Source organism: Falco peregrinus, chromosome 2 (assembly GCF_023634155.1).
Source record: "Falco peregrinus isolate bFalPer1 chromosome 2, bFalPer1.pri, whole genome shotgun sequence".
NCBI lineage: Eukaryota > Metazoa > Chordata > Aves > Falconiformes > Falconidae > Falco > Falco peregrinus.
Genome location: NC_073722.1, coordinates 44752815 through 45041172, shown reverse-complemented (window position 1 = coordinate 45041172; position 288358 = coordinate 44752815). Strand labels below are relative to the sequence as shown.

Genomic DNA, 288358 nt, shown 5'->3' with positions numbered 1-288358 from the left:
TGAAAAACAACACGGAAAAACCTGATGTCAGAAAATAACGGCTGTCTCTTTTTGTTTAGACTCATCTGAAAATACTTTTTTCCCTTGAGTTTTCCTGTCAGGGTGAGGAGGATCTGGCCTGTAATAAAAATGTCTCATGGAGAGAGAAGTGGAATTATTCACTGTGAAAATGTCTGAAATATATTCAAGAAGGACCCTAAACTGGAAATGGCTTGGAGGTAGAGGGGCATACTTCTGCTTCTATGGTGAGTGTCCCAAAGGAGACTGAAAAGTTTTCAAACTTGAAAAAGACTGGTACTATTTGAACACAGATTAGAGTGATTAACTTCTAAGTAGAGAACACTCGGTGTGGCTAGGGAAGCCGCAAGAGAAATAGCAAGGTTTCTGCGCCAACCCTGTGCCAAGCACCATTACATGTATGTTGAAGATGAACTTTAAGCCCAATCCATAAGCTCCACTGGGACAACCTCTAATGGCCAGGACAAATGAGCGAGCAGTATTTAGCACCGGCACCCTCCCTGACAGTGCTCAAGGCCAGCTCAGATGGAGCTTTGAGTTAATTCACCCAGTGGAAGGTGTCCCTAGCCATGGCATGGGGGTTGGAACTAGATGATATTTAGGGTCCCTTTCAACCCAAACCATTCTATGATTCCATGATTCTATGAACATGGCTGTGGAGGGCATGCATCCACATTGCTTTCTTTGCTAGCAAGCAGCCATGTGTTGGGCCAATTAATAAAGCAGCCAGCTGGCCATTGCCACAACACCGTGGGGCTGACACCATAACCCCCAGTGTGAAGGAATAACCACGTGTTTCTGTTGATCACCATGAATGAAACCGTGTTGGTGCAGGGGAGCTGTGAACATCCACCTACTGAAATTCATAGGAGCTGTCATGATCAGCCGGGTTTTTCTTTGGAACAAAGGAAAATCCCCTGTTCAGACCTCCAGAACTTACACTGGTGTCAAACATTGCCAACCTCACCCTTCCTGTCCCCTCCTCACCTCCCTTTGATGTTAAGCCAGGTATTGTTTGGATGACTTAAACACCCAATTCTGTTTCTTCACCACGAAATGCCGTTAGCTACAACAGATCAGCTCTTTCTTTACCTGAGCACATTGTGTGCATGAGGACTGATAGTTTTGGTCGTTTTCCATAAATCCTGTGGGATTTATGCTTACAGATACTGACAGCTGACAATGTTGTGGTAGCAAAGAGTCAGCATGGTCCCTCTGAACCAGCAGCAGGGACAATCAGTGCAAGAGGGAAAAGTGGCATCTTCTTGGATGTGCACCCTTGACAGAGACCTGAGCACCTCTGTGGTTTCCCCCTGAACCTAGGAATTGCTTGAGATCTGAGGTGCCTGGATTTACCCTTTCCAAGTGTTTACATTCCGTTTTGCTATACCTTTTCATCTTCATTTTTGTCCTAGGACTGAGCCAAACCTGGAGTTTCTATCCTGTGGGAAGTTCTGGCATTGCAGATTCTGTTTCCATTCTCAGTCAGAATTAAAATATTATGTTTAGAAATTCCAGCTTGGAAAAAACCCAACTATTGCCCATCACCTAAGCCATCCCCATTTGAATATAGCTGAAATTTTTTTGCCGAGCTGTTTTTATTTCCTCTTTTTATCACAATATAGAAAATATATTTTGAAAAGTTTCTTATAATCTTCTTAACCAAGTTAATTAAAATGTGTCAGAAGACTTTTTACTTTGACAAAACAGTATTATTCTGACCAGAAAAATATAAGCATTTAGCCAGAAGTTATAATCTAAGTCTACTATTTTCCCTCCTTAATTTCTGTTCATGAACACAGAGACAGGGAGGAGACCCACACTCTTCTAAAGGTCTTTTTTCCACAGAAGCCTCTGGCTGTGAATGAGACCATTCACTGATCTGAGATATTGGCGCTCTCTGACCTGCTCACAAAAAACTCCGCAGAGAGTCGTTCTCAATCCAAGGGGTTTATATAGTTTGGGAAACAGCTGGCTGTGGCCAAGATGCTCAGACTTTCTCACCTACAGAACTGCACCGTCACTTGAAACTCTATCACTTAATACTACACATAGTCAGCTATGCTACATTCATCTTATGGTCTGCAATACTGCAAAAACTCAAAAAAAAAAAAAAAAAAAAAGAAAAGGTGTACTGCTTCTTCTGTGAGAAATGCTATGTAATTAGAGCCCCAGAAAGGGTTGCTATCATTCTGTGAACAAGCACAATCAGGCTTTTTTTTTATCCCAGAGGTGCTCTTGCCCTTGACCTCCAAAGAACACATGGAGGAGAATAATGGTCAGGCAAAATAGAGGCTATGGCATGAAACAATTGAACAGCACTGCACTTAAAAAGTTCTTTGAATATGATAACGTTAAATGACATGAACAATATGCTAAAATTGCAAAACTGCAAACAATCATCACTCATATCTTTTATTGGTGTACTCCACCCCTGCACATACATCTGAAATACACCTAGCTCATGATGATACTTCCCACCACCACAATGATTTGACCTTACTGCTCTTAGAACTGAGAAAGAAGGCTTTGGCCTGACCGAAAGGGAAAAGATCCAGATCAAGCCTCTAGGCAGGCTGCATTTCTTCATTTTTTCTAAGGAAAGGATATTTAGGAAATCATCTGTGAGTCATAAACATGAGCTTTCTCCAGGACATCCAGGTTAGATATCAGACAATGCCATTACTATTGAATAGGGCAGGAAAAAGTGTATTTAACCTTGATACATCCATTTACATGCTCTTCCCACTGAAAAAGCTGGAGGTGGGAGAGGTGATGAAGTGATACATCTTTGCCATGGTATGTGTTCCTCTGGCACATGGACCTCTGCTGGTGAGTCTTACAGACCAACTCCCTATCACACTGGCTTAGCCCAAGTGCCAAGGACAAACATCAGTGTGACCAGACCATGGGGTCACTGAAAGAGAAATGCATGTTCAGAAGTTGCACAGTCCTTTAGTTAATTATCTGCTGACCTTGAAGCTCTCCAGTCGTCTGGAGCTGACATGCAACAGGAAGGTGGTGCCCTTCCCATCACATCTTTCAGCAGGGGATCCATGGACTTTCTCTTGAGGATTATCCACATGCCATTGTCTATCCATGCATCAATCACGTGCCATTATCCAGCTGCCATTGACCGGGGTCCTGTCTCCAGGGACTTTGGTGGAAAAGGCCCCAAATGACCTTAGTGGGTCAAGATCTGATCTTACTATGTGAGGAACGAGCATCTCTCCATGAGTCTTGTTTCAGGCATAGTCCCTCACTAGACACACATGGAAGATATACTGTAATAGTAATTCCTTCTAGACGGCAAAGATCCCTATATAACTTTCCTTAAAACTACTTCTTACCCAAAGCACACTCTCTCTTTAGTGCTCTTTTAATATATATATATATGTATTTTTGTGTACATATACACATATAGCTATAAGTAGCATAGGATCACACACTATCCAAACAAGAGAGCATTTTGTTTCGGTCAGAGCCCAACCATAATAAAGTAAAAGTTAATCTCACCATTCAAAAATCAGCTTGTCATCCAACTTTCTGTCCTGCACAAACACTACATCACCTCCTGAGCCGTGCAGGATGGATGATCAGCCGTGGCATTGGGACACCAGCCTGCGAGGTACGAAGCGGCTGTGTGCACGCGGTTGCCTGGGGCAGAGGCAGTTACTGCTCTGTGGCATCTGTCAGCATCTTGCCACAAGCTTTCATTCTATATTTATGAAAAGGTACTGAGGCACAGCAGGCATTATGCATGATCTTCAGTGTAAAAAAGGAGCATGCCCTTATCAGTTTTCTACAGTAATTTGCTAAATGTCATTGCTCTTACCCAGGTCTGATCCTGCAGAGCCCTGGCATGCTGTGGTCCCACTAACATGCAGCCTGTCTTTTGCCTGGTAGTCATGCGAGTGTTTGCTCTGTCATGAGATCTTCTGAATATTGGATGTTTGATAGGCCAGTTAGCTGCCTGAATAAATATTTTCACTTTCTTTTAGTCAATACCAGAGCCAAAATTTCAACTGAAAACAGTTTGGGGTAAGTATTTTTGGTTTTAAATGAATTTTATAATACAACCTGTGCACAGCATCATTGATCAGTGCTCCTATGATGGCTTTTAAAGTGTGGTTAACAATATTGCAGAGAAATAACATTATTTCTACTAGAAGTAATAGTTTTAGAATTTTAGTTGTGTCTATTTTTGGAAGGCTATTCTAAACTGTTTGTGGAAAACTAAAGTATTCTAGCTTAAAAACAGTGATACATGTCTATTGCTAACAGAGATCTGATTGTTTGACTTAAATGGGTGATTGCAGTTACTATCTATTTTTTCTGAAGCCTAAAGAGATTTTAAATGGAAAAAAAAAATAATAGACTCTACCAGCTGCAGATTTAAGGAGAACATTTTAAAACCTCAAAGAGTTTTAAAAATAAACAACAAAAAGGTAAAATCCTTGTTTGGCTGGTGAGCTATTTTTGAAATTATTTGATATAAGAACTCAACGTGGATCTTTTTGAAATATGGTCCTTATTACCATTTGGACAGAGAACATTTCCTCTTCTTGATTCAGTCATGAAAAAATTCCACTTACAGATAGTCCATACATTAATGCAGACTCTTTCACACATTACTACATCATAATAATGTTGGCTGCACTTGCCTCAAACAGGTCCCCTCTGCCCATATGGCCTGGCTTTATTATTTCTTGCTCCCATCTGTTTTAAGTTATCTTCTTTGGGCTACGTTTTTCTAAGAGATGTTCTTCAACTACATGCAGAAAGGCTGTTTTGAGGAAAAAATGTGAACAGGGGACTTCTACACTCACATCTGTGCAAGGTTCACTGAAGTCGGCAGAGCCTACTGCTGTAGATTTTGGCTCTGGAGAGTCTGCTAAACCCCATTTTGTCTGCACAGTCTGAGTCTGTATTACAACCTCCTAGAGGCGTGGTTTTGAAATCCTGGATACTTGGGAATATTCCTGCTGGAGTGCAGGGCCTTGCAAAAAGGTGTCTTTCATTTTCCCATCCACCTTTTTCCCTCCTCGCCTATCCACTGACATCCTCGCTGGAGAAGTACAGCAACAGCCCTCGCCCAGAAGCTTTTCCATCCTTAGCAGACAAGTTAAAAGGTCAAAACGTAGAGGAGATTTCTACTGACTTCCCCAACTTTTCAATGAGTCTCAGGATGGGCCGGGAAGCCCAGAGAAGCAAATCCGGCTCACAAGACCTTTCCCTACCACCCAGCCTCGCTCCACGCTCACTAGGTGGTCAGACCATCAAAGTCACTTCCTTGTTAGGAAGTCCATAATCTTCTCCTTTCTTGTTCTCTCCTGAAACTCGATGTTCCCAACATAGTGATGCCATTTGACATTACTGATCCCTCCTAAACACCTGCTATCAAATGCATCAAATCTTTTCTTGTCAGCTTGCGTAATGCCCCAGGTCTTTGCAGCATCGAGCAAAACTGATACCGCACAGCTGTTGTAGAGTCTTATTTTTTGTTTTGCGGACATGTCACTGCCCCATACTTTTGCCCTTGAATTTATTTACATTGATCTTCACCTTATACTGGTCAAGCTTAAAATGACATTGGGAAAAATCCAGGCAGAGTGGTCCAGAGCACTGGGAATGGAATAACACAAAACCATGAATGCTGCCATGATCGTAACTGACCTCAGAGAGGAAGGACAAAGCCAGTATTTCTTTTCCTGTATAGACCCAAAGCCATTATTTAATCAAAAGCTTTGATGTTTGTTTCTACTGAAAGTTTCCATTTTTAGGATAATTTTTTAAGGTGATCAGCGGCCTTTGGGCTCACCAAAGAGGAGCCAAAGGATTTTGAAATTCCTGTTAATAGCTGGACATACTGTATTTATGAATCCCCTTACAAAAGAGGGACAGAAGGCAGTGGATCTTAAATAATGTATTAAGCACAAAGGATGGGTTTTCTTTTTCAGAAGGGAAAACTTGTGATATCACTGAATTTATTGATGAAGTTCTGCACCAGAATTTAAAAAGAAAATAAGCTAAAGGAAAAAAAAAAAAAAAAGTAAAAGCTCTGTACATAATTGTTTTCATTTGTCCAGAGGTAGGTAACACCATTTACCACAATTTTTAAAATGCCTTCTGACATTTTTTAAGTTTCATAGAAAGTGTAAAAGAAAGCAGACATAGCTCGACCCTGTTAATTTTTAAATTAACTTTTCCTGATCTGTTTTGTCTTCAGCTAAAACTTTCTTTGTCTGTGTAAGTGTGGAAGAATAGAAAAGTGTGTGTGTGTGTGTGTATATTTCCACAATATGGAAATAATTTGAAATCAATTTTTAAAAAAATCTGAAAAAGGTTAGAGCTGTATAGAATGCATTTTTCTTATATATAAATTCCAGGAAATGTCCACACAGCATATGATCAGACTATGCCAGCCCATGCAGAGCACTGCATATATTCAGTAAAGGTAACATTATGTGACAAAATAAAGAAAACTTCCTTCCTATAATTATAGAATTTTATGGGAAAAAAAATAATGCTATATGACCTACTCATAAAAGTATAGTAAGCATAAGTCATTAAAGAAATTTAACCTATTTTCCAGGACTGAAGAGGACATTAATATTAACAATATATGTTGAAATGTATTTTGAACAATAATATCTAATGTAAGTACAATTATATAGCTACCTTATATTAAAAATATAATTATCATACCGTTATTGTAATCATAGTAGTATTTCAGTAAAATGTAATTGAAAATAACTATTGAAAGAAATGTATAAAAATAATTTTCACTCGATTGTTATAATTCTATATTACTGTTAATTATATTTCTACATAATGCAATTATATAAATGAATACATTATGTATTATATTATTATATATTACATGTAGGAATAAATGGTTTACAGTTTGTAATGCCACCTTTCTGGCAATTAACACAGACAGTATAAAACTCTGGTGCATTTTAATTTTTCTCCTGCTTATTAAAAGCCATGTGAACATAAAAGTATCCAGTATTAAACTGATTATTCCTGTAATTTTGTAATTTTCATCTAGCTTTTATTAACTTAGACCAGGCTCACCTTTTAAAAGAATCCTGTGATATATTTACCTTCCAGAGGAATCAAGTTAGCATGCAAGTAAGGCACAAATCAATTACTGCATTCAACAGTTCAACGTGTCAACCTTACTGTGACCATTTCTTACACTGCTTGTTCCAAATATTACCTGTATTATTTACATATCTAAATAAATATAAATATAAAATATATAATTAAAACATCCGTGTGTCACTAAAAAGCACATTTGAGAAGCCATTCCTTAATTGCAAGATAATTAAATAATGTAAGTTGAAAAGAATTCCGGTCCAATCTACAAAACTTCTGTAGAGCAAAGATTTCTATGCACAGGAACAGATAGTGTAACTTTTAGGGTTGCTTCTAGATTTTGGTCAGGAGAAACAGACTCCTCATGACTGTTGGAATAAAATCTGTCCATAGGCAGGTACCAGAATAGTTCTTGTATTTTTTTGTGCTGGAGAACAGTCTTTGCCATTCAAAAGTGTTATTCATTTGAAGTTAATAACAAAAATAATCTTGATCAGGATTTAAAAAAAATTATTCAGACATTTGAGTTGCAGTTTTAAATGGGAATGATTTAGGAGGCAAATACTAATTTAGGGCAACTAATAAAATGAGTAACTACTACTGCAACTCTGATTTGTAAATATGTACACATCCTTTCTCTATGAAAAATGTACTTTTTTTACAAAAGTTACATATTTTTTTAACTCTACCAGGTTATCTTTACAAAATGGTACTCTTGTCAATTAGATATTTAAATTCCACTTCAGCTGAATTGGCTTTGAACCCAACGGTAGCACCACAACAAGAAAGAACGTTTTAAAAGCTTTAAAACATGGGCTGGACACTGCACAAAACGTACCCTTTAATAGCAACAGTGACATAAGATAGAGGTGCCCTTAAACAGTCTTTTTTTTTCTTTTTTTTTTCTTTCTTTTTTTTTCTTTCTTTTTTTTTTCCTTTTTTTTTTTGTTGGCCAAGATCATGCCAAATGGACTAAGAAGTGGCCAATTGACAGGGACTCTGCGTGTGTCTGAGGTCATTATCTCTGGGCAATGAGGTAACTAATTCTGAGCAGCAGCAGTTACCTGGGTAAAGAGCAATAAAACAGAGGTGATTTTAACTAGAGCATTAATAACATGCAATGTGATCTTTCTTCACTGTAAATCATGAGAGTTTGGGGTTTTTTGCCTTGGTTTTTTTTTTTTTAAATTTCAGGGCTTTTTTTTTTTTTTTTTTTAATTTCAGGGCTGTTTGAATGTGGCCAAAAGGGGCAGCACATCCTTGTCCCAGATGCTGTGACCAGCTGCAAAACTCCCTTAGCCTTGAAAGAGGTCCTGGCATCCAAAAGGGCTGAGGACTAGCCCAGTCTTGGTAGAAAATGCTACAGAAAAAGGAGATGAATCACACCCCAAAACATGGGAGAAGCACAGAGGATCAGTGGAAAGACATTTCACTCTCCAGCTCTGGTGGATGACTGAGCTGAAGTAGCTGCTCCACCGGCACAATGAAGGTGTCGGACCTGAGAACATGAGGCTCCACAAGCCCGAGTACAGGCAGACCTGACCGCCAGACAGACTCTGACCTCTTGTAGAAATGAGTTTGGAGGCACACAGATGTATGGACACTGTGCCTAGACTGAAAAATCTGATCTAGAATAACACTAAAAGAATATCTCCCTGGGCAGGGAATGCAATATTGTCCAGCTGAATTGTTTCCCAGGGCACAGGCGGCATGGGCAGAGGTTCTCCCCTCTGTGGAGGCGGATGACCATAGAACTGGTTAGGTGAATCACTGCCCACCTCCTCATGTGATGCCCTGCAGCTTTGATCTCCAGAGCTGACAGCCCCCTGGCTAAGCAGCTGCTCACAGGGGAATTTTCCAAGAGGACTCGCCTCTGTGCTCGTTAGCCCTTCTGAGCTCATTAGCCTCTCTTGGCCCAAAGCAGCTAAGCCCCAGTGACACTTACTGCTTGATGAAAGACCCATCCATTAAGCGGTCTTTCTAGAAAAGGATGAGTTCAAGGAACTCATGGCATAATATAGCTGTGTGTTGGCTTTGGGTAGCCAGCTGGAGTCATTTGGGGACTAATGTCACATGAATTAATTATGACTCTTTACTTTGCACAAGAAGCCTAGTGAGCTAAAGGCAGATAAACAGAGTAGTCAGCTATCACACAAAAGGAAAAAACTCAGGTCCCAACATTGTTTTCTTCCACATAAATAACACCAGGGCATGTGTTCAGACAGGTGTCACCTACAAAAGCGAAATGCAAAGCTTCCATATCTTTCAAACTGCTAAAACTTTGTCTTATCTCTATTTCCAATAAGAATATAGTTCTTTTTATGTATTTACCTGTGGGAGCTAATATGAAACCTCCCCCCACAGGTAAGCACGGTGGATGGATTGCAAAGAAATGCAATAACAACTGATCCTAAGCTATGGCAGAAAGTCAATAAAAATTTAATAGGAGCAAATAGAATACAAATGGTCAATGCACAAAAACTGCCATCAAGATAAAGCAGCTTGGTACACCTTCACTCGCAGCTAGACCAGGGATTAAACTAACAGGTGTATAGAGTTCCAGCTCAGTATAGAAAGTTTCATTTCCCTATTCAGTATCCCATAACCCTGTACCCACCAGCGTCCTCTCCCTGTGCCAAAGATGTTGGCAAAAGCTGAACTTTGGCAGTACTCCAGAAACCACGTGGGACTGGGAGAAGAACAGAAATTGGCTACTGTCCTGGGCGGAGAAGAAAGCTCTGAGGTCTGAAGGAGCAGATTTGGTGCTGTTGCTCTTAAATGCAAGAGACATCAGGGTCAGCAGGGGAGACTTTGGAGGCAAGGTGGAGCAATTCAGTGCTGCAAGTTCTGCCCTGCAGAGCTTACTCAGGTGGACGGAGTCATTAACAACAATTAACATCCCATTTCCAGGCATGGCGTGTAAAAGTACAAGGGTAATCACTGACTCAAAGCTGAAGTAACATTTAAAAGTCAGTTTTACTGCTCGTCCAAGTCAAACAAACCAGATCTGAGTTTCTGCAGACGCTCAGTAGTCTCATGTGCTGTTTCTGGGCAACAGGGAGGCTGTTTGTGTAACAGCCTCCCCACGGCCCCAGCAGCCTGAAACCATGCTTTATTCCAACCGTTTCTGAACGGTGCCTAACTGCATTCTGCCTCCCTGCTTATTTATTACTTTGCATTAGGTGACCCTGTTACCAGTCCACCTTTGCATGGAAGATGTCAAAAGGAGGGTCAGAAGTTATCTGAGCTTTCTTATCTTGCAGCCAACATGATTTCCTAATCAGCGCACATCTGCCTTGCATTTTGTGAATTTTAGCACGTTGAAATCATTGTGGTTCAGAAAAACTTTTCTGGAGCCTGCTTGGTTGGTACACACTCAAAACACTGCTGCTTCATGTCCTGGTCTTCCAAACGCTCAAAACTTGAGTTACCCTGCACATCCGAGCAGTGCCATTGACCCAGGGGGAGTATCTGGGTGGATAAGTGTCTGCAAGATCCAGACCCTAAATCTGAAGCGAGGCTGAAAAGCACAGGCAAAAAGGGGCCAGAGAGAAGGAAGGACATGATAAAAATGCACTAAGTAGTAAAAAACCTCAGGCTGTGAAATCAGGTGCTACTATTTAACTTCTCATAGTAAAACAATCAGAAACTCCTTGTAGCACAGGTAAGATAACGAACAGAGAAATGACAGAAGAGAATACTGGCTTTTAATCAAGTCACTTAATTCTCTCTTGATCAGAGAAAAGTAATTCATGCTGGAAATTAATCAAAAATGCAACAAGGGAACTATTGTACTTCTTCCTAGCTATGGGGGAACAATACCATGCATTGGGTGATTGTGCAAGGAAAAAAAATAGTGACAATAATGGGACAACTCCTGAAAGATGTTGCTAAATTGATTGATGGTGATTTAGATGTTAGCTAACACATGTCATAGATTAAAAATGAAACATCACAAAGTTTGGTTGTTGGATGGGGGAGAGCTGTGGCAGCTGGGACAAAGAAGTTTGTACACATTAAGCTGAAAAGCAGTTTAGGGCAGGGATTTGTGTTGTGATATATTTCTACACCACCTCTGCCTGCATCCTATTACCAAGAAATATTATTAAGCCAGAAAAAGCTGGTTAAAAAAAAATAAATCTATTTTTTGTAAATAATACTGTTGAAGACCTGCATGCTTGGGAGTACCGTTGCTTATTCAGGGTTTAAACTGAGTTACCAGGATTAGAGACAAAGCAAAATAAGCCCCTCCATTACCGCAGATGGCCTGCTGTGAGATGTGAGGGTGACTTGCTCTTGACCTGCTGGACTAGGTTTTGGTGTCATGCCCTGATTTGAGTAAATATGGCTCACTAATATTCTACAAAAACTATGGTTTCCTGGTTGGGTGATTAGTTATTTGTCCTGTTGCAATCATTTCCCCTCACCCCCACCCCTTTACAGTGTGGCAGGAGGGGTGAACTGTAAATTTGCTGGAACACCACCACCAGCAAAGCCAGCACAAGAACCCCTGTGACTTGCACATCCTAAAGCCGCAGAGTGCTGAATGTAAATAGAAGAAAACCACTTTTTCCCCTCACCTCCCAAACCAATATGAATGACTGCCATAATAGACACACTGAGGAGTTAACGAGGAATGTGGCTTTGGATGGTGCCCGAGCTGCTGCAGAGCCCATCAAGAGAGCCGGCAGGCTGGAGCTCATGAGCACATCCAGAGCCACAGCTCCTGGCATTAACGAGTGCAATCAGAAGCACAGCTAGATGGGAATACAGAGAGCAGCACCCTTTCACTGGGAGAAATGCCTGTTTGTCCCAGCTGAAACACTTTACAGCAGCTTTCAGATTTTGACAACTGCCTGGGAAAGTGTGGTGGGAGTTTGGGGGGAACCCAACCGCGTCACCTCTCTTCTGTCCCCAAAGAGTTACTGACGTGTTTGTGCATAGTGGCCAGAATGAGCTGACCGCAATTTTGCAAGGGTTTTTTGTTGGTTTTTGTTTTTTGTTTTTGGGTTGTTTTTTTTTCCAAGAGGAGCAGTAATCTAGGTGCCTCCGTGCTCTGGGGATCACATTTGGATGTCCCAAGGAGCTGAGTGTCAAATCTTCAAGTAATCAGGGCACGGCAGAGCCAAGCAAATTCAAATCCTTTTGCTTATTTGTTTCTGAAATGCTTGGAGGACTCCCTGTTAGCATGGATTCATGACACTTCCAGGTTTATATGAGAAACTGCCAGGTTTTGTGTATTGACATAGATCTTCACAGACTTTACCGACACACCCAGGTATTAGCAAGTCTCTTGCTATCTCTTTTTTTCTTTCCGCTGTGTGATTTTTTTAAATGCCAGGATTTTGTTTCTTAAGATGATACTGTCATTTAACTATTTCAGACTGCTACGTACCCATGTATAGAAATTTCTGTCATACTTCCACATTGGCTGAGATGCTTCATAATCTTATACTTAAATTACCAATTACTTTGCCAACACACCATCTCAGACATGCCTGAGTAGCTGAAATACAGCATTTTAAAGTTAGGGCACCTGAGTGTTTTTTTTCCCCCTTTCCTGTGCTCTCCTACTGCTTTATGTAAGATGTTGGGCAACTCACTATAATTTTTTGCACCTCTGTTTTTTATCTGTTTTGCAGAGCTCCAATAATTTCTGTCTCAAAATGTTAGTGTGCAAATAAATTCGTTAGCTTCCTTTTGGGTGATGAAACACAAACTATTATCACTTATTGAGCCTGGTAATCAAAGATAATTTGAATATAATGTAGCCTCAAAATTAATAGCCCCGAAACAAATAAGAATAATAGACTCTAAGGAAAATTACCAGAATAGGAGCACAGCAGGCTCTCTTTAAGTGTGTCTTTGAAAATAAATTGCATACTAATAATCCTATTATTCAATGGAAAATGAAGAGTATCTTTCTATGTTTATTAGATACTCCAGAAGAGTCACAGTCTTTTATAATACTGTTTTTCACAAATCACTTCAGTTTAATGACAAAATACTGTATACACTTCATCTCGCATTTAAGTAAATATGTTTGTTTCATCCCGGAGAGAGATTTTATTTTAACATTACAATTTCTTATAAGCCTGTCACAGAACAACATGAGCAGAGCACTGCCAAATGGAAATACATACTACCCCATCCCCCCCAGTATATTTAAAAATTAAGATTTTTTTTTCCTCCGGCACAGAAAAATAGTTATTTATTCTGACAAAGAAGCAAAGGACAGCTATCAGGGACGCTAAAGTTAACTGATGCCTGAAGTCATAAACATCTGGTGGCTATTTTAATTGCATTGTGAACTAACCACAAAATCCTCCGCTAGAAGAAGAGAAATATTTCCCCTGTGCAATATTGTATTTTAGAATTCCTCTCTTCTGAATCAATGTCAGACGTGATTACAGCACAATGAAGTCTGTATTTTCGTGCCTGCATCTTCTTGAAAATGCCGCGTACCATTATTGCAATTACAGTGTTACTCAAAGGTTCACTTACAGACAAATTATTCAGGTAATTGCTGCAAACACTGACTTAAAGATAAAACATAATGCTTGCATAATTGTCTTTTTTTTTTTTGCCAGTTAGATAAATTAGTATGTACACAAATATCGGACACTAGAAAGCACATGGATAATCACACAAGCACACAACTTCACATATGTAAGAATGTGTATAGATATATATAGACAAATATACAGATATTCATACATATATATGCATATACATATATATATAGGATGCATTTAGCAAGTAGTAATACAACCTACCTAAATGTGAATAGAGATTGTTGTTAATAAAATACTTGCATGAGTTGTACAGGGACCTTCTAAATGTCTGTGCTTCCTGGGGAGACCAAGTGACCTCTTTTTTACAGATACCAAGATCAAAGCTCTTGGTTTAGATACTCCAGCTGTCTCTCTCGTTGGCATTTGACATGCAACCCAGTCCATTTAAAATCAGGGGGCATGTAAACATTTTAACCCTTGGCAGCAGTATCTGAGAAAGATGCTAGCAATAAATGGTCATAACTGCCTGGGCCAAATCACATTTGGTGTCCTTCCTTTGAAGTCCATGCAGGCACTGTACCCTATGGTTTTGACAAAGAGCCAAGTCCAAAAAAAGGATGTAGGCTCCCGAAGCTGGCCGGATGGGGACTTTGGGATCCGCAATGGCTCCATGCAGCTGAACGGTTGCCTCCAAACTCGCCGCAGGCCCCTCTGCCTGACCTTGGAGGGTCTTTGCCCACAGCTCTGCTTTGGTGCACTGCTTGCATCACCCTAGCACTCAAGTGGCAATTTTTTTGCTGAAGCAGAGGGGTGCCTTCTCCCTTGCAAAACCTCCTTTGGTGGGTGTACATGTGGGTAGCACCTGCCGACAGGATTAGACCCTGCACTTAATACAGTCACAGCTGTTTTCTTTTTTTAAAATCATTGCCACAGGAGGGTGCCGTTTTTCTGTTTAAGCCCCAGTTAGTCAGGTCCCTTGCTCAGAACCACGTCACGGGGTTCAAATACCTCTTGAGATCCATCATGTCCCAGGAGAGCAGGAGACGATGGATGTGAGCCCAGGAAAGGTGTCCTCGCATGCTCACACCCTTCCTACTAAAGTCAAGCCAGGTCCCAAGGGACAGACAAGCAAACCACATCAAAAATATCCTATGGGTAAAGTTGATCTCTGTCGTATTTGTGGAAGAGATAGCAATGGAAAACCAGCACCCTTCTCTTCTGCAGCCATGCTTTTAAAAGAGTGAGACTCTCTCTCTCTCTCTCTCTCTCCAGTCTTTCAAGAAACAGTGGTGAACCCACCCCATGCGACTCCTGAAGCTACCTGCCTCCTGCACCACGTACCCATGGTCTGGGGGAAGGATGAGCTACATACCCAGGTAAAATATGTCCCATTGGCTTGTGTGTGGCCTGAATGCCATTTTCCTCACACAGGGAGCCCAGTTGCTTAACCCAGCTCCATTCTGGGTTCAGGTACTTAAATACTTTTGCCCTTCAAATGCCAAAGTGCCCCACGGCACCTATTCCCAAGCCAGCTGCGGTGCAAAGGCAATCAAAGAAAATGAGCCAGGCTGATGTGACACTGGTAACAAGAGAGGCAGAGCAGACCTGTGGCACAGCTGCCTCAGAAGGCAATGCAGAATTTGTTCAACAGCACATGATGCTCATGGGGAAGGAAAGGAGGGCACTGCAGACCCGGGTACATCCTTCACACAGAGGCCCTCGTTGTAAGGCTGGTGCTGCAAAGCCAGTCCTGATGATTATTGCCTGGCAGGGGAGTGGGGAGCCATGTACATGGGTGAGGTGACAGGAACTGGTTCTCAGAGGGAGACCTGAGGACACATTTCCTTTTTGGAGAACAGCTGATGTAGTCAGCTGAAATGGCAGAAATAATCCTGGTGGCAGAACCCCAGGAATTTCCCTTCTCCAACCATGTAACAGTTTCTGCTGCACTCACCCATTTGCCTGGCTTCTGCAAAAGCTGAGTTTCAGGCATGTCCCCCTCCTTGCTCCTCCCAGTGCCATTTTCCTTCTGGACAGCCATTTCCAGGAGAGATTTGTGTCCTCCATGCCCAGGCAGCCCAGTTAGACATCTACCCTGGCACTGTGACCTCCTATCTTAGGTCTCCACAGGTAGAAGTGAGGCATCCTCATGAGCATCCCTGTGCCTGAGTCCCATTGTCTATGGGCGAAGGTGGCTTAACACAGACATTTTATGGAGCAGCCCCTGAGTCCCAGACCAAATGCTGCCAGCCAGTTTGTACCCATGCTACTCTCCTTCCTGAAGTTACCCTGAGGGATTCATCCAAGGTGGAAGTTGCTTCAGCCCTGTGCATGGCTCCCCATGGCATGCTCACAACCACTCAGGCTGTGATGGCTCTCCATTATTAAACTCACGAATACTCAAAACTACACTCAGAAATGAATTAATAATATTTAATTTAAATCAATTTCAATTGACTTTCAGCACATTGTAGTATTTAAAGGCAATGGCAGTCACTATCAACTGCAAATAAAGCTATTAACAGCATTGCAAGCACTGGAGGATGTAGTTGCATTCAACATCCATTGTTAGTAATCATGTGAGTATCTTATACCAATAAAGATCTCAGCAAACATGATCTAAGGAGGTCATTGAAAGGGGAAATTATAAAATAATGCTAACGTCTGAAGTTTTTTCCCCCATTATTCTTTCTTACAGAACTGCAGCTATTAAAGTGTCTTGTTAAATATGTGGCTTTTAAATAAGTGCCCACTAACACAAAATTTACTGTGCCATAATATTCTTTTAAAAGTTATGCTTGTCCAAAAAGATAAAACAATCTAGCTACACCATTTCAGAGTTTAAACAAATATACACTTTGAGCTGTAGTAGCAAGATTTGGTGTTAACTGACTGCAATTGTACCAGTGCATTTATTTCCACTTCCAGATGATCTTGCAGAAAACCACCAGGGAAGGATTTCCTAATAGCGCGAGTGTAGGTGGGCATTTTAAAAGAAACACTATGCTGAACTTCTGTAATTAATACAGAGTTGAGTACAGGTGTTTGTAGTCAAGAAAATGAAGAAATCAACATAACATCTTCAACATTGGTGCTGTCTGAGAATTGCTACCTAACCAGAAAGACTGAAACCTGGATTCCAAGAGTACCAATCCTGCACTTCGCTATCAATTGCTGATATGGATCACTGGTCACAGCTCTAATTGACTGATTACACAAAAGCACTTTGCAAAATCAAGACTAAGCCTCTACAAAGTATGAGCTGCAGTTCCTAGCAGCTGGCTCTGATGAAGATTCAAAGTTTGCATAGAGCCACCAAAATTGAATTTGCTGACTTAAAAGCAAAACTCAGGGAGTTTGTCCTGTGCATTCACAGAGTATGAAGGAATAATGAATAGAAGTGGAACAGCGAGATGAAACACTAATTTTCAGGGTATAAATTCAGCAGCAGTGTTTAAAAATATATTTTGTGTCTGGCTTCAAGTGAAAAAAGGATTTAGATCAGAATTGGCGTTAAGGTTGGAAGATCAGCTTTTGATTTGCCGATAGCAAAATTCAGATGAATTTTGGGGAAAAAACGATAGCACAAACTAGCACGCCTCTGGAATATGATTTCATTGATGGGGCTGTGAGCTTGTTTTCCTTTTACCTATTTCAAAACTAATTAAATTAAGTGGTACCACATCTACCTATTTACACTGTAATCTCAAATCTAATTCTGCAGATGGCCTTGAGACATCTTTTCGTCTGTTGCCTTGAAAACAGGAAGAAAAACAGAGGCAGAGAAAAAGAAGCATAATCAAAATTCCTGGTAGTAACTGAAGATCTGAATATCAAACTGCTTCGTTGTCACAATTATTTAGAGACAAACCATCTCACTTCCAGTGTACGCTATGATCTCACATGGCAAATGGTGGAATATCAGATCAGGAGCAGAGAATTTATGTAATAAATAAGTCACATCAAGCATAATAAGATTTTGTGTTCTAGTTCTGCAGCACCATGCAATCCTTTTCATGAAGGCTAGGGGGCGCTTTAAAAGACCCTTGGAGTTTTCATGCAGCCCAAGAACAGAAGTCATTACACCATTGCAACCTAATAAATTCTACCAAACCAGTGGGTTTTTCTTCATTTTCCGCTTTTGAAATTCAGAGAGGAGATAGATAAGTTAAAGTAACAGGGATGAAAATTACCTTCCTGTAAATCTTTGTCAACTTCTAGTTGATGGAAAAAGACAAATGTAATTTGGGACAGCAGATTTGTATTAAAATGTGACCCTTTACAACTGGAATGTCCATAATGGGTGGCAGTTGAAAGATCTGTTTTATAACCCCATCACTTCTTTAACAGCCTCGTATGCAATAATTTCTGCATTCAATTTCCTGTACATGTGTACGACAGCTTGCCCAAGGGAATTGGGTTCCCATACAATCCTCCTTCTTTTCCTGAGCATTTGCAATTTCTAGCCACTGGAGAAAAAAAAGGAAGAAAAAAAAAAGCTCATAAAAAAAAAAAAAAACCAAACAAAAAAACCCAGCCAAACCCAAAAACAACCCACAGTAACACTGTATTTACGAAGCAGTGAACAAGTTTGCATTCTTTGCTTCCAGTGAAATGGAAGAGGTCATGACCTGATCCCAACAGGCAGTGCCACAACTGTGCCAGCTGTAGGACAAGCCCTTCTCACCAGGGAAAGCAAAGCTGTCCCTCAAGGCAGCTGTCAGACCCAGATGCAGAATGCTGTGCTCCCCTTTCTGCTTCCACCTCTTCCCATTGAGAATGGAAAAGGAAGGGGAAGGAGAAGGACAAGAGTTAAACTCAGCCTTACAGCTAATGGGGATAGTCCTGAGCCAGCTGCGGCAGGAGACGGTAAAGATGTCATTCAGTTTTGATATTAATCTTCTTCACAGTAGTCCTGGACTGTCATGGCACACACTGTATAACTTACAATTTATTATTTGGCATGGGAAATCATAAGGAAATCCTTTACTTAACAATGGAAAGTGTTTTCAGCCTGTTTGATAACTGACACTTCCTTGTCTATTGTTGTTGAGTTTGATGTGGGAACTGCTGGAGGGAATCAGTAGCCCAGGCTATGCCCAGAGGATTGACTAGACAAATGATTAATCTCCTCTGGCTGGGTAGTTCATTCAGAGTAATAAAAATAAATCAGCTATTGAGCTACATAAGGAAATTTTATACACTCAGTTATCTCTGCTAACTAATGCTCCAGGCTTTTGGAGCTGCCTTTGGGCAGATAAGGAGCCTTAGTGCTTTCAGGAAAACCATTTATGCCCTGTGCTAGGCACGAGCATTAGCCTCAACAGCACTGGGGCTTTGAAGGGACGTGTCATGGGGCACTTGCAGTCTTGAGGTCATCTGCCTTGCAGTGGATGACAGCACTTCCACCCAACCACTGCCAGCAGATGAAATGGTAGTCATTCCTGTTTGTGAATATAGGTAGTCTATATTTAAATTCTGTGTGTGCATATAGCTCCATATCTTAGGTATGAAGTCCATAATATTTAACAGCTCCTCAGCTTTAAGTGTAATGCTTATGTTAAGGCTTTGAGCTAAGACTAGGTCTGGTTTTGTTTTTGTAATGGATGTCACCCCTGTTTTTGGCACAGTTATGTTGTTCTGCAGCAATTTAATGCCCCTTTGCCCTTTTCGGGGGTGAAGATGGTCTCCAGGATGCCTAAGCATTGCACTGCAAGGGACTTGCAGGTGTAATTGGAGCACAGATGGTGGTAATAGCTCCAGAAAATGAAACATTTTTTTCTTTTTTAGCTTTTCTTCCTTTTTTTTCAATAGACAATAACCATCTTAGAAATGATTGGGCCAGGCAATGCTGCTCACTGCACCCAAATACGACAAAGCAGTCAAGTTAGTAATCAATTTTTCCAATTCCTTTAAAAAACATTGAGTGATGTGGCAAAATGAACTCCCATCTGTATAATTTTCCTTGACACAGTAGCATACACTGCCTAGAGAAGCTGCCGCCTTTGATTTGTTTCACCCAGCAATGAGGTAAATGTGTTCTAGCTCTCCAGCTACATTATCAGGGAGAGCATTAGCATGGCTGCTGTGCCATTTATCTCCTGCGCTTCCTGACGTGTCCTTCATCCTGCTGTCACAACAGATATTTCTGCAGCTGGAGACACTCTGCAGTGAGCGTAGCAGCCCAAAGCAGATAGATGCACAAGAGGACACTGGGAGCACGTCCTGGGAAAAAAAAGGTGGTTGTTTCACCTTTCCCTCCTGGGAAGGCAAAAGTGTACTGACAGCACCGTTTATATCACAGAAACTCCTTCTGTGCCTAGGAATGGCTTTGCTCAAGCACTCTTCATCAGTGTGAGCCAGAAGGTGGGAAGCAGAAGGTGGGAAGCAGTATTGTGCATTAAATACTTCATATATATTCAGAAAAAGGAGCAGGCCCTGCTGTGCTTTACGTTTCCCAAAATACCCTCAAGGATAGAGACTCTACATGCTCACCAGGAGGACCAAGGCACCCACACAGCATGTTTGACAGCTGTAAAAATGCACAAGAGTCTTCTAGCTGGCCAGTCACAGAATCACAGACTGGTTGAGGTTGGAAAGGACCTCAGTAGATCACCTTGCCCAACTCCCCTGCTCAAGCAGGGCCACCTACAGCCAGTTGCCCAGGACGGTGTCCAGATGGCTTTTGAATATCTCCAAGGATGGAGAATCGACAGCCTCCCTGGGCAACCTGTGCTGGTGCTCGGTCACCCTCACAGTAAAAAAGTGGTTTTTGATGTTCAGAGGAACCATCCTGTGCTTTGGTTTCTGTCCATTGCCTCTGGTCCTGTCAACAAGCACCACTGAAAAAAGCCCAGCTCTGCTTTCTTTGCATCCTCCCCTCAGGTATTTATATACATTAATAAGATTCTACCGAGCCTTCTCTTCTCCAGGCTGAACAGTCCCAGCTCTCTCAGCCTTTCCTCATAGGAGAGATGTTCCAGTACCTGAAGCATTTTCACGGCCCTTTGATGGACTAACTCCAGTATGTCTGTGTCTCTCTTGTACTGGACAGCCCAGAACTGGACCCAGGACATCAGATGTGGTCTCGTCAGTGATGAGTAGAGTGAAGGACCACCTCCCTCAGCCTGGAAACACTCCTTCAGTTGCAGCTCAGGATATCATTAGCCACCTTTGCAGCAAGGGCATGCTGCTGGCTTGTGTTCAACTTGGTGTCCACAAGCTCCCCCAGGTCCTTTTCTGCCAAGCTGCTTTCCAGCTGGGGGGCCCCCAGCACATACTGGTGCCTGGGGTTGTTCTTCCCCAGGGCCAGGATTTTGCACTTCTCCTTGCTGAACTTCATGAGGTTCCTGTTGAGGTCCATCTGGATAGCAGCACAACCCTCTGACAAACTTTGTGAGGACATGCACTGCCCTGTCATCCAGATCATTACTGAAGATGTTAATTAGGACTGGACCCAGTATTAACCCTGGGCTACAACTGCTAGTTACTGGCCACCATCTAGACTTTGTGCCACTGATCACCGCTCTCAGAGTCCACTTGTTCCGCCAGTTTTCAATCCTTTTAGTCCATTCAATATCGTTTGGCTGCCCCAGTTAGTATTCAAAATCTTAGAACACAAATATTGCCTGCTGAGATCACCCTTAAAACTGCAAATCTTGCATTTGACAGCTGAAGAGTGCAGATGTTTTATGGCCTCTTCTGAAGTGTCTGAAAGGTCATTCTGCTTTGCCCTGCTGTGTGATACAGACAAGAGGCACTGGACACACCACACAATCAGATGGACTTGCTACACAGAGAGGGACCTCACCTCCCTCTTGGTGGCATGGCATCCAGGGCCCTGATACACATCACCATGGCAAGGGAGAGTGGAAAGAGCCACTCAGCTCTTTCAGGGAGGGGAAATGTGGCAAAAGGAACAGAATCAAAGTGATTTTAACCAGCTTGTTATCCTGGTAGCACAGCAGCCTTTAAGAACAAGGTGTTCCTTTTATTTCTGTATACAGGATACCACTTGGTGCACTGCAATAATGGAGAGGTTCTAAAATGTCAAAAACATCTCCCTTTTCCTCTGTCCATAACACCTGCAAGCTGTCAGTCCCCCTGCTATGAGCTTGCTTGTGTCAAGGATAGTGCTGACCACTTGTGCTGGCTAAAGACTTGCAGCACTTGATGCCAGAGGCAAACTTGCAACTGGACTAATTGTTCAGCTTTCATGCCAAAAATTTTCCTTTGCAGAGCTACTGGCATACAGCATGCACCCCTCTGTGCTGCCCTATCCATACCATTGCACAGGTCTGCATTTCTGTGGTGGTTTCAGTGCAATCAGTGTTAGTCTCCTCGGTTATTTGGCTTAGCATCATCCAAACCCCCAAAGCACTGACAGCAGCATAGAATCCAAACCTGAGCAAGATGGACTTTATTTGCCATTTTTTTCCTATCCAAAATGTGCTAATTGAAAACTGCATTCAAATTATAAACACGCAAATTTCACAGGATGGACATGTGTAGGTGGTACCTTAGCACAGCTGGTTCGTGTCTCACCACCACACCTGGAGCCACCAAACCTCAGCGTTGCCATCATAAGGCTGCCACAGGGATTCAGCTGCTGCCTCCATAGTTTGTACAATCATAGGGTTAAAGTGGTCAGGGTTTCTTATGCAACCACATGGATAAAAGATGTCAAGCTCATAACTGCCAACTTTGTCACCAATCAGGCAGTTTAGCACTGGTAGTGATTAGACATGTATTTATCAGGTAGGTTCCTGAACAAAGCAGGGCTAGTTTTCTAGTGTTAGAAAAAAACCCCAAACAAGCAAACAACAAAACCTAGCTTCATAAATGTTTTTCTTCCTGACTTTTAAAACCTGGAGCCTGAGAACTACAAATACATCAGGGAGCCTAGGTCCTGTTTAGGAAAGCAGCAGGGATTAAAATGCCTGAGTAAGTGACAGGCACTAAGCACCTTTTTGCTCCTAGGCCTAAAATGCTATTGATACAAGGGATTGCCAGCAGACTTATTCTGGGAAACGATTTATTCAGTTATTCTGATTTGTTACATTTTGTTCTAGTTGTGGATCCACTGGTAAAATCAGAAGGGACAACCTGCCTTTTCCATAACAAATTAAACACTAATGTTCTTTGGGAAGTAATAGGGAGGCATGGTGTGAGATTTAGCAGAGCTGAGTTTATTTCACATTCATTTCCAAATTCTTTATACATTTCTGGGCAAGCTGTCTTGTTAGTTCGAGTCTTTATTGCCTAAAGTATAAAAACATTTCCTTTCTCTGCAGTTTTTTGCCTCTCTTGTCTATTCATCTTGTAAGTTTTCTCTGTGTAAATAGAGTCTGTAGTAGCATGAACAGGACACCAATATTAGATGACAATTTTAACACTATTGCAATAATAACTGTAGCCAATGCACATTAAATCACCATATATTTGATGTAGCAGTGACAGTTTCAGTGGAATTAGGCTAGAGAGAAATTTATCCAAGAGTCTTTAGCAGTGATTTAGACATGAATGCCCTTTTTATGTAAAGCGATAGTTGGAAGGATTAAGATTGGGAGGTTAATCTTTCCTAACGGCTAACTCATTGTTTTCTCACGATTCCAAAATTCTTTGGTAAGAGACATGGTCTGGACAGCTCACCATTTGAAATTTTGGAACGGAAAGTTAACCGCAAAATAGTCAGAGCTGGATATCTTGCAAAACTCACTCAAATACTGATTTTCTTCTGAGTTTTTCTTCTAAAGATGCCAGACACATTCCTATCCATGTCCAACAACTCTGTTTTCTGAAACAGGAACACTTACACATACACACAGAGACACACAGAGGCACACACATGCTCAGAAGAGACAACTCAGAGCCTCTGCCAAAGAACACGTACGCTGGAAAATATATTGATTAAATAACTTGTTTTCTTATCACAGGCAAAGAAATCTTACCCTTTGTAAGAAAGGGTGCTGCTCGCAGAGGAGGTTAACACCAAAGTTACTATTAATTAATTAGAAATCTTTAATGTTCTTATTTTCATGGGTTTCTGAAATGGGAAGTCATTCCAACAAATATTTGGGACAGAAAGGAATTGTGCTGCTAGTCCTTCCCAGGAGGAGAAAGACTTTCTGTCAAAGAACTGGTGGAAAGCAAAGAGGGAAGGTGCCATGAATACTTTCTGACTTAAATCCCCAATGTCTGGAATTTAAAAAAATACCTTTTGGTGCTGTGCTAATACATACCCAGTATAAATCCACTTTCAACTTCCCTTTATAAATTTTGTCTTTAAATTCAGCTATGTAACAAACTTTTTGTTTCCAGCAGATTTCTTTTTGGTCTTTCTGAAACAAGTTTGCGGTTCAGCTTTGTGTCTGTCAGACACCCTGTCCTTCTGTGTTTCCTCTGGGGCACTTTTGTTCTGGTCTTGCAGTTTGGTGGTTGCATGGCTGTGGATTCAAGGCACCCTTGCCAGGGCAAACCTTCCTCCACAAGGATTCAAGAATATTTATAGGCAAATGTAGAGATATCTGGGGTGGTTTTTTTAGCATATCTTTCATATATCAAGGGTCTGATGGCTTCAGGGCAGTGTACAGAGATGATCCAGTATAGAGGATGCTGCTTACACTTTCGCATAATCGGGTCAAACCATATGCAGAATACACTTAAGGGCAGGATTTACAAAACAGCAAAATCTGCTCCCATGGCGCTATCGGAGTGGCACATGGACACAAATGGAGCAATGCTAGGCCAGCGAAGAGCGCTTTTGGAAAACCGCCAGAGGACACAGTTGTGGGATGACATTTCTCAGTCACGCCCCAAATTCTTATAGTCTTCCATCCTGTTAGAAGTGAAAGTCCTGTGACTTGGAAATTGTTAGTTATGCTTCCAATTCCTAAAACAATTATTAAAAAGGGCTATCTCAGGTTATTTATGGCACAGCTGCAATCAGAAAGAAATTGCTATAAAAGTGCCATCATGGGTATCTGGTGCAGGAGCAGCTTTCTTCATCTGTTTACAAATCTGGGGAGTTGTCAACCTCACAAACTCAGCCAGGGAACTGAGTTTTAAATGGGGTAATTTCTGGCTCAGTAATCATTAGCAGCACTGAACTTTCTGCAAGATAGAGTCCTTCATCTAGGCACAGATTTATATCGGTAAGATCAGAGCCTCCAGCACATAAATTCTTTCGAGGCCAGCACTGCCTATATTTATGTTTTTAAAGTATCTCACTGAAAGGGGCCTCAGAGCCATATTATACTGGAATTAAATGTTATTTTTAAATCAATGTGTTCCCAAATCCATTACGCAGTTTTGGCCAACCCCAAGCATTACTGTTGATAGAAAAACAATAATTTAATTTTACTGGCTAATTCATTCCGGACACCTTTAGATGAGGCAGTGACCTGATGTCTTCTGAGACTGGTGGAGAGACAGAGAAAATACAGGAGAGAAAAATCTTTGAAGCTTCAACTAGGAAGTCCAAATTTGGAGGAAAGGATTTTGTGCCATAGAAATTTGATTATTGTGAGTTTGGGACTGAACTGTATCGTTATTTTTTATAGTGCTATAAAACGAAAAATGCTTTAAAAAAATCCAGTTCTAGCTGTCTCTTTCGGATTGTCAAGTCCAAGTGTGCTGTCCACAGGATATAATTAGCTTGATGCACAAGCTAGGGAAATAAATGGACTTTTAATAATGCTAAGGGTGCTCAAAGAAAAGAGTAGCCAATGCAAAAAAATGCATTAGAACAGGAAGTCAAATAAAATTGCTTCTTGCAAATAACATTTTGGCCTGTTTTCTCATTTTGTCTCTGGATGTTTCTTCTTGCCCTTTTTTTTTTTTTTCTTTTCTTTGACTGAATTACTCTTCATAGCTTCCACAGAGGCAAACCTGCTGCAGGCACAAACTTCCCTGATTAGCTGATTTTCCCACCCTGTCCCAAACAGTTGCCATTTCCTACGTTCTCTCACAAGAAACAGCCTTGCCAGCTCCCTCCAGTCCCACTGCTGTGCACCCCGGGCTGTCTGGTGAGGATGCCCCTGTGCCAAGTGGGCTGTAGACCGAGCAGGCTGAGCCTTGGCAGGGGTGGGGGTCAGGAATTTTTTAATCCGCTCCCCTTTCACTGTGCAGGAACGTTATTTGATTTTCTGTTTTGGTTTTTTTTTTTTCTTCTTAGAAGTGGAAAAGCTCTTCCGCATCCCACTGACTCCTGCTTCTGGGTCTTCCCCTTCATGAAAGAGCAAGTTCAGTCCTGAACCTGAAGAGCCCTTTGCTTAGGAGCTGTTGTTTTGAGAGGAACTTGACTGGCTTTAAATTACTTCACTGCTTAAATGCATATAATCTGTAAAGAGCATAAGACTTATGCTAACTATACACATGCTGTGGATATTCGTATGGAAAGGCCATCCTTCTTCCACGATGTACTGAAAAAGGGAAATGAATCAAGGAAAAATACAAGCCTTCATGAGCTGGACAGAGTGCAAGTGTCTCCCTGTCTTGGTTCAAGGAGATTTTTGGCTCTAAGCCCTAGATCCTTTTGAACTGGTGGCAACCTTCCCACTGCCTCCAGTGGCACTGAATTTGGCCCTTGGACATTGATGTCATTAAACGGAACTAATAGTCCCTGGGTGAGCCAGCAGAAGGGTCCCCTCCAGCCCACAGGGTCATGAGGTTTGACTCTCACTTACTCAAACATGCAAAACAACACCATCAAAAGCTCATAAACAGCAGCAGAGGTTGGAGGTTAAAAGAAACGTCTGCATGCTTCACAGAAATCCAAAAGTGGTTGTGCAACTGCAAACGCATTAAAGCATGAGTCAGCCCGGCAGTTGGAGGGAAAACACATCCCATGGTGGACAGATACAGTGGGTAGATGGACCACATGGACCACTTCCAACCTCAAATGCTGCTATTTTAGGTCTCTTATATTATTTGCAAAACAACACTTTCAAATCAACTTCTGTGCCATGAAGTGGGGCGTAACTTCCCTGTAGGTTGGGTTTCTGACCCAGATATCATTATTTCTCCTGTTACACTCTCAGTTTTCCACTTTCCTTTTCTATGACTCTGCTCCCATTTTTCTTAACACTGTTCTTTCTTGAGCTGCCTCCTCCTCCCTGCTCACACCCTCCTAATCCCAATGTCTGCAGTTACTTTCTCGTTACTTTTGCATCAGTTGGTATCCTTATGTCCCGTTAAATGTTAACTTATGGAGCTCTGTTTAAGTGTGATCCCACACTCCATGTTTTCTTCGACTCTGTGCCAGTATTGGTATTTGGTTATTTGGTACGTGCACATACTATGCTAGGTTTTTTCCAGTTCAATCACCCAGTTTGATGAACACATCCCTTGTTTTTCTAAGGAGCACCTTTGTTAAATGCTCTTTTCCTCACACATTAATGGAAAATCCAGCCTGATGGAAACTCAGCTGTTGAAGATCTTACTTGGGAAGAGTTGGAAAAGTGAAGGCGAGTCAAGCAACTGATGCAATATGGCTTTATAGGCAGTATTTGGATGGCCACCTTCTATTAACAGGTGAAGTCAGCATCCCCTTGATCACCCCATCACACGGCTGTAAGCCTCACGCAGCTTATGACAACATCTACAGCAGTCAGTATGTGGGAGAAATACAATTTCAGCTCTAAAATTTTACACACTGTTGTTATGAACTGTGAAACTATGGCAGCTTTCCATCCGGAAACAGCTGGCCTTGCATGTGGATGAAGTAAGCCCTGTATTTTACATCTATACTTGTCTTATCTACCATAAGGTAAAGATTTCTGGAAAATGGATCGGTCACTGCATTAATACACAAAAGTGTGTTGCAGTAAGTGTCATAGAAAGTAATGAAATTATCACACATGCAACATGATCAATTCGCATGTAGATTTTCAAACACAGCTTGGCATGTTTTCTTGGAAAACGTGAATTTTTAGGTGAATGAGCCATTTAGCTGCTAAAACATTGCCTTTTTGCAGAACATGGCTGAATGTCTCTTGGATGGTAATCAGCTCACTCATTGAAGACAAAGAACAGATAAAACTCTTGGAGTGTTAAAAAGCTCCATTAGCTGCTATCCACCTTCCTGCTTTCCTTAAACAGCCGGTCTGGTGGGGAGCTGTTTTTTCTCTCCTTGCAAAAACACTTGGGCATGTGTAGTGCAAGGCTGAGCAAAGCAGCTTCCAGCACAAGCAAGTGGCTTCTTACCTAGGAGCACAACTAAACGCAGCGGAGACAGAAATGAAAAATGAAAGGTTAATATTTTGGCTCCAGGATCCTTCTGGCAGACTTGAGATTATCTTTGGATGTGTGAAGAAAAGCTTTCAGGACAGATCCCAGAGCCAAACATTTCTGAAGTGACTAGCAGTTTTGGAAAACTCAGTTGTGCCCAACATGAGAAAGCGGGATCTGAAAACACACCTTGTGAGAAAACAGGTCCCTTTGCAGGGATGGAAGGAGATAACTCAGTCCTGCACTTCCAGTAACTCCCTACACATAAAAGCATTGAGTGAATCCTTCTCGAAGCTGCCTCCATTTCTTCCCAGGAAGACACCTCTGCAAGCTGATTCCCATTTGAACACAAACGCCTGGACCACATTAGCATTTGACATGTTTTTGTATTTCTGTGCTTTCAGCACGATCACTCCTGGTGGGAAATCGGTAGAAGTTTTGTCACTTATTTCAATTGCACTGCGATTTCTCACAAGCAAGAGCTTAGTTGTCAGTTTTCCTCTTCAGAAAAGCCTCATCAATCACAGACAGGAGGACACAGCGTGCCTGAACCTGCGTCCATTGGTCGGTCCTCAAAATTGGCTCCATGCAGAAAAAACAATTCTCCCTTCTCCATAGGGCAAATGAGGAGTTCCCTGATGAAATCAGTGGGGTAAAAATAGTATAACTGAAGACAAAGTCTGTCTCAAAAAAAATCAGCCTTTTAAGGCTGTATTCTGATTTTATACTCACTGGTTTGGATCTGGAGTGTGTCTGAGACAAAGACTCTGCAGCTTCAAACTTGCAATTAAATGTGACGGCAGATGTCAGTAGTCTGGAGGATAACATTGACAAAGCAAATTAAAGATTGCCATGCTGTTAGGTATGTAACTCAGCTGCTGTATTCTCTGCTTACTGTAAGGTCTTCAAGCCTGGTCTGCCTTTCCTCAGCTCTCTTATATAGCCATGGGATGAAAATACACACCTGAAATGTAAGAGACTTCATCCAGGATTTGGAAATAACATTCCTCTTCCCGCTCATCTCTTCCTGTCTCCCCTGACCTGATGGATATTCAAGTGTGTACACAAAGTGAGAAATCTTCAGCAGGGGTGCATTGGCCAAATGGCTATCTGACCTTGCAAACAAACTGATAGCCTACCTTCAGGTTCTCCACATGGCCACACGAGTCACTCAGCTGGCCTCAGAGGGCTATGTCCCTGTATTATCTGAATATCCCAACACTGTGGTCCATAGACAGGAGAGGAATGGCTGGTATGGGAATCCCTTGAGCTCATGCACATCTCCAGGTATCTTAGCTCTGCCAGGGCTTGGTAGGTTTTCTTAGACTTTCTGGCAAAAAATTGGGCACCTGCTGCACCAGGTGGCAGCTGAGATGAAGTTTGGAGCATCTTAGAAGAGCCTGTGCACTGAATTGAGTCACCTCATCATCCAGCCCTGTTTCCAAGGCCTTTCTAGAATTTAATCCCTTCATTTCCCTGAAATGCTGATGAGTTCAGACTTGCAAAGAGTCAGTGCTCAGATTCAGATGGTAACATAAACCAGGGAACTCTGCTGCACCACCGCTTCTCAAAGAGCCGTGGTCCAGAGGTGTCTGGCATGCAGATGTGCAAGATGCACCTCTTCAAACCAGTTGTGGTCTGCCCAGCCCTGTACAACCCAATTATATTTCTTTCACCCAAGAACACTCCATGCAGCAGCTCCTCAGGGCAGGGATAAGCTGCATTTGTCAGTTAAGGAGAAAGCTTTGATTATTGATCCTTTGTGGATGGATTGAGGCAATAGTGACTCAGCTGCTGCAGTAACGCACAAGCTCCAGACCCCAAGTTGGCTGCCACCCATTTCTACTACACTCTCAACACTCAGGCTCTTTGGGCCTTTTTTCACCCCCAGACATTGGCAGCAGAGCAATGGAAAACAGAACTTGTTCAACATGTAGGAGTGTTTACTTTTGTCATGACACAGTTTGGGATTTTCCATTTAAGCTTGAAAAACAAACCCAAACAAAATTTATTAGGAAAATAGCAGCTATGAGGTAAACTTATGTCAATGAAAGCCAAGAGGTCAAACAGACAACACATGACATTTTGGTTGAATATTCTGTGTGTTCCTAGAAGCAGTGTGAAAGCTGGCTCACAAAGTATTTGCTGGAGCATTATAGTGACTGGGGAATAGGACAAGTCCAGAAAGTTCCTGAAAGCAAAGCCTTATTCTGCTTTGTTGTAACAGAGGTCTTTTCTTCATACACCAAACCTGACTGCTCCAGATGCCAAGGCTGAGGAATGGCAGGGGATGCCGACACCAGCACAGCCACATTGCCAGCAGGAGCCAGAGGATGTGGGACAGGCTGGTGCCACAGACCTCCCCGCTCCAGCCTGGGTGGAGAACAGCTCTGACTCTTGCTGTGCTGCTCCCAAGTTCAGTAGTCATAATTCCTCCTGAAAACAGTTCTAGCCACACCACCAAAGTGAGAGATCCACAGCCGTTTCTGGTGAAGGTGCTCTGCTCTCATTAACAGGCAGAAATCCACTCAGCCAGCAAGAGGGGAAGCAAGCAAGTCTAATGGTGAGAGCTGAGTATGAGGAAGAGGAGGGTGACCATGCCTGCTTCAAGTAAGGTTCATACGTTGCCCTCAACAATCATGAACCTATATGATGCGTCTCACTCTCTTTTACATCATACTCATTTTTAGTCTTGCCTGGTTTTTAACTCCATAAGTTGTGTTTTTGAGAAGAATTTCACATGACATGAGATTCATAACAAATATCACTAATTAGACCATTCCTTTGTTTAGGCAGCAGCCGAAGACTAGGCAAATCCTATGTTGTCAAAGCTCCTGCATTCCTGCCTTACTAGCTGTCTGCCAAAACCTTGCCTTTGTCCATCCTCAGGGTGCCTTGGCATCATCTGTATAGAAATATTGAATACATAAAATATCATTGGTAGCAACGTGTTTTACCGGTTACTCTGGTTTAACATATTCCAATAACTGTAAAATAAACATTTGTACATGTTATGTCCCTCTTCTTCCTATTCTGCTTATGGTTTCAGTTAGGTGTGCTAGTTTTCCTGGCTGTGATAACTGCACTGTGATGGGCAGATCGCAACAGATCCCTTGTAAGCTGCAAATACTGTATAACACTGCAGGGTTCACAGGGGCCCCTGGAAGATGCCATGACACAACCCAAGATTTTGCTGTGTATCTCTCATATGAGCTCCAAATTCACATGCTCTATGAGACTTAATTTACAATGTTGAAAAGCTGGAAAATAAGTAATACCACAGAGAAGGAGAAAGGTGGAAAAGAGAAAATGTTTCAGATGGTGGAAGAACTTTCCAGCTGCATTTGTGTGACCTTAGAGGGTAAAGTCACAATTATGCCAGCATGTTTCCAGGGGCAAACCCATAAATAGGAGACGACCTGGTGTAGAGACCATGGGCCACATCATGATGGCTGACTGTGGGAATGTTCTGGTGTGAACAGCTAACCCCAGCTGCTTTGATCAACCTCACACCCTATCATGGGCAAGAACAAGCATTTACCCACAGTCAGTGCAGTGAAATAAAGCCGTCCCCTGTCTCACTCTGAGAGGACTTGTTTGTGCAGCCATGCCCTTAAACCTCAAGTCACAAAGCTCAAGTAACTTTGAAAAAGAGGAGTTTTGATAATTTATGATCAATTTTTTTGCAACATTTGTGGCACCTAAAGATGTCCAGTAAGATTTCAAAGTTGAAATCCTGTTGGGATCACAGCATGCTCAAGCATCCAGACTCCAAAAGAGTCCAGGTGTCTCAGGTGTGAAATTTACGTCCACTGAATCCTTCAGCTATAAATCTAAAGCTTCCCCCTAAACATTTTGAGTTGTGCTGCCAACTACCTTTCCAACGCAGCCTTTCTGCCAGGCACCTAATTCAGATTGAAACCTGATAGGAGACAAGCACTGCTCTGAGCAGAGGTCATGTGGCAAGCTCCCACTCAGACCAGTTGTGATGTACAGGTACAACCAGCTTCCCCTGATATCCAGTGGCTGGAAAATAACCTTTCACAATAGGAGGAAAAATGATAAATCCAGAGCTCTGGTAATATTTTACACATATGTATTGCATACATATTGTAAGGATGTAAGGATCTCTTTACTTTGGATGAGCATTGAATTGAGATGCTTTAGTCAGCAGGCTATCACTGCCCCAAGCTTCAGGAGGTGCAAGATTGTAAATACATACCCATATTTAGATCTTCCTTGGGGTTAATTACGGTGGCTCCCCATATCGTGACTGGTCCACATCTTTTCTTAAGCAATCCATGAAGTAGATAAACCACAGTTCCTAACTCACAGGTCTGGATCCCTCTCTAACAGCTAAGTATCTAAGGCAAGTTCTTAAGTGACTGGCTTTTTGGTCTAAATCCTTTATTAGTTCTAGCTCTGAGCCTGCAAATATGCCTAAAAAATTAATGATGAGACTCAGGGAAAATCTTATTCCTTCCCTCTGATGAGCTGCAGCCATCTCTCTGCAACACCAGCAAATCTTTCTTGTAGAGGTTAAATGCTTGGGTGAGGCGGTGGTGGAATCTGAAACCCAGATGTTAGGCATTTGCAAGAAGGATTCAATTCTAAGTATGGAGCATTTAGAGCTTTAAAATGTCAATTTTGAACCACTAGATATAGCCACTGCTGACATGGGGTAGCATGGAGCTGTAGGACTGAGATGAATAGGACAGAAGAATCTGGTCTTCTCCAATGCACAGGAGCAGAGAGCTTGCAGCAGAGCCCAAATCCTGCCTTGACCACCCTGGCCAGAGCTGGTTGGTGTGTGGGGGCATTCCTAACACGATCCCACAGCGGGTCCCAACAAAGAGACAAATGGATGTCAATGCACTTCCCCACCCTGCCATTCTTTGATGCTAGCCCCCCTCCTCCATTCACCCACACAAACCCTTGATGTAAATGGGTCAAGACTCACGCTCCATATGGGGCAGTGCATGCTATTTTTAATTTTTGAAAGTTAAACCAGCTCTGAAGCTGGATTAGTGATGGCAGATCTCCCTAAACTATAGGCACGTAAACTGAGGGTGGACAGCTGCTCCGACGTTCCTGGCTGGGAATCCAACCCTTAAACACACTAGATGCACATACATGGCTTCTTGGCTGCCCCATTTATGCCCATCTGTTACGATGGCACACTGCCTGCTTAGAAGTTGGTCAGATCTTTGCCCTTGGGTAATATACCAAGCAATGATGGATATATAAGGACAGCCTGCACCGCAAAAGATCTCTTCCCCAGGAAGTGGCTTCTCCTGCTCTGCCTGAACCTTGCGGTTTGGTGTGGTGGTACATCCTTGAACTCCAGGCACACTTGTTTCATTACCGGCCTCCGAATAAGCAAGCAAGAGGAGGAGAAGAAAAGGAGCCTGTGGACTTCATGGAAAGTTCTGGCTGTCAACAATGAGCCAGGTTGTATTACAGAGCATTCCTGAAATACATGTGGTCACCAATGGGGACATCAACATGACAGTTCCACCCACTGCCACTCTGCATGACAGGCAACAGGACCAGGGAACAAATCAAATTTCAAAGGATTGCATACATCTGAGCCTAAGACACCACTTGTACATTTGCCTCAAGAAGAGAGCCAAGGGACATAACCCTTCCTGATCTTTAGTAGGGTACACAATGCCCTTTCACATGGGAGCACGATGACATGGATAGCTACGTCAGGTGAAAAGTGGAGATTTTCTTGAGTTCCTTTAAGTATCCTTTAAGATATGTCCATTTCCCTTTGCATAAATTGGGAGAAGACCCTCAAAGTAAAGACGGAGAATTTTATGGGCTTCTCTTGCCCTTTGCCCCAAAGGTTTTTTGCCAGAAGCAAAGATGCTGAGTCTTCTGTAGGACACTGCTTGATGCAGAAGGCATGTGCTGCTCTGCCTTTGTATTTGCAGTAACACTTAAAGACCTCAGCTGAGATTGAAGCCCCAATCACTCCTCATGACAACTTCTGTCCTGGGAAGCATGAAAAATAAGGACATAATATGGAAGAAGGCAAAAGAAGTATATTATCCTGCAGCTAACTGTCAAGAATTGGATACAATGACTTATCTGTGCTCACAAAGGAAAGTTTTATTTTAGCAAAGCCCGTATAAATCCCTCACACGCACTTTATCTGTGAGATAAGTCCTCCTATGTTAGAACTGTCTCAAACGCATTTGCAGTAGTGTAGGTTTGTAACAGTGGCTCTCTTGGTGCCTTTCTCTCTAAACCTTTTCTACCACTTCATGATTCTGCTTCAAGCTGATTTATTTAGTTCAGCAAAAGCTTAAGGAAAACAAAATTGTTTTGATGTCACCTTGGAAGCTGTTGTTATGGGAACAATCCCCCAAGATCCAGGATCCTGACTCAGGAGAGCAGAAGCATGCTTGATTCAATGCATGGTGCCAGTGAGGATGCTACAACACTCTCACCCTACTCTACTCTCCCAGTAATTCTGCACCTAGTTCTACACTGTCTGCAATGTACCTTCCAAACCCTGTGTGAACTCTGGTGCCCGAATGAGCGCAGCAGATCAGTGCATCAGCACAAGCACACTCCGGCTCCACCATCTCATGGACATGCAGTTGGCAGCCCTTCAGAGGCCATTCTTGAATGATGATACACAATCCCCAAGGGTAGATCTTGGAAGGGTAACTGAATATCTAGATCCCACTGAAATCCTATAGTCTCCTTGTTCCCGAAGCCTCCATATAAATTGGGGATAACAGGAAATCTCTAGCTTAGAAGAGTGCTAGGAGGCACTTAGATACTGATGCAATTACAGCTATTTATGTACTTCAGGTGGACGGATCTGATGTATTACCCGTGATGGCCCTCTTACTGTCCAAACCAGCCTCCAGCATGTGTACATTTCGCTGCAACACGCTGGCCCATATCCCATCACTAACAGCTATTTAGACTGTGCTTTCTACCTTTCTGGTGAAACCTCTGTCATTGAATCATCAGAATGAGATAACCTTTCAACAGAAGAGAAAGCCCACAGTTTTCTCACCACCACCAGTGAGACGCCCTTGGTGTGAACTCCTGTCCCTGGGGGTGCAGTGCAGGGTGCTGTCCCACCAGCCTCTAAGCCTGGCTCAGCCCCAGCAGCCAGGAGCGGACAATGTATGCAGTTTCTGACCATAGGCTATTTCTTTCTAATTAGGTCTGACAAGCCCAGTTTCTCCTTACACATTGAGCTCACATGTTCCTATATGAGGAAATTTTATTCCAGCTGCCATTGTATAATCAGAAGTATTATAGATTATGTTCTTTCTTGCCAGACGGTGTTTTTTTCCTCTAATTGGATCCATAAGAATGCCCTTACTCCTGAGATGAGACAGACTTTTGCCAAGACTAATGTCTGCAGAGAGGAGCTAACCTCATTTATACTTTAAAAAGTCATGCTTTTAATCCAGCAAAGGGATTTTATCATTGTGTTGTTTGGATGAGTGATATGGAGTCGAAGCCACCTAAGTGACCTAATAGCTCTTAAGTACTTAGTGGCATAAACTCTTCTTCCTAGAAAATCTTCCTTCAGTCTCATGTCTGCAGGCTGTGTTTTGTGAAATGTGCATCCTAACAATGTCCTGTAAACAGCAGTGGGTGCACGCCTTGCTGGTGAAACAGCTAGAGAAATGCCTCTTGCATGCAGCCTGGCAGCATTTAGCCAGAGGTGAGGTGTGCCAGTATCCAACATGTTCAAAGTTTAACTGGATGTGCACAGGGTGCACTTGGGGGAGGTGTGTGTGTGTGTATATGTACACACTTGGGTATCCAGCAAAACATCCCTAACTTCTGGCAAAACATGTGCCAGGTAGTTCAGAGTAGATCTGTCCCAGCTTTTCAGTCTTCCAGTGTCCATAGGTGCAAGAAATGTTCATGTAAAGGACCCATCCTTCCCCATGATGGTACCTCTCTGTATGTCTGAACCACTGTGAAACTTGTACTATGAAGTGAAAATCTAGGTTGCTCACACACCTGAGCACCTGAAGGGCCAGGTCCCTGTGCAAATCACGTCCCAAGACTTCAGCAGCACGCACAGACAGCAGCTGAGCCAGGGCTGGAGGATCTCAGTTTTGCACTTAGGACTGCAGGGAGTTTCCAATTCATTTTGTGGAGCTAGGTCAAGAGCACAGATACTTCTTTTTCAAAATGCCTCCTACTCATTAAATTATATTTCTGTTGGCAACCGAGGGCCTTTGACCTCTCTGAGCAGCAAGTTCTTTCCAGAAGACAGTTTATACGTAGACTGGCTAGTTCATTACCACACAAAGGATCACTTCTTTGTTAAGAATAGACAGAACTTGAGCACAGTTAAAAGGAAAACGTAAAGGAAACTGGTCCTTTTCTGGCGGGAAATCATGGACGTGGGTTTCAGCTCTGAGTGAAGTCACTGAACTGCTGCTTCTTACGGTGGCATGAGGCAGGAAAGGCACGATACAAAGCTGCAATGTGATGCTGCCAGGTAATTGCTAGGGTTGGAATCGCTCCTGAACCAAAGACCCGCAGAATCAAGGGCTAAGGGGTGCCAGTGTTGTCTGAACCACTTCTTAAAGATTTAAATGTCAAACAGATCTAGCAAAGCTTTTTGAGCTAATGTAGGTTTGAGAAACTCTATCCCACAGAATAACGCTGCTATGCTACAGCTTCAGGCTGACTGGTGGAATGGTGCAGAAGGGAAGGAGGAAAGCACAGGGATACGTCCAGGATGGCTGCCTTACACAATACCTTCCAGAAGAAAGGCCAGGATTTCTAACGTCTTGGACGTACTCACCCAAAAACTTGCCAAAGCTTTTCATTCTCTGTGCTATGAACAGGAATAAGGTAATGACAACGGGAGGCAAAATTCAATTAGGTGGAACAAAAGGGACCTTTTATGGATTTTCCATCATAAATCCTTTTCTCAGAGTTCTTTTTTTTTTGAGGGGGGAAAATATCATACTGTTTAAAGAAATGAGGCATAACATATAAACCAGTAATGGTTATTAAATAAACATAAATCAGTACTTACTGAAAAGTTGGTGCAGATGTAATAGCAGCACAATATGTCATTGTCCTTTTGCCAGGAAGACTGCTTAAAAGTAATGGGTGAAAAACTGCTCTTATTTAGGCATCATCTAGGCACCAGATAGATGCCAAATGGCATTTTAGGTTTTAAATCACAGTTTATATTTAATGCACTAAATTCAATGAATCTCAAGCAAGGGACCACTTCCATTCCATAGACCCTCCACATCTAATTCATGCTGACTTCCATCTTTTCTTGTCCCAATGAGATGAGGAATTATAAGGCATACATTTGGTCTTTGCCAACTAATATTGAGGGGATTGGCTTAGATCCTACGGATGTCAGGGCAGGTGCTACAAATTTAGACACTGACTAGCCTCTTTATTATATCATTTTGAATTTTTTGCTGGTGCATCTTAAAACCCTTTAATGGTATAAATATAATCACACTAATGTTTGTATGCCACTGTATAGATCAATGATGCATCTACATCACAAAAACTGTTTCCCCCTGCCCTCCAAAAAAAACCAACCACCAAGTAGAAAAATGAGGAAAGTGACCATGCAGGAGCTCTGTTTTGCCTCCTTTCCTCATCTTTGGGTCATAAGTCCAGGGAGAACAGGGTCATGATCCCACCAAAGACTCTGGCAGGTGGCCCAAGTTTACCTGGTAGTGTTGCCAAAGGCACATGTGGGATGTCTAGGGGCTTCGTGGCTGCTGGTAGTGCAGAGTTTTCTGCCCTCCCTTTGAATAGACCACTACTGGACCAACGAGAATGAGACTGTATTCTCCTCCATCCCACCAGCCAGTTTTACATTCCTTCAAGGGCAATGATTTGTCTCCAAAAAAACTTTGTCAGACTCATGGTCTCCATGCCACTCTCTGGAGTTTTCATGGCCTTTGGTTCATAGAATTTCCCTTCAGCCCAAGTCAAAAAAAAGGTTCACTGCTCAGCACCTTTTGCATAACAGGGTCTGCCAGATGCCCTGGCACTGCAGTCAGCCACGGAGGGTACTATGAATACTGGATCTGTTTCTTCAGATGATGGGTGAGCCAGAGCCATGTCCCTCCAGGAGTGTGTAGGAGTGAGGGTGGTGATCCAGGTGATGAAGGTGGTGAGCAATGGTGAAGGTGAAAGTGTCAGCTCCATCCCCATTATCTGCTCCTCTGCAAGTTTTACAGAGATAGGTAGAACTAGAGCTTACAGGTGTATCCCGGTGTCATTGGCACCTAATGAAACAATGAACAGTGCTGTCAGGAAGAGTTGTTTGCCTGGTTAGGTAACCACACTGATTAGACCCTGAAAACACTCTATGTCAAACTGTTAACCTACCTTCAGTGATCATCCAGTTTTCCTCTGAGAGAGTGGTTGTCAGCAGGAAAGCGGAAGACTTCTGGCACTTAATGAAGAAGAGCCCATGTCAGGGCTATGTGGATATAGGCACCAGATGGTGGGAGTGAAGCGCTCAGAGCCTTTAGCTCCATCTGTATCAGCAGACAAACTGGCCCAAGGAGCGCTCTTGGTCAATGCAATTCAGTTGTCTTTACTGTGCACTGCTGGAACAGCCACTCTCATGGCTTTGCCCAGGGCTGGCTAGCATCACCACAGACAATCTGTGGGTGTAGGTCAGGAGTCAGCAGTTCCCAGTAGGCAGTTTTCTCATGGGAAAAAGAAATCTCCCATTTTGCTTGGGAGACTTAGCGACAGTGACTGGGAACATTTGGTACAGCAAGTCTCAATGCCAGACACAGATCAAACTCATACTTAATTCACCAGTACATACACATAGCAGTTAAGGGCAGCAGGGACCATTTTGAGCAAGAACAGAATGGCTGGAGCCCTCAGCCCTCAAACTATTTTTGTTATGTCAACTTAAAAGAGGGTACCCCAAGGCCAGAAGAGCACGTGTGACTCTAGTTAACAGTGGTGTCACACTCGGTCCCATAAAAGCCTCCTCTGGAATGGCAATGCATAGGTGCATACCTATCCCAGATACAGAGGCATCAGACTCATTCCTGTTTAAAGATGCAGTTCCTTGAAGGTGGCCCACAGTTCTCATCTGCTAACTCCAAGGCCTGAGTCAAGAAGCTCCATATTTTCTGAGTGAGAAAAAACCTGCACAGAGGCAGTGTTACTGGGCCTTTGGAGAGGTTTTACATGAAGGCCAATGCCTAGAGGCTGTGGAGGAGGAAGAGCTCTCTATATGGCCTCTGCTTCTAGTCATGTTGTTTGGTTATAGGTAGTCCTACAAGGAGCAGGGAATTGGACTCCATGATCCGTATGTGTCCCTTCTAACTTGAGATATTATATGATTCTGTGCTTTCACCCTTATTGCCATGCTGGGTCATGATAATCCCTGTCTCCCTCAAGAGAAAAGAAAACAGGTCCTACACTGATCAGGTAGTTTAAATTTCTCTTCCCTGATGAAGCAAATATTGCAACAAGATATTTTGCAACAAATATTGCAACTGTCTTCTTGTAGGGTTCAAATCCCTTAAGTACAGCAGTTTTTGCACACAAAAATAACACATACACTTTGTTACAGAAAATCACACCCCACAGACATCAAAAGAAGGGAAACACATATTTTGCCTCTCCTCCAGGAGCCCACAGCAGCCCAGGCCTTGGATGAAGAGGATGTGGGCACACCAGTCACCCATCATCAGGCAGCATTTACTGGTCCTGCCCACAGACAGAGACATGTTGGTCACACGTACGCAAGAGCTCAGAGGATGGCCCATGGCAAAGTGTACAATTTAAAACCCATCCAGTTACATTCTTGGAAACATTCTCCCCTAAGTTAAACCGAGAAAAATATGTATTCCAAATACCAACAAGAAGAACCAGGAATTGCATCACTCTCCTATGGCTCCAGGGTTGCAGCGTGGCCAAACAAAGGAGTCAGCACAGGAAGGGCAGGATGCAAAACTATAGCCCTAACTGCTACCTTGCAAGAGGCCTGAGGGTCCTGGGTTCAAGCAGGAGAGGTGACCACCCCGCACCAGAACTCTCCTCAGCTACCAGCATATCACCCAAAAAAGGTGGCAAGCTGATTTCGTGCAAGACACAGTCTTGCTCTCAGTGACATCAGTGCCAAGATTTCTGACTCTTACTGAATTAAAGGCAGACCTGAGTACAGCTGTGCCTCAGCGTGGCCACCAGTGTTCAGCTGTCTGTCCCACAGCCCACTGGTAACACAGCAAGCCCACAGCAGACGTGCAGTTACGCACCTGCATATTCACGCATTCACAGATGTTGCATGTATAAATAATCTGGTTTTAAACATGATGATGGAAATGAGCTGTGTACCTTTAAGAATGTGGGGGCTTCTTTTGGAGAAACAATTATTTTTCTTCCGTCTTTTCAAAGAGTGAACAAAAGAGTGGTAGTTTTAATTAATGTTCTTTTTTGCAGGGGTCATTATTTGCAATTTCAAGAACAGAGATCTTACAAAAAAAAATAAAATTCAACCTGTTCTTTAATCTGTTCTTTCTTTGAATCTCTCCTTTCTTTGTAGACATGTCCACTAGTCCTTAACCTGATTTATGTGATTGGTCAATTGTCAGTTAATGAAGGGGATAAAATGTTTGCTGGAATGCTGGGATAATCGACAAATAGCAATGACCAGTAACTGGACCATGGCCAAGACAGGAACTTAATCCCCTGAAGTCCAAGGGTATTGTGAAGTTGCATTGAAGTGGGAACTAAAAGAAACCAGTTACATCATTCCATTTGTTTCCTTAGATTGGGACAAATGCACTCACTCCAGAAAGCATATTTGAAGAGTAATTATACAGGGAGAAAACAAGTCATGAAGGAATTTCTCTGCTTCTAGGCATATGTGATTTCAAGTGTTGTTTAAGGGTTTTAATCCTCTTCTTTTCTGGCAACTTTTTACTGTTTGATGCATTCAGTGCAGGTTGTTTCTTCTAGAGGTCACACACTCTCGCCCCCTGCCTCTGCTTTCCTTAATGATGCGGAGCAGCTCCCTCTCCCTCTGTCAAACATTTTGCCTGAACTCTCAGTGGCAACACAAGAGCTGAATGGTTCAGCTGCAAGGATTAAAGAGATGGGTTTAAAATGTATGTATATCCTCTGAGTGTAAAATTTAAATTAGAATACAGAGACACCCTTGCTTGCTTTGCCTTAGATTTTGTGTAGAGGTCAGAATTCATCACTGCTGGAGTTCCACTGAAGCTAACCAGGTTTTCCAAGGATGAATTTGGGGCTATTCAGTCCAGCTAAGGCTACTCAGCCTGGACCTTTCTGGTTTTGAACGCACACCTCAAGACATATGGTGATGGAGGATGGGGAGAGAGGATTTTCAGGTGCTTGGTACGTATTCATTGAATTTAAAAGTTGGAACTATGCACATGAAGCCCTGATCAATGTTCACAAGTTCAGTACATAGACAAGGACCAAAGCACAACACCTGTAAGACTGCCAAGAAGTGAGTTACTACGCCTTTGGCAGAGATAAAAGGGTGGGATATGGGCAACCCACTAGTGATAGCAAGAGGATAAGGGGCGCTCTAAAATATTCCCTCTGCCAGTGGTGGGTATCACCAGCCCCAACGAGCTTGCCAGGAGTAGAGGGAGGACAACCCAATTTGCCTTGGGCCTCCAGTTTTGAAAAGTTAGACCAGGTCCACAATGGGTTACATGATATATGTCAGTACAGAGAGGTTTGATGAGTTAGTCCATGTACTAAGACTATGCAACACATCTCCCAGAGGGGGATTTTGGGGATACTGCAGGACGACCCCTGGGCTCTGATCAACACCATCAGTAATGTTTTCTCAAATACATATCATCTTCGCACACCTTAGATCTTCCTGGAGTAAAAACACTCCTGCAAACAAACTGAAGGGACAGAAACTCTTCTTGGACTTCCAAACTAACACCCTCCCATGTTTCTCTGCTTCTTAGGCTCACTTTTCCTTCAATGAGTGGTTAATTTTTATACCATTTTAAGGATATTTTCCCGACAAGAGGCCCCAGAGAGCCAATGCTGCGCATGCAGGTGGATTGTAAATTTGCTGGGGGGAGGGCTGAGGTTTATTCGCCTCATTTGCACCTCAGACAGTGGGTCCCGATTTCGCTGCTACGCCTAATTCATGTAATTGATGGGCAAATAATTGCACAGCTTAAAATGCCTGGGAAGGCCCAGAAGGTTCAAATGGAGCCATTGCTTTTCTTACAAGAACAGTTGGGGTCTATAATGACGTGAACTTTGACGGGAGAAAGTGATGGTGTTGGTGGTAATGACATTTCCAGAACCAGAGGCCGTTGGGGAATCATAAAGAAGAGAGTGAAGTGAGACATGAGGAGTGAGGAGAGATTAATTAGCGGTAAGAAACATCCTCTTGGTACTCTTTAATAAGCCAAAATACTCCAATATGTAAGAACCATGTTAACAGCCCATGGTGAAGCACCGGATGGGCCAGCACCAGGGTTTACATCCAAATGTAGGAGCTCTGGGGCAGTCCTACTGGTCCTCTCCCTGTCTGGCTCTGATCCAAATTTACAGTCTCCAAGCCCCCCAGCCATACCTCTGATGGAGTCAGGCTCCTCTTCCACCTCCCCTGGCTCCTCCACATTGGTCTCTTTCTGCCCCTGCTCTGCGTATTGCTTCAACAATTTTGCCTCTTCATTAGCATTTCAGCAAGCTAATTGCTGTCTTCCCTGTGAGCCAGCTGGAAAACTGTATTGGCCAGGCAGCTGCATCTCTCTTGTGTTTAGGGATTTGTTGATTAAAATGATTAGCTCATCCAGTTTGACCCTATCAGCTCCAGCTTCCTTTGCTGCTGATGAGAAGCACATGTTGGTGGGCCTGGAGCATTTCACAGCAGAGCTCATCAGCAAGACAAGGGGCTGGACAACAAGCAGGTGGTCTCTGGTAGTGCAGATTCCTTCTTGCCACGGGTTTAGGACAGACCCATAGGGACCAATGGTAATTACCAGCATAGAAAACACTGTGGTAGACCAAGATCCCATTTAAGACAAAATCCAGCAATAGGTGGCTTCAGAAGACAAGTTCCTTCAAGAGAAAGATTAAAAAGATGCTGTTGGGTGGGTGGGTGAAGTCTGGGAAGTTAAGGGAGAAGAGATGGTATTTAGCTCTGATTTATTAAAAAGTACTTAGAAGAATTATTGTAGAAATGCCTTGTGAAGAAATAGATATTCTTCTCATCAGGTTTGTGTTGTGTACTTAAGACATCTACTAACATATTGCATAAATTCAGAACTTCATCTGCTCAGTGTTAAAGGTTTCAGATGAAGCTTTTGTTACTAATCAGTTTTCCAACTATCTGAACAAAGATAGATCTGATTAAGTTACAGCCCAAGGTGCTAAACCTCATCCCCACACCCCTTCAGTCAAAGAAAAGGCTTGGAGGAGTGGTCCAGAAAGGTTTCATTTATTCATTTGCCCTCAATCCTTAAACACCGTGTTAAGGTACAGATTTTTAAGGTCTAATCTGAATCAGGTTTAAATCAGGCAAACAATTGGTCTTAAAGACAATGAAATACAGCTGTCCAGCAACAAATATCTACTATAGTTCAGTCCAAGGCCTGATTCACCTATCTCTGGTCTCATAAAAACCTCCTGTTAGAAACCTTTTCATGCAGTCTATTCCAGCACTTGCCTATCCATCCAGTTACAGAGCTTTCTGGTGCTCTGCAAATCTGATTCTTTCATTCATCCGTGATTTTTCCATCTATCTTCTCTTCTGTGATTTGGATCTGATGTGTCTGGAGTACATATTACTTAAGTTGTAGTTAGTGCCTGAAGCTGAACAAAGCACTGCACGTGTCTCAGATACGCCTCTCAATTAAAACCATAAACTAGAGCTGCCAAGTGCTGACTTAATAACGTATCTATTAATAGTGACTGTTATTGGGGAAATGGGAAGAACAGCAGAGAGACAGGAGAAAAAACAGTATCAAATTAGACATTTCTCTGAAAATACACTCCAACTTAAGCACGAAACATAGTCAGATAACCTGCAGAGTTATGGTTGTGTGGGTGATAAGCCTCCTTTAATTTTTTTGCACAGGAAACTGTGTTTCAGATTAATTTTCTAGAATGGATAATAAAAGTGATTTACTCCTACATGCACAAAACCCCCCACTAGCACGTTCATGCATTGCCATGCGTAACGCACCTTTCAGACACCCAAGACTGTTCCCTTCCCTAAGCACTGTGCAAACTAAAGACTGTTTTTGTTGCTTACTGGCCTATAGAGGCATGATTATTAAGCTTGCAACAATGTATCAGGTAACATAAATATTTAGAAAAAACAATCCAAAGGGGTTACACAAACACAGAGCCTAACTCTTACAGGATTTACCCTGTGTTATTCAGTTCGCACATTTCAGAGACAGGGAAACCAAACTGTGTAGGGCTGCCTTGATTATTCCTGAAGACTAAATGCCCGTACATATGGGACTAGATTCACTGAAGGATTTAAGGATGAACATTAGACCCTGTTCCTAAATCCTAATTAGGCAATTCCTAAAGATGGTAGTTCACAAACCCCAGCACCCTGAGCATGGCTCTGGCTCTGCCAGACCCTCTGTTAAAAGAAGCCAACAAAATGCCAAAGGGGAGAAATTTCATGTGAGATTAACAGCTGGAGGGGTTTTCTTAAATCTAAGCACCGAATCAGGTCAGTTATTCAGTCATTCCTTTCCCTTCCCTCAACAAATACCAGAGCTGGGGTACCTCGTGCAGCTCTCTCCTGCTACACATCTCTGACATGAGAGACCCCCTTTGACGTCCAGACCCTGCACTGAAGAGCATCTTAGAAGTTGGGTCATTAGGTCTTCCTAATTATAAGGGTTTTTCATGCAGAGCGGACGGGGTGTTGGTGTGATGGGGAGTGCAGGGAGAGGGGAACAGGCAATAGCCCATGGGATATGCACTTCGTCTCTGGCGTGCTTTTCCCATCTGTGGCCCAAAGAAAATCTAAAGTGGAGGGAAGCAGCTTTACGTGGTAAGCCACTGGGCTCATACACAATGAACCCTATTCTGCATGGAAAAGCTTCAGTTCCAGCTCCAGAAACTTGCTAGCGTCAGGGGACTGACCAAGTTATAATTGAATCTCTTTGTGTTATTGGTCCCTTGGCCTTCCTAAGATGAAGCAAGTTACATTTGATTTCTTTGGCATCGTCTAGCATGTGTACTGCCAGCACGTTGCCCTTAGTGTTTGTGTAAGCCAAACTGGCCACTTCTGTGACCTCTTGTTCCTTCTATACATGGAACATATTTCAGTGATTTTATAACTCCTCAAATAAGGTCTCTCTTATTCTGATCTGAATGCCCTCTTAACTTGGTTTTGGATCCTCTCCCTGCCTCCAGAATGCCTGATGCCTTGTATTTTGGATATACCGGACTGCTTGTTGCTCCAGGTTGTGGCAAAGAATGTTTAGTTCATGTATGTCTCCCTTTAGATGTTACACTGCTTATTCCAGTTCCCCATCACTGGTTTTTTTTTTTTGTTGTTGTTGGTTGGTTGGTTGGTTTTTTTACAAAAAAAAAAAAAAAAAGGGGGGGGGGGGGGGCAGCAGGGGGGAGGAGAACATAAACAGCTTCCTTTGAAATTGTGACTGCCAAAGCTGCCCATCAGCTCTCATGTGCTGTCACATCAGCTAGCAAAAGCAAAAAGTCCTACTTGTTGCTCTTTTCAGACAGTCCAGCACATATAAGTGGACAGATTTTGAATCAAGAAAGCTCAGTGTGGGTTGTTTCAACACAGGTCTAAAGGCAATGTCTGAGGCACAGGTTTGCAGGGATGAGGATCTCCCAAGCAGTGCAGGAAACTGGCAGGAGAAAAGCCACATTTCCTGGAAACTGGTTTGGCAGAAGCCAACCTGCTTGCAGGATCATTTGGGGAGGGAAGAATCTCCAGACTAAACATTTTAAAAATATACTTTTCAATTTGCCATAATGCTCACTCTCTGTCTTTTTTTTTCCCCTTCCATGAAGATTCCTTTTGATTCTAAAGCACCTTTGAAATTGTAGTATGCTAAACTTTTCAAAAGTTTTTCATTATCTTTAGATATCAGAATTGAAATGAACTGTTCCCATATGCTTCAGATTAAACATTTCAGTGGAATCAATCTGAAACTGGAGGGGGAAAGTTTGGCGTGCAGAGTTTTACTCGTTCTTATGTATTACAGGAGAGGAAAAACAAAAGCTCTGAAAACTCTCACAGGATGGGGAACGAGTTGCCTATTCACTTGTGGGGGCCAAGTTCTCTGGGCAGAGCTGCTTTCACAGCAAACCGGCTCTGGTGAGGGTTTCTTTCCATCAACAAATGGAGAAGAACTAATCCCCCCTCTAATATAAACTGTTCATGGAGGGTATAATGAAAACTGGGGGGCTGATAAAGCCAGTGATTGACCCTTTCTCTCATTCTCAACTCAGCTTCCTCCTCTTCCTCCAAATTACCTTGTTTCTTTGTACATCTCCTGCTTAGTATTAAGCTTGCAAGCTGTAGCTCCTGTGGCAGTGGAAGATAACGGTGCGGTTATATATAAATGATAGCAATTGACTCCAAACTTCTGCTTTTTATGTTCTTATGGTTGCTTTTGACTTTTCCCTCTCTCCCTGGCCTTGGCCATTTATTCCTTGAACTTCACCCTCAAAAAGGCCTCTCAAATCCTGAAACAGCCTCTTCTGTCTCCCTCATCTGCAGATTTTCCAGTTGAAGCATCCCAGACCATGCCAAACTGGATATCTTTTAGAAAAGCCTCCCAGAGGGAAGATTCAAGTGTTTCCCCCTGCTCTCCCTCCCACTCCTCTTCACACCTTTTTTTTTTATAGTTCAAACTCTGGGCTGCATCGTCTCTGCAGACAGTAAATTATCCAGGAATCCAGCATAAATATGTTCAGCAGCATGTGGGTTCCCATCAGTTTCTTTGCTATGCTCTACTGCAGCACTTAGGAAAAAACAGTGGTTGCAGCAGAAAAAAGCAAGGTGAGCAGTCCCGAGTGCCTTGCTGGTCCTCCTCTCCTGTGGCATTGGGAGGTGCTTAGCAAAGGCTACTGGACATTCAAGCCTTCGGCCTCACTGTGGACATTACTGTTTCCAAAGGTTCATGAGGTCTTGAAAGTGTGGGCAAGACTGCCTGCCACTCTCACAAGCTTTTACAAAACCGATGTCAGCCTCCCTTCAGGTGTTACCATAAAATCACGTGGTTACATCTTCATTTCTTGTCCCTCATGAACTTTCTTTTGCACTCAGATTTACAGTTGTTTTCTTCTTATTGCCTGTCCCAAGCTTTCAGTCAGGAAGAATGCTACTAGTTGGGAGCCAAGGAGACCTTGCCAAGGGAGAGCACCATTCGCCAGCCCAGGAGCGGCAGCCAAGGCAAAATGGAGCCCAGGCTGACCACTCCCATATCTGCTGGGACAGTAAACAGGGGAAATTGCTCCAGGTAGCAGATATAAGTGGAAAACTCCAGGCTGTGCTCTAGAAGTCATGCCGTATTGGCAGAGGATGACTCAATGCCCTGTGAAGTGCCATCCTGTGCACTGGGACCAGATGCTGTTTGCAGGAGTCCCTGCCATGATTTACATCCACTATCCTGGGCAGTAGAGAAGATGCTGTTCCCACGAGAGTCCTGTGACCAGCCAAAATTACAGCAATGAACAATGTTCAATGACCAGGACAGGTCAAGTAAGGCCTCAGTGTGGTCCTACAAGCAGTAGAAAAATATTTCTACAGGCCTTTCTAAAATCCAACTTGCCTTTTCAGCTCTGCATCTTTTTCTCCGCAGAGAGGGAATTTTTGGGGTCATTATTGCAAGGTTGATCCCAAAGGGGCAGGGAAGTGTGGAGGGCTAAAAGGACATCAGGGACAGAGAAAGATAGCAACACAGGACTGGTCTGGATCAGAAATACAAGACAACGTGGAATGGCAAGGACTAGATACCTTACACCAATCTCCCAAGTAAGGATAATATCCAGATATTCCAAGCCATCTCCATTCAAAAATAAGAAAAATAGAGAATTGCAATCAATTTATCCCTGTCACTGACGTCCTCAAACTTGAAATAATAGCCTGTAATCCCAAGTGAGGAAGCAATTACTAATTATAAATGTAATATAGAAAACATGTTTTTTAAAAAATATCCCAGTTCCTCTTTCCTTTTCTCACTAATCATTCCCTGAATCTTGTACAAGTGTTCACTATTCATAAACCCTCATTAAAAATCTTGAGTAATAACTTTCAGGCAGTGGGATGCCTGTGAATTGCTCTTTTAGATTAGTCTATAGAATTTCCCAGTAAAAGATGGGCACACTGCCATTTGCAGTGTCAGAGCGGCCAGTATCTGTATACTGCTGTAAAACGAACTGTACTACAGCATGAGGTGTGCTAAAGGCTGAACGAAATTATTCTTTTTTGCAGAAATGAGTGGTTAAGGAGATGCAAACATTTTAAGAAATCCCCAGTGGCTGCCCCATGTGTTTGCAAATATGCTATTTAATTATTTGATGGGCTCTGGGTTGCTATGGGAACTTGAAATTGGACAGACACATCCAAATGAGGCCCTTCCACTTGGGACCACGATGTCTTTGGTCCCAAGCACTTCATGATGTACTGCAATTATTTAAATGCCAGCAGAGCAGTGATATCATGCAAAGACATGACAGATCACACTTTTCTCATATTAGGAGAGAGGGCTGGAGCATGTGAACATGTGTACAGGAGTCTGTTTGTAATGAAACTACCATTACAGGGCCCTTGTGTGCTTGCAGTCTCATTTCATCGGGTTAAGAGTACTCACTTTTCTTAATGCTTGTTTAATGTGTTTACATAAATATATTAAATAGCCTATGGAGTCCAATTCCATTTACTATTGGAGTTATTTTAGAGCATCATAGTGGCAAGGCTGCACAAGATACCCATGAAAGACGTCAGTAATGATAACATTATGAAAGCACTGAGTACGTGTTCAGGATGTAAGAGGGCAAACTTCACTTTTGTAATGAAATAAATAAATGTGGAAAACCATGGGGACATATTAAAATAGAGCAGCCAGCCAAGAAAGTAACAAGATGCGCTATATACCTGACAGCAAAGAGTGAAGAAGGCCAGTTTCTTTTTTCACATGTTGTTCATTGTGGAAACAATAGATGCCCAGTTTGGAAAAAATGTAATAATAGTACAAGATACTGCTCTCTGTGCTCCCTGTTCACCACCTGACCTCACCACTATTGCATTCCTCGCTGCAAAACAGCTCAGCTTCGAGGAAAAGACTGGACAGTTCTCAAGAAACCCTATGACCTGGTGGTTAGGACACTTTCTTAGTCTGAGGGAAAGGAAGGTTTAGCACCCCTTGGTCTCAACAATCACCTCTTTCTTCTTAGATGGCTGCAGTAGCATGAGAACAGAAGCCACTACCACGAGCAGAAGTGGTGGCTGTCTGGGACCTTCTCTGGGAGGACTTGGGTTGATGTGACTGACTGGCTGAGACTGCGATGGAGCTCTGGTTGGAAGATCACCACCTGGTTTTACCATAACAGGCTCTTCTGACCATGTCTGAGGACTAAATTTAAACATCTAGGGAAATTTCAGATGAAGTTGCTGCAGGTATTGTCATTTACAGGTCAGCATACAGGACTCCTTGCTAAGTGATCTGGGGGAAGGAGAGCCAGCGGAACAGGCTAAAAGCCTTGAAGCAGAGGCACCAAGTAATTGAGAATCCACCCTTAAATTGCAGGAATGGCCAGGGGATTTTGCACTTGCCCCTTCTGTGTTTCAGCACCAGGAGTCTTGTTATTCCTGCTAGAGACATCTATATGTTAGAAAAGCAGGTTCTGGTGGCAAGGGACACAATGATCTCTTCAGAAGAGTCACAGCTGCCTTTCCCTGTTCAGTGTCACTCATGCTGCCAGGCCCAGAGAGCCAGTGCTCATGCATGTAAAATCACTCTTTTTAATTTTCTGTTGCTGTAACATGACCTGTTACTATACTACATCTTCATGAGGCAGAGCTGTCTGGAGAACATCTGTTGCAGTCCCAGCTGTTCGGGTACTTCCTCCGTCTGATGTTTCAGCTCCGATATGTGCAAATCACTGACAGTAATACGTCCCCCAGTTCCTCCTACAAATCCTGTTTTCTCTGTTCTCACAGGGAGAGGGGGAAAAAAAGCAAAAGATACTTTGCATGGTTAAATATGGGCTAGATCCTTTATTCTCACCAAATCGCACCAGTAGGGTCATTGTGGACTGACTCATACCAGACAGACAGTAAAAACCATCCCAGTGTTTATTCCCTTTGGAGCCTATATAATTAAAGCTGCCCACCTGCTCCTGAGTTTTGCTGTCATTTTTTGATGCTATGGGCAATGCGATACTCAGTTATTATCATAAACTATGTTAAGCTCTACCCACTATGGGGTTTATGACAACAATCCTTGAGAAAACTGTAATCCTCTGTGCTCAAGTATATCTCCTTGTTATAATGCTTATGATTCTTGGCTTGAGATGATGGCCACGAAAGACTTCCAAATATGGGTCCTGGCAATTGGCTCTCTCCCTAGCTTGCCTGCACTAGGTACATTAGTTGAAGCCATTTTCAGCCCATCTCCTTCAGCACAGGCATCATTCCTGTTCCAGGACACACAACTGAGAGTGGTGATAGCCTGACCCAGGGTAATAGTGCCCCTCTGATCTCCAAAGCCATCCTGCGCATATCTGCTGAGGGTCCAGGGGGAATCAAGGTGGCTGCAAGGAGGTGGTGGGGCTGGAGTGTCATCTGGACAGCTCTCAAGCAGCTTCACCCCAGGCTCTGAAAGAAAGTCACTTGATTCGTCTCCCTGCCTGGTCCACAGCTCTTGTTTTTATGCCCATGCAAGAACAAGCATCAGGATGCGTAGCCAAGGGTGCTCAGTAAATCAAGATTTGGGGCAATTTGCAGAGCTTTGGCTGGAAAATTTGAAGGGACTGGAGTGTACAGAGCCCTTCTCCCACACCTTAACAGTTACAGCTATCAGATTGTCATATTAAAGGGAGGCAAACCATCTGGGTGTGTTTTAAAGGGAAACACTGCTTGGATTTTGAGAGAAGAGTTGTACAGAAGAGCATTCAAGGCTGTGGGTCTCATGCAGACTGATGGACTTCGGGTGCTTCCAGAGTCCTGTATTTTCCCTTGGAAAAATGGGAATTACTGGCTAGTCCACTTTACATGTTGCACAGGCATTGCCAGAAGCAAAGAACAAAACATGTCTCCAATGCTAAACATTTAATCCGCTACATTTTAAATAAAAAAAAAAAAAAAAAAAATCAAGCTTCTAAGCTCCAAATACTGTGGAATAACCTAGGGACATCAACTTACAGTATTACAAATACAGCCATGGGACAGCTCAAATATTTGACAGTCTTGAAAACAATAAAATGGGTTTCCCTGTCACTCAGTACTGGTGTCACATATGCTAAAGCAACCACCATAAAATGATTACCGTAACTTCATGATTGAAAACAGCAATAACTTGTTTTGTGTCTGTAAACTCTCTTCATTGGTTGCTGGAAAATTAAAAAGCATCAAGAATATATCTTTACATTAAAATTTTAAAATTGTACAGACAGTGGAGATTTTAGAAATACGAAATTTTTGTGACCATTTTTTTGGAATTCTGAATAACATTCAAAATTTAACACCACATGGTTACAAAAAACCACACATCTGATACAGTTTTCCCTGTACCGGTGCCTCCAGCTACAATCTCAACAATGAAAAACTATCAAGATTAACAATCCAAACACGTTTCCTAGACAGTCTGATCATCCACAATTGTTGGAAGCAGCCACTTCTCTTCACTGCCAAAATATTGTCTATCATTTGTTGCCTGATACTCCTGGAGGGACTTATCAGTGTTTATTAAATAATTTGAATCTGCTCGGTAAAGTTTCCATTTAATGCTAGTTGAAATGTGAATTATTTATCATGGATTTTTTCCCCAGCTTTCTTAAGGACAACACATGGTCTTTGATAAAAGCTTTTGAGTGCTGGATGTGCATGAGCTGGAACCACACACAACTAGCTTTCTGTAGTAGCTGTAGAACAAAGGTTTGATGTTGACATACCTTGCACAGTTCCTCCAGGATGGTGCAAAGCAACGTTTTGCCTTGTATTTGTCTTGCACATACTTGCCCAGAGAAAAAAGAAAAAAAACACCAAAACCAACAACATTGCTCAGTGCTGATGACAGCAGTTGTCAGAAAGCTGCTCATTTCTTAAGGGAAACGAGCTATTATTCTCCCAAGAAGACCAGCATAAGACTCCCAGTGACTTCCATGAAGCCAGGTTCAACCCAAACCATTCTGACAGCCTCACCCAGCAGATGGGGAAACAGCTCCACCTTTCAGACCATGTTTTGGGAGAAACAAGGATAAGTTAAGACCCTGAATGGAATAACAAATGAGCTGTGCCTTCCCGACTGAGAAACCGAGCTCAGCACTGGGACACAGCCACCCCAGTACGGCCTCCAGTATCTTCACCCTGTCACCAGCTCAGGTTTGGGAAATAATTTATCTTGGTCTTGGTTTGCTACCCCTGATGCTCTGAATGACAGTAAATGTCCTGTGATTTCCCTGTGCCAAAGAAGCACTACTGATATAACAAGGAAGGTGATGGCGTTGGACAGACATTAATTTGATGCATGGATCCAAGTCCAAATCTCTGCTTTTCCTGATTAAAAAACCCTCACTTTTCATTTCTCTGTATTTCAATGTCTCTTCTATACAGCGAGAGTAATTATTGCTATAATTCACAGGGATGTAGTGAGAATAAGTGGGCAAAGGTGTCTGGAGTGCAGGCACTCAGGCATTGACCTACACAATGTATATCACCTTTTCTCCTAAAATTATTTATCAAGTAGGTTATTTTTAAGTGTCATTTTGACCTTGTTTTGCCCATGTGATTTTCTGCCTTTTGGTCAGTAGGTGCCAGCTCCAGCAAAGATGGCGAATCAGCTTAAATGCTGCAGGGACCGGCACTTTAGATGCTGACCGCAGGGTCGTGTTTGCACAGAGGCCACAGCAGCACTGTCAAGGAACCAAAAAGCAAGTGCAAACAGAGTTGTGCTGCCTTTATGGCCCCATACAAATCTTTTCTCACATATGGGAGTAGACCTTAAGACACCAGGACGAGAGAAAAGCGTTTTATCTCTTCTCTGTGATATGGGGTTGAACCTGTCCTTACACGCAGCCGCTATTGTGCACACACGTTTGGAAGAGTTTCAGATAAACATCAAAATGCGCCTCTTCTGATGTCAAGCAGGAGAGCTCTTTGCTTTTACTGAACCATGACAGAGGGCAGCTCGTGTTCCCCTGGCAGTGCAGGGCCAGGGCCAGCAAACAGCGGCTGGAGCCGTGCAATGAAAGCTGGGGCTTGTACCAGCAGGCAATCCCACCCTGCACGCCTCCCCCCTCTCGGTCTCACTTTGATTCCTATTCCAATGAGCAGGGAATGTTCGGGAGAACACCAGCCTCCCAGGCTCAGCGGGATGCTGCAGGGCACAGCAGCATAGGGAAAGTCACTGAGGTGTCCACTACATTGGGGCAAAATTAACATAGGTGGATGCTTCATCAATTTGCTGCATATTTTTGTAATTTTCCATTGTTGTATTTCAGTGCCAAAGCCAGGTTCTTCTGTCTGTTTTATGGTACCTGGATGTCAAATTTAGCTTATCTTGTTGGCTTCAGCAGAACAGTAAACGCAATTGAAGGTCTTTCTCTCCACCCAGAAACAAAACTGCCTTTGGGAAGTGCCAGTTTCTCTTCCCTGTTTAAGGAAGCTCATGACTACTCTGTCCCTAACTTTGATACCTCACTTAAGAAGGATGAACTTAGGCCTTAAAACACATCCTTCTTTCTCTTTGAAATCCAGGCAAGAACATGCTTTGAACGAAAGATGATCTGCAGCAATGTGCTCAAGAGAAATTGCTTGCTCCAGGGAGCAGTGAGCGCTCTGGTTCATCCTGGCTGCCTCCTGGGCTCCGACCCATGCAGAACAGCCCAAGAAATGACTTGTCTTTACTCTGGCAACCTCCCGCAACATGTCACCTCTCCTCCTCTTTTTTAATTGTTCCTCCTCACCATTCGTGACTCCTCACATTCACTTCCTGTCTTCGCATTCGTGAAAATATTGATTTTTTTTTTCAATTTTCAACATTAATAACATTAATACTGAAGTAACTCAGCAAAATTTGCCTTACACCCTTACCCAGGACCTCAGCAATATTTCAGATTCCCTATCCCACTGGTTTCAGGGTTTGGGCCTTCATCCTTACCTCTCTGATTAAATAATTACCTTTAAAATCCTTCACCATTTTCACCCTGATAATAAAGCACAGGAAAACGTGGCGGTAAGCTTCATGAATATTTATTTTTTCAACACTGAAGGAGCAAGTTTACCTAACAGCTTTGCTACCCGATTGTCTGCAGAACAAGGAAGCTATGGCCATGTTAACGCAAGCAGTAGTAGTTTATTGTTTTAGTAGACACTTCTTTTTCCTTCCTTTTGAATAAACACACCGCAGGGTCTGGGGGGGACGTGTGCCAAGAGCATTACTGAGCGCAGCAACAGCCGAACAAAGCGCGGCAAAAACACAACCCTAATCATAACAGAGTGAGCAAGTATTGTTACAAATGTTCTCTTTAGTATGGAAATGAGCCAGGGGTAATAAAAACACCATAAAAATGTCAAAATGACCGATCACCATGAAGCACTGGCCTTTTTATAACCAAAACGTGCAATGAACTTAAAAAAAAATCCTGTGTTAAGAGAAATGCCATTTTTACTTAACTTTATTGTTCGACTTATCCTCACTTCGCTGCACAGTTAAATGATTGCAGAAGAGAGTAACTTCAGAAGGGCATCAGTAAAGAGCTGATTGATGTTCAACAGCATGCGAGCGCGATGGTGGACTCTGGATGGAAACAAACTGTTTAACCAGGGCATTAACATTAACACTGCTACCACCTCTTTATGAGAATATGGGGTATATTTATGTACTAATTGTTTGAACAGCAGCTATAAAACATAATGCTTAATAACATACAAATGAAGAGCTGTGTAACTCATGTAATTCCATCAGAAACTGCTCAGGAACAGCAGCTTGATTTTAATTACTCAGATCAAAGGAAAAAAGGCATTTTGAAGTCTGGTCTAAAGTGTTATTTATTACTCCTCTCACTAAAGCATAGACCAGCTCAGATAGAAATAGCTCGTTGGACTGGGTTTGGTTAGCAAAAACGGGAAAAAAAGATATTCATTGCTTTGCTGAAGTCCCCACATACTGGGGGACATATGCATATGTACATATATATGTTAAATCCTAATTGCAACAGTCTGCCAGAAAGGAAAAGATAAAAGAAATAAAAATTATAAAAGCTAAAATAAGGACAAATAAAGGTCACAGCTCAATGTATTGCTCTCAGAGACCCAAGGCTGGTAAACACACACAAAGGTGCCTTGGCTAAACACAAAATGTAAAATGGGCATCCTCTTCCCTGCAGACTCCACTCCATACATAGGCAATATATATCTGCCGCTTCACAGTCAGTGCAACACCAGGATTTCAAATATGGTTTTATCAGCCATTACTTCCTGGTTTCAACTACATAATCCACATTTTTGGTAGTTTTGTGGGTTTGGGTTTTGGTGGGGGTTTTTTTTTGACATATGTAGCAAACTTCTAAAAGCTGAGACTCTTGGCCCAAAAGATGCTTTGCTGGTAAGATAAGGTCAAGACCTAGTCTGAAATACCTACAGCTTCCCGATTACTAGCATTTTCTGGCAGGTCCACAATACAGAACCAGCCTGGTAGGTGGCCTAGGTGCAACCCAGTACATTTGGATGACAGATCCTAGCCCTGGCCAGTACCTTCATGCCTCATTTCTTCTTCTGTGAAATTGTTGCTGAGATCTACAGGTGAAACCCACTTTTTAAAGCCAGGCATTTTTGTGACTATGCCCCTTACACCCTCACTGCATCCATTGATCCACAGAGAAACACACATGAGCGGGCTCTCTGTGGGTCTGATACCCATGGCGGTCCCATGCACGTAGGAGACCTGCAGAGTCACATCGGCCAGGACTGTACACCCCAACACACAACTCCTCATGTCTGAACGAGTGTGCCCACCCGAGGGCAAGGGCAGGGCTGGCTCCATGCATGGCAAGAAGGGAACTGAAGATAATTACACCAGTAACCACTTTATGCAGCTGAGCAAGCCATTAACCGCACATATTTACATTCAAATTCACGTGTAAATCCTCCATGACACTATCTGCAGCAAATCCAGAAAGATTTTCTAAAATGCTGATAGCACAGAGGAGGGGTGTGTACATGCAGGGCTGCACTGCTGTTTTACACAAGGGGTTTCTAGCAGGCGCTGTAAACGTCGATGCACAACCCCAGTTTATATAAATAACACCATTACTGTAGTAATAAGCTGGAAAGTGCTGAGATCACATAGTCTGGAGGCAAGCGGGGCTGGGTGTGCAGCCTGAGCGAGGCTGCCATGTGCCAAACGTTCCCGTAAGGTCTGTGGTGCACGTGTGCAGCTGCAGCGCTCGCCAGGAGCAGCACAGCCGCCTGCAGGGGACCTGCACTTGTGTCTCCTTTTCTCTGCAGCTCAACTACATTTCTTCAGGGCCAGAAGGGACTGCTAGACAAACCCATCTGGACTATATATATCCCTTTATCCTAATAACATTCCTAAAATCTTGCATTCAACCGAAACACCCTGTCCACAAAGCACCCAGTCTTGTTCTGAAGATTTTTGAGAGATGCAGTGTCTACCTCTTCCGTTGATAGCTCCTTCCAAAATGTGTGCATTTCCCATTTAAATGTGTCTGGCTTCGTACTCTGGCCAGTAACTCCTGTCACATCTTTCTCTGCCAACGGGCCAGCCAGAGCAAAGATGTAAAAACCTTTCAATGACTCCATGCGTCCAATTGATTTCCCAATGGACGCTGCAGGGATTTTTTCCCATTGGCATATGCAAAAGCTGGAATGGGCTCTATATATGGAATAATCACTGACTACAGGTAATCTGGAGTCCTGGGTATACTCAGCATACCCTATGTAGGCAGAGGCGATGCTCAGTTAGGAAAGCCATAATAAATTTCCCATTAACCTTTGACCACCTCCCAGGTTTTGCTCCCTGCTACATCTCCCCTGGGGCTTTATTCCAGTATTTCAAACCTCTAAAGAGTTTCAGACAGCCACAGAAATGGAGCTGACAGAGAAATATTTCCTCTTTCCCACCCTAAGTGCGCAATTTCTGCACAGGGCTCTTTGGATCCGAGGTCCGGGTCAGGTCAAGATGAAATCTGGGTGACAGCCAGCTTTTCTGAACTTAAGATGTCACAGCTTGGATGTTTGCTGCCTCTGGAGTGAGTAGTGAGACACTCACATGTTTGCCTCAAAGGGGTGGAGGTGCTGGGCTTGACCTTGAAATCCCTGCTCCACTACAGGCACTGGAGTTCAGCCATAAGCTCCAGGGACCCCAAAATTTCAAGTTAATTGCACTTTGGCTCCTGGTGCAACTATGGCATTTGGCTCTAGAGATGAAGAGATCAAAAATAGTCCTTTTTCCATAAAAACCAGAAACTTTTTCCAAACCATTCAAAAAATAACGTCCCTGCTAGATTCACAGCACCTAAAGAAAATACCAGACCAAGCTGTGGTGCAAAGGTAATCGAGCAAGATTGTCTGCTTTGCCTTGCCAGCACGTATTCCTGATGTGTGCTAACACACATGCACACACATGCTCTCACACACACACAGAGCCATCCTTCCCTTCAAAACATAGAAAGCTTACAGAACTCTACCCTCTACTAACACAATTCCAGTCTTTTATTCCTTTTCTTCTGAAACTTTTATTACACAGCCACAGACAAAGACACACTGCCATCCTCTCTCATTTTGTGTGTTTAGTTACTGTATTTGTCACCAATTGAAAAGCATATAACACTTTTTATTTTCAATGTCTGAGAAAGGTTTTCAGTTTGAAAGGGGCCGACTGTACAAAGATTGTTCATACAAAGTCTAAAAATGCCACACACAGACTGGCAGGTAAGGCCATGTTTGATCTGTAATGCAAATAAAATAATGATGGTGAGTTTTAAGCCTAAAATTCCTTTGATCTTTGAAACCCCATGGCTTTAAAAGTACAACTGCCTTCTGTATCACAGTCTGGCACGTACATCTATATGCCTATATGTATATGTATGCATACACATTAAATAAAAAACCCGTGTTCAAAATAAGGTCAGTAGCTAATGGCAAGACTATGGTTTTCTTTAAACATCCTCCATTCATGGGGGAAGATGAGTCCATACTTTCCACTGAAGAAAAACAAATTCAAACACGAGCAGGACCTGGCTGAATTTATTTAGATGAAGGAAGACTTTGCAATACATGCAAGGCACAATCAAGCCCCAAAAATAAATGGCATGCAGTAGGGCATGGGACAGTGTAACTCTTAAGAGCACTTACAGATACCTTGTGGAGGCAAAATAATTCCTCAGAAATGCGAAACTCTCCTAGGCACAGCAATCCAGCGCAAGGCCCAGACAATATGAACAGCCCCTCTTAAACAAGGCATATGACAATACTTTGCTAGAGGGAAATCTCACACCATATTGGTGCCCAACAGAAGATGCTCAAGAGGAAGCTGATACCCAAGGCAGGGTGAAAACACCATGCTTTCTGCAAATCAAGACATTTATAGCATCTCCCATAGCACATCCCAAACCAGAGCCATCTTCTCAGTGCCATGATTGAGAGCTGCAGCTGTACTGAGCTGTTGCATTGGCCACACCGGGTGGTTTACTGCAATGTTTGCCTTTGGAGCTCACTCTGTCAGCATCGCTAGAGATTTGCCTCTAAAGGCGGGAGCTTTAAAGGGCAGGAAGAGGCTACTCTTTCTGCTTGAGCCATGTGGGCATATATAATTTTTTGGACTGTGTGACACAGCACTACAAAGGTGGATCACAAAGGGTAGAAGGCACCGGTGGAGAGCGTTACGCTCAGCGTGGGAGTTTGTGCTGTATAGGAAATACAGGATTGCTTCTTTTAACCCACTAACCCTCCCTCTGAGGGTCAGTGATATAGCTGCCATTTGAAAAAGTGCTGTAAGACAGTTTCTTAGGGCTTGGTCAGAGCTGAATCATACAAAACCACCTCCACTTTTGAAGCTGGTGTCAGTGCCACTAGCACAGCATGTGTTAGAAATGTCCCCTCGCTGCAGCACTGGCACAGAGAGCAGAGAAGGGCTGCAGGCTTAGCAGTGAACCCTGCCTTCTGCCATGCCCCTAATGCTGCTGAAATATGCATTAGCTCGGGCAGTACCATGGTGCAGTAAGCAGCTTCCCACAGGCAGGAGATATGAGATGTAGCCCCTAGTAGCTCTTACGGAAACACCCACTTACTGCTTTCTTAAAATAAAGGTGATGCACTTAGATGTTTTAGTGTTTTTTAAATTAAATGACTTAATAATCTACAGCTTTTAAGAACCCCTGCCTAAATCATGCCTTATATCTGAACAAAGCCCCCAGTGCTCACATCTATGTCTCCCTGAAGCTGAGAGGATGCATACAAAGATACCCATTATCTACAGACCTCATAAATTTATGTTAACAAAATGTAACTGAACCCTCCGGGGGGGGGGGGGGGGGGGGGGGGGGGGGAGGTAGTAATAGTTTGCTTTATTATAACCTCTCCAGGAAGACCATCTTGAAGGATGGTCTTCTGTAGAGGTTATAACATGGATTTCCTACTGAAACATACAGGAAAGCAGCTGTGTCCTGTGGAGAGCTGTATTGCAACTGTGCCAGTCAGTAAACTCCACTTGATTAGGAAGGTTCCCCTTTTCTAAACCCTTCTCCTCCTCCCCTTCCCCAGAATTATCCCAGCCAGCACCAACACAGTGGGTAGGGATGGAGCCACTGATCCAGGTGGCTAAGGCAAAAAAAGGGACTTTTTTTGAGCAGCATGTATTGGTGAAGGAAAGCAGGAGCTTACGTGCTTTGCTGAATCAGGGCCCCATCTTGAAGCACTACGGCTGAGCAAACAGGGAACTGTTTGGTTTGCTGCTGACTCAAACAAGCCAGCAAAAAAATCACTGCAGGTCGACCCAGAGCAAATACCTTCAGAAAGGTTCAGACAAAAGCAAAGCCTAAAGTACTGTTTTGTTTTGGGTTAAATGAAGTGCTTCACTTTTAAACGGAGTTTAAAAGTAGCTGGTTTGAAGATCTCTTTCCCAGAATGGGCCTGAGAAGGAAGTAATTTCAAACTTAAAAACTGGCATGTTTCAAATTTTCAGGGTTTTTTTACCAGCAAACTTTAAGTGAAACTCAAGCGAAGAGCAAACAGTTGCAGCATTGCTGAACCCGCCTTCTCTAAAGAAAATTTTAGCCACTGAAGGGTTGGGTGCCCCTCTACGGCAGCAGCAGAATGAAGTGTGAGCTCTCCTGCAGGGGAGTAGCTCCCTGAGCATTCTTCTTACTGCACCCAGCTCATCCTCCGCCCAGCTCATCCTTCGCTGGCTCCTTCAGCAACTGCATTTACAAATGAAGTGTCCCACCTACATTTCATGGTTTCCCCTCCTACGCACCCTGAGACCCAAGTTCATTTTACAGGCTCAAGAAATGATTATCTCTTGATTTGCAAAGTCTTCTTTTAAAAAGAAAACCCATTGCAGGTTTGTGCTTAAAAAAAAAATGTAACCTCCCTGCCCCTCATACCCACCCCCCCCAAAAAAAAAAATGCATAGTGAAACTGATTTCCCTGTGAGCAGAGAACTTTGCTACTGAAGATGACAAGGGGTCCATGAGAAGCAATCAGGCCACTGCAGACCCTCACAGCCAGAATATAAACAGCGGGAAAAGCCAGTTACTGATGGAAAGGATGGCACCAGCAGTACCTGAGATGATGTTATGAGATTACACGTGGCTAGTGTAAAAAGGCATAGAGATAGATGACCAAGGTTAGGAGAATAACAGTTGGTCACATGCTACATGGAGTGTATTCTCAGCATGGCATCTATAGAACCTGAAAAAAAAATCTTTATTTTCTTTGATCAAAAATACGTATAGAAATGCCTGTTTTGAGGAAAATATCATACATTTTTTTCTTGTTTAACAAAATAAATTAAATATACATGACTTCTGTTTAAACTCTATATAGAATTACAAAGGTTTTATATTTGCAATTGGATTCATTTCCAGTCCATATAGGTATTTAATATGGTCCTTATTTATTTTCTCTTCTTTCTGTTTTTACTGTTGTTTGAACTGCAACAAAGTTGTATCATTTCCAAAATGTTATCTGATGGGAGGGGACAACCACACACAACCTAGGTGAGTATTTCTCAAATGCATTTCTTCCTACAATATTATTATTTCATTCTACTTCTTTCTTACTCTTTTTTCTAATGTTTTCATGTATTTTGCATTGACGTAGAAAATCCAGTAGCTTGTCACTGTGAGCCATCAGAGAAGGACAGCGTGTTTTGCTTTCTTCACCATCAGCAGTTCAATTATTATTATTATTAATTATTATTATTTCTTAAATATAAATATAAAGGTGTCCTGTACAATGTTCCTATTTCCTTCTTTCCTTTTTCCTGGTAGTGGCACTGAGTCCTAGGACCAGGGGAGCGGAACACTTGCAGTTTGATCTGCAGAACACCCCATGGGAAACATGATGCCTTCAACTTGCAGAAATTGAAGCAACTACCTTGATTAGCGTTTCAGAGTAAATGACCATGATTGAGAAGCTTTCAGCATTTCACGTTGTGAACAGAAATCAGGTTTTCCAGACCCTCTTGTGTCAATTTTTTCCCCTGGAAAAAGTGAATTGCTGATGTTTCCTCATGCTTTGGCACTAAACCTCAGCTACTTTAGAGCTCGAGTCACTCAGAGCAGGATGGGTCTGGCGGCTTCCCACCAAAACAAGTGATGTGCAGCAGGCACAAGAACAGCAGTGCCCATCCAGAAAAGCACCACAGTCACCTCTTGCTCTTCTTGTTCCTTTTAGCAAACAAGGAAGGAGGTGGTGGTTCACATCCCTGTGTCCTGTCTCACTTGTTGCCACCTTGATTAAAAAATCTGGGAAGGCTCCACTGTTGGAGATGGCTGCCTCTCTGCTGAGATTTGGAGTTCCTTCATTATTCCTCAGCTACATCCTGATTGCAATAATTAAAAAAAAAAATCTCTTTTCTCTCTCTGTCTTTCTCTATTATATATATATTTATATAGATAGATATAGATATATACACATATATATACACACATACACACACGCATATACAATTATATATATATGTATATATATATTTAAAATTACATATATATTCTTTTCTGTCTGCTTTGCCTATTGCTGGCAGTGTGAGCTGACTTGGAGCAGTCTCTTCTGAGGTACCACGAGGAAAAGCCCAAACAAGCTACTGTACACGGCTGTCCTCTTAGCACTGGTACTGAATGTGCTGGTGCTGATGGACTTTGCCTTCCACATGCGAGTGGGTGTGGGTGTGGATGTCCGTGTAAATCTTTGGGTACATTTTGGATGCCATGGCCGGGGCGAGTGCAGGCCCTTGGGACAGTAAATGCTGCTGCTGCGCGACATATTCCTCATAGTTTATGGAGGAGATGCAGTCTTTGTCAGGGACCTGGGAGACACAGATCCTGTCCCGGGGCTGCGGTCGGTGCACGGGGGCAGCAGCTGGAGGGGAGCAGGGTTTCTTCTTGGTCTGGCAAAGCCACAAGAGGATTGTCCCAAAGATGAAGACAGCTCCGGCAGGGATGCCGATGATCACGGGCCAGGGCAGGCTGCTGGCCGAGGAAGGGGGTACAGGTGCACTCGGAGGCTTGGGATCTGGACATTACAGCAGGAGAGAGACAGAAAGAGTTAATTAAATGCAGGCAAAGTGGATTCAAAACAGATGTCACACTTGGGCTGGCTTTTGTACAGGCTGTCTGGCAACCCTGCCAGACCAAGTAACAAGGGAGAAATCAAGCCAGCACATGTTTGGTAACTGCTTTGCTTTTCAGTGCTCCTGGAAGGACAAGCAACTCATTTTCTCTGGTTGGGGGAGAAGTCTTTGGAGGATTCTTTAACTTTCTTATCCAAGCTTTAATGGACACACTAGAGCCAGCCTGAGAGTTTCCCAAAACCCTCACTCTGCAATGAAGTGGGCTTCACTGCCCAGATTGAAGGACACAACACGGGACGTGTCAGTAATACCTCCATGTCAGCAGCCCAGGAGGCACGACCAGGTTGTGCAGAGCCATGGCACATTGCCCACTCGCCTCTGGCAGGTCTGCGTGGGCTTTAGATACTCTTCAGTACCCCTATCTAGCGATACCGGAGCCACTCAGCAGTGCTCTGCCGAGGAAGGCAGCATGAATGTGATATTTTGGAGGTCCTGTGTGGCTGGAAGATGGAGGATGGGAAAAATGTAGGTGAGCTGATGTCCCCTCTTTGGTGCCCAGGCCATGGAGAACTGAAAGTTCACTTGGCATTAAAGTGTGTGTCCAACTCCCTACACCAAATGGGATCTACATTCACCAGTCTCTTTGAAGCTGCCATTGGCTTTCCAGGGGTAGCAAATTAAGCTACCAGAGGAGATAAGATGCTTCAGACAGCATCTTTCACACTTACCTCCCCCTTCCCCGCTCTGCTGTTGGCAGCCTGCATATCCCTGGGTAGCCACTCCATTTTCTCAGCCGGATCTCTTGATTTACCCCAGGAGGCGTCCTGGGGTAGGATCCTAGCTATTAAAATCCCCATCTAAATATCTGCCACCTGGGATTTCCAAAGCCCTAAAAAGTACCTAGGCACAGAATTCAGCTTGCAGGGAGACACTGAAGAAATTGAAAACCACAGGCTATCCAAATCACCCAATATGTTAAATTAAAAAATATATTGCTTAAGTTTCAAGCCAAAGTTCTTTAAGACACTACTGTCTTTTTCTCTCCTTGACAAATAATCCTATGGCTAGTTTGAAATATTAAATATATACCATGTGGTCTCTTTGAAGTTAGAAGGACCTATACTATTGACCTCCATAGACAAAGCTTTGATTCACCAGCACTGGAAATTACAGAATAATTTAGGCTGGAAGGGGAGTCTGGAGGTCATCTGGTCCAGCCCGCTGCTCAAAGCAAGACAGGATCAGAGAACTGACCCATGATGCTGACCACGAAAACAACAGTCTTCATGTTGGTTGGCAGAAATCCTTTGCTGGGCTGAAATGAAAGTGTTTTGATATTCATCTATGCTGCTCTTCAGAGCTGTCTATGTAAAATCTGGTAGATTCACAAGCAAGACGGTGGTTTTTAAGTCATGGCCTTGAAACCACATCTTTGCCTTTGAGGGCAAGCTGGGTTCTCCTTCTCCGACACTGCCAATAACAACAGGCCTGCAGGCTTTGCTTCTGGTACGAGGCCTCATTATAGTCCCATTAAAATCAATGGAAAGTCTCCCACTGATTTCAGCAGGAGCTGGATTGGAGTCTCATAGTTCAGAAACTCCCAGAGGATTTGAGTCATATCCCACCCACACAGCCTTCTCTTTAGGACTGACAGGCTTTCCAGTTGGGAGTTTTGTCCTCAGTCTAAGTGATGCAGAAGATGCCAGGAGCATTCTCTTACTTGGCAGCCCATTGTCAGTATCAAAATTCAAGCCAGTGACTCTCGGTGGCTGCTGAGACACAGAGCATTGGCAATCAGTGAACAGGACAAGATGTGCTGCCGTAGTTACAGGAGTCACAAGCATCTTCCCCACTACCCACACAGAAAACCAGTCCTAACAGCCTGGGAGAGTTAATGATCTCTGTTTCTTTCTGGTGTCTTGACTGGAGACACCCCATCAGGCCTAAGAGCTAAAATGTTCTGATACTGGCTCCAGCACCTGCACTCTCTTAGTTGTGCTGGTCTTGTGATGGTGAAGGGAAGAAAAAGCAGTGAGATTGATTTTTGTCATAAAACCGGTGGATCTGAAGCTAGATTCACACAGCAAGATGAGGCAGAAAGAAATGCCCTTTTCAACACAAAAAATATTTATCAGGGCAGAACTGCAAAGTCAGGAGGCAAAGGAGCAAGTAACAAAGTGCCTCAAGCACACTTGATACAGCCTCAGTCAGACGTGGCCACCAGCTCTGAGGTCTGGGGAGAGAAGGAAGCAGCTGTGAGTTTGGTACAAAAGTCCCCAGGGGATCATTGGGTAAGAATTTAACTAATCAACCCCTCTCTCTTCCACACTCATTCTTTTCTTTTCATTGTGACCGGGACAGTTTTTATTCTCTCATTTTATGGGCTCATATCATTGTTTCCTTTAACCAGTAAAAGCAATACAAACAAGAGCAAAAGAAAGAAGAAGTGTAAGGGAATGGGACTGGAAACTGCTGCTATTCAGTTCCCCTCTCATGTCCTGCACCTTATCACTGAAGTGATGTAGTGCCTGCAACTGCGGTATCCTTTCCCAGCTCCTCTTCTGTACAGGAACAGATAATTCATTTCATTTCACCTTGCTGGAACCATTATTCCCCAAGAAGGGAGAAAAGGAAACATCATCAAGAGGATTTCAGCAGGGGCTGATTTATATCAGGGTTGATTTAGTCCCTCATTCATTCTTATCAGAACTGGGCATCACCGAGGGCCATGGAGCCTAATGGGCATCAGTAGTTGTATTAATAAATAACATGATGCAGACTACGGGTTCAGATGGGGGGGAAAAAAAGGCATAACTCACCTGGCAGGACTGTGAGAAAAGCACTGCGAAAGCTGTAGCCCATGGTGTTTGCCCCTAGGCAAATGTACATCCCTGCATCCTCTTCCTTGGCTCGAGTAATCATTAGTTTGTTCAGGTAGGAGCCATCGGGACGGGACCAGACTTCTCCCGTGGGCAGCACAACAAACTTCTGTCCCCCAACATCGATGGTTGAGTTGTACTTGCTCTCTGTGCCATACTCCACCCTTTTCAGCCACTGGATGACAGGTTTGACATCACTGCGGACTTTGCACTGAAAGGACGTGGTCCCACCGTAGTCTACTGTTGTGTTGACAGGGTGCGTCCCTGTCAGGATGGGCTTGGATCTTGTCCTCTCTGCAAAAAAACACAGGGAGCTCCATGAAAAAAGGTGTTTGCCAAGCTCATTAACTTATGATTGCAGAAACATAGGGAAAAGGTGTAGGAGGGATGCAAAATATTTGTCTAGTCCAACTCCCTGCCCCAAGGCAGGCTGAGACTTCTGCAAAACTCCTGATACAAACTTGCTCAGCCTCTGCCAAACCCTCTAATCGTGGATGCTCTCTAGTCTCACAAGACAACTCCTCCATTGACTGAGGCTTAGCAAGTCTTTTCTCACGTTCATCCTGAATCTTCCTGTTTCTAATATGGAAGTGACTTACTCTGTCTGCATCAGACCTGGAAAAAAGTTTGCCCTCCCTTTTAGCTCTCACATTTTCAGCCCTCTCTTCTGTACACTGAACAACCCTCTTAACTGCTAAGCAAACGGTGTCCTAAGAACCTCCTATACAAGGGTTTTCTCTTTGCTGTGTTTCTTCTCTCTCATGTCACTCATGAAGCATTTATATTTGGGTACCCAGTTTGTGGTGGTATGACTTGACACCACAGAAGTCAGACCTGGTGTTTCTGCTCTTTGTCCAGACTGCTGAATTTCCCCATTCCCTTGCTGTACATCACAGCTATGAGATGACAAAAGTGTACTCCCACTTACCCTCATGTATCAGGGACCATATCGCAGAATAATGGGATCTTAATGATGTAGCTCGATCTACACAGTCAGAGGCTGTGGCAATCTCTCTTGAGTCTTGACCATGGAAGATAAATGGCCTGATACTAGCCAAAAAGGCCAAAACCCATATCAGGATTAAATCTGGGCAGTAGTACAGGTCTAAACATGAATGAAGTGGATTATTTCACTGTAAATGTTCCCTTGATATTGACCCTGACGATGTCTTATTGATGTTTATAAATACCTGAAGAGTGAGTGTAAAGAAGATGAAGCCAGGCTTTTTTCAGTGGTGCCCAGTGAAAGGACCAGAGGCAGTGGGCACAAACTGAAACACAGGAGGGTCCTTCTATACATCAGGAAACACTTCTTTACTCTGTGAGGGTGATTGAGCACTGGCACAGGTTGTCCAGAGAGACTGTGGCATCTCCATCATTGGTGATATTCAAAAGCCGACTGGACATGGTCCTGGGCAACCAGATCTAGGTGACCCTGCTTGAGCAGGGGAGGTTGGACCAGGTGACCTCCAGAGGTTCCTTCCAACCTCAGCCATCCTGTGGTTCTGTGATGCTGTGTCTTACTACCGTGCCTATTACAGTGCAATACGTATTCTCAGATACAACCTCATTTTTTAATCAGATTATTTAAAAGTACATATCTATTGAAAGTCCACACCAGAACCGCTGTGGCTACTACCACTCTGGGGACAGTGACATGTACCTTCTCCTTTTGGTCTTCCCAAATGTCCCCTAAGGACAGACAAAATCGCATGGGAAAAGGCCCCTTCTTTCATGGACTAATGGCAGGATATCAATATTGTCTCATTTTTTTTCTGGGAGTCCTTCAGCAGATATCTGTCACCTCTGTTCCTGGACCTGATAGCTGGGGACCAAACTCTGCTGGAAGCCATCCCATGCCATGTCATCCACTGCTGGGGAAGCTGAAACCACAGGTACTACCAGTGAGGAAGATCTTCTCTTCATCCTTACCTCCCTGCTTTTATTATTTATTTCTTCAGACTAATCGTCCCCACACTCACTATGGAGCAAATTTTTTGGAGGAAGATCTCAGAAGGCTTTTTCTTTTCTAGCCAATAACAAAACCCTTCCCTTCTCACATTTTTTTTGCCTCAAGTCTCATCTGATGAAGGAAACAAGATGGTAGGGAAGAAAATTAAACACAAGACGTTCACAAGACCATCCTTTCCAGCATGATCATAAGCCTCAGGTTGTGTCAACACCACATAAAGTCAAAGGAAAAATACATCCCTCATTCTAAGGAATGTTTGGATTTTTTTTTTTTTTTCATGCTAGCAACAGAGAAATCAGTCACAGTTTCCAGACAAGGTGGTACTGCAAATCTTTATCCTAGGCACAGAGAGAAATTATGGTATCACAGTGGGTGGTAACTGCTGGCAACCATCAACCTCTTGTGACGGTGAACACTGTTGGATTGAGCCCGTAACAAAGCAGCTCCCACCAGCACTGGCTTTGGGGTGAGAGGACTGAACAATGGACCCTCTTTCAAAAACTCAGGATACTTTCAATAATAAGGGCTCTAAAGATGTGCTTGGGAAAGAAGAATACCAGAGTGGTCTCTATAGGCTTTGCCTTGGGACTACGAGCAGGAATCGCAGCTGGGGAGACTGAGACTCAGATAAGCAGGACTTAGGAGTGGAGGCTCAGGGGGGGGGAAAAACGGAGGAAATTGAATAAAACCTGTAATGCTCCACAGAACGATGTTAAAAATAGAAAGATGTCTGAAAACTGCTTAATGCCCTTATCTCTTTGACTCTGGTTCCAGCTTTGGTTACTGTTTTCACTCCTAGCCAGCAAAAGCTAATGAAAACAAAGGTTACATACATCTTTAAGTTGATAAAAACTAAGATAAACAGGGACACAGAAAGGGGTTTGTTCATGGTGCTGTCTGGTTTTGATGAACTGAAAATGCCACAGCTGCCATTAGGATGGGGCTTGATTCATTTCCCTGTCTCTGCTCCTGGTTTTAGTGTAAACACATGTTTTTACTGTCTCCACACAGCTGCATCTTTATCAATCCCAGATGTCCAGCAGGTTTGTGCCTTTGGAGCCCAACAGAGCTCCCCACATGTGCTTTTAATTCCTGTGATTCTAGAGAAAGGACTTATCAGAGAGCAGATCTTTACCTTTAAGAACAATCTTTCGCACTGGGACAAACTTTCACATGCTAAAATGCACTCACAGACAGGCAAACAACATGCTTTCCATGTGGCTGCAAATAGCCCTCCACGCCTCTGCTCCTCATTAACAAAGGCTGTTCAATCTTCCCTCCACTCAGCTCGTCTTCTCTACTTTCGTGAGTTGGCTGCTCTGTAATTACTTCCGTGACAACTTATGATGATGTCACAGACAAAGGACAATGATCTAAGAATGAGAGCTCTTCTCTGATAGACTTAGGTAGGATTTGAGTATAATTACCTTCACTAATAATAGGGGAAACAGGAGATTAGACAGCAAGAATCAGAATAGCTAGAGAGTAACAAAAGCAATTTACCCCACCACAATGCAGGGTAATCCCCCCCAGCTCATCTTCTAAGGGCTGAATCTTTAAAGCTACACAGGCACCTAAAGATACAGACAGGACCCCAGCAGGTTTTGGGGGTTTTTTTTAGTATCTCGTTTGTACCCACCTGAACTTTCAGATACCCAAATGTTTTTTTAAAATCTTGCCCTAAAGCCTGGTCTGGCTAATCACTTTAGTGATAAGGTTTCTGCTAATTCCCTTGGGAGACTTCTCTAATGAAGTGGGCCTCCTATCACAGCTATCTACATTTTCAATTGATTGGTTTCACCCTGTTACCGCTCTGATAGAGTAATCTGGACCATCCTAAATATTTCCACCCCTCTTCTGTGGCACGTGAAAGGGCTTTCTCAGTTAGTTCTCAGGCTGTCCTTGAACTGAGTCCATTGGTAGTATAAAATTGAGCTGGGCAATAGTGAACTTTTACCATGCAGATGCCCTTAGAGATGACTGTTTCCCAGGTTTCCCTCCTCATTTCTGCTACTAAATTGCATGTTGCTACTCTGTCTTGCCCAGGTGTTAGGTTTATTCTAGACTTTTGGCAATACTTGCCCTGTCTCTGCTGATGTTTTTAATACTTTCCCATTTCTGTGTCCAGTTATCAGCACTGCACACTTGCCATCAGTCTCTTTACCCACCCAGCCCCCTTCTCAAAGCTCCCTCCCTGCCTTTCCACCCCAGACACTGCACTTACGGATTACTTCAACTTTGTATGTTGCATTAATTTCCCCAACTTTGTTAAACACTCGGCAGGTGTATTTCCCGCTGTCCTCTGGCTTCAGGTTCTTCAGGTTCAGTGTCCACTTCTTCTTCTTGTTCTCCCCAATCTCTTGAGGTGTGAGGGGCTTATTGTCCTTCAGCCACGTGATGTCGGGCCGTGGGTTCCCACTGGCCACGCACTTCAGGCGGATGGAGCTGCCGACAGGACGGGCGATCACTCTCCGTCTCATCTTGGCGGGCTGCGTGAACCTGGGCCGGGCTGCAAAAGGCATGAAAAATTGACTGTGGTGAGCAAAGGGGATGCAAAGAAGGATACCACTGTCAAATGTTTCAGCCAAATTTGCTTGAGATGCACCCAGCAGCCCCATCCATACCAGTGTATAACTCTGGAGATATCGATCCAACCTGACACATTTGAATGTCTACTGGACTGCTATGGCCACTGCATTAGCGTTCTGCATAGCACAACCCTGGAACTTCTCCATGTCCATAAGGCAACTGTGTCAGACCATCTCACAAAATAATACCAAAATCGTGCCACTGTCACTGAAGGCAAAATGCAGTCCCGTAATCACATTATAATTGTTACCATATTCCATGCCACAAATGCAAGCCCTTAGCCAAGACCAAAGGAAAAACCTCAGATTCCTGTCAGGCTGACCATTTTCTAAACCTTTTGCTGGTCACTTGAAGCTTCCTTTTCTGGAGATGTTTTGCCCCTTAGTTGTCACCGGTTTTAATGGGACTTAGGAAGAGTCAACATCTTTTCAATATGTAGGAAAGTCTTAGAAGTGTGCCAGACTTTTTGTATCTTGATCTGAACTTAAATGTATGCAATTCATTCAACACTAATTTATGAAGCATTTACACTGAAAGGCCCAAAGAAGCAAACAAACAAATGGAAAGACCTCCCAAAAAACGCCTTGAGTTTGTTATTAGAAAATACCTCATGCCAGCCCATCCCGAAAATGAAAAAGCTGAAGCAATAGCTGCTGGTGACAGAATCATGGGTTAAGACTGTCACCTTGTCTTAGCAAGGAAATCACCAGCATTTCTAACAGCAGTGACAAGAACACTAGAGAAATGCAAGGTTCCCACGAGGCAAAGTCTGAAACTTGACTGCACCTAACTTAATTCAGATTATGTCAGAATTACAGAGGGAAAGAGGTGGCACCTTTATACCCTAATAGCTTTACTGAAATTGCAGAGAGTTTTCCTGCAAAGTCATGAGTTGGTCTACCTAATCAATAGGAAGAAAAAGATGTTTGCAAACTTTTAAGACAGTTGAAGCAATAGAACATGATCTATTGCAAGGCAACAGCTTGTAGAATTGTATCCTGCAATGAAGAATTCAAAAGAAATTACAAATTCATCGCAGCTACCTTTTAATTATGCGATAGCAGTCCGGGGCACTTCTAACTGCCGTCTCCTGCTAAGATTAACACCACTGCTGACTCCCAGTTGGTATGTTCTCCCAACACCCAAAATACTCCTGCCAAATTCACCTGTCTTTTTATTTTGGCAAAGCCATTTTCTTCAAGTCCATTCAGCATTTCCACAACAGATTTCTCCCCCTGCTTTTGAACCCTGTCTCTTGCTTACCATGATCTTAGTCTTCAGCCCCAAAGGGCAGTGTCCCTGCAATTTTGCACTGCCCTGGTAAATCCTCCCTGATCCTTTTTGTAGTAAATAAGAGAAATAGGTAATGAGTGGCCTGTCCCATGGCACACTGGGTTGAATTATGCCCACCAGCCACTGGCCTTCACCAACGGCAGCTAGAAAGTCACAACCTCAGCAGCACATAACACACCAAAGCAAGCTGGGAACACTGTGATTCAGGTATCGGGGAAGTTAGCTACAGCACAGAGGGGTGGGATGCCCTACTAGAGAGCCAGCCCTGCTCTGGGATGTGCATTACAGCAGAGCTTTGCTGGATGGAGGAGGCTGGTCTGCAGCTTCCTCTTTCCAGGCACTGGGGAATGGCAGCCATTGCCCTTTAAGGTCTGTGAACATATCTCTTAGTCCTTACCCCTCTGCAGCCTTGCCCAACATCCCTCCCACTCGGAAGACACCCTTTGGCATACCCCTCTCTTCAGAGTCCTTCTTTGTAGGGGAAACCATCTGCATCTGTCTCTGCAGCCTTCCCTTGCCCCCCTTGGCTGTCATTTTGGGTCCCAGCCATTTCATGTTATTTCAAACTCTTGCTTAGAAATGCTTTACTCTCCATACAGAGGCTTTCATGTGTAATCTAATGAACCGGAGCAACTCCAGCACTGAAAGTCCTTGCTGTGACAGCTGAACAGCAAGTGTGACATACTAACCCACTCCACAGGTCACAGTGCAGAAATTGCTGGGTATATCCTTGGGAGTTTGCTGCAAGAGGAGGCCCCCTCCCAGCAAAAACAATCACCCTCCCAGAAAGACAATTAACCCTGTCAGAGCTGCATGTTGTGAGCAATGACAGACTGAAATTAAAGTTTGAACTGAAGGAGACATGCCGATAAAGGCTGTCGTGGAAATCGAGTAAATGTCTGCAAGGTGCATGAAGACGCTAAGAACCAGCTGTGAAATGGGCCTGAACAGATATCCTCGAATATAACAGCAATTTACTTTGAGACCAGGAACTGCAGGTCCAGGGATGTGTAGATGCTCATCGGATGGGATTCCTGGGCTGGGGCTAACACACCAAAGAGCAGGTTGGGGACAGGACAGTCACACTGCCCATGCAGAGTGAAGGGTCTAGCGAGTGAATCTAAGCTCTCACCTCCCCTCACCTCTTCCCTGCTTGCACAACAATATTTCATAAGGACTTGGTGGTGTCCCAGCTCAGTAAGAGCATTGTGAGACAGAAACCCTTTCCTCTCCAAAAAAGCAGGCCAATAACATTTCTGGGTTTCCTCCCACTGTGACTCCCATGAATCTGTCTGGAGTTTTGCATTCACTCCTCACGTTGTTGCCCAGATACATCCCAAACTACAGGTAAAGCTAAACTTCTTTGGCTCTTTCTGTCTTTCTTTATTCTTCTGTTTAAAGAAGGTTAAGTGATTATGTGGTCTCAAAAGCTGCTCCCGACTGGGTGCAATATGCTGAAACCAGATCCCATTTACACAGTGCTGAATGTTTCCTCGACAAAAGCCTGAATTGGAGAAGTTTAAAAAAGCCAGTTAACAAAAAAAGGAGAAAGAGAGAGAGAGACACACATAAAAGCAAAAAAGAGACCCAGCGAGCACAAAGGAGGAAGTGGGAGAAGCAGCAGTATGAGAAAGGCAGAAAAAGTCTCTTTTGAGTTGGTGCTAGTAGATGTCTGTCCCCAAATCTGCACCATTTACAAAAGTTTTGCTTGTTGGAGTGCCAGTGAAGGCCATTAAAAGTGCCTCTGTGTTATTTATACTTCACATGCTTGCTCTCCTCCACATCACTTGGCGTTTGCTTCATAAACATGAACCACACATTTGTACAGTATAAATAATGCCACACACAAGAGCAAGGGAAAACACAAGTGGATGGGGACAAAGAGACAGTGTTGTGTACATGTTCCTTGCTGAAATGCTGTTTACCATGAAAATTTATTCAAGCTAATGAAAATTAAAAGGAACAGAAAGCTGTCGGCACAAAGACCTGGGAAGGAATTCTGCAGTCTCCTCTCCCTGTGGGACACCTCCAGGTGCATGGATTAGTCCCAGAGGCTCCTGTTAGATGTTGCTCATGCAAACTCAAGATGGTTAACTAAAACATATAGCCTGCTGCAACCCATCACAATTACCTCCACACAGTGATAGTCAGTACCACTTCAAACTTTCATGATATCCATACAAAAGTGTCATGATATGACTAAGTATTGAAATACTTTCAAGTCTTTTGGATAAGAGCTCGTTCAGTTGTGGGAAGATGTGGATGGGGCTATCCATCTTTCCCCACCTCAGCTCCCTGCTCTTGATGGGGGCAGGACTTCTCCACAGTGACACCAGTCAATGATGGTAGTTGGAAAGCAAAGTGGAGCTTTTTTTTACTGTTTTTCCTCTTCCACTTCTCCAGGGCCCAGGACCCTGCAAACACAATCCTCCACCCATCATCCTCCAGAAACCTGCAGACACACACTGACCCTGCTAGCACATCAGCTCACACAAGCAATTTGCTGGTGAACACTGCTGGATGGAAAGGGCTCTGGGGGCTGTGTGGCCTGTCCCAGCCACTTCCCTGATCTGGGAGAGGAGACAGGAGGAAGAGGATAAAAACAGAGGTGCAGGAACACTGCAGCACAAAGGAGGACTGGGCCATGGCAGCACAGAATTAGACACAATCTGATATGGTATTGTCAATGCCAAATAATTTTAGCAGTGCTTACATCTTTTTGCGTAATATTATTGTTGTATTGATCCATCATCCACCAGTTCTACAAGGAGCACATCTGCCATGGCATTCAATGTCTGCCCCTATCTCCACCACATTAATTAAGAGTGGAGAGATGGCAGCTTTGCTTGCTAGCTGCTGAATCTCTCCTGAAGAGCTCCTGACCTGTAGTTTATCTAAGCCACCCTTTCACAAGCTCTCAAATGCTGTCATCCTTTTCCAGAACGACTGGAGGTTACCTTCCTCAGTCTCAGATGAATCTGTAATTCAAAGGTATTATGGCACTGCCTCCTCCAGGTGTGGCCTGGACTATACCACAGCACACCACATCCCTTGCTTGCCAGCTCCTGAAGAAAACTGGCCTCAGCTCAAGAGGTGGGGACTCATATGGTGAAAGCTTGACAGGTTACACCCCTACTATTGCTATGAGGTTACTCCCTGGCCATGAATATGGTACAAAGCCATCTCTGTATTATAAAATTAAAAGGAGGGATGTACTGCAAGAGCAAAATAGAAATGCTGTGCTTCATGTCTCAAGGTCATAAACTCACATCACACTCCTGTCAGTAATGGCCAAAAGCTGTTTGGCATGAGCCTGATAACTTACTGTCCTTCAAGGACCAAACTTTGGACCTGCAAGTCTTGCGGTGATTCAGAACCTGTTCCAAGTGAGATTTTAGCAGTTCCCCAAAGCTCTGCAACAGCATCAAAATCCTATGCTTGAACAGTCCAGGGCTTACAGAAATTCATGCAGGTGTCTAAAAGAGAGGGTAATTTGAAAAAATACTCAGCTTTGGCCTAATGCTAATTCTCCTGAAGTGAAGTCAGACCTCCCATTTGCCCTCAGTGGGATCAGTGTTATGTTGGCACTGAAGGCTTTTGGAAATATTGCTGTAAAAGTCAATATGCCTTTTATATAGAGTCTATGAAAGCTATAATAGCTGCACACGCAAAAGAAAGTCACTGCCCAGAAAAACAAATGCAAGGGAGAACCATGCTGGGGTATATGGCAGGGGGCCCTAGAGGGGACCACGGGCTGCATTTCACAGAAGGACCCTTGGATGGGATCCATTCACACTAACACATTCAGCTGACACTCTGGATTTTATTTGACCATCTGTAGGGAGAACTCACTGCAGTCGCTCTGTCTTTCCTTTTCTTCAGCAACTGAGAAACATGCCACGTGAACAGCACTGAACCAAGAACCAAGGAAAACCAAAAAGCATACACTGCTCCTTACCCCATTGCTTCCCAGAATGATCTTCATATTCCCCATTAGAGCCTTCAGGTACCTGGCTTTCCTTTCCTGAGCTGGCATCATCTGCAAAGGAAAGGAAAGGAAAAGGAAGATGTTAAGGAGGTTTCCTGCAGCACAGCGGCATGATAACAAGAGTTTGCATTTCCTCCTGAAGGCACCATGCAGCTGAAACACATTCAATATACATTTGGCATCCACAACCTGGCACCTACAGCCTGGCCAGTATAATGAACAATTTAGTTTGCCACTTTATGAGCTTTTCGGCAGGCTACCAAAGCAACGGGAGATTAATCAGTGTTTCCATTAATAGCTGACAAAAGCCTCTTTGTTTACGTTTACAGGTTGCTGTTCCCTAGGAGGAACTGGTCTGTTGTACCTTGTATGCAAATAATGGTATAAATCAAAATTACAGATAATTAAACCTAGGAGGTGGAGGAAGACTTATGTGATCAGTCACACCAAGCACAAGCAGTGGAATTAGGGCCACTAATTCACTTTTCAGCTTCCACACAAAATCAGGAAAGCAAGTAGGTCTAGGGTCAAATGAGCCCCCCAGAAATGCTGAATGCAAAGCTATGGCTGGAGAAAGCAATAGTGAATTGAAAAGCTGTTTGGTTGGGGTTTTTTTAATTAACAAACCCATCCACCTGTATTGACATACCGCTTCATCCCTTATCACTCTGGCTGTCTATGCCACTACCACAGAGCAGCATCAACATCTCAGCTCTGTGCCCTGTACTGCTAGAAGAAATAGAAATCATCACCAGGTGAAACCCCCACTTCTCTAGCAGCCCCCACTTCAAATTGCTGCTGTGATGTGGCCACCTACAAGGTCTCCACAAGGGCCAAGGGAGTAGGAGAGTGCCCTGAGCCTCCTTCTGCAACTCAGGTGATGCTGGTGGCCTCACACCTCTGCAGTGCCCAGATGTGAAGTTCTTTCCCCTCCAGTAACAGCCCAACTTGCACTGCACAAGTATTCAGCTCAGAGCATCCTTTTCATTCTTACAGCAATGCATCACACCAGGAAGGACATCCACCTGAGGGACTTCAGACACCTACAGGTGATGACACAGCAAAGTATGGCTCTTCCAAGGCTACTCCTGTGCACTATAGGTGGCACACCCCATACAGCAGCTGGATTTGAGGTGAAGATCTTGCTCAAGAGCTGCTCAGCTCCTAGTTAAAGTACAATGAAGTGTGTGAAGTTTGATTTTCAGAGACAGGTCAGGTGAAGGCTGGGAAAAATTCACCTCAATAAGGAACTGCTCCACAACGGTGTAAAAAAAAATAATAATCAAGAGAAGTAGAAATATCTGACCTAAGGAATGAATCCCTCCAAATGCCCAGCTCCTAAAACCCATAAGAAAAAGGTCTCATGAGAAAAAGAGAGGAAATTTCATTCTATAATCTCTACAGCAGAGAGGAAAAACTTAGCTCAGCTTATACGTGACCATGATCGTCCCGTCCCATCTGTCCCCAAAATAGACAAATAGAACTGCTCTCTACAGTTGTTTCAGAAGTTGGGTTGTGCTTAAACAGTGTTCAGTGCATAAACATGTGCAGTCTCTCTGAGAGAATGTGTGTTTAACCCCATCCTGACCCCAGTTTCTGCTATTTTGGAAAATCATCCTGTCTCTTCAGCATGGGGCATTTTACGCCAGCACATGCTCCCCTCTCATTTGCCGCTGTCCCTTAAGCAGAAAGCCTGCAATACCATACGGGTTTGTCCCCCCTTCGACCCTGGCAGGTTCTTCTCCTTGTGGTTACTTCAGCACAGTTTCCCCTGGAGGCATGTACAGCTGTCACTTCAAGGGGAAAAGAAAACTTTCAGGGCAGCAGCACGCCATGCTCTTACTTCAGCAGCTCACTGCAGCTGACTGCCCCTTCCCACCTTCTCTCACCTCCATCCATCACTGGAAACCCAGAGGCTTTCCCGGGTGCCCTGGCCAGCTCCCAGCCCAAACTGCAGGGAAGCATGTGAAATGCAGTCACACTCAGGAAACATCAACTCTTCAGGAAACATCAACTCTCACCAAGTGCCACGAGTGCAAACGTACCATCGAGGCTCCGCTGAGGCTGGCCCATAGCCTGTGTTACAGAGGAGGCAAGTAACCCATGTGCTGCTTTTTGAAAATTTATTTTTACAACCTTGGCAAGACAAATGCAGGGAATACATATATACCCATTATATATGATGGCTTGCATATGACAGATTGTCTCCTTTCAGTCAAAATACTGAATTGATTATCTTCTGGCACTTGCACAATTTTTCACATAAATATCAGTAGTACTATGAATGAAATCTTGGATGCTCTCTGACAGAGAACTTAGTAAATCCCTTAGCACAATTAGAAAAATGCATTGGGTAACAGAAAAGAAAGAAAAACTGCGGTCAGAGATGTAGGATTCCTGCCCATTGTTAACTGCCGAATATCTTAAAAGTGGTTAAGATGTTTAAGTGGCGATGTTCTGTCAATTATATCTTAATCCTACTCAGCTTGATGTACAAAAAGCAGTGTATCCTCCCTCGCCTCCCGCCTCATGTTACAGTATATCAGCCCATGTGCACTCCTCCTGCCTACACTGACTGGCGTTCTCAACGCCCCTTGACATGCTGCCAAGCGTTTGATGTAAGTAAAATTGCTCTGAATCTGTTTGATCCTTTGAAGATGCTTCTTTGGTTGTTATCCTGACAAATCGCAAACCTGAGGAGTAACCTACCAAACCTACCAAACAGAAAAAGTCTTTTTTGGGGGAAGAGATCAGGATAACAAATGTCACCCTGCTGAGCCTATGAAATAGATAATTTGGCGGAGGAGCAAGACCTAAATAACTAACTGCATGCATTTAGGCATGTTGGTTTAGATCCACTGGAGCTCGTTTCATGTTTGTTAGGAATGTGGTAACGTTAACAACAACACATAGCAGAAGTCTCGCGGGAAGGAGGAAATGTCATAAACATGGAAACTCATGGAGAGCAAAACTACTCCTTCCCGTCCCCAGAGCTGCACAGCAGGTGAGGGATGTTACAGCAGTCTCCCTTCCAGCTGCAATATGCAGTGAATTGGGCTGCTACCTTCAGCGTGACTTATGTGAGCAAATGCACCCTTAAGAACTGTAGGAAAAAAGCTGATTCATGAGATCCAGAAATTGGATGAAACAAATTTTGGGAAGATTCCCTGAAACCCAGGAGTCTCCAGGCAAACTTAGAAGTGTGAGTGAGGCAGCAGAATAGCCAGTGATACAACGATAAAGCGTTAACCTGGGATGTGAGTGACCCAGCTTCAAGCCCCCCTTCTGCTGCATTCAGAAAGGGATTTGAACCTCCCCTCTTGCACCTTGGGTGTCTTAAACTCTGAACTGTGGTCTCAGAGAGCCAAAAAAGAGCTCATTATTACATAAAGTGGAACAGCACTGCGGGAGACCAATATCTCAGGAACACCCTTAGGATGGAAGACCCTTGTCTAATTCAGACATCACCAAGCTTTGACCTCCACCTGCCCCATCCAAACTTAGTACTGCAGATGCATGGGAAGAATCTCTCTCCCTCTGATTTGAAGAACTTTCTTATTTTTTCATTTTAATACCAAGTGGTTTCCTAGGGTAGGGTAACACTTTTGCAGTTGTTCTAGTCCCTGTGCTAGAAAGGCTGGATATCTTTCTGTGCCACAAACACACTCTGGTCAGCCTGCTCACTCCCAGAGAGGGATCTATGACACTAAAAGCAAAGTCAAATTTCCTTAAAGTTCAGAGGCACCTGGTTCAGCCCAAACCTGCAGCCTGAAGGTGGTTAATAGTGCCAGATCTAATGACCTGCTGTTCACGTTTCATCACAAGCTTTACAAATGCAACTGGCCTGGCAATAGCCTTATTAGACAGAGAGTGGAGCTGAAAAAATAAGCCACATTCAGATATGTCTGACCAGCATACAAAGCAATGGGTTAGTAACAGAAATCACATGAGTCTTAACTATATTCAAAAATGACCTAATAAGCCGATTGCTTACTCATGCTCTTGTCACCTCCCACAGAGGCAGGCAGGTCAGGGTGACAAGTACACACAAAAAAAATCAGCCTGCAGCCAAAGGGCAGCAGGGCCCAGCTATGCAGCGTTGCCAGCTTTGCTGCCAGCAGATTACCGCAAGAGGCAGTGCTAAGAAGGATGAGCTGCTGAAGTTTCCTACAAGCTCCCTTTTCTGTGACCTATACTGGAAGGTCATCCTGTACTGGACTTCTTGGACAGTCTCACAGGCTTAGAAAAGCAGCCAGTTGGAAGACAAAGTGGAAAACCTGCCTTGAAAAATAATCACTGACTAATTTTATGTCACGAGTATCTGAGGCTAAGAAAATATATACCTGATTTAGGTGTCCTCACTGTACGATTTGGTTCTACTGTGTTACAAAGCATGCTGGCTGGTCAAGAAACCTGAAGTCAAAGGCTCCAATATCATGTCAGGTGATAGACTTGGAGGCATGGGACAAACTCATGTAGCCCCTTGCCCTTCAAATACTGCATCTGGCCATACAAGACAGGGCCAGGATGGATCCAGAGGCATCAGCCCATTGTTCAGGAATGTCATCCCAGTGGCATGATACCCAGCTGCTCTCCAGCCATTGCCTCCCTCTTGCTTCAGGATCTCGTTCCAAGCTGGCTTCTAGGTCTGAGATGCCACAGGACTGAGATGCTGGTGGTGTGCTGGGGAAGCATGTGATGGGGCTGAATGGGCAGTCCTGGAACTGGTTCTGCATGAGACTTGGCGCATCTGAGTGTACGAGGCCCTGATTATTAGTGCTGATGTCATGGGCCAAATTACTCTTTCTCACTCCAGAAAGCACGATGCTCTTTACATATTGCCTACCACGTGCCTTTTTGGTCTACCCTTTGTCCCAAAGCAGGCTGGATTTCTGCAGAAAAGGGATTTCTGTCTGTAACTCCATCAACTGACAAAGCAATTTGGGGATCCTACGGGACAAAGAGTGCCACATAAGCAGGGTATAGTTACTGTTTATTACCATACCAGAATTGTTCCATTCCCTCCTAAAATTTAAAACAAATGGAAAATTCTGCATAATGGTCCGGCTCTGAGAGGAACTGATGGGAAATATTCACAGACTGTTACTGAGCCAGGATCAAATTTTATTTACCCACAGACTCTCCACGAAGGCTTTGTGCTTTAGCTGAATGGGTCTGACTGGTTTTCAGGCCAATACTATGTGCCGAGCATCCACCAGTCAAAACAACAGCCCTATTTTTGAAGCAAAAATCTAGCTGTAGTATTTCTCTATGATTCACGAAGTTGCTTTAATTTGTTATAATGCAAGGCCCGTCCCTACTCTGACTTGACGGGACCAGATTTGGAGTCTTTGATGTCAGAGGCCTTGAAAGCCCCATTTCACAGATGAGCCAGCTTTGCATAAATAAACAAAGTGACCTCTGAACTGGAGCCTGAGACCTGAGCACACTTCAAAGCCCTGGGGGAGGTGATGGGGGGGCAATGGGGAATGAAGCGATCAGCATGCATCATTAAGGCAGCCCCTGCTAAACGCTGCTGCGGAACAAGGGGTGTAAATGAAAGGAGGTAGGCAAGTGGGGAGGGAGTGAAATGAGGAGGAAAGTGATGTAATCCGGTCAGGCTTGAACAATTATAATGAGGCCTTCTCCCATGGATGAATGAAAGAGACCTCTCTGAACTCCAGCTTGAAGAGCTGACTCTCGTGTTTACCCAGATGCATCACATTTGCACATCATATTTGCTCCCCAACATCCTTCACTGGTGTCCAGTGAGTGACAAAACACACGTTGCTTGTGGGAGGTGGGTCTTGGGCCTTCCTAGGAGTTAAATCAAAATTTGTTCTGCTGAGCCTAACCAGTACAACTGAGGGGTCGGAACACACCATAAACTGAGACCACGAAGTGACTGGACTTGTTTTTCAGTAGTCTTAATGGTGCAGCAGACTGAAGATAAACACACATGAAAGTAAGTACAATCTGAAAAAGTAGGTTTCTGCAGTTTATCTCAGATAAATTCAGTATTTCCTGTAATATTTGCTGGAATTTAAGGGAAACGCAAGGGAAAGATCATTCTGTACTTTGTTTTAGGGAGTATTCTGCTATCCTGACTGGTTCACCTGATGCCCAGATGAATGGTTCATGAGCTATATACGTAGGCAGGCAGCAACAACTTTATCACTGGGTTTGTGGGGATTAAGGCACTTGGTTTCCCCAGATCTCCTTAATTGGGATTAACCCTCCAGGTCTCACTAGAATTTCAGGTAGTAGTAACTCCCAGTGGCTAGGGAAACACATCCCAACCTACTGGCTACCACATGATTTTCATCTGAAAGCCACCACTGCCAGCCATCAGGATTTTATTGCTCGTCTTGTGATACTAGAGGTGTTTCTGAAGGAACTTGATCCTGGAAAGTGACTACTTGAGAATCTTTTTTTTTTTTTTTTTTTCATTGAATAACAATTCTTAACATCTGTGATTGTAAAGAAGACCTCTACACAAATATACCCTAAAATCTTGGAGGAAAAGGGACAAACCCTCAGTTTTTAAGATCTTGTGATTTTTCAGATTGTTTTGTGGTTTTGCGAGGTCTGAATTATGGCTTCAGGATCCTTGAGACTGGTGATCTATAGATAAATCCCAAGGCTGACTTGATATCATGAAGAAGATTAAGATGCAAAGTCCTCATCTTTACTACCTCTGAATGTCCTCCCATCACTGAGGTCTAATTTAGCAAGCCTCCTCTCTGAACCCTCCCTTCTGCCAGAGGCAGTCAGAAAAAATTCAATGAACTCATCCCACTAACACAGACCTGGTATAAATCTCAGATACTATTCTGAATGTTTTTAACAGTTCCCCTATCAGCCCTTCATCTCATGCTCACCATTCTTTAACCTGCCTACTTTATTAACAGTGTCACCTACTGTATTAACAGTGCTGATGCTGTGAAAAGACAGGAAACATGTTGAGAATTTATTTGGAAAGGCACAGTGAAAGCAAAGGGATCAGAAATATTTGGAGGGAAGAAAAAAGATCTCATGGAGGAAACCCCTCTCTGTGGGCCCAGCCAAACAAAACCCCTCAAGATGAAAAAGAAGGAACCCACTCAGAGGAGTGCATAGCCAAGGAACACTCTACTTTTCTCAAAAAAAAACCCAACCAAAAACCAAACAAACCCACAACAAAACCAACACAAACTAAAAGGTTACTGGCAGAGAATTTGCCTCTGTAATGGGCACTAAAGACTTTACTGCCTGTGACTCCAGTTGGCCAAAAATAACGAGAGGTATTGATACTGGAATTTCCTGAAAATAAAAATAAAATATGTTTGTGTTAGTGGCTTTTTGGTATTTTCAGCTCTGGCCATTTTCATGAGAATTTCCATGCAAAAATTTTCATGGATTTCACTTCAGCCCCAGCACTGGGTATCTCTCTGTAAGTAGGATGCTTTTCAAACAAATGCCTGCAGCCCACCTGCTTCTTGAAACACTGGAGAGGCTCCACAGTCTACAGACCAAAGCTCTGGCTGGGTAGCGAAGAAACAAGACTTCTGTCCCTAGTTAGATCGGTAACTCACATTTTGAAGTTATGAGGGTGTACCTGCCCATCCTATTACCTGTACATGACAGAGCTCTTAATTGATGGTTATTGCTGCATCCCTCATCTCAACATGCAGGTGAACATACATCAGAAGTGACTGCTTTAAGACCAAAGACAACTTAACTCCCACAGAATGAAAGAAGGGACCAAGTGGTAGTATAAACATATCAGAGCCAGTCTATTTCACAAGCTGGTACCAGTCTAGCTCCAATAGCAGAGGCAAATAGAGTTTTAGCAGTCCACAGAGAATCTAGCAATGCTGTGCATAAGCTGCTACCAGCACCTGAGCTAACTCTTTTACCACAGATTCCTTCTTAATACTGCTGGGAGTCCAAAACAGACATATTCCTGATCCATATTCTTGTAGATCACTAAAGAATGCTGTGGTTTATTGTTTAGGCTTGATTAAAAACTTTGGTACGGAATGGGATCACATATTTTCTTAGAGAGGTAAACGTGTAAGGTGGAGAGATGGAACTTCAAAAAAGTGGAGTATTTAAGGCATATAAAGGGATTAATACACAAGTAATGAGATAGAAAATGAGAGTATTTAAACTGAACATATGTGAAAGCTTCCCAAGAGGGGCATCTGCTAGGCTACGGAATAGTCACCCAGAAGAAAAGAAAGAAGTTCTATTTCATAGGATCATATAATCATTTAGACTAGAAAAGACCTTCAAGATCATTGAGTCCAACCATTAAACCTAACGCTTCCCAGCCCACCACTATACCATGTCCCTAAGCACCACATCTACACAGCTTCTGAATACCTCCAGGGATGGTGACTCCACCACTTCCCTGGGCAGCCTGTTCCAATGCTTGACAACCCTTGCAGTGAAGAATTTTTTTCCTAATATCCAATGTAAACCTCCTCTGGTGCAACTTGAGGCTGTTTCCCCTCATCCTATTGCTTGTTACTTGCGAGAAGAGATCGACACCCACCTTGCTACAGCCTCCTGTCAGGTAGTTGTAGAGAGCGATAAGGTCCCCCCAAGCCTCCTTTTCTCCAGGCTAAACACTCCCAGTTCCCTCAGCTGCTCCTCACAAGACTTGTGCTCCAGCCCCTGCCCCAGCCCCGCTGCCCGTCTCTGGACACGCTCCAGCACCTCAATGTCCCTCTTGTCATGAGGGGCCCAAAACTGAACCCAGTATTTGAGGTGCGGCCCCACCAATGCTGAGTGCAGGGGGATGGTCACTTCCTTGGTCCTGCTGGCCACACTGTTTCGGATACAAGCCACAGTGCTGTTGGCTTCCTTGGCCACCTGGGCACATTGCCAGCTTATATTCAGCCAGCTGATGACCAACTGCCCCAGGTCCTTTTTCGATGGGCAGCTTTCCAGCCTCAGTCTTTGGAACACTTAAAGTTATAATGGTCTAACTATGGCTGAACCGGAGATTTTACAAATCCATTTGCCAAAGTTGCCTCATCTAGTTTTAGTAACTCTTTCACTGTTACTGTAACTATGGTATGATTGATAAGAATGGAAAAGCACAACAGAAGAGGATGTTCATGGAAAAGGAGCCCTTGAAGACCATAAAAAAATTCTCTATTGGCTATATCTGTCCAGATGAACTCTGGAGTTCTGTTGAGCTCCTGCATGGAGCTCCTCTGAGTCCATGCAGGATAAGACCTATGCATACCATGTTCATCTCTCTCCTCCCCTTCTTTGTGCCCATGACTCTGTGTTTGGTTTAGATCTGCGCCTACTTTCTAACTCTTTTTCCTCCTTCCCCAACCACTTTCCATAAAGCTGTGGAGGGAGAACCCTCCCTGAAGGTTTAGTTCTTCCCCTGCTCTTTGTGGTCTATCACTACCCACATGGCTCACAAAGTCATCTAAGACACATTCTCAGTCGTGGCACATCTGCACATAGGGATGCTCCAGCTCTTGCTGTAACCACACAAAGAATCACACAGAGAAATGGCTGGAGCTTTTCACTGAACCACTGCAATTCCCTGGGCTACCATTATAACAATTATATTGCAAAGGCAATCACAGGCCTTCTGCCATGCCGACTCTGCCAGACACCAGGACCTCCCGCCTGCCTACAGGTCTCCATTCTATAGGGGGCAAGAAAACAATTCTTCCTTCTTTGTTGTGCTATTGAGTTTACTTTTTTTATCAGCATGCTCCAGGACACACAGACAGCAGCCCTAAGAGCTCTGCACCACAGGCACCAGTCTGCGGTTATATTCTTGATCTACTACTGGAGAGGATGAAAGAGAGAAGAAATCAGAGAACAAGAGGAGTGGTTAGATTTCTGCCTTGTCACCAGCACTTTCTGAGCACACAATAGTACCACCAAAAAGACAGCAATTACCAATCAGCTGTTCCAGACATCGAACAACTTGATAATATTTCCCAGTATTTTTTGTTACTTGAACTGTGATAGTATCAAGATTTTCTTAAGAGACAGATTCCCAGTATATTAGACGTTATTTAAACACAGTACAAAAGACAGAGCCTGCTTAAAGAGTTTACTGCTTGAGTAGTGCAGGCATGGAGTAGATGTCGCAAGTATTAAGGTTCCTAAGTTCCTCAAGAAACATATTTTTTAGCATCCACCTGTTTTGGCCTGGTGGGGGAATGATGAGGGTCTTGTATTTTTATAAATGAAAGCTTCATTTATAACACCAATCAGCCTATCTGAATTTATAACAATTTTCCCATTTATTTTTTATAATAATAAATCATTAGTTACTTAGAGTAAGTTTATAAAAATTGGGAAGAATTATGTGATTTTAATTGTTATCAGACAAATAAACATATTGAAATAGTTCTTACTTTAGAAACCTAATCCTAGTGCCCAAGTTAGGAGTGAGATTGCGAAGAAGGTCAGGTTGACATCTACCTCTCTTCCCTGACTGGAAGAGATGATGGAGTGGGCCTCAGCCACGTACACTGGGTGCCAAAAGCGAGGTGGTATGAACACTCCACCCAAGAACATAGGCCAAAATTCCATCTTCAACAATCCTGAATTGCTTAGGGTTGGGGGAGGGAAGCATGCCGCTGAGAGGACTAATGCAAGGTTAATGATAAGAAGAAGATTACAGCAGAGCCGAGGATAAACTGATAAGACCTGGCTCTCAGCCTTCTATTTTAACCACTACACAGCTGCTGTTCCCCATAGTTACACCTCTATCACTCCCCTTCCTAGCAGCAGTGATCGATGTTTTTTATTTCCCTCACCAAGATGTGCAGGAACATCACTGATACATGTTCTATCTCCCTGAATGTTCACACAGTCAAAATTGCCAGCATAAAGAAATCTCCAGAGGGGCTGGAAAGAAAGAGAGGTTATATGTCAGTGACTGAGTACAGGAATTATTTTTGGATGGCATTTATAATCAAACGAAAATAATCAATCGTACAATCCTGTCCCTTCCAAACACTGAGTTAATTCTTTAGTGTGGAATTACCCAATCCATCATGATGAACTGGGAATTTCAATGCTGGACTTAGACAGGAATGTGGATCCAGCTGTTTCTTCAACACCAGTATGAAAATTATTGGAACATTCTTTATGGGCTTACATATCTCATAGTCTTCTGGTAGAAAAGTAAAAATATCTCCTATGGAAGAAAATGAAACATCCTGTGCAGTATGACAACTACCAAATTACCTCTCGGAAAGGACTGCTGCTTAACATCTTTAATGGGAAAAGTGAGCCCCAGGTGTGATTTTACACCTCATCAAGATCCATCATTGGCCTATTACGTTTTAACTTGGATTTCAAGAAATAACAGCACTCATAAGTGGTAAAAATGCTAAGAAATCGACTTGATGACAGTTTTTAATTGGACATTACAGAACATATAAAAATCTCAGTGTCTAAGATGTTAGGTATATTCAGTAAGGCATAAAATGTTAGGGAATCCTTCCTCTCAGATTTCAGAAGAGAATTATTTCAGAAAACAGTCCATTTATGTAATAAATATGGATTTTTTAAAAAATATGTAATTTGCAGCTGTCAGCCCTTCAACAGCTACCAACTTATGACTACATAATATTTTTTTATAAACAGACTTTCTAAAGGACAGGTAAACCACTAAGACAGAAAGTACAGAAAAGGCATCCGAAGGGCTACAGAGGAAAAACAAATTTCAGCTTGCCTTTTTTTTTTTTTAAACTTAGATTTATCTTTTATTAACAAACTGATATGCAGTAGTGTAATAGCAATATGGCAGTGGTGTAATCTCTCTGACCACTGTACATTATAGCATGACAAGAAGCTAAAGAAATTGAGATTTTGGGGTCCAACCATGAAAGACAGAAGGTAGCCTCAGTGTCTGATGATGTCAAGCCTTTCCTTTGCCCTCATATGCTGTTAAATACATAATTTTATTAGGGAAGTGCCATACACCTTCACATAATATTCAGTGAATGATACATATATCTTTGGGTCATTGTCAGACTAATAATAAAATGGTTTAAGTAGCAAAACGTTACCACTTTCACAATTCTGTCCAAGAACAACTCCGGACAAGTGGCAATTTTGCTGGCTCCCAAAACAAACGGAATACTTGGCACCCTACCTAAAGTGAGGATTACAGTATATTACACAGGATAATATGGGCCTATGTCTCGCCAAAATTAAACCTAACCTAATTACTTGGAGTAAATTATAGCTTTCCATGTGGGGTAAAACACAAATTGTAAAAATGGTTGCTCCACAATTAACTGTATAATCCCAATGCTGTCATTACAAATTTCTAAAACATACTTCAAAACAATGACTAGTGTAGTACAGTCATTCCTGTGGGATGGAATTAAATTCCCTCGTGTTTTTTATGTTTTGGTGTTTTGGTTTTTTTAAAATGCCTGTCCTAGCACATGACCAGTAGTGTATGGGAACAACAACCAGCTTAGAATCAGAAAGGACCAGAGACAGAAGTTACCTAAGAAAACACGTGAAACCCAAGATTATTTTAGGTAGAGTTCAACAGCTTTTGGGTGCTCAGTTGTAGAGTTACTGATTCTTTTGGAGAGTGAGGGTACAGCTCTCCCCAACACTCAGAACCCTGTACAGTCAGAGATGCAACACACCCCATGTTAGTGCACTTCTTACCTGGAAGCTTTTAAAGGCTTCACTGAGGTGAAGGAAGAGTGGCAGAGAGTCTGCATGAGTAATACAGTTCTGCAGTTGGGGAACAAAGGCGTGGAGACCATACCAATGCATTGAGAAGGCAGACTAGGGCTGCCATTTGTATTCAGTGCTCGTCAATGAACCAGTGCTAGCTAACACCTAACCAGAGTTAGCTGTCACCTATGACCTTGCCTAGATGATCCATAAACAACTTTTTCCAAGAAGTATTTCACCTTCTTTGATACTGAGAAGCCAAAGCAGGTGCAGTTTATTAGCTTTTTACATGAGTTACCCCATAAGGACTGCTCTTAGAGAGCACTGGAAGCCACAGTGTGCACCAAGGGTGCAAATGGGAACATTTAAGTCCTCTGTTCAAAATATACAAAGAAAATATCTCAGTATTATCTGTCAGGGGGCAGGGGGATATTTACTTTTTTACAATTAAACAATGCTTTCTTCAAAACCTCTGAATAGTTACTCTAACAAGCACTGCAGTCACACACCTTATTTTTTACTGTGATAATGTATACTATTATTAACATACTCATATGAATATTGCATACTGAATGTATCCCACACGCTGTTGGCTATTTTAAACAACAGATGTGAGAGGGATTTAAATGCCAATTTTAAAACTGTGCAGTTGATTAAAATCCTGTGAGCCATTCATAGATTGCCAGATATTCTATTTACATGTATTCCTCCCATGTAAAATACTTCATGGAATACTCTAGACCCTGGCATATGGTTTAGAATGATGATAACCAATGTTGGAGATGCCACACAGACAACAGGACATATTATCTGGTTACATCTGTGCGTAAAATGCTTTGAGATTTTTTGATGGAAGGAATTATGAATGTGTAAGACTGAGACGCTACATTTATGTCCCTCTAAATCATGCTCAGAGATAACAAGCAGTTAGAGCCCCATCAATGCAAAAACAAGCACTTTTATGAATGCATTTCATTGCATCCATGTGCTGCTATCCTCCCGGGTAATTATGACTTGTGGGTGAACCTTGAAAAATTGTGGAGGATTGGCTTAAGAGGAGAACTCCAATGCCAAAACACATCCAAACCTTAAAAGCGGAAACCTTGTGAGACTAGCTTGTGCACAGTCTGATTGCAGTGTACTCAGGGCTTACTCGTCACTTTTCCTAACACTGGGGAAACCCCTATCTGTGCCACAAATCTGACTGACTTCAACTTCTGCATCTGTAGCCTCACAAATCCCATGGGCCCAAAACTCCCACGCTCTATAGCAGAGGCTCTGCCTGACAGATTACATGCAAATGTTACAAATACATCATAGGTTATAGTGGAGGAATGTTCACAGTGCTGCAGATGCGTTCAGGAAAAAAGATTCAGCAGGACCCCTTACTAAAGTCCCCATGGTAATACATCCTGAATGAGGAACTCTATCGTGTGAAAACATTCCTAATAATTCCTTCTGTTTTCATTAATAATATTAAATTTCCTGCTTCTGGGGTATCTTTTTGTTTTAACAAGTACAGCTTTTTGTCTCGTCTTCTGAAAGACTGTGCCACTGTAGTCTATTATTACTATTTATGCTGAAGTCATTTAAATGAACCAGACATCCATATCCAAAATCAGCAATTTACAGGCCATAATCTCATACCAACCAGATTAATGTGACACCTGAGATGTGTTTTCTTTCAAGACGTAGGAGTCTGAATGGCTGAAAGTGTCAGAAACGCATGAAAAAATAGTCTTTCTGCTTCAGAATCGTATATGCAGTTGATTCTGCAGTGCTCGTAAGTGACCTTTGGTAATTTTTTTCTTGACAAACAGCCAACTAAAATGGAATCAAATTGTAATAGGCCGATGGTCTGAAATCACTAGGAAAAAAAAAAAAAAAAAGTTGTTTTCTTATGATTTGAAATACCTCATTCTGGCCCAGAAATAATCAGGGTTGGATGAATTATCTGGTCTACGATTTTCTCTGGCATATTATTTTACTCATGTCTTTCTTCTTCCTCTGCAGGGGGTGCTTGTGGTCATATTGTTCTTTTATTTATGGCTCACAGCCTTTTCAGTGGCAGCACGCACACCAAAGCACAGGCACAGAGTGGGAATACAAATTCCTTGCAAGGTAACCAAGAAGAGAAAAATGTCCCGGATCATGCCAAATCTTTACAAGAACAACAGTTAAACAAAAAACTATACCCTTAAAAAACAAAACCCGGGAAACAACAATGCTTAATTAGAATACCACAATTTGTATATTTACAAGCTTTAATATAAGACCTGGTTCCCTATTGAACACTAATTGGTTCCTTTGAAATTCCCTTATAAAACAGCGCTCATACTATCCAGCTGAGGCATTCCCCTATTTATTTCGCTCGATGGTGACTTGCTTCCACTTTGAATTGGTTGCTCCCAGGACTGCTCTCTGGCTCAGCTTTCAAGCTGATTTCTCTGACAAGCTGGCAGCAATAAAATAGTTCATTCCAGAGGCTGAGAGAGTCACCCACAGCATATACTGCAAGTATCGTCTGGCAGCAGTACAGAGGCCTACGCAATGGGAAGCCTGGGGTAAACCCTGCCCTGGGATGCATGAATGCTGCAGGGAGGGAAGGCTTCAGTAATTCAACCAGGAATAAAGGCGGCATCATAGCAGTGGGATGGAAGGAATGCTGGAGAGGGGCTCTTCTGAAGAAGACTCGCTGAAAGGAGGAAGAAGCAACCAAGGAGAGGAATATTTTGAATAAAAGTGCAATTTCCAAGAGAAGAAACAAGTCCTTGGGATTAACCCTGTAATGTGGCTCAGGTTTTCAACTTGTGTGCTGCATATCCATGGCTGCTTCTGGAGGCCCAGGGAAAATAACTGAGGAGGACAAACAGCACTAGCCATGCTTTTGCAATGATTTGATACAGGTTTGTCTGTATTTCTGCTGAAAATGCTGGGGAACAACAAGCTAAAAAAAAATCCTTACACTAGTCAATAGGATGTAGGGAGTCTTATAACTATGAAACTCTGAAAAAGATGAAACAGTAGATCCACTCCTGTTCAAAAAAAAAGGTAAACTCAGAACCTAGCAAGAGCATGGGGTTTTGGATCGTATTTGTGGATGAGTTTTCTATAAGAAAATATAGTACTTGAGGTAGTACATGTCCCTGCTGGAGTCAGTGGATCTCTGAGTGATTGAGGCAATCAGGCCTTTCCCGTATCAGCATGACATGTAATAAACTGGCCCAATATTTCACTGAATGATCACCAGCCTGTTGCAAGGAAGTCTGGTTACATATCCCTGTGGACTTCCAAACCAACCACAGCTGGGTAGAGATTAGTCACTGTTTTTACAGTAAACTCCTGGAGTACAATCTGCTGTCTGATGCATTTCCAAGGGCTAGAGACCGCGCTACCTATAGGCCCTGAGACCTATAGTAGTGGCAGCCCCAGGTGACTCTCATGTGCTCCCTTGGAGTCCCATGTAGGGGGAGGCAAGTCAGGGTGATATGGCAAGTTCCCGTTGAGATAACACAGCAGGAAAGCAGGGTTTAACTGTGCTGGCTTTGCTCTTTGAGCACGCCAAAATTATACTGTTGGAAAACTATCCACATGAATCTTCCTTAATTTGACTACTGGCTGGTGAAACCATCATTTGTCAGCATTTCAAACTGCTAGAAGTCGCTTCCGCAAGGACTTCTCATCAAAGAGAGAGCTGGCCCTCCTGCACAACTGAGTTTGTTCAGCTCAGTGGGCAGATTTCCACTGCCTCCATTCAAACTCGCCCACATTTTCCTGTCCCAGACTACGTAAAGCTCATTAGTCCCTAAAGAGAGCCTGCCCAAGGTCAACTGCCTGACCTGCTGCTAGGATGGCACTCCAGAGAAGCTGTCTAAAGGGTGATGCACCATGTTGCCCCTTCACAAGAGCTAATGCAACCACACTATCAGTACACCAGAGATGCAAAGCAGACTTCATAACACGATATTCAATCACAAAGCTTGAAACCTTTCCATTGAACTACCAGGCTGAAGTTGGCAGAATTTAGGATTATGTTTTAAATGAAGCAGAAAATTGCTTCTATTTTATTTCTAAGCTACATGTTACTCAAGTGACCAGATATTCCAAATGAAAACTGGATTGGAAACTTCCCAGAAACCAAGGTGTGGCATTAATTCTGTATGAAGAGCAGAAGGCCGCTATGTCCCTTCTATAGCATGAGTGATTTGTAGGTGCCCAGCAGTCTCCAGAAGATTAAACAGCACCTTAATTTCAGAAGCCTTCTGCTCTGGCTATAAAAATGCTACAACAGCAATAATAATAAAACTGATGCAAAACTTCAGTGTTTGGCTTGGATTAATACCATTGCTACTTTATTCCACAGGCAAAGTAATGTAGTGGGTCTTATGTGTTATCTCCTCCAGACAAAAAGGGTTAATTTTACCCATTGTTCCTTACAGTAATTCTGGTTTTGCTTGCTCAATGGAAAAATTACATTGGTTTCTGCTTTATAAACAGTGGGTTAATCTTATATATATATATATATAAAAAGGCCTCTGAAAACAGTATTTTTTTCCCCATTAGCCATTTTCAAAAAGGAAAAGCACAAAAAAGTAAAAAAGCCTTTTTTAGCTATAGATTTAAAATAACAATGTTAAAAAGCTGATTTGGAGACAGTAAAGCTGGGGAACACATACCCATTTTGGTAAGTAAATGGCCCATATGACCACTGTGTAGGAGACATCTCTCAGAACTTTCAGGAAGCCGTTACCTTAAAGCTGTCAAAGCCCCTTCCCCTTGGTCACCTTCAAGGGGGAAAAGTGGCGCAGATGGCACAGCACCAAGCCAGGCTCCTGGCTCTCCTCCACTGCTGGGGAGGTGACCTTCCCTGCTGATGGCCCAGGACCTCATTTGTGAAACTGGGAGCAATAGGTTCCTACCGACTGGGAGTAATAATAGGATAAATACAGCCAAATTGTGAGCCTCTTTGCTACAAGCATAGACGCAGAGAGACAGGCATGTTGTTTTAGTCAGTGTGTATAACTTACTTAAATTTACCATGCAGTTTCAACTTGCAATCCCATATTTCCTGTCCTAATCTCATACACAATGTGGGTTTTGTACTGTTATACTGTTTCTCTGTGGTTGCTCCATGGCAATGGGCAGATTGATTCCTATACGAAAGGCCAGACTCTGCTTTCAGATATGTACACTGTTTCCACTGGTCTGAAATGGGAGTAGCTGGTGTGTTCAAGAACAACTGGTGGAAGGACAAGGTGTAGGTATAAGGCACACAGGAGCTGATTGCTTCTCAGCTCTGTCTGAAGTCTCTGAGTAAAAATAAGCAAATTATCTACTCCTCTTACTGCCTCAAATTTTTACCCATGGTAGTATTAATTCTGCCTTCTCTGCTGTTACTAAGATTACATATTCTTTGGGCAAGGATTGCTCAACTGTCCACAACCAGTTGCGTAATAGGACCCTGCTACAAGGAGTTAGTAATAACTAAGAGCAAACTTGGTATTCCTTTAGAGGAAAGGCTAAATATGAACTACTTTTAACAACGTGCAGCATGACAGCAACCTTATACAACTATCACAGGCCTGATCAAAGCACACTAAAGCCAATTAAAATGTTTCATTGGCTTCAAAGTAGAATGGATGAAGAACATTAATGTTTAAGGATGGATGTGAACACTGGAAGACCCAATAACATGAAATTGTTCTCCAACGGCATCTCCCTGAAGGGCTGAAGTGCTCTCTTCACATATTAAGGGATTATAGCAGTAAGACTGAAGCAATGCCACAGTTAAAAAAGACCACAAAAAGAAAGAATAAAAAGCAATGGAAAGCACAAGCTGTAGAAGGTCCCAGTAAAAGAACAATACAAATTACTTAGGAAAAAGGCCTGGATAAAATTACCACCTTCGCCCTTCAAAGTTTCTGCCTGAAACCAAATCTAAATCACACCTTTGCTGCACAGGGATATTACTGGATGGGAAGGTGAAATACCTAGTTAGCAGCAGCAATGCAAAGAGAGGCAGTGAAAGATGCAAAACCATCTGCTTAGTAATATGTTGCCTTAGGACAACATATGTTATGTAGGTTATTTGTGTGAGTTCTTTGATACCTGATTTGATCTACACCTTGGGGTTTTTTGAGCTTTACAAGTAGTAGGCCTTATATTAAATCCTGCTCTGTATACACAGTCAATGGCCTCACTGGCAATTTGTGCCAGAAAGATCTTATTCTTAGGTAACATAGTTACTACAACTGTTGCTTTAAAAGGAAACACTTTTTTTCAAAATATGTTACTGCTTGTCTGCGCGCAGTAGGTAAGCAGACACTGGTCTGTGCTTCTGACATCTAACCAAAGGACAAGCTTCCAACATCATTCACCAGATCAGACAGTACACAAGTGCATTCATTCCCATGTGCTACTGGGAAAGAGACTAGCCCATGTAAGATAAACTCCACCTGGCCCTAAGAGTTCCTCTGTGATTGTGATTTCTTAAAACAAGTCACTCATCTTTGTCATGACCACAGAGCATATTTCTCAGGAACCTGTCCATCCCTCCTGCCTACCAGAGCTGAGGAAGTGACAAGTGCTTTGCCTTCAGCAACAAACATCCCCTGTGGGAATTCTGGACACTGTGAAGCCACTCCAGCTTGGGCAGTTCTCCTGATAAAGGGCTGACAATCCTGCAACAGAGATAAGGAGGCAAGGTTCCACTGGGAACAGATGAAATGCTGTTTGATAGGAACTGAACAGGCATCAACTAGTCTCAGAAAGGTGAGAATTTAATTGTCTAGACAGCCTTACTCCATGCTAGGAGAGAGGCTGGACAACTAGTGTAGTATCTCCCACCTTTGCCATTTCCCTAAGGTGAAAGATAAGTCCAAGTATTGCCTTTTTACAGCAAAATCACTGCATTTCACAACACCTCTTGGCTGTTGGATTTTTTAATCATGCCTAAGAGCAGGAACTGGTTATTAAAACGGCTGCAGCTATGAGTGAACACAGTTGACAAGTGTAGCCCAGGAGGGAGGGGAGAGCTGGCTTTTATGTCATACATTACTGCTTCTGAGCAAGGAAAACATAACTGGCAATAAATTACAATGAAAAGAAACAAGCTGATCAAACACTCAGAGCTGAAAAAATTGTTGTTAAGAAGAAACTGATTTAACCAGCCGCAGCGTAGAGCACAATGACATATTTGAGCCTCGCCCTGTGAAAAGCAAAGGAGATGCTCTTGGAGTATGAGCTAAATGCCTCATAACTTACAGAACATAAAAGCAGAGACACCTGTAATGCAAAGTCACAGCTGAGAAAATTTTCAGTAGCAAAACCAGGTTTACAAATAGCCAGACAGAAAAGAGGTTTCTCTTCCTCATGTCTCAACTGTTGCATACTCAGCACAAGACGTAGATACCTGCCTCCTTCACTCCAGGGTAGCCAAGCAGGACAGCCCAGAGCCAAGTGAGCACTCAGAGAGAAGTGAGGCATCAGTGAGAAATTAGCTATGTATCAAGACTTGCCTTAAATCCACTGGGGTAATCTAGCAAGTCTAAAGACTGATTCACAGTTCAAGCAAGATAAGATTAGAAGCCAAAAAATATCAGAAGAAAGCAAAAGACACGCAACCCCAGTGCAGCTGCTCTGGAAGAAAGGCTGTTGTACTGGCTGACTGCAAAAGCAGCCCCTTTCTCCAAGAATTGTTTGCACACAACCTTCTAATATTGCAGAAAGGATTATTCTCTAATACTGCAGAAAGTATTGGCAATGTGAAGAAGTTCAAGAAAAACCTTTCTCCCAAAATCTCCTCATCTCTACTGTTGATAATTTCTTATCTTTCAAGACGGTTTGGCCAGATCCAGAAAACCCTGGAGTGTGCAGAAATTCAAGTCTACCTAAAAAAAGGGGCAGGTCAGACCCAACTGCCTGCCTGTATCAGACTTAACAGCACAAACAGTAATTATCTGCCACTGCTGTTAAAGCACCTATTGCAATTTTTCTCTCCGGAGCTATGCACATGGTGGGCTTCATCCGCACAAGTGTCTATTAGCACAACATGCAGAGTGCTCCAGGAGAAAAGCGGAAGGATTATGCTACAAACAGTTCACTAGCCTTCAAAAGCCTTCACTATGTTAATAGCCTTTAAAGTGACATTTCAGAGCACCAGCGGCACCTGGTCCAGCTGCTTGCAGCTCTACTTCCATCTAAACCCCTCACTGCTCATCTCCCAACCCCACGGGCCAAGGTGAGGAGGGCTTGTGCCTGCCTACTCAGTGCTAAAATTTATTGGTTAGGCAAGAGGAGAGGACACAGGACTCTCCTTCGGTTTCTTGTGCACATTCTCCTCTACAGCTGCTGAACGTAACTTTAGCAAACATCAAGGAGAACAGGAGGCTTTACTGAATTAAAATATTTAACATACTGGCTAGTCATCGTTCCCTTTGAAACCAATACCCATCTGGGATTTGAATTCATGAAGACTGCTACAGTCTTTCCATGCCATGTCCCAAAAAAGTTCAGAAGGGAAGCACATTGTTGTACACTTTATGTAGGCCCACAGAAAGATTTGGTTTGGAGTGCACATGCACACAAAAGCTTTTTATCTCCAGGGACCTAACCTTTGATAACTGTCATTGCATGCATTTTATTTTGCTCACTTAAGTAGCACTATCAATAACCGCCTTTTGCTCTAAAGACAAACATGCTCTGCTTTTCCAAGCAAAGGATAACAAATTAAAGACTTAAAACACCCATCAGTTGTTCACTTCAGCAACATGGTCGCTATCTTCTTATTTATTTCCAGAAGCCTCTTCAGGCCAGATAATAGTCACTCGCTGCCTGCAATGCTGCACTTCAGTCTGCAGCATGTGTATTTTTTGAGAACTTCAGTGAAATATGAGCAAGAAGCACAGATTAGAATCTGGCCTGGAATTACAGTTCGAACTCTGCAAAAACGGATACAACAGGTCAAATTCTCCTCTCAGTTACACCAGAGCAGCATTCCAATGAAGAACAGAAAATCCATGTTTTTAGCCCTCATTTTTTAGGTTATTTATACAATACAGAATGATAGGGGGTGGTGGTGAAGAGGGTGGTTCGAAGGATTAAAATCATTTGTAAGAAATCCACAGCAAGCTGCATGTGTACAGCTCACTGGTGCATCAGCTGAATACTTGACTGAAGGATAAAGAAGTGTGGCTCTGTGGCATTTGGGGGAAGGCAGATAGCTCTTGCTGCCTTGCAAGTATTATTCCTCTCTGTGGCAATTCCTGGAGTCTGGCTGAGTTTAGAGGAAACTCTCCAGGCAGCAGAAATTTAGTTGCAGCAGCACCAAGCTCAGCAGGGGCAATTTTAGCCAAATACTCAGGATTGCTCAGTTATTCTGATTTACTCTGCCCAACAGTATAAGACACACAAGACTTTCACGCCACCGTGGCTAGGTGGATGCTGCTCCCAATGGTATCTAGTCTAATTGCATCTGTCATCACTCCATTACATTGAAGACAGTTGTGGAGGCATACCCAAAAACAGCGAGAGGAACTTGATGTTTCCCTTTAAATGAGAAGAACTGACATAAACATGGTAGCAAAGAATAATACTAAAAGAACCCTATACAATGCAGTCTAGAGAGCACTAGTGCAGCAGCAATGCAAGACATTTCTGATGCGCACAGAATAAAAGAAGCATTTGCAGCCCCAAACACATGTAGGCACAAGTGGGTGCAAGGGTGAGTTGCACCCACATGCACCCACGGGCATATGAGGAAGGAAATGGGACACATGCACCTCTGGTGCTGTTGCACTGCAGTTACTAAAGAGACAGCATTTATTGGCTCTGCTCCTCTGCTGTAGACACATCAGGGATAAATTTCATCCTGTGATTCTAAGTAGCTGGCCAAAACAATAAAACTGCAATCTGTAAACGTGCTGAGACTTCCCCCCCCCCCCAAAAAAAAAAAAGTAATAACTTCCCCTTACATACACACATGCACATTGTTCAGAAATATCATCCATTTCTCCCCTGCTCCAGCTCTGGTAAGTCAGGTAATTGAAGCTTCAAAGGAGAATCATGGTTTAATGGAGCTGTGCTTGCCAAAGAAGACAAAGGACTTTCATTAGATTTCTTCCAGCTTATTTACATGACTTATCTTTTTATAAATTCAACTTCCTTCCAAAGTTGATAATGAGGTGCCTTGAAAAAAAGAAAGAAATGGAACAGTTTATTTTGTCGCAAGACAAGTGATTGTTTTTATGATAGAGTATGTCTGGTGTAAAGTTCAAAAACAATGGAAGTAATAGTCTTTAGGTAAAACACATAACTGTTCCTGATAACAGTCTACCAGGAAAAAAAGGCATTTTTCAGAATTCTGCATAATAGCATTGACAAATACCTTCCAGGAGCAGCTGCCATGTTTAATTTCTGCTCTAAGAGCTAAAACCAGGGACAGCTTTTCAATTAGATGTTATTCATAACTTTTTTTGCATTTTATTTATTCTGCCTGAGTAGAGAATGGACATTTCTGAGACAGGAAAAGAACCATTAACATACTAGATTAAAATGTTTCCATGCATTTCAACCCTTGTCATTCTGACTTGGACACAAATATATCCAATTTCTCCACTGTGGAGTCCTCACAAAATCACAGGCATATTGATATTTTCCTGAACTGGTCTCTAAAGTGTGGCAATAAGCCTTGTAAATATCAAGATTTTAGCGAAGGAAAAACAGAAACAGATCAACTGGATAGTTTGAAATAAAGATGCAAATTATAGGTAACAAGTGATCAAAAAATAGACAAGGTGGTTTGCCCTTATCTGTCATTCAGCAGCTGGGATGCATGCAGAAGATTTACCCAGAACAGAAAGGGAAATACGATCAGAAAAAGGATGGAGTAAAGCATCCCCCTCTGCAGGGAGTCAGCTTCAGTACCTGAACTAACTGCTTCTTTATGGTTTGCATAAAACCCTGACAAATACACATTCACCCAGGGCATCTGACAAATTAATTTGAGGGTCTACCCATGTGAATTTATCCCAAATAACTACCACAGTTAAACCATGCCGTAGCTGAATCTAAATTCACTTGAGAAGCACTCAGTTCTGGCTCCAAGATTCCTGTTGGCAAATTTCTTCAATATACACATCAGCAAATGGACAGCTTGTATGCATGTTTGAGTTTCACTTGGAAAAAAAAAATAATTCCATGTCATGAAATGAAAACAACACTAAAGCAAAACTATGTATGCAATAATTAAACAAAAATAAAAAGCTCTAGCATACTTGAGCAGACAACCTAAAAATAGTTTCCAAAGAGATTCTCAACATTTCTAAAAATAAAAGCTGTCATAATAAGAGCATGTTGCAATAGCAAATCTTGCTGGAAAAAGTTCTAAACCTTAGGTCTGTGAAGTAAAAGAAACTAAAGCAAGAATTTTTACAAGTCACTTGACTCAATATTATGGTACATTAACCTTGATTTTTATTACCGCTCAGCATTTTTGCCTTTGGACCAGACCAAGCCTCAGAAATACCAATGAGTATGCATATGGGGGTGGGGAGGAGAGAAATGGGAAGATTTGGGTTGTAATCGCTGAGAAAAACGTAGTATGACTTCTGTGCTAAAACCCAAGTGGGTTGTCATTTTATCTAACTGATTATCTACATCCATAATTAAAACCCAACTTTTCTTTCTACAGGCTGTGAATCAGAACACGTCTGAGAACTGTGCGGGAGGGACAGCCCAGGATGGGAGGTGGGCTCAGGTTCAGGGCACAGCTCAGACTCACTCCACCGAGACTAGACTCCGGGAGGAAAGGGACTTGCCAAAACATCCATTTAACTGACCACCTCTTATTCAGTGGAATATCACGTTTGCAAATAAAGTTGCTAAAAATAAAGAAGGTAGCAGCTCTGTCTTTGTGCTGATGGGAAAGGCAGATGTTGCCAGTAGCTCTACCCACCACAATTTTATTCTCAATTTACCCACCACCCCCTGTTTTATGGCTTACCCTGTGGTAAGATACTGGAAGTCAGAGCTGCTGATTGCCAGTATGAATCTTGTGCTGGTGTTTATAGTGCCTCATACTGGCAGCCTTTGCTGGAAAACAGTTTGGAAAATACTGAGAGATATTCTCCAGTCATTTCAGTCGGAACCCATTAGAGTTCCGAATTAGCCTTGGCCAAAAGAAAAGTGAAAAGGGAAATAAAGAAAACAAGTTAAGATAGCGTTCCTGATCATGCATTCAGTTTACGTGCCTAAATCATGCCCTCAGATAGAAACGGGCAACTCAGCTGCTAAACAAATGTTTGAGCAAAGAATTTGGCACCCACATTTCTAACCTCAGGTCTGGAAAGGAAATCATCTTTCCTGCCCTTCACAGCACTGGAAAAGGTAATTTCCCAAAGATGCAGGGCCCCAGTGGTGCTCCAAGTGGCCCAGGTGACCCTAGAAGCACTGTGGCAGAGCATGAAAGGCAGCACGAAGTAGCAGCAAAATCATCTCAAGCTCTTCTTAAGGCAACCAAGTCTTTCTGCAGCCTTCCAGGTATGACTAAAAGCTGCTCGTGTTTGATAGAATGAGATGCCAGTGGTGTGGCTGATGTCCCAGACTTCTCAGGCCTCCTCTCATCTCTCTCGTTAGGAGTCCAATGATCTCATGATCATTCCAGATCCACCCCATTTCACAGATTTAAGCTATGCCAACATAGTGCAGATGCCCTTTCCCACTCTGTGTTTACATCCCACCCTCTTGGATTAGACATACCTTTACATTTGTCTGCAATCAAATGTCAGCGTGTTACCGTGGGACTTTTGTAAAATAAATATTTGAATTGTGGTTTCTCCTAGTAACAGAGAGCTACTGCATTGATCTGTGAATGCTGTTCTTCTATACTGCGTAAGATCACAAGCAAATGGGCAGATGTATTTTGAAGAAGCCAGATTACAACAAACACACTGGCACCCAAAACTAGGAGACAACACAGCAAAAAAATAGCCCAGATTTCTTCAGTCAAACTGACAAGCAAGTTGTTCAGCTGTGGCTCATCTCTACTGGAAATGCAGCATATGCTGAGTATTTCAGTGATGTGGTGAATGCAGTTAGCACAGAAATTCAAGCCCAGAGAAACACATGGCTGGTTTTACAGGAGGTGCAACATGGTCTCATCTCAAACAGACTCCCTTATCTTCAACCCACCTCCATCTATCCAAATATTTTTGAAATATGCCTAAACTGCTTAATGGTCAGCTGTATATCCCCTTATCCACAGAGGTGTGCACACTGGTGTGCCTTTACGGGCTAGGAGCTCACAAGAGAGTACACACAGGTGAAAATAAAAACTGGAACTTGTAACTTGATTTTTTTTCTCCTAGTTGGAGGCATTTTTTGTATTACTCATTTGTGGCTCTTTCATTAAGCTAAATGATTTGCATGCCTTTATGTGAGGCGGTGAGACCGGACCTCCAAGCCCACCAAAACTCCCACTGCTCCAGAGGAAATAGCTCTGAGAGGATCTGTGCTTGGAGTTGGTTCCAGAAAAAACTAGTTTGCCATCAGTCCCATGGCAATACCCTTATTCCCAAGCTCTCAGCCCAGATGAGGAATGAGTGATGAGCTGAGACCCCTGAAAGAGTGGTTTGCACTCCAGAATAGATGTCTAACAATGAATTTGTGCCACAATACCCCTTTCAGAATTTCCAAGCGTTAGTGCAGAGGAAGCAAAGCGGGCTCCCTGTATGGCTCTCTGTGCCAGCTAAACCTGCAGTAATCCTGCATTTGATCGTACTCCCCTGAAAGAACAAAAACTATTTTGGTTGCAAAAGGAATGTTCCATAGGAACAGCAGGAGGAAAATCCCGGAGCCTTGACTTGTGTGTTACAGCATCCAATACTCAACTGAGGTTCCCGGCAAAGACAGATGGGGATTTACCTGCACAAAAACTTCACATTTTGGCCCCAAGGAACTATCGATACCTAAAAGAAAAAAGTCTCTCTGCCGCTGAAGCAAGAGCATTTGGGAATCCAGGGGAAGTCTGAAAGCTCCTAAAGAAGGGAAACATTTCTGTGGAGAAACTCCTCTGTGCAGGCAAATTAGAACTGGAAAAAATCAAAGCTCTGGAGGGTTTTATGCAATAGTAGCCAAAACCTTGAAAGAAAACATTGTTAAAGGTTCATATTTTCTCTTTTCTTCGGGGGGGACTGTTTCTTCTGGAGTGGCCTACATTCTCAGGCCTGAAAGCTCCCAAATTAATTGCTTTGCATCCTCTTCCCTCCCCCCACCCCCTTTTCTTTCTCTCTCTTTAGCTTAGTCCCAAGCTGGTGAAGTCTTGGCTGGGGCCTGTAATGAACTGGCAGAATGATAAAGAGATGCTGGGCTGGAGGGAGGTGGGGGACTGAAAGCCTGCTAATAAGACCAGGATCCCCTACTTACACCATGCCCCACCGCGGGGAAGCCATTAAAGACCCACAGAATAGAAGAGAAAGGGAAGAAAGTTCTTACAGAGAGACCTCCCCTCCCCGGGCCCTCTCCAGCGCTGTTTCAGAACAGAGCTCTCGACATGGCTAATCCCTCCACCGCTTAATGAACTACAAGCTTCCTTTTCACTCGGACAAAAGTTTCTTTCCTTTCTCGGGCCTAATCGCAGACAAATGGTCCCCCCACCATGATGCCTGTTAAAAACCCATTCCCTTTTTTGAGGCTGCAAGGCAGCAGGAATGCCACTGGCAAGAATAGGTACCCTTGAAATGAGCTCCTTCTGCACTTCTGAGAGATAAGTGGGAGATGACATTGGAGCTATAATGGAAAAAATATTTTCACAAGGCAGCATCTGTTGTTTCAGTGGATGCAGCCCCATTTTTGTTCCAGAATGCTTCTGTGCATCTGTCTATATCTTTTCTGTCAGTGAAACAATTACCTCCTGCCCACCCTCTCTCTCCACAGACATATATTACTGGGAGGAATGTTGCATGGCTGCACAATAAAGCTGCCACAGCCTGTGCCGAGTTTCATATGGACAACAGCTTACCGCAAGGAAGAGTTACCAGTTTGCTTCCCAAATGAAACAGTAGGCATGACTTTTACAATTTAGTACTTTGCAATGCACGGGATGAGCTCAAATATTGCCAGTTCAATATAAAAAAAAGAAGATATGCTATCTAACTGACTATAAAATAGTTGAGCATGCAAATTTTATTTTGGTACATAAATAATTATCCTTATTTCAGGATAATAAAGAGGCAAAGTGTTTGCAGCTCTCACTCGTGCTAAGCAACAATGAAACCAGGCTATTTATTTTAGTGTTTAACCTTCCAGATACAGTATGAATATTTCATCTTGGATGACTTTTTAGATGGCCATCCAAAGTTGATTTCCTCAGGTTTATAAAATACACCACTATCAGAACTGGGAATGTGTCAGGTCTGCCAAGGCTCCCTCCAGAACTATGCCCTCTGTCTCATACTCCCATGTGGCAAGAAGATGTACAGACTTTAAAGCAAGTAGGGGCTGTTTGAACATCTAATCTGAATGCCCATCTAGTCCTTGCTGCTCTGTTTGGTGAAAACAGTTTCAAGGAAAGCTTCCAGAAATAAGATAAACACATCAAAAGATGGAAAATCCATCCTTTCCCTAGGCAGTTTGTCCCAGGGTTTTTTCACCTTCCCTACCTGGCTAGTTTCTACCTTGCTTTTGTCCAGACTCACTTTTTAGCTCTCATGTTGGCTTATGCCTTTCTTTTGCTAAATTAAAGAGCTGTTTAATATCCTGTATCTTCAGCCTATGAAGTACTTGCACACTGCAATTAAGTCACCTCTTAATCTTCCTGTTGATAAGGTTCACAGCTGGAGTTCTTGAAATCTCTTTCTTTAAAACTCTATCTTCATCCTGTCAACATTTTTGTGGCTTTTTATACAGCCCCCCTGATATGGCAGTGTGTTTTTTAATGCATGGGCCCTTTGGTTGAGTGCAACATCTCTCTGTCTTGCCAATGCTGTTCACATGGCAAAACAACCTCTTGCTCCCAACAAATAAGACCACACTAGCCCTTTTGCAATGGCATCGTTTACGTCAATATACAGTCATATTTAACAAATAGAGAGAGGTACTTAGCATATAAAAATGCCTTTCTGGACTTTCTGTGTGAATGGATACTGTTTATTTTCTGCATCTGGACTGAGGGAAAAGGCAGACTTCAATTTGTTTGCAAGATAATATTTAGTTACTGGATTCAACTAGCAGGGAAGGGAGAAGGAAAAACTCCCAAACCTACCCCAGTGCAGAGCGCTGGGCGACAGGCTTCTCTCATGCTCCCATTATAAGGAAATGTTGGAGTCTGAATCCATGTCTCGGTAGACTTCATATTCAGTTATTTTATATTTTAAAAGGGGAAAAAAATCTGTGTGTGGATTAAATGAATCAATTAAGTCAAAATCAATTAAAACCAAATGATCACAATAGGTAAGTTTACATCAATCAGCAGGTCAAATAAGACCCAAAGCATGTCTCTTGAGCATCACACATTCTGTGCTTCCTTTCCTATTACAAACTGTCACAGCAATAGTAACTGCAGTTTCCTAACAGGCCCTTGTGTAGATATGCAGAGTTTTGGGCATGTCACCAGCAGCCCACAGAACCTGTCTGGGAACTCACAGATGCATTTTTCCCTGCAGGATTCCCAGCAGCTCTTGCTCCTGCTCTGCTTTCCTAAAACTACACTTCTGCCTGTGCTCTGAATAGGTCCAAAATATGCAGAAGCAGTTGAGGAAATAACAAGTAGGAACACTAACATGATTGGGGTTATGCAAAGCGATCTCACATTGCCACGTACTGCAGAGAGAAGCTGAAACTCGCTGGTGCAAATAGGAGCTCTGTGGCTTTGAGCCCACCTTGAACCACCACATTTATCTAAAACAAGGGTGATGACACACATTTGGACCAATGAGGCTTTAAACTGAACAAGCAACAGCCATACAGAATCAGGAAAATGCATTTTTGACAGAAGAGGTCTCTTCTACGGCTATTTTGCACTACTACACCATTGAATTATGGCTCTCTCAGGAAAGGCTCTCCCTGTTCAAGGCTCTTCCCCCCTCCCCCCCAGAAAAAATGCAGGTTACTCCAGACTTTTGCAAAAGTAGCACGGAGCTTATCATCACCAACTTGCAGCAGAGTTCACACCACAGTCTAGGTGAATCTTTGCCAATGCCTGCAAAGCACCTATGATGTGAGAAGTGACAAGTATTAATACTTCTAACCACACATTTCTGACTTTCCAAAGCAGGCTCAGTTTCAAAGAGCTGGGTTTGGTTCTTATTTCTCTCAAGCTTGTCTGCCCATCAGTAGTTGCAGGGTCAGGCATGGGAGGAGGGGACTTCTACCCAGCAAATCAAGCAGCTACAAAACAAAAGGAATCCCATTCAATTATTCCCAGCAAGTGGATTAAGCAATGAAAGCGACATACGAGTCCTTTGTGTGGTATTTTTGCAATTATGTTCATTTTTCCTACATTACTAATACGCTACTAGAAACTAGACACCATGTCCAATAATGCGAAAACAAGACGAAAGCATGGAGCCAAGAAGGGAAAGAAACAGAGTGGAAAATGCAAAACAGTAAACTATTCCTCTTAGTAAATGTGAAGTACCAGCAAGGGCACATTATAGCTGGGTCCCCAGACTCATGCAGCAATGAACTAGGAGCAAAGCAGCAGATGGTGGTGCAGCACATCAGAAATTTCTACCTGCTGCCTGTCTGGAGAGCTTTGCTTGGGATTATGGACTTGAGAGTAGAGTAAAAACTTGTAGCAAGAGACATCAAAATGTAGGTATCCTTGAAATAGGAAGTGTCCAGCCTTCACACAGATTTACTCTGCCCATGTGGACTGTACCCTGCTAGCGTTAGAGAAAGCAGATAGAAAGGTTTTGTGAATGTTGTTACTAGAAAAGTAACTAGATCATGTTACTGTTGTGAATCAGTGCAGCTGCACTGGCACCAGCAGATCTATGTCAAAATGTACTATCTGAGATTTGGGCTTCAGAGACCAGGCAAAAACTGATGAAGGTAATTGTTTTGTGATGGGCTTATAAAGGAGTGGGAATGAAAAAGAAAACCCACCATGGTTTATGCATGTCCTAGAAAGACAGACTAAAAATGGATTGCTTGCTTGCATTTTTTTAAAGACCACTTACATACTCTGACCAGGTAGGGCTGCAGCAGCTCTGACAGGTCTCATAGTCTTTCTCTGCCCTTCTGCAGAGCCTTGTGTGCAGTATGCTGAACTCTCCACGTCTCTTTCTGCTTTCTGGCTGCATTGACTAAGACTTCTAGTAAAGAAATGTACCTGTGGTGGGAGAGTTTTGAGTGTACCAAAGTGTTTATCCAGTGTTCCTTTCTGTGGAGATCAGCTATTAATTCTCCTTTACTCTTCTATCCCCATTGTCTTCCAGGTGTAATTGTAAAGTGACACATTAGCACCCCATTAAAGTGCCATTACAGAGCAATACTCTTCTCCTAAAATGCTGATAAAAAAGTCCTTAGATAGATGATCATCTTTACTGTTGACTGCTTGCAATAGTGCCTGCAGCTATTGACACTGGAGAGCACTGCAGTACTCCACTATGCAGTAAGTGTCCAAGAAACTATTTCATTCAGAATTTCATTCACAAGGTCACCCTCATGTTAAACGGTTCTCAATTAAATTCCTGTTAACTACCAGCAGCTACTAGTTTATCAGTGCATCTCTTAACTACAAGGTGACAAACAACACACCTACACAAGAGCTAAAGAGGACAAGGGAACTGACATCAAACTAGCCTTTCCCTTCTATGGCCAGAGGTATTTTCCAGAGCAAAAGTTAGATGAAAGCTTGGGAGGAGATCTACTGTATCAGGATGGGCAAATGTGCATGTATGCATATATTTATCACTGCAGTCCTCCCAAGGACTCCAAGCACCTTCTGTAGAGGGATATAGTTTCTTTACTGGGTAATGTCCAAGCATCAATTTCTGTTGTTGGCTTTAACTAATGAAACATTCTGACAATAAACTGCAGCAAGCCACATGCCGCATCCGTCGTGCTGAACCAGTGTGTGTCTGCACATGCATTTTTGAAAGCACATTTTGCTTGATAAGCCTGTAATTCGACTCAGTGGGTCAGTGCAATGAGCGCTAAATGGGATGGGAGAGTCCTTCACAGTATCATCCACATGGTCAAAGATCTCAAGCAAACCTATTAAACACATTATGTTATTCCAGATATTTAGCTCTGGAAACAAGATCAGGACCTGGCTCATGATCACACGACAAATGTCCCTTATGACCTTTGTCTTTCAAGAGTGAGGGGAAAAATCTGCCACTTGAACATATATAAGGTTTACTGATATAGATTTCAACCTGGACCAAAGAGGACCTAATGAGTGGGCCAAATGTTAAATCAAAGTAAATAAGTACTTTACAGTAGTTCAGAGTTGAGGGTCCAATTGTCAATCCAACTAAATGCTGATCTCTTTCTATTCCAGCATCTTTCAACCAAAGAAACACAGGATTCTCAGTCTTTCTTGAGAATGCAAAGCTCCAAATAGCATTGGAGTTTTGCTTTACAATACCCACATACATATACTTTAGAACTGCAGTTTTGACTCAGCATGACCCCATTTAGTTTATGAGAAAGTATTTTCATAGAATTCTTTTTAAAGAAGAGTGAGAAAGGGAATCTCCCATAAATACCAGCACACACTCATGAAGGAAGGCCAGTCCCTAGCAAGGCAGTTACCCCTGTTGTAGAGGGCAAATACAAGGAGGTGAAATACTTGTCTAGTTCAGCACTAACTCTTTAATGCCATATGTGTACAAAATGGTGTGTGTGTCTCTGTGTGTATAGATATATATATATGTCTATATAATGGTTTCATTTGGCACAAACAAAACCATTTCTCCTTAGTACGGGTGCTCAGAAAGCTGGTATTTTCACATTGTATTTGTCACCCAAATAAGACCTTGCTGGGAAATAAACAAAGTCCACAGGCTGCCCTGCTAAGGCTTTTCCTAAGAAGACAGGTGACATGAGCAGCAAGACATCTCACCACTTGCTGCCACGGGGGATGGTTAGTGGGTCAGAACCTGCCAGGGATGCCATGCAGTGTACCTCACCAATGCACGTGAGCTGTGGGAAGGGAGCAGTCAGGGTTTATTGCCATTTCCAGGAGGAATAAACCCTGACTAGACTGGCCAAGGCAAACACTGGGCTGCCCTCCTGCTTGCCACAAAGGTCAGTGCTGGTGGGGCCAAGCCAAGTGCTGGCTGTCATCTGCTGAACCTGTGCCATTCCCCACGCAGACGAGGCTTTGCTTTTCCAATACGCAGCTACGGCCAGGCCTGGCAGATGCTTTTCATTGGTGATTCCAGGACTTTCGCCTTGGCTTGGCTTCTCCCATTTGGATGGGAGTCATCTCTAGCGGCAGACAGGCTGACGCCTGATGAGGGCTGCCCTGCAGGCAGGATGCAACCCCTTGGCGATGACCAAGGGCTCCCTTTTCTTTTGCCTCCAAGTCCACACTCCAGCCCCAGAGGCAGAAAAGCGGCAAGCCCATGGTGCACAAAGGTGATGGATCTACCCCTCGCCACTCAGCAGGTGAAGGCAAGAAATGTGGTCACTCCATCTGCTGCAGAGAACTTAAGTCTAGAACACAGCAGGGCTGGCAAAGTTTCTTTTAAAGCCAGTGCTCTTTGTAATGAAGGTGAAAGAAATCTGTTAAATGAAAACCCCAATTATAATGGTCTTTTTACATCAAAAGATAATTTAGTAGCTTTGTTGCTTCCACAATAATAATAAAAAAAGATCCACTTCTTAGAAGACACAAATTAAATATTTGTCTTCTTTGCTGATAGAAAGGGTGAGGTTTCTCTCATCTGCTGCACAAGTAATTCATGCGAGCTCCCTTCATGTAACACTATACCTATCTGCCACCAAAGCAGTGTGGTAGATGTTAATCACTGCCCCTACTTGCTCTGCTTACAAGCCTTGCTTTAGAAGACAGGTCTCCCTTCAAAGATGGATTTTCCCATCAAATCCCTCTTTTCAATGCCACACCCACCACACAAGATCACAAAGAAAGGGGATTGTTTAAACACAAAACTATGACTGTTTGATCACAGCAGTGTTATCACTTATAAATACTGCAGAATCTTTCAAATCTCCAGGTATTTATAAAAGAAATAGTCAATCTCTGCTTAAAGATGTATTACTCCGTCTTCACCAAAAAGAACTGACTTAAACTCAGAAAATGAGAATGGCCCTTACATACATCATGCATCTAAATACTCCCTTTTGTATGCACTACAGAGCTACTACTACCAAGCCAAAAGCCAGGACCTAAACAACCTCAGCCTGTGAAACATGTGGATCCAACAGAACTAAGGTCAATCTTCAGCAACATATCAAGAAGATACCCTGCAGAAGAGAAATTAGGGACCCCTTTCTCATCTGAACCAGACATAAATTCTAGCTGAGTCTTTCCTTCAGGATAAATGGCTTTCTAGAACATCAGTATTGGTTGTGTGTAATTTCTAATGTAAGCACTATGCAAACCTGTAAGTTCATTGAACTAGAAAAGGAAGATGGAAAACTTAAGGAAAGAAATATAAAAAATATCTTGAAATAAGTAACTGCATGGGTATAGCCCAGTGACTTTACAAAGATGTGTGTTAGAAGTATACAAAAGCATCTAACACAGAGCTTGTGAGACAACTTTGAGAATGGAACAAACTGAATAGCACAGAAAAATGCAGAAATTCCACTCTATGGAAAATTCTAACATTTCAATATTTGTTTTATATCCTGGGTCTAAAATGCTGACACCTTTTGATATTTGTCTAATGCACCAAAACATCAAACTGTTTCATTTTCATGTTGTCAAATCAAAACAAAGCATGCCAATATTCTCAAAAATTCAACACCTCATTTTGATGTATTAAAAAAGCCTGAAATGCTCCATTTCTGGCTATGTTGGCACTAGACTGCCTTCCCCTTTTCTTGCCCATTGCCTTATGGGAGCTGTAGTTCCTGGCCATACTTCATCTTCTAATAGGTGTGCAGAATGACTGATCCTTGCAATGGATCAAACAAGTTTGGACAAGAGATACAGGTATTGTATTACAAAAACAGACCATGGGAAAGAATGTAAGACTAAAATATAACTGCTAGAAGGTGCTTGCTGCATTAATACAAGCAACGTAATACCTTATTGAACTGATTCAAAACAAAGTTGAGTCAGATTCAATAAAACAAAATATTTTAATTTGAATCATGCATACTCAAATAAAATTTCTTTGGGATTTTCCCAACAGAAAAGCTGATATTTTTGGCATAATCAGAACTTTTCTAAATCAATGGATTTATAACTGTATGGAAATTCTATTTTCCATTAGAAAACATCGCCGGGAAAAAGTTTCCAAACAGCTTTCATAAACTTTGTTGGTTGAGGCAGCAACCATCTTTCTGTTTGTTGTACACTGGCAAGTACAATAGGGTCCCAGTTTGCACTGGGGCTCTTAGATGTTACCTTGTTACCAATATAACAAATACCAGAAAAAATACACTCCCATTTATTTGTTTTGTAACAGATTTTTTGGTTTCTTGTGGCATATTTCTTTCATCTCCAAGCCATGAGTCAATTTTGTACATTCATGAAGTTTCTTGCATTGCCAGATAAAGAACTTGTCCTTGGATCACGAAAGAAGCTGGCAAGGATTACTACCCCTGGCAAAACTTTGCTGAACACGTTTCAGATGCCAAATTTACTATGAAAACACCCAGAAAAGAAGCATCACATTGATTTCTTGTACTTCATCGACACATTACCAAACAAATCATCTCCTGTGGCTAGCAATTCATAGGCAGGCAAGTAAGTGATAGATTTTATGCTGGGCTTTATGCTGGGCTTCATTCTGCACACACCTACTCCTCCAGGCAGGAGAAGTTATTTTCTGGGCCTGGGGGAAAGTATTTGACAGTAACTGATCAGGACGAATGGCTGCTGTGTGCCTCTCCAAGTCAGTGAAACATGGTAACACACCATCCAGAATTTGTAATACCACAGCTTAAAACACATTAGGAAAATAGCCCGATCAATAAATCCTCAATGAATGCACTAGCACATTGCTTCGTTATCACAGGAGTGGAAACAACAAATGTGTCACTCCAGTGATTGTTTGATGTGAAATCATGTGGAACGCCTCGTTTGGAGAGCAGCCCAGTCGGCCTCTCTGAAACCGATCCCCCTCGCGCCATGTTAACGAACGCCGGAGCATGAAATCCAAGCTCGCATCTGCACTGCTGCAATCTCATTTTGTGCCCGCTACGTGTCAGCGTCTGTTTTTATTTTCTGGCACCCTGAGCAAGTGTTAGCAACTCTAAATAATAAGTGACACATGGACACTTTGCTCAGAACAAGCACCTGGACTGGAGCACAGCATTCATTAAACTCCAACACATTCACCCTCTGCACTCCTTTCAGTACCTTCCTTTCTTTCCCTTACCACACGATTACTCATGTGCCTACTGGCAAAGTGAGAAATGGAAAATATAGCATGCCCCACTGGCCTAACAACTGGACCATGATTCCAGCAAAACTCTCCTCCTCTATGGTCCCTTTTATCCTTTCTGCATGGCACATTTAATAAAACCACAGGCACACCTTGGTCAGCTTCCTCATTAGAGAAGATTAGGCACTTTTTTCTTTTTTTTTTTCACTGCATTAAAACCATGGATGCCATACACAGGTGCAGTCAAGTTAAAAGGGTATGGATGTTTTGCTTTAGATGACAAAAACAAATTTCAGGGGAAGTTAACCGCATCTCCACAGCTTTGTAACATGTAAGAAGCCTGAATTTTTGATGCATATCTTCCATGGAGTTGAACTTCAGAGAAAGTAGTGTGCACCATGATGGTTTTGAGACTTCATAGTGCCCTCATACTGCATAACTGCTCACTCACAACCACAGCATGACTAGGGACGGAAAGAAGGCATGCTAGTCAATCATTTTACAGACCTGAGGACGTGAATTAATGCTGAAATTTTTATTTTTGTAGAAAACAAAAGAACTGCACCTTGTCAGCTTGAGTGGTCTAGCCTACGGCACCCTAGTTTCTAGCAAGGATAGGCAAACCCAAGGTCTTACTCTTTACAAAAGAAGAACTTAAAGTGGGTTTCACATTTACCTTCAGATCCCAGTTTCTACAGCTGATGAGTGAACAGAAGCAGAAAGATGCAGAAGAAGATGCATGTTGGGTAACTAGTGGGTGATCAGGAAGTTGCCAGCAGTCATCTTCCCCATAGGATTTGCTGAATTAAACACCTACTGTCCTCAGAAAAGAAAGCTGTGTCTGGAAGGCTGGAAGGATTATAATGGCTGTGCCATACTGCACTGGGTAATGCAGGACAAACTAAACATTTCTAGACCGTGTGAAGGAGAACGAGAAATTTATAAACTTTACCTAGAGAAAGCTCAGTCCAATGAGCTAAGGATGGGACAACCATGAGGATTTTTCACCAAGCATCTAGTTTCACTGGGAGACCATTCACTGCCATTAGCAAAGAGAATGACTGCTCATTAAGCCTCTAGTCATAACACATGTGGGTTTTGTTGTGTTTTGGTTTTTTTGTTGTTTTTTTTTTTTAAAAAAAAAGCTTTTCAGGAATTACTTGGAGTATTTACCTGGGCACCCCATGCAGCCTGAACTTCCTAGTGGCAAAAAACTGTCTTGGCTAAAATGATGTATGAAAGTAATACCAGAATATTAAGAAAAAGCATATATATACACACATATGTATATACACTGCTTCCCTGAAAAACAGGGATAAGAGAAGATTGATGACAAAGAATGTCATTAGTCTTTAAAAAACACAGCCTGCAAAAAACTCAAGTTGAAGGAGTGAAACACCAGGGACTCATCAAGCCAAAATCAATAAAGCAGCATTTAAAAAACCATTTCCAGTTCAGGATAGGCCTGTTGCTGTATGGGGAAGGAAAAACCATCAGTGGCAGCACAGAAAGGACAGAAGCAAAAGCAAACTGTGGAGGCTGTACATCCTGAGAAGGCAGACGCCTCTCAGAGCATAAACTGCATCATCCACTGAATAGGTAACCGTTCAGCAGGCCAACGCAGCGTGCGTATAGCTGTGGCTGGAAGGGTGTAAAGCTTATGGCTGTGAGACTCACGCTTCAAAAGTAGAGACTTTCTGACAAACAGCTCAACTTGAACTCTCAGGCAGAATCTGTGGCAAAACCAGATAATGCATGATTTGGATACAAGGAGAATACTGCATAGAAGTGGATAGGTGATCTGACTGTATACATAATAGTATCTGAGAGAGTATTCAGGGTCCAGACTTCATGTCACAGCTCTAAAATTAAATGGAAAGAATGAAGGGGAAAAAAAGAGGAAAAAAAAAAAAAAGAGTACAAAAATAATCCAGAACCAATTAAGACAGCAAGAGAAAACACTCATAAATGTTAAAAGTACTCAACACACCCTAATGGTTAGAAAGAAGGCTGAGAAGTGAGTTAAGCCCCCTTAAAAGATACTACTACATAACCAACACATAAAACTGGGCCCTCTGCAATCTGGGTGAACCAGGCAAAATACAAGCCAGTGGCTGATGGTGGAAGTCAGCAAATGGCAAAGGAGAATTTGTGACAGTATGATTTTTTACATTTCATTCATCAGAATCTTCAAGCCCTTGAGTAAACAATTTTCCAACCTTTTCCTGGATACGTACATAGATGCAGAGCTGTAATATGGGACTGCAGAAGTCAACTGCTTTTTCACAGCAAATCTGTCATGGATTCCTAAACCTGTCGTTTTTCATTATCTTTAATCTTGGCAGGTATCGATGTTTAACCCTACTTCCTAAAAAAAAACAAAAAACAAAAAACCAAACAACACACCCCCCCGCAAAAATAAAAAACCAAAACACAAATAACCAAACTCAAATATTTCGCCATTTTTCCAAACAAAAGGAACTAATGTATCATAGGTAGCAATTGTGATGACATTTGAGATTATCCTATAATCCAGTTTCAATCTTCCAGCTGGATAGTGGAGACTGGCTGGTTTGAAATCTGTGAAGCTATTTGATTTTAAAGGCTTAACAGGCAAATAAAAGGCAATATAAGCCAATGACACCAAATTTGCTGTACAGTGGGTAGTACGCTGGATCCAGATTTTATACGTGTCTTCTTTGTGCTTACTCTGATATAAACACTTACAGCAAACCAGAAATATGTGCTGTCTGAGCAAGATGGACTGGAATTCTGTCCTTGCTCATGTCTGATCTGTTCACACAGAAGTCAGGCAGAATCAGCCAAAGGAAGAGAAGTTCTCAAGACAGAAGGTATCTAACAACAACAAAAAAACCTTAAAAATTTGATCATGAAGGAAGAAAGGTCATGGAGAGCAGAGTATGCATCTTTATATTCTTTGTATCTTGTAGTAGTATGTGACTAGCTCTTGTCCACTAACTTAATCAGGAAGGCATATTTTAGAGAGTGACAAGTAAGAATGAATACAGTCAGTCTTGCTTTCACTGTAGGACACTGAGATTGGCCTTGGATGACTTTTTGAAACATTCATTTGCCAGGCAGAATGGGAGCCTGAGGGCAGAAGGCTTCAAAAAAGAAAAAAATATATATCCCAAAAGTCATCTGAAATACAGAGCTACACTGTCAGCTAGTGTAAATGAATGTAACTCCACTAATGAGAAGGAGTATCTACAGTATAAACCAGAGGAAGATCTGCCCACGACAAACAGAAATTGTGCCCTTGGTCACATCTGATCTTTTCACAAAAATATGCAGGCATTCTGGGGCAAATTTTACTATCTGCTCAAGTTTGTTTAGGGAGGATATGCAGCTATGTCTGCTGGGAGAACCAGGAGGGGCAGAGGGAGTGCTCTAGCATAAAAAGCAGTACAACATTAAACATCTCAAAGAGCAAATTCCACCCTCAGTTGCACAAAGGACAATTAACCCCCTCTCGAGCTCTCCTCCAGACAATCAATCCAATGCTCATCTCTCACCACTCCTGTAGCAAAACTCCTGGTAGAGCCATGCTCTCTGAACATTGTGTTGGCACAAAATAGGAGCAACTCTGCTGAAATAACCATCATAGCCATTCTACCAAAAAGATGAGCTGCTGCAAGAGGAACACAATTAGAAATAAGAGAGAATTTATCTGTCATAAGTGGCAGCATGCTCTGGTTCAGAGCAAATTCCTTGTCATTTACGCATGCAGCTCTGTGTGGTTTTAACCTTAGCATAGTCTCTGGTAAGTCAATAGTAACAGAAGGGGTAGGGGGGAGGGTGATTTATTTTTCCTTCTTGCTGCTGCAGAGCAACTGCATATTTTCCTTGTCAACAGCTGTGGTTTGTATACACTACAGAGATAGGCAGAAAGAGGAAAAAACCCCACCCAATAAACAAGATGTAGGACTCTGAGGAATCATTGTTACATGCTGAGCATGCCAATATAATACTATTCACAGTCTCCTCTCTAGGTCACTAGAGATTCCAGTGTCCTTTGTCCAAAACAGTTGCTCTTCCCCAGGAGTCTGTGCAACCCCCTGCCTTTCTGCCATACCGCCAAACCCCAGTGGAGGTTTTAACCAAGGAAGGGTGAAGAAGTCCCACGTGTGCACCTAGCTGAAATGCCTCTGCTCTTCACACCAAATTACCACATGCCTGCCTATCCGCTTTCTTTGTATCCCTCTTCCACACTTCTTTCTTGCTGCCTTCCACGTGACTGCTCATGTCTGTAATCGCTTCCCAGTCCCAGTCCTCTAATGCCTTCCACACGCTGCTGGGAGGTTTTACTGACATTGGAGTCCACCGGGACACGTAATCTCGACACTGACAGGCAGTGACACTCCTACTTGCTTTTCACCTTCTCCATACACAGTATCTTGCTTGTGGCTTGGGATACTGGAAGCTCCAAGAGGACAACTCTGTCTATGCTGTCTTTTAGCATAAAGGCTCACAACCAAAGTCAGTGGAGCTGCTGTGTCAATCCCAGCCACCTCTTAGTCACAGTAAATAATCACTCGGTCTGCCCCAATAGCAAATTAAACACAGAAATCTAAACTGCTGCAAATGTGATGGCATAAGAATGCTGTTTCAGTTAACACAGCTCAGCTGATGAGGGATAGCTCATTAAATGTTGATCACACCAGCACTGTTCAAGCAAAGTCTGGGATCTGAGGTTCCTTGAATTTAGCTGTAAATTCACCAGTACTGTACTGGCATGAAAGTACAAGTGCATTCAGACTCGGCCCTCCGCTTCAGCTTTCTTTTGGGTAGGGTAGCAAATATCATCAGCTGTCTATGTGCAAAAACCACAAGTGCTGACCTAAACCTCCACCCACCATCAGAACCAAACCAAAATTGTATTTAAAGGGGTAGGAAGTCTTTGTTTTACTCTAGAAATTGTCTTGAATTATTTTGGCACTTTCCAAGAAAACTGATGTCACAGTCTCACGATAGAGAGACTGCTCATTGAAATGTTGATTAACACTTCTGCTGTGATAGTGCCTCAAAAAAACCTGTCAGGTCCCCACTGTCTGCATCACTCTCCAGAAGCATTCAGCCAGCTGAAACACTAAATCTTTTTACCTGGCTGAAGCTGGGGAGGACAAGAAATTAAGGTAAGTTAATACTCAGAGTTCCAGTGAAATCCAAGCAAACCTATTTATACACACAGTTTTGAGCTGATTTTTTTCTGTAGAGGAGCTCAGCAGAAGTTAAGGTCAGTAGAAAGAATAAGATTTGATTTTCCACTGTCTTTCTTTCACCGGAGAGAAGATATTTTGGGGAAAAATAACGCAGTATCTGAGCTTCTCACAGCAGCTGTGCTATCCAAGTTTTTCAGTTTGAGATCTCATTTCATGTATGTAATATTGGCTCCATAAATGGCTCTTGGAGAAAATAATGTTACAAATACAAATGTATCACAAACAGATGCAGTCCTGCAGAAAACTAGCTGTTCTGAGGTGGAAAAGTAAGCATTTAGAGCACCCCAAAACTTTTTAATATTTGTCCTCATAAATATATAATAGAAAATAGTCAGCGATAGCCACAGTGGTCCTGCAGCCAGGCTGAAACCTGATTTCAAACTAAACACTATGGAAAAGTGAGCAGCACTGCTGGCATTTCCACAATGCAGGTTGGAAGGAACGCTATAACCACTGATTGACACTTGACTCCTTCCAAATAACCTTCAGGAGTTGCACAAAAACAACATCTCTCTGCACCCACTTGCCTTCCACTCCCGCTCCCCAGAGAAGTGCATTGCATTGTCCCAGATGGACTGAAGTTTGATACTGGCAGCCGCAACGATGAAACAGCAAAACACAAAAAAATCTTGCTCTCCTGGGCTAGGCGCTGAGCTACGCCTATGTGTCTGGAGCCAGATACTTTCCTGCCTGGCTTTCACAATGCCAGCTTCTCTTTTGTTGTGCAGCACGTCTTACACAAGGAACCATGTATCTGCTTTCATTCGCAAAGAAAGATCACCCACAGAGCAGGACCCCCATGTGCCTGGAGGGAAATCTTTCTTTTTCACTGGGTGAGTTTTATGAGGGCTATCTTCCAGTTTGCATAGCAAACATATGGCCTGATCCACAGATCATTCAAGTCAACAGAAAGGCTCTTCTTGAATTCTATAGGCTTTGGCTCTTGCTGCTCTGAAGAGCAAGGAACTGTAGTCTTCATAATAAGGCCCTGAGCCAAAAATAGGGTTGCACACATGACACGACTCTCACCCCAAACCTATTCTCATCTCCCACCTGCTTCCACAGGTCACAGCTCTGTAGCCACAGGAAGATGTTTACATCATGGTCATATTGACACAGGTCAGAGTTCAAGGAAGCCCAGTAAATCATGAGTCTAAATAGGGTAGGGATGGAGCCGGACAAAGGAGAGAGAAGAAGTAATGAGAGCAGAACCATCTCTTTGAGGAGGAACAAATGTGAATGTTTACAGTCCCCGTGGTGCATTCTCCCTCTGCCGAAAACATGTTCAGATGCTGGTTGGCTAATCTGCCTTCTGGGAGATTGTGCTGAACGGCAAGCAGCCCTGTTCATGCCATCAACAAAATCTTAGCCTATGCTTCAGTTTACCCTGCAAAGATCCTAGTGGTGTGGAAGGGATCCAGTGCATTAGTCCTGTATTTTCATATGTACTGTACCAAAGAGGTTGAACCATGCATTGTGCATTCCCAAAAGGTTGGTGAAATCAGACTTAGTCCTGGCACACTGTGGGATTCTTCCCAAAAGGCAGAAAGCAAAAAAACCAACCAAAACCCAAACCAACTAAATCACCAAAAGGCCAGTTAATAAACAAGACAGGGCATGTTTCTGCACTAAATTACAGTAGATAGTTTAACAGCCTTTCACAAATCTTCATTTATCATTGATCTGAAGGCAACTTCTCTTTCCTCAGCAGAGTATGTACAATCCAGCTCCCTTATCTTGCAACATTTTTGGGTTTTCTGTGCAGCTCAGAGGATCTCAAAGATATTCCCACTGCCTGTAATTACTGCAAAGTGCATTAGCATTCACTCTGCCACTCACTGATTTCCTCTGCCTCATTAAGACTCCAGGAGTATCTGACGAGTGTTTAATTAAAAGTGAGTGCAAACTGATAACAAGGCCTTGTGATTCTTTTGTTCATCTGTTTGTTGATCAGTAAATGGTAAGCTCAAGGGACTGAAGGGGAAACTCCAGGACAAAATGAGATGAGGAACAGTAGAAGGGAGAGTCAATGTCCAGGTGTGGGACATTGACTCAGCAAAATCAAATTTCACACTGAGATCTAAGTAGCAAGTATGGATATACTATTTGAAATAATAATGCTTGACATGTCTTCCTTTTAAAAACAGTCCATATCTGAAACACATCTGAAAAGCCTATGTGAGACAGGACTGTCCTGTACAGAGGGATAGGATTCTAAAGAGAAGTGTGATCTGCCTGCTGGGCTCTGTCCACTTAGCAAACATAACTCCAGCCTTTCTGCAGCACAGCATCTTTACTCATGCTTCACCTACATTAGAAACATACTTGCATGGCTTTATTCCCAGACCCTTCTTCACTCAGAGAAAATTATCATATGAACAAAATCCTGCTATTGCTAGTAAAATCAACTTATTCCAGCTGAGCAGCTAGTCTTAGGATTCATTTTCTCAGCAAGAAAGTCCCAGCAGAGATTCACACAAAGAAAATGATCCCAGGTAAAGGCAACATTCGTTTGGCTTTCTGGACATAGCTTTGGCTGATACCATTTTTATTAAATGGCTGTTTCAGCAAAGAAACTATGTAGGCAGTCAGCCTCACACTTCTGTAGCTTTCAGTGACGTCTCCAACTTGTCTTCAGCCCTTTTTAAGCCACAAATATTGCTCCTGATCAAGTTTCTTTATAAATTGCTAAGGCAGCTACTGCATTTTGCAGCAGACAGTAGTGGGCTAACTTTGCTGCTCTACAATCATATAAATCCTTGCCCACTAAAGCCAAATGGCTCCTCTCGAGACAACCACAGAAAAGTCTATGGGATGAGACTGGCCTTTCCTACATAACCTGTACATTTAGATGTTGTAGCTGAAGGACAAAAGAGATCACAGGACCACCTATACTGATCGCCTACCTATCACTTGGCATGACACATTGCCTGTAGTCTTCATTGGAAACACAAAAGTCTCCAGTTAACACTGTTTCCAATTTTCAAGCAACTACATCGAGCACAACAGTAAAGGCCCAACCACTAACTTATTCTCGAGGCCTCGATGAAGAAGAGGGTTAACTGCCTGAGGTAAGCCCCAATACTAGCAATATTCCTGGCTGAAAATGCACACCAAAAAAAAATCTTGAGAGATCCCTGCCAAAAGTCCTAAAGAAAAAAAAAAATCTACTTCCTACTCTGGCAATGAAAGGTCTTTGCCATGTGAGAAAGACACAGAAGACAGACATTGAAACCACTGTGCTGTCTGAGAAATATGACAAAAGGCCTCCATTTTGTTGGTATGGTCCACTGGATTGGGCTAGAAAACAGGATAATATGAATTATTCCATGGCAGTAACTATTTTCCTTATTCTTTCCTGAATCTCTTCTGGGTTACCTGTGAATCTGGATAATGTAGGATCACAGTCATTGCAGTGACTGTAATTTTGGGGTTTTATTATTTACTCTGTAGCTATTGCTCAGGGACTCCATTCAGACTGTGAGACACACAGGCCAGGTGCACAAAACACAAGGTGACATGGGTATGCAAACAAGCCTTATGTCTGGTTTGTAGGTTTTGAATCATTATTATTAATTTCTTGTTAGGTAACTAAGATGCAATTATATCAGTCATCTTTCCTGGCACCTGCCTAGCCACATGAGTGATAAGTAACAGAGTTCACAGTATTGTTTTTAGTAGGTGACTTACACAGTTCCCTCCTCCAGCTACCTGGAGCAATATCCTTCAGTCTTATCTCTGCAGGAGAAAAGCATTGTGTTAGCAAATACAGTCGTTAGCACCACGTGCAACAGAATTTGTCCTTCTGAACAACGATTATCATTTTTAAAAACACATTAAGTGATCTCAGATATTTCACAGAAACCCAAGTTAGTAACCTGTTAATACGTTTAACCGTGTCTTAGCTTAGGCCCTCTGGAGAGTCAAGGACAAGCTTATCTCTCTACCTGCAAATGACTGCACTATCTTTACTTTTTTTTAATGAGTTGGTTGTAATATTTGTTTGCCAAATTCTCTGCTGCTTTCCATTCCATGTATTCTAAAGCACTGAGCTAATCCAGGTATTTTTGATGACCCTCAATGAGAGGCAATCCAGCACAGGTCTGGATGAGCATCCAGTATATGGTGCTCCCTGCTCTGTCGGGGATGAAGTCCACCAGCTGCAGCTGTTCTGACAACATTCCTAACACCATCCCATGATGCAACGTCTCCTGCTCAGAAATTACTCAGAAATCCCCACTTACAAAAACAGGACACAGGAAGAGGGGTTTAGGACACCCAGGACAGGCTGGCATAACCATAGCTCTGTCAAAATATGTGTCCCTCTGTGGGCATAGTAACGCTCTTGCATGGTGAAGTGAAGCAGCAACCTGCCATATTCCAAGTAAGCACCAGCTGCAATATTCTCCATATTTTCAAAATTACATGTGGCTCTCAAGACCCTGGCAAGTTGTCAACACAGCCCCTAGTCTGATGCAATTTAAGTGTCCTTAATCCAAATGGTATAAAAGGGAACAGTTACAGAAACTCTGAAAATAAAGGATGATGTTGGGTTGATGGTTTTCTAAATATATCTTCAAATCCTGGAGATGCCTTCTGTAGACATCTACTTTCAGGCAAAATTTTAAAAGCCTGAGCTGCCATCACTTTCCAGAGGACCTAGCTTAAAGGCTATATTTAGAAGATCTCAAAAAAAATGTTCCTTTTAAATCAGGCTCCTTAGTCCTACCTAGGAAAGGATGTCATTTTATACTGATTTGCTTAACTTTTAGCTATTTCCATACACACACATTTTCTAACGGAGAGAGGCGGCTGGGCTACCTCCTAAACTTAAATGAAACCATCATAAAAAGCTTGCAGAGAAAATGCCAGCTTTGTGCCTAGTAAAAACCAACGTAGTATTTTCCTGGCACTGTGCAAATGACTGATCCAGTGGTTGTTATCTTTGAAAAATGCTCAAACTATGAAATTCTTCATTGGTTGGCAGTTACCAAAAGCTTTTGGCCAGAATCTGGCTTATGCGGTTTGAGTTCTGCTTAGCATCTGTCATGAGAGAAAGGCTTAGGATGAGGTTTTTTTCTTTTGCAGGAATGCAGTGAAACTGAAGGCAAATCTGAAAGCATGAGGAAAGAAGCAAGTGAATAGAACGCTAAGTTACTACTACTGAAGTGTTCTTCAAGTGTCTTTAACCATCAAACATTAATGTGCTCTTGTCTTCTTGGGGATGATTAGATGATCTCTTTCTATAAGTCTTTTCCAGCTCTTACATCTATGATTCATCCCTCTTTTGGGCAAAACATAAAACCAGCGTGCTGATCATTCATCATCATTAAAAAGCTCATTGCATTTTTTCACAAAAGCAAAGATGTTTGTTCTAGCCAAAATTCCAATTTGTGTAATTACTGTACACTGCCTACCTAAAAAACTCCCTTTAGTTTTAATCACAGGGGCATTACCCTAGAATAGGTTCTAATCAGAGGAAACAACTTTCATTCTTCGCTTTCTTGAAGATTGTGCAGTCATTTACCTGAAGTGGATATAAAATACTGTTTACGCACATTGTATGTGAATGCTACTGGGTAAATCATAACACAAGATACTGTGCAGGGGAGAAACGGGCATTACACGTGGAGCAAGCCATGGGAGTGTAGCAAGAAGGACAGAAAAACATTTTGCATGCTTTCAAGACATGACTTCTTTCTTGCTACAAAACTAAAAATCTCTATCGTGACTGCAGGGCACAGCCCTCGCAAGAGACGTCTCCCTAGACTGTTCCCCTCATGGATCTCAGCTTTTCTGCCCCTGCTTTGAGTTGGGTTTGGTCAGAAAGGCCTTACAGCCATCTACACTCTGCTCAAGGTGACTTTTTCTATGGAGGTATTTCCCTTACAGTTTTTCTTACAGAAATGTAAGTGTGTTTTAGCACAGAAACCATCTCACAGAAAATCCTGGTTCCACCAAACTCCAGAAAATTTTCAGAAAGAAGGTTCGGGGCCTGCTCTCAGAGTGACTTTTGCTCTAGGCACCATCACGATCTGCAGCATACCCAAATGTGTGACTGCATGTTATCTGGAAAGAAATAAAGGTGAAGGAAAGACTATGGCAGAGCACCCCCACCATCATTTTGGGTGCCATTTCTAGTACCCCACACACCGTACACGTCTCCCTACTATTGCAAGCCTATGGATACCAGGCAAATCTGGAAGGATTTGTGGACAGTTGTGAAGGAAAACAAGAAGATGACCTGGTGGATCTTTGAAATAGTGGATACCACCTGTGGCTAATATAATGCCAGATAACAGCCTTTCAGCAATGCATTTAGTTTGGCTGTTCCCAGTGTGAAGGATCAGCCTCAGGGAGCTCTTGTCGCAAGAAAAGCTTGAGTTGGGATGAAGCCTTCAAAGGCTGGTTGTCCACAGGAAGTGAAAGAGTAGCTTCTGCTACAAGCCACCCAGGGCTGCAAGAGATGGTGACCCTTCAGCAGCAGCCCTCACAATGTTGCAGTCACGGGAAGAACCGGCCAGCCACCGCAGCCCATTGGTAGGCATGAATCCCACTGCTGCTCTCACAGCCAGTGTGTTCCACAACACAAAATCCAGCCATGTCTCCCACACACTAAACAGGCCCATGTACTCAATTTTTAATTACAACAATATTTTCTCTATGTTGTTGATAATGAGCCAGCACAGGTCAGTGTCCAGTGCTTTGCATGCTGTACAGAGACACCATTTCTGTCTCAGGGAACTCCAAAGGAGCAAACTATTGGAGTCTGGGCATTTATGTCAGGGGAATACCACTATATGTTTCCTTTGTGGTTTATTCTCACTTTTCCTTGGGCATCCACTGTTGTGTTACAGAAGATTGTACTAGATGGGTCTCTGCTTCAGTCTGACCTGGGCATGCCCATGTTCTGATACCCAGTTCCTAAGGCCAGCATGTAAGACCCTACCTGAGGAAATTCACTCAGTGATACTAAGATAATACAGTTATCAGGTATAATACAGATAGTTTCATAGCACAGTGTCCAGCACAGATTCTAAGCACAAAGACTCCTCAAAAAAGCAAATTCTTAGGGATCAGAAGTTGTACTTAATTTATTGTAATAAAGCTATAAATGCTGCAAAGTTTTAAGACCAAACTGCTACTGCCAGAGGGTCAAAAAGATCCACAGCATCTTCAGTGGACTGAGACACTCTGAACAGATCCTTAATTTAACACCTATAATATGGAAAACCCCATGCATGTAAAATAAATCTGGGGAAAAAAAAAAAAAAGTGAAAAATACTTTCCATAGTCATGGTTTAGGTTAGACAGAATAACCTTCTAAATTGTAAAAAGACTGTATCCTCCACATTTGGGCCAGGTATCCGTGCATAGGAGCACCCTTGTCCCATGTCTTCTCTTCACACTGAAACATTATAGCTTGCTTTAATATAATTTATAAGCCTGCCTGACTGGCAGATTTAAACACACAATAATTTCCATATGTGTTAGAGAAGTTTCCTGATGCACCAACAAATCTTGTATCTGTGTGCAGGAGCAAACCCAACAGTCACTGTCCTCCATCATGTATGTGCATTGCCAAGAGTAGAAAGCCAGAGCCAAATCAAAAAAGGGATATCGAATTCTCTACAAGGGTGTATACCTCAAACTAGCAGAATGAAATTAAAAAAGAAAATGTTTGTTCTATATCAGGAAATCAGAAAAAAAAACCCAAACCAAAACAAAAAAACAAAACCAACAACTTCCTGGCAGAGATATAACATCTATTAAGAAGTTTTAGAAAAGGACAGGCTTCTGATAATGGCACCCGGACTTGCGACACAGGGGCTCAGTTCCCAGTTCCTATACAAACTTCCTTTGGGACTTCAGGCAAATTCCCTCACTATGTAAGATGGGACAAGGGCTGCCACTCATCATTTGTCTGTGCAGTTGACTTAGCCTGTAAATTCATAGAGGTGAAAGGTCTATTTCTCACTATATCTTAGAAAAATGACCAGCACAACATGGCTTTGCTTTCCATTTGCACCTCTGAGCACTATCACATAAATAAGAGATAACCCAATGTATTTAGAACTCCTTGGGATAAAAAAATAAAAAATAGGCTGAGGAGAAAATACTAATACTAATAGTAATACTAATAGTAATACTAATAACAACAATAACAATAATAATAAAATACATTTCTTGCAATAAAGGAAAGCAAATGACGCTGTCCAAAGAAGCTGGGACAGACAAAAGTTCATAGGTGGGACTCCTGGGATCTGGCAGATGGATGTAGCTGCCTCGATATCCAGGACATCAGGATGGGAGCTGTCAGCAGCTCTGGATTCTTGCTGGGCTGCTCCTCTTTTAGTTTCTGTCTTAAACCACTCTGATGCTGCTGGGGGCTCTGTCGCCAGCTCCTGCTCTGCCAACCAGAACATGGCACCTCAGGTGATTTGACTCACCACCGTATCTTCTAGCCTGGTGGATACCCTTTCCTCAATCCCCCACCTATCGTATCACCCACCCCTTCATCCAATGGACACATTTATCAGTGTTTCCTCTGCTGCTATCCACTGCAGGAGAGGTATAAAAGGACATGGAAAAGATAATGCCATAAGCCCTGCTCTCCCCCCCATGGTGTAAATCTTGGATCCTGAAAAATACATGCAAGATTTTCACTCAGACAGAAAGCAGATTTCAAAACTGAGGAAACAAATACAGCCTTGGCATATTCCCAAGCCAATGGTCAACTCAGGCTAGACTGAAGCCCAAGGGACTGCATAAGGCAGCATCCTGCTTTTTATCAATGCACTTCTGGCCATCACACCACCACACTTCAAATTAAAGGTCTGCAAAAACCTCCACTTCATAAACCTCTATCAGGTACTTCCATGTCATATAAAAATGTAAGTGACAGACAGCAGTAAGTTGAGAGGGAAGGAGGAGAACTAATGCATTAAGGAAATCAAATGCTGTATGCACAACTGACATAAGCACTAAATATATACCTCAGTTTAAAAACTTGAGCTACTATTTTCCTTTTCAGTCCTATCAAATCACCTTCCTAATCATACGCACTTGTAATTTTTCCCCAAGGACATGAACACAGCTAGTAAAACATCTACTTGAGGAAAAAGCAAAGTGTTGGTGGTGTGACATGAATTGCTGAAGAAATGCTGCTGAGGGTCTGACCTGAACGCAAGCTTGAGCCATGGGCTTCCAGCCGTACTGAAAACACAAGTCTGAAAATCACCTCTCTTTGCATCTTCTGATTCAGCCACTCCATGCTAACCCTTCAGATTACCAAACCCCACATTTCATTTAATTCCTAAGATAGGAGAATCATAGTGAAAAGCTGAGCTCAGCTGCTTTTGCCTGAGCCTGAGATCTGCCACTTGAAATCAACGGAGTACTTTTTCAATTTCTATTAAATTATTTTTGCAAGGAAATTGTTTTAGCAGAAGCTACTCAAATGCTGAACCTTTTGCAAACTATGAAGATCCACAGGAACCAGAGAACTTTTCTCCCATGACTGTTGCATTGTTTTACATAAGGAAGGATGAATGGGAGGTCAAAAGCAATGCAGGAACAGGAGCCTTTGGCCAACTTTGTGTGCTGAGGACTAGGAAGTCCCACTAGGAATTTGCTCTGCATTATACAGAGCAATATGGTTTCTCTGCAGCGTCCAAAAATTCTGCCCCACCTCCTCACCAGTGGCACACAGGCCCTACAACAAGCAAAAACTGCTTTAAAATATTTCATCCTGTGCTCTGACTAAAGTGTTAAACCAGGCTTTCTTCCATCGCTCAAAACTCACTGAAAAAACAAGCGCCAAGCTCTCTGCAGAGGCAATTTCCAGAAATAGGACTTTGAATTCTTTTACATCCAGGATAGAAGCAGAAATAAACTACTCTGTCTCAAGAATTACACACAGAATTAAAAAGAAAAATACTTTACAATGTTATGTAATTTAAGTGTGACGCTGCACCAACAACGTTCTTTGAAACCTTATTAAAGAACTACAAAGTATTATTGTTATAGTATTATTAAATAAGTGTGAAATAATTTCAGGTGTAAGGAGGATGGAAAGGAACAGGGTGCCTCACACTCCTTCAGAATTCTGTCTTCAGATGGTTCTTTAGCTGAAATTTCTCGTTCTGTGTCCCAACAGTGGAGGTCCACAATGCCTTATGCACTGGAATTGCTAAGATGAAGCCCACAATGAATAACAGCACTTTTGTTTCGAACAGGCTCCAATTCCCATGGTTTCTTTTGAGATTTCACCCCTCCTTCACAGATTCTATATTTTGCTGACTTCCCCTTATATTTAAGTATCAGCCAGCAAAGAATTGGCAACAGTTGTGGGACAATTGCTTCTTCTTGTCCCCTTCTTGCAGGGGGATTAAAAAAAAAAAAAGGGGGGAAAAAAGGAATTTAAAGAGACAGCCTGCATGAAGCAGTGAAGCTTAAACCATAAGCTGCACATTTTCAGAAAGCATGAAGCTGTGAAGTGGAAGGCTTGGGGAACTGGAGAGATGCAGCACACCTCAGCATCTAGGTTCTTTACCATGCCACCCGAAGTGCACTTTAAAAGCAATGGACTGTATTGCAGGGCTCTTGCTGACTCACACAGTCGGGTGTCACCTGTATAACTTAGGTCTGTCCTCCAACACCTGCAGGTGTGTGCAGGAAGGGTGGGTGGACTGAGGTGGTCAAGTTGGAAGAACACTGACTTGGCAATTAGGAGACCCATAGGGCATCCTGAGTAGGATTGCTCTGTTGCCACCCACACTAGAGCTCAGAGCCTGGTGAGAGCATCCTTGATGTCAAACATGGAGAAAATACTGTGAAACCCTGGAGTGAGTTGGACAGGAAGCTCCATTTTCTTCCTGGCATGCTATGTAAGGGAGGAACAACCCCCACTGTCTTTCTGTGTAGACCTAGGCTACTTGCTACATGGACAAGCATCCAGTGAAGTACAGGTAAATTATCTGTAATGAACAGAAGGTGGTCTAAGCCTCTTATCTGCTGTTGACCCTTTGGGAACTTCTAGGACAGGGGGGTTTCTACTAGTGAACTCAAATGGCAGACGATTTTTCTTAATTTGGCAAAAATTATAGTCCTCTTATGTTTTCTCCCATAGCATTTGCAACTTGTTGCAGACAGCTAAGGTCCCCAAGGCAAGCGATCTGGGATGTCTATTACCATGTTGTAGATCTGTCCCTCCATGGAAACATTAATACCCTGGTCACACACTTTTATTTGAGATATAAATAATAGATGATGCTCCCAGGAAATTTCTAATGCAGGTCCTGAGTGCCACAAAGCTGCATCTATTCCTAACCAGACTCAGCCCTTCCAGCATCCTCTGTGGGCACAGAGAAGTTGTGGTCACAGAAAAGTCCCACTTCTGCTCTGGATAGAGGCCACCCTGGTTAGATGTCCCTCCTACCTCTGCATGTGGTCAGAGGTGATGCTTTATCTCCACAGCACAATGGGACAGCATTGAAGAAGAAGACGGGGTAAGGCCAAATAGGCTCAAACCTGGAAGCCACACTGGCAGGATGCATGCAATGTCCAGGAGACTGGGGAAAAGCTGTCAATAGGGTCCTCTACCACCTTAGACTTTATGGGTATGAACTTGGCCCTTTTCTAATCTTTCACACAAGAGTCCCTGGGACAAACTCTCTGGCCTATTCACCTTTCCACCTTATTCTTTTCCATCTTCCCTAATGTCATTAGACCCAGTGAAATCCCAAGAGTCCCAAGAAACAGCTTTGCCATTGCTTTGGCAGGAATACACTGGTTGCACACAGGAATGAGAGTTTAGCCTGGAGACAGAAACCCAAATATACAGCTGTGTACGGTATGCTGAAAACTAACCCAAAAGAGAGCTGCTTTTATGGGCAGGATTTGTTTTTCCAAATGGGATTTATTTAAAAGAAAATTGAATGGTTATAAAGAGCTCACTCTAACAATAACACAGAAAATGAATCCAGTGTTCACTGCCGGCTTTGCTACACAGTAGAATCCAGACAGCGAAATCTTCAGAGGGTCCTGGCAGCAAATGCCCTGCCCTGCAGAGCAACCCATGAGGAAACAGCTGGCTGAAAACTGGGGCTCTCCTAATGACTGAAGTTAAGGCAGGAATTTCACTGGGGGAGGGTGTTGCAATGCCAATGTGAGGAAGTGAATATGGCAACACCCTGTTTCAATAACCCGTATCAATAGCATGACAAGGCTCCAGGAAACAAACGGGACTTCCCCCTCCAGGAAATCATTGGTGGTCCTCGTCCCCCATTTCACCACCTTCGTCAGCAGGGCCAGGATCCCTTAATGCCAAAGGTCGCTTCTCTTCCCTTGATACTCCAGTCAGCTGTATAAAACTGCCTCTGTACAACCTTGTTTCAATTTTGACGGTATTTGGGAACTAATCTATGGGTACCACAGAAGTATGTATCAATAAAAACCTGATGCTTTAGGTTTCAGCGTAAGGTGTCCATAACCCGACCCACTGGGTTCCTTAAAGCACTTGGGACCTTTTGACCATCACCCTCAACAAACCCTCTTTTCTTACCTGCTTTTCCCAGTGCAGTACAACATGCTGCTGCTTCCTTTGTCCTGTTTGTCTCCTTCAATATGCGTCCCAAACAGGTCAATACAACCAGCCACCTAACTGCAGTTTATCTGACTATCTGAAGAATAGAAACAAAAATGGTTCAAAGCCGCACCAGGGGAAGATTAGACTGGACATTAGGAAGCATTTCTTTACTGAGAGAGTGATCAAACACTGGAGCAGGCTTCCTAGAGAGGTGGTCGATACCCGAAGCCTATCAGTGTTTAAGGGGCATTTGGACAATGCCTTTAATACACGCTTTAACTTTCAGTCAGCCCTAAATTGGTCAGGTAGTTGGATTAGATGATCACTATAGGTCCTTCCAACCTGAAATACTCTATTAATTCTAAAAATAATTGACTATGACCATTAGTGTTTCTGGTACAATTTGTCTAAGAAATACAAATCTGCTTCAGCGACTAATTCAAGAGACAATTACATGTCTTTAATCTGGGGTGCATCAAAGACCTTTCTTCTTCAATTAGGCAATGGGCTTCATTCAGTCCTGCCCAGGACAGTAAGCCATGCACTGTTGCACAGATGTTTTGAAGTCACAAAACAGAGTGGGTGTGGGGACAATTTTTACAGCTCTTACTGGAAACCTATTAAGGTCATGATATTGGGAAAGAGCACAGTATGGCCTTCATATTTTAAGCTTTGGAAATATCAGCCCCAGAGTTATAAGATTATTTATACTGGAAGCTGGCTACTAGGCAGCTGCCAGGGTAGAGCTAATCAAGGGACTGGCTGGCCTATTAATCCTGACATATTCCCCAGCCCATAGTCTGCCCACAGCCTTCCATGCCTGCTCCACAGTCAGCAGATAATCCATTACACCAAGAAGTTCTGATAAAACCCGTGACACGACTGATTTTTTTAACCTGTCCAACCATATTAAGATCCAGGCAGCGAAGAAGCAGCTGGTTATTTAGCTGTTATGGACAGAAATCTGGAGATGCGGATTAGTGCTGGAAAACTGTCCCTTGAGATCACCTGATCCCTTCCCGGGCCCTCCAAGAGCTCCACAGGCTTTTTCTTTCCAGACAGACATCACCTTTGGAGTCGTCCCCATATGTGCTTTAGTTTTAATCCATTAAATCTAGCTTTAGCTCCAATCTCCTTGTCCCAGTGCTCCTATATATCCCAGCAGTGCCTCAGCATTCATCCCCCAACATCCTGGGATAATACCTCCAAAGCACACTGGAGCCTCCTTTCCCTTCTCCTGCACTCCAAGTATGACACTCAGGAACCATGCTGCACCCAAAGTAGCAGCCTCCAACACCTCTACCTCACATTAGCAAAGCTCCATCTTTCCTCCAGCCAAGCTTGAGGAAGGATGTACTGACCACAGGTGAGCCTGATGCCACATGCCAACACCAAATCTACCAGACCCCACTCTGCTTTACAGTTATCCTAAGGATTTCATATTTCAACAGCAACTCCAAATGTACCTGCCTGCCCTTAAGCAAAGCAGATTTCTCCTGCAGAAATTGTGCTGATATCCCAAGCTCCATCTTGCCATCAAAAATATACTTACTTGATTCCCTCCCAGGTCATTCAATGATTAATTTACACAAAATTGTATAACACCTTGAAGAGGTAAGACACTTGTGCAAGTGGCAAATTGCAAAACGCAGTATAATCAGCAGGTTACAAGAGGTGAATATCTTGCTGTATTTAGCATCTGTGCGACCTCCTCTTCAGTACTGCATGAAGTTCTGGGCCTCACAATTTAAGAAGGTTGCTAAGACCCTTGAATGCGTCCAGAGAAGGGCAACAAAGCTGGTGAAAGGGCGGGAAGGCATGCCCTATGAGGAGCAGCTAAGGAATTTGGGTTTGTTTAGTTTGGAGCAGAGGAGGCTGAGAAGCGACCTTACTGGTCTCCACAGTTCCCTGAGGAGGGGAAGGGGAGAGGGAGGTGCTGAGCTCTTCTCCCCGGGATCCAGTGACAGGACTTATGGGACTGGTTCAATTCTGCAAGAGGGGAGGTTTAGACTGGACATTAGGAAGCATTTCTTTACCAAGAAGGTGGCTGAACACTGGAGCAGGCTTCCTCGAGAGGCAGTTGATGCCCCAGGCCTGTCAGTGTTTAAGAGACATTTGGACAATCCCCTTAACACCATGCTTTAACTTTTGGTCAGCCCTGAACTGGTCAGGCAGTTGGACTGGATGATTGTTGTATGTCCCTTACAACTGAAATAGTCTATTCTATTCTATTCTACTCTATTTTAGTAGGGTACGTTATTCAATAGTGAGAATGAAATGGGTTATATGTCTTAAGCAACACAAGTAGTTTTCTAAGACCTCTGTAGATAACCTGCAAGTAAATATTTCTTTTACCATTACATGAGCACATTTGCTTAGAAATCCAGTGTTACCCAGTGCTAAGGAAACCTCGTCAAATAGCTACCAGTATTAAAAAGAGGAATTTCCCTTACTTAACCTTTTGAGGAACAAGAGGTTAACAGAAAAGGTAAATTGTAAATCTTTCCAATTTAGAAAGTGGGACCTTTTCAACAGCATTTTCAAGAAAATCTACTGCCAGAATGTTCCCAGAATTAAAATGGAAAACCTGACACCTTTAACAATTTCCTGCCACTGTATAACTGTCAGCATTGCATGGATTTTACCAACCCAAAAATTAAGTTTCAAGGTTAGGTAACCTTTGCATTCGTATGCTTTGGGGTTGGCTTTATACAGTTTTCTTTCCTTTGCAGCCCCAAGATACCTGGCTGAGGAATCCTGGCAAAGGCAGTACTGTGTTTTTTTATGCGGGTTCTTCCTTTCTCCATGAAACACCATGCAATAAAGTTCCGAACAGGAGAGTTCACTCCCATGATCCGTAATAGCTCAAATCTGATGCCCTTCATGTCACATCACAAGACACAATTTTCAAAGTGCTGATGAAGAAGCAAACATCATCAGTGTGGTTACTACTTGCCTTGCAACTAAATCTAGATGCCGTAACAAAACTTAGAGCCCTGCAAGGATGAACACCATTCCTTTGGGAGTACACAAGTGGCACATAAAAGACCCAGGTAGGGAAGCAATATCCAGTGCCACCCAGTAGCTAAATGCCAGAACCAAGATTAAAATCCAGATTTCTTAACTCCTTGCCTCATGTCCAAGATGCTGTGGCACCCCTGTCTCTGGGGTAAAGTGGAAATTTGGCTTACCCACCTGTAATGAATGAAATTAAGATTAGGGAGGACTGAGGTGAAGTTACAGTCTTGCTGGGTTCATACCACTCATGGATGCACACAGCTTTTGCTATCTTATCAGCACAGATAAACTTTGTTTTAAAAATCAGTTTCTGTCTTTCTTGGTCTCTCTCTCACATGCACTTAAAAGTCAAATCAGCACCCCCAAGATCACAATGAACATTGAGAGTCACCAGCATGGAAAAAGGTCCCAATATTTTACTGCTCCATCCTGTTTCTTACAGAAAAAGTGCAGGCTTTCTTCTTCAGAGGTGTTCTAGGGTATATCAGCTCATTTTAATCACTGTGAAGACATCCACATGCCTGTGTCTCAGCCAGAGGTGCTCAGGACACCAAAAGCACTACATGTTATGTTTTGATTAGTTTTCATAACTGAAAAAGTATAACATTATATACACAACCCAAAAAGCAGCCCCCCAAGCATGCACATTGCAGAGAAGGAGAGAAGGAGAAAAGCAGAAATGCTAACAGGAAGGGAGCTCGTGTGGGAGGAAGAGACTATGGCTACAGAAAATGTTTCTGCAGTGCAGCTAATTATTTTAAAGCTATCCTTACCATCCCCCACAATATGCTATTCTTTAATTTTTATTTTATTATATTTTTTAAAACAGAAAGAGCATTTGAGACAGGAGAAGGCATTCAGTTCAGCTGTCCACCCTCAGCCCTGCAAAACCACAGGGCACTCTCTGTATTTCCACCTCCACTGTGCCGGGGAATGACATCACCTCTGCTCGAGCGGGCTGGTGGGCCAACAAAAATAACGGTTACTGACCAAAAGCAGTATTGCAAGGAATATTTTTGGAACCGTACTCCACATTCCTCCGAGTCCCCTGCTTCCTAGTCCAAACATATCATGGCCTAAAAATTCCTCGCATTTTCTATGCAGTGTTTCCTTTGGGTTTGCACAATGGAGCAGTTCTTCTGCTCAGCAGCACTAGTGCTCTGGAAAGGGAATGGCTAAAAAAAAAAGGCTGAAGCACTAAATAACCCTAATGGCAACCACAGGGGCCACAGTGTTATTTTTAGGTGAGAAAAATGATGCGGAAGGCAACAGAGTCACCTCAGATTTACCTTCCACTGCCTTTTACTGAACAAAAGGCCAAAGATTTCAGGTCCTTTCTTCCATGTGGTGGTAAGGGGGACTCACCTATGTCTGTGGCAAAGACCCAGCTATTTAGTGGGGTTTTGCATGGAAGGAGGAAGCCAGGAGGATGTGGCACCTCCTTCTGACAGCACCTCTGGGACTGTGCAGGGGTAACATAGCCCCAAAGCCTCCTCATCTCTATGCTCTGCTGCCCTTTGGCTGCAAGAGCCACAAAACAGAAGCAAACTCTAGGTAGTGTCTAGGCTGTGCAGCAGCCATCGTTTTCCTAGAGGAAAGAGCAGGAATCCCCAGTGGGGACTGTCCCTCCTAACATCCCACCCAAATGACACTGTACCGATCCCTTCCACTCTCACACCTGTCATACTGGAGGCTTTCTTACTAGCAAACAAATTATTCTGGCAAAATTTGTATACCTAAAAATATTCCAGCTTAAGCCAAGCAATGGAAAAAAACTCTTACTCCTTCTTCACTATGCATTTCTACCATTTTTTCTCTCCTTCATTGGAAGAAAGCCATTTTCCTTATTATCAAGGTAAAAGTCAGTCACGGCCGACCTTGCAGGGAGAAGTTACATGTACTTAAACAGTAATTCCATTCCAGCCCTGCTCTGTCCCATGCAGAACTATTTATCTAGTCTTCATATAAATTTCTATTTCAATAGAAACAGAGGCTATTAAACAACACATGCTTGACTGGCCAATACTTTCTTTTTTTAGCCACCCAGATAATAAAAACAATGCAGAGAAGAAACTAATAGGGGGCATAAAGAGGCCACTTATACCACCAACGTTCTGTACAAGGTTTAGAAACTCTCTTTACCTTTTTCCACCTCTGTTACTCCACCAAGTCCTTGATCAACTTCATCTGTTCAGAGTGTAAACTCTGGGACTTGCTTTCTGCTGTGCCCTACTCTTCCCACTCATAGTTGGGCCTGGAAGCACATGTTCATTAAAAATCATTATATTTTTAAATGTATGTACATTCATTGCACATCTGCAAACAGACCAGTTGCCATAAAACCATTTTCAAACACAAGGAGAGCAAAGGAAATTCACTCTTTGGAGTATAACAAGTGCAAGATCAGTAATGGGCTGGGGAAATCAGCATTTTAGGTGGAACTAATTAGCAACAACTATAAACTAAATGAAAACGTAACCCATAGCCCCCTTGGGATATTCTAAAATGGCTGTGCATGTCTGAAGCATTCCAAGGACTTTCATTATCTGCTTGGTCTACTGCTCTCACAGCTCAGATAAATCAGTATTTTCAATCACAGCATTCAGCTTGTTACCCCACAGGATAATTCCCCAGTCATAACTTTCAGAGATACAGAGGCACACAAAATACAATCTCTTTTACTAGGCTAATAAAAATCAGAAAGTATACTGTATAAATTTCATAGACCTCGAAGGTCTACCTTCCATAGGAAGAAATTGGGACTTCAGGCTACTGTCGGCACCATAAGACAGAGAAAAATATTTATCAGCTGTTTTGGAAAACCCACTAGATAGAAGTCATCAGCAAAGCAAAATAACTGTAAACTTACCTGAATCTTTCCTCTCTGTGGAGCTCTTTCACGTTACAGTTTCAACTTGCAGATTAATGCTCATAGAGCCACAAGGGAAAAAGGGCCAACCAGGAAGAAAAATACTTCTGCCTCTTCAAGCCTACTCTGAGCAGGCAACTCTATACTATCAGAATGCAAAGCGCAAGGGCCATATGGATCTCACTCACAGCTCCTCTGCATCGCTGTGCTGAGCCCGCTCTGCACTGTGCGTGGGGTCACTGGTTCCTTCAGCTAAGCTGGGCTGGGGGCGTTCAAAGGAGGGAAGGTGCCTGCTCTGTGCAGAAAGTCCTGCTGATTCAGTAGGATGGTTTGTGGAACCTATCTGTGCCCTCTTTCTGAAATGCATTGGCCCTTGAGATACTACTGTGTCACTGAGCACTCTGAGGTATGTCAAGCACAGCCCTCATAGCTGTGTTGCCCCTTGCTGAACTGCGGATGAGAGATCGGAAACCCAAACACCTCCTGAAAGCCACCTGGGTGCCTCCTGGCAGCTATGTCCTGGGCCAAGGAGATCGGTATGGATTCAGCTCTCCACAAAGCAGGGAGGGAAGGAAAGGAAAAGATTTCTGCAGTTTTTCCTGAAGAAACAAAGGTGCTGACCTAATGCTTTTATAAAGCTAAATGACTGTGCGAGAGGTGGGAAGGAGGACTTTTTGATTGTCGGGTTGGTGAAAGTGGGAAGAAGCTCTATACTGGGGTCCCAAGGGAGAGAGAGACCGAGCTTTGAGCAGAAGCTGGGAGCTGCAGAAGAGGAGCCCAGCAGAGGTGACCTGGAGACCCAGAGAGGCACTAATAAAGATACTGGAGATCACCTCAAGGTTGGACGGAGAACCCCTGCACCAGCAATGTGTTTACTTCTTTCAATACAGTTCCTGCACAGTCCAAAGCAGAAAGTGACTGCTTCAAAGAGCCTTCTGCAAAATCAACATCAGTTTGCTTGTGGGCAGAACCTCATGCCTCAAACAGGTGAAACCAGGCACTTCAATATATGACCTGGATTCTCATAAAGTTCTTAAAGATCCCAAACCTCACCCAGTTTATTTGAGATCAGAGGCAAGAATGATGTCCTAAGCATAGACCTGAGCAAATCTGTTTTCATGTGCCTTAGTGGATAGCTGTACCTCTAAAAGCAGTTATGGTTTTCCATGAAAGGGACATTTTTCTCCTCAGGTTGTTTGACTCCGGAGTGCCTGCCAACATGGAAACACCTCTCTTCACCTTCATTTCAGTGATCCAGCAGTAAGCAGCTTCATGGCGGCGGGGGGGGGGGGACGGGGACGGGGGACGGGGACACACAACGGTTGTGCAAATAAAACCACCCAGTGCCTATCACATTTTTTGCTCCTCCAGTGACCAAGGAGGTCAGAGATTATGTGGCAATATGAGCATGAGTGAAAGCTGAAAGGTGCTTTTTACTTCCCCCATGATGACAGGTTGAAAAGAAACGTGATTCTTGCCAAGGTAAGCAAGCTCTCCTTGGCCCTGAGAAAAACCATTCCCCAGGGCTTTCCATCTCACCCACCATGGACGTGGACAGCACTGACCACTCTCCACTTTAACCAAGCCTCAGGGAAGAGATCTGTTGCAAAGGAAGATAGACAGGTATTTGTGACTGCCTTCCCTTATGAAACTTGGTCCAAAATTCATTGTTTTCTCTGTTTCTAACAAATGAACAAACAGAATCCCTCCATGGATTTGGAGAATTGAGGGAGACTGCAGTAACCTCGACAGGTTTGGGGGAAACAGAGAGAGGAGAAACTCTGCTGAGGCAAAGTTCCTCGGGTGAGATTAACCTAAGTAATCTGAAGTATTCCATCTTCACAGGAGAGAAAGGGAGACACACAACCAGCTTAGCCCAAGTTACTGAGACAAGGAAGCCATTCCCACCACCTAGCAGAAAAAAAAAAAAACCCAGTGGGTGTCTCTTCAGCCCAGCTTTAGTCCTCATTTCAGTGCTAAAAGATGGAACAAACAGATCTGGCTCATAACTTTGACATTTGCTCTGCTATCATCATCAGCTCTATCTGATAGGATGACACTACTCAAGCTGTAGTAGCCAGAGGAAATCCAATGCTAAGGAAATGGACATTCATTTAATGTTTATCTAGGATCAGCTCCACCAATGAATTCCAGATGTTGGCTTTAATTGTCGCATTCTGGTATGTTTAAGCAGCAGGAGTTCGTAAGGCCGATTTGTAAATCAATCTGGCAGACTCATACTGAATCCCATCTTTGCCAGCTTTTCTAAGTAAGAAGATGCTCTTAAAATATTAAGTACTTAACGTGTCTGTAATGCAAAAGGAAGAAAAGATTTTTAAAAAAATCCGTTCCCTGATTTTTTTCTCCTTTTGCTCCTTCTCTCCTTCATTTCCTCCCTGTAGAACTGCAAGACAAGCCATTTCCTTCAGGTGAGTCTAATGAATTTTAGCAGTCCTACAGCTAACAGAAGCAGGTATCGGGATGCTGCCCTGCAACATGGGCAGAGCACCCCGCTCACCATTCACATACATTCCTTCTGAGTAACTCCACCAGTTTCCCACCATGGCCAATGGCAACTGCATGCATAGACTACATTCAGCAACAGTGTACCTGGCATTTGAGGCCAGAGCTGTCTGAAAGTAGGGGGGGGGGAAATAAATAATTGATTACTGCAACCTTGGGACTGTCTCAGGCTCCAGCTTTCATGTTCTTATTAATTTGTATTTAACTGTTACAGAAGTTACAGCTCATATCCAGAGGTGGTACAGAAATGTCTTTCATTTTCTGAATCCCTAAGCATAGTACAAGCTCCAAGTTAGACAACAGCAAACCTTGCAACTGTTTTGTGCTCAGCATGACTTCACATAACAGCTGAATGTGTTGGACTGGAGTTAGAGGGTTTGCTTATTGCAACAGCCAATGTATTGATCAGGCCTTGCTTACAGGAGCAAAAACTGTTAAAAGATAGCTTCAGCTGATGTCCGTACTAACTAGGGCAGGCACTATAGCTCATCAAAATTGCTTTAGAAACCCATTTTCTCAATTTCCTTTCAAAACATCTCCTTCTGAGAAAGCACCTCAGTATTCAACACATGTGAACCCTACTTACATTTTCCCAGGAATGTGTGCTTAGTACACACATTTTTCAAAAAGTGTCACTGGATGGTTAGGTAAGGTTTCAAAAGGTTTCAGCAGTGGCAGTACTCATCCCATGGAAGTTCGTGGGAATTCTTCAAAAAGGGTTGACTCAGCCTCGGCTGACTGCTTTTGAAAAACTCCCCTTTCTCTTCCACCTTTGATGGCCCCAGAGATAAGTGCTTAAGTTCAGCTTACCATCCTCCTTGAAAACTACAGACCTCTAAGTGGGGTCCACTTCTTCCTTCACTAAGAACACAAAAAGCATTTCACTTATGGCCTGAGTCATGCCATAGTTGAAGAAAGTCTTGAGAAAAGCTGTGGCTAAAAATCCACCCGGTACTTTACACTCTAAGCAGAGACCAAAATATCAGCAAAGAACTGGCTGTATCATCTCAACTTAGCAGTGGTTTAGCTTTTGAGGATGGAGGAGAAATCCCACTGCATTACAACAGCAAATCCCCCAAAATTAGGCAGGGTGAGGTGAGCAAGCTTGAAAACACCTTCCAAGCCCATAGGAACGTATCTATGCAAGACACAAAAGCAATGACATCCCAATAAATTAAATAACTATCACCGCACATCCTGCAGAGCAAGTGTGGCACCTTGTACCTTGCCACATCTGAAATATAAAAAAGCAGGTCAGAACTCATTAAGGGAATAAGCAAACCGGTTATTTCCCCACATTAAACAGACTCCCCATGCTAAGTGTCAAAAAAGCTGGTACGGGGTGCCAGGGAGGTAGTTGTCAATAAGAAAAGCAATATAATACTGTAAAAAAAAAAAAAAAAAAAAAAAAAAAAAAGACTGAAAGACTGCAGCAGAAATAACAGGAATGACATGCAGGCAACTTGTTGGCTTTTATTCCCCATGTCTGAAACTATTTCTGTGGTCCATAGCATATCAACAAAAATGAATAGATTTAGCCCCAAACACAGAAGACTGCTTCCTCGACATAACAGGTGAGAAGGATCTAGTGAAACTTAAAGAGTTTCTCCTTCAGAACATGCCACCATGGCCTTGGCGGAAGAGAGATGCTGTTACAGGATCTGCAATATTCCCTTCCTCACTGCAGATGCTGAAGGGCATTAAAATGTGACTTGTGAGCAGTCCAATGTGCAGCCCATCCTCCTGTTAAGTGTGGAGTTCTGAACATAAGAAGGGCCAAAAATTCCTAAGAAAAGCTCACATGGGTCAAACAAACAAATAGCAATAACCACACATAAGGCATAACTTCTGTATTTAAGGTTTAACTGTTTAATTTATAGTTGAGTATGTCCATGACCCAGGTTTTGCCTAGAACAAGGGCAAAACATATTCAAATCATTCCTGGCAAAGGGATCGGAGATATACATGAGCACTGATAGAACTTAGCATATCGGGTGGCCAAATTCCTTTCTGATGCAATTCCACCGACCTACCCCTGAAAGCTGTTGCCCTTTTGTCTGTTTATCATGGCAAGGTTTCAAGGGGCCATGGCAAAATTCTCCATAATTACCCAAGGACGAAGCACCCAGAGAACAACTTCTTTTTCTGAAGGTCACATAGACGTGTTTTTACAATGGCCATGATTGCAGCTTCTCAGACACCTCCCCAGAGGCTCTGAAACCCATCCCAGAGCAAAGGGGATGATGGAGTCCCCACAGACAAAGCCAACTAATCCACCAATGTAATCATGAGATGGCTTGCGTATTAGGATCATGCCTGTCAGGACAGGAGGAGCATGCCTAGCACCTTGCTTGCATTTCAAGCGAAAGGCACAGACTAGTTTCTCAAAATTCACCCTCAGTATTATTCACTTCCCTCAAGTAAAGGCTGTTGCATCTTCCAAGCCTCCTTGAAAGAAAAGGATTAGCAAAACCACACTCAAACCAAAGCAACTCACAAGACACCTTGGCTGAAACAGCCCTCTTGATATCTCATTCCCACAACTTTCTCCTGGGTTGGAACTTCTGCCAAAGTATATGCAAGGGCTACCAGGAAAAGCTGCAGTGGGCTTGCAGTTTTCAGGAGATGCTACAAACAGAGCAGAAACACTGGGCTGTGCTGGGGACTAGGGAGGCACCACCTCTCTCCTCCATGAGATTCCTGGGATCGCTCTGGAGAGAGCAGCCAGCAGGTCTGGGAATCTCAGCCTGGATCTGAAGTGGATCCAACTCCCTTCCCAAATTCACTGCCAGCAAACAACAAAGATTGTCAGCAGCTCTTCTGTCTCCTGCCAGCTGCATGTTCAACACAGGTGAGATGAAGATCCTTGTTTAATTCAGCGGAAAGGTTACCATAATTTATTCTAGCTTGAAAAAAAAAAACCAACACAAGCCTAACATGCCTGCTCATATGGCTTCTCTTTAAGAAGAGAAACATCTAATACTGAACCAAAGAAAACTCAACAAAGAATTTGGTGGTGGTTTTTTTTCCAAATCAGGATAGTTTTGCAGTGGAGGATTCAATTCCAAATATTTCAAAGCCATTTGTTGATAATCAAGAAGAAAACTGACTCAGTAGTTCAACTGACTTGGCAAGATTTTTCAGGGAAACAATGAATTGGAAGTAAAAAAAAAAAATAGCAACAAAAGTCCTATACATCATTCGGATTGTGTGATAAACTCAGATTTAGTGGCTTGGTTGGCATGAAGATATCATAAAGACATGCATATTCTGCATTTTTTGCCCTATAATCTTTGTAGTGTGTCTGTAAGAACATTATATACACACAGAGGAACAAACGTATCTGTAGGAAGATAAAAGGAAAGAAGAAAAGAAGAAAGGCATCACCTGCCTTTGCTGTACTGGACCATTGCAATGGAAAAAAAAAATTGCTTCCTTTTAGTTTACATAAAATACTTTCTGCATAGGCCTGTTAATAATTTAGCTTGTTATTAAAAACAGCATTGTTCTTACTGTTTGTCTCTCTATTGTTCTGCCACTTGCAGTCATTTAAAACAATGCAAAAGAAATCACAGACAGATGCACTGCACAGAGGACAGATGTGTTGACCCATACAGCACTTTAGCAGCTGAACTTGCAAGGTGTCTTCATGTTCTTTTCTTTTACTGCACATTAAAAGAAGGTTCTCTTTAAAACATTAACTTGAGAGCTGGAAAATACATCACGGGAGTAAAAAGTGAAGGGATAAATTCTGTGTTATCTGATTCCTTTAACTGCCATGAGGGGTTTTATTTCTCCCCTCTTTTCCTTGGCTTCAGTGAGAGAAGCAGGTTCCACCCCATCAGTGCGACCAGAGTAGAACTGACATTTTATGAGTGGAAACAGTCCAAGGATGGTGGCTTATGCTCTTAACATCCTGACATCTCAGCCTCTGAGTGCAGCAGCGCACTGCTTCCAGTGGCTGCAGAACACCTTAAAAAGCAGCACAAACTGACAATGAAAATAAACTACAGTTGCAGCACTGCTGGAGTCTGGCAGCCCTTAACAAATACAGCAGCGTCTGGGTGTTAAAATACATAAATCTGTCATCATTACCAGGCTAAGGGGTCGTCATCCTATTCACAAAATAAAAGAACTGTGCATAATCAGTAGGGCAGGGAGTTCAGAACAAAGTACGCCTTTTACAAACTCTCAACTGCTGATAGATGGATGTTTGCAAGGGACTTAATGTCTTTAACAGGGTACATTTAAGAAGGAGTGTAGGTTTCAGAACTCCTGGGATTAGTGCTTTTTTCCCCTTCTTTTCCAAATTTATTGCCAAAAGTGTATAATGTAAACACTCGGGTCTTCTGACTATGAAACCCACATTACTATAAAGCAAGAATCAAAGTGTTCTAGCACAATCATATTATTCATGCAGCACAACACAGAATATGTTCTTTCTCTCATCAAACAAAAATAAACTGGATTTAAAAATAGGTTTATACACTAATTGCCAGCAGTTTTGTTGGGTTTTTTCCCTTTCTTTTTTTATTTTTTTCTTTTTGATCATTTTCTTAATGTGGGTGCCAACGACAGCACAGGAAAGGTAGAGAACCAGACCCTATGGGAATGTAAAAACACATCTCCTCAACAACCATACATTTTAACAGGCAACATACCTGCATGTATGAATCAAGAAGCAGCACATGAGCCATCGATGGTGTGCACATGCATTTACACATAAAGAGGGAGTCTCCAAAATCAGCATTCAAGCTATACCTTATAAATTAGCCCAATTTGGTGCTGTTCTCCCTGTGGTAAATATTATACACTGTGCTTTCATTTACAAGTGTGCCTTTTGTGTATTTCTGAGTTAACTGATATCAAAGGGACTAAACTTTGGCTAGAAACCCCACTATCTGTCTGTGATATTTACTGGGCAAACTGAGGACAGCAGAGATGTATGATGGGATTAAGGAATGGGGCACAGTGCTCTCTGGCAGAGGCCTCCTGGAGACACTGTGTCCATGAAGCCCAACCTAGCTTCAGTGGTCCTCTGAGTCTGATGAGGCCATGCTCAGTCCTTCACTCCTGGCCTTTGGCAAGAAGAGGGATGGAACACAGCTGCCAAGGAAACACTGTCAGGAAAAGGGGAGGACAGCAGTAGTTGTAGGGAAGTTAGCAGAAAGATCCTGCTCTTGGAGAAGATGGCCGTCCTGGATGGTTGACAAGATGGTAGATACCTCAAAACTGCTGATGACCAGATCTGCAATTAGCTTGATGGCTTCTCATGACCTGGGGTGCTATTAATTAAAATACTCTTAACTACTGTTCTGGAGTCACAGCAGACCTTGACTGGTAATCTAGACTACATTCTGCATGCCTGCTTTCCACACACATACATATCACCTGCTTGGACCAGGGACTGCCTTGGCTTTACTCACAAATGCAGCTATTTATAAGCATTATAGATCTGTAGATGTGGACAAATCAGTGGCTGTGCACATCAGCATTGCTCTGTCAGCACTGCCTGAAATTCTGCCCATTAGCTGTATGAAGGACTGTACCAAAGACAATTCTGATTAATAGTCAGAGGCAAAAGATGTTTTTAGCCTCAGACATACTGTCAAGAAAAACCCAACATGTATACCACAAACTCATTGGGATCAGAGGCTAATTCTATTAATATCATTTAACAGAAGGAAGCCATAAATTGCTCAGATCAAACACACTTTTAATGTCATCTTGCCTGGTATTGTGTATTGCTTTCATTCCCAAACAATATTTGTGCAGCAAACAGAGCTGCAGTTTGCTATTTGCATGGGTGTAGCAGCCGCTACACACTCCAAAGCATCTGCAAAGGATTGTGGGCTAAATGCATCCATATGTCCTGCATGCCTCGAATTTACACTGGCTGCAGCTCTGGTTTGCCACAGTCTACCACAGGATGGAGTACGGGGGAAATTATATATCCATACATATATGTATGAATTTCATGCTTACATCCATGGAAAAAAATCTTTTCATTTCCTTTAAATTGTGAACAGGTGTTGTCACCTTCTTAACTTGGCTTCTATGTTACAGCTTCACGAAGGGGAAAAAGAGATCTACCCGAAACAGTGAGGCTTTTGTTAGCCAGAACATGATGTATTGATAAGCATACTGTAAAGTTTGTTATAAAATCAAATGAAACTAATAAAACCTAACAAAGATCTTGTAAAAACTGTGGACATTATACAGCATTAGCACTGAGTTACATTATAGATCTGGACTTGGAAGAAACAAGACTGCTGCTTGGTTGTGGTATTTCCCAGCCTTTTACACCCATTCACCGAGAGCCATCAGTCAAATCACTTGGTGCTACATTTTTGATTAGTCATTTTTGGGATAGTTACAGCTAATACTGGCACTCACATCACCACCTCTATAAAGAAAGAGCTTTTCAAGAACAAATTATTATGGGCTCTTGTGACATCAGTCTAGTGTAGCACTCATCAAAATGACAAAAACTAGTGAAATATTTTTATGCAACAATCCAGAAATAGTCACCTTTTAATTTTGGAGTATTCCTCTCTCCTCGTTTCATCTCCCAGGACAGTGGACATTTTCCAGGACTCAACAGGCTGCATATGGGAAAAGAGAGTTTGCTGGACTCTGAACAGGATTCCCCAAAAAGGGAGAAAATGAAGCACCACAGAAATTCAGGGGATAGGAATACCTGATTGCTTTTAGATTTCTTTTAACAGGCGTGTGCTGTCCCTGATCAACACCAAGTTTGGTCAGGGGGTGTGTCTTTATGCCTACGCTAATAAACACTGAGAAGGAAGAGCCCTTGCTTGGGTGAGGGCACCATTAGTCAATGATGAGTCACTTCCAGTGGAAAAAGAGCTTCATTTCTAAGTGATCAGGTTTTAGCTATGAGTTTGTACCAAAACATGAAAACACATTTTATGTACTGAGCATTTCACCAACTTCTCTAGTTAACAGGAGCAGTTCACGCACATTGACAGTCTCTTCCCACAGGCTGACCTCCTCACTTGGCAATGCCACTAAGACAGGTCTTGTATGGACTGAAGCCCTACCTGCATCTCCACAGAGGGGTGACTGTGACCCAGTCACACCACGTCACACGCTGACAAGAAGTCCTTGTGCAGTGATTGCAGTTGCTAGGCCTTGAGAGGTAAACTAAAGCTCCCCTTTTCTGCTCAGCTCCCATGGGCCAATAACAATCTGAGCTTTAATTAGCAACATAACCATTACTAAGCATCAGTGACTATGGCCAGATCCTCATATGGTGTTAATCACACCGCGTATGCACAGGAGGCCACCAACGTAGATCCAGCTGCTGGATTGGGTCCTTAACAAATCAAACATGAGAACTTTGTTACTGTTTATTGTCACAAGGAATTCTTCATTTTCATATAACAACTGACTAATCATCATTAGTCATGATTATATACCCTGTGATTGTGTTAACGCTCCCATGCTGGATGGGCTGCCTTTCACACTTTGTGTTGAAGTAAATGCGCTAAAGCTGGATTGCTAACTCCATACCACAACCAGCACAAGTTACACCACCTTGTTCTCAGAAGCACATACTGCACCTTTTTTTCCTTTTTTTTAAAGTGTTGACACCTTTCAGTTTTTGCTTAGCATTAGCAGTCCCTTGGTGCATATGTTGCTGACTCAATGTTGATTCACATCTTCCTGCTGAGCACATCTCTCTCTGGTCCCCAGAGTTTATTAACAGGCCAAAACCCAAACATAAATGAATTTGTCATGCTTTCCTAAGATGGCTGGTGGCACCTGACTCTGGGCTACAAATATTTTCTCAGCTTTTGCACTATAAATGAGTTCTGAGACACGGATTGATGACTTCATTGGAGAACGGTAATAAAAAACATATTTTACTGTACTTGACTTTTTTTCACACAGTATTTTCTACTACTACGGGCAGAAAAAAAGCACATTAGAATAAATATCCATTCAGACATTGCCATGACTTTTTGTCAGGATACTTATGCTGATTTTTTAAAAAAAAAAAAGGTTATTTTAATGCAAATTTTTCACACATGCCTGTTATCAAAGAGAGCTGTCTTTGCACAAGCTGTAAAAACACATAAAATAGCAGCTGGCTCAGCAGGAAAAAGCTACTTTAGAGATAAATCATCGGATGTCAGGGAAGCTTCTCAAAGCAATCAATTGCAACAGACAGACAGCAGACATTTAACAGTAAATTTGATTTGTTTGAAAATGAGATGTAGCTCAATTTCTGAACTGTCCATTACAGGTTTAGAACAACAAGCTGTGCTCTTTCTCCTGCTCTCTGCACCAAGATTTTACTGCCCCACAGCCCAAATGGGGCCAAGAGGCTTGGTCACTCAGAGGGCCAGGGGCTAGAAGGGGATATGAACTGGATGGATCACGGATTCTTCACCAAAATCTTCCTTCAAATAAACCCAAAGAAGAGAAAAAACAATGGCAGCAGTCAGAGATACAGGACAAGAAAGAAACACTGGAGCAGCTGTTCCTTGGCTCAAATATTGATTTTTTTTGTGCTGAGATGTACACAAGAAAGATGTGTCTTTCGCAGTTTACAAACTCCACATGAAGCAAGAAGTCTGAAGTGAAGAGACAGTCCCAAACCCTACTCTTGTTGTTTTCATTTTCTTTGCTACAGAAGGTAATAAGAAACATGCATGCAGATGCAAAAATAAAGACAGTTTGATCTTTCATCACTTGGTTGAGCCACTGATGCAAGATGAAGTATTTACTGGCAGCATCTGTAGCAATAGTCTTGCATGTTGCAATGCTGACACACCTTGCAGGATTTGGCCCATAACACTTCTGCAAGTGAGAAGTCTTCTGTGTTGTGCATTAGTGAAAGAGGTCATTATGCTGAAGCATAAATATTTACTAATAGTCCTTCCTACAGTTGTTCACCAACAATTTTCTCTTCAGAGAATGACCAGACTTCTGGAACAAGTGATACTGTTTATTATTGAAGAAAGAGGTGGTAATGGAGGTTGTCCAGCACTTCCTTGTTAGAAGACTTTGTTTTCAGTTATTTTTAAGTCAGGCAAATCTCACCCATTTGGGTAAGATTTCCCAGGAAGCGCCTGATGGCTGGATCATGCGATGGCTCCATCTGTGCAGCCTCACAGTTTCTCCAAGCTGGACACAGCTTGATACAGGCTTCAGTTACACCATCATATGCTATTTTTTTTTTACTGCAGAACACACCTTCATTCTGCACACAAGTGGACAGTTTTCAAATAATGAGCAGCTATTGAACATTTCATTTCTTCCTCTTTGGCCCTGGGCTTCCTTTTAGAGCACACTGGCAAGCAAGTTTTATTCTGCAGTAATGAAACCACAGGTTTCAACCAAGCATCTAAAAACAAAATAAAATTACTTTTCACACCTGTAGATTATAAATCTGAATTGATTCAGCTGGGGAAAAAACCCAAACTTAAAGATAAGATTTTCCTGGGCATCATTGTACAAATAACTTTTTGAGAAGGTACAGCACATTTGTTTTGATGAGATACAGATAATTCTCCACAATAAGGAACCATTGTACTTAATAACTGCAACGCTGATTTAATACTGATTAAAGAGAAGTTCCTCTTCCAGCATCTGTAAATCTGTCTGCAGTGTAATTGGCATCCCAAATCTTGTGGTAAGCCACAAAAACTATTAAAGCTGGCTAGGAGAGGAAATTGTAGTTTTGACTTATATTGGTTATCTGCTTTTACTGGCTTACATTTCATGCAGGGGTGTTTTAGAGCAAGATTCCTTGGATCTTTGGGATCTAGGCCCTGCAGTCTGAGAAGATGGGGAAATAAGCAGGGCAGAAACCAATTGCTACCATCTGGGTTGGCAAACCCTTTGTCTGAGAAGGAAGATCAAACCCCTAGAATAAGACTCCCTTCCAGCATGGCAGCAGGAAGATGCTAAATTAGGAAGAAAATACTTTACAAAGTGTTATGAGGGAGGAATAGTCTTTTAGGGTGAGATTTAAGAGGTTTAGGCTCAACTCTGAGCCACAGCTCATATTTTATGTGGTCTTGGACTAATCACCTGGTCTCTCTTTGCCTTAGTTACCATCTGTAAAATCATAGTAATCCATCTTATCCACACTTGGGAGACTGAGAAGTTCTCCAGCCAGGCAACATGTAGGTATGTCTACCAGACTTGTAGAGGCAGACCTAAGTTGGCTCTGCTCGTGCACTGAGCTGGCTGGTTGCAAGCAAGAGCTGTCATAAAAGCCATAAAGCGACATTCGAACAGGCTTATACCAAAATTATTGCATCTCACAGAGACCAACCTACAACGCAGACGAAGGAGCTCACTACCATGTCTGCTTGCACCCACTGGTGTTGGCGGAGCCACTGCCCTTTTTATTCCTTTGTAAATGTCAAAGATATTTGTTGGTTCTCTATACTATAACGGAATACAGAGACTAATAAGAGTTAAGATTAGTAAGAGTTACATAGCACTGAATACAGGCAGAGAGGTTCAAGTCTGCTGAATTTTAAGTCTCTGTTCTCTGGAGGATCTCAGGTAAACCTTCACCTTATCCTGCTGTAGTGTACATGTATATAACACAGGCGTGACAGATCCTCACTTGCTACTGGTGTGACAGAGCTCAGTTAAACGCATATACCATAACTCCAAAAATTTTCGATAAGCTACTGTATTGATTCCAGATATCACTGCTTAAATTCCCAGAATGTTTTCATGTCAAAATGTATTGTATTTTTTAAAGTCCCAACATTTAATGAATCATTTAATACTATTCTAGATTTAATATCTTAACCACCTTGCCTATGTCTGACACGTGCATGGTTTGATATGTTTGGTGTCAGCAGTAAAGCTGGAATAAGAGGGCTTTTTTTCCTTTGAAGGAGTGGGAGAATAGAGAGACCATATGGTTCAAAAAGCCACTCTGCCTAATGAAGTTTGTGCTTTCCGGAGCACAAACAAAACAGCTCCATCAATTTGATCTTCATCCTCAAAACTGACATGCAGTTGGTTTTAAAACACTGCCTCCTTCTCAAAAATCAACAAAGGATTGATTTGCTCTCAACCAAAAGCATTTTCACCAAGACAAACACGAGCATCTGGTCAATGCATTGAATGTTTGGGTCCTTTGAAAGAATAAGTCAGTGATACCTTGTGTTTACTTGCAGACCTTGGCAAGAAAGACACTAGGGGAACATTTGTTTTCAGGGGAAACTGTTCTAGTGAAAAGTAATTGGTTTGAAATGTTATATGAGCCCATCTGTACCACTGAAGACAAAGGACATAAGCAGTTCATCCAAAATGTTCTAAGCAACAACAATGCACAAGGGTACACCGTGAGACAAGGAATGAAGGTGCAAAGACTCTGAGAAGTACTGGGTTTAGCCAGCATTACAACAAGGATGCATGGAGATGAATGATAACTCAGCCCATATGTCTGCGGCACATTTAGTTTAAAGTTACTCTTTTCTCGGCACTTGGTGATCAATATTTGTTTGCATAGGACTCAATCTCACATCCACAGAGGCCAGTGGGAGCTTACCATTTCCTTACATAGCTGCCCAACGAGGCTCTAAATAACTAGTGTTTGTGCCCAGGGCTTTTCAGTGCCAAATATAATGAACATTATTGTTCTTAACACAATTAAATTTGATAATCCAATTTCCCTGAGCAACTGAATTGGAGGTTTTGCCTCAATCTTTCCTCAATTCTAGTCCAACTTTTACCCTGTGCCTCCCAACTTTTCCCTTTCGTTTGTTTCTGTTGTGCTATAAAGAATTGTCAGAGGCTTCTTCGACTCACAGAAGCCTCAATGCCTCTTTGTCCTGGAATAATGGCAGCTAGCTTGGGCCTTGAGCTTTCTGGAAGATACTGGATGACACAGAAGATCAAAGACTTTGGACAACCTCCACATACTGCAAAAGCACAAGCAAGACTGAAGCAGGTTCCTGTATCATCCCTTGCTCCACACCAGCCTGGAAAGCGCATCCAAAAAGAAGTCTGTATAGACATGATTCTTTATAGACTGTTTCCACTTCACCATTTTTGTTTAGTGCAGCAGGGAAAGATGGATGAATGTAGATAGGAAAGAGATGAACAAGGAAAACCAAATCCATGTAAACTATAAGATGGCTTTTGCAGCTTTATCTCACCGATGCTACAGGAGTCATATTGCAAGACAGTACCCCTCACCTAAGCATCTCTTCCCTGATAAGACATTTACATCCTGGTCTCTTTCCAATTCTGGCTCTGCAGCAAATGCATTCTCCAAGAACCACCCTGTTATCAGGTGATAATCCTCCATCAAGCAGCAGCAAGGGTTTGCTACATGCTCCGAGTCCACAGCAGCCCTCCTACAGTGAAGGGGAAGAAGAAAAAACAGAACAAAACCAGGCCAAGCACCAACCAGTAGGCAGCTGGAAACTGCCCTAAGCTCTGTGCTCGCTTCCACCATCTGAGAGAAACAGAACTTTTTAGAACACATACTTGGGGTGCTGATCAGGCAATAGAATAAGCAGGATACTTGATCTCACCCCCTGCTTTGTAACCCTCTCGTTTGCTCCTTCAGCATCCTCCAGTGTGCAGATTTTCATCCAGCTCTTCCTCTCCTCACAGACAAGGACCACAGAAGAGGAGTCTCTGATCAGCCACAGAAATGTCTTTGGGTATGCTCAGCCCAGCGGGTGACCCCAAAATCCCATAACCAGACCAAGCAAGCCCTTTGAAGCCAGTCAAAAGCTCAGCCAGGGAACCAGTGATCACCAAGATGGTGGTCTGAAGCTTTTTTAATTCAGCCTTCACCAAGCAGATTTCTCAGTAACTGAGCATCCCTGGGTCATATGCCAGCTCTGAGTTCTGTTTCAACTTAATTATTATTATTCCTGAAGACATCATGCTCTGCAAAAGCTCAGTACATGGATCCTCCAGCTGTGCATTTTTATATGGATGCCTTAACATTTGTTTTGAGAAGTATCCTGTTCGAACAGCAAACATAAAGATCAGCGTGACCTCTCCTTATCACACAGCCTTTCCTGTGTGGAATTCATTGTGATCTGGACCCTAGTGACTATTGCATCATTTCTGTTTATTTGTAACCTTTGGCACTGTGTAATCTTATCTGCCTGCAGCCCGCTGCAGCAGAAGATGTGCAGCAACATAGCCAGCTCTGGCAATCCTCAAACACTGGAAAGGGCCAGTTAAGAGTGGAGGTCAGTGAATGATTAGCAAAGCAAATACGCAGTCACTGACAGGCTACACAGAAATCAGCTCACTCTCTCCCCACAAAGTAGGTGAGGTCTGGCTTTTCTCCAGCTCTACTCACCAATCACGATGAGGGTGTAGTTCACATTGGTGCTGCCAAAGCCATTGGTGGCTTTGCAAATGTAGGTTCCCGCATCTTCGCTTTCCACCTCCTTGATTTTCAGCCCTTGTTGAAGGATTCGGAACCTTGTCCAGCCGCTGTGGATAGTGCGTCCATCCTTCATCCACATGGTGAGAGGCGGGGGGTCACCCTCCACTGGGCACAGGAGCTTGATGGTCCTCCCTAGCCTCACAGACTGACGGTGAATCACTTTATCAGCAATCCTTGGGGGACCTAAGAAAGAACAGAGAGACGAAGAGCTGTTACTACTTTTGCCAGTGATACAGCACTGATTTAAAGACATCAATAAGGCCATTACATTGACTGCTAGACAGAGGTATAGTGAAAGGTGCTTACCAAAAATCAACTAAAAATGCAGCAGCTACACAGAGATAAAACAACAAGGATACTGGTTTGTGCAAGGCCTGAAGCTGTAGCTTTGCCATTAGCAGCAGCTCATGCTAACCCACCAGGGATGCCTTTTCTCAGTCTCTTTTCCTTTTCCAAAGCACCCCCATTTTCCTATAGCAAGGAGGAGTCCAATACACAAACTGTTCAGCTGTATTTGGTAAAGCAACTGTAGTTGTTTTAAACTTAACACCTATCCTGAAGGCAAAATTAGCAACAGCACTGGTACTTGAAACAAAACACTGACAACCCCCCCACCCCCCAAATGTTATAATCCTTTTCATGTTGTATGTACAGTAATTCCCTTTAATAGTCACCAGATGGGCTTTATCTGAGATGCATAAGCCTGCAGTTGTTGGACATAAAGCATTCATTGGGTAGTGCTTCACTGAAAGATACTGCATAGCCTGACATGTTAACATTGCTTATAGTCCAAAAAGAGGTTATTTTTATAAATTGTCTTAGCAACCCTGCTGGCTTGACCCAACTGAAAAATATTTCTTCTTTGTAAAAGGTGATAATTTAATGTAAAACAGAGTGTCCCTGGAATGCCACAAAGTGAACCTGCTGTTTGCCACATGGTAATAGGATGCACTTGGACAGACCAGCACTCAGAAATAAGAAGTGATAAAGACTCCAACAGTGGGAATGGTCCCATAGCTGAATTCAAACCGGAATTTCTTCCCAAGGCTCTGAAAAGTTGAAACAGAGAGTCTTTTTCCCGCATCTGCTTTTTCTGCCTTTTCATTAATTGCACAAGCTCCCCACACAAACTGCAATATCAGTGCTCTTCCCAGAATAGCCTATTAATGGATGTGATGATAAGTGCCCTGCTCTTGCATAAGGACAAAGTATTTTGCTAAGGATTGCTGATGCTGAGTTGCACCCAAAACCCACAAGATGTTTGTGGGATTTGGAACTGTTCCCTCATATTTTATTCCTGTTCCTAGTGTTTTGCAGGAATGGACCCACATGGGATGAACTACAGAGCTCATATTTGCACTTCCTCATGACTAATTCCTATTATTCCAACATCTGTCTGAATTTTCCCCAGCATGACTAAGGCAGTGCATGCAGTCCAGCTAATGAATGACTACAGAGCTGCTATTGCAGTTACTCATGTTGAATTGTGCCCATGAACTTTGCAGCTTTGCTGGTGAACAGAAGTGCTCCTCAAGCTGAGAAAAGTCATGAACTAGTTTGAAACTCATCAATCAGTTTAACTAAGACCTTGGTTAAACCAATGGGTCTTAGACACAGATTCTGACGAACTGTTGAAGACCCAAAGTGGTGATCTTGAGAGCACTTATTCTTAGAAAGTCAGTCCCTGGCAAAGGCAACACCCAGCCCTGCACACTTGCAGACACCTGAGGGACATCCTTGGAGGTTGGTGCCCTCCCATACTCCAAGGGAACTGGCAAAACACCATAAGAAATCTTGCCTATCCAGGTCTTTCTAAGCACTGCAAACCACACTGTTAAAAGTTCTTTACCTTGGGAGATGTCCAGCCAACTCTGTGGATGGAGAGATAATCCCAAGATCCTTTGAATGCTAATCTGACACAAGTAACGTTGCTGAATCTTTTAAAGAGGAAATCCACCCATCAGGTGGGGTTGCACTTGTTGGCTTTGATAAAGCAGAATTTACCAACACCAGGTGAGGATCCAGCCCTGAATTCTGCTACATTTCACTACATGGTGCAGTGTCTCACTCAGTGTAAAGGAGCTGAAATGTCTGGACAAGTGCACAGCCTTGTTGAAATTCTGGGTTGGCCCTTGAGGAGCTCCTTTCTGACCTAAAGCCCTACCAAACCAAGTCAAATTTTAAGAGTAGCTTCATTGCAATCAACTTGTGAACTACGATAGCACTCCATGCATATTCAAATGGAAAAACCAAATCTATAATTAGTGCTGGGGAAAAATGTTTGATACAGGGCAAGCAGGGACAGTGGAGAGACAGCACCCTCCTCCCAACTTGGAAACCTGCTGTAGCTCCTTCAAAATCCCTTTCCTTCCGACATTCAGGTTGACTCCTGATGAATTTTGAGACCTGGAGGAATCGGATAGTTTCCCAATCACGTCATGTGCCTTTTTGGGGCAGGCTGCACAAGCGGCTCTCCTGATGGCACCAGAGTTGCTTCTGGATCTGTCACACATTTGGGTCAGCGGTAAGCTTGGTCCTCCTAAATGCCATTTTCCTTTGATTGACCTTTCATTCTGAGGAGTTGTTGGATCGCTCTCTGCCACAGGATCTATTCGCAGACCTTTATGACATTTAGAAAAGGGTGTGTTTCTTAGAGCCTTTCTGCCTGAAAAGAAAAACACTAGTGTGGTCCTCTGCAGCCCTTCATTAGCCCCTCCAGTGATTTTCTCAGGATGAAGAATAAAAATTTACCTCCACTCCTTTTTCTGCTGCGAATTTTGCCAGATAGAGCTGCATGCACTTCTCAGTAAGGTACAGCCCCAGGACAAAGATGCTAAAACCTCGCTTCTGTTCATTTGGTGCTGTGAATACTCTGATTTTATTACCTATCACCTTTGCATCAATAAGTTTCCGTGCAAGCAGTACTCTCTCTCTGGAATCAGTGCCTTTGCATACGCCAGAAGCTTCAGAAGCCCTGGCAAGCCAATGACAACTGGACCTCCTGTTGATGGCTACAGCAAGAATAAAATGTTGATATCATCATGGATCTCTGTCTGTCTTTATAATGTACAGCATCCACTGGGTCTTATTTCACTACATATCTGTACAGCCCTGCCTTGGGACTGCAACAGAGATGGATGAAAGTTTTTTCAAGCCAAGATACACTTTGGCACATCTTGCCGCTCTGCTCTGTCAGTAGCTGGAGGGAGGTGGTAGAGAGGGGGAAGCATGTTTTGCAGAAAATCCCTTCTCCAACATCCCCATGGCAGCAGGTGCCGCTGACACAGAGCTGCTTCACACAATGCACCACGGAAATCCAACATGATCTAGATAAAAACATATTACCGCTCTGAATCCATACACTAAGCGGCCCAGAACCACTCAGGTTCTCCCAGAGTGTACTTTCCAGGGCTTCTCTATAGCAGTTCCATCTTCTGCTATATGAACAGAGCAAAACGATACAGGAAAAACATGCTGAGCACCCCAGTTTCTCACATGTACCACTGGTACCGAAGGGAGCTCCCCACTTCGCAGAATGGGCCCGTAATATGCCAGAAGGGTGGCCATGAGGGCAGAGTGCCTGCATGCTGCCAGCTCTGCATGGCGCTGGTTTGGGGGGGGGTATCCCTGGGGGCTGCCTCCCGCAGGGCCGGGACACGTGTGTGCTCACAGCTGAGCGTGGCAGTGAGGGAGCAGAGCCCAGGGCATAGCCCGCAGGCCTGCAGCCTAGATACATTTCTACAGCTGCTTAGAGAGGCAAAATCCCAGGAAAGCACCTGCTGCTTCACCTACAGCTGCCAGTGAGGTAAAAACAGGCTGAACCCTGGCTGCTGCCGATTTCCCATCCCTTGCCTCTGCCGGCTTCTGTCCTGTGCTCTAATGGAGCATTAGAAAGCAGATGCAATTACTCCTCAAGCAGTCATTGTCACAGTCCCAGCCATTCTAGACTCCAGCTTTGTGCTGTATGTGAGCAGAAATGATGTAATGCATTTTGAGAGCAACACCCTAGTGCTGCTCTTGCCGTGTCTGTGGGTTATGCATTAGGGCACCACCACAAGAGCCGGAGAGCCGCACCATAAGGGATTGTTTCGAAACCTGAAATCATTTTGTTAAACCAGATTGTTAAAATTGTGAATTCATATATCTACCCACACAAATTCTGTAATGCCTATATATATCATCTTTCTGGCTATGGGGGGATCCCTTTAATTGCCCTATGCCTGCACCCATGGGCCAAAGTTCCAGACTGGATCCTTTCAAGACAGAGCAGGAGAGAGAGCAGTGCTCTCTGACCCTGGGTGTAAAACCTGGGGGAGGTGTCCATAACCACACTACCCCTGATTTCTTATCCTTTGGGCAGTGATTCTTTAAAAATCAGCCTGTGCTGAGAATCTGCAACCTCTGATGCTCATGGAGACAGAGATAACTTCCTGCAGCATTTTGCCATGGGATATGAGAGAAGGAGCCAAAAGCACGGCCCCAGGTAGATATTCCGTCACAGACTTTTACATATTTTTATAGTCAGGATGGGAGGGGGAACGGTGGAGAGAGAAAACAGCCATTTCTTGCTTCCATTCTTGCAGCTTTCCACTAGGCAAAGGCAGCTCCCTACAGCCACAGGGCACTGCTGAGAAACACGTATTTAAGCCATACCATGCTGGGGTGGGTGCAGCTGACTTCACAGCCTGTGCGAACAGAAGGAGCTATTACAATAGGTTAAGCCCTACCTCGACAGCGGGGACCAGTTTTCTTCAGTGCCCCTTGTCCTCAACCCAACAGTTTGAGAGAATCATTTCTTACTATTTCAGCCAAGGGGGAAGGGTGGGGTTTGTCATCCATGGATGTGACTTGGGAAGAAGTGATGAGAATACAGCTGCCTTCCCCCATGCCTGGTTGTTATTCTTTCTCCAAATACAAACTAAATATAACTTTGCCCCATAACATTCAAATCATTTTAGTTACTAGAAGGGATCATGCCTGGAGTTCCAAGGGCCAGGGTGCAATCGGGCTCAAAATATAATTTAAACAATCCGGAACCTGCATCTTCCACCAAGTTATTTTCTTGCTTCTAGTCTCCCCATCTGAAAATTCATATAAGTACACCCAGAAAGAATCCAACAAGACCAGCCAGATGCCAAGTTCTGTGTTCAATATCATATAAGCCAAATCAAAAACTAACAAGGAAATGCCATGATCACCTCATTTGTTTTAAATATTTCTGCTCATATACATGCAGACAAGTGTGCAGATTTATTTGCCTCATTTACGAATACAAGCAACTGGAATCTCCATTCCGTTCCATTATATAAAAGACAGATCCTACACCTGTCTTACTGAACAGCTGGGCAATTTTCAATTTATATCCACTATCCTATACCACAGAAAAGCCCCACTTGCTGCTCTACTGCTGACACTGCTTTACAAGCATTCCTGCTCTCCTCCCTAGTGCCTGGGAAGGGATGGTGGTTGCCACTTCTTGGCAAAAGGAGATATGTAAAAGCCAAGAAAGCCTCTTGCTTTAGCAAATAGCTATTTCCGGGAAGCAGCAAAACCAATTTCTAGAAGTGTATTTAAGACACAACTGTGGAATAGCCTGGAGCTTCCTGTCCATATTTCTCACAGTCAAAAACACACAGACATGTAATTATATTTTCCTGGACTGCATTGCAAAGTTCATGCACTCATTCAACTCATACATGTAGTAAACATGATTTATAGCTTTGTGTGAAAACCCTCTAGATATATGGTGTTTTGATAGTGACTCGAACCTAGTGCTATAATTTAGTAACACCTAGCAGTGAAAGCTAAATGATTTCCCACTCCACATTCCTAACTTTCCATGAACCCCTTTTACTGCTAACCTGGGGAAGAGATACTGCTTCTACAATTGTTTGGACTTAGCCTTGTTATTTCTTCAACTAAACTGCACGCTAACGTCAAGCTTCACATATGGCGAACACACCAGCACTGACCCACGTCCTATGAGACCATTTGCCATGATACAGTTCAAAGTGAACTTTATTAACACATTAAACATAATTACAAAGAGGAAATTCCAAGGAAGGTCAACCAGCCCGGACAGTTTCTTGGAATGGAAAGTAATTTATAATATCCACATACTGTATTGTAAAGTTTATAAAGAAGTTAAATAAGTTTTAAGAGCCCCATGGGTTATGTATATTTTATTATTTAATACCAAACACATTCACTTTCCATGAAGATAAGATTTCTTTTGAAGTGCTGTGTTAGCAAATTAGCGAAGTCATTTACCACGAAGCACCCAAACAACCCATCAACACATGCAAGGAATTAACATTAGGGATCGGGGTACCACAGACGATGTGTGTCCTATGAGGAGAATACAGCCAAGAACAGAAATCTTTCATTATGACAGTGAGGTGAAGGAGTTGGACATCAGCTGCTAGCCAAACCACTCGTCCTGTGTGAACACGAACTGTTACAGCAACACTTGAGGCAACATTTGGCCTTCACCATACTCATCACTGTAAACCCTGATCCTCCAAAGTCCTTAGTGAAAGGGTGGTTCACACCAAAGCTGATTTCTTCCACCTCTCCCATGCTTCAGAATGAACATAGATGGCTGGAAACAACCATCTAAATGCCATGTTTTAAACTTGCATCCAGAGTTGGCTAACTTGGGGTACCCATTGCTAGAAAGCTGGGCTGGCCAACTCCTGCTTACAGTAGGAGTTTAACACTTTCCACAATAGTTTAACCCTCTCTGCAAAACCAACATGAGGATTATACACTTACACTCTCTGCACATCATTATTACTGATATTTCTATTGGCATTCAAGCTGTAATGATGTATCAATGGATAGAGGCCTTGCGATGCTGGGGGCTGGACAAACACCTGCCAAGAAGCAAATCCCATAGGGAAGGGCCTACAAAGCAAGATGGCAAGAGTTTCTATTAACATGAGTAGTTGTTCCTGAAAGAAAGGAACTCGGCTCTCTGCACAGTGGGAAGTCATTATATGGAGAGCAGAACTGATAAAAATGCTTTTTGAGAGAGGTAAAAGGATGAATGTTTTGCCCATGTATACCATTAACTATTGGAATAAGCAGTTCAAAGGACTGGTGAATCCAACAGCTCTTCATATTTCCAAAACAAAACAGTTTGCATTTCCAAAAGGTATGCATTAGCCAAGTAAAGTAGGGGTCAGCGTAAGGGTAACTGGGCCAACTGCTTTGGTACGTGACACAAGGAGATCAGATTAGATGAGCTAATGGGTCCTTCTTGGCTTGAAAACATAGGCGCCCACAGACAAAAACAACGCTTATCAAAAACAATCAAAAGATTAAAGAAAAAAGCAACAACATCTCTGTAGAACAGACTCTTAGAAAGGAACACAAAAACACCACAAGTATTTGCTGTCCAACCCCGATGACTGGTCAGGCTCAGCTTTGGGAATAGCAGACTGTTCGCAGGAGAAAGTTCTAGGCTTGGGCTGCACAGCTGAACCAACCAACCTTATGGAGAAAACAGCTTTGCGGACTCATTTTACAGCAAGTGAAGTGACATATTTTCTCTTTCTTCTCTACCTCTATGGTAGGAGCTGCTTTCCTGATGAAATGGATATTTATTGATAGCACAAGAAGTGCTTGCCATATTTTTATATGAGTAGTAACTAGCCCCTTGGGTGAAGGCTGCCAGTAAATTTTCTACTCTAGATGTTCAAAAAAAATAAGAAAAATAGAATATTTGGGAACATGTTCCATTTAATTAAGTGCCCTGCATACACATTTCACTGAGATTTAATAAAATAGTTATTGTATGTTAAACAATTGGCACTTGATTATTGCGTAGATTTATTGCAGTTCAACAACAGTAGATGAGATACGTATCTCTTACATGGTTTTTAAATCCTTTGAGCATATGTTTTCAATAATCAGTTGGTATTTATTTAACATGAAATTACCATCTTATTAAATTAAACGTGCATGGGTGACATTCAACTTCAAGTGTTGCTGAACATTTTTTCAGCAGTAAAAAATATAACTTTATCCCTTAGGTTTTGAGGTAGCAAATGCAGAGGAGAGTTAGGATTACTTCAAATTACTTCTGAAGAAACGGACTTCATATGCTAGAAGGTTTCTCTCCTAGTGTGGAAGAAAAGATGTTATTTATTGTTTCTTAAGCGCTGCCAGTGGGCTTAGTGTGGGCCAAAAGAGAGGACCAGTATTTCTGTGCTAAGGCCAGAATTATACTGATGGTGCAGCTCAGGTATGCAGTTCAATGGATAACCAGAAAACTTAGGAGAAGAGATAAGTACAACAAAGGTGTGTTGGAATACATACCCACAAAATCTGCCTTTTTCATTCCCATTCAAGAAGGGCAAGCACATTTGAATAATGGCATTCCTAATCTGCTTTTTCAAAAGAAATGTCATTAAAACATGTTTTCAAGGTTCTGAAATTAAGAAGCCTTTTTTTTTTTTTCTCTCCTTAAAAAATCCTCCTGTTTCCAGGAAGGACAAACTGCCTAATGCTGGAAGTAACCTAGAAATCCTCTGGCTTGAGGGAGGCAGGAGGACCTGGAACACAACTAAAAATCTTCCCCTACAGCCCCAACCTACTCTCACCAAACCTTACCCAAACCCCCAGCATCTCCATCACAAGTCACACAGGGACCACTCCTGCCAACATAAGGCATTTGTTAACTTCCCATAATCTCTGGGAAACAATCCAGTCAGGCAGCCCTGAATTAGCTTCTGGGGTTAATCTAGTCCAATTTTAACATAAACGCCATTGTACTGTGTCCTTCCAACTGCTTACCAACCATGCAAATCCTGCTTCACGAGCCCAGTGGATTTCCCAGACAAATCGCCCACCATCTCCAAGACTTTCAGCAAAACAAACCAGGCACTCCGCAAATCTCAGTTTAATTCACGTATTTTGCAACAAATCTCTCCTTTGAGCCACCAGTTGCAATCATATTCCAAAACCCAAGGCTTCAAAGACAGGCATATAATTCTGAGCCAATCTGCTCCAGTTTTGGTCACCACCTTTGTCCCTCCCGCCTACGTGTGGTATTCTGTCACCTAATCATTTTATTTGAACAATTTCTAGAAAATGGGATGCCCAAGTTCACATTTGGTTACACGGATTCCCCTTGAACTTTGGTAGTCAATATTTAACCCAGTCTAAGCACAGTACAAGGTTTAATAAGTAATTAGCCATTTCCCTTATAGACAGACATTTGTGTGAGAGCTGCAGAAGCAGGAAACTGTAAGTGTCATTGTTTATGTCTGCAGGGAAACAGAAACCACGATGGTTGACTCTGTGCCACATTCAGGAATGACGTGAACAAAGATCTTTAAATAGTTGGTTTGCCTTCCTGCTAGTCCACAGTGGCAAGTCTTCAGCCATACACTGGCACAGGAGACTTTTTCATTTGTTTCCAAGAATTTGGTTTTCCTCAAAATATTATTTAAAATCTTTTTTAACAAATTTCTCTGTAAGGGATGAAATTGGAGAAGACTTTAAACTCTTCCATCCAATGCTGGTTCCTACTGGCCTTTCACAATACCCAAGATGGAAAAGGTGTGATTAGGGCATTAAGGGCTCAGAAAAAAAAAAAAAAACCATCTTGAACTCTCACTCTCAAACATGAGACACCGCCAAAATATCCATAAGCCTTTTGCTGCTGGGAAATCAGTGGCAGTGCCCTACATGGCAAGGCTGCTCTCAGCCCTCTTTTCTCTGCCCTTGTCACAGGGGGGCTTCTAAGTTTGGTCACCACAAAAACGTGGTAACAACTGTTTGTTGGTGACCACAGAGAGATAAACACTGTGGTATTTAAGAACTGAAGATATTTTCGGAGGCTTCTCTAGAACAGAAAGCACTTCTAGCTGAATGGCTGCAGAGCAGACTTGCTATGGAGTGTTTTACAGAAATGTTCTTCTATCAGAAAATGACATTTCTGTCAAGAACCAAGACTGTCCGGTTTTCTCTTTCAATATTCCCTCTTTCAGTTTGAGAAAACTTCCGTATCATAATTTTGGCAAATTAAAATGAAACACATACAAACAAAAATTTGGGGGTTTAAAAGTAATCTTAAGCAATAAGATTTTTTTAATGTGTTGCTGTATCCCTCAAATATGAGAATAGGTTTTATTTGGAACAGGAATAAATTAAAATACATAAAAAACTCAGAAGTGCAAAAAGCCCCACCAGATAGATATATATTGAAAAACCCTTGTCTTCTCCAGAAGAAAAATTAAAAGAAAACCCTCATCTTGCTCCAAAAGAAAAATGCAAAGCAGAACTGACTTTCCACCTCCTAAGACAGCAACATTTTAAAATCCTGCCTAAAACCATTCACTGTTGCCCTACCAAAACCTCCAGTTCACATAGGTGTGATGGAAGTGCTTTATTCAGCTCTCTCCAAATTAAATTGTCATCACCAGGGTCTGTCTACCTTACATGTGCCTACATCAGTGTTTTAGTTTGGACCAGGGGTGTGCTTTAAAGTGACGGTTTTTATCATCCCCACCAATTATACTTTGCTTCACATCATGAAACAGTTTTGGTGTACATGAACTCAGCTGCTTTTATATTAACATGAGCTGCAAGTGGTATTCCAGTTCAGATGGGTGTTTAGTTCACAGGACCAGGCTAGGGCTATTCTGAAGTAAAACACCCCTCTGAAATGAGGGTCTCAGGCTCTCAGCACCAAATGCTTTGCTTTACAGATCCAGCTTTACTGGTCCACACCAGCTGCTAATGCAGACACAGCCAGCACCACAGCTAGCTGGGTCCCTGGTAAAACAAAAGCAGAAGCTTCGTTCTTGTATTTGCATTAATGAGTGTGCTCAATCTACATGACCAGACCGGAGTTAATCCAGAATAAACTGCCAAAATGCCTGTAGTGTGAAAATCACCTCCTCAGCACCAAATATTTCACTTTAAAGATTTATTCCTGTTGTGCCATTCTCCAAGCTAACTTAGACACACCTGTACATCTCTTCCAGGAGGGGAAAATACTTAAATGCATTTTAAAAGAAAGTGTTCACAAGGCTGATTCAGTGAAAATTTACATTTAAAAACTCAGGAGACACCCAGTCTCCTGCATATGAAAACAGGGGAACCATCGCTGGATTCTTATAGCATTCACATCTGGATCCTGCTGCCCAGACACTGAAGCACACACTACCTGATGTAAAAACATGATACCTGATAGTATTAGCAGGAGACAGGACTTCTTAATGCATGAAACCTTCACAGCTGCAGAATATTGCCAGATCTCATACAGCAGCCAGCCTCAGCTCCAGGACATACACAAAGGAAAGCATTAAACTTTCTTCAAATGGATTGATGCTGTTCTGGTGCCACAGTGTTAAAACACGCAATGATGCTTGTACAAGTACATGCGCAAGCAATCTCCTTCTGAGTGTGGAAACTCAGTTCACAGTCTGAGGGCTCAGCTCGTGCTTTGGACAGAAAGACCAGATTTCTGCAGCCTGCCTGCAACTGGGACAGCTTCAAACAGATCCGCTTCTTCTGCTCCTCCTTTCTACGTGCTGGTTTGCTCACCACAACAAGGTTAGTGCACCCTTATGTGGCCTTCATTAGTTTTTCTATCAAGAGATGGTGAAGACTTGTTGTTCTGTTAGGCTTACTATATCTGATCACACCACTATGGTTTCCGCCTAGGATTGCCAGGTGCTTTTCTGGGCAGTCTTGGGACCATTCAGCTTCTAAGATTAATATAATATAAGCTTCTGAAATAAAATCAGTGCATTTCATCTGGTATATCTGAAGCTCTGCTGCACCCCATGCTGCTCAAAAGCTGTTTCATTTCATCTGGAGGGAAGTATTATTCCTATACCTCTATTGCACACCAGCGTGGCATGTCTCAGGATGAATGGTATTACTAAAACAGCCCCTAACAGTGGGTATATTCTGCCTAAATTGAAACATTAAAAATAAATATTTAAAATATAAATATATTTAAATTCCCCAAACATCCAAAAAAAATTAGAAATATTGTCCTGTGCTGAAGATCCTCTATTGCCTATTTTTTGTCTCTATAAATCTGCATGAGTAGAAAGACATAGCTAATTATTATCTGATACACAATGAACCAACCCCCTGTTTTTAGCACAGCCTGTGACTGTCAGGTGTGGCTGCTTTATTTGAGCTGCCCAAACTTCAGCAGCTATAGAGCGTACAGGAGTTTTGCTTACATCGATTGCTCCGTAATTTCAAATGACAGCATTCCACTGGCAGGCTACACACTGGTATGTAACGTTGTACCCATCAGGTAGATAGAGCTACACTGGAACATCAATTAATGCGCACTCCTATTACCTCACAGTCTGGTAATGTACAGTCCCAGCCACCCTCCTGCAAGTGTGTGCGGGGGGAGAAACCTGAAGAGCACAACAGCTATCTAGGAAAAGCTGTGCGTGGAGAAATACTGTCTCGCTGCGTGATTACATAGCTGCTTTAGCCTCCACCATGCGTGTGCATGTACCAACACATGCGCGTCACATCAGCTGTCAGCAGGAATTCCTGACTGCAGATTAAAGCATTGCCACAGTCTGCCTGCTCAGCCAGTCCTGGTAAATGCACATCGCAGCAAAGTGTCGACTCGCATAAAGATTTCTGAGCTTCTCCGTTCACAGAAATAGGAGTTTTTACTGTTGCAATGACTTGAACTTGCACTTGAGAGAAGCCACATCAGAAATCACTCTCTGCTGCACGCTGGCATTTCTAAGTGAGGAGTCAAGAGGTCAAAACCCAAGGTCGAAAAAAAAGCAGACACACAAGACCCCTTGCTGTACCTGTAGCTGAATAAATCAGCACTTGCCTAATCAGTTGCTAATTCCCTAATCTTTATTGCATGTAAATTCCAGTCCCTTCCTAACGGCTGTGCCATGGTAATCTCCAATCTGATTACAGTGAAACCCCACTGGAAGACTCCTCAATAAAAGATGCATAAAATCAATTTGCTATATATCACAAACAGTGCTGCACACCCCTTCAGGGATCAAAGAACCGCCATCAAATATCAACAAATAAAGGGCTGATAAAAACACTTTTAATCAAATAGTGGCTTTGACAAAAGGTAAAATTCACTTCTGAAGGGAGAACCAGGGTGTTGTTCTACATAAAGGATCAGTTGGTGAGTAAGGTAGACAAGGCAGCATAGAAAGGTCATCATTGAAGGCCATGCTATAAAAGCATGAGGGCAAAAGACGAGTGAGGCGAGATGCACTTGGGCTCACAATTTACTGGCAGGAGCTCAGACTCAGCCAATGACCTCAGCTTTACCTCCAGAAGGTAGCCCCCAGGAGCAGCGCTGGCATGGAGCAGTTGGCCAATGAATTTGTCATTTGGTGTTTATCTTGATAAGAAGCAATAATCATTGGTAGGGCTAAACAAAATGCTCCAACTTTTGGTCTCCAGCTCAATCAAGCCTTGGACTGAAGTAGCCCCAGCAGGAGGGACCACAGCTCTGGCCTGCCGGGAGCAGCCTGGGCTCCATCATTGCTAAGCACAGTGGTTGTTAGTTTTGAAAACAATGGAAAATTGATAACACTTATAAAAATAAAATATCTTGGCAGCATCTCACTCTCATATCACTTTTCTACAGTGAGTAGAAGGGATGTCAAAGCCTCCTTTGTGTAACCCACCAGAAGACAGAGAAAAATATTAAATTAAAAGAAAGCAGGGGCCAGTCTAACTCCTGTGTCTCATCCATTGAGGGGAATTTGCCAGCATTCATAGTTTTATTTTTTAAATCTTGTGATATTAGGTGCTTGTTTCTTAACGTCTTTTTTCTGAGGGCATAAGCCTGAAGGAGAATCTCCTGTTTATTTGAACATGAAAGGAAATTTGTGACCTTTGTGATCGTGGGGAATCACTAAATGCTCTAAAACCAGGAAGCAAATAAATAAAATCCAATTTGTTGTAACATTCATGCTATTTAAGCCAGAGTACTGGTTTTCTGGGGTTTGACCCAAGAGTGTTGAACACGCAGGATTAGTAACGTGAGTGTTTCCCACGGATGTGTCCCATGTGATTTATTTAAGCATCTTTATAACATGCATTAACAAAAAGCTACACTGGCTGTGGGATCCAATAGCTGTAGGATCTAATATAGCTTACACTCCATTCACCATAGAGGAGATTATAAGCAGGTGTCTCTCCTAGAGAAACTGGTATGTTACAATCAACAGGAAGCTGGCTCATATCCCCAGATGTTTGCCATTACAGGAAGCAGGGAGAAAGGGACGTTAGGGTCAATAAAATTACACTGCTACTCTTGCAGCACCTACAGTCCAAGGGGGACTTCAGTAGTTCAGCTATGCCATTGATAAAAGTTTTACAAGACCTCTGCTCCAAACAGCCCTGAAATCAAAGGTCTGTTTACTTAGCCTTTGCTTGCTGGGCTTTAGGATAGTGCAGGGAAGATCAAAGCAGAGCCCTCATTTAACATGTCCAAGTACGCAACCAGCAAGTCTGTTTATGTTGGATTCCTACACACCGAGTGTGCTGCTGTCTGTCAACATTTCAGGCTCATTTTCGGCAATATCGGGTAAGGAGGGAAATACTCAGAAAGGCCTCACAGATTTTGGTCCTGCTGAAACAGAAGTGAAAGTCAGAGCAGGGAGCTCTGCTTTTAACTGTGACTGCTGAGGTCAAGTATCAACCCCTTGCAGGAAAAAAGAAATAGACCTGTGGTCTCTGCTGAAATGCTACACCATTAAAATGCAGCTAAAGCCTGCATGAAGAGCTGGAAAAGACAATTTTGCTTCTGTATTATTTGGGTTCCACCTGTTTTTATTGCTAATGCACAGTGAGACCAAGGTACGTGGATTGGCATTGATAAGGGATGACACCCTGTGCACCTCACGCACGGAAAGAGGTGTAATAGTCATCAGCAATTCACATCCTCCTGCAGTCTCCCATTGATGCCTGTACAACCCCACGTTGGGGAAGTAGCAGTTTGCAATGGCAGGCCATTTATTCACCATACGTGGTCTCTTTTTCACACACACTGCTGCGAACTGTCAACCAGAGATGATTTTGCAGTTACCAAACTGCAGCAGGACTAACAAAGCTGGCCCTGTATTCTGGCTGTACTTCCCAGCACCCATTAAAGGGCAAGAACCTGATGACACCTTCACTTATTTACTTGCTTGTTTGTTGCTGCTGCATTCACCTCTATTTAGAAAAATGAATCTGTATATTTGGAAAAGCTGAAGCCATTCAATAGCCTTTGCCTCAGGCATGGTAGTAGTGGGATGCAGCACTATTACAATCACTCCCTTCTACATGGTTTCCCGTTTTCATTAAGCTTGTAAGAAAGCTTTACTATCTCCCACGTTGTTCCTTCTCAAACAGATGTGTCTGAAATTGGTTAATAGACTTGAAAGATATTGGAAGGGATGGAGATGGATCAACCCTCAAAAAATGTTGCCACATGGAGCTCATCTCCTTAGGACACCAACCTAAAGACCAGTCAGACATAGATAGGTACAGAAAGGGCACTCACACAGAAGGAGGCAGCTGGTTATGCTTTAATTATATAAGTATGGTTCTTTGAAAGACTTGTCTGAAGATATAACCCCCATCTGGTACCAAAGCCAAACCTTCACCAGAAAATCAAATCACAAAAGTTGAGGTGGTTCCACTTTTTGCTGATTTCTTTTACTTTTGTTAGTACTCCTGTTAAAGTTTCCTAAAATAACCTTCTCTCATATTCCAACCCGTGTTGGTCAAAAGAAATAGAAACCCAGGTCATGCAAAATACGTACAGTCTGTAACCAGTGTTAGGAAACAGACAGTTCGTTCGGAGCTGCCTCCTGCAGAATGCCCTGCCTCCCCCTCTGAAATACCTGAATACATGGGCAGAGACAAGGCACAGGACTGCACAGCCCACAGATGAGCCCAGCACAAGACTGGGATTCAAAACACATGATACATACTATTTCTCCATCTCCCACATGCTTGCTTTCTGACTTCAGATAGCCTCTATTTCACCAGATAGGAAGGACACTGAGTCATTTTTTGAAAAGCATTGCATATGTGCTTTGAGATCCTCAGCTGACGGACGCCAGAGTAGCACTCCTGGAGCAGAAATGCAGCCATTTAGTCTGAATTAGACCAGTCACTTGCTTTAGGAAAATAAACCATACAGCTGACAACCAAACCAACAGTTACCATATCTGTGACCAGACAGGAACCAGCAACGTAGTTCAACTGTACTCACACCCTATTCCCACTGCTATCCATGGCAGTGACCAGTTCTAGGGTCTTTAGGGCAAAATTGCTTCAATCGTAACTCCTCTTCCACTTCCAGTGGTTCCCTCCCCAACTTGGTCTCTTGCGCTGATGGGAGGAGCTTATGCAGGAATGAGCAACAAAGTAATACCTGCTTCTTCTTCCCTTGGCTTCACAGAGGAGTCAATTTTTATAAGGACTAAAACATTATAAAGAACACGTGGAGAAGACCAGACAAATCATAAGCTCTGTTAGGTCTCCTTCCTGTCCATCTCACTGTACTATCAACAGAACTGACTCTTCAAAACAGAGACAATTAAAAGGAAAGAGAGCTTAATGGTTAAGACACTTTCTTAGGTCCTTGATTCAAGTCAGATAGCAAGGGTCATGCAAGGTACCAAAGTGCCACAACCGCACAAAGGGACATCTCCCTCTCTCAGGGTGCTGTGAGGACAAATGTAAGATTGGCAGGCACCCTGTGATGACAGGGGTGCAGGTGGGTACCTAGATGGACATGCAGGCTTCAAGACTCACCAAAGAGTCTTCCCAGTTTTGCAGGGGAGATGTTTTCCCTAACCAGGCAATACAGCTGGCTTTGCTCCACCTTACTCAACTGCCTCTAGTCAAAATCCTCATCTATGCTCCCAAACTGCACCCTCCCCCTCCTCCTGGCTCCAGTACCCAATCCCTTCATACCCTAGTAGACAGTTATTGTCCCCTCAGGTGTCACTTAGCCAAGCTATACATATATTTACAAGCAGCTCTTTTAATCTTCTCACATAAATCAGTCTCCCCAGTTGTCTGATCCGATCATCCAGGCCTGTCTCTCTCTGTCCGGACGAAAACCTTGCCTGTCTCCCTGACATCTCATGGATGTCAAGCTGTCAGCTCAAGCTCAGAGCTCTTAATCTTCCTCCCCCTCCCCACCTCCTTCCCTAATTGCTGCGGACACCACTACCGTCCTGCCTGTCGCTCAGGCCCACAGCCCGAGTGTTATTTATTCTTTTGCTCTCCCTCTAGCTCTCCACACCCTGGCTTGCACTGTGAGCCACAGTCTTTCTGCAGCTTCTTGATAAGACCCAGCCTTGGCTGTCCATCCACTCACTTGTAGTTTTCATCCAGACTCCCATCATATTTCATCATGACTCCTCTACTCCAGCCTTGACAAAACGCACTCTTGCCTCATTCATATTCATTTTTTTCTAGGCACTGCTCTGGCCACATCTGCTTCTCTTCGCATCTACCTATCCCTGCCACATCAAACAGCTGCTACTTTTCTTCACTTACATGTCAAGGCTCCTCCTGGCCTCTCCCCACTCTTCCTATCACCTCTTCTGTACCAGAGGTCCAACCTCTTCCAACTGGCCCAGAAGTCCAGTCCCTCTCCTCCCTTTTTACATTTTTCAAAGGAAATCCTAGGTGTTTTCTGCCAGGCTGCCTGCCTGGTGTGGGAGCAGCTCCCCATAAGCACTGGCTCAGCTCTCTGCCCACACACTTCTTCAAGTCTTCCAGCACCAGGTACCCACCATCACCTGTCAGCAGTTAAGCCTGACACCTCTGCTGGTCCTCGTGGTCAGCACCATCTCACTGCTGCTCTTCTCCACCTATCTCTCCATCTTCCTGTCATCGCCTTTCATCTCATACCCCCAGGTAGCTCTTTGGGCACAGCCTTGTGGTGTTCAGGCGACACCTTGCGCAGTGGGGCGAAGGCCCTGAGGACAGCAGTGACACACACAAATCACGCTAATCACAACAGCAGCACTAGCACCTCTCCACTGATTATTCTCATTTCTGCATCCACAGCATTAAAGTATAATTGCATTTTAACAAGCTTCATTAGCACTTTGCCTTAGTGAAGCCTAACACAGCCCAAGAACCCAAGGAAACCTCATGGTGCTTCTTTTCTGCTCAATATAATTTTCAAGGCTTCTGTAACCTGATTTGTTAGGAATAACCTCAGGGCTGCAAAGCTTTTATTCTGCCACCCAGCAATTAAGGAATAATTTGTCACAGAGCAAGCGAAGCTGCAGGGCTGGAAAACCCTGTGCAATACAATGAAGCTGTGTAAACCATAGCCCTCGGTGCACGAACGAAGCGAACATCCCTCCCCTCCTACTTCATTAGGCAGGAGCCTGTGCTCAGCAGCAGCCCCTGTAAATGCTGCATGGGCTCCTAAGTAATGCAACCCTTTGGCCCGCAGGCAGAGAAATACCTGTATACACCCTGCCAGCATACACTAACTGTGGCTCTGCCACTTGTGCACTTTTTTGGACATTGTGCAACAAGGTAAACAGCCAGCTGCCAAACCGTACCACTGGCATGAGCTATATAAAGGAATAGGATTAAAAAATGGGCTGCAAAGCTTTTTTTAGCAAGTTTTATGAAGCTCTGAAGGATAACTGAAATGCCATCTTTTAAAAAAAAAAAAAATCGAATACCTACCCTATGAAGAAAAATGTTAGTGTCTTAAGAATAAGAAAGAACGAGCAAATGTAGGTGATGAGTTTGCAACACTCTAGATGCCTTGAACTCAATTTATGTACACTTGTACCCACGATAGGCATGAGGTATGGTACTCTGGGCAGGGCAGGGCAACCTGCAGTAGCATACGCAACAGGATCAGGATGTGATCCTGGGCAGTGGCTACCAGGGACACACTCTGCATTTCAACCATCCTTTATGGTCTGATAATTAATTCTTCATGTAGACATGGACAGATGCACACACACACTGAGGAGAAACCAGTCTCACATTAGAAAGAAGAGACAGCTCTTATGTCTATAGAATTTGATGAATAATTCTGTCTGGCTAAAACTTTGCTAGCTTTAAAGTTCTTTAATATTTTCTCCAGTTATCTCAGTGACATAAAAGTCAAACACTTTCCCAAGCATTCCTGGAAAGATGCTTCCTCTTTTGTTGAGGGAGAGAGGGTATTTTTAAATAAAAAATGATCTGACTCTGCTCACTGTGTATTAAGCCAAGTCACAAAAGCCGAAGTAGTTCTGCAGATGGAGGTTGTTACCTTATTTTTTTCCTTAATGTCCATAGTAGCCAGATTAAGGAACTGTTAGCAAACCTCAGTCACTGTTTCCAAAACCCTACGTAGGAACAGTGTGGCAGGAATAGAAAGCTATAGAGTATCAACCACTACAGGGCCTCAGACAGCTGTCGGTGAAAGCAGAAAGCATGGGGTTAATGGTCCTTTTGTACTTTTCTTTTAGTACTTGCAGACAACTAAGGACTGGCATGGAGCTCATTGATCACTGCTGGAAATTCTGCATGCAAAGAGACAGTCTGATCTTGTGAAGTGTGAGCAACACTCAATTCCCATTAATTTAAAGGAAGATCAAAGTTGTCCAGCATTTTGTAGAAGATTCTAAATCTGTGGACAGGTAGGCTCCCATCTCACTATAAAAAGGGTTCTCCTCCAGCATACCCCCTCATGCCTCTGTTTATCCATTCTTTGCAATTTTTCAGCTCATGCACATAAAGAAAAACAACCAGTTGCTAACTATCTGATATTACAATAGTACGTTCTTCAGGAATATGCACTTTTCACATCCTACTACCATTATTTTAATGTTCAGAGGTAAAGGCAACACTTCACCCATCCCTGCCTTCCTCCCCCTTAACCAGACAAATAAGGCATTCAACTCGTCTGAATTTAAATTTTTATTGGAATTGATCCAGCAACCAGAGCGCATTGCTAGAAGCCAAGGTCCTGCTTCCTTCAATACACCTCCTTCATTCTGACTCCCTGCTTTTGCACTGCTTTGGTAATCTCAATCTGTGGTCAGGGATAGGATAAAATTTCAGCTATTTCCCCCCTCAACTGCACAGAACAGGGCTTGCTCTTAAATCAAAAGCCCTGCACCCTAAACCTCTGGTTAAGTACTTAACTATAGGCAAGTCTTTGAAATCATCATGGGCTTTTTTTTTTTCCCCCTTCTTCTTAGATATAGCTCTGAAAACCACAGAAGTAAACCAAGTTCTCAGGAATATCAAAGGTATTCAGAGGAAATTGGGGGAAGGGGGTACACAGGGCAGCTTCACAGTGCTTTTTTGGGCTGATCCTCTGAAGCAGATGGCATTACCAGTAAAATTTCCTCCCTTATCCTCTAGTGCATGAGAAAATATTGTTAACTCTTCTGGAAGCCTTAGGAGCAGAGAGCAACTGGAATCCAAGCAGAAGTCACATTTCTGCCATTGCCTTGGTAAACGACCTCCACCTTTCTGCACAGGATGGTGGGGGCTCCAACATACCTTCTATTAATGTTTATATTTTCCTCTCTCTGTTTTTCCTTTTCTCCCCCATTACACAAATAGTAATTCAAGAACCACAATCAGCCCTTCACTTGGCTTCAGGTCTCTCACGTGGGCTAAGGTTACCTTCAATTCTCCAGCATGGTTTGGGGAATTTATTTATATTCCATGTTCTGGAGATAGACCTCATGTCTTGCCAAGGGCTCGCATGGGTCTTACAAAAGGAACACTGACAAATATTTATGGAACCTAAAGTGAAACTCAAGACACTGTTAAAATAAAGTTTGCCTTAGTTTTTTTATTTTCCTGAAGAATTGACCTGGCTTTCTTGGCAGAAAGACTAATCCAAATGCTATTGGTATCTTAACAGCTCATAAGAACCACATGCTTCAAATAAAGCCATTACTATCAGACACACAGAGTGGTTCAATTAAACAAATATGAAAATAGACACTTCATCCTGCTTTAACTAAGTGGGATCCTGAATCCAGACTGACAATGAAAATGATACAGTATTTATAGAGTAGCTTTTTATCCTGAAAGATCCTGAAGGATTATGCAGACCCCGCTTCACACACTACTGAGATGCTGCCACTTCCAGAAAGGAACACACGAGCTGTCCTGCGGCCCCAAGGAACAGCACATGGCATTTCAGACAGAGGAGCAGAAAAGAATTTCACATTCAGCTGAAGTGATAGAAGGGAATTTAGGCAAGCAGAATGGAGATTGTTTAGACTGGAGCACATCCAGCACAGAGGAGGTATAGTACTACAGTGTTTTAAATATAAAAGTTAAGGCAAAACAATTTAAAAGTTCTGGTTTAAACTATCCAAAAATCAGAATTTAGGGCAGAAAGGGATACGCCATCTTGAAGGTGAACGGTTTCATTCTGTCCACTTCATTTGTGCATGGCAAATTCTCTAGAAGATGCTCTTGTTCACTATTCCCTTCAGGAATACAAGAATCAGGACTAATAATACTTTGCATAGCTGCCTGTTAACATAAGGATGACACAGGATACTTATGAAATAAAGGCTTCAAAACGTTTGGGCTGGTAGTCTCACACACTTCAGGGAGAAGAAAATATTGGGTCCATCTACATCACACAAGGGATCACATCAACTGCTGCCAGGATCCTTGCTGGCATCTCTCCCTCATTTCACATTAGCTGTATTGCAAACGTAATGCAGCCCAGGAGAAGAGTGAGCGCAACTGGCCGAAGGCTGCCCTGCAAGTCTGTGGCAGCAGCATCAGGGATCCAGTTTTGACCCACAGCACTCTGCTGCGATGCTTCCCCTCTCCAGGAGATGTGCTCTTCTGTAAAACCTTGGTCGTGCATGAGGAGCTCAGCAAGCCTAGGGGTTTTCAAATATGATGTTAACAGGTGGCCAAAAAATTTCTGATGGGAAGTTTTTGTGGAAGAAAGAAAAGGAGAATGCTGATTTGTGGAACAGCAGCATGGCAGTTCATGGGGAAACAGAGAAAATCCATCATTTTAAGAAGCTAGGGATACAGCGACATGACACAAAGACACATGGGGATGCACCAAATGTCAGCTGCAACTCTAGGGGTTACAGCAAGGACTACCTCAGCGCGAAGAGTTCAGCCTGTGGATTGCTTATGTAGCGATGCCCATAAATCCAATCAATGAAAAATGCCCCATTTAACTCATTTCCCTCCACCACCACCACCCCCCCAGCCTTACACCTGCTCTCCTTTAAAAATGTCAGTGGTCCTTCTTCTGATTCACAGACACATCTGAGAAGAATCAAAGAATCATGAAATCATTTACGTTGGAAAAGACCTTAAGATCATTGAGTCCAACTGTAAACTTTAACACTGCCAAGCCCACCACTAAACCATGTCCCTAAGCACTACATCTACATGTCTTTAAAATACCTCCAGGGATGGTGAAGAGAAGCAGTCCTGACATTATTACTGCAAACATCCCCCCTAGTACAGAAGTGTGAAATAAATACAACTGTGCAGTGAGAGTTTTTTACCTGGCACTAAGACTAGAGCTAGTAAAAGCCTCTCTGCAGAACAATTAGCAGAAAGCACCAATTTTATAAACCTTCTTCCCTTTTTTCAGTTCATTTAGCCTAAATAGTGCAATCAAGGTTTTTCTGGCAAGGTATCACGTTCTCAATATGTAACCACTTGAAGGAAAAGGACAGCTATTGCAGAGAAATGTCCCAGGAGAAGAAATCATTATGCAAGTGAAAGGGATTTCTTTGGAGTGACTTTTAAAATAATGCCAAGCTGCCCGGTTTGGGTGTTTTTTTGGTTTTTTTTTCCCCAGGGCTGGACTATGAAGCTTTCTTTGACTAGTGAGCTGTTGTTCACACACCTAATTTTCTGTGATTTAAATGAAACCCCTCATGCAGATAATAATGCACCAGCAGGAGGAAGGGGCTGACTCCGAGGTACAGCATTATTTTTCTCCTGGAGGGGAAGGGAATGGCAAAGAGCAAATAGAAAATATGCAGTCTTAAGAGATGAGCAAAGAGGAAGGAAGAAGTTGCATGCTGTGTGAAAGAGAAAACTTCCAGTGGCTCTACAAACTGCCAAAAGCTAAGCTTATTTTCTTATTTATATGTATTGGGGGGAGAGAAGTGGTACTCACAGAGTTCATATCACTGAGAGCAGGAAAGGAAATGCATCTATATACAAAGATCGTGCATTTCCCTGCCACGACAGGGAACCTGTTCTCAGATATGACAGAGGAGGTGGCTGCGGGGTGTATCATGGCTAAACAGGTAGGGAAAGTAGGTGCCTGTTGTGCTGACTCCAGTGGGGCGATTTCAGAGGTGCGTTGGACTGAGGCCACCAGCTCGGCTGCTCTTTTGGAACAAGAAACCCCCTATTTTCACTTCTTCTGAGCAAGAGCCAGATTGGACTAATGGGCAGCAGGCTGAGCTGGAAGAAACTCCACAGTAACTTTAAGGCAAAGTAGAATTTCATACAGAAGTGACTCTGTTCCTCTGTTCCTGTGTGAACACGCTGTTTGTAGTGAGTAAGCCTGTGTCATCCTGCAAGCCTGGGATGTCAGAAGCACACCTAGCTTCAAAACCTTGTGGATGGTGAAAATTTGCAATGCTAGTCTTTGAACTGCAGTGCAGGGCTGTGCATAGCTCAAAAAACCACACATCAGTGAGCTTTAAACCGAGCCATGAGACAGATGCCCACCAAGGCGTGGTGGTAGGGGCTTCTGCACAGATTAGCAACCAAAATGTGTGCCTTGGAGGACCTCTGGCTGGTGTCCAAGATGAAAAACCAAGCCTGGCAGAGACCATATCTTCTCTCTCCTACCCTCCCAGTATCTTTAGGATGGCCCACTGTGCCCTGGGCTGTTGCTGGTGCCAATAAACGTTTGCTGATATACCCACACAGCAACAGCACCACCCCTGCCTGCACAGCCCGAGTGCTCCTGCTAATTCCCCCGCTAAAATCCTCTGACACTGGAAATGCCTGACAAGCTATCCCTGCTACAGAAAAAAATGGTGACTGTTGCTGAGAATGGAGGCAAAGTGGAAAGGGCAGAGGGGAAAGAGGATGCTCAAACAATGCAGCAAATGACTGAAGCTATTAAAAGTATTAAAATTTTAAATCTATTTTTCTAAATAAAAATAAAGATTTTTGTAAAACTTGGCAGCTTGTAATTGGTTCCTCTGCACATGTATATACATACATACACGAACAGCACACATAAGCAGACACGTGTGTGCACACATGACCTACATGTGAAAACGCATGCATTTTGTCACAGATCAGGACATGACATCACCCCACATACCAAAAATGCATGTGTGTGTACTGCCACATATTTCATGAAAGTAGAATTGGGATAGCATTGTGTTAATGAAACATACGATGCTACTCCACAGCCATGAGGTCTCTCTCTCTGTATCTTGAAATACATAGCTGGTTTACCACATGCAGAGCCTGTTTTCTGCAACAGCATGACATCACCTGCCCACACTGAAAGAATAATTGCGGCCTTGCCTGCACTGCAAAAAACGGCCCCATAATTCAAAAAAAAAGTGCTGTTCAGCCAGTAGCAGCCACAGCAGTGCTCTAATGCAAGGCTGGACTCAGCTGTTTTTCGTATTGAATCATCTAACTCTGCTTAGAGTAGGGTTAGAAAAAACACCAGGAAAAACTCCCACAGCCGGACACCCCCCCTCTTAACAATAGTCCAATTGCAGCAGCCATGAGGAAAGTGAGGGAGAAATGGTTTTCTGGTCCCCAGAGATTTTTCTGAAATTTCAAAAGGAAAATTCTATTCCAAAGAGGGGTAACAAACAGTAATGAAAAGTAAGAACCTCAGCGTTTTTTCAAAATGTTAATCTAAGAACATTTTCCTATCTGGTCAAATGTTACATCAGCAGTTTGGGAGTGTTTCATTTCAGTCTTGGCAGTTGCTATTAATTTTTAAGCTTTCAAGCTTTTTGGTAGGAAGTAACCTAAATCGCAGATCAAACCCAAACTATTCCAAATCAGAAAATGTTGCTTTTCATTTGAAGAAAGTAAACTGCAATCACAGCCTCCCTGGGTGAGAGACAATTTTATCCCTTCCATTATTTATTTGTACAACAATTAGCCTGTCCTGATCCAAGATAAAAACCCCTAGGCACAGTTGTGAAAAGAGATGGTAATAGCAGCATGTTGGGTCTTTTTAAATGAACTTGATGAATTACCAGAATCAATCCTTCCTTCAAAATTTCAGTTATGATGAGCTAGCATCTTGCACCCCAAAAAAGGCTACCTCCAAAATTTCTCAGCTAGACCCAATGGTGGTACAGGAGCATCCTAAACTTCCATGTCTCACAGCAGTTCATGGGGGTTATGTTATTCCATGGTGCTTCCGCAGCTGCATATTAGCACAGCCACTGGCTACTCTTCTTGAACACAGACTATGTAAGATTTCATGCACACTGGACTTTAAAAAGCAAAAGCAACCCCTTCCCCTACAGGGCAAGTTAATGAAAGATGAAATGAATTCTTTCATGCACAGAGCCAATAAGCCATAACACAGGGCAGCAGACTAGCTCACAACGTCAGCAAGCAAGGAAGAAAGGCACCAAGACCTAGTGCCAGATGCACCTTATCATTTCACTCGCATGCTGTGATGGACTAACACATCCATAATGACAACCCTTCGCTCTGGTATGACCCTATCTCTCAATTCCCTGCCAGGGGAAGTGAAACACTTGCAAAGTGGCCCATGCTCTGCAAGCATCTGGGAGGCCACCCTGCACAGCGAGCTATCTGGCATAGCCTTCAAGATCTTCCATTCCTCTGTACAAATTACTTTGGTCATTCAGATAAAAGCAGAGGGAGATGAAGAAGCACTTGTGTCTGGAATTCCCTGAATTTCATTACCAACAGACAAGGGCTTAGCTAGGGCCAAGCTCTGTAGTTATTGCACAGCCATGCTTTGATTTCAGGATGATAAAGGTCCATTCACTACCACCAGTGAACCTTGAGGGGTGTGATACAAGTGCAACAAGGAGCAAAAAAACAGCCCCCATGGTGACACTGGATTGATCCCACAAAAATGGGGCAGCTGTGGCAGCATCCCCATTGTGACGTGCATTGCCATGGTACTTCTGCTGCTCTTGTTGCGCTTAACCTATGTCAACTGCCTTCTGAGCATCTGCTTCAAGACCTGATAGTGACAGACATGTAATTTGGTTTGGGAAGGCGTGAGACCTGACACCTGCTCTCCCTTACCACCTCCCTCCCACATCTATCCAACTTTCCCTGCCACTGGGTTATGTCAGCCCAAAAGCTTCTCTGGGGAGGAGATTAACAGCTAGTTCTCTCCAAACCATCTCACCCAATTAAAGAAAAATCCCAAATCAATGCTTACATGCTTTTATTGTTGACAAGGCACAAGGCGGGTGAGGAGCGACCTCACCCTTACACGGCTGTGCTGATTTTATGAAATTCCTGAAAAAGTCCAATTTGTTCAACTAAACAAGAAGGTGCCACTTGTAACCCATCGTTTCTCAGCAGAGCCAGGCTTGTAAATGTTAGGGCTTATGTAAAACTGTCTGAGATGCCAATCGTGCCCTTTTCATCCTGAGTTAATTATATTTAGTATGTTTTAATGAAGTCCCAGCTTCTGGAGTCATGGGACAACACAAAGGGATGAACATTCAGGAATTTTTTAGCTGTTGTGACAAGCTTGTGGAAAGCTTGACAATTTAAACCCTTGGCCAGAAAAGAAGTATCAAGCACTCAAATGGGAATTCTAAAATACTTTACACTATTGTCTTCAGTGTTGGCAATTGAGTCATGGTTCTGGGAAGGGCAACATTACATCTTTATCATCTGCTGCAGGACTTGACTAGGATGAGATCAGAGGTTATCTGTAACAATTTTGAGTCTCTGTCTCTTCTGTGGAGGGGACAGTCCTCAAGCAAGTAGCAGGGCATGCCCACTTGTTAAACTGACATTAAATTAATAGAATTACAACTGCTTAACAGCCTTCATGGATGAGGACAGGGCAACACATTTAGGAATCTAAGAGGTTTTAAGCATCTATCATTCAACATGTGAGTTTGAAGGCTTGGACTCTAACTCGTTAGTGTTATTTCCTCCCTATGAAGTAGGCCTAAATCTAAATCTTTGTCTCACTGCAGCATCATGAGTTTATTCTGCAGAGTAACCTGAGACTGAATGGGATGGGCAATGTCAGTGTGATAACGAAAGTCAGTAAGGGCAAGCTGTGGAAGGAGCATTTGGTACTAGGGACACACCAAGCTAATCTAAGAAGAGCAGAGGAGGTTTGACAAATGTTTCTCAGCAACTCCTAGGCAGGTCCCCAAATACAGCTCCTCTATGAGAGGCCAACTATAGTGACACAGTCACTGCAGTGTGAATCCGAGATCAACAACTGGGCCCTTGGGCAAGTCAGGGCTTTAGTGGCTAAAGCTGTCACAGGTCACTTGCAGACAACACGTCAACTATACTTCTTACTGTCCCCTGACCCTTCCATCCCTACCGTCTCCTTTCCTCCCAAAATATCAGCAAATGGCACTTCTGGAGGAACTATGACATGTGCTGAGGCATATGGCAGGGATCCACCTTCCTCTCTGAGCCTTTTCACACATGTATCTGCAGAGCCACGGCTCCTGCAGCTCCAACTGATGTGTGTGTTACTACCGTTCTCCAGCAGTCAGCTCAGCAAGCTTCATGCCCATCAGCTTTTAACCAAGACCTTACACATTTTGTTACACCCCTGTATCACCACACCATGCAAAAGCCCCCCTTCTCTTTGAACAGAGCCCTCATGTCTGCAACCACACAGCCTGGTCCTGCTGTAGACTCCTACACAGTATTCACATACACCTTGTTATTTATTAACAGAGCCATATATTTTCTGCCAGATATGTTTCTCCTTCATACAGATCATGGGGCCACTCAGCTCTTTGCCAAGTAGACATCTCAAATATATAGTGTTAACGCTAAAAGGGCTCTTGTAATTGTGCAGTGTTGTGCGGAGAAATATTTCTTCCCTGATGTACACTGTACCCTAGGTACAGCAACAGTCCTTTCCATTCATGGGGAACCAAGGGCCAGGCAGTGACCTTGCTGCTATTACCCCAGTGTAAAGGGAGCAGGGTAGGGGCACAGCTCCGTTCCTGAAAGGACAACCCCACAGTCTGGATGTGGCAGGACCCAGTTAACCCCATTCAGCCAACAGGGTTTTAAGCCTGGGTTCATCACATCAGTCTTTGGATTTTGCAGGAGATACTGCTCTCTGCTCTGCAGAGTCCCTGTTCTTGGATGTAAAACTGCTGTGGAGGAAAAGCCATTATTTGACCAAGCTGGCATGCAGTGCTCCACAAAACTCAACATTTCAGGCATTAGTCATCTGCAAGTCCTCACACGACAGCAGTTCAGTTCACGAAGGAAGAGATTCCTTTCCCGCAAAAGTCCCCAATAATAATCACAAACCTAAAAAGCCCTTACACGGGTACGAATCTAAGCGGGACCAACCAGGCTACTTTCCTGTTTGTGTAGAGCAGGAGGCAAACAGCACTTTGATTATCAGTCATCTTCATTACGTTCACAATCAGGAGCAGGGAGGGGGATTTTCAGTAGTGCCGATGGCCTGGCAAGCACAACTAGTGCTGAAAGACGAAGGGACTTTTGCTCCTCAGCCAGCCAGGAACTTCAAAGACTTTTTCATTCAGTTGCTGTTACCGCAGTACACACATACACAACTGCTGTTAAGGTATCACAAGCCTTGGCAGAGGTCAAAGCTGCCCAACTCATGCTACAACTGCCTGCTGCAAACACAGAGTAGACAGTTTTCTAAAAGTTTTTTTATCTATATACAGCGTATGTTCTGTGCCCAACAGAAACAATGCAGAAATTACCATGCGAGATTCTGCGAAGCTTGTTATGCAAGAGGTTGGATGAGATTGCAGCACAACCATTTTCCAGCTGCCTGTGTTTCAGTCGGAAGGTGCCAATTTGAAGAAAAGTGCAAATTTGGGATGAAAGTATATAAAAATTGATATACTGTAAAAAAACATTTTAGGTCCAGGATGGAAATTTATGTTTCCCAGAACAGCCACAGCCTAGATCACAAAAATCTCAGTTCAAGCCCTGTAATAAATCAATGGGAACAAGACTTACGTATTTCTCACAGCTCTAGCGCACACACTGATGCACCTCTAGAGCTTTCATCTTTTTATGGCCTGGGGAATACTGACTTCATAATAATAAAGAGCTCCCAGAAGTGAGCTTGGGAGAGTGTCACCTCAAACTAGCTAGCCTGGTAAGAACCAGCTTTCCACCCACCCCAGTGACTTCCCTCCCATAAGATAGGTTGGTGCACCTTTCTTTTCTCTTCTGGGTTTTTAACTTGCCAAAACACCACCTAACTGCAAAATACAATGGAAAAACTTGAAAGTCTATTTGTAAGAGAAGGCAAATGACCTCTTTTGCCCTTCAAGTCTAGGACAGACACTTCTTGCTTCCAAAATCTTAAGTCTTAGAATCAAACTCTATAGTGGTTTTTATAGGAGAGCTCCTGGCAGTGCCAAGTCTCAGTTAAGGTAAGATACAACAGGTTAGTGAAAATCTGCAAAGGATGAGGGGTGAGACAGGAAGAGGGCTACTACAACTTTATATCATGAAACAAACAGAATAAATAAAGCAAAACGCATTAAAACTCTTCCTAGGTTGGTTGGGTTTTGTTGGTGGTTTGTTCTTCCCTAAAGTGTTAACAAGCAGAGAAATGAAGATATTTAGTCACAATGTTTAAGTCCACGGTTCCTTTTAAAAAGGCGTATTCATCCTCCTCTGCTCTCAGCAGGTTTTTATTGAGCAATTGGGAGATGCTATTTTCAAAGCCAGGACTCAAGTCAGTTAATTGTTACACCTCTTTGTGTTGCCTTTTCTTTGAATGAAAAACAGCTAAAGGTTTGCAGGAAGGAGCCTCAGGGCTGCAACAGATGTCATGAGCCACTTCCTACAAATTAGAAAAGGAAAGTAACCCCCTCAGGTTAATTATGGGGAGAGGCCACACACAGAGCTGTGTAATGAGCCTGTGGGATGGAGAGAAGGCAACTGCTTCATATTGGATTTCAAGAGACTAAGCATGAAATCTCTCGTGCTGACTACATGCTTTCACATTGCAAGAGCCATGCCTTCTCCTCTGGGAGGACACAAGCCATACTGTCTGGGGCCGGCAGCAGAGGTAAGGAAGGATACACTTACACTGTTCGACTACCCTCTGACGACATCTCTTTGCATACACGTCTCCCAGATGGACAGCTACTGCAGCAGGCTGCTCTCTGCAGCTCAGCACACTGGGGCTCTGCACCTGCCTCCCTATTTACACAGGTGCAAGGTAGAAAGCCATGGCCTAAGGACTAAAGCCTGAAGACTGGGACTTGGCTGACCGGGATGTTGTTGTTTTCCTGGTGGGATGAAGAGGCCAAAGTCCTTTCATCTTTCTCTGCATCATTTCCCCATCTGTATAATGGAGATAGTGGTATTTATCTTTTTTTTTTTTTTTTTTTTTTTAAATAAAGTGGTTAGATTTTTCTCTTCTCCTTTTCTTTTCCATTCCCTCCTCCCCAACAGGTTGGTCCAGGCTTGTCTGAGAGCCCGTGTTTCATGGAATTGTTTCCTTAGAGTTCAGGTCACTTTAAAAAGTCATAGCACAGATGCTCGTTTAAAGTAAATTGGTGTAGCTAAGCAACTGTAAGTCAGCCATGAGCCTTAGCTGAAGAATCAGCCCCACGTTTCCTTCAGCTAAAATGTACATCTATGGTCAGGTTAGCATGACCTGACAACAAACCCAGCAACAGCAACAACCCTGAATGAGCCAGCTAGCATGCCTAGATCTATTTTAGGGGGGGGGGAGAAAGCGCTTGATGTTTACTTAAAGTTTGATTTGCAGATCGGAGGTTTAAGTGACAGTTAATGGATTCATCCACAAACGAGGAGTATCCTGGCAAAAACTGTGCTACAGCTTCATCCGGGAAGGCATTGCTGTCATCAGAGGAGAGTTCAGAGGGATCTAAGTAATGTTGCACAGGTGTAGCTGAACCTCCTACTGCCAGGATGGCCACATGTAGTTGTTCCTGAAGAAGCAGGGATAAGTAACTGCATGTTTCAGTAAACTCATGCAGTGGCCAGGAGGAATGGAAATGCTCAAGATTTTCAGTCCAAAAGAGACATTTTGTTGACATTCCATCTTGTGGGGAAAAAAAAAAGTGAACATTTCAGGTTTGTTCCAATGCAGAACAGTAGGGGTTTTTATGTCAAAAAAGCAACAGAAGATAGATCAGCCCTCCTTTGGACAGCTGTAATCACAGCCTCCTCCTGTAACATCTTCCTAGTTCTATGCACGTCACTTGACACTTTTGTTAACACTGTGCTCGAAACAGAGGCCAAGAAGAAAAGTCTGAATCATTTCAAACTTCTCATAAAGCATGACCAGTGCTGAATAACACACAGTTCCCTTGCTGACAAAAGCACTGAGCAATGCTTGTGGCACTGGATTTTCATCAACACCTATCACTTCCAAGTGCACAGGAGGATACTCACAAACACACTAAAAATGACTACTAGTCAATGAATATTAAATACCTTCCAATTTTTCCACACCCAAAGACAAACAAACAATCTCCAGACTTGAACTGCCGGTTTGCATGTCATCTTACTTCCCACTTCTTCCAAAACAAGGCGCACCAAATCCACCCTAGTTTCAGCAGGTAGATTAGAGGCTAAGTAAAACTGGTTTTCTTGAGTAGGATTAGCTTGAGGTGCTTCTGAGACAATCTGTCTGCCTTCCAGGCACCCTCTAAATACCTAGAGACATCCATTTGTCATCACTGCTGCATTATCCTTGCACGATGGAGCTACCTGATCTACAGGGTGGGAGTGTGCATCCCTGTTACCTTGTGTACATGTATCTACTGGGGAGAAAAAGAGTTTGTGGCCTGCATATTTCAAGGTGAACACCAGGACTTCTCAGATATTACAGGGAGACACATTGCTGAATTCTGACCACCCTGTCCCAATGGTGCAGGATGGCATCTGGCTGAGCTACAGGAATGTGGCATGGTAGGTCTTCAAAAAAATGACCATTCAGAAGGGCTAAATGAGCAGTCTCAATTTCTCACAGCAGATATGAGGGGCATAAACAGTCCAGCTGGGCAGCTATCAATGTCATGTTAAGTGCAACAACATGGCAAGGCAGCCTGGAAAACTGAAAAAATACAGCAAGTCTTGTTCGTACTTGTACCAAATTTTCTTGGGTTCAAAGGATTTCTCTAAGATTTAAACAAATAACAGGATCAGAAGGTTTTAAGAAGCTCCCAAAGGCTCGTAAGGGGCTCGATCCAGCCACCCGTGCAGTCAGTAAGTTTTTAAAAACATAATCTCCAACTGAAACGCATCTATTGCGATTTACACCAGCTGAGGATCTCTCACCCTGACTTTAATGGGAACATGACCAGGCTGCTTGCCAGCACTTCTGGCTTTGCTGCAGTAGGAGTGACGTTCAGGTATGCGTGACCACTCACCATCAGATTTCTTCAGAATGACAAGCTTTGAAGTCAGAGTGCTTTGCTCTCCTTCCACAAACCATTTTCACTCAAAACAATAACTATTTAAACAGGAGCCTCACCAAAGCCATTTCAGGGTTTTTTTTCTGCTCTTCTGTCAATGAAAAAATACAGCTAAATCACAAAAACAGAGAGACCTGCCTGTTCCATAGTACCTATTCAGCACAGGCTGGATATCCCAGCACTAAGCCACCTCCACTATTTTTCAATGCTGTGAAAGAAGGAGCCAGTGGCTTCACCCAATATTAATTGAAACACTAGCAAGAATAAAATCGAGCAAATGACTCTTTTTTGTTGAAAAATCTTGTTGAGCTCCTCCTTAGAAAACCCACTAAATGTCTTTTCATAGCCAGTGGGGCTGCTAGAGGCCTGAATGCAATTTGTCGACCTTATCCTGCCTATTCAGAGCAAAAGATAACACCTGCGGGAAGCAGGCGAAAGGTTAAAACCTGGTACCTCAGTGTTTTCCTAAGTGCAGAGCTTGGCACCAGAACAGAGGCTGTGAACAATGGCAGGAGCATTGCGCGTGTTTTCTTTTCCCTTAAAGTAACATTTTTGCTGCAGTGTCATCTTTCTGCTCAGCCAAGCAGGCGCTCCGGGTCAAATCTGCTGCGTGAGCCGTCAGCAGATTTTTCTGGCCCTTTCAAAAGATCTTCAGGCATTGTATTAAGAAGCCAAATCGGTGAAAAAACAGGAAAAAAGAAAAACAAAAACAAAACCAAAAAACTCCACAGACTGCCCACACGTTTTACCGGTCAGGCGCTCGCATGACTGTGAAATAATCAGCATTCTTTTGGTGAAATGTAGCAGCTTTAAACCAGCAATCTGGCTTCGCTCTCTGGAAAACAGTGTGCTTTCTCGAAAAAGCTAAAACCAGGGTATTACAGCCTGACAGCTCCAAAATTCCTCAGACCTCCCGTAGGAATCGCTCACAAAAGAGCAGGCTATTCCCCAGGGCTGGATGTCAGGGAAACAGACCCTCTGACAGAAAACCCTAAAGGAAGGCATACTTCCATTTATACCATCTTTTATGTTTTGGCTAAGTGGCTTGTTTATAATTGTTGGGTTTAGGCAAGAGAGGCTTCACCTCTCCTCACAGCTCCTGTAATGCAGCAGTAAGAGCTTTGGGACCTGTTGGGTCACTTCCCAAACAGAGAAGAGAGGAGAAAATTTCTTAGAGTATTTCATCCATTCTGGCAAGCACCCTCCAGCAGTCACAGACACAAACAGCATGGAGGAGAGTCCCAGTTTCACAGCCTTTGCACAAACCATGCCCATTTCTAGAAGCCACCATGCACCAGCAGAGCGGAGTAAGGAAGAGGCGCGGAACAAACTTCATTGCTATTTGCCAGGACATCCATAAAAGAAACAGCATTTTTAAAATTAAGCTGCATTTTTTAAAACAGCATTTTTAAGAAACCCCACCCCTTCTATACACAATTTCTTCTATTGCTACCCCAAACAAAAGAAACTGAGGAGTTACATATGAAATTTCCATACATAATAGTTACCACAAGTCTCTGTGGTTGTGGTGAGAATGAACAGGTTGTTAAAACTGATGCAGACAAAAAGTTTAATTGCTCATAATTTTGCCAGACAGAATTGTTTGGGCTAAGACGCTCCAATGCTTGGGACATGTAACTACATTCTTATGAGAGAAAAAAAGTAGGAGAACATCTAATTAGAAATTCTATGATTTGGCATATGCACACACAAGATTAATTAAGGCAGAAAAGGACATTTTCTTCACTTCTTTGTTTTGCAACCTTAATAACTTGTTTTATGTAATTTTATGTACTTGCAAATACATTTTATGGATGGTAAGTGAATGCTGACTCCTAGTACTTGTGAAGCAGAGGAGTTGAACTAATCATTGCTGCACACTAAATAACAGATTTTGGCTTTAATTTCTATTTGTATGGTACTAAAAGAGTGGCCTTCAGGCTTACACTTTCCCTTCTGCCTTTTCTCACATGAACTTCCTCCAGTTTGCACTGTAGCCAAAGACAGATAAAATCATTTCAAAAATGAGATGGAGGCCTAAAATGCAAAATAGAGGAAGAAGCCATCAGAAAGGGGTCTTCATAAAGATTCAGTAGGTTATCAGGTCTTTACCTGCCCAGTAATCAATCCTGGTGCCTGATCAGCTTCAGGGGATGGACCTAGCAGGAGCACAAAGGCTCTTTATTCCCTCTGCTCATGTTGTGACTCTGCCATAAAGCCTAATTCGCTGGGAAGGGCAAGGTGGAGCTGGACATAGGGCCTATCAGGTAACGTTAATGTTCAGCCAAGATATGGACCTTGTGTTTGAACGAGTCTTTGAAGAACATAATCTGTGTTGCCGACAATGGCTGGAGTGAAAGGAACTCACTCTGGTTACCTTATAGGATGAACTGGTAAAGTGTAGTTGGATTCTTATCAAGATGTTGAGTTTGGGTTTTTTTTAATCATTGATTCATATGGTAATGGCTGTGAATACAAAATGTAAAGTCTTCAAAGGGAGGAAACATGAGAAGGGTATAGCTTTACTTACTCAGTTTATGTTAAGATTGCACACTTTTGTTCTGTGTGATTTTTTTAAATATATTAACTCTGCTATCCTTGCAGGAACTAATCCTATCCATGCCTTTTTCAGATTCCCTCCAATTTTAGTAGGGTACAGGCTTGCCAGCAGCAGTGAAAAGCAGCAGCTCTCCAGGCCTGTGTTTCTCAGTGTTTCTCAGATTGACCTTAGCTCTGCTTACCCTTGCTTCGGAAGTTTGGGCCAACATCTGCTAAATAAACTGGAGTGCTGGGGCGATGGGTACACGGAGGGGGAGCTGAATTGTTCTGAAATGAGAAAATAGCTAGAGGAGCTCTAGGGAGATTGCTGTGGGTCAGACGATAGATGTGATTCCCTTTGAAGCAATAGAAAACCGTCTTCTGACATCTCTGATCCAGTTTTGAATCAGGCAGAACGTACCTGCCCAAAGGGAGCGCTTCCAATTCAGGCTGAAGCACTCTTCAAAGTACCCTGCCAAGCCACACTGTTCTCTCTTTTGTTTCCACTTCATTTGCAGCACATTAAAAATACACATATACTTCACGCATGCAGGCAGTAGTGGCTTTGCTCATACAGTATGTCTAAGAAGGGCAGCAGCTTATATTTAAGAAGGCAGAATCTGTTTCCCCTGCTTGCTAAATCAACCCAACAGCAGCCAGCTGCAAGCATGGGGGCTAGAAGGGTGTCTTCAAAGCCAATGATGTGTTCATTCCAACACATCGTGGTTTAGACCCTCACTACCAGCAACCACAAGCCATCACAGTTGCTCCCTCATACAAGAGGTGCCTGACCATGTCACACTTTGGGCTTTAGGGCTGGCCCCAGGCCAGTGACCTGCGCAGCATCACTATACTTCGGTCATGCCTCCCTCCAGGCGTTTTCCAGGGGCATACTAATCAAAGCTCATTCACTCTTCGTGCATGTGAGGATGCTCAGCACTTTGCTGAAGAAGCTTAGCACCTTGATGGATTAGACATGCAGGTATTGTCATGCATCTACAGCCTTCCTGATGTGAACATCTTGCCAGCTAGACTATCATCTAGGCAGTAATTCTGAAAGCCAGTAACAATGGATGAGACAACATGCATATTTGCCTCCAGAAAGCAAGGAGTAAACAGTAAGTCTTGGACAGGGCCAAGGAGGGGAGGAAGAAGGCTATCCTAAAGTATTGTCCCTGTAATGATGAGGCTGAGCAAGAGTAATTCCAGACTCACTCAGAAGGCTTCAGTGTAGACAATATAGATGGGAAAACCTGCAGTTAATCTTAAGTTTTCAAAGGATGCTTTAGCTGTGTGAGCCAAAAAATGGCTTTGCTGTAGCAGCTATAGTTACACTAGGAAGCTACTGACTGTGTAACATACCATTGTATACCAGTAAAGCACTCCTTAAATAACTGTATCCTCATTATTCAGCATATGCCTTTAAAGCATCAGGGTTAACATCCCCTAGAAAAGAAAAACCGGGTAATATGAGAGCAGATATTACCATTATCAACATATCTACGTGTTTTTTAATCCCAGCCAGCACATGGCCCTGGTATTATCTCACGGCAGTATGTTCCAGAGCTTATCTAGAATAACTTTGCTTTTCATCACCTTCAAAGTTCCCTGAATATTTCCTTGTTTGTCTGCCACACTGCCTTTGGCTTACTGGACAGCTCTGTTCATACTCAAGGCACCTGAGAAACAGATTCCAGCTGACTCAAAGACTGTCTAGAAAAAAAGGCAAACAAGGCCCTCCTTGACAGCTGTCTGATACCCTTTTTTATACACAGCGATAGTGAAACCAGCACAGTGTCATCTGAGGTGAATACAAGCCCATGAATACAGTCTATACAGGGCTTTATAGTAAATCTTGAAGCTGCAAGCAATTGCAGGTGGGTAAGTAGCCAAGAAAACTGGGTAAAATGCAACATTTCTTAATCAAAGTTGCCAACTAACTGGGAATCTGCTTTTGATATAAAAACTGTATTTTTAGACGTGAAAAGGTGATGCTGAGTTTGAACACAGCTTCATTGGATCATACCAAACATGCAGAAAAAATGAAAATTAAATGGAACTCATCTTGTCTGAAGGCACCTCTCCAAGCCATGCTGGAAGCTATCTGTGATCATGAAGGGATAAGGACCAGTAAGGTGAGTCAGTCAGTCACTGAGCAAGAAACCACCCAGAATTATGCTTAAAAGATCAAGCTACAGGAACTTCCCTAGCAGAGTTCTTCTGAAAGGGTCTGCAAGGTAAATCTTGTTAAAGGATATCACTAACAGTTTTGGCACCAGAGCACAACACGGTGTTTAGAAGCTGGAAGGCTCTGTCTCAGTCTCCAGCCCATTCACCATCCCAAGAGCAGAGCTGGATGCCACATCTCTCCAGAAGAAGCCAATTATAGGCAACCTGGTGTTTTCCAGTCAAAGTATTTCTGTGACGCACGTTATCCTTGTTTCACACCCAGGAAACTCGTGCACAAGCTGGTGATGGCAAAGACAAAAGAGATTTCTCTCAGGTCAGTCAGGATGACTGCTAATTCACAAAGATTTAAACCACAGTCTGTTAAGTGCCAGATGAGAATAGTAACCGCTAAACCAGTCTTTTTCCACCCTAGGTTACAGGTCCTTGAACTCCGCTCCTGGAACAGATTTTCAGGTACATCAGTCCCACACTGGGATATTTAAGGGTTAAATAGGGCTTACAAAGCATTTTCTGTGCTGATGGTAAAGAGTTTGAAATATATTACAAATAAAATCAATAAATTCCAAAGGAAACTCTATTGATAACTGTCACAGTGGGAATTCTCTGACCTCTATTTATAGTCAAAAGCAGCAAAATAGTAACCTAAGCCAGTTCAGTTCACCTTTAAAAGAAGAAAACTAGAAGAAGCACGGAGTTGAAATCTGTGTCACTCGATAGCTCCTGGCAAACTCTTCTTGGCTTTATGGTTATGCTTCTAAATCCTCTCAATTTAATGCCGTAGGTTTCCCTATTTTTAGATCACAACTTAAAGCAGCTCTGCTTTTTTCCCTACTTTTTAACCAGACCACGGTCATTAAACTTAGCAGCAAAGGAGCAAAAATGCCTTTTAAAAAACAAACAAACAAAAAAAAACCAACAAAAAAAACCCCCACCACACATGCGGAATAGCGACATGGCTGGAGAAAGGAAATCGCTCCCAGGGGCTGACAGACCTCTTGAGTTTCCACTTTGGTGTCCCATGAGGCAGGTCTGGTGCTGGGACTCCCAAGACCCCAGAGGTGCCAGGGTGCTTGGCGGCTGACGGAGAAGCTGCCTTGGCACAAGTCTCCTATCGATCACAGGTCACCAACAGGTCCACAGCAAGTGTCAGTCCACAACACTTCAGTTGGATTATAAAAAGAACCCCCAGTTTAATGTAATAATCAGGGTGAATATGGCACCTCGCTGCCCCCTCATTGCCTGGCTGCAGTTGGGCTGGCGGGGGGCTCTGCATTGGGAGGGCATGCCATCCTCCAGATTGTTTTGAAACAACAAGAAAAAAGCTTATCATAATCCTCCTGGCAATTAGAGTCCTGGCTGGCTGTAAAGTGTAATGTATTTATCAAAACCTCCTTTGAAGGCTCTGAGGGAAGTGAATTTGTAGCTGTAGGGGACTGCAGGAGTAAGAGAGCCCAGCTGCTCCTGGGAGCCTGAACTGGGGTGAGGGGGCAGAGAGAGGAGGGAGAATTCCCTTGTCTGGGACATGTACATTTTCCATCAGCCTGTTTGTGCAAGGGTAAATAAAAAGTTATCTCTCTCAGTGTATCTCTTGAAAGCTCGGCTGACTACAGCTGGCACACTCCAGGGGCTCTTCCTGCAAGGTTCGCCAAAAAGTTAGCCACCCCTGGTGCCATAAATCATCCCAAACCAGGCTTCTTCTCCTCTCCTCTCCATCAATGTGAGAAAAACCCAAACTGTTAAAAAAAAAAAAAAAAAAAGAAAAAAAAAAAAAGTAGAGAAAGTTGCCAGGTTTTTGAAATGTCAGGACAAAACTGGCAGCTTTTGCCTTTTTCACAACATGCCTCAGCACCAATTTCCCAGGAGCGATTCATACACAGTGGCATGTTGAAGGAGATCATCTCCCCTTGCCACACAATGAGGCCCTGGTCCAGCAGCAAGAGGTGGAATTTCAACAGTGCAGTCTTGTAAAAACCATCTAAAGTAACAGGCTAGAGCAGTGTTCCCAGGCCTCTACCACCACAGACTGGGTATTGGCATCTGATTAAATTCTCCAGACCTCTTTCATTTCCCACCTAGGGCTTGCTACGCTCTCTGCAGCCCTTCAGACCTCTGGATATCATTTTCCCTCTCCCCCCTCTTCACAATTGCAAGTCACTTTCTTAGAGGGCAGAGGGAAGAAAATTGCTGATGATACTTTCTCTTCTCATCTGCTTCCCTCTGTCTGGTGCAAGCATGCAACCTCTGGCCACAGGACACTCCCTTTCTCTTGAGGCAAAGACCATATCCCTGAATTTTTATGCTGTAATGTAAATGGTCTCCCCACGGCAACCAGGGAGGTTGATCAGGACACCTCACCTCTTCTACTGCAGGGAAAGGAGCTGAGTCCAGCCCATGGTGCAGCAATCCATGACTACTACAGCTCTTCACAGAAGCACACTGGCACACACGCGCCCTCAGCAAGAAAAAGGATGTCAGAATACAGAGTGAAAGCCAGGGGAGGATGGGGGAAATCAGATGGGAAAGTAAAGATGAATTAAAGATTAATTAAATTGTCCTGAGTAAACTGCAGAGGGTAGGACCCCCGTGCCATTCCCCTGCATCTCTTTCCTGCACAGTGGGATTTCTCTCTACTCCATGTGGATGCACAGCCCCACACCCCTTTCCAAAACAGCCTCTCTCCTCTGCAAGGTTTTGTTCACCCAAAACCACTGAACAATCATTGCCTTGAATATTTTTTTCTTAATCACTCACAAATGTCTTTCTTTTGGGGGATTTCTGCTGAGATCCCATGCTGGGTTCTCCCCTGGAGTAAGTCAGCCTAGCCACACTAACTGGACTAGTGATTTATATATACTAGAGATTTATCCTCCTTCCAATCAACTTCACTCCCTACACTTGCCTGTGCACAAGCCCTGTCTAAAAAACTCCTGGCAAAACCTTGCAGTGCATCCTCCCCTGCACAGGGCTATTCCTGGGATTTAAGGAATGTGGGCTAATATTGCTAAGAAAAGGGGCACTGTACTGAATTTATACACGGGAAGGTTGCAGGGAGGAGAGCCAGGGTGTAGTAGCCTTACATCTGTGACAATGTTACAGGGGTGACAACAGCAAAAAACTTTGATCAATCCCAGAGTACAAATGCAGGTTTATATTCTTGCCATCTGGCAGAGTATCATGTTAAGAGCTGAGCAGACAACAGTGGCTGCTACTACACAGTGTACTATATACCAATAAAAGCTGAATGGATCTACAATAAAGCAGACTTTTGAAATAGCTGTGAAAGGAAAATCTAGGCCACTAAGTGCTGTTAGAAACAATGTCCTTATATTTTTTTCCCTTGCCTTGCTATTCTCTTCTGTCTTGCTTCTGCTCTTGGGATTCTTCTTCCCTCCCTTTTCCCAGCCCTGGTGGCTGCACAGAGAGCTATCAAGTGAAATGCTGAACCTAAACTAAAGGTTGTGTTCATTTAACAAGCATTAAGTAACGGTCAGGAGGGGCAGACTGGCAGCTGCCTTCACAGCTGAAGCCAATCCCCCTCCATAAATGGTGAAGCATAGCATCCCCACGAATGGAGGAGGTGACTACAGTCTCTTCTTTCCAACTGCTCCCTCCCCTACTCAGCACAAAGGCATATGAGACCCATGCTGAGCCAGAGACCCATGAATAAAAACCTGAACTAGTATAATCATTGTCTTTTGCACTTCTCCAGAACTTCCTCAGCACAAGGAGCAACAGCCGTTCTTGGGACCTTGCCTATAGCAGCTATAAACTCCCAAATACGATCAAGCCACCGCTGCTTAGTGGGCAACAGTGGTCTGCACACATTTCAAATGCAAATGTCTTAGCTTAAATGTCTTTCTTTAGAAACTAAGCAGACATGCTGTGCCTTGCACTTTGCATGTGCCAAGGGCACGTTTGCTCTGACGCATGCAGTAGTGCCTTACAGATTGCTATCTGGGCTGAAAAGAGAGAGAGTATCCCTCTGACAAGGATCAGCAAGGACAAACTCTTATTTCACTCATGAGTTCACTGTAGCTTGCCCAAGCTAGCAGCAAAGTCAGGAAGAGACTCTACCCATCCTGGTTCCCAGAAACTGGTTTCAACACAAGACCATCACTCTTGCATTACTCAACTGCACACGCCATAGACCTCAACACAAAACATCCTTGGTAACGTTCCTGACAACAAGCTGTATAAACTGTCTCTGCTACCAAATCATCACACCCACGGGATATAGACAGATGTAAACACATAGACTCCAAGAGGTACTCTCCAGTGACGCACTGGTGAAAATACCAGGGACAATGGCACATCATGTAAGGGGCCCCATGGGATCCCTTCTCTCTGGTTTGAGTATGTATTTCCCATTTAAATTAATAAGAAGTTTAGCCAGCAATGAGATGGAAGAAAAATTTAGCCTAGCAGTTAGGCCTCATTGTTACTAAGTTTTCCTATCAGGAAACACAATGGTCTCAGAGGGGAAGCAATGGAAACTGTCACTGGAAATGACCGAACAGGTTGCTAGACTAGACACTACAGGGAACAGTCCTGACCTGGCAGGAAGACCCAATAGCCCTATTCTTCCTCTTCGGCATCTGCAATGCTACAATTGCTCAGTCATTTTAATAAATCCTTCAGCTCCTCTATCAGATTTCATTTTTTTATGGGCTTAATTCTCAAAAGAACTCATTGCCCATCATTCAGGTCAGCTTTTCATGTTCCGTTGCAACTCTGAGCTTTCCAGACATACTCAGCACCCAAGAGGCTATCTTCGGAAAGTCTCAGAGGAGGTGGTATTACTTTGCCAAGACTTTTAAGTACTATGGGTATATTTGATGGCTGCCTGGCCCTTCAACAGGAGAAAACGTTTGCATGACGTTCTTATGGATGTTCACACCACCAAAAGGGCTAGATACTATTTTCCCAAAGTAACTTGACCCATTTAAAGCACTGCTGCGGGAAAGCCAGTTGAGTATCTCTGACATCTGCATTACCACAGACACTCTGGTATCAACCATCCCCTTTATCTCACTATATTTTTGTTGATAGCTGAACTATGCAATGCAGTGGTTCTGGCATCCCAGCAATGGCTAGTTATCAGGAGCAAGAAAGCACGAGGTCTGGGAACTCACTGAAAACATTCAGAGGCGATATGTGAGGGACTGGGAGAGATTAGACAGTGTTTGCTGGGACTCCAGGAATTCCTGCAATTCAGAAGTTACATGGTGAGATTTCTTTTTTGCATGCGACAGCAGCAAGCAGGAAGATGGAGTTTCCATCTCTCTTTAAAGCTGTTTTCCTAAAACTGTCACACATACACAACTTCTCCTGTTTTGTTGGGTTTTTTTCCACTGTTTCAACCAGCTGGGGTACCAAGGGCAAGTCCTCAGAGTAACAGCCCTCATGTAAACTGGAGAGGCTCAACTGGGCTCTCATTTCAGCAGGAGGTAGACTATGGAGCCAGACTGACAACATCCACAGCTGCCTCCCCAACAATTCACCACTTAGAAAGAGCTAATTAGTATGAGGTAATTAGTTTCAGGCGAAAATGTTTGAAAAATAATCTGTGTGTGTAAGGTCAGCCATCCCAGGTTTTGTTCAACATACTTTTTTTTTCTCTGCTGCTGAAACAGATCCCAGAAACATGACGTAAGACACCTAAACTAGGCAGCTGCTGGAGATTCAGAGAATGAAGTGTTTAAACGTACTAAAGTGCTTGATGATGCAACTTCAAGCCTAAATGCTTCTGATGTAACAGGCATATAAAATGTGGAAGTTTCATGGACAATACTAATTATCCTAATAGCTTATCTCCTTTTCCCACACACCCCCACACCTAGGTTCTTGGTTTGCCAAGGGAAACAAGACAACACAAAAGCAATCCAGCACAAGCCAATGCCGACAATGAGGTCTTGCAAGATTTGCAGCTACATTCATTTGCCACTCGGCTCCTGCCTGGTCCATGGGGTAGCTGTGAAAACAAGGCCACTGAGAAAGCGTCATGTGAAGCCATAATGGAAATGCCAACACAACCCCAAAGTAACAGCAGCCAATCTCAGCCACAGACACTACAGTGGGAGCTTTCTTGCATTGTTGTTGTTTTTCCTTAAAATAGCCTGTAAGATAAAGACAGACAGTGATTAGCTAAGTGCCATCTCCCTTGATAGGCATTTACCCATTATCTGCTCCTGATACCTAACATCTAATTGCACTGAAACGCCCTAGCAGGACAGCCTGTTCTAAGAGGGACTGAATAGATTGACTGTGGGAGGGGGGAAGAAAAAAAAAAAAAAAAAAAGAAAAAAAAGGATGAAAAAAAAATCTTGCTGGCACATCCAAGAAATTAAAAGGCTGCACTCCAGCAGGGTTAGGATGTCAGTACAGGGATTTCAACAGTAAGCGTGCAAAAGGTTATTTCTAGGAAAGGTTGGCTATCTCTCAGAAGCACATCCAGGTTCCAAACTATTGGGTCTGGTAAGGTTTCCTGCCTGCAAAAATAGCCGCATGCTCTCTGTCGATGAGACCTGGGTTCTTCCCTCTTTCATTCCTGTTTATAACACAAGGGCTCCAGTGAGATCAGAGGATATCTGTGATCCAGAGAGACAGCCCCTGCCTCACCACCACGCTTAAAATCTGTGCAGAAAAAGCGATGCGGGAGAGGAAGCATTATCAACTCTCAAGGAGTTTTTTGTTGCTGGCTTAATTTTTCAGTTGAGTCAGTTTAAAAAAAAAAAAATATTTCACTGATACTGTTTGCCAAGCAAACACATGAACAACCTGATCAACACAACATGGCACAGGAACAGATGATGGGTGATAAGAAGGTAGGAAGACAGACCCTGACTGAAAAAAACAGCCTGAAATACACCAGTATCTCCCAAGGCAACACAGGAGACCTGTGGTAGAGCCCAGTTCTCCCATACTACAACCTAGAAGGATGAGATCCACTTGCCTTTCTACTATCATTTGGTAACCAAGGAGCCAGCTCTAGTGATGGAAGAGCTACCTGCCTAGCCCCGTGGGCTCTGGGACTGACACAAGTCGTCCCACCCCTGAATGCAGGAATGAGTCCCCCTCATAAACATGACATTGTTTATTGTAAACTAAACAGGAAGGTATCAGTTATTTGGGAACCTCATGCTGTCCATGCTGGAGAGAGAGAAATCTTTAATCCTTAAAAAGTATCAAAGGAGAATTCTGGACTCTAGCTCTACTGGCAATTTTTGGCTACAGCCTTTGTCTTCTACGTCATCTCCTGTCATCACAAAGTGATTTTGTGTTATGACCTGCAGATGCATGGAAAACGCCTAATGCCCAGGAAGAAGGTTCCAGCTTTTGGACTAGGTTGCAGTGCTCTGCAGCTTGCACATCGACAAAGCAACAGCCATGACGGACACATGCATCCGTGACAGTTATGACACAACATAAGAGGCTCACTGCCCCCAGAAACTGTGACATACTTTCTGTCCTCTAACACGCTTGCCACATGCCTCTAAATACTGTGTTATTCAATGGAAAATGTAACTCACAGCACTCTAGGGACATTGCTTTACTTGGCTTTGAAATCAGTCTGGAAGCATCTCAGTTATCCAATGTTGGAAATGGTCATGATGCATTAGATTGCTATTCTGCCAAAGAACTGTGCAAGCATCTTACAGCCCCAAAACTACTCTGAGCCCTCTAATCTAAGCAGAAGAAGTAGTGCTTGAGTCTTGGTCCAGACTTGGTTTACTTAAATTTTAGTATTTGAGATCTAATCATAATTAGGCTGCAGAACTCATTTCCATGATGCTGGAATCATGTAGGCTGTCCTGATTAGATTCATACCACCCGGAGAACCATAAAAAGGCTCCCAAACCCCACCTCATGCTGCTGTAATGCCATTCCTGTTTTCCTGATCCTCATGGTAAGTGGGACCAAATTCAGAAAATAGACCTCTCTGGTCATGCAATTCAAATCCGAAACCAAAAAACATTAAGTCTGGATTTGGATTTAACAAAAGCATTTCCTCCACACAAAAATTAGCATGCAGATATAACAGATAAAGCCTTCAATTGATGCCCATTCCTTGTGATACAATATGCCATACACAAAAGTCTTATTATATGTACTGTTGGGCCATATTTGCAAGACGACTGCAGTTGTTATCTCTTTATGTGAAAAAGCAGAAGGAATGTGTGCAGCTCTGCTAGGGATGGATGATGAGCCAGCTGAGAGTTTATGGGTCAGGACCAGAGAGCGGTCCACTGTGGTCAAATGTCCTCATGGGTGTGTCTAACAAACTGCCTAATCAGGAAGAAGAAGGGAGACAACCTTCAGACGACTAAAAGAAGCCTCATATTCACAGGACCTGGTCCTCATGGGGAATTTGAACCATCCTGATATTTTCTGGGAGGGCATCAGGGCACAAGCAGTCCAGGAGGTTTCTGGCATACATGGACGATGACTTCCTGACACAGGTGATTAAGGTAATGACAAGAGGACACCCTGCTGGACTTAATACATATGAAGAATGGGTCAGGGATGTGAAGGTCAGGGACAGCCTTGGCTGCAGTGACTATGGTGGAGTTCAGCATCCTGAGGGGAAGCAGCAGGGCAAAAAGCAGGATCACAGCCTTGGACTTCAGGAGACCAGACTTTGTCCTGTTCAGCGATCTGCTTGGAAGAGTCCCATGGGAGGAGGGTCCTGGAGAGAGGATGAGTGTAGCAAAGCTATCTGATAACACCTGCTCAAAGCTTGGAAATGATCCGTCCTTACAAGCAGGAATTAAAATAAAGGTAACAGGAAGGCTTGCGTGGATGAAGAAGGAGCACCTGAGTAAATCCAGTCATAAAACAGATATGGAAGCCAATTAGCCTTACCTTGATCCCTGGGAAATTGATAGAGCAAATAAACCTGAAAGCCAAACATATTACAGACAATAATGTGACTGGTAGTAGACATCATGGATTTGCAAAGGGGAAATCGTGCCAGACCAACTGGATAGCATTCTATCTAGCCTGCTGCAGTGAAGATGGGGAGACTAGTGGGTGTTGTCTATCTCAACTTCAGCTACAACTTCAGGTGTCTGGCATTGTCTCCCATAACATCCTCATTGATAAACTGGTTAAGTATGGACTAGATAAATGGACAGTAAAGGTGGGTTGAAAATAACTGAACTGCCAGGCATAACAGGCTCAGCAGCAGCACAAAGTCCAGCTGGGGGCCAGTCACTAGCCAGGTGTCAATACTGGGGCTGGTACTATTTGACATCTTCATCAACGACCTGGACAGTGGGACCAAACACACCTTCAACAAGTTTGCAGAGGATACAAAACTGGGAGAAGTGGATGTTGTAACAGAGGGTCATTCAGAGTGACCTCAGAGTGACCTTCTGACCTCAGAGTGACCTCAGCAGGTTGGAGAAATGGGCAAACTCAAACCTCATAGAGTTCAACAAGAGAATATGCAAAGTCCTACAACTGGGGAGGAACCATGCACCAGGACAGGGTGGACATATCTCTATCTTGGAGAAACGAAAAGCAAGACTGGGCATGACCCTGAGCAACCTGTTCCAGCTCCCTCTGTTTTGAGCAGGGCATTTGGACTAGAGGTCTCCAGAGGTCCCTTCCCACCTCAGCTATTCTGTGATTCTGTTAAGTTCTCATGGAGTGTACAGAGAGTGTGCAAATACTCTTGCTTTATAGTACATTAATAAAATTGTTGGATACTAAGACTGCCTAATAGCTATTATACCTGCAAGTAAAAGATTACGATGAAAGCTGTCAAAATGATGAAGGCTGACACAAGGGACACTGGAGGGAAGGCTGTATACCTCCACAAGCACAGCAAGCAATGCACAAACGCATAGTGCACCAGCTAGTGCCAAATATGAAGTCCCCTTCTTCTTTCTCTTCATTTTACTCTTATTTCAGCTTTTATTCAAGAATGAGGTTAAGTTTTAACACTAAATGTCAGACGTGCAGGGTCAAGTGTCTCTCACTCCCCCTCTTTCAAAGGTATGTTTCATTCTAGATCAGAGATTTGAACTGGAGCTCCATATCCTGAGCCAGCAACTTGAACTCATGAAGAGGAGCGCCACACTATCTTGCTCTTCCTCTGCCTTGGTCTCTCTCTTGGGATATTCCTACTTACATTTTCTTCATAACTTCTAACTCTTCACAAATATGTTGGTCTTAACAAAAGTACAGAAACAGTTTCAGGAAAGCTTCACTTCACAAAAACGTTCCCATCACTCTAGTGGTGACTTAATATTCTCTAAGCACGAGCCCAGCTGCAATGTGTGTGCTGTGTAAACCTGGTGTGACTCTTCTGAAGTCAGCAGATGGTCCAGATTTACAGTGCTTTATTGGAATGAAGAAGTTTGCCTTCTGCTTAACATACTCTCTTGCTAAAGAAATAGCCTTAAAATGGCATTCACTCTTTCAGTAAATGTTTTAGAAAAAGAAACAAAGACAACCATCAATTACAAAAAAAATCCTTCCTATGCAATAGCAAAAAATAGTTTGTAGTCCAAGTTTTGCTGTTACTGACACAAAGCTGGAATCATCCTGATCTTGTCATTAACATGACTGTACATTTGCTCTAATTTAAACAGGCAGCAGAAAGCTGTTCTCATTCTCATGCAAATAAAACACAAATCGGCCAGGAATTGGTAATACTTAGCTCAATTTGACAGCTATGCCTACCATCAGACAAGTATTGATGATAAATAAAGATAATGAATGAGAAACTTGTGTTTAGCAGCCTAAGCAATTAATAAACCTAAGCAATTAATAACTAAAGACAGACAGACAGATGAAATCTGTTAGCACATGGAAAGGATCCACTAATTGCACTGCATATAAGTTGCAAAAGTGGACAGCTTTTCTTGTTCTGTTTTTCAGGAAGTCAAACTTGTAAGGAAGTTTAAAACGATGGTGCTTAGCCTTGGCTGCAGCTCCCCCCCCCGAGCAGAGCAACGCCCTATCTGCCAGGCACCTTTCAGGTGTCCTACCCCCAGCTCCTCTGCTTCACACAAGGGAAGCAGGACACCAGCAGCACTCCCCCTTCCCCCCTTGGATTTTCCTCCCATCAGTCAGGCGACTTTCCTGTTGACCTAACTCCCTTTTCTTTAATGTCTCCAAGGTTGATCTTTCCCACATAAGTCCCATTCATATTTAATCTCGACCTCTATTTAACTTGTCAAGGCTTTAATAAATTAGGAGAGCACTTTTGGCTGAAGGTTTTCCTCTGATCTGCTTGGTCCAGCTAGGTACATGGAAGTGCATACATACTTCAAATGATACAGCTCACATCTTGGAGGATGCAAGCGAGACTGCAGGCAGCAGCAGGGCGTGCAGGCACCCCAGCCACACAGAAGACTCATCACCACCATACCTCTTCATATGGAGATAGATGTCAGGCTCCAGCACTCACCTTAGCCTTGCTTGCATGTCCCAGTTAAGCCCCAGGACAAGGGAGGGAACCTCCAAACAGTGAAAATGGCCACTGAGTAGGTTAAGTAAAAGCTATTTCAAGGACTGCAGGAGGCTGGGATGCAGAGTTCACCATGGTCTTCTCCACCTTGGAAAGAGACCACTTTAGAGGGTCCCTCCACCATTCTTTCCAGGAGCAGGGACTGATCTCATTCCCTTGGCCCCAAGGGAGCTGCTTTGGCTCTGAGGCCTCATTCACCAGTGCAACTTCTGCTGGGAAAGTGAAGCAAATCCCCATAAACACCCTTTAAATGAAAGTGTAGAATACCTGATAGGAGAAGAGTTGGCCCTGGCCAGCTGAAAGGGCCTCAAACACCAGAAACCAAGGCTCTAACTGCTGCATTTCAGAAATCTTGCTTCTATTTGACTGCACTTTCATCCCTTTTCCTCTGAAAACCTTGGTGTCCTTGTTGCTTACAGCCCCAGAGCCAGCTCCTGTCATCACCAGCACCTTCCCCTCTCTCCTTTCAGTCACACCTTGTCCGCCAGCACCGGCCCTCCCCACACACTGGGCCCTTCCCACCATGTTGTGCTACAACCACCATGTCACACCCTACCCACCATGTCGTGCTCTACCCACCACGTTGCGCCCTACCCACCATGTCGCACCCTACCCACCATGTCATGCCCTACCCGCCACACTGCCTAACTCGGCCCTTCACATCAGCCATTGCATCAGGTCTAAACTGTTACCTCAGCAAGCTCTTCTCTGCCTCAGTGGCCTGTTTCTCCTCCCCTGACCTCCACATCAGCAGGCATTTACCTGAAAAAAAGTCACCTCTGAAGCCAAAACCCACAGTGGGGCTGGACGCTGGGAAGACGGGGGGCCTGTCTTCCCATGCTGTCCAGACACTCTGGCAAGCAGCACTATCTCAGGCTTGGCTCCATCTTCAGCCCCCGGACAAATGTGGCTTCCCTCTTGACTTGCTATTTTAAAACTGTCCCAAGACCAGCATACAGTGGTTTCAGATTAACGAGCCAGAGCCATTAGCAAGCGGGCAGTGTCCCCGCCTGCTGAGAAGCACCGGGAGCCCCCCACAGCAGAGCTGCCGCTGCCTCCATGTCAGACCAGCTCATTTATTTCTGGTGGCTTTGTCTTATTTTTTAATTAAAGGAGGACCACTTCCTAAAGCAGATTAGAAGCTCCAATTCCAGGGGAGAGGAGGCTCAGTCATGGGTATAAATTGCATAAATTTAAGATTTTATTGCATTTACACATCCCCTCTTAGCACACTTAACCAGAATAGCTCTTTATCTGCAGATGCGGCTCACTGACCTGGGCTGAACGTGGAGCCCGTACCAAGGCAGACAACACAACTGAGATCATTTGGCTGCCTGGGCTGTGTCCCTCCATCCAGCCTACTCCCCCTAAACCCCACACCGCAGGCAGGGTACTGAAAGCCTCCTGCCATCCAGAGGTAGGCAGAAGGTGGGTATTTTGTTTCACATACCGTTTCAGAGATTTTGAAATCTGGATTGATGTGGAGCAGCAGCAACACCTGAAGTGTGGAAATTGTCTTAAATGGAAAGCTTTATTTTCAAGAGGATTGTTGAGGTGTGAAGTTCAGTAAGGTCACACAACTCTGAGGTGCTTTCATTTCAATGGGATGGGACTGTGATTTTTGATGGAAAACAGTTCTTTTCCAAGATATTTTTTTACTCTCTATATCAGAGCTAATGTAATTACATACACAGAAAATAGAGAGTGTATATTCGTCACTCTGCTACACCCAGGGCAGTCATTTACAGTGATGCAAAATGGGGTAAAGCCCTGTCACATCAACACAGTAGGGTTTTGCATCATGATTATTACAGCAGTTCCCCCAAGGTCCCAGTCAGGACCAGAGCCCTGATCAAATGAGGTACGGTGCAAACACAAAACAAGAGAGCATGTCCAAATGGACTGACAGGCCAAAAAAGAGGAAGATGAACAGAGCTATGAAATGAATTGGCCAAGGTCCCACAGCAGGTTGACTGCAGAGGCAGGGATCAACCCACACAGGTTTGCACAACCATAAGTGAGCACACACTTTAAAATCAGACTCATTCTATAGGGAAACAAGGCTTTGGGGCACCACCAGTCCAGACGTACATGCCATGGGCCTCGTCTTTACAGCTCACAGCTGCACTCCTGCCTTCTGTGGCAAACCAGAACCAAAACCACACCATCGGTAGATGGTGACATCATTTAATACCTTCGCTTGCTTAGCACACCTGGCTAAGAAAAACTGCAGACATTGTGTATTGATTTGGGAGGCAGGTGAAAAATCTAGCACTCTCAGGATTTAGCTGTACTGCAGGATGAGAAGCCTGGGGAGACCAGTGCTGGGTAGAGGAAAAGAAATAGCCAGCGAGAGGATTAACATAAGCAATTGCAAGAGGATTGACAGTGGTGGAGCCTGGATGATAAAAAACAGACATAAAATAGAAACTGACTTTAACATTCAGAAGCAACTCAAAAATACCACAGGAACATGGACAGACATTTACATCATCCTTGTGCAAGCTTCATGCAGATGGGGTAACTGCTCAGGCTGTAACCATCTGAAGGGATGAAGTGACAATCCTCAAAGCCAGTGGATGCAAAGAACTTCAATTACAGTGGGTGCAACCTCTCAGCAATTTGTAAGACCAGCTTGGTATTTTACACAGCTGTGCTGTACCCTACACGATGAAGTGTATGGTCCCTTCCACACATCCAGCAATGTCAGCACAACAATGAGATGACATCATCTCTCAGGCAATGCCATCAAATCACCGCACTCAAAGAGATGGGCTGGAAGCTGGAGAGGCAACTTGTAGGGCTCCACCAACTTTCTTACCTCCTAAAGTTGTTGGTGCATGCTAAAAAAACAAGTGCCTGCCATGGAAGAGAGAACAAGAACTGTATTCTGACCTGAGAGTTGCATGGTTGAAGTCCATGGAAAATCTGGTCTAGGATCCCTAGAAGACAAGCTGCACCCTAGGCTAAAAAGCCATCTTGGCAAGTCCTTGGTGGACAATATTGTGTTTCCAATCAAGCATCCATCCATTTTAAATACCCCTGTCAAACAGCAATCTCATCCACACCATCCTTCAAGAGCAGTCTTCTGAACAGTCACTCCCATGGCACCCTCCATCTCCCACCAGTGCCCAAGCAGCACAAGTAAGGACCACGAGTAAGCTCTGCCACTTCAGCCCAGGCTGGCACGGAGTTTGGAGGTGGCCGGTTCAGAGGGCAGCAGAAAGGCTGCTCACCCCAAGCAGCGAGGACATGCATGCAGCCTGTGCATTTACTGTCACCATTTCTACTTTGTAATCTCTCAAATTGGTTTTTAGGGGCTGACATTAGAAAGGAACCAGAAGATTATGAAGGGCTTGTGGACAGCCATAGTCAGGTCCACCAGAGCTGAAACTTTAGGTGCCCCAAACAGCAGACAGAATTTCTCGGGAAACTCTAGCCCATCACCAGTGACTCTTCTGTGTCCCTTCAGATTCAGATGAGGAGAACAGGCATTAAATCCACAGCAGATCTGTGGTTGAGGACTCCAGTTAACAAGGGAGGCTTTGCCTTGCTTATTTTTACATCCCAGTCATACATAAACAAAGAATATAATCTGCTTTTGAGGATTTAAAGTCTGTGGATATTGCTGTCAATGTTAAGGTGCTTGGCTGGTGCCATCAGCCTCTGTTCATTGGATCTGATGTGCCAGGTTGACTTTTTTTTCCTCCCTTATGTTTTAGAAAGGGAGGGAGCACTTGAGAAGGGAGAACTGAGGTTGCTTTTGAAGAATTGCCTGCTCTTGGGAAACACTTCTGGTTCAGATTAGCAGGGTTGAGTAATGACTGAAGAGACCTTTCACTACGAGCCCTTGCATTTCATCAGCACACGAGCTCTTCACTGGTGCACTGTCCAGCCTAGTTCCAACCATTAAAGCAAATGGCATTTTCAGCACTGTTTCCCTCCAGAGGCTGTCCTGTAAGCTCAAATGTCTGGACCTATTTACACTGCCTATCTTTACCCTCCTGTGTAGCCAACAGACAGAGCAGACACCACTCTGAGTCCTCTTAGATACCCAAATTAGATGCCTATGGTTAGATGATACCTCCACTTTCTCACACACTCCCTTTCACAGCCTTCTTACACTGTCAGATTGGTGCTAACAAACCTGAGCATCCACAAAACTAAGTGTCTCTCCTTCTGGATGATATTACCTCAGGGACAAACTGTGTCCTTTGCCTGGGAGCTATGGTGCGACTGGCTGTTGGCTGTCAGTTTGGGCAGGTTACAAAAGAAGGCTCGAGACTTCCCTGCACTTTCCTGCACACTAACGAGAAACCACGGATGAAATGCAGGACCAGCCTCCTGCACTCAGACACCTGTCTACAGAGGCAGTGCCTTGCACCCAGGGGTTGATTTGCAATGAGAAAGGGAGGAGAGGAAAACCTCTCTCAGAACACACACATCACCTGTCCAAGGCCAAGTGTTCAGCTTGCCTCCAGCAGTCTCGCTGTGACACATTACACACTGGATTTGGGCTGCCAAACGCTGGGTTGCAACACATCTGTAAAAGTAACAGCCACCATAAAAGGAACGGGGAGGGGGGCTCTGGGTTTCCTGCAAAATGTAACTAGCAGGAATTAAAATGTAAAAGAAACACCCTCCAGGGTCTTCACAGAAGCTATAAACCAAAGCAACTGTTTTGCCAGGTGTTACTGTGCTGCGCCTGCTGTTAAAGCGACTCTTTGCTGGCATCTTGCCTGTCTCATCTTCCCAGTACCCCTGAGCCCACTGGGCAGGCAGCGCCGAGCTGGGGCAGCCAGGGAAGTTATTAGCCAGCACTGCTCGGCAAGGGCTGAACCGGCGACGGGCTTTGAGCAGCTGAATGAAGTGTTGTCATTTCCCAGCTGGGAGCGGGAAAGAGCACAGTGCCGCTTCCTGATGCTGTTATTTTATTTTGCAGCAGCTTCCCCTTCCCGCTGTCTGAATGTCACAGATTACTTCACTGCTGTGCGAGCCTCCGTGGGGGGAGGAGAGGGGGAAGAGAAAAATCTGGTGAGCGCTTCCCGACTTGCTAGCAATCCCCAATGCCCCAGCTGCTGCACAGAAACCAGAGGCTGAAAGGGATGGGTGGAAAAATCACCTTTTAGGAAGGAAGATCCATCACAGGTCAGTAACCCACCTGCCAAGGTCTGCAAACACCTGAGGATCCTGCTCTTGCTCCCATCTATTTAACCCCTCTGGACTAAGGCTCGTGATGTCTTACTGGCTCAGGAAATACAAGCCCTGGGCTGCTTTTTGGAGCCTGTCAGCAGTGCTCTTTTGTCAAGCAGAGGCCTTCCTGTCAAGTGATACAAAGTGCTCGCTCTCCTTTTCCCCTTGGGAGCTGAACACGCTTCCTCCCGCAGCAGCCCCAGCCTTTGTCAGCCCAAGGGAGCAGGGCAGCTGGCAGGATGCCCGAGCGTCTGGCAGGGAGACCGCTCTGCGTGGCCCTGTAGCTCACCACTGCACTGCATGCAAAGGGCCTGGGCAGGGGAGGCGGTGGGGAATTTGGGGGACTGGGGAATGGCAATGATCACTGGTCTGGATGAGCAGCGAGGATCTGTGCATTGCTTCAGAGCAAAGCAACTCAGCTGGTCCCACCTGCAGCCGCTCAGCGTTGATATCTCCATGCTAGGGACTGACCTGCTGCACGGCTCCTGGGAGAGAGTGTGCCAAAATGGAAAAAACAGCAGTGAGAACTACATCCAAAGGCAATAGATGCTGCTTTCTGACTCTTTCCAACTGGTCTGGTTTCAAACTAGAGGCAGGCAGAAAAGCACAGGGTCTATTTGATCAAGTCAGAACAAGTGTCGCAGCCACACGATTTCATATAGTTTACAGAAAGCTCCTTCCCACAGCAGGAGTAAGCTGTCCAGCCAGGGCTGAACTGAAGCACTCAGAATAACTACAAATGAGGAAAAAAAAAGAGCTGTGACATAATTTCCCCAGTGATGCTACACAGCTACAGCAGCAGCAGTGAGAACGTCAAATTATCCAGAAGAAGCCCCTGTTACCAGAGCATCCCTGTTTTCACTTATCTCTGAAATTTCATTTGGCTATGGCCCTGTCTTGGGGAATTGGCTCCATATCTGCAGATTTGCACACTTAGATGTGTACCCTGTAGGGCGTACACACAAAATAAGGTAGGCCAAATTCAATTCTTTCTCTGTATCTTAGTAACTGGCTCCTCCAACCCTGGGTGAAGAGCCATGGGAGGGAAAGCAGACAGCACTACTTTGAGCTGGGGTGATCTAACACCAACCTGCAACACTGCCACTGACTGTCAAGTGGGTCATGTTCTTTTTTCCTTGCTACTTGGTTTAGTGAAAGCTCTTCCCTGTGCCTTGGATTTGTAAAGCAAGGACAAGGGTTCCAACTGTTTCTGTAAAGCATTTTAAGACCTATCCCCTACAAGGTGCAACACCCATGAATTTCAGCAGAACTCTTGCCTGAATAAGGTAACACCTGAGAGCTCAGAGGGTATGCTAAGGCTACTAAAATCATCCTTTGTTTTAAGACAAAAAGAAGATGCAAATAAAAGTATTCTGCTTAATTTCTTCAAAGAGATAGAAAGTGCTTTCTTCAGTATGCAAACACAGGAAAGATAATTAAACAGCAGAGATTGGGGCAACATAGCGTGTCATTGCAACAGTCTTGTTTGCAGGTTCCCCATATAACTGTCGTATCAAAAGCAATAGTTATATTTGTAATATCTAGTAACAGCTGAGTATTGTCAGGAGAGATTACATTTACAACATTTTCAATTTTTAAGCTTAAAGAGCACATTGAAGTCACTGCAGAAAATGCAAAAAGTCAGCCTTGATTGCAAAATTAGCATTTTAAGAAAGGCTTCCCCCTCCAAGTGTGAGAGAGGTTCTGAATCACATTCTCCTCTAAGTAATGTCAAAAAGACAATTCATTTTAATAGACAACATCAACAGAAAATCCTATGGCTCACATGCATCACAGCATCAAGAGAGGGGGACCACAACGGCAGCCTAGAGCTTCTAGCCATCTATCTGGGAGACTCTGCAGGACAGGCAGTAAGACCTCAACCTGTATGAATGTCTTGGTGAATTCCCCCAAATTAGGCAAAGAGGGATGCATTCGTGTATCAGTGCTTAGTAGGAAAGGGTTGAGCTCCCAGACTGCTTTTAATTCATCTAGCCTCATCTTGCATCCATGTGAGACAACCATGAGAGGAAAGTAGGGCTGTAGTTGCACAACTTTTGTTGGCCTAAATCACTACTGTGGCTGAAGCTGCTTGTACATTGGGTCATTTTATTACAACTGCTTACCGCAGCGCTTGAGGGAGGGGTAGAGCCGGGGTGCTAGGTGGTCAGGGACAGCAGGCAGGTAGGACCACTTCCCTCAGCAGCGGTACCAGCTTGTGAAGGCTGGAAGCACCGGTGTTAAACACATAATCGCACTGCCAGCTCTGGGCTGAAGGACAGAAACTATTTGCTAGTGAACAGCACTGGTTTGCAGTAATTGAGGCTAGGAAGGATTTGCCACCACACAGCCCCATGGTTTCAAGGAGCATTTAAGCAGACAGGTTGCATTAAATCTCATGTCAACATGTAGCCTCCGGCTCTGATGTTTGGATTGAGCGAGTGTAACTCTCCACAGATCTGTGGGGTGACAGGGAAAACACTATCCTCACATCCCTCAAGGCACAAAGAAAATCTTTTCATTCTCACTTCTTTTTCACCCCTCTTAAAGTGATGGCATTCCTCACCAGCTGTAATCAGCACACACTCTCTCCCAAAGTGCCATTTAATACCATCACACAAAACTGCAGCATGACCCACTTTGGATTATGATGTGCAATAACTGCAAGACACAGCAGCCCCAGTCTGCCAGGCTCCAAGAGGCTTTCTACAAGGGCACTCACTCAATTCCCCCTTTCTGTGGACTCTCAGCTACATGCCTGAGAGATGGACAGCATTTCTCTCCATCGCATCCACCCCCACCTCTACTTAATTTCATGCTTGGACTGTGACTGCACTAACAGGGCATATCTAGTTTCTCCCTCATATGCTGATTAAACCGACATGGTGCTTTGCACAGTCTTTCACAGACTCCTTATCAGTAACAAGAAGGAGGAAAAAGCACAAGGACAACTCCGAGCAAAGCAACACTGTCTCCTTTTCTGGCACTGGCAGAAGTCTCTTTGGGAAACGGTGTGTACCCTCTGTCAAGAAGCTGGGAGAGAAAAGTTACAACCGCTCTTGTCACAGCAGGCCAGTCCTGGTAAATGGAAAATCATGGAGGTCTAATTAACAACAAAGTTCCAGCCTTTTCACTGTGTCACCTTGAGGAGGTGGGTAGAAATCAGAGGCTCAGAGAGGTTGCGCTCAAAGGTTTTCAGAAGTGGCCTCTGCTTCCGAGAGCTCTGCAAGAGATGCCCGGGTGGGGGTGGTGGCCTGCCCTACCACGATGCATGCCCATGAAAATCAGGATCATAGCTATGGATGCAGGACACCAAAGCCACAGCTGAGTGCTGCTACTTTACATAAGTCCAAAACTCACTAGATCAGTTTTAACCAATTTTTCCCAATAACGCCCTCTTGTCTGCCAGGCTTTGGTGTTGCTGAATGTAATCTAGCAAGCTTACAAAGCTTTTCTGGAGAAAGACCTTGCTTTAGGACTAAAAAAAACAGTTAAAAATATGAAATGGGGGGGTTTAATCTAATCCCATTTCCTTGGTTTTTCAAATGGTCATAAAAGAAGGAAGTATTCTAAGGCCCACAACAATTAGGAAGGGAATTGCCACCATAGCAGGATAAATCAGTGTCTTAGCCATGAGTAGATGCAGGGATCGGAGACAGCTCTCCTGGCTGTAGGGCCTTGAGTCACTTCAGACACAGGATGCTTGAGGCAGCACAAGATGCCCCGGTCATCCATTTGGAGCTGCCAGATAGGATGCTGAACCTATGGGATGCCTATATTCTTGCAGGGTAACAGAGCCTCGGGTAAAAGCCCCCATGTACCAGTTATCTGTGTCTGGGAAACCAAATAATAGCCTAGATTTTCACAATGCAGCTGTCTACATTCAAGCTAGTTCCCTTCCGCTCCCTCCACCATGAGTACAGAGAGACTCTACTCATCTCATGATAACACAGGCACTTGAAAGAGGTCAGATGGTTTCCACACCAGGTCTCCTAGCCCATAGCCCAGTGTACTCTCTGTGAAGGCTCTGTTTGACAGGCTCTTCAGGAAGCAATAGAGCAATGAGTGCAGACACTGTAAAATAAGGATGGCCCCAAATCAAAGCCTTCATCAATCCTATGATCCAAAGCTCTAAAAGACCCTTGGAAAATGCAAATGCATAAACTTGCCTTTCTCTCCTGCCTTGTTCTTGGTCTCTAGCCAGAAAGAAAACTGCTTTGGTACCATAAGACAGGGTTTTCACTCCTAATGGGCTTGTGAAGCACTCACAGCTCCTTTCAGCTCATACTAGAACCATTAAACACCTTTACAAGTGCCTTGGTTTCTCAAAGGAACCAGCCCAGCATCTCCAGAGCCAATTACGGGAGAGCACAATGCAAGTATAAAAGAACAGACTCTGTTTCCAACCCACAGGTTAGAGGCTTTGCTTAGAGAGCCTCCAAATCCATCACAAGCATATTCACAGTCTTCAAATCCCTTTGCCATAACCCTTGCAAAGATGGCAGCACCTCGAAGAGGACTGTGCGGAGCTCATTTCAGGGGCCGACTGATTACCTGGGACACACCTCACTGATGCAAAGGTACCAGCTTGGACCTCAGCTTTCCCAACAGTTCCTTTGCTTGTCACACCAAAGTAAGTTTGACAGAGACTTGTTCTTCTACTCACACATACCTACAGGTGACATTTGTGCAGTTTAAAACCAGCTATTTTCAGGAGGAAATATCTTTATTTGACTTCAGTTTTCTGAAGGGACCAGAGAATTGCAGCTGATATCACTATCGAATGGAGCTACGCCAGATATCATTCCAGATAGTCAGTCTACTGGACAGTGCTTTCACACACACACACACACACAGAGCTTGGCTGGGCTGGTTAAAACACTGCAGCACTTATTGCTCCTTGAGGCCTATGAGTTCACTTCCAGGCTTCAGGCCAGCTTGGAAATCACATAACCCACATGAGCAGCAAGGTTGTAAGGAGAAGTCTGTTAAAAAAAAAACCAGCAGTTCCTGCGTGCCATTCCCTGCAGGACATATCTCAGCCACCCTTAAACCAAGATAGTAACTAGTCAGCACTTTGGGGACTAAACTTGGCAAGTTCAGCCAAAAAAATTACTGCCCACCACCACAAGTGAAAGGGTTGCCATGTTGGGGAAAAAAGGAGAAAGCACGTCCTAGACCTGGCTCTTTTCTGCAGAGAAGCACAGATATTTTGAGCCTTACTCTAGTGCTTCTATGTCAAGTAAAAGGGCCAAAGAGGCATAAAAGGGCCATAAATCACTTGCGCTGTCTAGAAAAGACAGTGGAGCATGGGCAGTTACCTTCCAAGGACCTCCTTCCAAACAGTAGCACAAGGGGAAATGGGGACGATGCCAGGTAATCAAAGGATGGGACACTCAAGAGGCATGGAGCAATAGTGGATAGCCTTACATGGTCCACAGGGCACTTCATTTATAGACGTGCTTCTAAAGGAGACTGCAAACCACCATGGGTGTCTTTCCCCCACCACAGCAACACATGACGAGCAGGCAGCAAGGTAGAGAAATGCCTCTCTCAGAGCTCAGTATTATCTACCTACAGAATAAGGTCCTTTTCCCCAAATTCTGGCAGGGATAGTCATGTTAGACATTCACAACCCCATTGTGCTGTGTCCTCCCTCTGCAGCGCCTGGTGCATCAGCTTCAGCTGGATCACAACGGGGTGAGAACTAGTTCTGAGACATGTGGGGGGATCAGGCAGCCCTGCCAGGCCAAATAATGATACTTTACAAGCACATGCCATCACTGAAGAAGCCAACAGGGTTTTGGCCCATAATATAGGATGAAATTTACACTAAAGACAAGCTAAACTAAAAGCAAACCTCTGCTGCATCATAGTGTAACCATCTGCATGAAAACACAGCTATTGCTATCGTCAGGTTTCCCATCCCTAATATTCATCTTTTACTTATGTTGTTTTAATTTTTGCTGTTAAGAGGTAGCTCATTATTTGGGGGTGGGGGGCTGGTTATGTTTTTTTTCAAATTGAATTGTGGCAGCAGTGTGCAGAGAAGCACAGCACTTCCCCTCTCTCACCGGGTAAGCTGTAGCACAAAGGCTTGGGGCTGATCTCACATCCTCTCCAACAATTAAAAGTCAAGGCCAGCAGTACAGCCAAAACTTGACACGCTCTTTAGAGAACAAAGGTCACAAGATTGAAGTCTTCACTCCCCGCTTTGGCTGAAGCAGCATGAAACGCCCTCTTCAAAACCTAAGGCAGTTGAATCTTTATCAGGTGATGATGGCTTTTTGGAGAATAAAGCCAACTGACCTCTCTGTCTTCCCTCCTACTGTTCCACAAGAAACCTTCAAGCCACCTAATTAGTATAAATAATTTTCCAGCAAGTGCTCCTGCCCCATGACAGCCTCATCAGACACCAGGTTCAGAGATAAAGCTCCCGATGGCTGTGATAGCAGCTGGGCCAACGCTGGCTACAATGGCTGAAGGAAGCCAGAAGCCGGAGGGTCACAGGCTATGGCTGGCCCCGCTCTGTGAGGAGCAGAGCGGGCTGAGGTGGTCATTGCAGACCCGCAGGTGTGACCGCCACACAGCTGTAGGACACATGGCCACCCCACCAGGGGACAAGGGGCTGAAAAGGACAGCAGCTGGGAAGAAAACGAGCCGAAGAACTCCTGCATTAGAAACCCCAGCACTCCTAATGCTTTTGTGTAAATAGCGTTTTTGGAAGATTAAATAAAATTAAAAGTCATTACATGGGTAAACGCTTAATTTCACGGCTGCACTCATAAAGCTGACAGAAGTCAGTGAAGCCACAGGGAGGCCCTGTCCAAGCCTGACAGCATCAACACCCCACCCCCCACGCCAAGAATGAGGCCTCACTAAGTAATTTGGTTTTGCCTAATTTAAAATCAATCCTCAAAGCACGTTGCTTGGTCAGCCCAGGAGTCTCACTCCTGAAAGAGTCCAAAAGAAAAAGTCAGGCATCTTTTTGTCCATCATGAGATAGGACTAACATCCAGCCCAGAGAGTCTGGAGGTCCCTCCTGCCTGTTGTCCCTTCTCAGTGCTGTCTGCTTCATCCAGCACACTGAAATCCTCACCCAATTCAAAGGTAGCCTTCAACTGGAGGCCTAACACGGTCCCGACTCCACCTTCTTTGCTAGAGGCAAGGACAACCCATGAGCAGAACCTATGAGGATGGACTGAAATTGCCTTAAGGCTCATAAGATTCGTCTTACTCCTTCCCACCACCTCAGACAGACTCTGCAAGTGGAGTGCAGACTGATTGCTTTTCCACCACACTTCGGTTTGCTTCTAGCATAGCTCCTGTCCCAGCACAGAGCCTTCCCGACATTTCTCCAGCAGCCAGGGAAAACCTTCACAAAAAAGCGTATTTTTATGAGCTGTTTCCTCCTATCAATCTGAAGAGCAAGCGGCATTTTCCCACCATTAGCCCAATAAAAACAAAAAGCACAAGGCACCGCAGGATCAGACCTTTCATTTCCACAAAGAACTCAAAGACCTAGACCTGAGCTCTTCCAAAATTACACTCAAATTGAAAAGATGAAACCAAGAAACCCTACCAGCACATGGAAGGCATTTGGCTTCAGCTATGAACTTGGAGAGATCCAAGTCCAAAGCAATGCTAAAGCAAAAATCAAACAAACTCCTCAGAGTGTGGCCACTCCCTAGGTACTGATGTGGTAAGAAGGAAGATTCAGGTCATTAATCCAGCAGAAAATGTTTTGTTGCATTCGTTTTCAGTCATGTTATGAGTCCAACTGTCCCAGCGCAGCCAGAGAATTGTGAGGAGGCAGCAGGCAGCCTACAAGCAGGAAAGGACATGGGGAGAGAAGGGTCTCCAAAGTGAAACTCACCCAAAAAAATGATTTTTATATGAAACAGCCTCTGCTGACAAATAGTTCTTTGTCTCAATGCAGACAGCATGCTTCAGGCAAGAGCTGCTAAGGCAGAATTTCCCTCATGCAGTTCCCTGCTCACGATACGCTGCAAAAGCTAGTACTGCCTCCATGTGCCCTACCTGCTCTGGGGTTAAGATAAAACATTTCCAGCCGTGTCCTTAAATAAGTAAGTACTCCATTTCATGTATGGACTTACTCCACTTTTACTGAGCCAAGCTCAAAATCTTCATCCAGTACTACTGAAGTCAGTGGGGCTGCGCTGTCAGGGCCCAGGCAGAACCGCTCCTCTCCTCACAGTGTCATCTGTGTTAACTGAGGCTCAGAAAACAAGACATTTAATAAAACATGAGGTAGCTATGACCAGGCTACACTAATTGATACCTTAAATTCCAGCATGCAATTCCCTGCTCACGATACGCTGCAAAAGCTAGTACTGCCTCCATGTGCCCTACCTGCTCTGGGGTTAAGATAAAACATTTCCAGCCGTGTCCTTAAATAAGTAAGTACTCCATTTCATATATGGACTTACTCCACTTTTACTGAGCCAAGCTCAAAATCTTCATCCAGTACTACTGAAGTCAGTGGGGCTGCGCTGTCAGGGCCCAGGCAGAACCGCTCCTCTCCTCACAGTGTCATCTGTGTTAACTGAGGCTCAGAAAACAAGACATTTAATAAAACATGAGGTAGCTATGACCAGGCTACACTAATTGATACCTTAAATTCCAGCATGCAATTCTAGTTTTAAAAACTTTGTCTTCCCAAAAAATTGTAAGAGGGGGAAAAATCCTAATTTTTCTTCAGATTTCTTTCACAGGATGCTGAGGAAATTCTAAAAGATGGATGGATGGATGGATAGAGTAGCATAAACCGTATTTTAACTCTGAAATCAATTGGCTTGATACTGCTAGGATCCTGCAACAAAGTTTATCCCTAGAAAACTGGATTCAGGTTTATCAGACGTTAATTACCTATATAGAAAAATAATCCTACCTCTTCCTAAAAACTACAGATTAAAGAAGTAAAATTTATAAAGAAGTCACAATGGATGAACACACACATGCATTCACGCTGCTACTTACTAACCACAGCCCCTAATAGGAGATAATGGCAGCTGCTTTCAAATGAAACGTCTAAATGGGTCTAGAGCTTGTTTTCTCCAAACTCAGCCAGGCATTACTGCTGCCACAGCCACTTTCAATCAAGCTTTTACTGCAAAGCAAAACAAAGGAAGAAGTTAAATCCATGGGAGATTTCCAATGAATACTTAAAAATCTTTTCATGGGACAGAGTGAGGGAACTCTGTACCAGCACTGACCTCAGAAATCTGGTGAGTTCACTACATTGCAGACTGTTCCCTCTCTCCACTAGATTTTAATTAGCTAATTCAAGGCTTTGTATGGAGGGGGAAAGAGTAGTGCTTAAGCAGCAGAAAGTTCAGCGAAATATGCAGTGTGCTTGGAATTTATTACACAAATACCAAGATCCTTTCAGGGACTGTCATTTTATACAGTCAAAGGTAGACACACGGCCACTTGCAGCTTTTCAAAGGGCCACGTACACAGGCAGTGTGCCCACGCATGCAGCCACAGCAGCTCTTCCTGTATCAAGATGCCCACATCTGTGTGCCATGCATTTGCCTTCTGATGCAATGGGGATGTACACGCGGGGAAAGGTGCTGCCGCTCTGTACAAGTGCAAATTTGTGTCTGTGCAGGCACACAACACACACCAGAGGCATTTTTTCTGCCTGCCTGTTTCTCCACCATAAGCTCTTTTCACCCATCCAAGGAACAAAGCCAGCGGCTGAAAGATTCAGCAGAAGTGCCTTGTTACGCAGAAGAAAGAGATACTTTAACTCCGCCGTCAATAAGTTTTGCCCATTTACATGTGTGCGGAACACTTTGAATAAATTACGTTACCAGGATTTAGCTCTACCACACCAGCCTAACAAAAGCAGACTTACAGCTCCCGGTGAGGGGAGGGGGCTGAGGGGGAAACACATTTTGCACAAGATAAAATCCCTTCCAGAACCATGAGAACAAAATGTGTTGGTGTTTTTCTTTGAAGAGCATGGCTTTTACATCACTTTCAATCTATTTTTAGGTGATTTTTCTGCTTTAAAAAGCTGGGTTTGCATCAACTGTAGAGAGTCGGTTCCATGTATGGTCTCTGGGGGTAAGGATGGGATGGGTTTGCTTTTTTAATTACAGATCCCACAAAAGTAAAAATGATGGGAGAACCATGAGGTGCTGCTGATGTCAGGTGGAGATATGCCCCTTGGGGGTCAGATTTTACTTGGAGAGCGAAATCTGCTGTTGTAGCTTTCAGCAGGACCTGCAGTCAACAGAAGCGCTTACAAAACTCTGCCTGGGATTTATATCTTATTTTTAAATATGCACATGTATGTCCCCAAGCGACTATTCTGCTTGCAGAAAATACACCTGTGGAGAGTGAAACAGAGGGAGACGCCGTCTGACACATCACGGGGAGGGCAGGAAAAGCGGCTTTCTCATGGACCAGTCCTACACCAGGGGAATCACTTCAGTGATACACTTTGCTGAGAGACCCTAAAGAGTCACAACTCAATGGGGTAAAGTCAGTGGGATGTGTTAAGAAAAAACTGGGAAATTAGGTTTGCTGATTGTTGACAAGAGACTACTGGATAGCAGAGACTCACCTCCTATCCTTTACTTGCCTGGAGGGAAATAATCGTATAGAGAGATACTAGGATGGGTTTAATCAAATGCAAGAGACTAAGTAGATGAAGCTCCCAGCTCTGTGCCAGCCAGGACAGACCAGCCACTCTAATGGTATGCGCTGATCTTCACATCCTTCATACTGTAATGCCATGAAATAAAGCCTGGCTGCCTTCCAGGGTTGCACTGGTCAGGGACTTTAATAAAAATAAATGAAGTAAAATAGATCCATAAGGTTGCTCAGGCAGGTTCCCCACGAAAATGGCAACTGAAAATATCCCCAGCTGACAGGCTCTACAGTGCTATGATGACAGCAGTTTGGGGTGGACAGCCAAAAAGAGCTAAAGACTACACAAACCCTTCCTCCTCGAAGGCAGCAAACATGAATTCCTGACCTCCCTGATACGAAAACCAAATACACTGAAAGTGAGAGAAAAGGAAACCACCAACATCACGTCTTTGTGTTTAATATCAACGGGAACATGCAGAACCTTTCTTCACTGCTTCAAACAAATGACTCATTCCCTTCACAGCAGCAACCCTCACAGTCAGTGCCAGCGAAAGAAACAACGTGAAAAAAGAAAATCCATCTCAATTAGGTGAATTCTCTACCCCCAGCACCCACCAGTGAATTGCGCTTGACAAATGATACGGGAAAACTTTTGAAAAATTTCTCATCATCATCCAAAACAGCCTCTCTGCAATTACCACCCTAAGCCAGTCAAAACCACTGCCAGAAGTGTGCCGATTTCAGTGCTCCTAATCTTATCTGTGGAAAAGGATCCGGGGCATCAGCTTCACTAATGTTTCCAGGAAGAGGAGCCCTAATCAAGCATTTCTCCCCATGAATAACAGACAAGGAATGTCTCCGCTTGGCCAGTAGTAGCCTGCAAAAAATTAACAAAACATCGTAAAATCTGCTTTGGAAGCAGGGGACAGCTAGCGAAAGGGTGCGATTGCTGTCTTATCTCCACCAGTACAGATGCTGCAAGGGCAAGGCTGACCCACGGACAGCCTGTCTCTCCAAGCTAGCCTAACCAAATCTCCAAGGTTAAGTGCAGACCTAGGGAACTGGTCTACCATGCTGGATGGCAATCAGCCAAAATGGAGTTCTCTGCCCAATAGTTGGGTTTTTTTAATTATAAGAGAGTTGTATTCATCGCTGATTTTTCTTAAAGCTTCAGCTGCAGCATTGCAACAATGTGAAAGTTGCAGTCAATAAACACCCATGGTTTTTTAGAGAACTCTGAATATGCAGCAGAAATAGTCAAAGAACCACAAACTACTTCAGGCATGAATCTGAGACTAACTAGCCCCAGCCTGGGGATTTGATCCATCACTCTGGAAGGCACCAGGTGGGACATGTTGACCTTTTACTAGAGGATACCCCTGAAAAAGAAAAGCAAATGTTTACAAGCTCTTTTTCATGCCAGTTGGGCCTGGTCATTCCCAACCAGTCCCCATGATCCTGCATGGTTAGCAGACAGTGCTGCATTTGCCAGGAGTAATTGCTAGTGTTGGCATGGCTGTTCCTAAGCAAGTAAAAGCACTTTCAAGTGCATACGTGCATGCAGATTTGCCATGGCACTTCTTAGAGATCTGACAACAAGCAGCAAAGGGTCAACAGTTCTCTCTGGAAGGCTGTCTTGATATCTGCTGCAAGATAACGCACCCTGCAGTCAAAGAGACTTCTTATTTTCTAGGCTCGTTATCAGTTGTTATTGTAAGTAAAGCAGTACTATGTCAAATGCCCCTTCGTTTTGACCTTAGCATGGGCAGGACCCACTAAGATCTCATGGAATGTGAAATAATCATTAATACAGTCTCTGTAGCAGTGCTAATAAATCAAACAGCTCAACATCTTTTAACAAAGCAATAAAACTCTATCAAAGACACACCAACAAGCTGCACATACAAGAACTCTTCCACCCCCAGCCTCTTCCCTCGCATTCCAAAAATGCAGAAAAACAGCAGTGACATTGGCTCCCATCCTCTAATCCCCAAATCCCCAATTACACTGAGGGAGCTGAAGATAACACAGATTTAAGACCTGGAAGGAAACTTTTTCCAGAGGTAGAAGAAAGGTGTTAAATCAACAATCCTGGGTAATAGATTCATTTACCATGACACCTCTCCATGTGCAGACAGACAAGCAGCATAATGTCTACAGACCTTTGGCCTCCCATGCAAGCCCTTAAGAAAAGGGTTTGGTGGTACCTGAGCCTTCTGCAGTGAGCTGAATTTCATGCCATAAGGAAAAGTTTTGCCTGTGTAAGGAAATGGGCGGGCTCACATATTAATCCTTCTAACACTCACTGGAGCCTGAGGGTGAATTCACGTTTATTGGCTTTAAATTAGGCTTTCCTTTTCCACTTCAAAGAAGCCATTCCTGATTTACATCAGGACACACTCAAACATGAGGACTCCTTCACCTCTAACTTCAGACACACACCTGAGGGGTCCCTCACCTCCTTTTACAGGAGGAAAAGGTGCTTTTAAGGGCATAGTGCATCTCAGTCCCATGCTGGTAAATAGATTGGACCAAATAAATCCTCCTCTGCTGCACAGCTGGGGCCAGACAAACTTCTTTACACTGTCAGAGGGACCACTGGGGCTTTGCTCAGAGCACTTTGTGTTGATGGCTTTTTCCAGCTGCTGCCATGATTTGATGCTCCCTTTCATGACAGTGGGTCTTAGGACCATCGTGTCCACCTTTTCTGGTTCACGTGAAGCAGAAGCTGCTGTATCAACCCTATATCTAGCCATGGTGAAGGCCACCAAGTCCTCTGCGTGCGTCACCAGCCTTGTCAGCAAGGCCAGGATTTGCAGCACTGACTCAGAAAATTTGTGCTTCTAGCTCCTGATCCACCACCCACAATTCATCCTCCTGGATGCAGCTACAATCCCGCTGCTAGGATGCTTTAAAAACAGAAAAGATTAAAAAAAAAAAAAAAAGGGAAAAAAAAGTCATGTTTTCAGGGTCACTGTGAAATGATGTTGTTTACAGCAAACAACTGCTTGGACTGATTTACTGTACATCCTGTCTGTGCCCTACAAAGAAAACACCATGCAAGGTTGCAGGTCAGACCTTTGAGCCCCTCCTGCTAGGGATGCTGATTCCCTGCATGGTGATGAGAAAGCCCCAAGGGCTGTTCATCCTTCCAGCTCTGGGATATAAACTGATCACCAGGCAGGAGCAAACCCTCCCCTTACCTCAAATACGTATACTGTTACAGACTTAGGCGCAATTAGCCTGCATGTAAAGCTCCCAGATGAAGCTACTTTGCTGATAGTGGCCAAAACGTACCGTGAGTCTGTCCTCAGATGTTTGTCCAGACAGTGTGAACTGTGATGTGTCCTCAAGCACCAGCACCAGGCAGGGAGGAGTTGAGGGCTCTGGGTAAGGTGGTCCATTTTGGCTGAGGATATTAGGTAGCTAAGGAGTGAGCTAGAGCCCATCCAGGCTCAACCTCAGGTAAAAAAAAACTCAGTGGGGACTTGCCTGTGATTTACCCAGAGGCTTCAATTACTGGCACTGCATGCAGATAGATGAGCAGTAACCATATATAGCATCACTGTTAACTATGCCAGGAACTCGAATATGGCCAGGACTCAGCTCTTGGTTTCACCTAAATTTACGGGCCTAACTCCCACTACAGTCTGTAGAGAGCTGGGCAATACTAGCTCAGTGCCCTGCTTGCTTACATCTCCAGCTTTGAGGGCAACTCAGACACCAACACAGAGATGACTTAATCTATGAGCTGAACTTCTTTCCTGGTGCCTCAGCTTCCTGCCACAGGACAGTATTCCCATGCCTGGTAGGGTGAGCCCCATGGAGGGGGTGAAGGGGTCCCCTAGAGCAACTTCCTGACATGTGCCCACCTTCTCACACTCCCCAGCAGTACGGAGACTCCTTGCCCACCCGGAGAGTCAACATACCAGCACAGCTGGTTCAGAAAATAATTTGCAGACCTGCAGATGCAGGGGGATCGGTTCTACCTTAGCAGGAGCATACGGAGGGAGCTAAGTACATGTCAAGCCTGCACCCTCAGGGTTCACCAAGGCTGTCCTGATGCTCCTTACAGGCTGCTGCCCGCTTCAGAGGAGAGCCCCATGCACAGGCAGTAGTTTTCACAAACATTTTGTCATTCTCACTGAATCCTCAATCCAAATCTTTCCCTTTTGCTGGAAGTCTGCAAACACTAGCAAAACCTTTCACGTTAATCTTTCTTCATCCCACTAAAACAACACAGACTGTCTGTCTCCAGGGAAGGCTGTCACAGGATATGGGGGAGGAATCTATCATTTGTAATGCACAGAAATATAACATACATGTATCAAAGGCATTTTCTGTAAAAAAATAAATACACAGCAAAGATTGGGAGGCCAAACCCCTATGCCTTCAAGCTACTGTGCTTAGCAATTATGTGAGCAACAGCCTGAGCAAACCCAATAACCTGACCTGTAGATTGCAGATTAGCAATTGTGTTCCAATAGCAAAATGCACAAGGAGCCCCTCTCGGTTATGTTTCTGTACAGCTCCTCATTTGTTACCATAATACGTAACGGCACCAATCTAAATCCCTTCCATTTACATACTGCCAGGTATGCATCCCTGTCTTCCAAAAGCACCTTCTGACCAAGAACTGTGGAGATGTCTGCAAATTGTAGTTCTGAAAACTCTCCAATGTCTGCATCAGGTATATAAGCAAACACCTCGAAACTGATGTATCAGGTGGTTCAATTTAGCTGTTAACACAGAAAGTTTGGGACAGAACTGAACTGTCTTTGGGAACGTGATTTCTGATGGGTTTCACACTTTAGCCACCAGCCATGCCAGGGCTTCTGCACCTTCCAACACCTCTGGCTTGATCTTATTTTAAATCTCAATATGACCAGATCCAAATGTGAGACCCTTTGCATGGTAACAACCCAGACGAGGGGCATCTAAGCAAAAAAAAAAATAAATATATACTCTAAAAACTGAAAAATGCTGCACAATCTACTCCTAGACTGGAAATTATTCTTTCAGCTTTTTAGACAGTTCTCTCACAAGTAAAAATGCCTGCTGTAGAAGTACGTAGCCAAAGTTGCATGAGATTCTAGTAATGTTTTTTTTTAAAGCCAGAGATGTCCCTCTAAAATGAAAATGTTTGTGAAGCTGGAAAAAAGTATACAGCAACAACAGAAGGGTAGGAAAAGTTGGGGGGTGGGTGGGGGGGTGGTACTGCATCAACTAAAGAAACATGTTCTGCTGTTTAAAATTAAAAAAGCAAGACGTCTGATGAATAGTTCTACTGATACTGACTGGATTTCTATACTTCTAAAAACATGAGCACTTCATAAATAGAGTGAAATATTCTGTCATCGCCAGACAGAACATGCCAGTTTTCTATAAATATAGACATCTGGCCATGGTTTCTTCTACTGTTATGGATTTCTGGTGTGAAGAACGCTACTTTGTGAGCAAATGGATGTTGGAAATTAATTTCATATGCGACAGGTTACATTAAAGAGCAAGAAAGATTTGCTAGGCAGAAGCGCGTAACAAAACCACTGTGTTCCCATACTGCTTCTGACCCTCTGTATGAGGCTGCCTGCACAACACTGTAGGCGTAAAATATGTTCCTCCAAGCAGTGCTGTGAAGCTTAATTAAAGCATGCCCACAAATTGCATTGAAACTCGAAAATGGGACTTGGTGTTTGGTGTTGTAATTCCAGCCATGGTGAAACATCACTAAGAAAACAATGAATATTAAATATCAGTGAATAACAGCATGCTTTGTGCAAACCACCTGAGGGGTGCCACAAACAACAGCCAGGTATATAAAACCCATTGCTATAGCACTGTGCCATGACTGACTTTTTTTTTTTTTTTTTTTTTTGTTGGATTTCCAGACAGATCTCTGTCCTAATCTGGCCCACAATGCAACCATCAACAGAGTTGCATCAGACAGAGGGCAAGCTGGGACACACAGGGTCACTGCAAAGATGCAAGCGTGGGGGGACACCTTACATCACCAAGGGCTTGCTCGAGCTGAAAAAGGATAGTAATCTCCTACTCCAAGGGTGACAGAAGACATCTTTGTGTAAGGGCACAGGCTATGTTTTCTATCCACATCTGCCTTGCTCACCAGGCTCCCTATAACAAAGTCATTAGCATCAGAAGGCAAATCAATTTTTGGCTGAAAAAGTTTCCTTTCTGGTTAACATAAGCCAAATGCGAACACTCCTTCACAGGTTAACAAAAACCAGCAGCCCAAACAGGGGTAATACTTCAAGAAAAGGAGAGACAGAGTCAAGGAGGGAGTTGGAAAGACAATTAATCACAACCTTTCCTACACCATGACACATTTTTGCCAGTGATCGGGTGTTTAGGATGACTCTGTGTTGCGCCTCGCCCCCCTTAAACCCTGGTTAGCGGGAATATTTTCCAACTGGAGCCATCAAAAGAGCAGGGCTCAGAACCACCCTCAGCATCCAGCCCCAGCTGCCCACCTTCCACGCTCCCTTCAGTAAACCCCACTAATTCCCAGCTCCATTAGCACTCTTCTTTTTCTCTCCCATATCACCCTAAAAGGATTTTGGAGCCAAAGACAAAGAGAAGCTGGGGGTGGGGGGCGGGTGGAACACCACCCACTAAACCCAAAGTCTCCAGACAGCTCTCAGTGTGTGTCAAATACTTGCTAAAAAATCCAAATAAAGGCAAAGCCAAGAAGCCTTGATAGCCTGCTTTATCTTTTCAGGCTGGCTGCTGCCTTATCAGCTCTGACAGAAACCGACATTTAAGAAAAATTCAGTAGCCTTTGGGTGGAAGCTGGTCACTAAGAAAACATGCAGCCAAATTACTGGAAGTTGGTACAAGAGGAGCGGGTGAGCGGGTAAGAGAAGGCCTGAGAGTCTCTGCCATCGTCTCGCTGTTCTCTGTCAGGAAATGCACTGCCACGTATGATTTTTAATTATTTTTTTCATAATTCATTCCTCGTGCTTCACACACATTGCACAGGCCAAGAGCTACAAGGGTGAACAATTACTCGAAATGCTGCTCACTTTCATTAGGGACTGATAAAAGCAAGCAAAAGAGCCACCAGCTCTTGGTACCAGGTCTCAAAGTGCATCAGAAATGGAATAAGACAGAAGATCATGTCCAGCACTGGTGTTAGGTATCTCCATCCTGATGGGGAAGGATAAAGATGGGTTTTTTCCCCACTCTCACTTAAAACAAAGATGCCCTTTTTGGGTAAACTCTCCAAAAATAAAAATAAAAAGCAAAAGTCCTGTTTGCTGTTGCACGTAACTTGCCATGCATGGATTTTGGCAGCCACCTCACACAGGAGTTGGACTTTCCCTTTGCAAGGGCGTGAAGGTCTCGCTCTTGAAAAAGTTATAAAATAGTTATAAAACACCTTTGCTTGACGTTAATGGATGGGTAGAACGAGCTAGAGAGAGAAGAGCTGTCTCAAGGCCAAGGGCTTTTCAGCGTCTCATCTGTAAAGTGACAGAGAGAACAGCTGGAGGAAGGCTGTCTGCCTTTTGTCAACCCCAGAGGGAAGGACAGACAGATGGATGCTCCCGGGGGAGCTGCCCTAGCATTATAAATGCCTCCGGTAAAGGGTGAGCAGCTTTCTACCTCTGACCCGACCCTTTCTCCCCCAGAGAGTCCTCACAAATCTTCCTCAACAGCTAGCAAAAATTGAAGTGACACAGCTGGGCCTCAAAAATGTTCTTTTCTTCTTTTTTTTCTCCCCCACTTTTCTTTTTTTTTTTTTTTTTAATTTTCAAGTTTCGCTCAAGATAACATTGCTGGGGAGGCAGAGGAACCAAACAAAGGGAACTGCAAGTGTGGAGGGTGTCTGCATGACCAGCCTCAGGCCCTTGCACAACAGGCCACTGCCCCCACCGGCACCCAAAAATCATACAGCAGCCTTCAAAAGAACAGGGCTGGTTTAGCGGAGTCATGCACAACCTGCTTCCATTCTTTATTTCCCTACTGGTGCTAAGCCACCCAGAAAGGTTGATCAACACAACTCCTATTTTCTGTCCTTCAAAATCATCAGGGCTGAAATCTTGTGGGTTAGTTTCTCTTCAACTGAAAGCTGAGTTATTTCCCCAATTTCCGTGATCCCAGCAAAATAATTTTAAAGGGAAAAATTCAGTGTCAGAAGCCTTGTGAAATAATTGCTAGCACTTCAGCCTATGCTTAGGTCCTCTGTATTTCAAATAATTGTAACTTGGGGTCCTCAGCAAGTGTTTCTTTAAATCCAAACAATCTTCAGGTGCTTAAAAGTTAAGTATGTGCTTCAGCACTTGGTAGAAATGGTGTCTGAGATCAGAAACTTCTGTAGTCACAGAAGTGAATTGAAATTCTCGGGTTTGTAGTTCCCCTTGTGTGTCTCCAGTGTCGTGCTACATGGGTTTCAGTAGATTCAAACCAGGATGAATTCAAATAGATGTGTCATCCACTATTTTCCTTGTTTTATTTGACTTTAATTACTTTTTAACAGTACTGCTGTTTGAAAAATCTTTCTCAATTGAGGGTGTTGGTTCTGCCTTGGGTTGCTTGGCCCTTTTCCACTGAAATGCCCTTTCAACAACCACCACAAGCCTTTCCAAGCAAAACAAATTTTTTTGGAAGAACCTCTTTTTCTGTGTCTGTGTGAAAATTTGCCTTTCTCAACTCCCTTCTCCTCCACCAGATTTTAGGTTGGCTTTTCTTTGCACTTTTCCAGGAGGGAACAGAAACCCATGGTGGGCGAGTTGTGGAGCGGGATGTGGAGCAATGCTCAGGAGCAGTCAGACCTCGTTGTTAGCACGCTTGCAAACATCTTGCTGCTAATAATAATGCTTGAATAATCTCTGGGGCTTTTCTTCTTTTCTCCCATTCAAGGACTTCTGATGGTTGTTTCCATAAAAAAGTAAGTACGGCGTAATGCCTGGCTCTCCCTAAAGGTAGTGATGAAGTTTGTACTCAACAGGGAGGGGATGGCTGGGCTTGTGATTCACACATACACACCACGCTGGGCGTGCAAGCGCCAGCCCTGCAGCTGGGGCATGAACGATACGTTAGCACCTGTTTCACCTTGGGCACTTGTCCAGGGTTTGGGCATGAGATTATCAGTCGTGTGGGTCTGTATTGTAGCAGCAGCAAGAAATCCTTATCGGGGCAATGTCTGCTTTGCATGGGGCACTGCAGGCAAATATGAGATCTCACCTGTCTCAGGTTTATATGGGTAAAATAAAACTTGGCTAGACCGATGGGTCTAGTTTTTGGAGGGAGCCTTTGTCAGAGTAAAAGTCTCTAAACAAGGAGTATATGTTGTTAGTGACTTGCATTTAAGACTGTAGCCGTCTGTCATTCATTCTAGGTTTGACAGCTCTTAACACAACAACAGACCTTTGGTACAATTAGGACTTCCAGGCACTAGCCCCCTCCCAAAAAAAAAAATTAATACCAGCTATAATAACAACTTTGCCTTCTGCTGTGTTCCTTGTATCAACCAAAACCATTGCTCATTTGCTGACCTGCTCTCCAAAAGCAGTATTAAATATTTTAGAAGTTGTAGTCCTCCTCAAGCTCTGCCTTAACATCTGTCCTGTAGCAAAATACCCTCCAACACACGCCACAGGATGGAAGGCCCTACTCTGGCTTTAAGGCTGGAATACTTAGAGCAGAAAGCTTGTTCAATTACTTTGCTTCATTTTTCACCTCCCTCAGATAAGTTATTGGGTTTGCTGGTTGGGGGTTTGAGTTTTTTTATATTTATTATAGTATCTGCATTACTTTTGCAGAGGTAAAAGGGAAAGCACCTGTAAGTATGCAAACAAAAAGATCCAAATCAAGAGGCTATTAAAATTCATTCAAGCTTATTCCTCTCTGCTGTTATTTCAATTAGCGTCCAATGACTAAGCAGTTCCCTTTTTAATTCTGCATTGCACATTTTTTTCTTTCAAACCCTTGTCTCAGTGGAAGTTTGATGCTGTTTTTCCTTCTGGAGAAAGAATCCCCCAAGATGTATTTTCAACCTCCCAGCTCAGTGTTTCCCAGATATTTTGAATCAGGGACTGCTGCCAAGATTCACATTTTTCCACAGCTCACTGCACACCCTCATGCTCTCAGCAGAAAGCCATCAAGGCAACAGACACAGGGATGGACCCTGGAGTGGTTCCTATGGCACTCACTGCAGTCCCTGGGCTGGCACAGGAACCAGTGCTTCCCCCTCTCACATCATGCAAGCCTGAGAACGCCTGGCAGGTTTTAAAAGATATTTTTAAAAAGGCAAAACAAAAAAACACATCCCTGCTGCCATGGGATAGTTATGGTTATTTAGCACCAAGTTTGAATTTTCCTGAGCGTACCAGAATTTAGTCTTCCAATGCAGAGTAACCCCAGCAGCCTTCACGTGGGTACTGGGATGTGCACCAGGATCATCGCCTCTACAAAAAACTGGATCAACAGGCAAAAGCCACAGTTTCTCCAGAGTGCAGGGTCATGGTTCATCACATTAGACATGTGTCAATCATCCCCAGACAGAATTCACCCACCAAGTCTCACAGGCCAACATAAACACCTCCCCTCCAGAAAGCCCCAAAAAGTGTGGTTAATGCAGCCCTGCAGCTTTACCTGTTTATCCTACTGGCTCTGTTCCCCTGGAAAAATATTTTCACCCACAGGGAGTATTTTGCACCAGTTGTTTTCTCTGCCTTATTTCTGTAACCCCCTGAAGAGGTGTCAGTATTCAGAAGTCCAGGGAGGGACGCAGAGGGAACCTGGCTCCCTCTCCAGCCTGGGTGACAAACCACATTTGCCTTGATGCCAGGGTCAACACACGTTGTGCCTGGACCACAGGGAACCTGCTCACAGACAGCACTGGCTGCAGCCCATCTTTGCTGTGGGCTGGATGGAGTGTCTCCTTCCTTGCAGTAGGCAATGCCATAGGAGGGTCAGCAAATGCTGGCCGCATTAACTTGCCATTTCCCAGCTCCCCAAAATGATCCTTCTCCTTCAGAAGCCAAAAGCAAAGGAAGATTCCCTTTGCCCTATAAAGCGCTCCAAATTTCAAGGGAACACTGAGACAAACAGAAAATCATCGTGATAAAGACTGTGAAAGCTGGAATTTCCCGCTGCAGAAGGGTCAGCAATGTGCTACCATCTGACAGAGCTGAACCAAGAGCAAAAGACAACGAGGAATAATTGCTGCCTGTTCAGAACGGCCCAAACCACTTCTGGATGAGAAGTTTCTACCAGGGTAATACACACCTTTTCCAACAGCATCCACCAAGGGAGGACCCAGGATCCAAACCTAATTTGTCCAGTCTTCACATTTGCTGCCCCCTGGCAATACTACATTTTACATTCCTAAAGGGTCATTTTATAAATGTTCACATAAACACCCAGTACTCCAAAGTAATGAGCCTTCCTGCCATAAGTGGGAATGGAAAGGACCTGCTGCCTCTGGTCACGCTGTGATATCCCAGGACCCCAGGTCATGCTCCTCTAACGTTTTAACCCATCATGGTTTTTATTCCAGGTTGGGTTCCTGCCCAGGTTACCTCCCGAAAACGCCCACCAGCAAGGTCAGAAGAATTCTCACACTGGCACAAGGGAGTTACGAGGCTGGGAGCAGAGCAGGACAAGGACAGGCTGGTGATGGGGTCAAGTTCAGTAACCTTCAGCTGCCATGAGATCACACCTGAGAAGCACTTACTGCCAGGATCCACATGGCTGCAGTCAGGCAGAGGAAGGGGGCTCCTATCTGTGCTGCTAACGACCCAACTTAGCAGGACAGAAATCAAGTGCTTGACCTTTCCCAACATCATGTGAAGCAAATGCTCCATATGACACGGCTCTAGCATTATCTACCAGGCACAGGTGCATGACTGCAATTAGAAGTGACTGGCATTTCATACATAACAGCACCTTTCAACCCAACTCAGCCCATCCAAAAACACTTGGAGGCTCAGTTACCATCTTCTTCCCACCCAAGCTTCCCCAGCACCTTGTCAGCTCAGGAAGCATCAAATAACTCCCTGTGAAGTCTCAAGGCTATTATTTGGAAATTAAACTGGAAGTCACAACACCTCTCTGCACGCTGACAGATCTTACACTTGGCATTTGGTTTGTCCCAAGACTATTTCTCACCCCCACCCCTAAATCAACTTCCTCAGGGAACAATGCTGCTGGTTTGTGTCCACAACAGATTTACTCCCCTGTTCCCGCAGCTCATGCCGCCTGTACCTTCAAGGGGCAGTAGCTGCTTGAAGCGAATGGTTCCTTCTGGTTTCTGGGAATAAAAGGCTGCCCTCCATAATCAGGGTATTGTTCTCCCTAAATGGACCCAGACTCTGTAAACACGCTTCTCTGCACAGCACTGGGAGGGCAACTGCGAGCGTGTGTATACCTACATGCAGGGAATGTGTCTCGTTCTAAAAACCAGTAAATTATGTTAATTCATTTCCTCTGCCTAAACAGTGGTAATAAGCTTCAGGAAAGGAGGAGGAAAAAGTAAACAAGAGTCAATTACAAAAAGGTGAGGGGGAGAGGTAACCAAATAACTCCACCAAACGTCTCCTTTGGGAAAGGACATTCATGTTACAGCTCAGATGGGCTCCACGCAGCCCTCCCTCGGTCCTGCTGGAGGTATAAATGTGACCGTAACAAGTTCTTTATTTTCTTTCACAAGTTTTCAACCTCTTTTCACAAGTTTAGTCTTTGGAGCTGGGAAATGAGCCCCCACCGGTGCCCTGATCCACAGCCAGTACATCCCCAGGGGCTTTGCTCCGCATGTGATGTGAGCACTCCAGTGAGTGAAGCCAATACGAATAGTCAGAGCCTATTTGTAATTTTCTAACAGGAAAATAATTTCCCTAAGCAAACTACCATGCTTTGACTCAAAACCCTGATTAGCACAGTTTGAAAACAGGGCAGCATACTGTTCTGTGAATTAACTTGCTTGACCCCTAGTCTATAATGGCACTCAAATAATCTGTGAGTCAGACGAAGTTGAAAAACTCTTGGAAGACCACACTGAAAGAATTTACTGGATTTATTGGATTTTCTAGGATAAGAGAAAAATAAGCCTCAATCTCCAGCTAGCTAGTCTGTGGTCTTCAGAAAGACAAGTTTTTTTCTCCCAGTTCTGTCTAGAAAAGGAATGCTGCCTATGCTGAGCAGCACTTTTGGGGTCTCTTCTTTATAATTCCCCCCCAGTCCCACCCTGGAACTCTCAATAAATAGTAGTAATTAAGTATGCAGGTCTGTTGCTGTGACTACTTTTGATTAGCACCATGCTGTCTTCTTCCTTGGGATTAGTGGTAAAAACATGAGGAAAAAGGACAGATTCCCATCCCCTTGAATCTACAATCTTCCTCCTGACAGTACTACTCAAGTGGGAAAAAAGCCCTGAACTAAACTTCAATTTAAACACCCTCTGGCTAGCTTACCAATTGCAAAGAAGGACTAGTCGGGTGTTTCCAATGACAGGAATAACCCTGTATACACCACTATCAAAAAATACTGCCTGAAATCCTCCAAATCCCCTGGCCTACTGCTGCTTGAGCAAGCAGGGAATCCAGAAAAGCATTCTGCCTTAGTGGTACAAGCGGGACCTTGCTCAGCTCTGCATAAAACACTGACCCATTCCTACCTGGTGGTTTATCTAGCCCCTGAGCAAAATGTTCTGACTAGCCTCCACCACTTTCTTGTGTCTCTTTGTACCCCAGAAACAACAGATGTGCGCCAAGAGCAGTGGCAAACATTTTCAGATAACAAATCTGGCAATTAGAAACCAACTGTCCAAAGGCAGTTCCCCTGCATATACAAGTATCTCCCTAATAGGTTTACAACTCCTTGTCAATCAAACTTGTCAAGGAAAAGTAAACACCTGTCCTGGCCATGATTAAGTTGAAAGCTCCACTCCCATTAGCCCTTAACGAAATTAACCCTAGCAATACTGCATTTCTGATTGGTTGCGAATACCAGGAGGAGGAAAGATACTCATCAGCTATGATCTGGTAACTCAGTTTTACATTAACTATTGCAGATCACGATGAACCCTCCCATGGCTTGATGCCATACAGAACTGAAACAGAACCTGGTTTTATGAGGCTCCAGTTTCTGCTCTCCGGCAGGATTATAAACTTAAATGCTACTCAAGCTACTCAGCCACAACTCACTGAATCTAAAGAGACTATCACCTTTATAATGAAGAGCAGTATCTGACCCTGACCATTAAAATATGAAATGACTTATCAGAACACAGAGCCTAATCTCCATATGCTAGTGGAGCTGGCAACTCTTCTCCCAGTTTCCCCCTATAAACTGCCCCAAAATACATTAAATACTTCCTAATATTCCTTGTCTGGCTAAAGAGACACTGTGGTGATTTTCACCAAAACATGTTAATCCGCAGAAGACTTAATCCACCTAGCAGGTGAGCGAGATGGCTCATAGCATCCTGTCTCGGAAGGGTATCCACACTCTGAAGGAGTTTTAGCCACCAGTTTTACATAGACTGCTTCATGCTAAACAAGCGTTCTTCCTTCCACAGAGAGCCTGCACTACCTCTGAGGAGATATTCCACAATGTCCACATGGTTATCCTGTTATTCATTAACCCTTCCAGCCTTGACATGCAGTTCATACACCTGCAACTTGTCTGACACTTGTCATTGCTTAACTAGTGTTAACAGATCTGTTTAGGTAAGAACAACAACTAAAAAAAAAAAAATAGCTTCCTCAATTACTCCAACTCACACAAATCCATTAGTTGAGAAAAAAAAAAAAAAAAAAGAAAGAAAAAAAAAAAGGAGGAAAAGAAACCAGCTCACAGTGCTCCTGGATCTGCAGCAACCTAACTAGTTTAGCTTGTTCAGTTTTGGGAGGCTGGTGGGGCTGAATAACTGTCCCTTCTCCCTTCTTTGGGGTTCATTTGGCCTCACTTCTGTTAGGAAAAGAAAGATTTAAATCCACACAAGGCAATAGTTAAATACTAGCTACCAGAATGAAAACGCCCCTTTTACTAGAGAATGCTTCTACTCAGAGTCACACATTGGTCAAAAGCCAATTAAGCACACACCTATACATGGGGGCACCTGAGAGGACTGGGGGGGGTGAGGGGGTGGAATACAGCAGAGATTTGGAAAAGCCGCATCCCCAACATCATCTTCAGACCACACACAGTGCCCACTGGAGATGCTCTCACAAGCCTTGGCTGCATCAGGCCTCAAGAGCAGCAGCACACTAACGTGGCCCAAATTTTCCCTTGAAGGTTGGCTAACGCTTACATTTCCCTCCACATCCTGCTCCAGCTTTTTCCCTTGCCCGAATATCTTGTGCTGGGCGGAACAAGCCCACTGTTGCCATGAGGAGTCTGCACAACACCAGTACCAAACCCTTACAGTCATCAGTTTAGCAGGCACATGGAAGCAAATGCAGCAAGGAGAATGTGAATTGAAGAAAAGGCCTACTGCACAAATTAAGTCCATATTTCTGCATTTGTCTGCTGACCCTGCGTTTTTATCTTACATGCACAAATACTGACGGTTCCTAAAATACCCACCAAAGTCAACACGACCCAAGTGGCATCTTGGGTATGACGCCTCTTGCATTACTCACTTCTCAGCCGCTTGACAGGATACCCAAGATTGTGTAAATCTGTCATTTAATAAATTTATCAGATATAAGGAGAAATTATTTTGGGTCCCACCAAGCTAGAAGCCACTCAGAGAGACTTCAAATAGAGGTGCAGCAGTCCTGAGAAACATTAACCTGCTCTGAGAAGCCTCTGTTCCCAATTTACATTTTTCTTCCCTCAGTGAAGCTCAAAATTAAGTTTGAACACTTAATGGAAGAAGTAGCCTGGAGTTATTGGCTGAATTTCTTCCTGAAAATTGGAGTGGTTGAGATGAAATAAAAACGTTAGGTTATTCGCGGCATGGCTGGATGCTGTGTTTCTGCTGCGATACAATGGGGACACTGTGTGATCAGGGCAACCAACCAAGTTCCACGCAGCCCGTGTTTATTTGACTCGGAAAGAAAAGGAAGAAAAAAAAAATCAGAGATGTGAATGGATTCAGCAGTAAACAGCATACATTAACCTGTTAAATAACACTCGGGCCAGTCTTAAGCCCCTCCACAACTAGCAACACCACCACAGAATGGCACCCTTGCTTTGGGGATCGGCCCCTCTGCGGCGACCTGAAGTTAAAGCAATGAATTCCAAGTTGCTTTCAACCCCAGCAGCGCACGCTCCAGCCACCAGCCAGAACTCACAGCAGGCAGAACCAATGTGTTTCTAGAATAAAAAAATTAAGTCCGAGCTGTCTGGTCAAGCAGGCAAATGGCAGGATCCAAATATACCACGCTTAGCCTACCTCTCTTCTGCTGTCGTACACAAGGGATCTACACAGAGGCTGATAGCACAGATAATCTGCTCAAGTCATCCTTCAGGGATGGATCCAAAGCCCACGGGAGTGAGTAGGAGTCACAGCACCAACACTCACAGGCTCTGAATCAGGTCCTAACCTGTTAAAACTGGCATGGGCTGCATCTGCATATCTTATACAACATCAGGGCAGCAAGATCAGATTATTCAAGCTTACTTTTGGAAATATTTTTTTTTTACCTTAGTACCACAGCTGCTACGAATGAGCACCAGACTCAACAAGCTTGCATCTGACAGCACAGTTTCTACATTCACACTGGCTCAAATCTTAAAAATAAAAGTCATTTATATGATGAAAAATGTTCCACCTTGGCACAAAAGATAGGACAGGTCAACACAATTAAATACGTATAGGTGTCTTATTATTAGAGAAAGCTCTGAGTCAAGGCTGCTTAACAGAGAACAAGAAAAGGAATAGAAATCCAAATTAAATGTTCAAAACAAGATCAAATGCATTTCAGCTTGAGCAGCCCACCAGAAAACACAGGAAGAGGTGACACGAAAGACAAACTCCTTGAAACAAGACAAAATGAGCAGGTTAATGAAAGAAAGGGGAGAAAGGAACATTTTCACCGACTGCTGTAATGCTGGGATACATTTGCACGGACCCTTTGAGCAGCAGGATTTTACAAGTCACTGCAGACACAAGCAGGAGCTTCACGTCTCAGGAAAATCATAAAGCTGTACTGGTCCTACTCCCAGTGAACAAATAAAGCTATGATGAAAGGTTGCACTGTTTGTTTGTTTTTTTAAATTCGAACTAGGCACAAGAGGACCTCTACATTATTATTTTCCCCTTTCAGTGGAAATCTTTATCTTTTCCAACAATTACTGCAAAAATGCACAGCCAGCTCTACTGCATTCACGCTACTCCATAACACATATTCTGCACCCAGACGTACCAGCGCCACTTGCTCCAAGACAGCCGCTCAAAAAGGAATTGTCAGACATGCCATTGGAAAACATCAGCTCCATCAGCCAATTCACGCCAGAAAACAAACTTCATCTTCAGTTAATAAATTAGTACCAATGGTCCCAAACCTTGAGAAGCAGGTTCCTACTTGCTAGCAAGCATCACTTTTGCTTTTATGTTTTTGATTGGCAATTTTTTCCTGAAAAAAAACACATTTTCCTTTAATTTCTCAAGAACCATCTCATGGCACATGAAATTTTCTTCCGTGGCTAAGAGTCAGACTTTGGAGTCTAGCCTTTGCTGTATACAAATTCATCACAGAAAAGACGTGTTTTAATTTGCTGCTTGCGTCTTTTAATGAAGGTCAAAGAAACATATGGGCTTGGAAAACAAAGTTATAAAAACTTTAAGGAAAATCTAAATGTATTTAAGCAATTTGCTGAGTTTTGGAATATTCCTAATGAAAAAATAAAATAAAATCAACCCTAAATTTCCAGTATGACGCACGCTGTATTTTATGTTTAAACTCAGCCACAATTTAAAGTAGCCGACAGCCTCAGAAGAAGGGAGGAACTAGGGTTTAAAAAAATAACCAGGATTTTCTTAGATCGTCATGTTGACTCTAGGTACAAGTCATGCTGACAGATTATTCATGAGCAAGCTCCCCCAGAACACGATACAAAAAATGCCCCAAACTTAACCAGAAGATGTGACTTACATAAAACCTGAATCAGGCTGTTAGATCTGAACATGCTTCTCTTTCACAAGTGAGAAATTACCTAATTGTTATATCTGGCAACAACCATTCAACAAGAATAAAGGAAAAGAACAGAAGCCAACAATCATCTCTCTATTATCATTATTTATCTTTTCTACATTTACTACCATTCACTCTTACAAACCCCAAAGTTACAGAACGGTAAATATGTTTACCAAAATGAAGAACTCCTCTCCCAAGAAATTAAAAAAAAAGCCTTCTAGCATCCTATTCCCTTTTTTCTACTACTCAGAGAAACAAAAATGGCAAATAGTATTATTTCTGCATGAAACTGTTGAATTCTGAGGCAGCCCCATCAGCAAATTCCCTGTAAAGCAGGGACCAACCACATTTGCAAGCCAAGCGTCACACAGAGAAGTGCCAGAGTAGAAAGCAATTAAGGTCCTATTCTTCCCCTCCTTAAGCAATGCACCAAAAATGAAGTCAACATCCAAACTAATTCATTTCCAGCAGAATATCAGTTTACTCGCTAACAGGAGGGTTGTTACTACTCTTACCAAAAAACATCTAAACATACCATACAGAATCTCGTTGAAGCCACGGGACCAAGCCAGCACATCCCAATGTTACCATATACGGTCACCAATGCGAATACAATGGCAACTTGACAGATTCAGAACAAATATTGCGTTGTATGTCACTGAGATAACACAGGCAGGAAAATACCAGATTGTATTACCTGTATCCAACCGGAGGTGTGGAGCAGTAGGAGCTACATTGCTGCAGGACATAGTCACTAAAGGTTAGTGACCCAAGATGGCATTCGTCCCTGCAGAGGAGGGCCAGGGCAGGAGCTGAGGACTTTTATGCCCAGTATAGGGCTGCTTGGAGAGAACAGGAATGGAGTGACATGAGGGACGAGCCACTGGACCTGCCTATTATCCCAGGTGCAGGGCTGACACTATCCGGTGCAGCCAGCAACCGGGCTGAAGCTGCCACCCTACACCTTGGCTGTCAGCTGAAAGGCACAGTCTCTCTTAGAAAACCCCAGCACGCAGGTTTTGTTCTCAAGGAGTGGATTTTGGGCACACAGAAGCTCTTGTCTTCACCCAAAAGTGAAAGAAGGAGCTTGGATATTTACCAAAATGTCTCCGGAGGAAGACTTTTTGGTACAGGCTCCCTCCGGCAGATCCTTAGCCTAGAATAAGATTGGTTGTTCAGGGAGTTATTCCAGATTAAGTTTTTTTGGAGGAGTTATTCCAGTACGTTTGCTGGTGTTGACAAGCCCTTAGCCAAAGTCTTTAAATTTCAGCTCCAAAAGCACTGGTTCAAACTTAGCTAGAACGATCTCATTCTTCATCCCTCCAGACACAGCGAGTTCCGCACCTGGATCTCTTAAAGTCAGATCTGCTCTCTGCTTTGCGTGGATACTTTGAATGTATTGCCTGTTTCCTAAGAGTTTATCTCGGTTTGCTAAGATACCTCCTTTTCTGCAGTGTTCTGTACGCCGGCAATGTGACACATGGGGTCATAGGAAAGGACAGAGCCAGTAGGCACAGCTCTAAACCTGGAAAAATGTCCCTGTTTCCTGGGGAACTGGGAGGAGAGAGAAGAAGTTGCCACATTAGCCCAATCAGTCATCCCCCTGGGGCCCTTTGCCTTAATAGGCATCACCTAAATAAAGATGTAAAAATAATACAACGTAACATTTAATGCAAGACTGCAGCTGAGCACTCGACTGTCAGGAAATAGCAAAGCCGGAGTGCGTGGGCAACTTAATTCTGCCCCCTTGTGCAAATGCACTATGGCACAGCCTTTCCCCGAACACGGGCACACAATCAGCCAGCTCCAAATTAACACCCTAATTCCAGCATAAACTACTTTTGCCTAATAGGAGTAGAAGTGAAGGACCAGCACTTTCACCGAGAGCCTCCTCAGCCACCTTCCTCACTTGACCGCAAGCCAGCGAGCACCTATTTAACTTCTGACGCTTCAGATTAGGAGGTGTTGGCACGCTTTGGGCCACACACGTCTAATTTGCAATCAGGATACAGATATTAAACCCCGTTTGGCCAAAACAAAGAGCCCTTCTTCCTCTGGAGAAAAGCCTCACAACCTCAGGCTGAGATTTGGCCAATGGACTGTCTATAAAACCCGAGCGACTGAAACAGGTAACATTTATACATCTCCAGCGGCCGAACCCACAGGATGATACATGCGGAAAAAATCTGTAGGCACGTTAACAGCTGGCCACATTTTTCTGAAAATCTGAAGTTATCCCAATGTAAATATCTAATAATTGGGGATATTCAACAGTACAAAATAAGGTTGCAACATGCTGGGGAGTGTTTTGCCTCTAGTCACAAGTTTGATCTTCCACCTGCATCCTCTACTATAAAAAATAGAAGAAAGCAGGATATAAATGTTAGGATTTTGTGTATATTTTTACAGCAATGATGCCTTTTTCTTATGCACTTCATCTCTCTTGGTATCAGCATGTGAATGAGTGACAGTTTTCATGGGTTTGGCCCTGGTTTTTAAACTCTGCTTCCACGTCATTTTAAATAACCAGGACCATCCCTCCATCCACTTGCAGGATGGCTTTTTCCAGCTCTGAAAAGAGTTCAAATAACCCAATTACCAATATGATCCTATCAAAGTTTATATTAAAAAGACCTCTGCATAGGAAAAACGATGATGTCCTGAAATTACCACTGCTAATTTTCTGTTGCTTCTTCACACAACAGCAGCCCACAGCACTTCATTTACCAGGGGCAATAAAAGAGTACAAGCAAGACAAGTGCAAACCAAATTTAAACAGGGTCAGCCAGTAAGGCAACCGATGCTCAGCTCACAACAGAGACAAGAATCTTTTTGTCTTCTCCTGCCCACTTCAGATCTTTTCCGGAACTCCACCAACTTCCCAAGTCCATTGCAATAATATACGTCCATGAGGTCATCTTAATTCATACACTGCTGCCCATTGCCTACAAGTTAAACTGAGTCTCCATTGTAAGCCTTGCCTGGAATTCAGACTTGTAGGACTTAGAGCCTATATACTGTTTTCTTTTTCATCCAGCTTCCAGCCGAATCATTTTATAGTGCTTTTGCCTCCATAAAATATTTGCTTGGGAGCCAATGCCAAAAAGGAAAAAAAAGCAACGTGTGAACCAAACCTCGGGTTTTTAGAGTAACACTCCCTCTCTCCCTTCCCACTCTCACCCGCAAGTTATGGCCCAAGCGAAGGGCAAGTTTAAATCTTTTAATTTGCAGCTCCACGGCACTGGGTGATTTAAAGGTCTTTCAACAATTCATGCAACTCTGATACTGTTAGGAATTGCAGCTGGAGCAATCTGCATCCTAAAGCCATACCCCCATTCTCCTGGAACAATGCAGCCCCTCCTTTGTGACCAGAGCTGGGGGAGCTGAAAGCATGGTTTCTCATTCAGGCTTTCCAAGGACAGCACCCACCAAGGTACAACGCAGGCAAGAGCAGAGGAAAAGCCACTGCTCCTTCCACTCTGATCCCAGAGCTTTTGTTTAAAAAAAATCTCCCCCCAAAAAAATTCTTTTTTCCTGCCCACTCCCTCCGTCACTCCCAGGTCAATGTATTTCAATTTGCCTCTGGTTTATTGGAACCTGTTTATTGGAATCTGATCAACTGCTGGAGCCCCAGTGCTAAAGCACGCTCTCGCTGTTGGAAACTGTCATTTGTCTGTCACTGAGGAAGTTAATGGATGTGTTTGTTTAGTTTGCTAGTGGGAATACACGGGGCAGAGGCTGGAGGGATTACAAGAAGGGAGAGGTATTCCTGATCCACAGAGGAATGCAGTCGCTTTTCTTTAAAATTGTCTGTGTATTTTTACACATGCACGAGAAAAGCCCCTGGAAGTTCACCTGCACCTCAGAGACCTCAGCAAACCCGAAGCAGCCGTGCTCCATCCAAACCGACGGCCCCGGCACACGCAGGTAACGAGGGGACCACACGTGGGCACGAGCCTGCGCCCCTGCACAGAGAAGCAACGTGCAGGGGACAAGGCTGCACTGACAGCACCTCCCTTACAGGGTCCCTCTGAGGGCACCACGGGTGTTTGCGGGGCACGAGCCCCGCAGAGCAGAGGGAAAGGTGCGAGTCACAGAGTTTGCAGCAAGCGTGGGCTCCTTACCTCTCGCCGAGTCTGAAAATGCGATTATCCCTGCGAAAAGGAGCACAAGCTGCAATTCCATTTTGAAAACCAGATCCCTCTGTATCGTATGGGCTACCGTCCTCTCAGACCTGGGGGGCAGGAAAAAGGAGAGCAAAATAATTACAGGGGGGAACAAAAGCCCCAAACAACACACAACTTTGCAGAGTTTTAAAACCTATTGCAAAGCCTTAAGAGCAGAAACAGCAAATGAAAGAGCAACGTACTTGTAATTCATTCCTTGGTGCTCAGCAAGGAAAACTTTGCCCTCCTCTGCTTTAGCCTGATATAAATCAAAAACCCACTGAGGCCAGTAAGCTCCTCTAAGTTTACAGTTAATGCATAATTCTTCGGTATCCTGTACAGGACCAGTCTGGAAGGCAAACAAAACGCTAGCAAGTGGCCATAAAACCAGATTTCAGGTTAACAATTTGTGGAGGGACTTGGAGAAGGGGGAGGAGGAACATTACCTCTCCCATCAGCAGCCCAGAAAATTTTGTGTCGCTGCTCCAGTGCCCCTCAGCCCAGCCCTGCTCCGGCTGCACGCCTTCCTCCGCTCCGCAGCCTCTCCCAACAGCACGGATTTTTCCTTTCCTCTTCCCCCCCTTCCCAAACCCCACTTGTTTCCTTGCGCTCCAGAGGTGCGTCCCAAAGCAAAACCGCACTTCATTGCACGGATTCTTGCGGATGCCTTCGCTGCGATACGCAAACGCGGGTAAGCTCAGGTTTACATTAATTACGCCCTGTTCTCCTCCTAAAACTCTCACTCTCTAAACACTGTCTGAATTCCTCACCCTTGTAAACTCCCCGGTTTAAACACTCCGTGCCCCCAGGACACACAACAACCCGCGCAGAGCATCCAGCAAAGCACACACGGCCGCTCCGCCGTTCGCCTCCCGGTGCGCAGCAGGGGGCGGCCGGCGGGGCCGGGCGGGCGCAGGGGGCTCCCCCGGGGCAGGACCCGGGGGCGCAGGGCGGCTCAGCCCCGCGGCGGCCGGGAACGGGATACTGGCAGTCGGGAACTGGGGTCGGGGAAGGGAGGCTGGGGGCGGGACACGCGCGCACACACACACGCACACACACACGCACGCACACACACACGCACACACGGCGCGATGCCACCCGGTGCTACCCCCCACCCCTCTTTCGGGGCAAACCCGGCGGCTCCCAGCTGTGCGGTAGGTGTCGCAGCGCTCAGCCAGGCAGCGGGGTGTGTGTGTGCCCGGCTGGGGGGAGGGGGTGGCGTGGGGGGGCACTTACCTTGGCTGCTGCCGGGGCTCTAGGACCGTGCGCTGGCGCCCATCCCCGCCGCTCGCCGCCTCATGCCCTCCGCGGCCACGGCGCCCGGCTGGGCGCTCCGCCGCCGGCTTCTAGCTCATCCCCCCCGGGGGCGGGTGGGGGCTGCCCGCTGCCTGGGGGTGCCCTCCCCTCCCAGCGGCTCTCCCCTTCCCCACCGGCTTTCTACCAAACCTTCGCCCCAGAGGTGAGTTTCCCACTAGGGAGCCACGGGCGAGCAGCTAAGGAGAAAAGAGGGAAACCTCGTAAATTTTTTTACACCACCCCCCCGCCGCCGCTTTCCGGGTCGGGCTGAGCGTGTGTGCGCGGGCAGGGACAGCGGGGACCTGACAGACCCGCCGGGGCTCCGCCGCCGCGGGATGCCCGGTGATGCCGTCCTGCGGCTCGCCCAGCCGGAATCCCGTTTAAGGAGCGAGGGGAGGAGGGGAAAGGGGCTGGGGAAGGGGAGGGGAGGGGGGGGGGGGGAGAGCCGGGGCGAGAGAAACAAGCGATAAAGCAACTTTCCCTGCAGGGCTTTGTGGCTGTGGGGGCCGAGCCGCCGCGGAGGGCGGTGCGGTGCCGCCCCGCTCCAAACTTCGCACCAATCCCCGGGAGCCCCCGCCCTCCCCGCCGGCCCGCTCCGCGCCGCGCCGCCGCTCCCCTTAACCCTTTGCGGCAGCGGCGGCGCGGAGCGGCACCCGCCCGCCAGCCCCGGCACCGGCGGCGCACGGTGCCCCGCGGCCCCTGCCCCCCCCCCGCGGCGGTGCGACCCCCCGCCCGGGGCAGCCGTGCCGGCCCCGCGCCCCGCGGTGCCCCCACCGCAGCCCGCCCCGGGGACCCAGCGGCGGCGGAGACCCCTAGCCCCGCAGCCCACCCCACCCCCTGACCCCCACAACGGGTCCCTGCCAAAGCACCCCTAATGCCAGGGCCAGGCGAGCCCCGGCCCCCCAAACCCACTGTGGGGGCAGGCTGGGGCCGGCTGGATCTCTGGGCTTGGGTGCAAATCGTGCCAGAAAGAGACTGGACTGAGCTAAACTCAACCAACCTGGAAAATAAACGGTGGAGAAGGCTGTTCGTTAGATTAACTGTTACTAGTATTTATAACTTACTCCCAGACAGGATTCGGCTGATGCATCAGCTCTTACAGCAAATTACTGTCCGCCCAGGGTAAAAATCAACCTGGCAGAATTCACCAAACAGACAGAGCAAATGACCAGAAAAAGCTGCCTCAATCGCTGTACTTGTCTATCTGGAGAGAAACTTTGTTGCCATTGATGTTATTGTTTATTAGCTCCCTTATTTGATAGGCTCCAGCATGAAGGCCTCCTTGAAAACGAGCTGTCTCCATACTAATGCCATGTGACAGGCGCCAGGAGAACCCCTAAACCCAAGCCAAGAAGTAGTGTGAACATCCATCTTGTCTATTTTGTCAGGATTATGAAATCACACCCTCTATTATTATTAGCATTACTAAATATTTTTACTCAGTTGTTCCTGACAGCATTAAATCTTGGTACACAGAATCAACGTGGAAAACATTCAAGACTAAACATATAAACCCCTGAACCAGAAACAAAGTGGCTGACAATACTAATTTTATATTTTACATACTTATATCATCGTTTCTATCATTAAAGTTAATTCATCTGAGAAATCCCAGATGGACTACTCCTCCTATCAGTCAATAACTTCAGCCTCAGTGACTTCAAAGACAGTGTTGACTGAGGCAAACCTTCAGGACCTGCGATATTCATGCCATGGATTCTGGTAAAATCAACTTGCAACAGAGTAAGAGCTCAACCACACGCTACATCTCACGGGAGGATGTGTAAAACACCTCTTTGCAATGTTTCCCAGCCATTCCACCACAACGGAGTCAAGGTCTTTGTCCCAAGGACATCACCATCCAGGTGATCCAGCCGCAAAATTATTTACAAGCCTTTCTTTTCCTGTGCAGACTGAAGTCCGAAGCAGCCTCACTTCTGGCTCAGATGTGGGACACCGGCTTGTCACAGGTGGGTTTCCCACCAGGTTAGAGGGACCTGACTGAAGATTTCTTACTCCTTGTCTTGTATTTCTGAGTCATGCACTGAGACCAAGATCTAATTCCCAGATACACCATGGCTTTCTCATCACAGACTGTCTAGAGACTCTGGTAAACACTTTCTGGCCCGAATTCGCACCAGTCTGGAAGAAACCTTCTTCCAACCCAGGCCCAGCATCAAACATCCAGCTCAGGTTTGATAGCAGATAAAAGTCCTCTTGATGGTTCCACTCCTTCCGTCTTCACTTCCTTACTGAAAAATCCCATGTGTGCCTCTGTAGGCTCCAACATCTCCCAGACTGGTGGGCATTTCTCCTCCCAATACACCTACCGAGCAGCAAAATCTCTCCTGCAGCCTTTCATCAGTGGGAAGTTCTGGGATATGGAAGATTATGGAGCTGGTACACAAGATCTTCAAAAGCATCCAGCTGCCTGAACACCTTCAGATCCCCCTTAAGCCTCTGTCTTTAGACATTGAGAAGCTTTTTAAGAATCTGACTCCAAGTGATATTGCAAAGAGATTACATGAGGCAGGGAACTGGAGCTCACAGCTTCCATACTCCAGGCTAAAATAACCAGAAAATAACCCCTACTGACTCCAAAATGTCACCATAATTATTATTTTTTTGCAGGGGCTTGGGAGTGCCTTAAAGATGGTCTGAAACCATGCTGTAGACTTCATCTCATTCCCAATACCGCACCGGAGGAATAAATGTAAAACATTGATACAACAAAAATAATTAATATTCCTGAAACAGCTCATAGTTTATCAGAAACAAAATCTCATGCTGTTTTCCCAACACTTCTACCTAAATAAGGAAACATGCAGAGCTGTGTTTTTTCTGGGCTGGCTGTAATTTGCAGGATGATTGAGTAGTCTGAAAGTCAACAGCCCCAGTTTGCTCCTGCACCCCACAGTCCTGAGACAAGGCTGTGGGAAAACAGCTTTCTGGAGCTGACAAACAAAACTGAATGCTAAGCAACGGAGTACGTGTCTCCGTGTGGCCTGAGAAGCTGCCTAACAGTCCATTTGTATCCCAGTTGTCCCCAAAGCCCCGTTTCCAGACTGTGGCTTTTCAGATTTTGCGTAGCTGTGATGGTCTAGTGAACATCAGTCCCCAGGATGACTTTCTTCACGTCTCTGAAACCATGACTTGGACCTTTTCCAGCTTTCTTACCTCTTTTTCTTGCAGGAGCTGCTCACCACCATCATCACAGAACTCCATTTTTCCCCATTTTCTCCCTTTTGCCTTGATTGCTTTGCCTTTTCTTTTCCCCTACAGATGATCTGGGTGGCACAATACCTCCAGGCTGTAAGTCCTAACCTGCTTCAATGATTTTTTTAAAAACTGCAGGTGGTAGCCATGGGGTTGAATTTCCCCAGCACACCCAGCACCCCGGGGGGCTGAGGCCAACCATAGGACTAGGGTTGGCAACGGTGCCTTGCAGGAGCACGAGGCCCCATGGCACGGGTCCACAGGGACATGCCACTGGGGTGGAGGGTGTGTGGGACCTGGTGGTCGGGCACAGCTGATGGAGCACGTGAAGGTGATGGAAGGGCACGGCTGGAATTAGGTGCATTCCCTTCACCCGCCACCTGGTTTGTGCAGCCCTTCTCGGGTTATGGGGGGGAGCAGCTGCATGGGGTCAGCCTGAGCATCCATCTAGGATGTCTGGCTTCTAGAAGGGATTGCTCTGGACGTGGGGAAAAGTAACTTGATCAATGAGGCAGATTTCCCTGCATGAATCAGTTCTGATAAAGCACTTGGCATGTGACAATACAGCACAGAAAATGTCACAACTGGGCAGACAAGGAACATAACATACACCTTTCCATTTGCACGCCACCAGAGTCACTGTGCTGATCCATTTAGGTCTAAAGCCAAGGCTGAAACTCTGTTTTTCAGAGAAAGTGGTGTTTTATGAGAATGGAGTCACCATCTCCTCTATCTGTGGTAACTGAGACCTAGCTATAACCTGGGTAATATTCAGGGAGGAGGTATGGGCAGATAGAAAGATGAACCAGGATGATACAGTCCTGAAATCTGTATTTTTTTCTTAATAAAAACCGACATTTCTTCTCCCCGAGTATAAACTCATTCTCTTAGACTACGCTTTGTTCTAAGCAGTGTTGCAAAGAAACAAATGGTTCATCATATGCATAAAGTTAACTTTTATACAAGAAACATGAATGTCATTATCTGGCAGAGAAGAAAAGATGGTAATGCGGTTAAATGCCCTGTCAACCAAACCTGGGGTCTTGTGCAAGATGCTGGGAGGTCCCACTGCCCCAGGGCCCTGCACTGGGGCTTTAGAGGCTTTTGCCAGGCACAAATGATCCTTCTGGTACACCGTGGTCTCTGTCTTGGTCTGAAGTACCACCAGGAGAGGGTTCCCAGCCTTTTCCCTGAGGACCAGTCACACACACTGCCCAGTCGCACTGTGCCTGGAGAATGTGCTTGGATTTCTCATTGATGCTAAATTTGCACATGACAGCATCTGCAGGAAATGCTTTCCACCATCCCCAGTTGGCCGGGAGACCCTATCTTTCTTGGCCAGGTTAGGCACGCTGTGTCAGCGCTCCCTGGCACTAGGGAAACGTGACAGCCTTGAGCGGGGTACGGGCAGCACTTAGGGAATGCCAGCCAGCCCAGCCCAGGAGGACACATCTCAGCAGTGGTGCGAGTCCCTCACGCTGCCTTCCCAGGGGCTGCTGAATTAAGTTCAAGGTCTCGTTGGCTAGGACACACTGCTCAGCAACTTAGTTGTGGTCTCCAAGATGGTTTATAGCAGAAAACAACTCCTCTCTCTGGGATAAGCTGAACTCTCGAAGGCGAAGCTCGCTTGTGCAGGAGAGCCAGGGCAGCCATGGGCAGCCACAGGAGCTACTGACCAATATTCCCTGAGTGACAAATTCAAACAGCCTTCCCTGCTCCAAAAGTGCATATAAAAAGGTCCTAGTATAATAAAACACTAAAATCCATGCAAAATTCTCCTTCCTTGGAGGAAAGGTATGGACAAGGAAGGGGTTTAGGTCAAGCCATACAGATGGGACAACGCAGAAAAGGTTTTGGAGGCACAAGTCCCAGACCTCATCTGATTTTTGTCTGACTTCTATGAGTAGACCTGAGGAAGATAATGCAGGTCCCAACAAAATTTGCTTCCCTTCTACCCAATGACTACACCACCATGACTGCTATAGAAGGAATAAACCACATCTGACACTCAGCACACCATTTCCACACTCCTGGAAGGTGCTTAGCTATTCAGGTGAGGAATATGGTATTAAAAGCTTATGGCAGACCAGGTTTCCATTTGCATAAAAAAGCTATACTTCTGCTTTTTCAAATTGTATCTCATTCTTCTTTCTCAAATCCCTTTGCATCACCTCAAGCAATTTGCTTTTACTCTGTTCTTTTTTCCATTCTTAAATGTTTGCAGGCAGTTCCCTTACTCAGCATTTGCTCAAACTACAAGTAGTTAAAGTTTCCAAATGTTCTCCATAAACACATCCTTCCTCAGGCCCCTTATCCTTTATATCACTCAACACTGGTTTCTTGGAGTCAGTCTGACACTGATGTATGAAGGATTTGATTTTGCTTTCCTTTTACATCTGGCTAGTACAAGAATAATCCCACTGGAGCCATTGGAATCATTGTAAGTGAGAAAAAAACTTGATCAAGCCAACAGACTCATCTGTGCAGCAACTATTCAATCCAGGTAGTCTGAGCTGAAGACTCTGAGTATGCATCCCCAAATCTAAATATCTCATTTGAGGAGGTGACCAGGGTTTTGAAGGCTTAAATCTCCTCTCACTTTCTCCCTCACATCATCCTTCTGTGCAAGGAAGTTTGACTGTACACGTCGGTGCTGGGTTTAGCAAACTGATGTAGCGACCATGTAAAGAAGAAATGTGAAAGATAATAAAAAAAAAAAAAAAAAGAAGAAGAAGAAAAAAAGCCCAAGATCAACAGACAGAGTGAAAAACAGAAATGTCAAGTATTAATTGCTGCGTAGACGTGAGGAATGTTAAGGGAAACTGTTCGGGGATTTATGTTCAAAAAAATAAGACAACTTCCCAAACTATTTCCTTTTAAATCTCTCAGCATTTTCCATAAATTCCATGTGCATGTGTGGTGCTCTCTGATAACATACAAATCTGCATGCATAAACTGTTTTGAAATGTTTGTACAGTTTCATCCAAAAATATGACTACATGTTTGTGTTTTAATTGTCAGCAATAAGGTATTAGGCAATAGCCACATGCATCGTGTCAGGGGCACTGACTAAGTTTAGGTGGTACTAACACAACCTCCCCCTTTCTGGCTGGGTCTCCCTAATGAAGAGAAACCAAATTATCTAAAGGAAGAATCGCTAATCAAGCAGGGTGCAAGCAACAGCACAGCCCCTGCTTTCAAGGACCAGGAGGCCGGTCCAAACAAACCTACTGAAACCCATGAAGCCCTTTCAGATTCATAGAAGTGTAACTAGGAGCAGAAATCTGCTGTTTTCCAGGTCAAGCATCAGAGTTTTTGCAACTCTGCAAAAAAATAAAGCTTTTGGGGGGTGGGGAGGTGAGGGGTGGGTGGGGGTGGGGGAATGACACTTTGCCTCAATCAGTGTTGTTTGAAATGTCTTTCATTTATTAACATTCTTGCTGAAGCTGAACATTAGTTCCACTTTATCAGGAATATAATGCAGCTGCATTTTCTGGATGGGAGCACCACCAAAAATATGTTAACTATATAGTCGACAGCTATGCCTTGTTTATTCTCATGCATAAAACCATACGGAAACAATCCTCATAGGAAATCTCTTTTCTTTTTCTCTATCTGTATGCAAATAAAAATAACAGGAGAAGCTGGAATGGGATGCTTGCTGAGAAATGGGGAGGGAGGACTTTGCTGCCCTCTCCCCAGTGAGCAGCGGGATGGGATCAGCCATCAGTGGGTGAGGATTTGCCTCCTGAGTGTGCCAGAGAGAGCTCAGCACCATGCTGTGCCTTTGCAAAGGAGCTCTGGGTGCCAAGGAGCCTTTTGCTCCATCCTGCCTGCACCGTCAGGAGCTTCATTTTGCCCAGGGTTTGCTGAGAAACAGTCCTTGATTCCCCCAAGTGCGGATCCAGCCAGGTCGGGCTGCTCTGGTACAGCAGTAGGGTTTGTAGGAAGGATGCATCCACCTCCTCAGTGCTTTCCCTCTAGGACATCCCTCTTGGAGATGTATTTTTCCTGAAGCAAACACTGCAGGCAGGGTGCTGCCTTGTGTGTGGCTCTCAGCCCACGCAACCACAACCCCACGAGGGCTCAGCCTTGGCATGGCTCGCACCAGAAGATGAGCTGCCCGAGAATACTGTCTGGCACCAGAGGTGGTTTTCCATGGGCACAGGACATGGGGGCTGCAACAAGGGAGGCACCTCCAGAGATGTTTCCCCTCAGAGCTCAGGGGGGACCTCTAGACCTTCAGCTGCTCAAACATTCATCAGGCTCACCCTGTCCTGGTGCTGTGCTCATGGCTTCAGCCAACAGCACTGGCAGGGCGGCTGCAGGAGCAGGGCAAGGCTGGGAGGGGAGGACACTCACACCAGGAGGACAAACCTTGATGGACCTGAGAAGCGCTGCCTGCTTGCCCACAGCCCAGGGAAGAGGGCTACAAAATCCACCAGGATGTGACGCACCAGAGACTATGTGGCAGAGCTTCCGTCCCACCGTCCCCTAGCACAGCCAGGGTTAAATATTAACCATGCCAGGTCTGCTCAGGCTAGGGTGCAGCCCCTGCGGATGGACAGCCACGGCCATCCCCACGTGAAGGGGGGAGCAGAGAGCACACTAAGGAACCCTGGAAATATGCAAGGACGTGCCAACATTTGCTGCCAAACACTTTTATCTTTAGGTAAAGATAAATCGGTTGCTTGCTTAACCCAGCCTTTATGAAACTCAGAGCTCTGGGTTTCAAGAATAACAGGAGTAGAGAAAGAGGTCTGGCTGGTGTCCTGGTGAACAGGGCAGCTAGAAGGTGACAATGTGTCTCACTAGAAAAATGTCTGGACAATAAATCATATATCATAGGAATAAATAAGAACTTAACGTCCACAGGCCAGAGAGCTTACCTTCTCAGGTTTCTGTAAAGTGCAGGTGTCTGCACTTTAATTAAGTGAGCAATTAAGAGAGCAATTAAGATATAACGTTAATAATGAAGAACAGAAAAATCTGCTGCTCAAAAAGAATAATGAAGAACCTAAAACTCTTGCAAAGCAAGGCAGATGTAATGCAATAGTGAAAGAGCAGAAGTGTGCCATAAATATGTAAGAGGGTGTCCTCGGCTGTCACATGGCTGGTAACCCAAGACCAGAGGGACGAAAGACGCCGGCCGGTGCAACAAGGTGCAGCCCCCAGTGCGGCGCTGGCTCTGAGCCCCAGGGTCTGCTCACCGAGGTGCTTGGATTCCTGTTATACACAAGTGTGAGTTCAAACAGATTAATGTCATGGTTTTGGTGTGGAGCTTGGGTGTGAATTTGGGGCCTGCCTCCTCTAAAAGGCACGACCCATTCACCAGGGCTTTTGTCAAACCTCAGGCTCCCTGCAAAAAGGAGCTGGGCTCCACCCTCGTTTTCAGGTCATTTGCTTAGTTTTTGCGGGGAAAGGTGCTACAAACCACTGCAAATACTGACTGGGAATAGCAGCTCCCTTCTTAGCTATAAAACTCACTAGTCCTAGCAAATACTAATTATTTTTTTTAATACTAGAGTTATTATCTGACAAGAATATAGCCCCTTCCTCTGCCACTCATGACCCAGGCTGAACCTGTTTGGCCTGTGTTATTGTGCTAGTGTAATTCAGTGGAAAAGAGATTGGATTAAACAGGCAGCTCTGGAGGAGTAAATAAAAGGAACATGCTTTAAAGAGTAAATAGACAAGTCTGGGTATAATGGAATAACTCCTGGCTGTGCTAAATCAAAGAGAAAATAATGCCCTGGCTAAAACCTGAGCACAAATGTTTGTCTCTGCAAGAAAGAGAACCCAACAAAACCCAGAGGGGAGCAGAGGATGCTCTCGGGGTGTCCACAAATCCACGCTGGAAACAGTATCAAAAAAAGGAAAGTATAAAAGAAAAAAGTGAGGGAAGATCTCTGTAACAGCCAGGCTTGCTCTGGGGAAGAAACAAAATTTCTGAATGATCTGCGCAGGTTTCCTAAGAGGAGTGTAGAGAAAGCCAGGTTAGCTTCGGGTGATTCCTCACTGATTCCAGACCAAATCTGTTTAGCAGCAGAAATATTATTTTTTTCCTCACTGCCAGCCCTGCAGTTCAGCCTGGACTGCCGGGTCAAGTCCTCAGTTTTACCTCCCCTTTCCCTTTTATGCTGCTCCAGCAAAGTCAAGAGCATGTCTGAAGGCAGTAATGGGATTTTCCTAGCACAGGGGATCCTACAGGAGTAGCCAGCAGCTCCTGTGCAGGCCAGCAGCACAATGTCCCGGGGCAGGAGAGGGCTGGGAAGATTTGACGCTCCCAGGCAGCCTCAGCAGGCAGATTCCCACTTTGGGAATGGTTAGTTGGTGGCATAAATCAGCCCAGCTGTAAAGTCAATTGATCTGTCTTCCTCCACAGGCTGTTTTACCCCCAGCGAAAAGCTGAGAAGCAGATGCTATAAAGCTCACTGCATCCCCGCCCTTCTCACCTGTGCTTTGCACTCCCAGGAGTCCTGCAAGAGAAACAGGGCAGTCACCTCTCCAGGGTCAAAGCGAGAAACAAAAGCTCTTTGCAAGCCAGGGTCTGATTCTGGTTGTGTTCACAGCTGTATAATCCAAGGTAGATCCTGGTCTACCTCCATCCCTCCATCCATTGGCTGGCCTGCAGAGAAGTAGGGGAAAAGACTTTAACATCAACTCTCATCTGGATATACGAGCAGTAAATCTCCAAGTGGGGCAAATCATATGTGGTGTTGCTTTTCAGAGCTGCCATCCTTATTTTCATGCAGTGGCATCAGAAAAAGTCTATTGTGAATGACTTGGAGACATTTGTTTCCCATCAACTGCAGAGGAAATTCTCTGTGCTAGCAAGGTGTGAGAGTCCTTCCCATGGGAAAATGGGACAGTGAATGTGGGAGCCAAAAATGAAGTTCTTTTCCTCATTTCTATAGTGATTCTACTGTCAGAGCCTTAATGAAGAGTTTTGACAATATATAATATATTGTTATATGTTGGCTCAGCTTTATGGATGTATTACCTCTGCTAACAAGGGAATAGGGATCATCATTTCAGTTGAAAACAGACATACAAGTGCAGAAAGACTAAATATATGCAATTTTATATAGTCACTTTCCTAACCAGACCCCAAATGTCTTCTTCATAAATCATTTCCTAATATGAAAAGGATAAGAACTTTTGAACATTTTGGGGTCCTGACTACTGAGATACCCAGATTACAGACAGAACCCCCCGTAATTGAGCATAGCACTTGAAGTGAATAAAGGGAGGGGAGCTATTATACCTATTGCAAAGTTATATGGTGCAAAAGAATTCTTCAAGGAAAGTCACATCTTGAGCCTTAGACAAGGAAATCCAGGCCAGGCATTGTGGAAAAAAAATACATTTTAAAGTCGGGCAAAATTATGAGGATGATCAATGTGAATAATCCAACGTGCAGCAATTTAGCCATAATTTCCAACAAAGCAGAGTAGGTGTGAATCTCTTGTGTGATCCAGCACCAAGGTGAGGGACTTGGGTTACAGACCAAAGTCACCTACATGAAAGGCTCCCCAGGTCTTCACTTCAGAAGAGATTCAAAAGCAAAAAAAAGAATTAAAGCTCGAGGCCAGCATTTCCAAATCATTGACCATGACTCCAGGTGGGGAGAGCCATGCTGGTTAATGTGCTGTGGCAGGGCACGCAGCTCTGCGAATCCTGGTGCGCAGTGCAGATGGGCATTAGTGGAAGGCAATGGTCCATCAGCATTCTGCTTTCACCAGCTAAGAGATCCTGCCCAGCCTTACAACCCCCTCACAGACAACAAGTCCTAGAGTCACTCTTCGCTTACATCTGGGCAAGATTTACTCCCAGAGTGTGTATTTCCAGCCAGTTTGCTGGGCACACTCATGTTGACAACATCCCCAAGCAACACAACAAGCTGTGCCTCATGAGAAGCCCTCTGGAAGGTGCTTGAAACCTGGGAGGCTGGGAAAGAGCAGCATCCTTCAGCACAAACACAAAGTTTTGGGTGTGGAAAATGGCTTGTCAAGAGACTGGGATAGGAGGGCATTTGAGCTGGTGTCTATAAGAAGAAAAGAAGACACTCTTTTCTGAGTACAAAAACATTACTGACAGCATCAATATCCTTGTATAATTACTTTCGTTAAACGTTGGTCTATGCTTTTCTGAGGATACAACCCAAGAAGGCAAACATGGCATGTGCAATAATATCTTAGTTATTAGGAGCAACTTTTTGCACAGTGCTCAGAGGTGTGCTGGGGCTAAATAGTTAAAACATGTTTATGGGATCTGAATAAATCTCTGTGGGTCACACAAAACTCAAAGTGGAGTGGAGGTTAGCCTAGTACCATTTCTGATAACTCCCTTTGAAGGCAGAGTTGCAGTTTATTATGTTAATGAACTCTGGCAGACACGTCCTCCAATGGGCCTGGAAATGTTAAGACTTTTGCCATCTACTAACGGCTTTGGAGTTTTTCATTTGATCTTCCCCACTCGGAGATGAGAATGTGTAAATTGACCTTGCCTCTTTTCATCCGTCTGATGTTGGCACTCAAAGAAACCAACACCTTCCCATATTCAATTCTTGGCAGGTTGCTTTGCTTCTTCTGTCTCTGTGTTTCCTTCAGAAAGCAGAATAAGAACGTAAGTCGAATTTAGCATGGGCACAATCCTGTGAGAAGGAGAGTGCAGGTTCTTGAAGGAGGTGCTGTGTTCCTCCCATCCCTTTGAGGCCCCTTTAGGCCCACACTTTGGCACCACACTTCACATTAATACTGTGGATTTAATTGGAAGCAATGGCCCCATCGCACTATGCAGAAAGGCACATCGTGGCTGCACTGGAGAGCAGTTTGCAGGTGTGGTTCTGTAGGTTCTCAGGGCACAGGAGAATCTCAAACTGGGTTTGTAACTGGGGTCACTGGAGTCCCATGCATCAGAACAGTGAACCATGTACTTGGGTAAGTTGGACAACACGCTATTATAGCCCTGACAAAACTAGATGCCAAATTGTGTTAAAGACAAACGTGAATGCTGGCATGGCTCAAATGTTTCTAGGAATAAACCACACGGTTTAGAAGTTTAGCTCTGTTTTCCCAGTCATGTTGTTTTTTAAACAATCTCAGATGTGCAAAAGGCAACCGAACCAACAACTCCTTAGTCTGGGAGAACTGGTAAAGACACAATAAAATTGAGATGCTTGGAACTGCAAGCTCAATTACTACATGTGTAATGTTATGATGTTTCCAGCTTTATATGTGTTTTCTGCACAGAGCTAGGGTTATCTTTGGATGTGTCAGGACACCAGTATAGCCAATACCTCGGTCATCAGTTCTGTCACTGATGAACTAATCTGTTCACTCATGCACCTCTAAACATTTTACTAGCATTCATAAATTAAATTGCAGCAAAGCCTCCTGCCCCACTGATCTGTGAGTACCTGCCTCCATCTGATGGAGAACCGAGATGCATTGGCAAATTCAGTCACTTGGCAGAGCTCCCCCAGCCAGCTGCTGCTTTGGAGCCTAGACTCCTAGTCCTTCACAATAAACCCTAGTGCTTCATTGCGGACACTTCCCATCTCAAAAAAAAGAGCGATGCAAGGCATGAGAACAAGTCTGCCTGAAACACGCATACTGCAGGAGAGACCTCACGGTCTCAGAGCAATGTAGCTGAAGGGCTTTCACTGAGGGAGGGTTTGCCACCGAGGATGTACCCTAGCTTCGGCACAGAGCATACATAAGGCAGCTACTAACCCTTTTCCTCTTGCTGCCTGTTCAAATGTCAGTCGCATGCAGGCTCCTGATTTATAGCAAGTCATGCCACCACTCTTGTGAGCTGGAAGTGAGAATGCCTGCGTGAAGCCCTGGATGCCACCACGGAGTGCGGGACACATGGTGTGAAAGCGTCTCTTAATGATGCAGTAGGAGTAGGTGTAGGGCTGACACCAGCATCGGGGCAGTTTGCACAAAGAGCAAACGTGCGCACGTGGGCTAAAGTTGACAAAAAACTGCTCAGAGATGAACCGCAGCCACAGAATTCATCTCTGAGCCCAAATTTTTCCAAAGCTCAGGAGCATGTGGGCCTGGAGCTGTTGTTCAGCCTGTTGGAGACAGAAGCTTTCATAAGACTCTGTGGAACATGTGCTGCTTTGGTTTCTAGTCCCTGATCCAAATACCTACCTGAGCACATGGCACTCCCAACATCTTCCTCTTCTCCCATTGCCCTGACATGTTCTCATCGACTCACTTGAGTTAACATCATGTTTAGGGAAGCTTTGCAGACACTTCTCAGCTATGCCAAGAATTTATCTCCTCATCCCAGTTTGTCCTGAAAGTTGCCTAGGAGGCTGCATGTTTGTCTGGGCTACAGCAACTACCCCTTGCTAATCATTCCTCTTCCTCATTCCAGCATCAAGACAAAAGAGAAAGTGAGAAATCAATGCCGCCAAGTCTCAGTTATGGGTGAGTAACAGATGAGTGGTTTAAACCTTCTGCTGTGAAACCCTCCTGGTGGTGAAGAGACATCAACCTGAGCTCCATCAGACACAGCACACCACCACTTTGCTCCCTACATCTGGTGCCACATGAACTGAACTATATGATTTCCAGGGCCAGGTCAGAAGTTATTGACAAGATCCCACGTGTGTATAAGTCCTCTGAGATGCAGAAGTGCCAGGGAGCAAAAGGAAAATCAAGTAAAAAGCTCTGCATAGAGTCTTCCAGACCTGCTAAGGTGGGTACCGACCATCACTGGAAGGCCCACATGGTTCAGTGCAGACCTTGTGCAGGCACATCTCCATTGTGCTCCCAGTGCATTCCAGAGCTACCTCAATTTTTGTCACTATCTGATTATCCCCTCTTCCCTTCATGGGTAAAGGAAACACTAAAAATACCAACATTTACCTTTCATTTCTTCTTTTCTTGTCTGTGTCTCCCTCTTAGCCGGTAAGTGCTGCACAGCCTCTGTTTTGCCATGTATAAGAGCAGTGTGTGAATAATAAATAACAACGATATGCTTTCAGCCAGAAAATAAACCCCATATGTGTCCTCAAGTCTCTCTTTTCTCTTGAAGAATTCATGCAAACATTGGTTCCAGAGACTGTTATAATCCTGTTTACTTGTCAATGCTTGGAGTGAGCATGTAATTAGAGTTCCACTGTAAGATACTTAACATGTAATTCAATGGCAAAGAGCTGCCACGTTATTATAGTCTTCTAAGGTTGGATTTATGCCCTGAAACCTAAATTAGTCTCAACAATTTCTGTTCAGAGGAGGATAATTTAATGCAAATATTATCAAGCACACTAAAGAGCAAATTTTACTGAGAAAAGAAATAACACGAGGAAGTATTCTTTCTCTTTTTTTTAAGCTTGCTTTTCCACCACGGTTTTCTTGGAATTGTGTCTTCCTAAATATCCAAAGGGTTTGCGTCTGGGTAAGGTGCAAACAGGAAATGAAAAATATCAGTGGCAGCTGAAGAAACCTTAGGAATCAATTCTGCCCTTGGAGACAGACACGGAATCTCTGGGACTTGTCTCCTACGGTGATACCCGGTTGTGCAACATTGGTGTTGGTACCGAGTTAAAAGATGAAGAAAGCTATAGGAGTATCTGGCCTTTGCTCACTTTTTCACCCCGGTGCAGCTATGTCTCTAGGATCTGTTGTTAAGCTACTGCCTGTCATACCATCATCACCAACAACATTAATTGGGCCCTGCCTTTAAAATAATCCATCCTCAGCACCACAACACTTAGCACTCCTACGGGCCTGTTCATACAAGACTCTCAGAGGGCTTTACATGTCCCAACTGCTTAAGCAATACAATGTGCCCAAGAATTTGGTCAGAGGCACAACGGGGGTAGCTGTGTTTGCTACAGTAAAGCTACACACTTGCTTATGGCCCCAGTGGGGGCTGCTTGAGGAACTGAGGGAGGACTCCAGCTCTTAGCTGCATTCATTTTCTCCATGCCCAGTCCCGTATTTCATTTTGAACCTCAGTTTCCCGTTTGTAAAAGGAGTTTTGGACTTTCAGCCTTCCAAGGGCACGGTAACACCAGCCATGGGATCCCTCTAGAGCAAGTGAGTGATCTACAGCAGTGGAGACGCCTGGGTCTCCTTCTCCGCCTTTCAGCAAGGTTGCTCTTCTCGAGCCCTTCCCTGACTCCTGTAGCTCCTTGCCAGCCCTTTCGGCACAAACATAATACAGGCAGTTTCATAATGAGGAGTAGAGGCCACAGCTAGGCTAAGAGTCCACAGGAGTCATGCGAACGCGGGCAGAAAGTCCCCAAAGCTTGGAGGAAGGAGAGCAGAGGAATGCAGCCCGGGGAGCACCTGGGACCCTGCGCTGCCAGCAAGTCCAGGTGTGCACCACACAGGCGGGGGACCGTGACCATGAGCCAGCGCTGACAGCTCAGGGTCCCTAATACATTAGTTCTTGGGGTCTCACGTGCATCTGTTGGAGGGTTTGAGATTTGCCGTGGGCCAAGGGGATAATTAAGCAGGTGGGCTGCCGGCCGTCCAGCTTGCCTGCCAAATTCAGGCCTGCTGGAAGTGGGTGGAACCCTATGGAGCTCATGCAGGTGTGTAAATGTATATGCAATATCCTCACCCACGCATGCACATGAACACATGGGGGAAAGCGAAGGGGCAAGTACACGCACTGGCTTGGATGCATTTGCAGAAGCACAAGAAGATCCCAGGAAAAGAGATGCGTGATCTGCAATGGGAACCCATCACCTGAGGGCTACCGTAGGCCCCTTGGAAACTGCCTGGCACTTCAGCTCTCCTTTTAGCAGCTCTCCGCTCTTTCATTTAGGGAGAGCTCTGTGTTGGGCTGCTAGAATAGCCAGGTTCATACAACGGTTACATTGTGCCATCTTCTGGTTAAAGGCTGTGGACTCCTTCTCCGGGAGTCCTGCTTAACTCCAGCACAGAAGAAAAGCTTTTTTCTTATGTCTTCAAGATGTGAGATCTGGAGATGCCCAGGCAGCTCGGCCGTTGTGGTGTGACAGCGCTACCTGCAGAAATGAGCCGCAAGTACAAGGCAGAGTTTGTGAGGATCACAGGGACGTAGTAGCTGCCAAACAGAGCCCTGGTCTGCCAAGCCTGCTGTTCTGGCCTCCGGGAGAAATGACGCTTCAGCACACCTCTTCAGCATGACATTGAGATACCCCTACATCCACCTGGCCAGCTGTGTGGCTACCAGCCACCTGTAGGTGATGAGCAAAGCCACAGGAAAGTGAATAAGAAAGTAGACTCAACAGGGTCCTCAGGGACAAAACGTGTTCATCTCTCTACTAAGGAAGATCATAAATATCCATAAATGCATGAGGACACATGTTCAGAGCAGCTGCCAATTACTCATCTGGATCATGAATATGGGGAACTGGATGTTCCCAACCCACCCTTTGCTGCAGAAAAATGAAGATTCACAACTGCAAAGGGATATGTGGTCTTGGAAAGAGCTCTTAGTGGAGAAATAACTGGTCTGAATGTGCAAGCCTGGGCTTGATGCAAAAAAATTAGCTGACAAATCCTCTTGTTTTTCAGCAGCACAGTTTATAATCCACGTTTTAAAACATGGCCCCTGAAAGTAGAGCAATTTCCAGCACTGCCACATCACACCCAGCTCTGAGCTCACTTGCACCAACGTAGCTCACTTGATTTCAACAGCAACTTTTCTTCACCTACCCGGATCATTTCACAGAAGTAGGTGTGCAGGATGATGAGTTCAAAAGGACCTAATTAGGCACAGATTAGACAGACAAATTAGGAACAACAACTTCACTAAATACTGGTTAAGCAAACAGAGCTTCGGGGAAGATCTGTGCTAGGAATTGTCATCAGCAGCGCTGGTGTGAGCTGGATGAATTAGGTGCACAGCAGTCCCCACCAAAAAGCTGGCATGTAATGATGTTGCTACAGGAAACAGTATGAAAGGATGAAATCATCTCCTGTTCCAAGAAGGGGAAATAGCCGCTGCATTTCAGACACCGCAGAGTATGCAACCTGGTGGCTGCAAACGTTTGCCATCCTAGTAATATTTAATTATTTGGCTGTAATGAGCTCTGCAAATGTGTTTAGTCTCTAAATGTCTTTTTATAGTGCTCTGAAACTTCAAGTAAATCAGGATTGTTATGAAAGCAGGCTGATGATGTTATGCACAGGTATCAGCCAGCCTGAGGTACCATTTCATTCTTAGCTTAACTGAAGTGGGAGAGGTAGAGGCAGAGTTTTACAAGATTTGGATGACTTCAGCCTAGTCTACCTGCTTATAATCTGCCTAGGCTTCCTAACATGCTGGGTGTCTCCTTGCACAAGTTTGTCATCAGGAGGAGATAGGGGAACATGTCCAGATTTTGAAGTAATTTGGTAGGTCTGTACCCTCAATGATCTGGCACAGGAGCAATCAGGAGCTTGGGTTGCACCACGCTGCAGTCCAGTGGTGTGTGAGGTCTCTGTGCATTACACGGAGATCAGGAATATGCTTTCTGAAGCTAAATTTACGCTTACACTTACATTAGGATCACCAACAGCAGAAGAAAGATTTTGGATCTAAAGTGGGATGCTCAGTGGGTTGAAATGAGAACTGAAGCATATAACCATCTTAAGGCAAGGCTTTGCTAACATCTGACCGCTGTTGTTATCTAGTCATTTCCCAAGAATGAGTAAATCCCTCCCTACAGTTGCATCATTGCTTGAACACATTAGTAATAAAATATGAAGTGCTTTTCCTGCCTGCAAGCATACCAAGTATCAGTCCTCCTTATATATCAGCCTTTAAACTTTGCAGCATTTTCCTTTGCCTACATTTCTTAGACTGTATGGGCCAAGACCAATTAAAATATTCAGTATGGGGTCTTTCAGGGTTGTGGGGTTGTGGGCTTCCAAGAGCAGCAATCTGAACTTGTATTTATCTCATTATTAACTGCAACTTTCAAATTTTCTTTGAACTCATTTTTTCCCCAGATCTGCTTCTGCGTTGCTGTTCATTCATTGCTGCCGCAGTCTTCCTCCTCTGCGCTCCAGTTTGGCTCTGTCCTCCTCCACTTTTGGCATTGCAAGCTGACAGTTAAATTAAGGCTTTCTGCCAGGTCATCAGCCTTGATGAACGCACACACCCCCACCCCCAGTGTATTTTGCAGGATCCCATGGCCTCGCTCTGCCTTTCTAGAGGACAATCCCACATCATCCCCTGTCTCCATTCCCTGCTCAGATCATGGCAGGAATTTTTGACCCATTCCTCCCTTTGCCCGTTTGCTGCTTATCATCTGCAATACTCCAGCATTTCACCGCAGGGGCGTCCTTGCCAACAGACCCCATTCCCCATCCCTGGAAGTGCTGCCTGCCCTTGGCATTCCTGTGTCCAGAGAGTCCAGCAGCTCTTGCTCCAAGTGCTGCAGACGTTGCCCACAGCCCACGAATCACCCCAAGACCCTCTGGGACCAAGAGAAGGAGCAAGTCCCCAGATGACCAGAACTGGCCTGGTCTTGAAGGCATATATAGAGTCTTGAAGGAAATAAGAGTCACCTCCACTGCTGACCTCCTTGGCACCCTGCTGTGCCCTGGGGAGCTCACCAATGGCAACAGCTCCCTGCTCCTGGATCATATATAGTTTGAGCAAGCGTATTTTTAACCACTTAGTATTTTTTCCAGTTTCTAGCACAGCACTATATCAAATACCCTGCTGAAACCCAAATACGTTATGGCTGTGCTAGATTCACTGCATCTACTAAATCAGGAAGGCAATTATACATTTGCTTGGCATGAGCTATTTTTAATATGCCCATGTTGTTTGCTGGCTATTGGATGCTTTTCTGCCAAATGTTGTTACACAAACTCCTTCAACACACTGTGAAGTCTGGACACTTCCCCAAAAACGACAACAAGCTAATAACACAGAAGATGCCAAGACCTGATTTCATGGTCTTCTTAAAGACAGGTACCATATTTGTTTGCTGCCAGCCTTCATGAGCCTCTGACCTGGAGAGTTATTGACTTAATTTTCACTGGTGGGGTTTTTTTCTCACTAGGTGCCTGATCCTCTCATTTGTCCAATTCCCATCAACAGCAGAGAGAATTTAGGCCGATAAAGGGCTAGACGACACAGCCCCAGTTTTTTTTCAGCTCCCCTGGGTACATTTCATCTGTTGATTTATGTGAGAAATAGTTAGTTTCCCTTGGTGGAGAAACAAAAACACCCAAGTGCAAAAAGAAAAGGCGACTGAAGACACAATGGTCATATCGTTATTGAAACGTGCTTCTCACTTCAGAAACAACAGTCTGCGCTCAAACAAAGTGATAAGTGGGGACAGAGATTAAGCCAAAATAAACCTCCTTATCTAAAAAAAATTCAGCTTCTTAAAGCCAACCTGTATCTGATCTGTGTGAACAACAAAAGAAAGTGCAAGAAAGCTAAGATATTTCTTAAAATAATATTACTGCAGGACCCAACAAAAAGTAAACTCTGCTCATGCAACAAAAGTTAATTACAATTAGCACTGACACTATGCCCAGGAGAGGTCAAATGGAGAGCAGAGCACTAACCCTTCCATGTTTTGCTCCTTTAATTTACAAACACAGGCAACAATCCTGCGGGGAGATACCTTGGCCTGACATCAAACACCAAGTGGTTCTCATTGTCTGTGAACTTCCCTTTAAAAGCAACAGGACTCCCCCCAGCACGTAAGGTTAGAGGCATTTGGTTAAAAAACTATGTATTGGACTGATTTTACCAATTCCACTGAGGCAAGAAGGATGATTCCTGGTGCATGGCACTGAGTAACTGGCTTCATTTTGAGCCCTGGCCCTGTGAGACACTTCTTGGGTACTTTTCCCCACCAAATTAATCTTCCTCTTTTAATCCCATTCCTTGAGTTGGATTGAAATAAAAAAATAACTCCTGAGTATGTTCTTTGCGAAGGGTTATAAATCCCTCTTGGACACCACACCAAACCCTCAGGTGCTATAAACAGGCATAACACAGAAAACAACAGTTTAGGCTCAATAAGGTCCCTGGCTGTATGGCAGGGAAGATGTCCCACACCATGCCTTGAACTCATTCCTCCTCAGTCCCCTGATCCAACCCAACAGAGGTCGGCCAGAGGGCTAAGCTGTGTCTTCCCTGCACAGTGCAAACCCCTCCAGCATCAGACACAAATGCATCTACCTCAGCTGCTCTGCCTACTGACAGCACACAGATCAGCCCTGGCTTGGGGCATCCCCTCCTCCTTCCTGCCTTTCTAAGAATTTTTGCTTGAGATTTGCTTTCCTTGTCTGTTGTGCAGATTACTTTCTTTTATGCACAAACTATAACATACATATATATTTAGATGCACGTACACCAGCCTCTGTGTATGGGCTCTATCTTTGTCCTTTAGTTAACTGATCAGGAAAAAAAGGGAAGAAAGATGTCATGTCATGTAACCTCCAGGACCTCTGTGACTTCTGCATGTGAGAAGCCATGCAGTTGCCACCATGAGCCACCACTCTTCAGCCAGCCTGACTTTAGTTCTTCAGGTTAGTAACAAACTGGTCCATCCCAGGGTTTTGCTTAATAAATATGCTGTAAACTGAAATGTCCAGCTAGTGGTTCACATAGGCTGGGAAGGGCTTTTAGGGTGCCACTGTTGCAAAACGCTGAGGGAGCACTGTGCCAGATGTGAGCCCCCAGCTGGCCCACCATCCTCCTTCACTCCAGGTTTACAGCGGTGTTAGTAGCTCCAAGCGAACAATGCTGTTAGTGCATCATGACACACCTGAAGGAAACACAGGACTGTTTGGGGGATGTGATTATGCACATGGCACTGGCAGTGGACAAATTGACATCTCCATATGGCAAACATAGGGTACAGATGTGCCCAAGGGGCTGACAGTCCAATGCAATCCCACAGGAGCCAAGTCCATCCTGAGCTCAGACCAAGAAAAGCCCATGGCTTTGCCAAGTTTTTTGCAGAGAGAGGAGAAGGTCTTCTCCTAGGACACTGTTTCCCAGCAGGGTAGAGGAGAAATGACACTTCAGGCAATTCCACCCTGCCCAGGCACCTTCTGGAGCCAGATCAAACAGTGTTATCCCCCACTGAAGCCCACGTCCAACCGGTATGGGTGCTGGAAGAAGTCCAACCCCACCACCAAACCATCCATGAAGAGAAGGCACAAATGAAGCACAGCATCTGCTGGGAAAGGTTATTTCTTCTTTTCTGACTTGCAGAGAGTCTCTCAACACTGTTTCAATCATATGACACACTCGGCAGTAATGCAGCCTGAATTGTTGCTCCTCAGGGGTCTGTCTGCCAAGAAAACTGAGGAATGACTCATGTCGTGGCATTCAGAGCAAGGGGAGGGCAGGACTGGGAGGTGACTAATGATTCAAAAGCACAGAGATTTACTTCCAAGGGAGGACGGGCCAGTTCTATGCATGATGCAGGAAAAGGGCCTTGCAGCACATCAGGACAACAGAGCAGAGCATGGAGTACGTGAACAGTGGAGAAATGCAGCCCTGTCCTGAGGCAGAGACAGCATTGCCATGAAAAGGCAAGCGATACACATCTGAACCACCACAGAGTGGAAGACTCAGAGGGTATGGATGGTTCAAAGTCGAAACAAATCATTAGAAAATAGATGAGGGCTGTTTGGTGGCAACCTGAAAGGGGGGTTGGAGGTTTCTGCAGAATATCTTTCTAAATCACAGGGAAGGCTCAGTGGGGACATTCAAGAAAAGGGCCAAAACTGCCCTTCCTCAGACAGAGAAGGAAAATTTGTTAGACCTGCATTGTATTCCCTCCTCATGGACATACACTCTGATCCATGCAGTACCTGTGTTGGAGAGATCCAGATCTGCACTAATGATATTTTTGGGAGATGCATTCAATGAACCGTTGAAAACAAGCTGCAAAGAGGGATAATGCATCCCCTTTGCTTCCCCAAATATTTGCTTTACATCCATGACTTTAGCCATAACAAACCATCCATTTATGGAGACCAAGTGACCTGTCTTTCGCACATCTTGATGCTTAACAAACCACATGGAAAAAAGCTGTACCTCCTTTCCCATCCTCTGTCCAAGGGACAGAGTTAAGCAGTGGGTGATGGAAAACTGTTATAAAATCAGCAGCTCCTTGTTATGTCTCTGCCTCTCTGCTTTCTTGCATATCTTTGTCCATAAAAGTTCCATCCTGCTATACATAGCCTCCCCCAGCCCAGGCTGGGCATCTCACAGGAGGCAACAGCACCTTCAAAGCCAGGAAGGACCATGTGAATTTTAGGGTAAAATGGGTAAGATCTGGAGAAATAGTACCCAAAGAGGCAGTTTTGCCTTGAAACTAATACAGAATATGTGGCCGTGCTTACAGGACACTTGACACTGCCGAAAGGAGCGTGGAGTAGCAAAATACATCACCCCCCACCCCTCCGCTTGCTGCCAGCACTATGCATGTCCAGCTGCTAAAATGGAGAGAGCTCACCAGCACCGGGGCGCTGGGTCGGGCTGCAGTTCCCTCGTTGCCGGCAGACATCAGGAAAAGCCAGAGGGGCAGGTTGCCCGCTGGTCCCGGGGCCAAGCGGTGGCTGAGCGCAGCCCCAGCCTGGTGCAGGGCTGGCGCACGGAGGTTGGGGCTGGCTCCTGGCGTAACTAAAGCATAGATGGGGTTTGCATTCGGCAGGGGATGGAGGGGCTGCTGTGCCATTGCGTCAGGGCCAGCTGCTGAGACGATGTCTGGACCCAGGCACTGATTAGAAATTATCCCAGACAGCAGGGTGAGGGCAAGGGGGAGAAGTGACTGATGGATTAACCTGTTTGAAGTCACACTCTCCCTATAAAGAGCGGGTTACTTTCTGCTCCAGTGCTAAGTTACACTAACAGGCATTGCTGAGACAAGGCCTGGGCAAGATTTATTTATCTTGAATCCCTTTAAACATGTCAACACCCTGTGGCTGTACACCCAGCAAGCCTGTGAAACCACATGCCTCGCAGTTCCTACCCTCTCCCCACTCTTCGCTCCTGGTTGTTTCACTCCGTCCTTGCTGCAAGCCAAATTGCTTGTCAAAATTAAAAATTAAGCCATAGGAGGCACACACTTGGCTGTCCCCTATGCCCATCTGGTAGGGCCCTGATCCTGTCTGGGGATGGTGGGACCTCTCATAAGCACATAATCGATGCTAAGAGACCCCACCACCTCTTTTTTCCTTTAATGTCCAAGGCAATATGGATACCAGGGAGCAGCACAGCATGGGTTGCTTCCTTGAAATCATGTTAACTTTGGAGCTCTCGTGCCATACACAGGGTGAAGCTTCGCGTGTCTTGGGGAGAGCTCCTACATCTGCAATCCATCACCCACAGACCTGTCTGAAGAGCCAAGGCGATACAGCCCATTTGTTAACTTTGCCGTCCTGCTGACTAATGAAACACGGCAGGGATGGTTTATGGGCTAGCCCTGAACTGCACAGGAGCCCCAGCATCCGTGTTTCCTTCCAGCACCTTTGTTTGGAGGATGCACTGAAACTGCTGGGGCTCTCTGTGGGAATGGAGAGCTGTTAGTTACATGTAAGATGCTCCACCAACTTCAGGAGAGCTGCAAAAATGGAAGAGGACAGTAGTTTATCCCAAAGACTTCCTTGAAAAAGGAACAGCCAAAGTACACAGATTTTCCCTACTCTTGCACTACTGGATGATTTTTTTCTTGCTGTTGAACATCAGTTGGTCTTGCAGCTCAGCCTTACCCTTCTAAGCTGCCCTCTATTCAAAAAGCATCTCCCCCCCCCCCCCCCCCAACTCCAAAAACATGACATTCACCACACATCAAGGCAAGAATTCCTTGGCAAGACAGGTGGATGTATGAGGCTCCTTCATCCCAAGCACCCCCAGTACCTTTGCTTGCGTGGCAGGCCCTCCTTGCCATACCACCTGGTAAATGGCACGCTTCACTATCGTGCTGTTTCTACCATTACAATATTCTAACACCATTTAGAACAATTTCATCCAAAGACCTCAAAGTACTTTACAAGGTTTAGTTAATTAAGCCACTGAAGTATTATTACATCTCCTTTATGGAAGAGAAAGCCAAGCAAAGATGTTAAATGACTTGCCAAACGTAATATGAGTCAGTAGCTAAGTTGGGAAAAGAACCCAGGAGTCCTGACTCTTAACCCATGGCTGTAAAACATTTTTCTCTATAAAACAGAAATTAAGCAAGCAGAAGGGTGGCAGCACATGTGGTGGTTTTTTTTCCTTTTACTCAAGCTGCCTTATAATTAGGACAGCAAGAAAAATACTGGTTTCTAATCTTCATACATTTGTTTGAAATGGACTGTGTGGACGTTTTGGGGGTCTTGCTGCCTTCTGAAGTTCTCACACCACGGTTGTATTTAAAGAAGCTATTGTGCTAGCAGGAGTTGCAGGCTTGTTGCAGAAATAAGTGCCATGTTATCTAGGAAGTCAGAGCAGATCATTGAAACATCACTTCAAAACATCCTGACAAATCTATGACACCTTCCTGCTAACTAAAGGCATGAAGACCACTAGAACAAGTTACCATTTGTTACCAAAGACACAAAAAAGGGAATGTAAAGGAGATTTCTCTTGCAGAAAAGGACTCCTCTTCCTCCAGCCCAGCCCAGGGTGTGCAAGTGGAACTGCTCCAAGTCTAAAGATAAACACAGCGATAGCAAGGGCATTTCCACAAGGAGGCCAAGGAATTTGAAAGAGGAAGGAGTAACTGGGACCCCAATGAGCCATTTGCCTGTATCCTGCTGTCCGTAAGTTTTATAAATTATGGGGGGAAAAATGGTGTGTGTAACTGAAAGCTGCCCCTAGGCACCAATAATTTGTCTGACCTGCATTTAGACGACCAATCCACTCAGCTCTAACTAGCCTTGGCAGCCTCACACGGGTCGTATTTTTACATGGATGAACTGTTCTTCAACAATTTCCTCCAGTGTGCTAGCAGCACAAACAGGCTTTTCTTTGCAAGCAGGTATGTGTGCCTTCTTTTTCCAGTTATTTCTTTTCTCACACACGTGGTTCATGTGGCCACTTGCAGAGAAAAAACACCCCGCCCCCTCGTTCTTTCCTACTGGCAGTGTTGCTACGAGCCCTGTTGCAGTTTTATGGGGCAGGGATGGAGTTTTGCTTAGGTTTGGACTCCCCTGCTTTAGGAGGCAACAGCATCACCTTTTACTTCCATTTTTCCAAGTCCTGTTTCTACCTTTCCCTAACATTTGCCTGCAGTATCATGTTTTATTACTCAAGAAACTTACTTAGGCTCACAGTGACAGCCAGAATTTACAGTTGCAAAATTCCCATTGCTTTCTGGGATGATTCTGAGGCTGAATTAGAGAAATCACTGTGAAGAAGGGGAGAGAGCTGGGAAAGCTACGCCATTACCTCTCTAAATGCAAAGCCCTCATCCTGTGAGTTTGCTTGCTGTGGCCAAAGCCCTGCAGCCCCTTGGGTCTGTGAGATTGAAGATACAGTGAGAAAAGCATTAAGAAAAGAAAGCAGGTGACAAGGGCACTGTCAGAGATACGTAGATATATAAAAGAATAGATATAGAGAGATATATATTTGCCCTTTCTGGGAAGGAATTAATCTTATGCACCAAAAGCCACATGACCTCAGGGTAGAAGTGCAAGATTTAGGGCCTTGTAAGAATTTGCCCTTGCCCTTTCCCTTTATTTAATGCCGAGTAGGATTGTGCCTGTATGAACTGAACACATCCAGTGGTTTCCCTCAGACATTTTGATGATGGATTGCTGGCATCACTTGTTTTCTTTTGAAGGCAATTCATTTATCAGAGACAATTACTCAACTGATAAGTTCAGTGTGTTCAGCTGTTCGTGGCTACACAGCAGCTACAGGCCAATAAATATGAGCTGCAATTAGCTTGATTAATGATTTCAGATCGCTAAACTGCAGCTTTGTTTAAGATAAGGCTCTAATAAGCTTTTCTGCTGAATCTGGCAAGTTTACCAGCGTCGGTGACACTACCTTCATTGTCAGCGCCCCAAGCCCAGCAGTTCCTTCAGGCTGACGTTGTGAGAAAGCCGGCCCCACTCTTCAGGACCTCTGAAGAGCTCAGCAGGTGTTTGGCGAGCGGCGTACAGCAACGGGGAACCCCCTTCCATCTGCCACATAGCAAAGCGCTAAGGAAATTGTTTCCAAATGTCCCTTAATTTAGAAGTTTACGTCCCGTCCTGTCCCCCCCACCAGCCTCCCGTTTTACTCCTCAGGGCTGCTGACCTTCACCTTTGCTGCCATCCTTCAGCCACAACGCAAATCCTGACACTGAGCCAGCCACGAGTGTCTCGGAGCATGGAGCAATAAGCCAAGGAGGAGAAACTGTAAGAGCCCAAATATTGTGAGCAGACTTGTAAGCAATGGAGAGTGGGGTTTAGGAGGACCACAGCTGATTTAACGTGTCGGCAGGCACTAGCATGGCTACAGTGAGACCTGCTGAGCACAGAGGGTGTGCTGATAGCAATCATTTCAGCTGGGATGGCATTTTCATTTCATTCAGTTTCTCATTGTAAAGAGCATGAGTGTGAATGCATGTGTGTGTATACATGTACCTACATGCTCTTCCCCTGCTGCCCTCTGCTAAAGGAATCAACGTCACTCGTTTCTGTGCCACAAGCCCAGACTGGTAAAGACCATGCTTGTGGAGCAGCAGTTTCAGAGTTACAACCCCTACTAAACTTCAAGCACGGGGTCCAAGCCATGAAATGAGCTTGGATTCACCACACGCACGCTTTACACAGACCCAGTCTCACCTCCCACTCCTCCCAGTGAAGACATTGTCAGGCTGAAGAAAAACTTCTGGGCATTGAGACCTCTGGAGATTTGCTTTCAGTGACCTCAGGAATGATGCGATTGGCATTTTGCTTTAGGTGGGCATCAGGTGAAATTCAGACCATCACTATCAGATGTTCCAGCTGTAACACAGGCACTTGCCTCACCCAGATCACTCAGGGGCTGTAAGTGGGGTGTCCTTCCCAAAGTCAGAGCAGAGAAACAGGCTTTTTGCTGCCAGTAGGAATCTGCTGGTTTCTGGACTCAAGGTAACATCATGTGCAGGGATGCAGCTGTAATCCCAGCCCTTTCTCAATTTTAGGTGCTAAATTAGCACTGTGGCTATTTCATCCCAAGGTGAGAGTCTCAAGTCTCCCTCCAAGGAAGAAATGTTGGGAGAAGGCATCCACCACTTGAGCAAGGGTCCTGCAGCTGCAACATTTGCTTGTGCAGTGTAAGACCTTGGGTTCCGTTCCTGCATCAGTGTGGGGACCAGCAATGCAACAACTACTGCATTTCATTTCCACATCTGGAATCTCTATTTCTATATGGCTACAAGGAGCAAGAAGAGCTGTGGAGCATGCAGCAGCCACAGCCAGGAGCAGGAGGAGGAGAAAGTCGTTCTTGCTCACCCCACTCGCAGGGTCCTTCATGCATTTTACATGACAATTTAGAAGAAAATACACTGCAGCTGTTAATTTTATGCCCCCCTCGTTGCTTGAGTTTATCCTAAAAATCCATTTAAAACATGGCGTAAACAGTTGGAAATCAATATGTTTCCCTGGGAGGTTTCCTTACAAATGACAGGTAACAGGTATATTTTATTACCTTAATTGGAATTGCTCCCTCCCATACCAGCAATGCAGTAATCTATTTGTCAGCCACAACCAAACACTGAACTGTTTACCCAGGTGTCCCCAGGGGCTCAATAAAGAAAAAAACTAAACCAAACCCACCCCAAACTGTAGGCAGGCAGGGCTGTGTGCTCAGGGACCTGGTTGTGCTCATTTTGCAAATAAACCTGAGGCCAGGAAGGCTCTAACAAACCTTACTGGAGGAACCTTCATCCTGCGAGTCATCTCCTCACCCCTGCCGGTCTGAAGGGCTGAGAAAGGACAACAAAAAAGGAGGAATTGTTGATCCAGAGATTCAATACAGCCCATGCAATCATCTGATCCTTGTTTTAGAGAGAAGGAAGATTTTGGTGTGATTTTTTTTTTTTTTTATACTCTGTGGCTGCTTCGTTACATCATGAAAAGGAAAATAACGGCAATCAGAAATGTCATCTATGACTTTGGGACTGGTTCAGATGAAATCTCATGGTTGTGCAGACCTCTGGGTTTTTCTTACTGGAGGGATTTATCTACTGAATCCAAACTAGAGACCACCTGTCTTCCACTGAGAACCTGATGATATGATTAAAATTGTAAAATTGCCATGAGAATGCCCCAGAAGTGAGATGAGAGAAATCCTGGAAAGTTTTGAGGACCATAAAGCCTTAACCCAGCCTTTCAGCCCCTTCTCAAGGCTGCAAATCTATTGATTTCGTAATTTCCCAGGTTGCCACAAGAAGACCTTTCCTTGGGCTGATGCTGGCACATTGATACCCTGAGAACCCAGAAGTACGCCAAGAGGTGGAAAAAGGCTATTTTTATTTCCCACAGACCTCAAAAGGGAAGTCTGTGTCTGACTCCAGGGTTCCTATGGATTCATGGCCTTGGAATTAACTTGCTAAAAACTCACATTCTGCTCCTACAGAAAACCATCAGCAAACTGCTTGGAGCCAGACAAATCTTAAAAGGAGTTGCCAAGAGAAAACAAGGTGAAGACAATGTATAGTTTTAGATCCCACAGAAAATCTCCTAGCCATATGCTGTATCAAAGGGAGACCAAATCCAAAACTACTACAATGTCACAGGGAAAAACAGCAAAGGAACCCAGGTTACATTGAAAGCTGGATCAAAAATATGAGGGCAATATTACCATGACATCAGTTTTACGGGGTCCTACACTAGGGACATTTTAGGGGAATTATTTTTAACATACACTGGGACAAATGTGCTCAGAATGTGGCCAAGAGGCAAATGAAGCCAAATCAATGCACAATGACACATGGCCAAATCCTGGGCTTGGCTACACCAGAGTAATTTCCAGCTGATCTGCTTTGCTCTCCCTGGAGCTACCCTGGCTTCAGACCTGGAAAGCCAAAGTGGACGCTTCATCTGTGCAATAAAAAGATCTGAAGCAGCAGGAAGCTGGACCAAGTTGGAGGATGAGACAGAAAGAAGAGAAGGAAGGCTTCACTGAGATGAAAGGCAGAAGCAGTGGCAGGCTGGAGAAGACAATTTCTTGACTAATTTCCACAGTGTGGTTTCTGGAAAAACACAGTTTTGGCACATGCACTATACTCCATTCCTTGCCAGCCCAACTGGGATTTTAGCAGGCATGATGACAGCAATCCCCTGCGAGAAAAGACTTGTGCCAATACATACCTCATTGGCTGCAGCATGGCTGGGATCCAGGGGAAACAGCAAAGGTGACATGATGAGGTACTAAATGAGGTCACTGAAGAGGTCTCAGCCTAAAGTGGAGAAGGGGAAAGCTACGGGCAGAGTCACACAGATCACGCTCTCCATGCAACCCATGCCAAATCCACCAACTCCAATGGCAGAGAGGATGGTTTGGCTCAGCACAGAGGGAGAAATTGTGTAACAAGAGCAGGGAAGATGCAGCTGCCCATGGGAGAGAAAAGTCAGCAGACTGGGCAGGGAAAGGGAAAATCCACTGGTATGTAAAGCCCTGTAGGAAGCCCTTCCTGAGGAAGGCTCCCCTGAAGGAAAGGCTGGTGAGTCGCTAAAGGGGTGATGAGGCTTTCACTATTTTGACCCAGACTCAAGGAGAGCCCAGACCCACAGCAATGTGAAGGTCTAGCCCAGGGATCCTCAAACTTTGTAACCAGGGGCCGGCGCTCAGATGCAGTGGAGGCAGTCATCTGCGGCTGCTTGGTTTCCCCCCCCAACCTCCGGCGGGGGGGGCGGGGGGTCTGTAAATACCGAGGGCCGGATTGAGGACCCTGGGGGGCCGTATCCAGCCCACAGGCCGTAGTTTGAGGACCTCTGGTCAAGCCCATAGCTTGGTTATCATGGACAGAGCATGACAGTTCAGCCCAGCACTTGGATGACTCATCACCAGAACCGTAAGCTAAGAAGAAAATTAATTTTACCAACTGAAAATTAGCTTCACCAACTGTGTCAACTGAAAAAGAGAGCCTTTCCACAAAGAAAGTCCCCAAGCCTCAAAGCCCATATAGTTTCTTTTCAGCAATTTGTTTTTTAGGGAAAGGTAGGAATATCCATGTCTTTAACTGTACATTTACTTTTAGTCAAGGCCCATTTTCCCCTTGTTAAAAAAAAAAAAAAAACAGCTCAAAAAGCTTGTGATAAATCTTATTATTAGTCTTGTGACTGGGAAGCGAACTGACAAATATGGCTTAATTTTAGTCCAGTTCACATCTTTGCATTTCTTCTCTGGTCAGTGTAGGGCAGGACAGGAAAGCTGGTAGTGATGGGTCTCCCTTCCTCCTGTGTTACCCTTATTCCCTTTTAAAAAGAGCCATCTTTCACCTTTCCCAGGCACTTCATTCACATCAGTTAAAAATAATAACATAAGCCTAGTGATTACTCCAGCCATACCCCCTGGGTACAGGAGGCTGTTGAAGCCACACTGAAAGTTTCTGAGTTTCTCCCAGAAAAGCAGATCTCCCAGAAAAGTAGAGGGTGGTGCAAAGAGGTTAAAAAAGCAAAATTGCCCCATTCTCACATGGATGGGCATATCCTGGCCAGTTTCTCACCATCAGCTGGATCACACAGGTGATCAAGCAATGCCTTTGGTGAAGGGAGCTGGAACCACAGATGGTCCCAACTATAATGAACAACAGGCAAGCACGCAACAAGGGGGATAACAAATGACCACAAATATTTTTTACTGAGCAAGCAAGGAGCAGGGGGGTGGGAGCCTCCCAGCCATGATGCTGGGCAGGGGAGGTTTATTTAATCTATCCGACCCCTCTGTCAACCCCAGATCGTTTCCTTCTTCAACAGCTGCAGCCGTGGGGGACAGAGGAGCATGGAGACATACAGCTGTCCCTCGCTGATCGCTGCGCACCCCTGCTGAGGCTTGCTGGATCCAGCCTCACAAGTCCAACCCTGGGACCAGCTCCCCCAGCCTCTCCTCAAGCCCTAGTCCTTGTGAGCTGTTCAAGACAACTCACAAATTTTCTTTTTTCTTGCCTCAACCATATCTGTTTGGAGGATAAAAGACAGCTGCTGCTTGCAAACTGCCTAGTTTACAGCTTTCGGCTAGCAAAGACGTGGTGTGATAGTAGAAATACTCACTATTTGCAAAGCATTTTTCTTATTTTGAGTGCTACACATAAATACGTTTCTCCTTGACCAGCACACTAGGTCTGTGAGATGGTTCCAGCACATGCTGCTCTTGATCTATACCCCTGGCACGTGGACAGGGATGATATTTTTTGCAAAATTCAGCTGTCATGAAGCTTTTAGAGCAGTTTGTTAAATGCCCCCTCTAAGCATTACAGTCCTGCCTGAGGTGAAAGGTTTGGGGTTGATATGATAGATATCACATATCTATAGATAGATAGATGTATCATATCGAAGAATGATACATCTGCCTCAGTTTTTAGTGTTTTGGGGGAAAGGGGGCTGGTTTTGCCAGTCATTTCAAGGGGATTTCTGAACAGGAGGACTCTCACGGTGGTGAATGTCACTGCTCACAGGGAGGCCTTTTTCCATGGCAAGATTTGCACGGTTGGAATCTGAACAGAATAAACCTATAGGCTGACCAAACACAAATGAGCCTTTTAAAAGGTCTGTGTCAGATTTGTTAACACGGGTCCACAAAGATCTGGCTGCAGTCGTGAGGACAAAGGGTTTAAAGAAGACGCATCCTCAAACTGGGCTGGATTCCTTAGTACAAAAGGGACAAGAACAAGGGCACTAACTGCATTTCTCCTTTATTTTTTGTCCTATTTAGTTTGACCCTACCCATAGCATAGTTTCCTGGCCTGGCTCTATATAAATGACAACTTTATAAAGTCAAACTGCTCTTTTTCTAACCTGGATTATTTTTTTTTTTAGACACAAAAAGTTCAGTATTAGACATAATCACTTTTTGGCATGCTATATAAATATGCATTTTGTTAGATTGATTGGCTCTGTATAAAGACCTAAAACGAATAAAGTTCTACTATTCACCATTGTCAAAGCAATACCCCAGACTCCTAATCAAATCTCCTGCTGCAAAGGTAGAAAAAATAATAACCCTGCTATAATTAACTTGCCTGGAGCCACCACTCTGACGCCATGAAACTGAGTTTTTCTGTACTGCATAGGAACTTGACTGATACATTTTTTTTCCTAAGTCATAAAGTCATTTTCTCGATGGCACAGCACTTTTTTCCCAAGGGGCATCACAAGGTAGGCAGGGTACAGAGGGTCAGATCTCAGTGTTGTCAGAGGAAGAGCACAACTGTCTCAATGTGCGTAGGCTAAAGGTGCAGGAACGCAGAATTAGAGAACCACAAACTGCCCAAAACTGCAGTCACGTAATATTCACACACATCCACAATAACGGTCTTCCTAGCAAATTTAAACCACTTCAAGTTGACAACAACTGAATTTAGGAAAAATTCAGTATCAGCACTGTTCAGCTACTTTGTACTTGATGACAGTAGCAGACCTGTTGTGCAGTCCATTTTATCCTGACAAATGTGATGCTGATGTTTGAGCTCTAGGCAGGAGGCTGGACTCCAGAGATGCCCCAGCCCCTGTTTCTCAACAGCTGTGTGCGGCTCTGTTCTTTCCTTTGCCACCAGTAGGACCTCCATATTTCATTAACAAATAAAAAAATCTGCCTCAAGGGGATCAGCGGAGACAGGGAAAAAAACCACACACATTTTCATGCTACTGTTTACGTGTTTTGGCGTACTAAAAATAATTACAACTACTTATTGTCATCATTGCACAGACTCTTAATTTATATACTTTTTTTTTTTTGTCAAAGGTGAGTGTATTCTTAAGATCTCACACGAACCACATGACACCAACAAGTTCCAACAAGCTGCAGCATTTCAAGGAAAAGTAAGCATTGAGGAACAAGATTTTTTTCAGAGATATTGGAGGTTTGGCTTCTTCCATTTGTATTTTCCTATAGAAACACAGTCTGATTTTATCTTTGTGCATAAGACAGTACTTGTGGTCAAGAGATGAGTGTCTGGATCACTTAGGAATTTCCCTTTTTTTCAAGACCATCACAATAAACACATGCCCAAACTGCCACGCTGCTCCATTCATCCCCAGTTCTCCAAGTGACATGAAATGTTTCTAAATTAGATAATTATCAAGCCACCAGACCAGCCTCACAGCAACTGCATGAATCCAGCTTTAGCAGTTGTAGCAATAGCAACGTCACCTCCAGAAAGAGTACAGGAGAGATTGTGCCTATGACCCAGCCAAATAACAATGTTCTGCTGCTTTACCTCACCTCTCCAACTCTTCCTTTTGAATAAAAGATGTTCCTTTTATTTCTGATCAGCCTCGTACATGTTGTCCCTATTTCACACATAAGAAGAGGTTAGACCAAGTGCCACAGTCTGACCATACAGGGCCTGATTTAATCTTTGTGCAGAAGATGGCATTTAAGATCAAGGGAGCAACAGAGCAATGTGCCTGTGAGCAACAGCTTAGCCAAGGCATCGTGTTCCTGCACCCACGGTCCTGTCCAAAAGAGAGATTTAAATGAGGAAAAAAATATTTTGGAAGGCTCTCTGAGCAGTATGTCTCTGAAAATGTCCCCGTTCACTATAGCCACTCTTTGTCCAGAGGACACAGGAGCAGTGGAGGACATACAGGTAGGCACTAGCACTGGTGGGCATCTTCCCAAAGCTGCCCTGCGCATGGCTGCCGATGCAGGGTACACTTTCCAAAACGCTGCTGCCCCATGCCATGGAGGGATATGGGGTACGCACAGTTCTGATTTGAGTCTCAGTCTAAATATTATTGCAGCATTTTCATCAGAGAAGAATATTTAGAAAAATGATCAAAACCACTTCTTATCCTCATTGCTAACGGGAGGTGGAGGGTGGGGAGGAAAGATGAGCCTCGTTGCTCTAGCCCAGCCCTTATGCTGCTGGTTTGAATACTTGCAGGGAAGTTGAAAATGTTCTTACAAGCCCTGACTCTCCTCTGCATTCAGCTATTGGGACCAAGAGGAGGAGAATTTGGGTGAATGACCATGAAACTTATGGCACAAGCAGAACTCCATGTTCCTGCCCATTTCCAAAGGGGAGAGGGGAGCCAGCTGGGAAACAGGGCAAGGCCTAAAAAACACACAAACCAAATTTGATTAACTGAAGAGGTGGAAGAACAGCAAGTTAGTCTCACTTCGAGGGTTTAATACCAATGGACAAAACCAGATTGGTATTCAGGCTTCCAAGCCTAAAGTAGCTGTGGGAAAGAAGAGAAGGCTTTTTTCAATAAAAATATTTATTGAAATTTTATTTTAAAGAAGCTCTAGCACTCTCCAAAACACAGTTTTGACAGTGTGGTCTCCAGGTGGAGAGGAGATCACAGCTTATTGGCATGATGGGGATGTAGAGATGGAAAGCACTGAACGTACATAGGACACTTCAAGAGCAGGTTTGCAGGGGTAAGGGTCTGTAACACACATGGATGAGGTTTTTAGACATCTGAGCACCAAAGCGAGATGAACCCATGTGTATCATGGAATGAAAATCCATAGAGTCAACCCTGCCAGTATCCAGGCTGCTGAGATGCCCTTGCTCACTGGTAAATGAGTGTTCACTAGGTGATCCAGACCATTGCTTAGACTAGCAGGGCAGTCAGGCTGTGTTGTCTCTTTTATCACTGTCTTTACTTCTGTTTCTCATGCCAAAGTGGCTCAAGTTGGGCTGAATGAGGTTTCATCCAAACAATCTATGCTTATTCTTTTGGATGTCGAGGGAGGACAACCAAAAAGCACCAGCCCCGTAAGTGTTTCTCACACTCGTGACTGTACATCACTCTTGCCATGCAGTCAGGCATCCCCCGCACCACTGAAAACAGCCTTTGTTCCCCTGTGAAGGAGCACATGTTCCCCCTGAGTGATCCACAGCCTTTTTGAAAAATCACATCACCGTTCCCATGGCTGCTGCACATAGACTATGGTCTCCCAAACTCCATCGTGGGCAAAGCACACACTGGGCCAGACACATGCCCTCTCCCTCCTGTACCCAGGCCACTGTCCCAGCAGCAGGCCTGACCTTTGGATGAAAAAGCGAGGGTCCTGCTTGCATCACACTTTTCAAAGAGCACATTAGCCCTGATTGTCTTGGCTAACTCTCTGGAATTTCCTTCCTTGCCCCGGAGACAGAGCATTCTGTGGAAATGAAAATTAATACTTACAGGCGGCTTGAGTTTGGGAGTGTTTTCAATTATATATTTAAAAAAAAAAAAAAAGAGGGGGAGAGGGAAAATTCAGTGGCTGCTACAAATAAGCCCATTTTAATTGTAAATTCATTTAGCAGGAGGTGGAATTAATCACCTACAAGAGAGCGGTGGGAGAGCCACCAAGTTGTGCACAAAGCAAGGAGAGTGCGAATCACACAGTTGGCGGGAGATCCCATTTCATTTTTGTTAAGTGCAGGGGTTTTAAGTCCCTGAATATCTCACTGTTCTTTCCCTCCTGTTCTCCAGAGGGAGAACAAATGCAAATGGTGTCGTGTTAGAAGGGGCTAAAAGGGCACCCTGTAATAATCCAGTGTGCGAAACCCCATGGATTCATCAAGGAGAGAAGGTGTAACAGCCCTCAGGAAGCCTGCAATAGCCTCTGTGTACACATAACACCTCCAAAGGAATTTTCTGCAGCTATTCAAGAACAGACCCAGGTCTATTCACCCTGTCTTCACCCCATAGCTCACTCGCACATGCCTATGCGACACTCGGGGGACTGCAATGGAGTGCCGTGACACACCAAAATAACCCCAGCCAGATGAAAAATGGGCTTTGTTGTTTCTCCCATGGGCCTGGTGTTGGAGTTTGACAGGCAAGGGGAAGGCTAGTCTTTCCACAGCATGTACCCTTGAGCACAGGTTAGCAAAAACAGGAACAAAAGCCCAGCAGCAGCTGGTTACATTATACAGCTTCCCCATGCCACGCTCCACAAGCCCCTTTTTCCACCCCAAGCAGGGACAGCAGAGCCCAGGCAGGATGCTGGCACACACGATGCTCCACCACGGCAAGCTCAGAGGCTGCATCCGATACAGCCAAATCCTGACAGGCATGGCTGTGGCACAGTGGGCTGCACGGGGGCTGTGGGCGGGATGAAGATCCTCTTTGTGGAGTGTCAGCTTGGGTGTGGATCAGCTCTAACAGGTTTTCCATACGCATTTTCCTTGAAGGCTGCAAATTAATTCAGCTTGGGCAAACTCTCCTTTGTTTGGCATTCCCGCTCCACAAATACTCAAACTTTTGCTGAACAAATAGTTAGAGGAAATATATTCCACATCTCCAGCCAGTGCTCGTCACCTTGCACATCAGCAAGGACTGAGCCTTTCTGCTGTGGATGAATTTGTCCAGCTCCTCCTTGGACCTGCTGATGCTGTCTTCACAACCTCCTGCGGCAGCACGGTCCCACCATTTTTCTGCCTCTGCCCAAGGAAGCTCTTTCTCATACCTGTTTTAAACTGGTCATCTGCTGATTTTGCCCTCTAGTTTTAATATTTGGAGATTCTGGGAAAAACAGCATCACATTCAGCTTATCCATTGCCATGAAGCTTTTGAAAACTTGAATTACTTTCCCCAATCAGTACCTTACTCCTCCCCACCTATTGCTTAAGATATCACCGTATTCTGCAATGACTCTATTCAGACAGCCGAGGCTCTGGCCCAAATGAGGGGGATCATCAGGCCAGTTAGTCACCTCCAGTGACTCCAGTGATTAACTGCATATAATGCTTAATTCCCTAGTTAGCCTATTTTTAAAAATGATTATTGCAAACTGGCTCTGTGTAATATACTGAGAATAGTGTGTTGCACAAGTTTTTGTAGGAAATGAATTTTGAAATTGCTACATGCAAGAACACATACCAGCTGTGACCATGAGAAAAAACATGGGTCTCATCCAAATGACCACAGCTCACACGTAGAATATGTGCGATCAAGCAGCTTGACTCTTGGAAAACACACACATCCTTCAGTTACATGGTTTATGTTAAGGGGGGGGGGGGGGCGGAGAGAATAAATCTCTCTTCAGCGCACAGGTAGGACTGAGAATAATTAATCCATCAGTTTGGCCATCAAACTGAAAACATTTGGGTTTGATCTGGGTTGAAGCTATGTTTTTCTCTGGCTTTCCTTAGACACGAGCGAGATATCAATCCTTAAAATGAGGCACGAAAAGCCTCACACAAAAGCACTCATTTTGTTTTCAAAACTGCAAATCTGATCTTCTAAATCACTTTGCAGGAAACACTCGATGAACCTTGAAGCATTTCTCAAAAGCAAAATGCTGAGCAGGGGGTTCATGACACCAGGGGGGGAGTTCCTGCTGCCCTGGATGCTGCTGCATGGTCCTTTAGCTCACAACCCTTTCACAACCAGCTCTTCTAACACCCTCCACAGCAGGGAAATGGCATTTTCCCCACTCCACAGAGACAGGCCTTAGATCCCCAAAGGCCACCCAAACAAAACAAGGTCACCAACATGTGATGCCTTAGTCCTTGGTAGCACCTTCACTGTTGGGCATGCATCCCCCAGCACAGGAGAGCAGGCAGGAGTCTGTGAGGGAGACAGGCAGCAAAGAAGGAAAAAATATAGGAAAGGCAACAATTACTGTTATATTGTGCAGCTGCTAGGAAGGCTGAGGGACAGAAGGTGGTATATGCTACAGCATTGTAGCCTGTAGCATTGCAGAATGGTGATGGGTCCCAGCAGTGTGAAGGCACAGGCTCTGTTCAAAGATTAAGCTTGGTGCCCTTGCTAGGTTTCCAGCAGTCTGATACTTTCAATGCAAACTCACTACTTGATAAAATAAAGCAAGCTTTCAAGCATCCAGCTGCAGGAAATAGTCCTGATGGATGGTATATATAGATATATAACATGTAAGACTATAGAGCTGGTTGGTTGGTAACTCTCGTATTGATACACAGATACAGGCTGATGCAAGTGATCTGTAAAGCTCAAATTGTTGAAATTATTGGCTTAAACATGACATCTAGGAGAAAAAAAGAAAAATCAAGCTCATGATTTTTGAAGGACGGACAAACAATTTCTGAAAGCAGGGTCTGGCCAGTTTCTCATGAATGATGGTGGGCTTCCTCTCTCCATTTAAAGTCTTTTATTACTATACAAATGCTTACTTTTTTACAGTGAAGGTAGTGGCCAATTCTGCAGCCTGTTTGCAAGCAGAGAATAACCAGTTCTTAAAAATTATAAGGAATTACAGAGCTTAGGAGCATTAGCAGAATCTTGCTCCAAGTGCCTACATTTGCTATAGGCTATTTATCCCAAGGTAACCTCATTACTTCTGTGCAGCTAGTTACCACTCCTGTGCTGGCCAGCGTACCCACAAGCCTGCCAAGCATTAGAGATCTTTATGAAAATTTCCTACGCAAGCCTCCTTTATCCCTTCATCCTCTCCATACATTGCCAGCTCAAGACCAGCACAGCCCCAAACAACCTCTTCACCTCAACCTACTGGCAATGATGCAATAGCGATTGCATTTGCCCGGTCAAACAAGGTAAAAATTATTTCCTTCTGATATGCTGCAAAGAGGAAAACTGTAGACAGAAACAGATTTGCAAAAGTGCTCCCAGTCACCATTAGCATCCTCTCTTCTGCATCTTCACAGCAGAAATGCAGAGTTTTGAGAGCAGAAAATTGGTTTCATGCAGTTGTCTATTCTCAAGCACTGCAGCTCAAAGAAAGATTCATGAAGGCAGAGAGAAGTATTTCAGGGCAAATATGATTCCGTACAGTTCGGTTTCTTCAGAGCAGGAGGCTGAAATACCAAGCTCCATTTCTCCCACTGCTGGGCATCTTTGTTCAGCCCCAGAACAGACAGGCAGGAAAAGGCTTTAAAGAAAGTATTTGTTTAGGGAATATCAGTGGCTCTTATTTACGTGCTGTTCAATAGAGATATGTGGGTGCTTTTGTTACCAAACCCCAGTAATCAGATGTTTAAGCAAAGATGTGCATCGCACAGAGCCCATCGAGTCTTTGCACAATGTTCTGAGCACTGAAAGCCAAATGAGATGCTGGTAACGCCTTCCTCTGTTGTGCAATTGCACTGAAGAAATACTGGATCTTTCTTCAATTTTTAAGAAAAGAAGTAGAAAAAAAGGATAAAAGGGCCGATATGAATCACCTGCCATATCTGTGGGGAAATGCACAGTAAAAGGGAGGCATGATAAACCATCTGCTCGAAAAGGAACATTTCAGCTGTAAGGAATTTTTTTGTGCTGTTTTTTAAGCCCTGAGAAGGACTTTAATCAGAGACACACAAGTATTATTACACCGAGAAGTGCTGCAGGTAGGTATTACTGAAACAATGTTCACAATGGACAGAAATTTAAGAGGAGAGCAAAAGAGCTGGTACAAAAGAGTCCCAAAGAAAAGAACACCCCATGACCCCACCACTTGCAACACCAATATCGATACGTGGGAACCAAATCCCTTTGGCACATCAACATTACGCAGCTGGAAACTTGTGAAACTCGTTCCACAGGTCCACAAACCCAGCCGAGGAGATGCAGCCAGAGCATCGAGCACAGAGTAATGACACTGGGGAAAAGAGAGGTTATGGACAGGGCACCAGCAAATTAAGCCAGGAAGAAATTAAACTGAGAGGAAGCAGGATTGGACAGTTATAAATTATGTTGGGCCGGCTCCTGCTGTGAGTCTTCTGCCCCATGAGAAGTCCCAGCCTTCAGCCATCACCTTACTGCAGGTATCTCTGCTCCACTTCAAGAGTGGATGTCCTGTGCAGAGCCTAGGAGTCTCAAAGAGTCCAGCATGATGCTCCATTAAAAAAATAAAAATCAAATTAACTCTGTATGCACCAAGATCTGACAAACCCCTAAAAACTGAGAAGACATTTTCTCCACCTACACATTGGCATGAGGAAAAGCATTCCCAGTAATTGCTGCTGCTCCTTCACAACAGCCGTTTTCCTCTCACATCTCCCCATGCAGCCCCTGCTCTCTGTCCTCCGCAGCCCAACATCTCCACACAAGGTCACATGATCACAAAGCGCAAGTGCCGGTGGCAAAAACATAGTATTCAAGCCCAAGGAGCAATAGATGTCTTGTTTGCAAATTAGCACCATTTCCCAAGACAGCAGGAAAAAATGACCAATTTGGAGACACTCATGAGATTAGAAGAGATTTCACTCCCCTCTCTGTTAATTCACCAACCTAAATCTTTCAACGCTTATTTGGGGAAGGAGGGGAGACAAAAGGGACTAACTCTCTCCACTTCATTCATCATTTTGAGGATGCAAGATCATCCTTGATGCTTTATGACCAGCTCCACTGGGGTTTGTAGGCAGCTTTTTTAATTTGCTTGACTAATAACATGAAGGAAAGAAACATCACTTCAGCTTCTCAGCCCTGCACCATATAGATTTATGTTAGGGTATCTGGATCCTTCGGGTAACCTAGCACATTATGCCACCACTTGGCCAAATTGGGAGTTTTTCCATGCTCAGCAGAACTGCTTTGTAGCAGGGCTTGCTGTTCAAAGCCCCTTATGCTGCCTGTGCAACTGTGCGGATTGCGGTGGGGTGTCTGTGTATGTCACAGCGACATAAACATTGTGTGATGGCGGGTGGCTTGAAAAACGAAGTCTTCCCAGCACTGCAACTCTCCAAAAGCAGCTGCTGCTGATACTCCAACTGGCCAGATTCTGCCAACTGGCTAGTATTGCCCTGGAAAACACCTGATCTTCCAGTTTCAGCGTCTTTTCATCATCTCTGTGGCCCATGACCTTCAGCTCTATAAACAGCAGCAGCCTCAGAGCAAAAGCCCGGCCAGCCAGCCTGTCACAGCACATGCAAATAGCTCCTCTTAAGAGGAAAAGCCATGGACTAGAGAAGTGCTCAAAGGGCAGGCGTGGAAAGTCAGCAGTAAATAAGGGCTGTATTTGCTCAGATGTACAGAAATTCATGGTTAACTAACCACAAAAAAAATATTAATCATGCTTACATGGGCAAGTCTATAAATAATCCCAATGGATGGAGTACACTGCTGGCAGTTTTCTTGCGGAAGTGAAAGCTACAGTATCTACCAGACAATGTTAATGTCCTCAGGTTTGAAGGGGTTATTAGAGTCTCCAGGGACATCAATGATTGCATTACTTCTATAGCATTTTAATAGCTCAACAGCAGCGAGGCAGCTGCATCTCCATGTACCTGTGTCCTCTTCCCTCCTAGATGAGCAATACCAATGCTAAATCTGATGTCTCTGCAACCTGACAGAATTGCTGCACAAGAGAGATGCTTCTCAAATGCCTCCGGCCTTTTGCACAGAGCTGTGCAAGTCTGGGATATGCCCCATGGCTGTGCCTGGGAGCTCAGGACATATGGCAGCCCAGTCACGGGCAGTGTGCCATTGCAGGCATCAGAGGGAGTAAATTCATAGAAAACACCTCCAAGAGTCTTTCTGGACAACACACCTAAGTAGAAGGAAAAAAATGTCTAAGAATATATAGACAGGCATCAGTCCTGCACAGAAGAGCCCCAGGAGCCCTAATGTCCCTCAGTGTCCCCTCCTGTCGCTGTAGGCAGAGCCCAAACGCGTGACCCACGTCACCAAAGGAAAGCTGCACATGGCATAAGGATGCTACAAGCTTGTAGCAAGGCCCTGCTGTGTCCTCAGACACAGTAAAGCCCATGCATTTTCCACCGCTATGAGGGAGTTACACTGCTCCTATAGAAAATACCTTCATAAAGGCAGTGATCCCAAACACATGCTGCGAGTATGGTCTCACTGGAAGATCGCTGCTCGTTCCTTTCATTAGGGGTAGGGGGGGAAAGGATCATGTTTGATGTGCGGTGGGAAGGGAATCCCAGCGTGAATGCAGCCATTCAGCTGGTGCCCTTACAATTAACGGGGGCTCCAACGTAGCTTCAGCTCATCTAGGGTAGAAAGCTTTTGAAAGCCCCGGCCAAAGGGGATAAGTGGATGGGTTTGGGATGGAGCAAGCAGATCTTTCCCCAACAGCAGCTTAACAGTACCACCTGGTGGAGAAAGGCAAATTTGCTCCGGCTGCTTCAAAGAGATGCAAAAAACATGCATCGAAAGAACGTAAAGATGTAACAGGGCTATCCAGGCTTATTTTTCCATAGAAACCGAATCTTTCACTCCTTTTCAGTAGGCACTCGGCAAGGATGAAAACCACATTGAGACCGAGCTGTTTGGTTCAGGTGTCCCACTACAAACATAGCCGCATGGTCAGCAAAGAGGCTGTTGGCGTGGGGCACCCAGCAGCCTCCCCCCAAGCTGGGCTCCCAAAATAAAACAAGCAGCAGCCTTCAAAGACTTGTCAGGAGGCAACCAGGCAGCTAACATCAACCTACATGGTACAAACACGTTTTTTCTTGGTGATAACCATCTTCAATTAAAGATATTTCATAGCTGGGTGTTTAAAAAAAAATCAAGCTCCCTGAAATTTGTATTAACAAAGGAATTATTTGGAGAAGCACTGGATGAGAAAGGAAATCTTTAGTCCTCCAGTTCTGTAGCTTCATAAATTCCTAAATCTGCACATATCTCTGTATCTAACAGTTTTGAAATGTTTAATTAGCAATCTGCAGAAAAAACCATTCGTTTTTGACAATGTGAGGGTTTCATTACACTTAAGCAGCCTTATTATGCAGTTCCATCCTGGTGTTGAATCAATTAAGCATAACAGCAATAAGGCAAAGTGGAACTAAAACTAATGTTCTAGTGGGAGCTAAATCATCAGGATTATTCAGAGTGAAATGTTGCTTAAGGAGACCCAGGCAAGGTTTGTTTATGCTTGTGAGCATCACTGTGCTGTGCCGTGCAACCTGGAGATCTTGACCTCCTGCTACACTCCTCTGAGAAGCAGCAAATTAAATCCCTAAATCATGTGAGGTGTTTGCACTCTCATAGCTAATTTAAGGCTCTGAGTAACTTTAGTTTTTTATATGTGAAATAGAAAATTCTACCTAAACTAAAGCTCTAAAGGATAGTCTCATTCAAACCCAGCAATGTCTTAAAAGAGACAGGATAAATAATTTCCATGATTAATAAAACTGTGTAATGAAAAATTATGAGCAAGAGCCTTGGCTACTGTAAACCAGACAGTGTTGACTTCTACTCAACTACAACAACTTACAGACTCCACAATTTGCCATGGCCACTAATTAGTTTATTAAAGACTCCCTGCCAGTTGTGAACTCCTGAGATGATGCAAGCTGGAGTGCTGGGGGTTTTTTAACATGTAATTAATTTTTCCATTTGTTATTTTCTTCCCCTTTTGCTCTTGGCTCAGCTCAGACTGCTCTGACTTTGGATCAAGCTGAGCACAGTGCTGCAGCCACGTTGTGCTCAGCCTGGGGATTTCTCAGCAGATGTTGATGGTGTTTATTTATTAACAAAAGTGATTGTGAACAGGATTGCTCTGAATTTCAGCCAAAATAGGCTTTCCATGGCTCAGCCTGTTCAGGTCTGCAGGAAAGCCAAGGCTGGGGTGTTTTAAGCAGAAAACTGCTTCCATTTGGAAGTGCTGTGGGGAGGAAAGTATGGTGCATGAGTCACCTGCTCTCCATCCTTGCAAAGGGTAAATCAGATTTTGCCTCCAAGCCTTTGGCCCTGGGATCTTGTCCCTTACAGGGGAAAAAAAGGTATGAAGCAATCAAACTAGATTCTCAAGCTGTTGCTGTGATGTCTTACTGAAGTGAAAATACTCTGGTTTCCCACCACTACTGGCCCAAGACAGGCAGCCTTTGCAGAGCGCCATGTATTTTGTGAAAGCTGCAAGTCAAAAGCTTAGTGCTCCCTCTCAAAAGACAATTTCATCAAAATATTTCCTTAGATTAAGTTAAATAACATCCCTCCAAACACTATTTACATACCATTTTTCCATATATGGAAAGGGACCAGCTTCCAGTAGGAAAGCGACAGTCCTGATCCAGCATCTCCCCAACCAGCCCTTGAAGGCAGGAACAAAATTAATCCCTGGTTGACTTCCCCAAAGTTGCACAATTAGAAAAGCCACTCTGACACCTGAGCCAAAAGAATACCAAACCAGGGAACAGAAAACTACACCCACCGCTGCTTCACCTTCACAGGTCAGCGGGAGTTTGGCCATCCCACTAGGAGGGACTCAAGTTGTTGGGATGGGGCAGAGGGTTAAACCAGGAGATGGAGGACAGCGGCTCTGCAGCATCCTGCCAGGGTAGGCTGTGAGGAGCCAAGGAGTTGGGTAAGAAAGCAGCCTGGCTTCTCTCACAGCGTCACAAAGGTGATACAGCCCTGCAGAGTGTTTCCATTGTGATAAATTGGCATTTTCTGATGGAAAAAAAAAAGTGCACTGTGCCTGGAAGCAGTTTTGTAGCAAGCGCTGCCAACACCCACTGGAGTCAGCGTGTTTTTGAGAAGCTGCTCGCTTTCTCAGGTGTTCAAAATTAAATTTCAGAGCCCAGACTTAGGCTCCCCCTTTCTCATCCATCTTGGCAGCTCTTCAGCTTCCCATCAGATGGGTCAGCAGCAAATCTTGTGGCCCCCACGCCACCATCCGTTGCATCAGAGTTGCTCCATGTCAGGCATCCTCAGTCTACTTCTTTCCAGATTTGGGCAGATGCAAGGCTTGGAGATCCTCTTTCCTGAGATCTTATTGCCAGGAAGGTCTTTTTCCTTCCCTGTCCTTTTTGGTGTTTTTCAAGCCCCAGGAAAATAAGACTTTTTACTTCTCATCCCTGCTCCCACTTCACAGGGACACTCACAACCTGAGGCATCTGAAAGGACCTTGGAAAAGCAGAGGTTGGCCACTCTCGCCCATGCAAGAACTGGAAAAAAAATTTTATTTGGCCCTGCCATCACTGTTACTTCTGGACTTCTAGTGGTGCAAAGCCTTCTGGTGATGCCCTCTCCTAGAGGACAACCTACATAGAAGGACAGAAACTGCCGGCAGGGAGCCAGGGCGCGGGGCCCAATGTTAGCAGCAAGCTGGGCAGCGAGCAAAGGAGCCGTTCCAGCTGGCAGTTCTTCCCTGGTCCTTCTCTCACTCAACTCTGTGGGCCTCCAAAAGCCTTTGAGAAAGTGCAGGCCCATCCACAGGCCTCCCTGAGCTCCTCCAGCCCCAGCAGCAAGCTGTACAGCTCCTGTCCCACAGCTCAAGCTAGAAGTTCACAGGCCTCCCCAATCACTTGTCTATTGGGAAGACTGTCAAGAACACAATCGCCCTCCAGATGTAGCATCCCGTGCCCTTCCCGGAGCAGCAGGGAAGCTCCAGGGTTTTTTTCTCACAGGCATATCTGCAACTTCTTCTTCCACTGCCTTCCCAGCCCCATTCCTCACTCTCCAGCCAACTTTTCCCTCCTGCACTATGGGCTCCAGGGAAGGCTTTGCCACCCATCACACCCTCACTCTGCTCTTGTGGGCACAGAAGGGCAGGGGACACTTGCATGGTTAGTGAGAGAGGATCCACAGGCCTGTACCAGTGCCAAACCCCATGTGGATACAGCACAACCTGTTCCCAGTACCCAGGGCTCACATTTCCAGCTCATACCTATGGCTTTTCCCTCTCTCCAGCATTCCATAACTGAACTGGTCTGGTCCCTCCCTGGAGGAGCCCTCCCCAGCTACCAGAGCCAAACCACAGGCTACTGAATACTCTAATGACTACTGAGTTTTGCTGAAGACTCACCCCTGTCCAGTGCTGGCAGATCTGCTGGGCTCAGGGCACATAGCAGCATCCAGGTCAAAGGAACCAGGTTACAGGAGGTGATTTGGAGGCTTTCTGATCCTGGGTGTTTATGCAGCTAAGGGAAGAACGGGAGACAAGCCATCACATACAGGAAGTATTTTGACCTGCACTGCTGAGTTTCAGAATGGGAATCACCAGGGTTTGGATTTCCAATGATCAAAAGGACTTACTGGTGTCTAACAGCAGGCACCATTTTCACTCCAGGCAGATAAGTAGCGTCTTCCCTCTCTTCAAGACCCTGACCTATCAGTCATACATGGCTGCAGACAACCCTAACACTTCTTCTCTGGCTCACCATGAGGCTCCAGGCCTAAATTTTTCTATCACCTGCCTTGCTCCCCCATACTGCCTTCAGTACTCCCACAGACCAGACTTCACAGACCTTCATCCTACAAACCAAGGGACCACACTCAACTGCCTTTGGCTCTAAATAACATGGATTTGAGCACTATGAGCCCTGGACACACCTTCCTCCACCTGGGCAAACAAGTCACACCTAGCTCAGGTGAAGCTGAACCAAACCTTCTTCCAGGGTTTTATCAGTCTGTGAGACCACCTTGGCAGTAACACCCAACTGAGGGCTTGCTTTCAGATTCCATGGTCCCAACAAATGCTACCTGCTTCACCTCAGTGTCCTCCACGATGAAAATATGGGAATAGGAATAAAACACAGTGATGATAATGGAAACACCTTTTTTTCAGGTCATGGTGGTTCTCAAAGCCCCCTTTCATTGACAGGAACCAAAGACCCTGAGGACTGAAACTGGAAACCTCTGTAATAAAACGCATGAACCACTTGTGATTAAGGTAAAGGACAGCTTATGGCCGAGGGGCAGTAAGAGACTTACTGGCCCCATGGGGAACTTTTGTAGACCATTTCTATTGAGAATACATACAACTTGCCTTCCTGGCTCACTGTTATATTGTTATCATTTGGAGCTAAAGGGAATTATTTTGTTGGTAGCAGAGAGGATCCTGAAGGCAGAAGACCTGTTGCTTCACACAAATTAACTCCTGAAGGCCCTCAGACTTTGAGAAAGGTTTCTGCAGAGTGGCAGAGGTGGGGACCAGCCAGCCAGAGCAGGGCATGAGGGAGGGATGGAAGAGGAGTGAGAAATGAAGGAGTGGGGTGTGGGGAATCTGCAGGAAGGACTGGCTACCTTGGGAGTGATGGAGGGAAAGATAATGATGCCTTGGGCTCCGATGGACATGGAAGGAAGTTACAGTGCCAGTATGGGTGTGCCCCAGAGCTCTGCTGCTCCATTCTGCCTCAGCACCTAATCCCAGATGGCTTTGTGAAAAATTGGTCCCTTGTTGCTGTGAGATCTGTTATATGCGGAGGCCCTGAGGGACATAAATTCCTCCAAGAGATCCAAATTCACACATTTAAAAAAAAAATCAAAACAGGGATCCTGAAGCGAGTAGCAGAAAGTGGGGGGCCAGGACACGGGGGAGGAAGATGCACACCTGACTTTGAGCTATAGCATGTCTTGGGGACCTGTCTTCGCCAGCCAGGGCCACCAGCAGGAGTACAGGCAGACCTGGCCAGAGCATTAGATGCCAGGAGAACTGGGACTGCCATTCCTCCTGTGCAGCCTAGTCCTGGATTAGCTGAATATCCAGCGGAAGAAACTCTGAGCCCCAAGCATGCATTGGCTTACACACAAAAGAGAAACTTATCTTCAAATAACTGGAGATTAGGCAGCTCTGTAAAGTCCAAATTCCACTTCCAGGGCTTCATATGAGACTCTGAGCCACATACATTCTCTCCCTTGGTACAGAGAAATCTGGCAATATTAATACCAAAAAAATGAACCCACCAAATGCAGTTTTCCCTTCCTACCAGCAATTGTCTATCCCAATGCTCATGCCCAGAATTATTCCCTGGCATCAAAGCCCACTGGTATGCAACCGCCCACATTCATACTGCTGTCCTCCAGAGCTGGGTGCCCACATCCAAGCTGCCATGGGGAACAGTCCCAAGTCCCTGCCAACTCCCAAGCTGTCTGCATGAGATGGCCAGGGACTGACAATTTAACAGCACAATTGAGTTGTGGTGCCTGAGGACATTCCTTGGCTCTGCTCAACTCGATGGTGTAGCTGCAGTTCCTCAGACCACTCCCTTCCTGCCTTTCATAGCCAATGGCTCTTTGATGTATTTCCAAGGAAGGTTAGCTTATAAAATTGCTACAACAGGGAGACCCTCACATGGTCACTGCTGAGGGAGGACTTCCCATACTCACCTCTTGCATGAGTTCTCATCATTATGTAAATAAAGTATTTGCTTCTAAATCTTCTGCAAAAGAGCATATGGCAACTCACCCCGACGTGGCCAGATTGGGTTTGGATTACTTCTAGCTGCAATACCAAGATAATATGGGTCTACTCCATGCACTTATACCGCTCTGGCTACTCATTTCCACCAGCAGTGGGACATCTGCGCAGTCATCTGTGCACCAAGAACTGTGTCAGGTGTGCAGAAAAAATGGCTCTTCTGGAAGTGCAGGGGCTGAATGTGGCTTGGAGTGACTGCACAAAATACTGCTGACACAACTGATGCATAGCAGGACACTGAGAAGCCAGGGCAGGAGGCAAAGGCACAGCAAGAAATATTGCTAACCAAAGGACAGTGCTGCATGCAGTCACAAACCCAGTCAGTGACTGCTATGGTATTTG

General features: G+C 44.0%; 1 protein-coding gene across 3 annotated transcripts; it reads right to left on the bottom strand.

Annotated features, from left to right (window-relative positions):
* Window positions 1–58301: 58301 nt before the first annotated feature.
* On the bottom strand, window positions 58302–240100 carry FGFRL1 (fibroblast growth factor receptor like 1). 3 transcript variants are annotated; one of them, XM_055795272.1, is made up of 8 exons: window positions 239609–240100; window positions 238576–238721; window positions 238331–238440; window positions 151363–151635; window positions 75555–75635; window positions 69939–70223; window positions 65683–66036; window positions 58302–62805 (listed from the first exon to the last, which is right to left on the bottom strand). In XM_055795272.1, exons 2-8 carry the CDS (start codon window positions 238584–238586, stop codon window positions 62396–62398), a joined length of 1524 nt encoding a protein of 507 aa, XP_055651247.1. In that variant the 5' UTR covers window positions 238587–238721; window positions 239609–240100; the 3' UTR covers window positions 58302–62395. The 3 variants fall into 3 exon arrangements, with proteins under 3 accessions (XP_055651247.1, XP_055651248.1, XP_027647265.1); XM_055795273.1 differs by lacking the exon at window positions 238576–238721 and having other exon boundaries at window positions 239609–240099; XM_027791464.2 differs by lacking the exons at window positions 238576–238721; window positions 239609–240100 and adding an exon at window positions 239143–239222.
* Between the last annotated feature and the right edge of the window lie 48258 nt (window positions 240101–288358).

Excerpts from the sequence above, each read along its gene's own strand:
- FGFRL1 (XM_027791464.2), bottom strand. The coding sequence starts at position 239,207 with ATGCTCTGCGCGGGTTGTTGTGTGTCCTGGGGGCACGGAGTGTTTAAA. Across the intron at positions 70,224-75,554 it reads TCATTCTGGGAAGCAATGGG|CCCGGCCCAGGTTCACGCAG; the intron begins GTAAGGAGCAGT and ends TGCCTTTTGCAG. Across the intron at positions 62,806-65,682 it reads TTTTCTCACAGTCCTGCCAG|ATCCCAAGCCTCCGAGTGCA; the intron begins GTGAGTTATGCC and ends TGTAATGTCCAG.